Genomic DNA, 230,974 nt, shown 5'->3' on the forward strand with positions numbered 1-230,974 from the left:
ATAGCCAGAGCACAGAACCTGTGCTCACTTTCAACTGGAAACCAGGTCTGCCCCTGGACACGCCCCCTGTAGCTGGGGTCAGCCTGTTTGGGGCTAAAGCTGTAAACTCAATTTTTTGTTTTGTTTTGTTCCAAGGTAGGGTCTTGCTCTACCCCGTGCTGATCTGTAATTCCCTATGTAGTCTCAGGTTGGCCTTGAACTCACTGCAATCCTAAATCTTCTGAGTGCTGGGATTAAAGGCACATGGTACCATACCAGGCTGCAAATTCAATTTTAATAAAACACCTGCATTTACAGGGGGCCATACATTCAAACTAGCACAACTGAGCTTATGTTCATAACTAGTAAGTGTGAGGACAAGTGGCATGGCCTCTTTCTACAAGCACAGGTGAGGTGGACTCTGATGATGACTTTTTCCGAATGAAGACGAATCAGCTGATTGGCAATTGCTCAGTGGGCACTAAGTAATAAATCTGGATGGTGGCTAGTCATAGCATTCGCCCTTCTCAGCCATGTCTGCATGCTTGCCTTATATCCTGGGATTCCCAAGGAAACTGGGCTCTGTGAGAGAGGAAGCTAGAGTAGGGCCCTGCAAGGAGAGTTATAAGTTATACACCAGGAAGCAAATTATAAAGACCTTGGAAGATTTCATAAACTTTGTGCCTTCTCCATTTTTACTGTTTTTGTTTTTTTTTTGTTTTTTTTTTTTTTTTTTTTTTTTGGTTTTTCGAGGTAGGGTCTCACTCTAGACCAGGCTGACCTGGAATTCTCTAAGTAGTCTCAGGGTGGCCTCAAACTCACGACAATCCTCCTACCTCTGCTCCCCAAGTGCTGGGATTAAAGGTGTGTGCCACAATGACCAGCTCTGTTTTTCTTTTTGTTGTTGTTGTTGTTTGAGGTAGGGTCTTGCTCTAGCCCTGGCTGACCTGGAATTCACTACGTAGTCTCAGGGTGGCCTCTAAAGTCATGGCAATCCTCCTACCTCTGCCTCCCAAGTACTGGGATTAAAGGTGTGTGCCACCATGCCCGGCTGTTTTTTTTTTTTTATTTTTAATTTTATTTATTTGTAAGCAGAGAGAGGAGAGAGAGACAGATAGAATGGATGTGTCAGGGCCTCCAGCCACTGTAAAAAATTCTTAAGCTGGTACTGAGCTCCTGCATTTGCTAGAGTAATGAGACACGTTTGATAATTTTCATAAATGTGCATAATCCCCTACCATTACCTTCTTTTGTCCCCCTTCCACTGAGCCCCTTCTTTCCATCTAACCCCTCTTCCATTTTAATGTTTTGTTTGTGTGTGTGTGTTGCCCTCCTCCACCATCCGTGATGAAATGCTGACGGGCCCAGGATTGTTCAGCTCATGGTAGTTGCTGTGAGGTCATGAATGCTATGGCCACTTCCTGTCCAGAATGCAGCGTTCCACAGCACACCTCCCCATCCCCTGGCTCTTACGTCCTTTCTGCTCGTTCTTGCAGTGTTCTCTGAGCTGTGAAGGGCATGATAGGGATGTGTCCTTTAGCACTGAATACTCAACAGTCTCTTATTCTCAGCACTATGAAAAATGTTGAGTCTCTCCAGTACTCACCACCATCCGCAAAGAGAAGCCTCTTGGGCTGGAGACATGGCTTAGCGGTTAAGACGCTTGCCTGCAAAGTCTAAGGACCCATGTTTGACTCTCCAGATCCCATGTTAGCCAGATACACAAAGGTGAAGAAAGCGCAAGGTTGCACATGCCCACTAGGTGGCAAAAGTGTCTGGATTTCAATGCAGTGGCTGAGGCCCTGGTGCACCCATTCTTTCCGTGTGTGTGTGTGTGTGTGTGTGTGTGTGTGTGTGTGTGTCTCAAAATAAAAATAAAAATAAAAAAGAAGCTGCTCGAACCAAAAGTGAGAATCTATAGCCATAAACAATTATTCTACTCTTTTAAAAAATATATTTTTTATTTACTTATTTATTTGAGAGAGAGAGAGAGGCAGATAGATATACGTACCAGGGCATCTAGCCACTGCAAACAAACTCCAGATGCAGGTGCCCCCTTGTGCATCTAGCTTACGTGGGTCCTGGGGAATCACAGGCAAGTGCCTTAACTGTTAAGCCGTCTTTCCAGCCCAAGAAGTATGAATAATTTAATTAAGAACAGAGTGCTGGGAAGATGGCTAACAATTAAAGGTGCTTGTTTGCCAGGCCTGACAACCCAAATTTGATCCTCCCAGGCACCCATGTAAAGTCAGACACAAAGTAACACTTGCGCCTTGAGTTCATTTGTAATGGCAAGAGGTCCTGAGAACAATTACTCTTGTTCTCACTCTCTCTACCTTTCTCAAATAAATAAAACTATTATGATATGACATTATGTGTCATAGGAAAAGATTGGTAATTAAGAATGGAATAGTTGCCAGGCATGGTGGCGCACACCTTTATTACCAGCACTTGGGAGGCAGAGGTAGGAGGATCACCATGAGTTTGAGGCCATCCTGAGACTACATAGTGAATTGCAGGTCAGCCTGGACTAGTGTGAGACCCTACCTCAAAAATAAAAAATAAATGGAATAGTGGGCTGTGGAGATGGCTTAGCAGTCAAGGCATTTGCTGGCATGCCCATTCTCTATCTGCCTCTCCGTCTCTCTCACTCTCTCTCTCTCTCTCTCTGTAATAAATAAATAAAAATCAATAAATTATTAACACTTCTTGTAAGAAATATGAGAGGGGGTGCTATGTTTTCTGTCAAGGGGTTAAAAAGATAGAGAAACTCTGTTCTGGAAGAGTGCCTTCTGTGGGAAACCCCTGCCTGAGTCAGCCATCCTTGAGACCGAGAGTCAACAGTCCTTGAGACCGAAGCATCTATTTCCGCTTTTGATAAAAGTCCCTAGCACTTCCATTCCTTTAGCGTTCTCCCAGAAACTGCCATTTTTATGTTTTAGCTTGTTGCATAAGAGTGTGAGGCAGAGCTCTGACTAGTTAGACAGAGACACAGGATCCTCCTGTTAGGAGAGAAAAACCCAGAAGAAGGGCTGGGGAGGTTGCCCAGTGGTTAAGATGCTTGTTTGCAAAGCCTGGCAACTCCGGGTCAATTCCCCAGTACCCACATAAAGCCAGATGTACAAAGTGGTGCACAAGTCTGGAGTTTGTTTGCAATGACCCTGGTGTTCCACCCTCTCTCTCCTTGCAAATAAACAATAAAAATAAAACTTTTTTTTTTTATTTTTTGGAGGTAAAGTTTTAGCTCTAGCCCAGGCTGCCCTGGAATTCACTACATAGTCTCAGGGTGGCTTTGAACTTACAGCAGTCCTCCTACCTCTGCCTCCTGAGTGCTGGGATTAAAGATGTGCACCACCATGCCTGGCCTAAAAAACATTTTCAAAACGAAAGGTAATGGGATGGTAAAGGCAGCAAGGTTAGTAAGAGCAGGCAGCTTTCAATCGTGCCTGTTTGGACACACCACCAAGGAGTTCAAGAACAGCATGACCACATTTCCTCTTGAGTCAGTTCTGTGAATGTGGATTGAATATTTCCACATCCCAGGCACTATGGTAGGATGCACTTGCTAAGAGCAGTGGGAGAGAGGGAAGACAACTGGGACTCTATCTACAGGTCTCAGGAGTAGCGTGGAGTCTCTAGGCAGGAGGCAGTGGATAGTTTCCAGGACACAGAAATGCCCAGGAGTCCCTGGGACGCCGGGTTTACTGCTTGGAGCCTCCACATAGAGTGAATTTGAACCACAAGATGGAGCCAAATCACAAGCCCTAGGTAGGTGAGATGGGCCAGACATGAGTCTGCGATGCATTTGGGCCACTTCCCTGGAAGGCTTGCGGTTTTGAGGCAAAGTTTTGTCGTGTATCCCAGGCCAGCCCCCAGTTTGTCATCCTCCTGCCTCCACATCCCGAGTGCTGGGATTACAAGTCGGTCACCAGCCTACTAGAATACTTGCATAAGCAGGCAGACCTAATAGCTAGAGTCACTTCGGCTGTTACCTGGAAGTCATGCAGGAGCCACATCTGGCACTTTAAGCTCCTACCCTGAAGATATAGAACATCAGATTTACATGTCTAAGAATACTGCAGATAATTAGAAAACTCAAGCATCCAATTAACCCAAAATGCAAAAATCTCTACATTAGAATACAAGAAACACAAAAAAAATCAGACAATATAATTCCACCAAAAATTATAAATCAATCAGAAATGACCTCCAGTGAGACTGATTTAGATGAAATGCCTGATGAAGATTTCAAAAGGAAGATTATAACTATGTTCAAGAAATCAAATGAATCAAAGAAGTTACACTCCTAAAGGAGAACACAGGAAACCGACTTAATAAAAAAAGGAGAACAATACATGAGTAAGGAAATAAAAATACTGAAGAAAAACCAATCAGAAATACTAGAAATGAAAGGGGTTGGAGAGATGGCGTAACAGTTAAGGTGCTTGCCTGCAAAGTCAAAGGACCCAGGTTCAATTCCTCAGTACCCACATAAACCAAATTCACAAAGTGGCGCATGTGTCTGGAGTCCATTTGCCATGGCTAGAGTCCTGGCACTTCCATTCTCTATCTGCCTCTTCCTCCCTTTCTCCTCCCTCCCTCTCTGTCTCTCTCTTTCTCTGTCAAATACATTAATTAATTTAATTACATAAAAGAAATACTAGAAATGAAAAACACAGTAAGTCAAGTAAAAAATTCTATAGAAAATCCTGCCAGTAGAATGGATAAAGGAGAGAACAGAAGATCTAAACTAGAAGACCAGGTGGCATATCTAATACAGTGCAACAAAGAGAAACACAAGCTAATAGGAAGGTATGAATGGGAACTTCAAGACATTGGGACACTAGGAAGAGAAAAGGCATAAGAATTCAGGGTATAGTAGAAGGAGAATTTTACTCCAAAGGCACAGTAGACATTTTCAACAAAATAATAGAAGAAAACTTCCCCCAAATTGGGAAAAAGGTGCCAATGCAGATACAGGAATCCTTTAGAACACCAACCAGAAAAACCAGGAAAGAACCTCTCCTTGCCATGTTATAATTAAACTACCAAACACACAAACTAAAGAAAAAATGTTGAAAGCAGTTAGAGAGAAAAATCAAGTTACATACAAAGGCAAGCCCATCAGGTTCACAGCAGATTACTCAACACAAACCTTAAAAGCCAGAAGGGGGCTGGAGAGATGACTTAGTGGTTAAGCGCTTGCCTGTGAAGCCTAAGGACCCCAGTTCGAGGCTCGGTTCCCCAGGTCCCACGTTAGCCAGATGCACAAGGGGGCGCACACGTCTGGAGTTCATTTGCAGTGGCTGGAAGCCCTGGCGCGCCCATTCTCTCTCTCTCTCCCTCTGTCTTTCTCTCTGTGTCTGTCACTCTCAAATAAATAAATAAAAATGAACAAAAAATATTAAAAAAAAAAAAAAGCCAGAAGGGCTTGGAGGATGTATTCCAAGTTCTGAAAGACAACAACTGTCAACCAAGATGACTTTATCCAGTGAAGCTATCCATTCAAATTGATGGAGAAATAAGGACATTCCACAACAAAAGCAGATTCAAGTAATATATGACCATTAAACCAGCTCTACAGAAAATACTTGAAAGGATCCTTCACACTGAAGAGAAAGAAAAGCACACACATGAGGAAACGGGGTGGGGGGACATACTCAAACAACAGTTAAAACAAGAGAGTAAAGGAAAAACAGGATGCACTACAAAACAAGAATGGTGAGAATAAATACGGACCTTTCAATAACTACTATTAATATCAGTGACTTCAATGTTCCAACCAAAAGACACAGGCTTGCAGACTGGATTAACAGGCAGGGTCCTGCTGTTTGTTGCCTCCAAGAAACCCACCTCTCCACAAAAGACAGACACCATCTTAGAGTGAAAGAATGCAATATTGCATCTCAAGCAAATGGGCCTAAGAAACAAGCAGGTGTTGCTGTCCTAATATCAGACAGGATAGACTTAATGAAAAAAGATGAAGGTCACTATATATTGATTAAAGAGAAAATTCCACAGGAAGACATTGGAATTCTAAACATATATGCACCTAACATGGGTGTTCACATTTCATCAAACAAGCACTGCTGGAATTAAGGGCACAGGTAACACCAAGCACAATTGTAGTTGGTGACTTCAGTATTCCACTCTCATCAATTGACAGGTCATCCCAGCAAAAAATAAACAGAGATGCAGCTGGAATAAATGATGTCATAGAACAAATAGACTTAACAGATTTCTATAGAACATTCCATCCAAATGTTGCAGAGTACATATTCTTCTCAGCAGCACATGGAACATTCTCTAAAATAGACTTTATTTATTAAGAGAGAAAATGGGCACACCAGGGCCTCCAGCCACTGCAAACAAACTCCAGATGCATGCACCACCTTGTACATCTGGCTTATGTGGGTCCTAAGGGATTGAACCATAGTCCTTTGGCTTTGCAGGCAAACGTCTTAACTACTAAACCATCTCTCAAGCCCACAGAGCAAATCTTAACAAATACAGCAAGACTGAAATAATTCCTTGTACTCTATCTGATCACAATGGTGTTAAACTACAAATCAGCAACAAGAAAAACTATAGAGCATGTACAAGATCATGGAGACTAAACAGCATTCTTTTAAATGATGAATGGGTCACTGAAGAAATCAAATTGAAATCAAAACCTTCACAGAGTGCTTGCTTCGGCAGCACATATACTAAAATTGGAACGATACAGAGAAGATTAGCATGGCCCCTGCGCAAGGATGACACGCAAATTCGTGAAGCGTTCCATATTGTTTTGTGGAAGAGGGGGCAGAAAGAATGTCAGAGTCACATGTTGGGTCATGATTTGCAGAGACATTTATCATACCAATAACTGGGGGCTAACTCCACAATGCACGACCCATTTTCATCAACAAAGAGGGTCCAATGGGAGGGGGTAGATCACAGATGAGCCTAAACAATGGTACCAAACTGCCTGTATTTACTGAAAAGAAAACTAATAAATTAAATTTAAAAAAAAAACCTTCACAGAATAAAATGAAGATGAGAACACAACATACCAAAACCTTTGGGGCACAAGGAAAGCAGTCCTGAGAGAAATCTATAGCTTTAAGTGTCTATATTAAGAAGTTAGAAAGGTTGCAAGTAAACAACTTAGTGCTTCATCTAAGGCCTTGGAAAAAGAAGAACAAGGCAAACCCAAAAATCAGTAGATAGGAAGAAATAATAAACAGAGCAGAAATTAATGAAATAGAAACAAAAATTACAAAGAATCAATACATCAAAGAGTTGGTTCTTTGAGAGGATAAACAAGATTGATAAAACCTTAGCAAATCTGACCAAAAGAAAGAGAGAAGAGACACAAATTAATAAGCTTAGAAATGAAAAAGGCACCATTACAACAGATCAACAGATACTAGAAAAATTCAGAAAATCATAGGGATATACTGTAAGAGCATATACTCCTCTAAATTTGAAAATCTGAAAGAAATGGATACTTTCCTAGATTTAATTCTACCAAACTCCTTCTATGAAGCCAGCATCACCCTGATACTCAAACAAAACAGGAAACAAAAAAGGAAAATTACAGCTAGGCGTGGTGGCACACACCTTTAATCCCAGCATTCAGGAGGCAGAGGTAGGAGGATCACCATGAGTTCGAGGCCACCCTGAGACTACATAGTGAATTCCAGATCAGCCTGAGCTAGAGTGAGACCCTTCCTCGAAAATAATCCCCCCACACACAAAAAAAGGAAAATTGCAGACCTATCTCCCTCACGGATATAGATGTGAAAATTCTAAATGAAATATCAAAAAGATCATTCACCCTGACCAACTAGGCTTTATCCCAGCAAATTGATAAATGTAGTATGCTATATAAATGGACTGAAGGACAAAATCACATGATCATCTCAATAGATACAGAAAAAGCACTTGACAAAATCCAACATCCCTTCATGATAAAAGTCCTAAAGAAACTAGGCTGGGCATGATGGCACATGTCTTTAATCCCAGCACTCAGGAGGCAGATGTAGGAGGGTCGCCATGAGTTTGAGGCCACCCTGAAACAACATAGTGAATTCCAGGTCAGTCTGGGCTAGAGTGAAACCCTACCTTGAAAAACCAAAATAAATAAATAAATAAATAAATATTTAGTCGGGCGTGGTGGTGCACGTCTTTAATCTTTGTGCTTCCAGATGAATTTTTGGGATTGTTTTTTCTATTTCCATGAAGGATTCCATTAGAATTTTGATAAGGCTTACATCAAATGTGTAGATTACTTTTGGTAAGATTGACATTTTCATAATATTGATTCTTCCAGTCCAAGAACATAGGATATCTTTCCATTTCCTAGTGTGTTCTGCAATTTATCTTGAGTGGTTTAAAGGTTTTTTTTTTTCCTTTTTGTTTTTGTTTTTTAAGGTAGGGCCTCACTCTAACCAAGGCTGACCTGGAACATGCCCACCTTGTTTTAAAGTTTTAATTGTAGAAATCCTTCACTTTCATGGTTAGATTTATTCCAAGGTACTTTATTTATTGATTTGTTGATTTATTGAGGCAATTGTGAATGGGAGTGATTCCCTGATTTCATCCTCAGCATGTTTGTTGTTAGTATATAGGAAAGCTACTTATTTCTGCATGTTTATTTCATTCTTTTTGGTTTTTTGAGGTAGGGTCTCACTATAGATCCGGCTGACCTGGAATTCACTGCGTTGTCTCAGGATGGCCTCAAACTCACAGTGATCCTCCTACCTCTGCCCCCCAAGTGTTGGGATTAAAGGTGTGCGCCACCATGTCCAACAAAAGATAGGCTCTTTAACAAATGGTGTTGGGAAAACTGGATATCTATATATAGAAGGATGAAAATAGATCCTTATCTCTCTCCATGGACAAGAATCAAGTCCAAATGAATAAAAGACCTTCATATCAGACCTGAGCTTTGAAATTACTAGAGGAAAAAGTAAGGGAAATTTTCAGCATACTGGCATAGGCAATGACTTTCTGAATATAACCCCAGTGGCTCAGGAAATAAAACCGCTAGTCAAGCACTGGGACCTATGAAGTTAAAAAGCTTTTGTATAACAAAGAACACTGTGAATAGAGCAAACAGGCAACCTACAGAATGGGAGAAGATCTTTGCCAGCTCTACATCTGACAGAGGATTAATATGCAGGATATACAAAGAATTCAAAAAATTAAATAATAGTGAATCAAACAACCAATTAAGAAGTGGGCTATGAATAGCACATCCAGAAGCCATAGATTGTTTCTAGAAAATGTTCAGTGCCATAGATGGGATACCTTCCAGTGAGTTGTTGGTCAGGGAGGTCCCTGTTGCCTCCAAAACATTACTGGGTATTGCCAAGGCCCTTGTTTTCCCTTGAAAAAGAGAAGGTAAGACCCTTTTGCTGAAGACTTCACATGCCTAAGTGGCAAAGTCACTGAGAAATCAAGCTGGTACTAAGCAGAAAACCTTCTCCCTGTAGCCTAGCCACCTAAATTCTGGAAAAAACTGCATTGTATGCAGCCCTATGGGGGACATGAAGTCATCAGCAGTGAAAACAGTGAATGAACCCTGGAAGCCTCAAGTTTGGCCAGACAGGGCAAATGACCAAACGAGTGCAATAGTGGCATGTCTGTTCTGGGGGAAACCAGCTGCTCTCTAATTGCACTGAAGGTTCGCTCTATGGGAGGGAATTCATGCCTGGTACTGACAACCTAATCAAAAGCCTATGGCAGGGGAGGTCATGAGCCTAAGGGGTATAAAGCCTGCTCTTGTCTGGATAAATGCATATATTACTCTCACCAAATTGCCCTGAAAGCACTACACTTAATGTTCTTGTTCATATATTAATGCTACTCTCACTTCTGGTTAGAGAAGCTTCTCTTTTAAGATGGCAGTGACCACTGGAATGACCCAAAAGGCAACAGTGCTGAAAAGAAGGGATGGAGGAGTGTCCAGCACTGAAACATCTCACACACCCCAAGGCTCAGGGTCCACTGCAGAAAGAATGTAAGAGCCAAAGGAAGGGTACCACTCCTTACATGCAGCTGTCTGGACAGAAATTAGCCTTGATATTCAAGACCTCACAGTGCCTAGCAATAGCTACACAAGACCCCCAGAAGAAAAAGATGATGACTTCAAATTAAAAGAGAGACTAATGGAGAGAGGGAGGGGATATAATGGAGAGCAGAGTTATGAAGGGGAAAGTGGGGGAGGAAGGGGAAGATCACGGTTTGTTGACTGTAAGTGTGGAAGTTGTCAATAAAATATATATATAATAAAAAGAAAAAATTTCAAAAATAAATAAAAAATCCTTCACTGGAAAAAAAAATTGGCTATGGTCAACCCACAGCCCCCATGGGGGGTGACCTGCATTCTTGATGAAGAGGGTCCCTTTGGAAAAGGGGCAGGGATGAGAGAAAGGATGGTGCCAACATATGCTGTTTACATACTCAGTATATCCATAACTAATAATAAATAAATAAAAACTACAAGATTACTCACAAAAAAATGGGCTATGGAATACAGAGAGAGTTCTCAAAAGAAATACAGATGGCATATAAACATCTTAAAAATGTTCTACATCCTTATCCATCAAGAAAATGCAATTTCCATCTTATTCTTGTCAGAATGGCTATCATCAAGAAAACAAATGATGGGCTTAGTGATTAAGGTGTTTGCCAGCCAAGCCAAAGGAGCCGGGTTTGATTCCCCAGGACCCACATAAGCCAGATGCACAAGGTGGCACACGTGTCTGGAGTTTGTTTACAGTGGCTGAAGGCCCTGAAATGCTTGCTCCCACTCTCTCACTCTCTCTCAAATAAAATAAGTAAATAACTAAAAATTTTTTAAAAGGCCAGGCATGGTGGCACACGCCTTTAGTCCCAGCACTCAGGAGGCAGAGGTAGGAGGATCGCAACTTCTAGAATTACGCTGAGTTTGAGGTAAATAAAATTGAATTAATTAGACCACATCAAGTATTGGAGACATTAGACACACACCTTCTTTGTTTAGAGGAGCAATTGATGTTGATGGCAGATGCACATGACAGAATGTGTTTTGTTCTACAACAAGAGAATGAGTAAAAATCTAGACATGGGGAAGGACAGGTTAAATCTTGATTTGTTGGCAGCAGGAGACAGACCTGGCATAGACAATTTATGCAAAGGCAGAGATCCACATACATGGAAGGGGCTGGAGAGATGGCTTAGCAGTTAAAGCACTTGCCTGCAAAGCCTAAGGACCAGGGCTCAATTCCCGAATACCCACATAAAGACAAATGCACAAGGTGGCTCATGGTCTGGAGTTCATTTGCAGTGGCTGGAGGCCCTGACACACCCATTCTCTATCTGCCCTTCTCTCTCTCAAATAAACTAAAAGATAAACATGAGAATGTTTTGTATGGCTTAAGCAGTGACTCTTTCAGGGAACATATTAGTAACAATGCCAAGGTGATACACTGGGGAACAGTTTAAGAAAGATCTTGGGGCTGGAGAGATGGTTCCATCTGGCTTTACATGGTATGGTGGTTTGATTCAGGTGTCCCCTGAATGGCAATTGGAAATTAAAGCCTCCTGGAGGTGGTGTATTGTTAAAATATTTTATTTGTTTATTTGAGAGAGAGAGAGAGAGAGAGAGAGAATGGGTGTGCCAGGGCCTCCAGCTGCTGCAAACGACTTCCACCACCTTGTGCATCTTGGGTCCTGGGGAGTCAAGCCTGGGACCTTTGGCTTTGTAGGCAAGCACCTTAATTGTGAAGCCATCTCTTCAGCCCAAATACATTAAAAAAATAAGAAGAAGAAGAAGAAGAGAGCTTTATTTAGTTCATACTTCAAGGACATGATGCCAGCAGTAAGTGGGCTCTGGCCAGAAGCTCCAGAAGGGTGCCATCCCCATGGGGAGGGTGCTGGGTAGGAGAGAGCATGCTGCCAGGCAGGAACTCAGATGGCAACTAAGGACCCCAGCTGGCTCGCAAGACAGCTCTAAGTCAGGGTTCCACAAGAAAACCTTAATCTCTTCTGAGGACAGTGACCTTCCACTGGGCTCCACCTCTTAAAGCCCCCATTACATCAACATCACCAGTGCTAGGGGCTGGGGGCCAGGCTTCCAACAACCTGAACCACGCTGGAACAACCGAATCTGTTAATACAGTTGAAAGTTATTGTCTCTGTGGATGAGGGCGTGGTAAGAGAGGAGCCTGGGCTTTTTCAATTTTGTAACCAATCTTGTAGAACTATATGACTCAGCCTATGCAATAACGAAATCTGTTTAACATCTATGTTGAAAGAGAAGTGTCTCAGATGAGGGGTATGGGGCAGAACACTCAAAGTGGACCTGGCAGGAACTTGGGAGGGCTGGGAAAGAGGACAGAAAGGGGAGATGGACATTCTCATCATATGGCATAGATGACATGTTTGTTATCTGTAAGAGAGAACCATGTGATGAGAGGAGAGTTTTGACCATATGAAGAGGAAGTAGTTAGCGACTGTCTATTGTTTGTTAAAAATTTTTTGTTTATTTTTGTCTATTTGAAAGTGACAGAGAGAGAAAGAGGCAGAGAGAGAGAGAGAGAGAGAGAATTATGAATGGGCGCTCCAGGGCCTCTGCAAACGAACTCCAGACGCATGCACCCCCTTGTGCATCTGGCTAACGTGGGTCCTGGGGAATCAAGCCTCGAACCGGGGTCCTTAGACTTCACAGGCAAGCGCTTAACCACTAAGCCATCTCTCCAGTCCACGTGTGTGTATTCTAAGAGACCAATGGGAGTGAGGTCATTAATGAAAGAGGACTTGAAAAAAGAACTAAAAACTTCCAGTTAAGATGGCGGTGTGTAGGAACCACACCAAAGCAGCCTAGGGGAAAAAAGCCCCTCCCTCGCCAAAAAAAGACAGCAAAATACACTCTTCTATTAAAAAGTGAGGTGTATAAGAAATTGCCAACTTCCACCGCCTTGTGCATCCTGGGTCCGGGGGAAATCTCAGCCTCCTAGTTGTCAGGATGAAGGGAGTGGACAACACACATCCTAAGGGACTGTGACTTTGTTTGAGGATCTGGTAGTCATAATACCTCCTTTTGCATAAATCTTCTGTGCTGTTTTCATTGAACGTGTACATTGTGTAGTTAAATTTTAGAATCTGCCTGTATTTTGTTCCTCTTAGCCTTCTTGAATACTCTCATAGCAGACAAACCCAACACCTAGGGTCACGTTTGTAGTTAGACACTCTGAGAGTCTTGAGAGCCACACCGAGCACCTTAAGCTCCTCCCCTGAAGATGTATAACATCAGGTTTATCGATACATCTAATAATACTGCAACTAACTAGAAAATCCAAGCATTAAATTAATCCAAGATGCAAAAATGTGTATATTATAACACAAGAAACACAAAAAAATCAAGACTATAAATCCACCAAAAAAGTATTAATGCATCAGAAATGACCTCCAGTGAGACTGATTTAGGGGAAATGCCTGAGAAAGATTTCAAAAGAATGATTATAAATATGTTCAAAGAAATAAGGGAGGAAATCAAAGGAATGAAAGAGGAAATCAAAGGAATCAAAGAAGACACAGAAAACCAATTTAATGAAATGAGATCGATAAAACACATAAATAAGGAAATGGAAATAATAAAGAAAAGCCAGTCAGAATTACTAGTAATGAAGAACATAGTCAATGAAATAAAGAACTCTGTAGAAAATCTCACCAGTAGAATGGATGAAGGAGAGGACAGAATATCTAAACTAGAAGACCAGATGGCAGATCTAATATAGTCTAACAAAGAGAAAGACAAACTAATAGGAAAGTATGAATGGGAATTTCAAAGATATTCGGAACACTATGAAAAGATCAAACATAAGAATTCAGGGTATAGTAGAAGGAGAAGAATTTCACTCCAAAGGCATAGAAGGCGTTTTCAACAAAATAGAAGAAAACTCCCAAATTGGAAAAGAGATGCCAATGTAGATACAGGAAATCTTTAGCACACCAAACATGAAACCAGGAAAGAACCTCTCCTCACCATATTATAACTAAAGTACCAAACATACAAACCAAAGAAAATATATTGAAAGCAGTTAGAGAGAAAAATCAAGTTACATACAAAGGGAAGCCCATCAGGATCACAGCAGATTACTCAACACAAACTTGAAAAGCCAGAAGGGCTGGGAGTGATGTATTCTAAGCTCTGAGAGATAACAACTGTCAACCAAGGTTACTTTATCCTGCAAAACTATCCATTCAAATAGACAGAGAAATAAGGACATTCCATAACAAAAGCAGGCTAAAGGAATATTTGAAGACAAAACCAGCTCTACGGAAAATACTTGAAAGAATCCTCCGTGCTGAAGAGAAAGAAAAGCACACATATAAGGAACCTGGATAAAACAAACCATACGCAAATACTAGTTAACACAAGAGAACAAAGGTAAAACTGGAAGAGCTACAAAACAAGAAAAATGGCAAAAGTGAATACACACCTTTCAATAATACCTCTTAATATCAATGGCCTCAATACCTTAACCAAAAGATATAGGATTGCAGACTGGGTAAAACAGCAGGATCCTTCAACTTGTTGCCTCTGAGAAACTTACATTTCTACAAAGGATGGACACTATCTTAGGGTAAAAGGTTGAAAAATGGTGTTTCAAGCAAATGGGCCTAGATGGATTCACTACTGAATTTTACCAGAACTTCATGAAAGAACTAATACCAGTGCTTCTTAAAATTTTCCATAAAATGGGGCTGGAGAGATGGCTTAGTGGTTAAGCACTTGCCTGAAAAGCCTAAGGACCCCGGTTCGAGGCTCAATTCCCCAGGACCCACATTAGCCAGATGCACAAGGGGGCACATGCATCTGGAGTTCGTTTGCAGTGGCTGGAGGCCCTGGCGCGCCCATTCTCTCTCTCTCTCTCTCTCTCTCTCTCTCTCTCTCTCTCTCTCTCTCTCTTTCTCTCTGCCTCTTTCTCTCTCTGTCTGTCACTCTCAAATAAATAAATAAAAATATATTTTAAAAAATTTTTCCATAAAATGGAAAAAGAAGGAATCCTACCAAACTCCTTCTATGAAGCCACCATCACCCTGATACTAAAACCAAGAAAAGATAGAACAAAAAAGAAAGAAAGAAAGAAAGAAAGAAAGAAAGAAAGAAAGAAAGGAAGGAAGGAAGGAAGGAAGGAAGGAAGGAAGGAAGGAAGGAAGAAATTTACAGACCAATCTCCCTCATGAATATAGATGCAAAAATTCTCAACAAAATATTGGCAAACAGAATACAAGAATATATCAGAAAGATCATTCATCCCAACCAAGAAGCTTTATCCCAGAGATGCAGGGATGGTCCAATATATGCAAATCAATAAATGTAATACATTACACAAATGGTCTGAAGGACAAAAATCACATGATCATGTCATTAGATGCAGAGAAAGCATTTGACAAAATCCAACATCCCTTCATGATAAAAGTCCTACAGAGACTGAGACTAAAAGGATCATATCTCAACATAATAAAGGCTATTTGTGACAAGCCTACAGCCAACATAATACTAAATGGAGAAAAACTTGAAGCTTTTCCACTAAAATCAGGAACAATTCAAGGGTGTCCACTGTCCTCATTTTTAGTTAATACAGTACTAGAAGTCTTAACTATAGCAATAAGGCAAGAGACACACATAAAAGGGATACAAATTGGAAAGGAAGAGATCAAGTTATCACCATTATTTGCAGATGACATGGTTCTATACATAAAGGACCCTAAAGACTCTTCCAGCAAACTGTTAGAGGTGATAAACATTTATAGCCATGTAGCAGGATACAAAATAAACACATAGAAACCAGTAGCCTTCCTATATGCTAACAACAAACACACAGAGAATGAAATCAGAGAATCACTCCCATTCACAATTGCATCAAAAAAATAAATAAATAAAGTACCTTGGAAGCAACCTAACCAAGGAAGTGAAGGATCTCTACAATGAAAACTTTAAAATATTCAAGTGAGAAATTGCAGAAGAAACTAGGAAATGGAAAGACATCCTTGTTCTTGGATCAGAAGAATCAATATTGTGAAAATGGCAATCTTACCAAAAGCAACCCACAAATTTAATGCAATTCCCATCAAAATTCCAATGGCATTCTTCATGCAATAGAAAAAAAATCCAAAAATTGGCTTGGAAGCATAAAAATCCTCAAATATCTAAAACAATTTTGAGCAACAAAAATAAGGCTGGTGGTATCACTATACCTGATTTTAACCTATACTACAGATCCATAGTAACAAAAACAGCATGGTACTGGCCCAAAAACAGACATGTAGATCAATGGAACAGAATAGAGGACCCAGATGTAAGTCTGGGTAGCTATAGCCACCTGATCTTCGACAAAAATGCCAAAAATATTCATTGGAGAAATGACAGCCTCTTCTGGATATGTATCTATAGAAGGATGAAAATAGAACCTTATCTCTCTCCATGCACAAGAATCAAGTCCAAATAGATCAAAGACCTTAATATCAGATCTGAAACTCTGAAACTGCTAGAGGAAAAAGTAGGGGAAACCCTTTAACATGATGGTCTTGGCAAAGGCTTTCTGAAAATAACCCCAATAGCCCAGGCAATAAAACCACAGATTAACCTCTGGGACCTCATGTAATTACAAAGATTTTGTACAGCAAAAGACACTGTGAATAAAGCAAAGAGGCAACCTACAGAATGGGAAAAAATCTTTGCCAGCTATACATCTGATAGAGGATTAATATCTAGGATATACAAAGAACTAAAAAATTTAAATAATAAGAAATCAAACAACACAATTTAAAAATGGGCTATGGAACTAAATAGAGAGTTCTCAAAAGAAGAAATACGGATGGTATATAAGCATCTAAAAAAAGTTCTACATCCCTACTCATCAGGGAAATGCAGATTAAAACTACGTTGAAATTCCATCTCACTCCTATCAGATTGGCTAGCATCATGAAAACAAATGATCATAAATGCTGGTGAGGATGTGGAAAAGGAGGAACCCTTCTACACTGTTGATGGGAATGCAATCTGGTCCAGCCATTGTGGAAATCAGTGTGGAGGTTCCTAAGACAGCTAAAAATACATCTACCATATGACCCAGCTATAGCACTCCTAGGCATATATCCTAAGGACTCATCTCATTTCCTTAGAGATACTTGCTTAACCATGTTTATTGCTGCTCAATTCACAATAACTGGGAAATGGAATCAGCCTAGATGTCCCTCAACTGATGAGTGGATAATGAAGACATGGCACATTTATACAATGGAGTTCTACTCAGCAGTAAATGAAAATGAAGTTGTGAAGTTTGCAGGAAAATGGATGGACCTAGAAAATATACTAAGTGAGGTAACCCAGGCCCAGAAAGCCAAGCGCCACATGTTCTCATATGTGGATCCTAGCTACAAATAACTGGACTTCTGTGTAAATAGGAAGAAAACTCAGTAGCAGAGGCCATTAAGCAAGAAAGGAGATATAAAGGGAATAGAAAGGGAGGGATGGGGGACCTAATAGGATTGTATACCTGTTAGTAGAAGAACAGATTAAAGGGGGTGAAAAAGTCTAAGTGAGGTCAGGAGAAGAGATTGAGTAAAGGAAAGGTAGAAGGAGGGCTAATCAAAATCTAAGAGGATATAAATAAGTCATATGGAAATCTACTTTTTTGGACAGTGGAACACACAAGAGCCATAGATTTTTACTAGAAAATTTTCAGTGCCAGGGATCAGATACCTTCCAGTGAGTTGGTGGCCAGGGAGCTCACTGATGCTCCCCAAACATCAGGCCATCGTCGAGGCCCTTGGTTTCCCACCAGGAATAGATGGTAAGACCCTATTGCTGAAGACTCCACATACTTGGACTCCAAGGTCACTGAGAAACCCTGCTGGAACTGAGCTGAAAACCTCCTCCAGAAAGCTGGAAAAAAGCCATGCTGCATGCAATTCAATGGGTTAGAGAGAAATCATCAGTGAAGATACTCAACAGTGGATAGTGCAAGTCTTATATTTGGCCAGCCAGGCCAAATGAGCCAACAGGTGTAATAGTGGCATGTCTGTTATGGGGGAAACCGACAGCTCTCTAACATGACTGTAGGCCTGCTGCATGGGAGGGAATATATCCTTGATACTAAAAATCTACAACAGGGGTAGTCATGAGCCCTAGGAATGTAACGTCTGCTGCTGTCTGGCTAAAAGTATACACTATGCTCACCAAACTGCCCAATAAGCACTTCTCTTAAAGTTCATACCCATATATTAATGTTACTCTCACTTTTGGCTAGAGAATCTTCTCTTTTCAGATGGCAGTGACCTTGGGATGACTCAGAAGGCACCATGGTGCTGACAAGAAGTGACAGAGGAGTATTCAGCACTGAAATATCTCCATCACACCTTCCAAGGCTCAGAGTCCACTGCAGAAGAGGTGACGGAAAGAATGTAAGAGTTAAAGGAAGGGTAGGACTCCTTACAACGTGCTCCTCCAGACACAAAGTGGCCTGGATATCCATGTCCTCACAGTGCCTGACACTACCTACACAAGGCCATCATAATATGAAGAAAAGAGAGACTGATTGAGAGGGAAAGGGGATATGATGGGGAGTGGAATTTTAAAGGGGCAAGTTGGGGGAGGGAGGGAATTACAATGGGATATTGTTTATAAGTATGGAAGTTGTCAATAAAAAAAAGAAATAAAAGACTACTTGCCTTGAGCCTGGGAGTAAAAAAAAAAAAAAAAAAAAGTGAGTTGAGGGCAGATGTGTATATAAAACATTCATAAAATGTAATGACTGCATAGTGAGAAAAGTACGGTTCTCTTGACTAAAAGAAGACACTTTTAGCCAGGCATGGTGGCACACGCCTTTAATCCCAGAAGAGAAGGAGGATGGCCATGAGTTCGAGGCCACTCTGAGACTACATAGTGAGTTCCAGGTCAGCCTGGATTACAGTGAAATCCTAGCTCAAAAAAAAACAAACAAAGAAACAAAGAAAAAGAGGATGCTTTTAATGGCTCTATGAAGCCTTAGGGCACAGATGAGAGACACCTTTCAGCATTTGATGTTAACTTTCGAGCAAAGACCAGCAGGGCTGCGGGCGCAGACATACCGTAGCATCTTCGGAGAAACAGCCTACACTCTGCATAACCCGAGCCCCGTGTCACGGCGGGGGCTCAATGGCCACGGGTGGGCTATGCAGTCTTGTCCTCTACTTTGTATATTATGGTATATTTAGTAGTTTGGTATGTTGGAATGGAATGAACACCCATGCCAGGTTGTCCAGTCATTTATTTTTCCAAGGATTTGAAATTGTGACAGGGAGACGATCTCAGTGGGTGGCAAAAGCAAGGGTGGCAGAAGCTCAAGAGCCGTGCTCACTGGGGACGGAGGGTCCAGAGAGCAAGGATGGAGGGGCCTACAGCCTGTGGCCCAGCGAGAAGGCAGGTGGTTTCTGCTGGCTTTGCAGCTCCCTGTTCTGTTCCTATGGGGTCCGGTTCCACCACACCTGGGTTCTGTGTACCTCCTCTGTCTCTATAGTAAGTCTCTTCCACTTTGCATGGGGTTGTTTTAACCATATTCACAATGCAAACCACAATCGTGCCTCTGCTTACGTCGAGATCACCTTCAATGCCCTAAGCAACCCAGGTTATGCGGGAAGCCTCGGCATTCCTCTGCCAATGCTTCCCACCAGCACCAGCACATGTCAGGAGTCCCACCCGGGGTCTGGCCACATCTGGACTGTGGGGAAAAGCAGATTCCCCGTCACTCCTCACTCTCCCCTTGAGATCCTAATTCTGAATGTCTGAGTGAAGCCTGTACCTTTAAAGGATTTTTAATAGGTTTTTTTTATTTGTTTTATTTAGTTGAGAGAGGGGGAGAAGGAGAGAGAGAGAGAGAGAATGGGCGTGTCAGGGCTTTCAGCTGCTACAGATGAGCTTCAGACACGTGCTAACTTGTGTATCTGGCCTACGTGGGTCCTGGGGAATGGAACCTGGGTCCTTTAGCTTTGTAGGCAAGTGCCTTAACCGCTAAGCCATCCCTGCAGCCCCCTTTAAGGGATCTCTAAGTGGTCCGGGCCCTACTTTTCATGCATATGTAAGTTTGGTATGTGTGCGTGGGGCGTGTAAGTGTGCGCAGGTGCACATGTGTGCACGGGGCTGCTCAGGCCAGAGGGTCTCCATGGGATGTCCTCCTCAATCACTTTCCACCTCCCTTGTTGAGACAGGCTCTCTTGTTGGACCTGGAGCTCACCAAGTTGACGAGCTCACCAAGCCAGCCGCCCAGGAGCGGGGCTTGCAAGAGCTGGGGTCCCGCGCGCCCGCTCCTGCTTGTGCGGCCAGTCAGCTCCCCAGCCCAGCCCACCCACCCCCGCCAAGAGATTCCTAAGTGCAGCCCGGCGTGAAAACCGCTAACCTGCATCATTCATCCAGGAACTCTCATGAACTACCTTGTATGAACATATATATATATATATACACACACGTTTTTACTTTTGTTCACAGACTAAAATCTTCTGGATCACATCATAGCTAGAGAGAGAGCTACTCCCTCCTGCCCATAGGGAAGGAGCTATGCTCTCAGGCTTGGGCTCCTCTGTCCTGCTCGGGATGCTGGGAAATGTAAGCAGGAGATGACGTTTATACAGAGCACACCAAGACGGGAGTGGAATTCCCACGAGCCTCTCCTCTCCCCTCAGAACTAGCTGACTGAGAGGGTTGTAGCAACTAGGATACCCTGCATGCCTTTCCTGAAAAGTCTGCATTCAGGGGGAAAAAATGTTAAATCCTGTGGGGCTGCAGAGATGGCTTAAGAGTTAAGGCATTTGCTTGTGAAGCCTGAGGACCCAGGTTTGATTCCCCAGGACCCACATAAGCCAGATGCACAAGGTGGCACATGTGTCTGGAGTTCATTTGCAGTGGCTGGAGGCCCTGGAGCACCCACTCTCTATCCGCCTCTCTCTCTCCTCTCTCGCTGTCTCAAAAATAAAATAGGGTTAGGATTAGGGTTCGACAGAGAAAGAGGCAGAGAGAAAGAAAGAGAATGGGTGCTCCAAGGCTTTTCAGCTGCTGTGAATGAACTCCAGATGTGTGTGCCCCTTGTGGGCATGTGTGGCATTGTGCACTTGCGTCACTGTGTCTGGCTATGTGAGACCTGGAGATCTGAACATGAGTTCTTAGGCTTCCCAGGCCTTAACCACTAAGCCATTTCTATAGCCCAATGAAATATTTTTTTAACAAGAAAACCAAATTTTAAAAGATCTATGTGAAATGGGTCATTGACAAATATTACACAATGGGCCGAATAAGACACAGCTGGACCAGCCCAAGAAAGATGGTCAATGTGGTCACTCTTGATGGTCACTGTCCAGAGCTCCTCTTCAGGTTCCAGCATCCCTCACACCTGTAAGCAGTCTCGACCAAGGGCCAGTAAAAAGGATTCAGTACACACACCATGGAAGGAGTCAGTGCTCCTAGCTCAAGCTTTGGATAGAGCACGAGTGTGAGTGAATTAGCACGGGGGGGGGGGGAGCTGGCTGTGCCCAAGTTCTACCAGGACTGCTGGGGCCAGAAGGGAGGGGACCTGCAGAACAGAGGCCGACGTTCGTCAGCATCAACACGGTGGATGTACCGAGCGGACCGCTGGGCGTGCGAAGGCTGCAGTAAACCTGCAAGGGATCCAGAGAGCATCTCCCGCAGTCTGGTTCTCTCAGAATAGTGGTTACCTAAAATAGCAAAGACCAGATCACCAAGAGTGTTCAAACTCATTAGCCCTCCTTTCCCAGCCTCACTCCCTCACCCTCCTGCTTTTTTTGGGGGGGTGGGGGGGTTCTTTTGTTGTTGCTGTTTTGCTGTTTTTTTTTAAAGAAACAGTTTTTGAGAGTTTTTTAAAATTTTTTGTTTATTTTTATTTATTTATTTGAAAGTGATAGAGAGAGAAAGAGGCAGATACAGAGAGAGAGAGAGAGAAATATGAATGGGCGCACCAGGGCCTCCAGCCACTGCAAACGAACTCCAGACGCGTGCGCCCCCTTGTGCATCTGGCTAACGTGGGTCCTGGGGAATCAAGCATCCAACCAGGGTCCTTAAGCTTCACAGGCAAGCGCTTAACCGCTAAGCCATCTCTCCAGCCCTGTTTTTTGAGATAAGGTCTCATTTGCTGGCCTCGAACTCACACTGATCCTCCTACCTCTGCCTCCCAAGTGCTGAGATTAAAGTCCCGAGGCACCACACCTGGCTTACCTCTGCTTTTCTTTTCTTTCTTTCTTTCTTTTTTTTTTTTTGTTTATTTTTTTATTTATTTATTTGAGATCGACAGACAGACAGAGAGAAAGAGGCAGATATAGAGAGAGAATGGGCACACCAGGCCCTGCCCTCCAGCCACTGCTAACAAACTCCAGATGCATGTGCCACCTTATGCATCTGGCTTACGTGGGTCTGGGGAATCGAGCCTCAAACCAGAGTCCTTAGGCTTCACAGGCAAGTGCTTAACTGCTAAGCCATCTCTCCAGCCCACCTCTGCTTTTTTTCTTTTCCTTCCTTCCTTGTTTTTTCTTTTTTTTTTTTTTTTTTGAGGTAGGGTCTCTCTCTAGCCCAGACTGACATGGAATTCACTAGGTAGTCTTAGGGTGGCCTCAAACTTACAGCAATCCTCCCACCTCTGCCTCCCGAGTGCTGGGATTAAAGGTGTGTGCCACCACTCCTGGCCTCACCTCTGCTTTCCTAAACCACCCTCCCTCACGCTCCCTGCTCCGCAGCATGTGACCCTCTCCCCACCATGCTGCTCCGAGTCGCCTCCTCCCACCTCCACCCCCAGACCCCCGGGTTTCTGCACCTGGGAACACTGGGCCGGCATGTGCCTGTGATGATGAGGAGGGTGCCAAGGAGGAAGCTCACCAGGCCGATGGCCAGTCCCAGAGCCCAGACCAGGGTCTCTGTGGTGTCTGGTGGGGCAGGCACCTGGGGCTCTGGGAGAGAAAGCTGGGATCAGGGGACACAGACAGGGCTTCTGGAGCAGAGGAGACATGACGAGTGACGGGGCGGGGTTCGTACCCCAGTGCCGGAGGAGAGGCCCGTCCAGGCCCCAGTGCTCCACCTGGCAGTCATAGACATCCTCAGCCGAGGGCACAAAGGTCAGGTAGTGGAACTTGCGGAACAAGTGGTCAGGCTGGGAATAGAAGCTGGTCTGGGCCACTCCCTCGCTGACAGTTTGACCATTGCGCAGCCAGGTGATAGTGATCACGGGGGGAAAGATGTTTTCCACGATGCAGATGAGGGTGTTGGGCTTACCCAGCTCCACGTGAGACTTGGGGAGAACAGTCACTCTCGGAGGCACTAGGAGGAACCAGGTCTGAATCCCAAAGGCTCATTCCTTCCATCTGGCCTTATGAGGACCAGGACTAAAGGACACTTCCTCTCCTATAGTCATCTGCAGAGGTGCCCTGTGATGGCAATTGCTGGGACAGGAGGGCAGGGAAACGGGGAGTGGGAAGGAAGGAGACTGGAAGGGCATCGGGCTACCGAGCAGTCGGGAGTTTAAATCCAGCCTCAGCTACAAGGCATGTTCAAGGCCATGAGACCCTGTTTCCAAAAAAATAAAATAAAATAAGAGCCAGGAGTGGTGACACACTCCTTTAATCCCAGCGCTGAGGGAGGGGGAGAAGAAAAGGAAGAAGTTACTGAGGGCCAGGGAAGGGCTAAGAGAGCTTGTGCCGAGTGAGGGAAGCCAGGCGGGGCAGAGGGAGGGACGGTTACCGCTGGTGGCTCTGGTCCGGTTGGAACGTTCCACCAAGACCTCCAGATGGGCTCTGATGCTGGCGATGCTGGCCAGTCCACCCTGAAGGTCAAAGTGGGTGAGGTCACCAAACTCAGGCAGCCGCCACACAACCTCCCTGGTCTTCAGCTCCACTGAGAACATTTGTTCCCCATCAAATTCGTGGGTGAACTGGCCCGAGGCATCGTAAGACTGGTAGAAGGCTGGTCCATAGGAGCCCATGTGGTCGGCTGCATTGGGTGAGGCAGGACAGGGAGGGAGGAGACAAAGCCATCAGTCACATGCAGGATATACAATATATTGAGTCTCAGCCTGGAGACACATTCAGAGCTGTGTGGGGACAGAGTCCTATTTTTAAAAATATTTTTTCTATTTTTATAATAATTATCATTTTCCTTATTTTTTATTTACTTGAGAGAGATTGGAAGTGGCAGAGAGAAAGAGAGAGCTGGCGCACCAGAGCCTCTAGCCACTGCAAACGAACTCCAGACACATTGTGCCCCCTTGTGCATCTGGCTCATATATGGAATCAAACCAGGGTCCTTAGACTTTGGAGGCAAACGCCTTAAGGATGCTAAGTCATTCCCCAGCCTAGTTTCTATTTTTATTTGAGAGTGAGAACAAGGCAGAGAGGAAAAGAGAGAATGGGCACACCAGGGCTTCCAGCCTCTGCAAACGAACTCCAGATGCGTGCACCTGAAAGACCCCCAGAGGGAGACCTTCACTCAAGTCTCGAGATAGCACGCACCCAAAGACACACGGGAGACCCAACTTGCTGCAAAAGCATGAGGCTTTATTCGGGAAACCAGAGCTCTGGGGTCAACTCGTATCTCATGCAGGAGACAGAGGAGTCGACCCTGAGCCCTATTGGGTGTTTCTTTTTATAGGGTTTTTAGCAAGGAAGGGAAAGGGGAGGGGGTTTCACAAGGGTATTTGCCAAGCTTGTACAGTTGTGTCTACATATCTTATTTGTGCATAACCAGAGTTTAAGTCCTTGGTCAGGCTGTCTTGGGAAACTATTTTATTATTTTGGTTTTTCTCAAAACTGTATTTTTGTTTATCCTCTTCCCGGGACACAAAGTTTAGGTTGACCTGACCAACCCATATCTTGGGCCATCCGCAGCCCATCTTTTAGCCTATTTTTGATTTACTCCTTTCTGAATATACAGTTCAGGCTGTCCCCTACCTGTAGCAACCAGCTATTTCTTTACCAAGTTTACTTTAAAATTTTCCATCCTGCCTTTCACACCATCTTGTGCATCTGGCTTACGTGGGTCCTGGGGAATTGAACCTAGGTCCTTAACCGCTAAGCCGTCTCTCCAGCCCCAGAGTCCTATTTTGACACAGCTGGCCCTCGGAGAGCAGAAGGGTTATAGACAATGGAAAGAAGAAGAAACAGGCTTGTGCCCACGGCAACCAGCACACACACATGGATGGAGTGTGGCAGAGCAGGCTGGGAGAAGAGGAGACTGCCCAAGATGGTGCTGGGGCTCTCAAATTTAGATGGTACGTCTGGGAGGGAAGGTGGGGAGGAAATGGTCAAGGGGAGGCTCAGAAGTGAAGCTTCTGACAGGAAGGAGCAGCAATTGAGATCTGTAACCTAGACCAGAGAGAGGAAAGGACAGGTCAAAGCTGGGCATGGTGGCACACTCCTATAACTCATCCCCACCCTTGGAAGGTAGAGGCAGGAGGATCGGGAGTTTAAATCCAGCCTCAGCTACAAGGCATGTTCAAGGCCATGAGACCCTATGAGCCGGGCGTGGTGACGCACTCCTTTAATCCCAGCGCTCGGGAGGTGGAGGTAGGAGGATCACAGTGCCAAGGACTGCTGTTGCCCAGCCTGAGGTCTGACCAAGAGAATCCATGCGTGTCTGGCCACACACCAGGAGCTCGTGTCTAGATGGTGGCTGGACACGGGCCAAGCCAGGAAGTGGTATCAAGTCAGGGTGCTGTGCAGTGTGAGGTGAGGTGTGGGTCCCAGAAATGAGGAAAGATTGAGAAGGAATCTATCTATGAAAAGAGTCAGGGCGGGGCTGGAAAGGTTGCTCAGTGGCTAAGGTGCTTGTCTGCCAAGCCCAACAACCAGAGTTTGATTCCCTAGCACCCATGTAAAGCCAGATGCACAAGTGGTGCATATATCTGGAGTTCATTTGCAGCAGCTAGAGGCCCTAGTGTGTCCCTTCTCTCTATCTGTCTCTTCTCTTCTCTCTCTCTCTCTCTCTCCTTGATAATAAATAAATATAAAAGAAAAAAAAAAGCCAGGGCAAGCCAGGTGTGGTGGTACACTCCTTTTTTTTTTTTTTAAAGTTAATTAGTTTATTTATTAGAAAGAGAGACTGGGCACACCAGGGCCTCCAGTCACAGCAGATGAATTCTAGATGCTTGCTGCACCTTGTACATCTGGATTACATGGGTCCTGGGGAATTGAACCTGGGTCCCTTGGCTTTGCAGGCAAACATCTTAATTGCTAAGCCATCTGTCCAGTCCTTTTTTTTTTTTTTAATTTACTTGAAACAGAGAGACAGAAATAGAGACAGAGAGAGACAGAGAGAATGGACGCACCAGGGCCTCCAGCCTCTGCAAACGAACTCCAGATGCATGTGCCACCTGTGCATCTGGCTTACATGGGTCCTGGGGTATCAAACCGGGGTCCTTTGGCTTTGCAGGCAAGCACCTTAATGGTTAAGCCATCTCTACAGCCTGGTGGTGTACTCCTTTAATCCCAGCGCTTAGGAAACTAAGGTAGGAGGATCACTGTGAGTTCGAGGCCACCCCAAGACTACATAGTGAATTCCAGGTTGTTCTAGTCTAGAGCAAAACCCTGCCTCAAAAAGGGGGTGCTGGAGAGATGGTTTACAGGTTAAGTGCTTGCCTGTGAAGCCTAAGGACCCCAGTTTGAGGCTTGATTCCCCAGGACCTACGTTAGCCAGATGCACAAGGGGGCGCACGCGTCTGGAGTTCGTTTGCAGCGGCTGGAGGCCCTGGCGCACCCATTCTTCCTCTCTCTCTCCCTCTCTCTCTCTCTCTCTTTCTCTCTCCCCATATATGTATGTATATATGTATATACACATACACATATCTGCCTCTTTCTCTCTCTTGTCTGTCGCTTTCAAATAAATAAATAAACGGAGACCCTGGCTCAGTTAGTGTAAACAGGTCCAGAATAAATGTGGCCAAGGTGAGAGGATTTGTCTGTAGGAGGAGGAAGGTCCCATAAACCAGAAAGAGAGAAACACTCACCCTGTGCTGTCTGCCCGAGTCCTCTCTCCACCCCAGAAGCCCCTAACCCTCACCTTCAGTGGCCCCTGACTCCTGGGGGCTCAGGAGGGTCGTCACGTGGAGGCCCAGGAGCAGCCGCACACAGACCGCCATGGCTCTCCAGGGCTTGCGCTGTGTGTGAGGCATAAGGAAGCAAGATGGAGGTTTAAGCACACGCACAGATTGAGACCCTTGTTGCCACCCACCAATCAGAGCCTTTCTCTGAGTAAGCGACCTGTTGCTGGGTGAAGAAGTAACCGCCGAGGGTGAGAAGGTGGGGGAGCTCCCTGGGCCTCAGGAAGGAAGCTGGTCCCCGGGGGAGTCCAGGAGGGCTGTGCTTTGCAGGACGGGAGGCCGGTCACTTGTCACTTCTCCTTCAAGGAGGGGCGAGCTCAGGGGAGAGGGAAGGCCTCAGAGCACCCAATGGCTGGGCTTGGACAAAGCCTTTATCTGCTCTGTGATGGAGGGAATTCTATTTTCTCTGTAAGGTTCTCTGAGCAAATTTGAGACCAAAAGTGAAATAAGGTCTGCCTAATGGCGCAGCACTTCCCGGGGAAGGAAAAATGGACACAGGTCCTGAGGAGAGAACCAGCCCATCGCACCCCACTGGGGCCCCAGCTGACACCAAGAGTCACAGGGGAAATGAGCGAGAGCGCAGCTTTCTTGGTGAACCTGGGACCAGCACCAGGGTGAAGGAGACAGACACAGAGGACACTCAACTCCTACCAAACCAGACATCCAGAGACACAGGCTCCCAAGACCTCATCACTGAAGCAGACCTAAAATGAACCCAACATGGCTCAGGGAAATTCACAGAAGAGGAGATGGAAAGATTGTGAGAGCCACATGTTGGGTCATTATGCACAGAGACATTGCCTCTTACCCATAACTGATGGCCACCCCCACAATGCAGGACCCACTTTCCCCAATGAGGAGGGGGAACGACAGGGAGGATGCTAATGATGGTACACACTGTGTACATAACTAATTTTAAAAAAAGTCAAATTCTGGGCTGGAGAGATGGCTCAGTGATTAAGGCACTTGCCTGCCAAGCCTAACAACCCATGTTTGATTCCTCAGGACCCACGTAAGCCAGATGCACAAGGTAGCCCATGTGTCTAGACTTCGTTTGCAGTGGCTAGAGGCCCCCGTGCACCCATTTTTCTCCTTTAGGCTCTTTCTCTCTCTTTTTCTCTCTCCCTCTTTCTCAAAATAAATAGATAAAATAAAATTAAAAATAAATAAATTTTACTAAGAAACTTTAAAAACACTGGATACACAAAGTAAAATTTCCTTAAGTCTAAAAATCCTTTGGGGGTGGAGAGATGGGTTGGCAATTAAAGCATTTGCCTGCAAAGCCAAAAGACCAACATAAGCAAGATGCACAAGGGGGTGCATGCATCTGGAGTTCGTTTGCAGTGGCTAGAGGCCCTGAAGTTCCCATTCTCTATCTGCCTCTCTCTTTCTTTCTCTCTCAAATAAATAAACAAAAAAATGAAATATATTTTAAAAAATCTTTTGTTGCTTTTGTTTTTCAAGGTAGGGTCTTTCTCTAGTCCAGGCTGACCTGGAATTCATTATGTAGTCTCAGAGTGGCCTCGAACTCACAGTGATCCTCCTGCCTCTGCCTCTCTAGTGCTGGGATTAAAAGCGTGAGCAAGGGCTAGAGAGATGGCTTAACAGTTAAGGCGCTTGCCTACAAAGCCAAAGGACCCAGGTTTGACTCCTCAAGACTCACGTAAGCCAGATGCACAAAGGGGCACACATTCATCTGCAGTGGCTGGAGGCCCTGGCATGCCCATTCTCTCTTTCTCTCCATATGCATATTTCTGTATCTCTGTCTCTGAAACAAATAAACAAAAATTTTTTTAAAAAAAGCACGAACCACTATGCCCAGCTTAAAAATCATGTTTTCAAATGCTATTTTAGGGCTGGTGAGATGGCTTAGTGGTTAAGGCACTTGCCTGCAAAGCTGAAGGACCCACGTTCAACCCCCTAGGACCCAAGTAAGCCAGATGCACAAGGTGATGCATACGTCTGGAGTTCATTTGCAGTGGCTGGAGACCCTGCTGTACCCATTCTCTCTCTCTAAAAAATAACTTTAAAAGTATTAAAATACTATTTTATGACTTGTGTAAGAATGAATGTGTAACTGTGGGATCTGCTTCCTTTAAAGAGCTGCAAGGAGCCTCCATGGGCTGAAGTGAGGCAAGCAGAGGGCGCTGGCGATCACCGTTTGTTCCTCCTGGTCAAGGCACCCTTCATTCCTGGACTGTCCCTCCTGATGGGCTCTGTCAGTGGGTGACACTGGAAGGACTTGATGTGATATAAAAATATAGAGAGTTTAAAAAAATATATATAGAGAGTTCACTGTTCATGTAGATAAAGAGAACTCTACCCACATCTCTGGAGGCCACTTGCCAAAGACCCTGAGAGAAGTGATTTTTAACCTGGGTAGGATCTGGTCTCTAACCTGCCTGTGTACACACAAGAACCACCCAGGAAGTTTGTTAAAAATACAACTTTCTAGCCAGGTGTATTGGTGCATGCCTTTAATCTCAGCACTTGGGAAGCAGACGTAGGAGCCTCACCATGAGTTTGAGGCCACCCTGAGACTACATAGTGAATCCATGTCAGCCTGGGCTAGAGTGAGATTCTACCGTGAAAAAAAAAAAAAATACAACTTTCTGGACCTAGTGGCACATGCCTTTAATCCTAGCACTCAGGAGGTTGAGGTAAGATGATTGCCATGAGTTCAAAGCCAGTCTGGAGCTACAGAGTGAGTTCCAGGTCACCTTGGGCTAGAGAGAGACCCTACCCTCAAAAAAATAAAAAATAAAAATAAGAAATAAGAATTTTTAAGGGCTGGGGAAATGGTTCGGTGGCTGAAGGTGCTTACTTGCAATGCCTGCCAGCCTGGGTTAGATTCTCCAGAGAGAGTCCCGCAAGGTGGTACCAGCTCTACCTGCTGTGTGCTCTTTCCTAGAGAGAAACCGGGGAGGAGAGGCCGCCATGCATGCCGCCTACATCCGCTCCTAGATGGAGAAGTCTGTGGGGTCCAATGCTTTATGTGACCTACGGTCTTCCCTAGACACAAAAGCCCGTGAAGAGGGGCCGTGATGTATGTGACCTATGTTTCCCCCAGTAAGAGGGGCCTGTGAGGAATATCATGCTACATGTGACCTATGTTCTCTCCTAAAGAGAAGTCTGTGTTGAGCGTGTGTGGCAGTTTGAATGTGTGTGCCCCATAGACTCGGTGTCTTATTAGAATTGACTTTGCAGCTTCAGCCCCTAGCAGGCAGGCTAGGAGGAGGTCACACTGGATGTGACCTCTGTTGTCCTTGAGAGACGTCTATGAGGACGTCACACTGGATGTGACCTCTGTTGTCCTTGAGAGACGTCTGTAAGGACGTCACACTGGATGTGACCTCTGTTGCCCTTGAGAGACATCTGTGAGGACGTCACACTGGATGTGACCTCTGTTGTCCTTGAGAGACGTCTCTGAGGACGTCATACCTTTCTCTATATATGTAATAAATAAATAAAATATTTTAAAAAACAAAAATAATTGTATGCCAGTAATTGACAATATTTTGAATATACTGAGTTTAAATGATATATTATTAAATTATTTTCATCTTTTTGTGGGTTTTTTTGTTTGTTTGTTTGTTTTTCAAGGTAGGGTCTTGCTCTAGGCCAGGCTGACCTAGAATTCACTATGCAGTCTCAGGGTGGCCATGAACTCATGGCAAGTCTCCTATCTCTGCCTCCCGAGTGAGTGAGTGAGTGCTGGGATTAAAGGTGTGCGCCACCAAGGCTGGTTCTTAATCCTGTTTTCATGTGGCTACTAGAATTTTCAAAATGGCAACTGTGGCTTCCATAAACATCCCTACTGGCCAGGATGCCTATGTGGCTCTCGGTTTGCCACCAGTTTCCTACTCTGTTTTGAGATTCTTCTACTTATTTTATTGTTATTATCATTGTCTTATTATGATTATGACTATTTCATTCTTGCTTGTCAGTGTCTGGGGTTCTTTCCTGTTACTACCTAGAGATTCCTGTAGAGGGCGATCTTACCTTGGCAGTGTTGGAGTTACCGCCCTTACAGCTGTTTCTCACAAATAAATAAATAATTTTTTTTTAAAGAAAATCTGTAGATATTCCCGGCTGTGCATTTTCACTAGGGATTTACACAAGTCTTCCATGATTGACATCTCTTAAAACCAAAACTGTCCATTTAAAATGCTTGGTACTGGTGGGGTGTGGGGGCGCACACCTCTAATCCCAGCACTCCAGAGGCAGAGGTAGGAGGATGGCTGTGAGTTAGAGCCCACCCTGAGAGGACACAGTGAATTCCAGGTCAGCCTAGGCTAGAGTGAGACCCTACCTCAAAAAAAACAAAACAAAAAAAAATACAGTGCTCCATACTGGGCTGCAGAAATGGCTGAACAGTTAAAGGCACTTGCTTATAAAGCCTGACGGCCCTGGCTCCATTCCCCAGTACCCATGTAAAACCGGATGCACAAACTGATGTACGTGTCTGGAGTTTGTTTGCAGTGGCAGGAGGCCCTGTCTCACCCATACTCACTCTCTGTATTTCTGCCTCTTTCTTTATCTCAAATAACGAATGAAGGAATATGTAAAAGTTTTGAAAATATTTTATTTATTTATTTATTTAAGAGTGAGAGAGAAAGAGGCAGAGAGAGAGAAAGAGACAGAATGGGTGTGCCATGTGCATCTGGCTTACAAGGGTCCTGGAGAATTGAATCTGGGTCCTCAGGCTTTTCAGGCAAGTGCCTTAACTGCTAAGCATTCTCTCCAGCGAGTAAAATATTTTAAAAGGCTTAGTAGCTGTGTGTGGAGCTTCATGAAAGCAGGCAACCTGAGGAAAAAGCTCTTCCACCCACGCAGTTTCCCAGCCCCACGGTGGGCCTGCCACCAGACCCTTCCTGGAGCCCAGTCTACCAGACACAAGTGACGCTGCCCATCGCCCACTGCCCATTGGCCAACCATGAGACAGAGAAAGTTCGTCGTGGAGAAACGGGGGGTTACCTCAAAAAATCTTCCGCAAAGTTGCCTCGGTTCCTCTTCCATTTCCTGTCACAAGCGACTTAGCTCATAAACAGCAGCCCCTCCCAGAACCTCCTTCCTCGCTTCCCAGCAGCCAGACCTGATCCTGGGGAAATCTGCAAGGAGAATGTTCTCCTCCTTGCCGGGTGGAAATGATCTCAGCTTTGTTTCTAAGTTTTTAGACATTTTTGTTTATACCCCTTCCATTCTAAAAGGCAAGCTCTCTGAGGGGGCTACAAAGTCATGTGTTTGGAAATCATCAACGAAAGAGCTTCTCAGCAGGGCATGGTGATGTTCCACTGTAAGCCTAGCCTTGGGAAGCAGAGGCAGAAGAATTACCACCAATTCTAGGCCAGTCTGGTCTACGTGGGGAGTTCCAGGCATGTCAGGGCTACGCAGCAAGATCCTGTACAGAAAAGGAAAGAAAGGGAAGGGGAGGGGAGGGGAGGGAAGGAGAAAGAAAAGAGGGAACGAGAGAGAATCTTCCACCTGTCACTAGGGAAAGGGGAGAGGCATCTAAAAGGAGCTCCATGCTGATTAAACTGTGGAAGTCCATTGCAACTGCCCTTACAGGTAGTGTGACCCAGGAGTGGTGCTCAAATCCAGGAAGGAGGCCTTTTTTGTTCTTCAAGGTAGAGTCTTGCTCTAGCCCAGGCTGACCTGGAATTGACTATGTAGTCTCAGGGTGGCCTCGAACTCACGGCGATCCTCCTACCTCTGCCTCCCGAGTGCAGGGATTCAAGGCGAGCGCCACCACGCCCAGCTCCCTTTTATTTTGATGATATCATCTTTTCCTCCTATTATGAGGGTCTTGTGTAGGCAGTACTGGGCACTATGAGGTCACGGATAGCAACGCCAATTTGTGTTTGGAAGATTGCACTGTAAGGAGTCCTACCCTTCCTTTGGCTCTTACATTCTCTCCACCACTCCTACAATGGACCCTGAGCCTTGGAGGGTGTGGCAGAGTGTAAAATGAGCTAGCGCTCTCTGGGATAAACAAGTCCTTATTTGGCTGAGGCTGCTTAACTAATTCTGCTTCCTTAATCGTGGACCTATCTGCATGGGCCACGTGGCTCACTAGGGTTGGCTAGCGCAGGACTACTTAGCTTGTGGGTCGGCTCTCCCCGGGGTCAGAAGATTGTTCAAGGTTCCTGAATAAACTGCTTAAAGAAGAGCTCTGGGGTCGCGTCATTCTTGCTGGTCGAGGTGGTCGCACCAGCAGAGCTGTTTCAGTGCTGAGCACTCCTGTCCCTTCTCAGCACTAAGGTGCCTTTTGAGTCATCCCAGAGGGCCACAACCGTCGGAAAAGAGGAGCTTCTCTAACCAAAAGTGAGGGTAGCATTAATGTATGAGTATGAACGTTAAGAGAAGTGCTTACGGAGCAGTTTGGTGAGGATTACATATGCATTTATCCAGACAGCAGCAGGCGTTACTTCCCGAGAGCTCATGACCTCCCCCGCCATAAACAGCTTTTGATTAGGTTTTCAGTATCAGGCATGTATTTCCTCCTGTGGAGTGGGCCTCCAGTCCAATTAGAGTGGTTGCTTTTCCCAGTAACAGACATGTCACTGTTGCACCCATTTGGTTCTCCAGTCCAAGAACAAGGGACGTCTTTCCATTTCCTAGTGTCTTCTACAATTTCTCACTTGGGTGTTTTATTCATTTTTTATTTATTTATTTGAGAGCGACAGACATAGAGAGAAAGACAGATGGAGGGAAAGAGAGAGAATGGGCCCAGGGCTTCCAGCCTCTGCAAACTGTCCCGAGCACTCTCAAAGATGATTGGTTGAGAGGATTCCGCCCACGAAGGTCAATGATACTCAGACACTGGTGTACTCGCAAAGGAGTTTACTGGGATGAAAGTCACACACAAGCAAGTCCAAACTATCACAACTAATATTATACCTAATATAATATATAACCAAACTATATTCATCACTACTAACACAAGAATATTTCTAACGAGTCTAACATGTATACAACCTGATAACGCGAGACTTGGGCTGCGACGTCTCGGACGCTTTACGACCTGGTAACGCGGGGTCTGTGCTGCGACTTTTTCTCTCGGTTCGCGGTGTTTCAAGCCGAGTCTTGATCGTTCAGACAGCGTGTCGGGCAGATGAATTCGGATCGGTGATGCGTCTCGCGGAGGTCTCGGTCCGGACTGCTGAGTAACCTTTCAGTCAGTCATAGTGTCGGGAAGACTGAGACAATGGTTGCTGAGCAGCTGGGGTTTTTATAGCTTCCACTACTTATCTAGAGTTCCACACACACACCTGCTAATCTCCACTATGTCACCACACACAGCTTAGTCTTAGTTTTGTTTACAAGGTTTGACTGCATTTTTACTCTCACAACAAACTTGTTTATCCTAAACTGGCCCTGGACCATATGCTGGTCCTTACATGCTCATAACACAAACGAACTAACGTGGGACCTGGGGAACCGAGCATCGAACCGGGGTCCTTAGGCTTCACAGGCAAGCGCTTAAACGCTAAGCCATCTCTCCAGCCCTCACTTGAGTGTTTTAAAGTTTTCATTGCAGAGATCCTTCACTTCCTTGGTTAGGTTTATTCCAAGGTACTTTTTTATAAATTTTTTTTTTTATTATTTGAGAGCGACAGACACAGAGAGAAAGACAGATAGAGGGAGAGAGAGAATGGGCGCGCCAGGGCTTCCAGCCTCTGCAAACGAACTCCAGATGTATGCACCCCCTTGTGCATCTGGCTAACGTGGGACCTGGGGAACCGAGCCTCGAACTGGGGTCCTTAGGCTTCACAGGCAAGTGCTTAACCGCTAAGCCATCTCTCCAGCCCATATTCCAAGGTACTTTATTTATTTATTTTTGAGGCAATTGTGAATGGGAGTGATTCCCTGATTTCATCCTCAGCATGTTTGTTGTTAGTATATAGGAAAGCTATTGATTTATGTGTGTTTATTTTGTATCCTGCTACATTGCTAAAAGTGTCGATCAGCTCTAATAGTCTGCTGGTAGAGTCTTTTGGGTCCTTTATGTATAGAATCATATTATCTGCAAAAATGATAATTTGATCTCTTCCTTTCCAATGTTCATCTCTTTATATGTGTCTCTTGCCTTAATGCTTATAGATAAGACTTCAAGTACTATATTAAATAAAAGTGGGGCAGTGGACACCCTTGTCTTATTCCTGATTTTAGTGGAAAAGTTTCAAGTTTTCCCCATTTAGTATTATGTCGGCTGTAAGTTTGTCATAAATAGCCTTTTTATATTGAGCTATGTCCCTTCTATTCCCAGTCTCTGTAGAACTTTTACCATGAAGGGATATTGGATTTTGTCAAGTGTCTTTTCTGCATCAATTGAGATGATCGTGTGATTTTTGTCCTTCAGTCCACTTATATAGTGTATTACATTTATCAGTTTGCATATGTTGAACTATCCTTGCATCTCTGGAATAAAGCCTACTTGGTCAGGATAAATGATCTTTCTTATTTATTTTTTTCATTTTTTTAATGTAGGGTTTTGCTGTAGCCCTTGCGGACCTGGAATTCAATATATAGTCTCAGGGTTGCCTTGAACTCATGACCTCCTACCTCTGCCACCTGAGTGCTGAGATTAAAGGCATGTGCCACCACACCAGCCTGATATGTTCTTATATTCTATTTGCTAGCATTTTGTTGTTGTTGTTGTTTTGTTTTCCGAGGTAGGGTCTCACTCTAGCCAATATACTCTCTTTGGTTTGTGTGTTTAATTATAATACTGTTATAATTAATATAATTATAATTAGTATAATTGTAATATGGAGAGGAGAGGTTCTTTCTTGGTTTTGCTTGTTTGGTGTTCTAAAGTCTTCCTGTATCTGCATTGGCACCTATTTCCCTATTTGTTTTCTTGTATGGTTTTGTTGAAAATACCTACTATGCCTTTGGATTGAAATTCTTCTCTTTCCACTGTACTCTGAATTCTTATATTTGTTCTCCTCATAGTGTCCTGAATGTCTTGAAGTTCCTATTTATATCTTCCTACTAGCTTGTCTTTCTCTATGATGGACTGTATTAGATCTGCCACCTGGTCTTCCAGGTTAGATAGTCTGACCTCTTTTTGATCCATTCTACTGGTGAGACTTTTTTACAGAGTTTTCTATTTCACTCACTCTGCTTATTTCTAGTATTTATGATTATTTCTTCATTATTTTTATTTTCTTACTCACGTCTTATATTGACCTCCTCGTTTCATTAAGTTTGTTTCCTGCACTCTCATGGGATTCCTTTAGGTGCTTGTTTTCTTCTTTGATTCCTTTGATTTCTTCTTTGATTTTTTTTAACATAATTATTCTTTTGAAATTTTTGTCAGGCATTTCATCTAAATCAGTCTCACTGGAGGTCATTTCCAATGGATTTATAATTTTTGGTAGAATTATATTATCTTGATTTTTTTGTTTCTTGTATTATAATGTAGAGACTTTTGCATCTTGGGCTATTTTGTTGCTTGGGTTTTCTAATTATCTGCAGTGTTCTTAGATGTATAAATCCAATGTTGTGGATCTTCATGGTTGGAGCTTAAGGCGCCAAATGTGGCTCTTATATTATTCCCAGGTAATAGTAGAAGTGACCCTAGGTGCTGAGTTTGCCTGCTATTTAAGTATTGTAACAGATGGGTGGAGCAATATTTCTACAATTCAACTGAGCAATATAGATATTCAATCAAAACCAGCACAGAGTATTTATGCAAGAGTGGGGATTAAAGCAAACAGATCATCTAATGAAGCCACAGACCCTAAGAGTGTGAGTTGACCCACGTCCTCAATCTTGTCAGCTGGGAAGCTGAGATTCCTGGTCTGTAATGGGTTCCAGGTCAGCCTGGGGCCAAATGAGACCCTACCCCCAAGAAAGACAGAAGAAGAAAGCCCTGTAAACCATGGGATAGCCAAAGCAACACAAGTCAACCCCAAGACACAGCTTATTCAAGAATGGCAAGGTTTACCAGGTGTGGTAGCACATGTCTTTAATCCCAGCACTCGGGAGTCAGAGGTAGGAAGATTGTCATGAGTTCGAGGACACTCTGAGACTACATAATGAATTCCAGGTCAGCCTAAGCTACAGCGAGACCCTACCTCAAAAAAAAATAAAAATAAAAAATAAAATAAAAGCGGGGGGACTGGAGAGATGGCTTAGCAATTAAGTGCTTGCCTGTGAAGCCTAAGGACCCCAGTTCGAGGCTCGATTCCCCAGGACCCACGTTAGCCAGATGCACAAGGGGGCTCACGCATCTGGAGTTCATTTGCAGTGGCTGGAGGCCCTGGTGCACCCATTCTCTCTCTCTCTCTCGCTCGCTCTCTCTCTCTCCCTCTCTGCCTCTTTCTCTCTCTGTCTGTCGCTCTCAAATAAATAAATAAAAATAAACAAAAAAACTAATAAAAAAAAAAAGAGTGGCAAGAACATCAATCAAATCTAACACATAACCTGCCCTGACATGGAAGGTGTGATTAGCACTGCAGAGCAGGCCTATATACCTGGCTTTGGGGCAGGTACTGACCCAGAGTTAAGTAGGTCCTGTTACCTTTGGGGATGGCTGTGGTCTCACCTATGCTGAGTGCCCTTGGGTCCCTCTTTACTGCACTGTGGACTCGGCAAGGCTGTTTGTGTCCGTGGATCAGCTGCTTCTATCATGCCTTGTGGCCACGACCCCTTGGAGTCATCTAGTGGTTGTTGGCACTGGCAGTGGGGGAGGGGAGGCTGTGAAGTGTGCCTGCAGTTCCTGGGCTGCCCAGCTGGTCCCTATAGTTTCTTTTTATTATTTGTTTGTTTGTTACAAGAAAGAGGGAGTATGGATGCAACAGAACAAAGTGCAGACACATGAGCTACCTTGTGCATCTGGCTTTACATGGGCACTAGGGAATCAAACCCAGGGCCATCAGGCTTTGCAAGCAAGCGTCTTTGACCATTAAGACATCTCTCCAGCCCCCGCCCTACTGGTATTTTTTCTCGGTGTCCAGGGTGTCCTGTATGCGCATACAGCTCAAATACGGATGCTTTTGTTTTCTTTTTTTGGTGTTTTTGGGCAGGTTCTTGCTGTGTAGTCCAGGATAGCCTCAAAATCAGGATTCTCTGGTCTCTCTCCAAGTGCTGCCATTATAAGTGTGCTCCTCAAAATCTGGGCATGGTGGCGCATGCCTTTAATTCCAGCAGTAGGGAGGCAAAAGCAGAAGGATCACTGTGAGTTCAAGGCCACACTGAGGCAGTGAATTCAAGGTCAACCTGGGCTACAGTGAGACTCTACCTCGAGAAAATAAAATAAGCAAGTGTGCACCCCACACATGACAAGAAATGCCTAACTAAGAGATATTGCACTTAAAAAAAATGACTTATTGGGCTGGAGAGACGGCTTAGTGGTTAAGGCACTTACCTGCAAAGCCAAAGGACCCAGGTTCGATTCCCCAGGACCCACGTAAGCCAGATGCACAAGGTGGCACATGCACCTGGAGTTCGTTTGCAGTGGTTGGAGACTCTGGTACACCCATTCTCAATCTTTCTCACTATCTGCCTCCCTCTCTGTGCCTCTCTTCCTCAAATAAATAAATAAAATAATGAAATGTTATTACTTATTTGCATATGTGTGTGAGCAGCAGGGGTCGGGGTGGGGTGGGAGGAAGATCACTCTGGGGCCTCCAGCTGCTGCAAACGAACCCCAGATGTTTGTGTCATTTTTTGCATCCTGCTTATGTGAACTGAACCCAGGCCAGCAGGCTTTGCAAGCACCTTTAGCTGCTGAGCCTTCTTCCCAGCCCTGGCATGCTGCACTTTGTACTTAAGGACACAATTAGAGGATGAGCGTGGCTGGAAAAGCAGGGGCTTCCCAGCGTCCTCAGACCACGTCATAACTTCTTCTCTGAGAAGCCTGCAACGTGAGCCCTCTGAGTATGGGATTTCCTTTCACTTCTTGTCTCCTCAACCACAAACACTGTCACTGGGCCACAGGGAGATGCCAGCAGCCTGTCACGCACTCACCTCCGAGCTCTGCTCCTGATGTCCCACACCTGCCAGCAGTCACAGCTCCATGTTGCCTTGTCTCTCTTCTTTCCTGACAGCAAGCATGGACTCCTCGAAGATTCTGTATCCTTCCCTACATTTCTGTTACAATTCGCATGCGCACAATCTCCATGGACGACGTCTCTATATAGAGCCCAGACCCTTCCTTCAAAGCAGCCAGCTCTCCCCAGATCATGCCCCTGAGCCACAGCGGTCAGGAGAGTAAGCTCGGCCACTTTGTCGCCAAGTTCCGACAGAAAGGGTGACCTTTCACCTAACAGAACAGGCATGGGAGGAGGGCCTTTCCAAGAGGCGCCTGTGGGGACCCAGCTGCTCAGTTGCTGGGGTCAGAGGCCGGGCCAGGACAAATGGCTCAGCAGGTATTGGACACACACACACTTAATCAAGGTCTGGGGACATATGTCAGTGGGACAGTGTATGCTTAGCATACACAGGGGTCTTGAGTTGCATTCTCAGCACCAATAAATAAATAAAATACATATGAATACACTGTTCTTCCTTCACCTGGAAATGTACAGGGCAGTAGAAAAGGCCAGGCTTGGGCTGGAGAGATGGCTTAGTAGTTTAGGCGCTTGCCTGTGAAGCCTAAGGACCCAGGTTCAGTTCCCCAGTACCCATGTAGAGCCAGATGTACATGGTGACACATGCATCTGGAGTTCCTTTGCAGTGGCTAGAGGCCCTGGTATGCCTGTTCATATTCTCTATCTATCTATCTGCCTCTTAAATAAATAAATAAGAAAATGCCAGGCTTTCAATCTCATCCTCTCATGGAGATCCCTCTAACCCTCCATGCTCTCACAGTCGAGGAAAAGCCCGGGTCTGAGCTTCCTTCTCGGTTTTTGTTATTCTAATCCTGGAGTCCAGCCATATTCCATCCTCTGGAACCAGCCAGGGACTTCCCAGGTACGCTGGTGAAATGCAGCTTCCCGTGCCTGGGTTTCCCCACCTTCCACCTCTGCCTTTGATGCCATCGAACTGCTCCGTCCCTTGTGTGCTCACCGCTCCTCCCGGACCCCTGCACACACTACCTCTGCACACACTACCCCTGCACACACTACCCCTGCACACACTACCCCTGCACACACTACCTCTGCACACACTACCCCTGCACACACTACCTCTGCACACACTACCCCTGCACACACTACCCCTGCACACACTACCCCTGCACACACTACCTCTGCACACACTACCCCTGCACACACTACCTCTGCACACACTACCCCTGCACACACTACCCCTGCACACACTACCCCTGCACACACTACCCCTGCACACACTACCCCTGCATATACTACCCCTGCACACACTACCTCTGCACACACTACCCCTGCATACACTACCCCTGCATATACTTCCCCTGCACACACTACCTCTGCACACACTACCCCCTGCATACACTACCCCTGCATATACTACCCCTGCACACACTACCTCTGCACACACTACCCCTGCACACACTACCCCTGCATATACTACCCCTGCACACACTACCTCTGCACACACTACCTCTGCACACACTACCCCTGCACACACTACCTCTGCACACACTACCTCTGCACACACTACCCCTGCACACACTACCTCTGCACACACTACCCCTGCATACACTACCTCTGCACACACTACCCCTGCACACACTACCCCTGCACACACTACCCCTGCACACACTACCCCTGCACACACTACCCCTGCACACACTACCTCTGCACACACTACCCCTGCATACACTACCTCTGCACACACTACCTCTGCACACACTACCCCTGCATACACTACCTCTGCACACACTACCTCTGCACACACTACCCCTGCACACACTACCTCTGCACACACTACCCCTGCATACACTACCTCTGCACACACTACCCCTGCACACACTACCTCTGCACAGCCTTGTGGCAGGACCCAGCCAGGGCGCTTAGTCAGCCAGAAGCCAGTGATGCCACCTTGTACCCACCTGTTATTGGACAAAGAACTGTCTGCCAGGAACAGAGCCTCTCCAATGCCTCTGCAAGAATGAGCCCCATCCTGCCCTGGAGGACCGCCCACCTCTGCGCCCAGCCCTGCGCAGCAGCCCGAAGTCCCCCATCAGCTTCAGCTCACTCACAGGGCTGGTTCCAACCCTAAGCGCCTCCAGCAGCTGAAAACAAACTCCAGACACATGCGCCACTTTGTACATCTGGCTTTATGTGGGTGCTGGGGAATCAAACCCAGACAACTAGGCTTCCAAGGCAAGTGTCTTAGCCACTGAGGAATCTCTTCTTTCCCCCCTGTCTTTATTATTATTATTAACTTGAAACTGTATGGCTGCATCATGTGTCGTTGGTCCCATCACTTCCCTCCTCCCTGTCCCCACTCCACTGGGCCCTCCTTAGTGGGAGGGCTGCTGCTCACCGTGGAGGTGTGGGTTAGGAGCTGTGAGCGCAGCGGTCAGTCATTGTGGGGAGGGAACACCTGCCTTTTTAAAAGAAACATAACGCACTCTTTATTTATTTGAGAAAGAGAGAGAGGAAGAATGGGTGTTTCAGGGCCTCCTGCCACTGCAAATGAACTCCAGACGCATGTGCCACTTAGCGCATCTGGCTTTACTTGGGTACGGGGAAACTGAACCTGGGTTGTCGGGTTTTGAAGGTAAGCACCTTCACCGCTGAGCCGTCTCTCCATCCCTGGCATCCTGTACACGACACGGATTTGGCTTTTGCCTGCGTGTGTGTCCTAGCGCTCCTTACTGCTAATTAGAGTGCACAGATTGTGCACTGCTGGGGGGCTGAGTTTCGAGGTAGGTTAGATTCCCCATGCTTCCTAATTATCACATTTTATCTTCTCCGCTGGCTTATTAGCAATGCCTTTTTTAGTAGCTGGTATGGTTTTTAAAATATTCATCTCTAACTTAAGATATCACACCTTCAAATAATAATTCTCTCTTCATATATGCAAGAACCTTACAAAGTTATTCCTCTACATCCCCTTCTGATTCTTACAGTGTGTGGTGTGCGCGTGTGCCTGGGGAGTGTGTGTGAGTGTGTGCATGTGGCTGGGGAGTGTGTGTGGGTGTGCGTGTGTGGCTGGGGAGTGTGTGTGTGTGTGTGTGTGTGTGCGTGTTGCTGAGGAGCATGTGTGAGTGTGCGCCTGTTGCTAGGGAGTGTGTGTGTGTGCACGTGTTGCTGGGGAGTATGTGTGTATGCACATGTTGCTGGTGAGTGTGTGTGAGTGTGAACGCGTTGCTAGAGAGTATGAGTGTGAGCACGTTGCTGGGGAGCGTGTGTGAGTGTGAGCGCGTTGCTAGGGAGTGTGTGAGCAGCTGGCACAGTGTATGAAGATCTGAGGTGTAAACTCTCCCTTGAGTTCCCCAGTGGTCACCCTTACAACGCACCCACAGTGAAGTTCCTCACACCCTGCTACCACCCAACATGGACACCCAGGGTAACATCTGCCTGGACATCCTCAAGGGTAAGTGGTCAGCCCTGTATGACGTCAGGACCATCTTGCTGTCCATCCAGAGCCTGCTAGGAGAACCCAACACCGATAGCCCTTTGAACACACATGCTGCCGAGCTCTGGAAAACCCCCACAGCTTTTAAGAAGTGCCTGCAAGAAACCTACTCAGAGCAGGTCTCCAGCCAAGAGCCCTGACCCCAGCTGTCCAGCCTCTCTTTGTGTTGTCTTTGTATTTTTAGGTGGTCTGTCCTTTTCCTTGATTTCTGTATGGACTCTGTATCTTCATCTGTGGTGGTATTTTTGTTGTGTTTTTTTAACTTAAGTCTACTTGAGCCCTTGCAATGTATATTAAATAAATGTTTTGGGCTGGAGAGATGACTTAGCGGTTAAGCGCTTGCCTGTGAAGCCTAAGGACCCCGGTTCGAGGCTCGGTTCCCCAGGTCCCACGTTAGCCAGATGCACAAGGGGGCGCACGCGTCTGGAGTTCGTTTGCAGAGGCCGGAAGCCCTGGCGCGCCCATTCTCTCTCTCTCCCTCTATCTGTCTTTCTCTTTGTGTCTGTCGCTCTCAAATAAATTAAAAAAAAAAAACCATTTAAAAAAATAAAATAAAATAAATGTTTTGTTTTGTAAAAAAAAAAAAAACCTCTAGTTTTGTTACTTAATAGGCCATTCATATAATATTTTTTATTTATTTACTTATTTGAAAGAAAGAAAAAGGGAGAGAGAAAGAGAAAAAATGGGCATGCCAGGGTATCCAGCCACTGCCAATGAATTCCAGACACATGCATCACCTTGTGCATCTGGCTTATGTAGGTCCTGAGGAATTGAACCTGGGTCCTTCGGCCTTGCAGGCAAGTGCCTTAAACACTAAACAATTTCTCCAGCCCCCATTCATGTACCATTTGAGGTATCCCTTTATCTTTGGTTATACATTTCTCTCAGAGGGTTTAAGATCAAGAAGGTAGCCAAAATTTAATCAAGGATTAATTGTGGAGGTCACTAATGGCTCTTCAAAGGAGACTGTAGGGAGCCAGGAGTAGCCCTATAGCTTCTCCAATACTGGTGCTGTCTGCCAGGGTGAGTCAGGGCCGTGCTGGCCAAGTAGTTTTCCCTTCTTTGGGAAGCCAGGAGGACTGATTTTTCCTCAATTCTGACTCTCCTGTTTTTAGACTGTACACTAATTTTGTTTGGGTCTCCATATCCTCCCTGCTCAAGAAGACAGGTGACTTCCCAGGGGGCCAGTGTAGAAATGTCCCATCATCTCCAGTGGCCTCATGACCTCAGAGCAGGGCCAAAATATTGGCCTTTTTGCTCCAGTGATTCCACCTGGCTTTGGTGTCTACGTGGGGATGAGAACACTTAGACAGGCGTACCACCTGGAAGGGTGTGCGTACGCAGCACATTTGAGTAGTGAGCCATATCCAATTAAAGAATGACACAAACGTCTTAAGTTACGTTGTCTAACCTCTAAGTGGAGTGATCCTGTGGTGGCACAGACCATATCTGAAACATAGAAAACAGGCAGATCTTATCCTTTAAAAATCTAGTAAGTATAGAGTGCTCAGTACTGAAATATTTCCAGCACACCTTCCAAGGCTCAGGGTCCATTGCGGAAGAGGTGGCAGGAAAAATGTAAGAGCCAAAGGAAGGGTAGGACTCCTTACAACGTGCTCCCTCCAGACACAAAATGGCCTGGATATCCATGACCTCACAGTGCCTGACACTACCTACACAAGACCATCATAATAGGAGGAAAACATGATGACATCAAAATAAAAGAGAAACTGGTTGAGAGGGGGAGGGGATATGATGGAAAATGTGAGTTTCAAAGGGGAAGTAGAGGGAGGGAAGGAATTACCATAGGATATTGTTTATAATTATGGAAGTTGTCAATTTAAAAAATGAATTAAAAAGTTAAAAATAAAAAAAAAATCTAGTAAGTATAAGCACAGGCAGAACCTGTTACCAGTCCTGAAAACAATATACATCTAAAACTATTAATTTAACATAAAAATTGTCAGAAAAAGACAAGTAAGACAGTATAAACTCTTGGCACCTGTGTTTGAAACATCTTTATTTGTTGTTGGTTTTTCAAGGTTTTCTCACTCTGGCCCAGGCTGACCTGGAATTCACTATGTAGTCTCAGGCTGGCCTTGAACTCACAGCGATCCTCCTGCCTCTGCCTCCCAAGTGCTGGGATTAAAGGCGTGCACCACCACACCCGGCTTGAAAACAACTTTGATTAGTTTAGACACTTGTGTGGAGACCAATTACCCAGGGAATGTTGGAAATAGAACCACAGAGCTTGACATTATTTCTCTTAGATGAAGACCATTGTTTGACTATGACTGCCTGAAATTTTGATCTCGGTCGGCCAAATGTCACCCCTTAGAGACTCCAATCACAGCAGCTTTTTTTTTGTTTTTCAAGGTAGGGTCTCACTCTAGCCCAAACTGCCCTGGAATTCACTATGTAGTCTCAGGCTGGCCTTCAACTCATGGCAATCCTGCTACCTCTGCCTCCCAAGTACTGGGATTAAAGGTGTGCACCACCACACCTGGTTTCATGGCAGTTTGTGAACTATGTTACCCAGATTTGCTTCCAAGTAGTATCTTCTCTCTACCCCCCTCTCCTATGCTTAGGGAATAACTGGGAGTCAAGATTCTCAGATCCCTGCCCAGGTGAGATTGAAACCACACACATGCCTCATAAAACATCAGCACATGTAACTAGTCCCAGGCTGCCAGCAAGAAGCACCACAGTCTCCCAGCTCCACAACAGAATTTATTGGAGGATTCTTGGGCGGGAAAGTAGTCCAAGAAAATCAGAGATGTGAAGCCCAGGAAAGGGGGAGCTCCTCGCTGGTGCTACAACAATACCCGTATGGCCTTCTATTCACTGGGAACTTTACTAAGGACTGAATGCTTTAAGGCCATGAATAAGGATCTGGAGGGTTCCACAAGCCAGAAGGACAGAGCACAGCACTTGAGAAGGGAAGCTGAGACAGAGCTCACGGCGTCTGCATCCTCTACCGGGTCATCTTCTTTTCAGCAATACGATCACCTGCAGCAAGACACAGTCACTGTCAACCTTGGTTTGGGATGGTGAGCTCGGGCCATCGCCCCGTGCACTTCACATACAATTCCCCTTAATCTTTTTGCCCTGCTCCAGTCCCAGGGAGAGGCAGCTCTGCACACACCCTGGTCCTCCAGGTCAGCAGCAGCCAGGGAGCACAGAGTGCCCTGAGGTGATCAAATTCCACCCCAAGCTGCAGCTGCACTGGCAGCATCCCACATGCTCTGGTCTCCACATGACTGAGGCCAGGGACGCTGCTTCCCAGACTTGACAGAAAAGCCCTGAGCTGCTCGGCTCTGTGAAGCCACGCAGGGATCTGCTTACTCTTTTTGCACCCATTGCCCTGACCAGCTGCCTACAAGATGGGGTACCATACTCCAAATGCCTATCATACTATCATCAGTAGAGACTGCAGACAGTTTGGTAGGCACCTGTCACATCATTTTGCAATTATGCATGGAACTCTAGCCTGGATCCACAACAACACATTCAAACTTGGTGTTTTTCTTCTTAACGCAGGGAGTGGAGGACAGCGACAAAGCAGTTTGGGATCTGGACTTACAATGCTGCCTCCCCTCCTTCCCAGCTGTGTGCCCTGGGCTGAGTGGCTCAGTGATTCTCTATATATCAAAAGATGTCAGTATCTGCTCTGTGCAAAACCACAGAGACATTACTGATGTGTGGACTGCTGCTGAGGACAGAGGAGAAGAAGGGCCAACACTCAGAGTAGCATCCTAGCATGAATTATTTTTGTTATTTCTTATTTTGATTTATTTATTTGAGAGAAGAAATGGCTAAGAAAGGGAGATACGAGAGAAAAATGGGTGTGCCGGGATATCCAGCTGCAAACAAACTCCATTCAAAGGTGCCACTTTATTCATCGGGCTTACATAGGTCCTGGGGAATGAAACCTGGGTCCTTTCGCTTTTCAGGCAAATGCCTTAACCGCTTTAAGCCATGTCTCCAGCCCGGAGCATGAGTTCTTGATAATCATGCGCATGGTTAGTTACACAGCTCTATGCTTTTACCACTGACAGGTCGCATACACTTAAATTGAATTTTCTTCCCTTTCTGTACAGCACATGCGAGACTCTTTCCTCCCACTATATCCCCAAATCCTCACCTCTCCCCTATGACTATATCCCCCAATTCTCACCTCCCTCCTCTGATTGTATCCCCAAATCCTCACCTCTACCCTATGACTATATCCCCCAATCCTCACCTCTCTCCTCTGATTGTATTCCCAAATCCTCACCTCTACCCTATGACTATATCCCCCAATCCTCACCTCTCCTCTGATGTAATCCCCAAATCCTCACCTCTACCCTATGACTATATCCCCCAATCCTCACCTCTCTCCTCTGATTGTATCCCCAAATCCTCACCTCTACCCTATGACTATATCCCCCAATCCTCACCTCCCTCCTCTGATTGTATCCCCAAATCCTCACCTCTACCCTATGACTATATCCCCCAATCCTCACCTCTCTCCTCTGATTGTATCCCCAAATCCTCACCTCTACCCTATGACTATATCCCCCAATCCTCACCTCTCTCCTCTGATTGTATCCCCGAATCCTCACCTCCTCAGTGACTCACAGGCGTCCCTGGGCCCAGGGGTCACGGGGGTCACGACTGGAACGTAGAGACTTTATTATAAGTGCTGTGCCAGCGATGATGCCCACCAGGCCCACCACCAGGCCCAGGGCACAGATCACTGTCTGTGTCGTTTCGGTCACCTGGACTGGCTCCTGCGGCTCTGGGGAACAGGAAGAGATGGAGTGAGGAGAAGCGAGAGTGAGGGCAGCCTGGCATGGGTGGAGGTTGAAGGTCACAGACCATCTGACCGAACGTTAGGGACACTGGTGCACTAGGTCTCAGGGTCAGAGGGCGCGTGGAGGTCGTGGAGAGAAGAGGTTCGTACCCCAGTGAGTGAGTTTCGGCCCGTCCAGGCCCCAGTGCTCCACCTGGCAGTCGTAGACATCCTCGGCCTTGGGAAGGAAGGTCAGGTAGTGGAACTTGTGGAACCTGTAGTCTGTTCTGGGCAGAAAGATGGTCTCTGAGGCTCCTTCAGTGACTGGCTGCCTGTTTCGCAGCCACGTGACATTGAGCACTGGTGGGAAGAACTTGTCGATGTGGCAGATGAGAATGTTGGGCTGGCCCAGCTCCACGGGGTTCTTGGGAAACACGATCACTTCCGGGGGCTCTGGGAGGAAGACAGAACCTGGTGAAGCCCTTGCTCTGGCTGAATCAGAGAGGGCCACCCTGGGGTGTCCTCTCTCTCAGGCTCAGACCTTCAGGTCCATCTGTGGTCTGAATGAGAGTCAGAAGTCAAATTCCATTGACCACGCTCCCTTGGGTCAACCTCTCATGAGCAGAGGAGCAAGGGGGGACAGTGAGACCAGGAGCCCACGTCCACTCAGGGACAGCCACTCAGCACAGGGCCTGGATCTCCCATTCTGAGTGTGGAGGGGACCCTCCTGTCCCTTTCCCATGGGCTGGCGGGGAAGAAACAAGACAGTTACCACTCGGGGCCTGGGTGTGGTTGGAGCGCTTGATCATGATGTCCAGGTTTGTCTCCATGATGGCGATGTTCGTCAGGCCGCCCTGAGCGTCGAAGGAAAAGGCTGAGCCAAACTCCTCCAGGCGCCAGATGGTCTCCTCCTTGTCCCGGTCCACGTAAAATATCTCGTCATCATCAAACTCATACATGTACTCCCCGGTTGGTTTCTGCGTCTGTACAAATATGCCGAAGTTTGACACGTGTTCCTCTGTGGAGAGAAAAGAGGAAAACGAGGCCAGTGTGAGGATGGGTTGGTGGTGGCGTGAGAGTGACATCGGGAGAGGGGACAGGAAGAGAAGTGACGCCAAACAGGAGAGAAAAAGACGGAGTAAGGCGGGAGGGAGGGCTGAGCGGTTAAGGCGTTTGCCTGTAAAGCCAAAGGTCCCTGGTTCAATTCCCCAGGACCCACATAAGCCAGATGCACATGGTGGCGCATGCATCTGGAGTTCATTTGCAAGTGGCTAGAGGCCCTGGAACACCCATTCTCTCTGTTTATCTGCCTCTCACTTTCTTTCTCAAAATGGATAAATAAATTTTTTCGATTTTAAAAAGAAAGAAATAATAATAAGGAAAAAGAGGAAGGAAGAAAGTGAAAGGAGCTCATGGGAAAAGTCCAGCTGCCTCCTGACCCACAGGAGGGTGAGGGGCAGTGACAGGAAGCATGTGGTGAGCACTTAGACAGGGCCAGGCACTGTTCTCATAGTGACCCTGCAAAGCAAAGAAATGCAGTCAGTAACAGGCAGTAGTGGGGTTTGAGAGACGGCTCAGCAGTTAGGGTGCTTGCTTGCAAAGCCTAAAGGCCCCAGTTCAATTCCTCAGGACCCACGTGAATACAGAAGCACAAAGTGGTGCATGCATCTTATTTGGAGTGATAGGAGGCCCTGTTATGCCATGCTTTCTCCCTCCCTCCTTCCTTCCCTCTCTCTCTCTCTCTTTCTTTCCTCTTTCTTCCATCCCTTCTTCCCTCTCTCCCTCTTTTTCCTTGCAAATAAATAAATATTTTACAAAATAATGCATGTAAAGTCACACAAACAATGTGAAACTAGTAAAGAGATTTTCCTCTCCCCATAAGCAATCAGACGTGAAATTGTTTTTAGACTCAAGGGGGTAGGGGAACATTATTTTTCTTATTACAAAAAGGCAGAAGCCAGGTATGGTGGCACATGCCTTTAATCCCAGCCCTGGGGAGGCAGAGGTAGGAGGATCACTGTGAGTTTGAGGGCAGCCTAGGACTCCAGAGTGAGTTCCAAGTCAGCCTGGGCTAGAGTGAGACCTTACCTCAGCGGGGCAGAAAAGTAGAAAACTGGAGGGAGAAGAAAATGTTCTTCAGTTGTAGTTAGTTTCTCGTTGCTGGGACAAAACACACCTGACCAGAAGCTGCTTATGGGAGGAAAGGGTTTAATTCAGGGTGACAGTTTCAAGGGGAGAGCAGAGGCTGGGCCTCATACCTGACCACAGTACCTGGCAGGAAGCAGCATTAGAGGGAGCTGATCCGGCAAGGGAGGCCTGGGCTGTGCTGTTATTTCCCTCTTGTTGCTGGGATAAAGCCCCCAACAAAAAGCAGCAGACACAAAGATAGTTTTGTTATTTTGCCTTAAGGTCTCCAGGGGAGCCTTCATAACGGCAGGGGAAAGCACGGCACAAGCAGAGGCTGGACGTCACCTCTGCCACAGCGAGTGGAAACCCAGCTCACTCTCCTAAGCAGGAGAGTGAGCTGGGCTCTGACGATGCGGAGCTGGTTATAACTCCACTAAGCCTTCCGCCAGCAACACACCTCCTCCAGCAAGGCTCCGCCTCCCCAGTTGCCATTAGCTGAGGACCTAGCATTAGAATGCCTGCCCCAGTGACCCGCCTCCTCCAGCAAGGCCCGCCTCCCCAACTGTCACCAGCTGGGGCCTGAGTGTGCAGTTTACTCTCAAGCACATGAGGCAGTGGGGACATTTCAACCGCCATACGCTTTGAGGTCGGTTTTGCTTAACAAACACCGACGGCAGGGCACAGGGCTTTCCTCACATCTCCATCTTAGGCAGTGGCTTCAAACCTTTCATTTTGTTTGTTTGTTTGTTTTGCTTCCCTGGTGTTGGGATTAAAGGAGTGTGGCATCATGCCTGGCTCATTTTTGTTTTAAATGGAAGTATACATGTTGCTAAGTTTGAAACATCTGTAGGATTTGATTTTTTTTTTTTATTTCTTAGTCTATTAGTTTGTAAGAAATAGCAAAGGTAAAGTATGCTATCATTATTAGTGAATAGTGGTTATTTTCACAAATTCTGAAGTTCAAAGATCAATCCTATACAAGACAAATCATTTTCTGTCAAAAATCATATTTAGGATGGGAGATGGCTCAGTGGTTAAAAATGTTTGCTTTCAAAGCCTGCTGGCCAAGGTTTGATTCTCTAACACCCTTGTAAAGACAGATGCCAAATGTGGCACATGTGTCTGTAGTTCATTTGCAGTGACAGGAGGCCTTGGCACACACACACGCATGCATATACATACACGTATATAAAAAAGTATTTTTAAGGAGGTTAAACCCTCCTATGACATAAGCACAAATGAAAATAAGACATGAGGAGGCTGGTGCATAAACTACTTGCTACCCAATTCTGAGTCCCTGCGTTCAGACCCTCAGAGACCCCCACCTTCAAAAAGGCCAGAAATTGTGATGATATCTGCAATCCCAGTGTGTCTACAACAAGAAGGGTTAGGCAGGGATGGGAGAATTTTCCAGAAGTTTGCAGAACAGCTAGCCTGGCAAACAGCAGTGAACAAAAATGAGAGTCTGCCTCAAACAAGGGAGGAGGAGGCTGACTCCAAAGTTGCCCTCCGACCTGCACACATGGGCCACGACACACGCACGCCTGCACACAGACACACGTGCGCACACACCAAATAAATGAATAAAAAAGTTTAAAAATGATGGGCTGGAGAGACGGCTTAGTGGCCAAAGCATTTGCTGGCAAAGCCAAAGGTCCTAGGTTCAATTCCCCAGGACCTAAATAAGCCAGATGCACAAGGTGGCACATGCATCTGGAGTTTGTGCTCATTTTTCTTTTCTCTCTCTTTCCCAAATAATATTTTTTGTTTTGGAGGGTTTTGTTTTGTTTTGTTTTGTTTTGTTTTGTTTTTTTGAGGTAGGATCTCACTCTAGCCCAGGCTGACCTGGAACCCACTATGTAGTCTTAGGGTGGCCTCACACTCACGGCGATCCTCCTACCTCTGCCTCCCAAATACTGGGATTAAAGACGTGCGCCACCAGGCCCAGCCCAAATAATGTTTTAAATAATAAAAAGTCTTCACATGAACACGAGCAAGTTGTGTTCACTGTGGTATTCATCACAACACAGCACTTACAATGACCCAGATGGCACAAGGCACGTCCACTTTCCCACAGTTACCTCGCTTCACCCCTATACACCCTGAGACTCATTCAGTTTTAATTAAACTGCTGGAGAACAGGGGGACATCTATCATGCTATAAAAATCTTTTTTTGTTTGTTTTTAGGGTTTTTGTTTGTTTTGACACAAGGTCTTGCAATGTAGCTCAGGCTGGTGTTGAACTCCCAAACCTCTGGTGCCACCATTACAGCTGTGTGCCATCACACCTGGCCTGTGTCATGAATTCCAATCCTTACATCTTTGGATGACAGACCTGTTGGTCACTGGAGTCAGCAGTGAGGACACAGGGTGGTCATTATAATTTACTATCCCTGGCCCAGGCATCCTGATTACCCAAAGACTAAGCCTGTCAGTGAAGCTAAAGGCCCCCTGGGGCATTCAGGATCCCAGTCATAAGAGGAACAAAAACATGAAAAACTACTGTCTTGAGATAAGGTGTGGGCTACCCAACATAATGTTTGACCACTCACAATGATGCTGGACCACCCACCATTAGGCTGGACTGCCCATCATGATGCTGGACCACCCATCATGATGCTGGACCACCCACCATGATGCTGGACCACTCACCATGATGCTGACCCACCCACCATGATGCTGGCCCACTCACCATGATGTTTGAAAGGTCTTAGGATCCTAGGAGGCAGAGGACCACCCTCCTAGATCCCAACAGTTCTGAATCCCTTAAAAGCAGCACACAGAGCATATAGTGGCGCACGCCTTTAATCCCAACACTTGGGAGGCAGAGGTAGGAGGATCACTGTGAGTCGGAGGCCAGCAGGGAGCTACACAGTAAGTTCCAGGTCAATGTGAGTTAGAGTGAGACCTTACCTCGAAAAGCCTGAATAAATAAATAATAAACATTAACTTAAAAACAGCACACAAAGCACAGGCTGGGGATCCCAGAGAAATAAGGGCTGTGGGACCCCAGCAGGGTTATACTGTGAAAAGCTCTTGTGTTCAGAAGTCTGGGGAACGTCAGATCATCAGAATTGGCTCTGGATTTGAACCTTGGCTCTTTGACTTTGAAAACTATACTCATCTTTCTGAGCATCACTGTTTTCACCTCTAAGACGGAGGAAAAAATATCTCCACGGAAGGTTCCTGTGAGGGATAAAGACGGCCAAAGAAACTGGGCATGAAGTAAACGGTGGCTACTGCTGTGTTGCCGTCATTAGAACGAGATGGAACGAGGATGAGCTTCAATGAGCGAACAGAGGCCAGACAGAGGATCACGTCTAAACTCTCCAGTCCTACAGCAGCTGACTGGCTGTCCATCCCACCTCTCACCCCCACCGCTTGCCTCCCACCTGGGCACTCACCCTTGATGCCCCCAGCTCCTGGGAGACTCAGCAGGAAAGCCAGGGAAAGGGCTCCCTGGACCACAGCTGTGGTCTGGAACATTCTGGAACTGAAGGTCTACAGCTGACTAAAGCACAGAGCAGTGATGAAGTCCTGCAGCAGGATGAGCACAGACAGGGATCTGCCCGCGGGCTTCTGCAGCCTGAACATGGCCAAAAAGGGTGAAGAGGACCCGGTGTGGTCAGGCTGAACCAATCAGAGAAGGAATAGTGCTGACACCATCTGTTGCTGGGTGGAGTGAAGACTGGAAAGGGTTAGAGAGGAGATGGGAGAATTGGCCAGAGCCAGCATGGCCAAGGCAGCTAGTCAGAGTTCACGAGCACAGTGAGATGAAGAGATCTGGGACGGTAAGGCAGACATGATTTTTTTAGAAATCTGACACAAGGTGTAGTGTATGAACAGCTCACTGTGTAGTGAGAGGCTGGCCTTGAGCTTGTGATCCTCCTGCCTCCACCTCGGGAACGCTGGGATTACAGGTATTCACCACCATGCCCCGTGTTATTTAGAGCTAGGGATCAAAGGCAGGCCTTCTCCATGCTAGGCAAGAAGCCTGAGCTGAGTTCCACACAGCTCTTCTGACACTGCCTGTGTTCTGTCACATGATGGGGTGTGCTCCTTCCCGCATTCCCCCAGCTCCCCCACCCTGCACATCCAGATTATCTTGATCTTTTCCTCGCTTGATTTTTCCTAAAAAGGCTTTTTTTTTTTTTTTTTTTTCTTTTTCGAGGTAGGGTCTCACTCTAGCTCAGGCTGACCTGGAATTCACTATGGAGTCTCAGGGTGGCCTCGAACTCACGGCGATCCTTCTCCCTCTGCCTCCCGAGTGCTGGGATTAAAGGCGTGCGCCACCACGCCTGGCTCTTTTTACAAATATAAATTATATTTATTTATTTATTTGCAAGCAGAGGAGTGCAGGGAGAGGTGAATATAAGCAGATCTATGAATGAACTCCAGACACATGTGACACCTTGTGCATCTGGCTTTACTTTGGTACTGCAGAATCGAACCTGGGCCAAACCAGGCCACTAGGCTTTGCAAGCAAGTGCCTTTAACTGCTGATCAACCTCCCCAACACCTTCTAAAAGTTTTAAAAAAATATTTATTTAAAGCCGGGCGTGGTGGCGCACGCCTTTAATCCCAGCACTCGGGAGGCAGAGGTAGGAGGATGGCCGTGAGTTCGAGGCCACCCTGAGACTCCATAGTGAATTCCAGGTCAGCCTGGGCTAGAGTGAGACCCTACCTCGAAAAACCAAAAAAAAAAAAAAAAATTATTTATTATTTGAGAGAGAGAGAGAAAATGTGTGTGCCGAGGCCTCCAGCCACTGCAAATGAACTCCAGACACATGCACCACCTTGTGCATCTGGCTTACATGGGTCCTGGGGAATCGAACCTGAGTCCTTCAGCTTTACAGACAAGTACCTTAACCGCTAAACCATCTCTGCAGGCCTCTAAAAGAGTTTTAAAGTAATTTCTCCTGGTTTACAAAAGTATCTTGCTGTTATGGGTTAAATGCACTATCCAGTAATAATTAACAATCTTTTAAGCCCACCTGTCTGAGATATATTGCTTTTATATAGCTTTTATGTGCAAGTTTATATATTAAGAAATTTAAAGATGAATGAAATACATCTCTAAAGATTTTTCCTTTTCCTTTTTAAAATTTTTTTTATTTTTCCTTTATTTTAATTTTTGAGAGAGAAAGTTGGCACTCCAGGGCCTCAGCCACTTAAATCAAATTCCAGATGCTTGTGCCACCTAGTGGGCATGTGCGACCTTGCACTTGCCTCATTTTTGTGCGTCTGGCTTATGCTGAGCCATCTCTGCAGCCCTATTTTTCCTTTTACATGTAGGTATGTTTGTGTGTATGGGCACACTAGGCTCTCTTGCCTCTGCAGATGAGCTCCAGATGCACGTGTGACCTTTGTGTCTGGCTGTGGAGATCAGGCTAATTGACAAGTTAATCTTAGCACACGGTAAACCTAAGGACATGGAAAACTGACCTGAGCTGATGTGAACTCTCTATCTGTCTTATGCTCAGACTCCCCACAGTTTTGACTTCCTTGAAGAGAAGCTGTGAGGAGAGTCCGCTCAGGACCCCACTCCAGTAAATCCCCCTGGCCCTCCTTTAAATAATATTTTGTGTGTTGCATGTTCATTTTGGGCCCTCCCAGGCACTGCTGGAAGATGCCAACATATGGCTTTTGAACCTGGGCCAGGAGGCTTTCCAAGCAAGTGTCTTTAACTACTGATCCACCTCCTGGGCACCCGCTTTGCCTTTCCAACAAGCTCCCTGGTGGCGGCGACCCTGCGCCTGAGGCGTCCTCTAGTAGCTTGTGCTGCCGTGCAGAGCAGCTCAGGGGCAGCTCTTATCTCAAAAAGAGGACCTCGGCAACAGGCTGAGGCAGAGCACGTGTCAAAGGACAGCATGCTATTTTCGCATAGACCAGCCTGGCAGAGGGCTGACAATGGTGGATAAAGAAAAATGAAGCCAAGTGTGGTGGCGCACACTTTTCATCCCAGCACTCAGGAGGTAGAGGTAGGAGGATAGCTGTGTGTGAGTTTGGGGCCAGCCTGGAGCTACAGAGTGAGTTCTGGAATGAGAACCTACCTGGAGAAAAAGAAATAAATTAATTAATTAAAAACTATAAGGAAAATATCATACAAGCATATGGAGCTATTAAAATGCAAAGCCGGGCGTGGTGGCGCACGCCTTTAATCCCAGCACTTGGGAGGCAGAGGTAGGAGGAGCGCCGTGAGATCAAGGCCACCCTGAGAGTACAGTTAATTCCAGGTCAGCCTGGACCAGAGTGAGACCCTACCTCGGAGAAAAAAAAAAAAAAAAAAAAGATACAAAATGTAAGGCCAGCCTGGGACTATGCAGTGAATTCCAGCCTGGGCTAGAGTAAGTCCCTACCTCGGGGAAAAAAAAAAAAAAACCGCATACAGAATGTTTGAAACCACCTCAGAACAAAGAAAATGCATGCTCGCCCAAGCCCTCCTGACTTATCCAGCTTGCTAAAGTACTGGGTCCTCTCACAGGCATCATCCATAAAGGACTCGACCTTTTTCACGATCTGCCCAGTAACTGATGACTCATAGAAAGCTCGTTAGCCATTGGTTCTTTCCTCAGTGAGGGGCCAACCTGGCGTCATAGGAGACTTCTTTGGTTCTGGTCTCTGAACCAAAGCAAGAGCTGCACTTAAGTGAGCCCTTCTTTCCCTGTCACTTCCTTCGGTTCACCAGCCTCTTCCAGCTCCATCATGGTCCTCCACATCCCCGTGGCCTCCTGCGCAGCGGCTCTGATTGTGCTGCTGATAGTGATGGACAGCTCTGTGGTCCAGGGCAGGGCCACGCCAGGTAAGAGCAGAGCACAGTGACTATTTCTTTCTTTATTTATCTTATTTATTTATTTACTTGAAAACAGAGAGAGAGAGAGAAGAGAGACAGAGAGAGAATGGCCAGGCCAGGGCCTCCAGCCCCTGCAAATGAACTCAAGACGCATGCACCCCCTTATGCATCTGGCTTACGTAGGTCCTAAGGAATCAAACCTGAGTCCTTTGGCTTCACAGGCAAACACCTTAACCGCTGAGCCATCCCTCCAGCCCCACAGTGGCCATTTCTGAAGGACCACATACTTGTAAAGGGAAGCCCTCCTGCAGGCCTTTCTCTTCTGGGACCAGGTTCTGGGAACGGCAGTGATGGCTCTTGGCACAGCCCATGTCCTTCCACCCCAGGGAGAGATTCAGGCTCACCTCCTCACTTAGTTGGCTATTCCCTCTCCCAGGAGCGTAGACACAATGAACATGGCAGAGGTGTCCAGGGGTTGTCATGCTCTTGTCCTACAGGCAGTGGACAATCACTTTACAGGACAGCATTTCCACACAGGGCAGCAGGGTCAGCCTCCTGAGTAGCCCCGACCTGCATCACAGTCGTTAGGAGTCTTGGATCTCGGGGTTGGCATAGTGTTCAGAGAGAGAGCCTTCTGCTCCAGCGGGGCTCTGGTGGAAGGTGATTCCTCTCACTTTCCCAGAACCTCACCTGCACTTCAGGATCACTGAAGATGTGTGAGAGCAACAAGATGAGGGTGTGGGGCGGGCGTGGTGGTGCACACCTATAACCCCAGCACTTGGGAGGTAGAGGTAGGAGGATCACTGTGAGTTTGAGACCACCCTAAGACTACATAGTGAATTCTAGGTAACCTTGGGTTAGAGTAAGACCCTACTTAAAAAAAAAAAAAAAAAGAAAAGAAAAGAAAAAAAAAGATTGGTGTGTGTAATACATGGAATCAACTAAGATCAGAGAACCCAGAAGAGAGGCTAAGGAAAGGACCCTGGCCTCATGCTGCCTCCTTGTGGCCTTTGTAGTTACTCAACACTAAAAAGGAAGACCTGTATAGCCATCTTGATGTACTCCTGACTTCCCTGTCCTTCAGAGTTCAGAGATTCTTCTCCTTAAACCTCTGCATGCTCCTCTGAGGATGTATGTGGAATATAGTGCTCTTGTCTGAATTCCTTCTTTTTCTGGAATAAGCGTATTTGAGTATCCTGAGATCTGCCTCTCAGGGGTATTCTCCTATGACATTAGTAGTGCTTCCTGAGAGGGGAGGAGGCACTTGTCCTTCTTAGTCCCAGAGGGTGTGAGAGATAACTACTAACTGTGGGAATGCTGCCTGAGAATCAGAGAAGGATGGGACTGGGAAGGAAGAGCTTGGAAATGTGACATGGGACTGTGAAGGAGGAGCTTGGAGGTGTGACATGGGACTGTGAAAGGATGACCTTGGAAGTGAGACAGGGGACTGGGAAGGAGAACTTTGGAGGTGTGAGATGGGACTGGGAAGGAGGACTTTGGAGGTGTGAGATGGGTCTGTGGAAGGAGAAACTTGGAGGTGTGAGACGGGACTGGGAAGGAGGACTTTGGAGGTGCGAGACGGGACTGGGAAGGAGGACCTTGGAGGTGCGAGACGGGACTGGGAAGGAGGAACTTGGAGGTGCGAGACGGGACTGGGAAGGAGGACTTTGGAGGTGTGAGATGGGACTGGGAAGGAGGACCTTGGAGGTGCGAGATGGGACTGGGAAGGAGGACCTTGGAGGTGCGAGACGGGACTGGGAAGGAGGACCTTGGAGGTGTGAGACGGGACTGGGAAGGAGGACCTTGGAGGTGTGAGACGGGACTGGGAAGGAGGACCTTGGAGGTGTGAGATGGGACTGGGAAGGAGGACCTTGGAGGTGCGAGATGGGACTGGGAAGGAGGACCTTGGAGGTGCGAGACGGGACTGGGAAGGAGGACCTTGGAGGTGTGAGACGGGACTGGGAAGGAGGACCTTGGAGGTGTGAGACGGGACTGGGAAGGAGGACCTTGGAGGTGTGAGACGGGACTGGGAAGGAGGACCTTGGAGGTGCGAGATGGGACTGGGAAGGAGGACCTTGGAGGTGCGAGATGGGACTGGGAAGGAGGACCTGGAAGTGCGAGACGGGACTGGGAAGGAGGACTTTGGAGGCGCGAGCGGGACTGGGAAGGAGGACTTTGGAGGCGTGAGACGGGACTGGGAAGGAGGAACTTGGAGGTGTGAGATGGACTGGGAAGGAGGAACTTGGAGGTGTGAGATGGACTGGGAAGGAGGACTTTGGAGGTGTGAGATGGGACTGTGGAAGGAGGACCTTGGAGGTGCGAGACGGGACTGGGAAGGAGGACTTTGGAGGTGTGAGATGGGACTGTGGAAGGAGGAACTTGGAGGTGTGAGATGGGACTGGGAAGGAGGAACTTGGAGGTGTGAGATGGGACTGGGAAGGAGGACTTTGGAGGTGTGAGATGGGACTGTGGAAGGAGGAACTTGGAGGTGTGAGATGGGACTGGGAAGGAGGATCTTGGAGGTGTGAGACGGGACTGGGAAGGAGGACCTTGGAGGTGTGAAATGGACTGGGAAGGAGGACTTTGGAGGTGTGAGATGGGACTGGGAAGGAGGACCTTGGAGGTGTGAGACGGGACTGAGAAGGAGGACTTTGGAGGTGTGAGATGGGACTGTGGAAGGAGGAACTTGGAGGTGCGAGATGGGACTGGGAAGGAGGACCTTGGAGGTGTGAGATGGACTGAGAAGGAGGACTTTGGAGGTGTGAGATGGGACTGTGGAAGGAGGAGCTTGGGGTGTGAGATGGGACTGTGGAAGGACAGTGCATGTGTGAGCACATACAGCTTTTCCTAACAACTTTACTTGGAATATTAAAAAACAACACCAAGCATAGTGGTGCACTCTTTAAAACTCAGCAGGAGGATTGCTCTGAGTTCAAGGCCAGCCTGGTACTACATAGTGATTCTTGGTCAGCCAGGACTAAAGCAATACCATATCTCAAAAAAAAAAAAAAAAAAAAAGATGCTAGAGAAATACCTTACATTTAAAGAGCCTGCCTGGAAACCCTAAGAATCCAAAATCCACGTAAGTCCGATGCATAAGGTGGTACAAGCATCTAGAGTTTGTTTGCAGTGGCTAGAGGCCCTGGTCCATCCATTCTCCATTCTCTCTCTATCTGCCTCCTTCTCTCTGTCTCTCTCAAATATATTACATATATACATACACACACACACACACACACACACACACACATACACACACATATACATATATGTTTTTTGAGGTAGGATCTCACTCTAGAGTCCAGGCTGACTTGGAGAAGGACCCATATTCTACTCCCCAGATCCTACGTAGCCAGATACACAAGGTGACACAAACGTGCAAGGTCATACATGCGCACAAGGTGGCACACACATCTGGAGCTCATTGCAGTGGCTAGAGGCCCTGGTGTGCCAGTTCTCCCTCCTTCTGGGCTAAAATGAGACCTTGTCTTATGTTGCCAAACAAAAGTTTCAAAATTATTTTTCTAGGGCTGGAGAGATGGCTTAGCGGTTAAGCGCTTGCCTGTGAAGCCTAAGGACCCTGGTTCGAGGCTCAATTCTCCAGGACCCACGTTAGCCAGATGCACAAGGGGGTGCACGCGTCTGGAGTTCGGTTTGCAGTGGCTGGAGGCCCTGGCGCGCCCGTTCTCTCCCTCTCTCTCTCTCTCTCTCTCTCTATCTGCCTCTTTCTCTCTCTCACTCTCCAATAAATAAATAAAAATGAACAAAAAAAAATTTTTTTTTAATTATTTTTCTAGACTAAAAACACCCCTGAAGGCTAAGGAGATGGCTCAGTTGTTAAAGGCACTTACTTACGAGGCCTACCAGCCCAAATTCAATTCCCCAAAACCCATTTAAAGCCTGACACAGAATGGTACATGCGGCTGGAGTTCCTCTGCACAGGCTAGAGGCCCTACCAACACTCACACACACACACACACACATACACACAAGTGCAAATAATTACAATTGTGAGAACACCCCTGGTTGACAAAGGGGAGAAAGCCGGGCTGACTGGTCAGGCTCACTCAGCACACACCCCGGCGCAGGTGAATAAGGAGAGGCAGGAGGCTAAAGACAAGCATCAGTGCGCTAAGGGCTTTGCGAAAGATGTCCAGGGAGCGGGCAGGGGAGGTCGTCTGAGCTGAGGTTGCCTGAGGCTGACCCTGTGAACTGGAGGCTTTCATGGTGCTCCTAAGGCCAGCCCCTCCCAGCTCCTCCTGAGCCTCAGGTAGGACAGAGACGAGCAGAAGAGCCACGATGAGTTCTGCTGCTGTCGCTATACTGACTTCTTGATCCTGTAAACAAACATCCAGACTCAGGGCCAGAGCAACCACCGCAGCTTTATCCAGCGCTCCAGGCTCCAGCCTTTGGTTTTTTATCTTCCTCGGTTCTTCACCATCTCCCTCTGACATGGTTTTAAAAAACAGGTGAGGTCTGGAGAGATGGCTTAGCGGTTAAGGCACTTGCCTACAAAGCCAAAGGACCCTGGTTCAATTCCTCAGGACCCGCATAAGCCAGATGCACAAGGAGATGCATGCATCTGGAGTTCATTTGCAGTGGCTAGAGGCCCTGCTGCACCCATTCTCTCTCTATCTGCCTCTATCTGCCTTTCTCACTCTCTCTCAAATAAATAAAAATAAAAATAAATTTAGGGCTGGAGAGATGGCTTAGCAGTTAAGGCATTTGCTTGCAAAGCCAAAGGACCCTGGTTCAATTCCCCAGGACCCACATAAGGCAGATGCACAAAGGGGCGCAAATGTCTGGTGTTCATTTGCAGTGGCTGGAGGCCCTGGCGTGCCTCTTTCTCTCTCTCTCTCTCTCCCTCTCTCTCTCTGTCTCTGTCTCTCTCTCTCTCTCTCTCTTTGCCTTTCTCTCTCTCTCAAATAAATAAATACATAAATTTTTTTTTTAAAAAATTAAGTAGGTGAGGGGGCTGGAGAGATGGCTGAGTGGTTGAGGTGCTTGCTTGCAAGCCTGACAGACCAGGTTTGTTTCCCCAGGACCCCCATAAAACCAGATGCACAGAGCAGCACATGAATCTGGAATTCATTTGCAGTGGCAAGGAGGCCCTGGTGCATCCTTTCTCTCTCTCTCTCTCTCTCCCTGCTTGGAAATAATAGTAAATATTTTTAAAATATTTTATTTATTTATGTATTTGAGAGAGAAAGAGGCAGATATAGATAGAGAGAATGGGTGTCCACAGCCTCTGGCCACTGTAAATGAATCCAGATGCATTGTCACCTTGTGCATCTGGCTTAAGTGGTTATTGGGGAATTGAACCTGGGTCCTCTGGCTTTTCAGGCAAGAACCTTAACCATGAAGCCATCTTTCCAGCCCCATAAATAAATTTTTTTAAAACATTTTTAACAAATAATAGCTGGGCATGGTGGTGCACGCCTTTAATCCCAGCACACGGGAGGCAGAGGTAGGAGGATCACCATGAGTTCAAGGCCACCTTGAGACTACATAGTCAATTCCAGGTCAGCCTGGGCTAGAGTGAGACCCTACCTCAAATAAACAGGTGAGAATCCTATTAATATTAAACAGTCTCAGAAGCAGTGAGATAGATTAGATCTGATATTTAAATTTATGATATTTATCTTTTTATTTTTTGGGGGGGAGGATATTTTAATTACTTTTCTCATGGCTGTGACAAAATACCTGACAAAGCAATTTAGGACGGATGGATGGAAGGAAGGAAGGAAGGAAGGGAGGGAGGGAGGGAGGGAGGGAGGGAGGGAAGGAGGAGGGAAGGGAGGGAGGGAGAGTTTATTTTGACTCACAAAAGGAACAGTGTCTTGTGGAGGAAGGCATGGCAGCAGGAGCTTGAGGCCAGTCGCACTGCATGCACAGGGAGGGAGCAGAGAGCCCAGTGCAGGTGCTCAGCTCCTTCTCCTTTCTATTCAGTCTGGGGCCCTCACACAGAGACTCTCTCTGTAGCCCAGGCTGGCCTCAAACTCAAGACAACCCTCCTGCCTCAACCTCCCCAGCGCTGGGATTACAGTTATGAGCCACCAAACACATGAAAGTCTATTTTTGTTTTTTTGAGGTAGAGTCTCGCTCTAGCCCAGGTGGACCTGGAATTTACTCTGTAGTCTCGGGGTGGCCTCGAGCTCATGCGATCCTCCTTCCTCTGCCTCCCAAGTGCTGGGACCAAAGGTGTGCGCCACTATGCCTGGCCTCTGCAAGTCTTTTCAATGAAATAATAGATTATCTTATTCTACTTTATTTTATTTCTTTGAGGCAGGGTCTCACTCTCTATAGCCTAAGCCGACTTGGAACTCACCCTGTAGCTCCAGACAGGCCTTGACCTCCGATGATCCTCCTACCTCAGCCCCCTCCCCACCCCCAGTGCTGGGATTGAAGGGGAGGGCCACCACAGGGTTTTACTTTATTTTGCCTTATTATTGTGAAGCCTCGCAAGTCTGTGTCACCGAGCTTCATCCCCAGCCCCGCTTGCCTAGTATAACGCACTGGACACGGTTGTTTGGGGCGCCCTCTTGTGGTCCAGGTGCATTATTCGTTTTCTCTGTTGGTTCCTGGGAGGAGTGTGATGAAAATTTTACAAAGAACTATGCTAGAAGCTGGATGGACGAAGAAACACTCGGCATTTGATTTGAGATGTTGACTTGTAGGGGATGCAACATGAAAAACACCCCCACGGTCTTACTCTCCGTGGTCTGGGTACAGAGCAGATCTAAGGAGACCAAAGCAACGGAGCCACCCAGACCGGTGTTACTCCTGTGCCCACGTGACCTGCAGACTCCGCTGGGGCGCCCCAGGAAAGGGAAACCGCGCCACCTCACTTTTTTTTATTTGTTCGTTTTTGGAGGTAAGGTTTCAATCTAGCCCAGGCTCACCACCTCATTTCTTTTACACAAATGGCATGAATGCCTCTGGGAACAAGAGCGTCACCCCGCGGACTGCTTGTGGTGATGACACCACTGACCAGTGCCTCTGGACAGGGGCAATCCACACCTCTCCTTGTGGAGCCCAGGCTGGCCCCCAACTCGCCACAGTCCAGGGGCTACCATACTGCTCTTCTGTACCCCTTTTAAAAATTACTCTTTTGGGGGGGGTTAGAGGTAGGGTCTCACTCTAACCCAGGCTGACCTAGAATTCACTATGTGTCTCAAGGTGGCCTCGAACTCATGGTGATCCTCCTGCCTCTGCCTCCCGAGTGCTGGGATTAAAGGCATGCGCCACCACGCCAGGATAAAATTACTCTTGTAAAAAATATTTTATTTGGGCTGGAGAGATGGCTTAGCGGTTGAGCGCTTGCCTGTGAAGCCTAAGGACCCCGGTTCGAGGCTCGGTTCCCCAGGTCCCATGTTAGCCAGATGCACAAGGGGGCGCACATGCGTCTGGAGTTCGTTTGCAGAGGCTGGAAGCCCTGGCGCGCCCATTCTCTCTCTCTCCCTCCCTCTATCTGTCCTTCTCTCTGTGTCTGTCAAAATTTAAAAAAAAATTTAAAAAAAATATTTTATTTATTTGAAAAAATAGAGAGATAGAGGGAAAGAAGGAGGGAGGGAGGGAGGAAGAGAATGGGTACGCTGTAGCCGCTAGCTACTGCAAACAAACTCCAGACACATGTGAGACTTTGTGCATCTGGCTTATGTGGGTTCTGGGGAATCAAGCGTGGGTCTTTTGACTTTGCAGGCAAGAGCCTTAACCACTAAGACATCTCTCCGGTCCCTAAAATTATTCTTTTTTTTCCAAAACTTATTTATTCGTGTGTGTGTGTGTGTGTGTGTGTGTGTGTGTGTGTGTGAGGTATGGAGTCTCAGGGTGGCTCAGACTCATGGCGACCCTCCCACCTCTGCCTCCTGAGTGCTGGGATTAAAGGTGTGCGCCACTACACCCAGATAAAACTTATTTATATATTGGACAGAGAGAGAGAATGGGTGCACCAGGGCCTCTAGCCACTGCAAATGAACTCCAGAGGCATGTGCCACTTTGTGCATTTGGTTTTACGTGGGTACTGAGGAATCGAACTCAGACCTTACCAGCCCTCCATAGCTTCTTGGCCTTTTGTTTTTGTTTTGTTTTTGCCGAGGTAGGGTTTCACTCTAGCCCATACTGACCTGGAATTCACCGTATAGTCTCAGGGTGGCCTGGAACTCATGGTGATCCTCTTACCTCAGCCTCCCGAGTGCTGGGATTAAAGGTGTGTTCCACTATGCCTGGCATCCATCGCCATTTTTGAAAAGTGAAAAAATGCCTTAATTTTCAGACTGCCAGGCTTTTCCTATATCGAGCTGTCAATTGTTTTAGAGAGCTTAGGAAATTGTTTATGTTTAAGGCACTTGCCTGCAAGGCCTAAGGACCTAGGTTTGATTCCCCAGTACCCATGTAAACCAGATGCATAAAGTGGCGCATGAGTCTGGAGTTTGTTTGCAGTGGCTGGAGGCCCTGGTGCACCCATTCTCTCTTTCTCTTTCAAACAAATAAATGAAATATTTTTTTAAAATAATGTTTTAGGCCGGGCATGGTGTCACACGCTTTCAATCCCAGCACTGGGGAGGCAGAGGTAGGAGGATCGCCGTGGGTTCAAAGCCAGCCCCATCCCACAAAGACCGTCTTAGGAAATTGTTCGGGTGCGCAAAGCCCTAGCTCGGACTCAGTGAGGGCCTGGAGCTGAGAGCCGCCCGGGCAGTGAGGAGACGGGGCCTGGAGCCTGGGCTGCGGGCGGGCAGGGGCGGGCAGGGGTCCCAGGCCGCGGTCCCCGCTCTCCGCAGAGAACTACGTGCTCCAGGGACGGCAGGACTGCCACGTCGTCAACGGGACGTTCCGCTTCCTGGAGAGATACATCTACAACCGGGAGGAGTACGCGCGCTTCGACAGCGACGTGGGCGAGTTCCGCGCGGTGACCGAGCTGGGCCGGCCCGACGCCCTCTACTGGAACGGCCGGAAGGAGCTCCTGGAGGAGAAGCGGGCCATGGTGGACACGGTGTGCAGACACAACTACGAGGGCACGGAGAGCCGCACCGCGCTGCGCAGAGGTGAGGCGGGGCGCGCGGCGAGGGGCGGAGGCACGGGCTGCGGCCGCCCCGCCCGAAATGACGGCTCAGACATCCGTGTGGAAGGAGGAGGAGGCTCTCCATCCATCCATCCTTCCATCCATCCTTCCTTACTCCTTCCTTCCTTACCACCATCCATCCATCGATCCATTCGTCCTTCCTTCCTTCCATCCACAGAGCCAGCCAGCCAACCAGCCTTCCAGCCACACATCCATCCTTCCTTCCATCTATACATTCATTCATCCATCCATCCACCTACACATCCATCTATCCTTCCTTCCACCTACACATCCATCCATTCTTCCATCTATCCATCCTTCCCTCCTTCCTTCCAACCATCCATCTATCCTTTCCTCCTTCCTTCCACCCCTCCATCCATCCGCCATCCATCCAGAGGAGGGCAAGGCACTGGCCTCTGGGGACAGCGGGATGGGAGGGGCAGCCTGTGAGGACACCTCAAAGAGCAGGTGTTCCAGGGATAGAGTGACGGACAGAACAGCAGACAGTGGTGCCAGTGACTTCAGAAAGCAAGGGCGACTCAAGTAGGGGGCAGTGGTGGACCAGGTGGGCAGAGAAGCAAGGGCAGGAGACAGGCCGAGGTGGAGCTTGAGCCCTTTGAAGGAGGAAGGTCTTCATCCATCCATCCATCCACCCAACAAATTGTCTCACACTCTGCACGGCTGCCACAGTGTTGGAGCTGAATTGTCACTGAATTGTCACCAGTCCTCCAGGAGGCTGGGTACAAAGGAACAGAGAGGTGCAGACTGTGCAGGGATGGGACAGGAGAGCCCTGGCTTCTTCCCCTCAGCCTGTGGGGTGGGGGAGACCTGAGGGGCCACACCTGGGTGGAGCGTGAGCCTTCCACAAGCCCAGGGAAGAGTATGGTGAGAGACTACCGTCTTTTGATATGCTGTTAACAAAGGGGGCGGGGGGCTGGAAAGATGTCTTAGCGGCTAAGGTGCTTGTCTGCAAAGCCAAAGGACTCAGTGTCAATTCCCCAGGACCCACATAAGCCAGATGCACAAGGGGGCTCACATGTCTAGAGTTTGTTTGCAGGGGCTTGGAGGCCCTGACATACTCTCTCGTTCTCTCTCTCCCCCTCTCAAATAAATAAAAATAAACCATTGTAAAGAAAAAGAAAGCCAGGCATGGTGGCTCAAGCCTTTAATCCCAGCACTCGGGAGGCAGAGGTAGAAGGATCATGGTGAGTTCAAGGCCAGCCTGAGACTACATAGTGAATTCCAGGACAGCCTGGACTAGAGTGAGACCCTACATCAGGAAAAAAAAAAAAAAATCTGGGGCTGAAGAGATGCCTTAGTAGTTAAGGCATTTGCCTGCGAAGCCTAAAGACCCCAGTTCAATTCCCCAGGACCCAGGTAAACCAGATGCACAAGGGGCGTGTACGGCTGGAGCTCATTTGCAGTGGCTGGAGGTCCTGGCATGTCCGTTCTGTCTGCTTTTCTCTCTCTCTCTCTCTTTCTCTGTCTCTCAAATAAATAAATAAAATTTTAAATTATATAAAAAAGAACAAAAGAAAATCTTTTTTAAATACATAAATTAAAAAAAAAAAAGATCCTAGCTTGGTGGCATACACCTTTAGTCCTAGCTCTTGGGAGGAGGAGATAGGAGGATCGCTGTACATTCCAGGTCAGGCTGGGCTAGAGTGAGACCCTACCTCGGGAAAAAAGGAAGTAAGTAAAGAAGGAGAGACCAGGCAATCTGCCAAGAGTGGAAATGGGGACAACTCGGGAAGGAATCAGCCTAGTGGCTGGGTTTGGGGAAGCTGCCAAAGTAGTGAGGCGCCCACCCAGAGCCCTGGCGGGTAATCCCTCCGCCGGACTCTGCGCTCAGCTGGCGGCTCTTCCCGGCCTCCGGAGGGGGCACTGAAGGCCAGCGACCACAAGAAGAAGCTATCAGGAGCGTTGGGAAGTGACCAGAGGTGGGCAGCAGTGTGGCGCTGAGCACCAGGGGAGATGGGTAAGGACAGAGTAGGGACAGCAAGGAGCTGAGAGGTGTGGACCTCCGAGGAGCCCCTCAGGCGCCCAGAAAAGATGCCCTGTGGCCTCTATGCATCAAGCCCACAGGACATCAGCAGTATTGGGGCCTGAGGGTGTTACCGTAAATATGGAGATACTGGGTTTTTATTTATTAGTTTATTTCTTTTTAATTTATTTTATTTGACAGAAAGAAAGAGGCAGATAGAGACTGGGTGCGTCAGGGCCTCAGCCACTGCAAACAAACTCCAAACGCATGACCCACCTTATGCATTAGGCTTATGTGGATCCTGGGGAATCAAACCTGGGTCCTTTGGCTTCACAGGCAAATGCCTTAACCATAAGCCATCTCTCCAGCCCAAAATACTGGGGTTTTTACTTAGGAGAGACTATAAGATACATGAGCTGCTGTAAGCCACTGCCAAAGTTGCTTCATGTCCTTTTTGTTTCATTTTGTTTTTGTTTTTTTGGGGGTGTTGTTGTTTGTTCGAGGTAGGGTCTCACTGTAGCCCAGGCTGACCTGGAATTCACTATGTAGTCTCAGGGTGGCCTCGAACTCATGGTGATCCTCCTACCTCTGCCTCCCAAGTGCTGGGATTAAAGGCGTGCACCACCACACCCAGTTTCATGTACTCTTAATGTTTATGTTATGAAATTGTTAGGCTGATAGACCAAGAAATGCCTTGTCTGTATTAATTTTAGAAATTATTTGAGCAAATCCTACTTTCTTCTCATCAGTACACAGCATTTCACGGCCAAGGAAACAGTTTGGCCAAAAAAAAACCCTATTTATTGATACTTTTATTTGTGGTTTAAAATATTTTATCGACATAAAATTTGCATGCAAAATTTACTAATTTTGATTCATTATTATTATTTTCAAGGTAGAGTCTCGCTCTAGCCCAGACTGACCTGGAACTCTCAATGATCCTCATACCTCTGCCTCCAGAGTGCTGGGATTAAAGGTGTGAGCCACCACGCCCAGCTAAAATTAGACTCTCGGATGTCACAGTTAAGCATTCAGAAACATCCAGAAAAACACTGTTATGAAGGAATCTAAGAAACCAGACTCAATGTCACTTCTTTTTCCCGCACTGCTAGTCCAGCCTAAGGTACACGTGTCACCCGCCAAGAAAGTGACCCTGCAGCACCACGACCTTCTCGTGTGCCACGTGACAGATTTCTACCCCGGCGCCATTGAAGTCCGCTGGTTCCTGAACGGCCAGGAAGAGACATCCGGAGTCGTGTCCACGGGCCTGATCCAGAACGGGGACTGGACCTTCCAGACGCTGGTGATGCTGGAGATGATACCCCAGAGTGGGGATGTCTACTCGTGCCACGTGGAGCACCCCAGCTTAGACAGCCCAGTCACTGTGGAGTGGAGTGAGTCACCCCCACGACGCTGCTGGACCCACACTCTGACTCCGGCAGCGTTCTGGCTGTGAGAGCCCCTCGCCTGCCATAGGGGTCTCCGACACTGGGGCCAGACGTTTGTTTCCCAGTGCGTCCTACAGGCCTCCGAGAAGAGTTCTGAGCTGGAGGCAGCTGCGGCGGGCCTGTGCCTCTTGTAGAGGTCCTGAGGGTCCAGGATGTGCCCCTTGTTAGGGAATCTCAGGAAGCAGACATCTTCCTGAACCTCCCTCACACGGGGCAGCTGATCTCTTCCTTAAGCTGTCTTTCAGAGGCAGTTGGCCCCATTTGAACCTTTGATGTCACCAGTCCAAGTGCAAAACTTGGGGCCCTTGTGACCCTACTCCATCATGACCCCTGTCATTGTCCCCCTTGCCAGGGCTCCCCATGTGCCTCACACAGGCCCCAGTGAACAGGGAGCCTGCTGAGCCACCCTAACCCTGGCCTGTCTTCTCCGCAGAGGCACAGTCCGACTCTGCCCGGAACAAGACACTGACTGGCGTCGGGGGGCTCGTGCTGGGGCTGCTCTTCCTGGCAGCGGGCACCATCCTGCACGTGAGGAGCAAGAAAGGTGAGAACGCTGGGCTGCAAGTCCAGCACACTGGACACAGGGACAGGGTCACAATGTCAAAGGCTGCCTGGGCTACACAGTAAGACTTTGTATCAACCTCCACCCCAAAGAAGAGAAGCAAAGGTTAAAAAAAAAAAAAAAAAACCTGACAGGGGCTGGAGAGATTGCTCAGTGGTTAGGGCACTTACCTGCAAAGCCAAAGGACCCAGGTTTGATTGCCCAGAACCCATGTAAGCGAGATGCACAAGGGGAAGCATGCATCGGGAATTCGTTTGCAGTGGCTGGAGGCCCTTCTGCATGCACACTCACTCGCTCGCTCTGTCTCTCTCTCTCTCTTTCAGTCAAATAGTTTAGAAAACCTGACAGGTGGCTGAGGCTTGCTTTTGTCTGATAGACTCACCTGTCTCCACAAGGGACTGACTGAAATAAGGCTGCAGGGTTCTAGAAGCCACTAAAGCTAGTGTCAGAGCAAAACTGGCCTGCAAGGGGAGAGAGGTCCCAGGCTGTGTCCGGAACCACCAGGCATGAGGTCCTCAGGCTCTGGCAGGGTGCAGGGAGTGACGACATTGGAGGAGGGAAGTTGCTGGGTCTCTCACTGCCTAAAGTGGGATCAGTGGCTAAGTGGATTCCCTTTCTCCCTTGCATTCCAGCGCAACGGGGACCTCAGTGAGCAGGTAAGGATGTCTGCTGTTTTTCTTGGGGGGTGGGCTGTGGAAGGATGTAAGGGCTTCTTCCCCTTGTCCAAAAGGCGCAGGCTTGAACCTCCCTTTCAGCCTCAGACCAGGGGTGAGTGTGGGGAAAGAGCATTAGTTCCTACTCCACTGATGAAGGAGGCCGAAACAGGCGAACAGTCTTGTGAGACCGTAATGTTTCTGTGCTGGGACCAAAAAGAAGAGGGTCAGCGACCTGAGATGACTTCTTCTTCCCCAACACAGGGCTCGGAAAGACCGCATGCACCTGAGAACAAGGATTTCCTGTGTTTGACCCCAAAGGCTGGGGCTGGGGCAGACCCGCAGCTTCGCCAGCGGGAGCTCGATGCCAATGACCGCCCTGACGCTGGTGCCCGTGTTCCTCGCTTTGGTTCAGCGCAGCTTCTCTCCTGAGCCCCTCTCCTTAGCTCCATAAACAGTCCACAGCCAGGCCCACTGTCTGTTTTCCTAATGCCATGGCCTCTGCCGCTGCTCTTTTTGAATCACTCGCCTCTTTATTTGTATATTACAGTTAAAAATTTTAGCTGATGACTTATTAGCAAGGAAAATAAGCATAGTCCTTTCTACCCAGATGGTTTTCGATCGAGTATCTTCTTTATTTTTCCCCTTTGCCCCTCTTCCATCCTCCTTACACTGAACCCCATCAGTCCTCTACTCTATGTTGAGGGCTTCTCCCGCTTCCTCCAGCTTCCATGGGGCCATGCTGCTGGGCCCGGAGCTGCTGTGAGACCATGAGCACCGCAGCCGCCTCATGTCCGCAAGAAGGAGTTCCAGAGCCCCTTCTCCATGTGTGGGCTCTGGCGTTCTTTCCTCCTCCTCTTCCCCAGGGTCCCCTGAGCCTTGGAGGGTCGAGAGAGATGCCTCAGGGCTGCACACTCAACTGTCACCTTTCAGCACTTAGATGCGATTTGCCAGATTACTTTTATTCGTTACGACAAGGGTCTCACTCTAGCCCAGGCTGGCCTGGGACTCACCTTGCAGCTTCCTCATGCTGGAATTAAAGGCGTGAATCACTATCCCTGGCTTCCCAGGATGTTTCCTAAATGGTTGTTGTCATGAGAGACAAAGGGATATTCAGTCGGAAAGGAAAATACCACCAGTTAATAGCCATTTTAAAATTTTTATATTGTTTTATTTTTGAGAGACAAAGATGCAGACAGAGAGAAAGAGAATGAATGTGCCAGGAACTTTCAGCTGCTGTGGACAAACTCCAGACTTGTGCGCCCCTTGTGGCACATGTGTGGCATTGCACACTTGTGTCATTTTGCATCTGGCTTCCATGGGACCTGGACATTCGAACATGCATTCTTAGGCTTCACAGGCAAGCGCCTCAACCACTAAGCAATCTCTCCAGCCCAATAGTGATTTTTTTAAATTTTTTGTTTATTTTCATTTATTTATTTGAGAGCAACAGACAGAGAGAAAGAGGCACAGAGAGAGAAAGAATGGGTGCACCAGGGCTTCCAGCAAATGCAAATGAACTCCAGATGCATATGCCATCTTGTGCATCTGGCTTATGTGGGTACTGGGGAATCAAGCCTTGAAGCAGGGTCACAAGCAAGCGCTTAACCACTAAGCCATCTCTCCAGCCCCCAATAGTGATTTTTTTAATTGATCACAGAAAAACTACATAGAAATAAACCTATATGTAGAAGTACACAATGAAGCCGGGCATGGTGGTGCACGCCTTTAATCCCAACACTTGGGAGGCAGAAGTAGAAGGATCTCCATGAGTTCAAGGCCACCCTAAGATTACATTGTGAATTCCATGTCACCGTGGGCTAGAGTGAGACCCTACCTTGAAAAAAAAATACACACACACACACACACACACACACACACACACACACGCACAGAGTGAGGGGCCAGAGAGAGCTTAGCAGTTAAGGCACTTGCCAGCAAAGGCAAAGGACCCAGGTTCAATTCTCCAGTACCCACAAAAAGCAAAATATACAAGGTGGCACATGCGTATAGAGTTATTTGCAGAGTCTAGAGGCCATGACATTTCTATTCTCTCTCTTTCAAATAAATTTTAAAAAGAGGCAGAAGAAATAAAACCAAGTCAGGCATGGTGGCACATGCTTTTAATCCCAGCACTTGGGAGGCAGAGATAGGAGGATCACCATGAGTTTGAGGGCCCCCTGAGACTACATAGTGAATTCCTTATTAGCCTGGACTGGAGTGAGACCCTACCTCGAAAACCAAACAAACAAACAATAAAAAGGCTTTCTGAGTGGATTTTTTATCAGGCTGTCTGAAAGAGAGTGCTAGAGAATTAGGGGAAAGATGAAACCAGCTGAGAAGCCAGGCCAATGTGGATCAAGTGACTGGTCAGGCATCATTAGCTCTTGGGACAGAATCCCAAATGGCATAATAGACACATCAGCAAGTTCCAGCCTGAGATTATAGTGAATTCCAGGTAAGCCTGGGCCAAAGCAAGACCCTACCTTGAAAACCCAACACAAATAAGGGGCTGGAAAAGGAAAAATAGCTTAGCAGATAAGGCACTCACCTGCAAAGCCAAAGGACCAGGTTCAATTCCCCAGAACCCACATAAGCCAGATGCACAAGATGTCACATGCTTCTGGAGCTCGTTTGCAGTGGCTACATGATCTGTCTCTCTCTCTCGTATATAAATAAAATAAAAAAGTATTTTAAATAAACAACATGAATAAATAAAACATAAAATCTACACAAGCTGTGAGCACCAACAAGCCCTGCGATTCTGACAGCAAGGCCATGCCAGGCCCTCGGCTGCTGCATGAAGGCGCCCCACTGGCGCCGGGGGTGAACACTTGGTCCCCAGAGGACAGTGATTTGGGGGAAGGCTGTGGAACCTTCAGAAGACGGAGCTTTGCTCAACAAGTGGGCCACTGGGGTGAGCCTCTGAGTTTTACAGACCTGCCCCACTTCCTGTGCGCTGTTTCCTGAAGTAGAGGTGATGGGACACGTGACCTGCCACCTTCCCCCACCCCGTACTGAACCGTGCCCCCCGAGTTGTGAGCCAGAATGAACTCTTCCTCCTTAAGCTGCTTCTTCTCAAGTCTTTTGTCCCAGCAACAAGAAAAGAGACAAATGCCAGCATTCCAAGGGCTGGAGGGATGGCTGAGAGGTTAAGGCATTTGCCTGAGAAGCCAAAGGACCACAGTTTGATTCCCCAGGTCCCACTTAAGAAGATGCACAAGGGGGCGCATGCATCTAGAGCTCGTTTGCAGTGGCTGGAGGCCCTGGTGTGCCCATTCTCTCTCTCCCTGTTTCTCTCTCTTGCTCTCTCAAATAAATAAATTTTTTAAAAACAACCAGCTCAAAATGCCATGTTTGATTCATGCTCCAGATTCAAAGAGCCGGGCCCAAAAGCCAAAGCAAACAGCTCCACTTCCTCCCTTCTAGGTCTGTTGCAGTGGTCGTGTCTGGTGACACTTGACACTGTAGTTAGAACATCTTGTCGGGGGCTGGAGAGGCGGCGCAGTGGTGAAAGCAGCTTGCCTGCAGAGCTCACTGGACTGGGTTCAATGCCCCAGGACCCACATAAAGCCGGATGCACAAAGGGGCACAAGCATCTAGAAGTCCCGGTGTGCCCATTCTCTGGCCCGTCCCAATGCTCTCCCTCACTAAGACACGCTAGGAATTCCAAGCTAGGGCCAAGCGTGGTGGCGCACGCCTTTAATCCCAGCACTCAGGAGGCAGAGGTAGGAGAATCGCCAAGAGTTTGAGCCTACCCTGAGACTACATGGTGGATTCCAGGTCAGCCTGAGCTAGACAGAGACCCTATCTGGAAAAAAAAAAAAAAGCTAGGCAGGTGACTCACACCTGTAACCTCAACACTTCAGAAGCTGGGCCAAGAGGATCTTTTATTAAAACCAACCTGGGCTACAGAATAAGACCTTGGCCAAGAAATAAGAACTCGCACAGCCCCAGGGCAGGAAGTAAACCTCCTTCGTGAGAACTGCCCTCTGCTTGCTCTCCGGAGAGAAGTGAACGCGTCATGGGATGTCACCCTGGCCCACACTCTCCTGAGGCTCCGAGGCGTCTGAGCCCTTCACCCGTGAGGTGGTGAGGTCTGGGCCGTGACTTTGACAGAGCTTCCAGAATACCCAGGTGGACCCTCGTGTGCTGTTCCTGGGGAAGCCCTGTGTTTCTCAGGAAGTCAGATGTCACTAACGGAGGTGGAGCTGGCAAAGCGGAGGCTGCGAGTCACTTCATTCCCGCATCCAGGCAGCTCCGAGGTGTCCCTGGTCTTCATTCGAAGACCAGGGCAACGGGCAGTCAGCTGCCACCATTGCTGTCCAGGAGACTGCCCTGGAGAAAGAGAAAGAGAGAAAAGATAGCAGAAGGCCCCTCGCTAGCACCCAGGACTGACATCTGCTCCCTCCTAATGACAGGGCTCCCAGAAGTCTGTGCCACTGGCCGGGAGTTGGTGTGTGTGTCCCCAAAGATTCAGCTCCACCAAGCTCCTGGGTCCACCCGGCTGCAAAGAACTTCCTTCTGAGGCTGTCTGAGCCTTGTTCCCACCACCCTTCCCTCTCCTCTCCGCCACCCAACCTGGCTCATTCAAGACGACTAGTCCAGCATGCAGCAGGGCCAAGGGGAGCCCCCGGCCTTTGAGATGTGCAGTGTTTCCAGGACACTGACCATGTGCACACTTTACAAATTGATGCTTATTTTCCACTTTTACTATTTGTGTGAGACAGGATCTCACACTGAAGCCCAGGCTTCACAGATATCCTCCTGCCTCAGCCTCAATCAAGTCCTGAAAGTACAGACATGCACCAACACACCTGCTTTACAAGATTTATCTACTCTATTTTTGGGTGGGGGACAGCATTGAGGTAGGGTCTTGCTCTAGCCCAGGCAGACCTGGAATTCACTACGTAGTCTCAAACTGGCCTCAAACTCACAGCAATCTTCCTACCTCTGCCTCCCAAGTGCTGGGATTAAAGGTATGCACCACCACACCTGGCAAGATTTATTTTTATGTATTTATTTATTTAAGAGAAACAGTCAGAGAGAGAAAGAGATAGATTGGGAGAAATGGGCATGCCAGGGCCTCTAGCCACGGAAAATGAGTTCCAGATGCATGTGCCACCTTGTGCATCCGGCTTTAGGTGGGTACTGGGGAATTCAACCTGGGTCCTTTGGCTTTGCAGGAAAACACCCTAACTGCTAAGCCATCTCTCCAATCCAATATTTTTGTTTTGTTTTGCTTTGTTTTCAAGATAGGGTCTCACTCTAGCTCAGGCTGACCTAAAATTCACTCTATAATCTCAGAGTGGCCTCAAACTCATGGTGATCCTCCTACCTCTGCCTACCAAGTGCTAGGATTAGAGGCATACACCACCACGCCCAGTTTTTGGGGGCGGTTTTCTGAAGAGGGTTTCACTCTGGCCCAAGCTGACCTGGAAATTCACTATGTAGTCTCGGGGTGGCCTCGAACATGATCATTGTGGTCTTCCTACCTCTGCCTCCTCAGTACTGGGATTAAAGGCATAGACCACCACACCTGACCCAAGATTTATTTTTTCTTGATTTTTTTTTTTTTTTTTTTTTTTTTTTTGAGGTAGGGTCTCACTCTGGCCCAGGCTGACCTGGAATTCACTATGTAGTCTCAGGGTGGCCGCGAACTCACGGTGATTCTCCTACCTCTGCCTCCCAAGTAAGATTTATTTTTTAATTAGAAATCAGTTAATGCTAAGGGCGGTGGTGTACACCTTTAGTCTCAGCACTGAGGAGGCTGAGATAAAAGGCCAGCCTGGGGCTACTGAATGAGTTCCAGGTCAGCCTGAGCTGGAGTGAGACCCTACCTTGGAGAAGGATTAAAAAAAAAAAAAAATACAAAACATAAATCAGTAATGCTAAAAATAGAAACCCGAAGCTGAGAGGCAGCTGCAGGCGTGTGGTGGCTCAGAGGTCTTCCCTCTGCAATCTCCCTCCCCTCTTCGCTGCCAGCCCTCTCCTGACCACCACAGGGCCGTGGCTACGGGACTGTGTCCCTGACCCCGACAGACCCTGCACCAATTGAGGCCCACAGTTCCATCCTGCCACTTGTTCCGGTGCCATCAATGGATAACTCTTATTTGGGTATCCATGATAAACTCAGAGAGGCAGTGAAAACTTTTCAACCTTGGGCCTCCAGCAGAAGTTTGTATATTTTCTGTCCCCAGTCAAGCCCAAAGTAGGTCCCCAAAGCCTTTGCCTCTCAGACTCCTTTCTTGTCCTGTATCTCCTTCATCTCCTCCCACCCCGCCTAGAAGTCTTGTGTTTTCCTCAAGCCATCAGAGCCACTGCCAGCGCCTCATGCCAAACTTCCAAGAGGCCGCATATGAGCCTCAGGACCTCTCTGCCTTTCTGTGTCTGACAGCCAGTCCCTCGCTGTCTGGATGGGAAGGAGAAGCCAGCTGCAAAAAGAGGCTATGATCCTGCCGTCCGCCTGCCACTTGGCACAGAGCTGCTCATGAACTGTCATAAGGGGTTGGTTGGCAGTGATTAAATAGGCTGTTGTGGGTTGGCCTGAGGACCTCACAGCCACATGTAAATGTTATTTGAGTGACTGTGCAGCTTTGTTTCCATGGAGAAAAGCACTCTGAGTCCAAAGAATCTGACCAAAAGTGACCTTGGTGGCACATGGCCCTTTGTGCTCTGGGGGTGACCTTTGTGGTTTGGCACCAGAGAAACCACAGCTGTGGGCCAGCTTGGCAGAGAGTGGGTGTGGCAGGAAGGGTAAGAGTGTCCCTCTAAGTCTGTGTTGTCTTGATCTGATGCCTGCGCAGGAGGAAGGAGGGAGTGAGCCTTCAGGACAAGATAATCTATGTACAAAGATGTGGGGGATCCCAGAACTCCGTCCACTCATCCACGACTCAGTAGATGTGGGGCCGGACATGGTGGCGCACACCTTTAATCCCAGCACTAGGGAGGCAGAGGTAGGAGGATTGCCATGAGTTCGAGGCCACCCTTAGACTACATAGTGAATGCCAGGTCAGCCTGAGCTAGAGTGAAACCCTACCTCAAAAAAAAAAAAAAAAAAAAAAAGTAGATGAGGTGAGTGTGCCTCCACTCAGCCTCCTTATGGTTTGGAGGACAGAAAATGCAGGCTCAGTGGATGAAGATGGAGAAGCAATGGCATGGTGGTTAATATTGTCAACTTGACAGGATCTAGAAGTCACCTAGGAGACAAATCTCTGGGTATGTTTGTGAGGGAGTTTCCAGACAAGGTTAATTAGGGGGAAAGCCCCACTTTCAATGTGGACAGTTCATTCCATGGGCTGAGCAGCAGCACTCATCACTCTGCCTCCTCACAGTGGACTGAATGTGAACAGCTGCCTCCAGCTCCTGCACCCATGCCTCCCCTGGCGTGATGCACTGTCTCCTCTAACTGTGAGCTGAAATAAGCCGTCCTCCTTAAGTTGCTTCTTTTAAAAATATATATTATTTATTTATTTATTTGAGAGAGCACAAGAGAGAAAGAAGCAGACACAGAGTGAGAGAGAGAATGGGTGTGCCAGGGCCTCCAGCCACTGCAAATGAACTCCAGACACATGCGCCACCTTGTCCATCTGCCCTACCTGGGTCCTGGGGAATTGAACCATGGCCCTTCAGCTTTGCAGACAAATGCCTTAACTGCAAAGCCATATCTCCAGACCCTTAAGTTGCTTCTTGTCAGGTGTTTTACCACAACAACAGAAAAAGTCACTAATACAGGAAATTGGTACCAGAAGTGGGGTTGCTATTATGGCAAAACTATGTGGTTCTTGGACCTTTGTAAATGGTTTATGAAAGGAATATGGAACAGTTTGAACCTTTGGGTTAGAAAAGTCTCCACGTGGTGCAAGTAGAGAGAATGGTCCATTCTGGCAGGAGTTTGAAAGACAAGACTGCTGAAAGAAATGTGGATAGTAGAGATCTGGTTAATAAGAGTTCAGAAGAGAGTAAGAGATCTATCAGGAACTAGCCTAAAGCCCATTCCATGGTGTGGTGGTTTGATTCAGGTGACCCCCATAAACTCAGGTGTTCTGAATGCTGGGTTCCCAGCAGATGGAGATTTGGGGATTAAGGCCTCCTGGTGGCTGTGTATTGTTGGGGGAGGGCTTATGTGTGTTATTGCCAGTGCTCCTCCCTTGCCAGTGGTTGGCACACTCTCCTGTTCCTGTAGTCCACCTGATGTTGCCCAGAGGATGATGTCCACCCTCTACTCATGCCATCAATTTCCCTGCCATCGTAGAGCTTCCCTTTTGAGCCTGTAAGCCAAAATAAACCCTTTTTCCCAAAAGCTGTTCTTGGTTGGGTGCTTTCTAATACATGGTTTGTCCTTTTTTGTGTTGGGTTACAGGTAGGGTCTCACTCTATCCCAGGCTGATCTAGAACACTCTGTAGTCCCAGGTTGGCCTGAACTCACAGCAATCCTCCTACCTCTGCCTCCCAAGTGCTCGGATTAAAGGGATGCACCACCATGCTCAGCCTATTCATGTGTTTTTTAAATATTTTATTTATTTATTAGATAGACAGAATGGGCTAGCATGGCCTGTAGCCACTGCAAACAAACTCTAGATGCATGCATCACTTTGTGCAGCTGGCTTATGTGGGTACTGGGCAATTGAACCTGGGGCCTTTGGCTTTGCAGGCAAGAGCCTTAACTGCTAAGTTATCTCTCCAGCCCATGTTGTTGTTGTTTAGGGTCTCTCTTTAGCCCAAGCTAACCTGGAACTTACTCTATAGCTCCAAGCTTGCCTTGAATTCATAAGCAATTCTCCTACCTCTGCCCCCCCCACACACAAATGCTAGGACTAAAAATATGCACCATCACATCCAGACCCATTCATGTTTTATTCTAGCAATGAATCTGACTGTATTCTGCCTGTGTCCTGAGAACTTGAGTGAGGTTAAATTAAAAAGAAATGGACTTATTTTTTTTTTAGTAGAGGAAATACAAAACAGGGTAGCATTCAGGCTGTATCATAATTACTGCCCCCTCAGTAAGAGAGAGCAACATGTGGAGCAGAAAGATATGAAACGTGCAGTTGGGTGAGAAACAAAATGCATTTGAAATTACAGACAAGCTGGGCGTGGTGGTGCATGCCTTTAATCCCAGCACTCAGGAGGCAGAGGTAGGAGGATTGCTGTGAGTTCGAGGCCACCCTGAGACTACATGGTGAATTCCAGGTCAGCCTAGGCCAGAATGAGACCCTACCTCAAAAAAAAAAAAAAATACAGACAAACCCGGCATGGTGGCACACACCTTTAATCCCAGCACTGCAGAGATAGAGGTAGTAGGATTGTTGTGAGTTCAAGGCCAGCCTGAAACTACATAGTGAATTCCAGGTCCGCCTGGGCTAGAACCAGACCCTACCTTGGAAAAAAACAAATTACAGACAAAATAGATTTGAAATAAGCTATGATTGTTGTTGTTTTTTTAAATTAGCATTAAAGAGACCCCTAGCTCCCTACCTACACTGGGACAACAGGAAACGTGTCCTGAGGATAATGACCCACTCATTGAAGGTTCCATCTGTGTAAATTTATTTTAAAGAAGAGAGCCTAATGGAAAATGCTACTGAAGAGGTTCCCTGCTCAACACAACCTAGGAAAGTGTTACCCCACGGCCATCCACAAAGGCCAAGCAAACTGTGGTCCAAGGAGGGCAGGGACCATCCTGAAGTGACAGCAGAACTTGGCAGCATTGTCACTACGGTTCTGGTTTTGTAGGTATGAGAGACGCAACACTGAGGGTGCCATGGAGTCTTGCACCAAGGGTCCACAGAGCTCTTGAAGCTGGGCAATGTGTGGCAGGGGTGGGGTCCCTTCAAGGAGTCCCTGAGAGGTCACTGTCTGCAGCAGTGAAGGAGTAACCTAAGTTGCAGTGGAACCCCAGAACACCGGAGACGCTAGCACCATGGGATGCCCGTCCACCAAGAACAGAGCGGGCACAAAGCGGAGCCGGCCCAAGAGCGGCAGGGAGCCGCAGGCTTTGGTGTTTTCCCTCCGGGCTTCAGTCTCGCTTTGATTTAATCTTCTCTCACTATGCCCCTACTTTGTGTTTGGAATTTTTGAGGTAGGATCTCTCATCTAGATAGATCTAGAACTCACTCTGTAGCCCAGGCTGGCCATGAAACTCATGGCAATCCTGCTACATCACACTATGTACTACTGGGATTAAAGGTGTGCACTATAACACGTGACCCATTCCTCTGTGTGTGTTTTTGTTTTTCAAGGTAGGGTCTCACTGTAGCCCAAGCTGACATGGAATTCACTATGTAGTGTCAGAGTGGCCTCGAACTCACAGTGATCCTCCTACCTCTGCCTCCCGAGTGCTGGGATTAAAGGTGTGTGCCACCAAGCCCATCTCACTGATCTCTTTCTGAATGTGTTTACTCTCTACCAGTGTGTGTTGCAAGCCTGTAACCATTTTGTTTTTCATGTCACAGAGACTCACACAAGTGCCTGGATCTCTGAAGAGGCTTGGTACTTGGACTTTTGAACAGTGCTGGGACTGTGAAAAGACTATGGAGACTTCTGAAGTTAGATTGACTGCATGCATCATGAGATGGCCATGAGTCTATTGGGACAAGTGGTGGAAGATGAAGCTTGAAAGTTAAGTATCCAGGCATGGTGGTGCATGCCTTTAATCCCAGAACCTGGGAAGCACATGTAGGAGGATTGCTCTGAATGTGAGGCCAGCCTGAGAGGACACAATGAATTCCAGATTCGCCTGCGCTACAGCAAGACCCTACCTTGAAAAAAAAAAAAAAATAGTAAGTTCGAGGGCTACAGAGATGGCTCAGTAGTTAAGGGCTTTCCTACAAAGCCTAAGGGCCCAGGTTTGGTTCCCCAGTACCACATAGAAGCCGGATGCACAGTGGCACATGCACATGGAGCCCATTTGCAGCAGCTGGAGGCCCTGGCCTGCCCAGGTTCATTCATTCTCTCATCTCTTTTGCTTGAAAATAAAAATATTGTAAAATTAATAAGTTTGGGTGACAATTTAACAAGGGGTAGACTTTCAATGGCAAATACTGCCAATTTTGCAAGATCTAGAATAACCTAGGAGGGCTGGAGAGACGGCCCAGCGGTCAAGCTGCTTGCCTAGAATCGCCTAGGAGGCAAATCTCTGTGCAGGTCTATAAGTCAGCTTCTAGATTAGGTTGAGAAGACCCACCCTAACTGTTGAATGCACCATTCCATGGGCCGGGGTCCTGGATCGAAGACAATGCGAGGTCCGCCTGAGGACCAGCATTCTTTTCTCTGCTTCCTGACAGGGGACACATGACCAGCTGCCTCACTCCTGCTGCCATGGTGGTCTGTAGCCCCTTGAACTGTAAACTGATTTTATTTATTTATTTATTTGAGAGAGAGAAAGAAGCAGACAGAGAGAGGGGCAGATAGAGAATGGGTGCACCAGGGCCACCAGCCACTACAAACGAACTCCAGACACATGTGTCATCTTGTGCATCTGGCTTACGTGGGTCCTGGGGAATCGAACCTGGGTCCTTTGAACTGTAAACTGAAACAAGCCCTTCCTCCTTTACATCTCTTCCTGTCAGGTAATTGCGTCACCACCACAAGGTAAGTAACTAAAGGTTTAGTAAACTGAGGGGCCGGACTGCAGGTGCAGCAGAGGCAGGGAGGAGTAATGAACTGTGGAGCCCAGGGGCTGGGGTGGGGCTGCGCCCACCTGCCCTGGTTTCCAGCGACACTGGAGTCTTCATATTGCTAGGGCTCCTGCCCACTCACCCAGGTAAGGCTGGGCCTCTTGATGTCCGCAGATTAGCTTCCTGGAATCAAGAATGGCCCAAGTTTGGGATACAATGTCCCAGGTTTTCTCTTTCACAACACGGGCATCTAAGTGGTACCAGGGTGGGACTTGGGGTGCACACCAGCTGCATCTACCCCACCCTCTCTGAAGCGAGCAGATGTGGAGCCAGACTGGGACGCGCACGCCGTCACGGGTGGCCGCGCCACCTCCATTCCTCCTTGTTGGGACGAGGCCCTGGAGTGAGTGTCAGCTGCTGCCAGGCCCGGTGCCGTGAGCAAGCGGTGGTGCATGAGGATGAGACGCCCCAGAAGGGGAGGGAGGCCCACTGGGAATGCCCGGCCGAGCAGGGACACCTGAGCAGAGACCTGGGCTGCTAGACGAGCTTGGAGAGGGGCGGCTTGGGAAGGGAAGAGATGGTGCAGTGCTCGACGGGAGGGCCTGGGGTCCACACGCACAAGCCCTCAGGAGACGCAGTTACATGTGGCCTGGCCCCAAGCCCAGGGGTGGAGGACGCAGTGAACAGAGGAGCAGGTCTGTAAGTAACTTGGAAGTGGACTCAGTCTCCCCGTTTGCAGGGAGTTTAGACTGAGCCATTGAAGGCTGGAGTCTCCGGCTAGCCCTAGGGAACTTGGAGCAGGTGTATTTTGGGGGAAAGCAAGGGCAGGCTCACATCCACAACAGCCCTGGACTAGGTCAGAACCTGGGGCCGGAGGATACTCGGGAGCCTCTCTATGTCGCTGGGGCATCCGTGTCCTTGCCACCCAGCTGGCCGACCCTCAGGGGAGAAGGGTTAAGCTGGCTCTCGCTGGGGACAGGAGCGCTGGCTGGAGCTTGGACATTGAAATAAGCACACTGGTACCACCATCGCCCACGAGGAGATCACATTGTTTAACCGTCAGTCAGAATGAACTCTGGCAACTCCTAGGAGGCCATAGGCTAGACATTAACCCTTTCATTGCAGAATCTGGACTAATGTGTCCAGGAAGGCAACGAGATGCCCAGGGGCGCTCAGAGTCACAATGATTTTCCAGTCACGTGGAAGAACTTCAGTTATTTCAACATCTGCTCAATGCAGGCCCTGCACAGCCCCTCTGGTCCACTTCCCCCGGGGGGGCGGAGCCTGATCCCCAAGTGGCAGGTAGTCCCGCCCACCCCAGGCCCGGACCAGGGTTAGAACCGCAGGCAGGGGGTGAGAAAGCCCAGCTGGGGAGACAGCTGGAGCCCTGAGGAAAGGAGACTGTGTATCCCGCAGGCTCAGTGAGCGCTCCAGGAGGGGGCCCAGAAGTGGGGTTGAGCGCAGAAATCACACCCACGGGCACTGAGGAAAACCCTGAGGTGAGGATGGGTGCCCGAGCCCACCCTTGCAGCACCAGTCCCCAACACCTGCTGGGCTGTTATTTTCTTCGTTTTGTTCTCCGCTCTTTAAATAATTAATATAATTCCTTTTTTAAATACAAAATACACAGTGTCCTTTGTCTTCCTCTTGTTTGGGGTGATTGGGAAGTGTTTTTAAATAAGGGTCTCCGCTCTCTAATAGGTCACGGGCTCCAGGTGGGAGGGCTGGAGTCCAGATGATACCCCTCCCCTGGACTGTCCCAGTGGCACCCCGACTCACCCTCCCCACTGCCCCTGACTTGGGGCTCACGGTGCCCTGGCCCAAGGCCCCCGGATGGTGGCAGGCCCTTGTGGGAGGTGGTGTGGAGCCAAGGCTGTGTGACTCCCGATGGGGCTGGATCTGACAGACAGCGTCAGAGAAAGTCCTAGCCCATGAAGCAGACAGGTCCCAGCAGCACCCCTCCCCTCCTCGGAGGGGCCCCCAGGTCTGAGAAGGAGGCATCCAGCACCGGCAGCTGCTCCAGGACAGGAGTGCGCACCTCCAGCACCGTCCGGCCTTGCTGGGTCTTGAAGGACAAACGGGCGAGGTGAGCACAGTGAGAACTGCCTGTGGGTCCCACAGCTCAGCCCAAGCCTGCCCCTCCCTGAGCATCTTGACTCAGACGCCGATGTATGCACTGGGGGGGTCAGTGTGCCCATGAGCGCGTCTGCACCCGTGTGGCCTGCTGGGCATCCGAGCACCGTGTGCCCACTCATGTGAACCCACCTGGATGGCTCACTTAAATCTTCTCCCACCTTTGTGAGCACGTCTGACCACGAAGCAGGACGCCTCCCTGTTGACTTCAGTGACCCTGCCCACGGGTTCCTCTGCCTGCTCCCGGTCTGAGGCTGGGACCTGCCACCCACCAGCTTTCTGGGTCCGCACCTGACAGCCACTTTTGAATTCCTTGACATAGGGGCTGGTCTCTGGGCTCAGCTCATCTTCGTTGGCCCCCCGGAGTCTCAGGGGCCCATCCCGAGCCACTCCGGAGCATGGATAGGAGACGTCTTGGTGGGCAGAGACGCTGAGCAGCCGCAGGAAGGTGAGCTGGACCACGCCCACCGGAGAGCCCCCGGAGTCCACGTAGGAGAACTGGAAGGACAGGAGTTGGGGGGACACAGATGGGTCTGGGACGCATGCCGGAGCCGGGGTCAACAGTGGGGCGCAGGGGAGAAGGCAGGGCCTGGGAGGGAAGGGGGTACCTGGGGTAATGAACTTGGGTTTCAAGGCAAGGAAACAAAGAGCATGGGGGGAGCAGAGAAGGGGCAGCAGACAGACTGTGGACGGCAGGCAGGCCATCGGCACATAAATCCAGGCACCACCAGTCCCTGAGCAGGTCATGACAAAGCCAAGGGAAGGGCAATCAGGAGGCAGCTCGCACCTGTGTGACGTCATCCCTGGGTGTCACACACGTCTCCCCTCCTGCTGTAAAGTTGCAGAACACCCGGAAGGCATCTCGCGCGCAGCCCTGGTTGGGGTCCACCCAGTACTCTCCTGTCGAATGAGGGGCAGGGAGGTCAGAGCCACCTTCCCTCGCCCCGCCCTCTGCCTCAAGGCCATAGCCTGCCCTGGGGCAGGCTTCCAGGCCTTTGTCACCCGCTGCCTGCCATACCTCCATCCCGGCCTCAGTTCCCCTCACCACCTGCCAGCCCACTCTGACACCGGCAACCATATCCCCAGTGGCAGCCCCAGGCTGCTCTGAGGGGAAGAGGTGACCGCCCTGCCATCTGTGCACGCCTATCTACTCTCGCGGACGCTGGTGTCATGAGCGGTACTCAAGGGTGGGGCCGTATCAACTGCCTACAATACGGAAGGTCAGGTGACTACGAGCCCCCAGTACAAGCCCCTCGACCCTCACCCCACCCCAGCAGCTCCCCTAAGACCCCCCTCTCTCCAGCAGCCTCACTCTTGCTCAGTCCCCTGCCCTGAGGCTGGCACTGACCATCAGGCAGCTCAGGGTGGCACAGCTTCAGGTCCTGGCAGGTGCGGGCGGGGCTGTCCTGGGTCCCTGTCGGCCTCCTCATCTGCTCAATCTCCTCCCGCAGCGAATCCAGTGAGCCAAAGATCTCCTCCAGCCCCCCGGGACTGCCCGGGGCACCTCCTGTGGGCATGGCCTCATCGTCCTGCACCAGGAGACTTCCGTCCACGGAGCGGCGGGTCTTCTTGGGCATCTGGATGGGCAGTGGCTGGATCACCTCTCCCGGAGGGCCCTGGGTGGGGGGAGAGGGAGCGGGCGTGAGAACAGCCCGAAGACAACACAGAGACCGCGACAGGACACAGAGGGACGGAGGGAGGCAGGGAGGGCCACAGCCAGCAGGAACCGCTGCCCCCAACTCACCGGGTGTCCTGGAGGGCCCTGGATGCCCTTCGCTCCCTTGGGTCCGGCTGGGCCCTATCAAATAAGATCGAGAGGGGGCTGGTGTGGGATCTGTATACAGAAGGGTTAAACTGCTCTCCTGGTAAGAACGAAGGGCTCGCAGGGGAGGGGAGGTGGGTGTGTGTTCACCCTGGAGCGGCAGGGTCAAGGCCAGCTGGGGCAAAGGTCAGGGCTGATGGGGTCACTCACAGTGGCTCCTTTGGCTCCTTTGGGGCCAGCAGGTCCCTGTGAAGCGAATGGACAGAGAGGCTTACCACAGGGCAAGGGAGGGATGCAGAGGAATTGGGGCGGGGGCAAGGTCAGTCGTCTCAACACCCTGGGTTTCCACAGAAGGGAAGTTGAGGCCGCACAGAAATGGGGGACTGTTACTAGAAGTCAGGGGTGGGGTTTGGGGACTTAGCAGAGCAGATGGTTACTCACAGGGAGGCCAGGGGGCCCTCCAGGACCGATGGGGCCAGAGGCTCCGGGGATACCCTAGGGTGGGGAAAGGCTGATTCAGGTTCACCACCCCACCACCCCCAGCACGAACCCCGCCTGCCCTTAGCCCCAGACCAGTGCAGAGCACATCCACACACACCGTCTCTCCCTTCTGTCCCGGGGAGCCCTGCGGGCCAGGAAGACCCCGGTCCCCCTTCTCTCCTTGCTCTCCCGTGGGCCCGATCAGTCCAATGAGACCTGGGTGACCCTAGAGGAGGAACAGGAAGTCACAGGGAGTCAGAGAGGACGGGGCTCGGGGTCTGGAGAAAGAGCCACCGCTGGGAAAGGCCCCACTGAGTAAGGGCCCCTGGGCCGCGCTAGCAGAACAGAGGCCCTGGGCACCCGCTGGGTTGCGAGGGAGAGCCGATGACAGAGCTGCCTGGCCACTTGCCCCCGTCACTCACCTTCTCTCCTTTGGCTCCAGCATCGCCCCGGAGGCCTGGAAGCCCTGGGGGTCCCTGTGGGAAGACAAGAAGTCATTCTCAGGAAAAGGTGGGACCAACACCCCACGTTTCTCCAGTGTCAGCTGCCCCCATCCCGTGCCCACTTACTCACCACAGGACCCGGGGGGCCAGCCAGGCCCGTGGCTCCAGGACGGCCTTGCTGACCCTACAGGTTGGAAAGAGCCCGAGGGTCAGGAGTGTCCCCCACAGCGCCTCCCATGGCTGTTGCCCCCTCCCCGCCCCTCCACGTCAAGACTTACCACTGAGCCTGGGAGGCCCCGTAGACCATCAGGGCCAGGCTTGCCTGCTGGGCCTGCAGGACCCACAGGGCCTGTCTTCCCAGGGGCACCCACAGAACCAGGATCCCCCTGAAACACACAGAGAGACTTTCTTCTAGAGGGCAGAGGCGGGGGGGGGGGGGGCAAGGGGTCCAAGGTGGGAAGGGTGGAGGCGGGAAGAAGGTGCCGGACCTCAGGGACCCCAAGGGCGGGAGCAAGTACAGAACCCTTGTCCCGGGAGGAGACTCAACACGGGCGACATCTGGAGACAGGACAGGGACAGAGGGGACGCTCTAGCACGCAGGACGGCCTCCCTCTCACCTTGGCTCCCTTCTCCCCTTGCCGCCCCTCTGGACCAGTCGTGCCGGCAGGTCCCTGCGGAAGGGGGCAGGAAGGAGGTACACGATGAGGCAGGGGGGCACCAGGCTCAACTCGGCCCCTTCCTGCCCCCTTGTACACACATGTGTGCACACTCACGCACACAGAGAGGACCTCTCACAGATGGTGGGGACAGGTATAGCTGCACTATTGTTAAAATGTCAAGCCAGGTGTGCGACGCGTGCCTTTAATCCCAGCACTTAGGAGGCAGGAGGAGGAGGATCTCTGAGTTCTGGGGCTATAGAGAGAGTTCCAGGACAGCCTAGGCTAGAGCGAGACCCCGCCTCAAAAACAAAAAAGAAAAAATATCTATATGGAGAAAAGTATCTATATGGAGAGGACCCCACCGTGTGTGTGTGTGTGTGTGTGTGTGTGTGTGTGTGTAATAGCTGCTGAGCCACTTCTCCTGGCCCCACCTCCCACCCCAGCAACTGAGCAGCTGGGGCCCCAAGGGCTCTTGGAAAGGCCTCTCCCATGCTCGTTCTGATAGTCTGTAATTACCACCGCCCCTGGCAAAGTCACACCAACCAACCAGGGACAGAGACCCAAGGTACCCAGCACACTGGGGCCGCTGTGCTCACCGAGGACCAGCCAGACAGCAGCACCTCGCTGCCTGCTCCTGCCACCGCCCCCCCACCCGCCCTGCCCTCCTGAGCCCACCCTGTCATGCTGCTTACCCGCTTGCCAAGGGGTCCAGGGGGTCCATTCTCCCCAGTGGGACCAGGGGATCCCTAGAAGAGAGGGATTGGACAGGGTGAGTAGGCTCCAGTCAAGAGACCCTTGGGGCTGGAGGACAGCCTGCGGGCTTGGGCTCAGGGGTGGGGGCTCCTGGTTGCTCACAGGCTGTCCTGGCTCGCCGTCCTCTCCACGGTCACCCTTCGCACCATCCTGGCCCTGCAGGGGTGAAGCAAGGTCAGAGGAAGGCCCCCAATCCCCACCCCTCCCACCCCTCCACCCACCCCAATGAGCCCCTGCTTCCCAACACCAAGGCGCCTCCCTTCGCTGAGCCACTCACCCGAGGGCCGCCTTCTCCAGGGGGGCCGGGGTCGCCAGGGAAGCCGACGGGACCCTGACCAGAGGAAGGAGTCAGAGTCATGCTCCCTGAACAGCCTACCCAGAGCCAACGGGGAGAAGGTCTCCAGTGACCCCCCACCCGTGCAGCCCGCTAACGCTCCCAGAGAACTGACCACTGGGCCTCGCTCGCTTTCCTCCACACCCTTCTCAGGAGATCCCATTCCCACTGCCTCCCTCTCAGGCACCTCCCACCCCCACGGCCCAAGACACATGCGCGCCCACGCGCACACGCACGCACACGCACACGCACACGCACACAGTGTTCCCAGGCCTCCCACTCCCAGCGCCGCTCCTCTCCTGCCATCCCCCAGACTCACAGGATTCCCTTTGGGGCCATCATCGCCTGTGGGGCCTTTAGGCCCCGGTGGTCCAGCCTCTCCCGGCTGCCCTGACTCTCCTTTCTCGCCGCGCTCCCCACGTGGGCCCTAGAGGACAAGAGGAGGCACGGTGGTCTCAGAGCCTCTTTTCAAAAACTGTTCCTTTTGCCAGGCGTGGTGGCGCATGCCTTTAATCCAGCACTCGGGAGGCAGAGGTAGGAGGATTGCCGTGAGTTCAAGGCCACCCTGAGACTACATAGCGAATTCCAGGTCAGCCTGGGCTACAGTGAGACCCTACCTTGGAAAACCAAAAAAGAAAAAAGAAAACTTTCTTCATTTGCACATGTGTGCACACCGTGCGTGCGTGCATGTGTGCGTGTGTGCGTGCGTGTGTGTGTGTGTGTGTATGCATACAGAGCCTCTTGCCACTGCAAACACCAGACATTCCCACCACTTTTTGCTTCAGGCTTTACATGGCTGACTTGGGAATCAAACCAGGCAACCTTGCAAACAAGTGTCTGTAACCACTGAACCATCTTCCCAGCCCCTCAAAGAAGTCTTGAAGATCCCGGATATGGCCCCACCTTCAGCCTCCAGGTCCTCAGTGATAATGAAGCAGAGAGCCAGGCCCTAGGGGAGCCCCTGGCCCCTCTTCCCTCCAAGGAAATAGTGGCAAGGCTCACCCAGGCCCCGGGACTGGGCAGCAGCAGACTCCTGGGCACTCATGGTCCCAGCTAAGTGGTCACAGAAGTGGGGGCTGAGGTGAGGGGAAAGGGGGACGGAAGAGCAGAGCCTCAGAGCTGTTACCCACCTTGACACCTGGCTCACCCTGGACCCCAGGAGATCCTGACTCTCCAGGCTCCCCCTGTGAAGAGGTGAGATCAAAATCCTTCCTTTCCCAAATTCTCATATGCCCCACATCTCAATCTGGTCTGGATCACCAACAAAAACAGACAATATCTGGGCTGGAGAGATGGCTTAGCGGTTAAGACGCTTGCCTGCAAAGCCAAAGGACCTCAGTTCGATTCCCCAGGACCCACGTAAGCCAGATGCACAAGGGGGCACATGCATCTGGAGTCCCTTAACAGGGTTAAGGCCCTGGCGCACCCATTCTCTCTCCCTCCCTCCCTCTCTCTCTGTCTCTCTCTCTCTCTGTCTCTCTCTCTCTCTACCTGCCTATTTCTGTATCTCTCTCAAATAAATAAAAATAAATAAAATATTTTTAAAAATAGACAACATCCAACCCCCACCTCCCCCGAGATTGGTCCATTCACACATTTCCCAGTTACCTTCTCTCCAGGGGGACCCAGGTTTCCAACACCTCCAGGGGGACCCTGTGGGCCCTGGAAGAGGAACAGAAAGAGAAGCTATTGCCTAGGAGAGACAGAGGCCTGGCTGAGGGCCCGGCCACAGCTGTGACGCAGTGGCAGCCTCCCCAGGGCCCGGCCACAGCTGTGACGCAGCGGCAGCCTCCCCAGGGCCCGGCCACAGCGGTGACGCAGCGGCAGCCTCCCCAGGGCCCGGCCACAGCTGTGACGCAGTGGCAGCCTCCCCAGGGCCCGGCCACAGCGGTGACGCAGTGGCAGCCTCCCCAGGGCCCGGCCACAGCTGTGACGCAGCGGCAGCCTCCCCAGGGCCCGGCCACAGCTGTGACGCAGCGGCAGCCTCCCCAGGGCCCGGCCACAGCGGTGACGCAGCGGCAGCCTCCCCAGGGCCCGGCCACAGCTGTGACGCAGCGGCAGCCTCCCCAGGGCCCGGCCACAGCTGTGACGCAGCGGCAGCCTCCCCAGGGCCCGGCCACAGCGGTGACGCAGCGGCAGCCTCCCCAGGGCCCGGCCACAGCGGTGACGCAGCGGCAGCCTCCCCAGGGCCCGGCCACAGCTGTGACGCAGCGGCAGCCTCCCCAGGGCCCGGCCACAGCGGTGACGCAGCGGCAGCCTCCCCAGGGCCCGGCCACAGCGGTGACGCAGCGGCAGCCTCCCCAGGGCCCGGCCACAGCGGTGACGCAGCGGCAGCCTCCCCAGGGCCCGGCCACAGCTGTGACGCAGCGGCAGCCTCCCCAGGGCCCGGCCACAGCTGTGACGCAGTGGCAGCCTCCCCAGGGCCCGGCCACAGCTGTGACGCAGTGGCAGCCTCCCCAGGGCCCGGCCACAGCGGTGACGCAGCAGCAGCCTCCCCAGGACCCGGCCACAGCTGTGACGCAGCGGCAGCCTCCCCAGGGCCCGGCCACAGCGGTGACGCAGCGGCAGCCTCCCCAGGGCCCGGCCACAGCTGTGACGCAGTGGCAGCCTCCCCAGGGCCCGGCCACAGCGGTGACGCAGTGGCAGCCTCCCCAGGGCCCGGCCACAGCTGTGACGCAGCGGCAGCCTCCCCAGGGCCCGGCCACAGCGGTGACGCAGCGGCAGCCTCCCCAGGACTGGGGGAGCTTCTCTTGACACCTGGGGTGGGACTGAGGGTCATGGTGTGAAGAAAGGGAGGCGGGACAGGCCACATTGCTCCAAAGGGACAAGAGCACTCACGTCAGCACCATTGGGTCCAGCTGGGCCGCGAGGTCCCGGGGGGCCTGGTGGTCCCTAGGGGGAAACAGATACATGAGGATGGGAAAGGGAAGTGTGCTCCAAGGATGAGCACTGACAGGAGGGGCTGCACTGGTGGAGGGCAGAAAGTGGGCATCGTGCCAGCATAGAGTGGCTGGGGTTGGCTGGATGAGGTTAGTAGGGGTCATACTCACCATAGGACCCACGTCTCCCGTTTCTCCCTTTTCCCCAGAGGGTCCAGGTAAGCCCTGTGTGGGTTACACATGGCGCAGACTCCGGTGACCTCCTGCACCCCACAGCAGAACAGCCAGTCCTCTGTCCCTCCCCTCCTCCTCCTCAGGCCCATCCTGACCCCACCCCAGTTCACCTGTAGGCCAATGGGTCCCGGGGGCCCATTGAATCCTCTTGTTCCTTCATCACCTTTGGCTCCAAAGTGTCCCTGGGGCCCTCGAGCTCCAGGCTCCCCATCCGCTCCCTGACGAGGACAAACACACACACACACATACACACACACACACACAAACACACGAGAAGGTCATGGGTCAGGCGTAAGCCCCACAAAGAGCTGAGCTCCAAGCTCAACACCCCCCACGTTCCCCACCCCCAAGGGCACGGGGGAACTGGGACACACTGAGGTCTGCCTGAACCTCCCTGGAGACCGAAGGCCACTCACCGCAGCTCCAGGCTGCCCCACGGGACCGATGGGGCCAGGAGGTCCAGGGGGCCCCTGGAGAGGAGAGGAAAGTCAGAGACGCCAGGATGGGGGAGAAACCAGGAGGTCGGAGGTCAAGGTGCTGTACTTACATGTTCGCCCTTGTTCCCTTTGGTGCCCTTCTGTCCGGGATCTCCCACTTCACCCTGGAGAAGACAGGAAGGAATTTGGGGGGGGGGGAATAAGAGACCTGACCATCTCGGCCAGCCAGGCAGCTGTTGAGTAGACACAGGAAGCACCTGTCAGTTCCCTCACCTTGTCTCCATCCTCTCCAGCCACACCTGGGGGGCCAGCAGGACCAGGAAGCCCCACAGGACCCTGCACCCCATCGCGGCCAGTGGGACCCATAGGTCCCTTCTCACCCTGTGGGAAACAAGGCAAAGAGTCATGGGCTCAAACACAGTCGCCTCTCAGCTCACAGCTCCCCAACCCCGCAGTTCCCCGGGCCCTACACTTACAGGGACGCCTTTCTCTCCTGCTGCTCCAGGGGGACCCTGAGGGCCTGGGCGTCCTGGGGGGCCAATGGGACCCCCTGATCCTGCTGCACCTCGCTCCCCAGGGGAGCCCTGGGAGAGAGAGATGGAGTCAGACCCCTCTCAGGAAGGAAACACCAGGACCCCTGACCTTGGACCCCAGAACTGAAAGTGGGATGCACCCTGGCCAATCCCCATGGCCTGAGCCCACGGCCTGTCAGATGCCGCCCCTAATCCTTCCCCCCCCATGCTTTTCCTTATTCCTTCCCACTGCCCCCCAGGGGACCCAGACTCACTGCAGGGCCAGGGGGGCCAGCCGGACCTTCGTTCCCCTTCAAGCCAGGTCCACCCTATGAAGCACAGATTTGGGGCAACACGTGAGATGAGAAGGGAGAATTCACAGGCGTTGGACCCCAGGAGACACACTGGGAAAGAGGAGGGTTGGGGGAAGAAGTGGGCTTGGGGAGATGGGGAGTGACACCCAGGATGTGTCAGGAATGTGGGGTGACGTGTTACAGGCTGTTAACTTTGGGGTTACACTCACAGCAGTGCCTGGGAGGCCTCTCTCTCCTGGGAAGCCCCGCAGGCCAGCAGGACCATCCTTGCCTGGGGCTCCAGGGGGGCCGGGGTCACCCTAAAAGGAAAGGGGAGGCGGTGAGCCACAACCATGTCCCTTCAATGAGATTTGCAGAAAGATCGCTGGTCCCTCAGATCCACAGAGGCCCATGCAGTGCAGTGACCCAGCCCCAGCCCCAGCCCCCTCCGACGACCCCCTGACCTTTGTCCCTTCCTTTCCAGCTGTGCCAGGCAGTCCTTGCTCTCCAGGAGGTCCTGGGGGGCCGGGGTGACCTCTCTCCCCCATGGGACCACTTTCTCCTGCTGTTCCCTGGGAAAAGGCAGAGTCCCAGGCTCACACCCTTTGTCCCTCTGTCTGTCCACAGAGCCCACCTCGGCTATCCCAAAATATCCCTCTAGAGCGGCCGCCCACACCTTCCCAAAGCTGCTGGCCCTCTTGGGGTATGGGGAGAGGAAGATGCGGGGTTCGCCTCCCGGGGCCCCCTCCGTGTGGGGTGACTGCGCCCCCTTGCGTCGCTGTTGGAGAACTGCCCCAGAACAGGTCTGAGGTCAGGGATGGCAGCTCCAAATCCCCGCCCCAGGACAGAGGCCGAGGCAGGGCTGTGTGACTGGGGAAAGCCCCTAACTCCACACCGCAGGCGCGCTCTCAACTGAGGATAGACCTACCTGAGGTCCCACCACTCCAGGGGGGCCCGGGGGGCCAGTCTTCCCTTGGAATCCCTGAGAGAGGAAGGCAGCAGTGAGGTCAGAGCAAGGTGTGGACCATGGGGTGGCCCCAGGCTCCCAGAGCACGCGCAGGACAGCTGGCCCAGCAGGAGAACCCCTGTGAGGCTGAAGTTTGAGGATCTGAGGGGCCCCAGCCCACCCACACACCCGCGAATCACTTACCACTTCTCCTCTCTGGCCCGGGTGTCCTGGCAACCCATCCTTTCCCGGGGGTCCCTGGAAGAGGTTCAAGCGTCGGGTGAGCTCTAGGCTGGAAAGAGGGATGGGAGGAGGAGCTCTGGGAAACGAGGCGGGTCAGAGGTCAATGGCCCACTTACCGGAGGCCCTTTGGGGCCAGGAAATCCGTTGGGGCCCTGAGGCCCAGGGAGGCCCTGGGGAGGAGAAGGGCAGAGTGAAGAGGAGGCGAGTGGAGGACGGGGCCAGCTCAAGAAGGGCACTCAGGTCACACTCACCCTCTCTCCAGGGGGCCCATGGGAGCCATCGCCACCTGAGGTTCCCTGTAGGGGAAACAGAGTCAGGGAGTGGGAGACTGCCGCTCAGCCGACTCTGGGGGAGGAGGGTGAAGGCCGTGGGAGGCTCAGTGGCTGGGGATAGATGGAGCCTTGAAGAGCACGCTCACCTTGGCTCCAGACTTCCCAGTGGCACCTCGCGGCCCCCGCTGACCCCTTGGACCCTAAGGAGACAAGAAGAGAGGGTCGGAAACATGCAGGCGGGCCGGGGAGGGGGCCCAGTGCTCGCCGCACAAGAATGAGGAAACCTGAGTTGGGATCCCCAGTATCCACATAAAACACAAGCCTGTGATCCCAGAATTGGGGAGGCAGAGATGGGAGGGTCCCAAGGGCTTGCTGGCTAGTCTAGCCTAGTCACCCTCTCAAACCAAAGGGCTCTAGGTTCAGTGAGAGACCGGATCTCAAAAGACAAGTGACTGAAGATGTCTGATGTCAACCTCTCACCTCTACACACACGTGTGCATACATGCATGCACACGCATGTGTATGCACAAGCATGCATATGCTCACACACCACACACAAGCAAAACATAATTTAACAATTAATCATCCAAATGCAGTCTCTTGAGGTCCACGTGTCTCCCCGCTGCACTCACCGTGGGGCCTCGTTCTCCTCGGGGTCCTGACTTCCCAGACAAGCCCTGGTGGGAGTGAAGTAGAGAGACCATCACGACAGGATGCTCCCCAGGAGCCCCTCCTTCCCCCACACGCTCTCCCCTCCCCCAGCTTACCCGGGCTCCCTTCTCTCCACTGGCCCCAGGAAAACCAGGAAATCCTAGGGACCCCTGGTGAGGATGAAGAATGAAGAAAAGTGAGGCGTCCTGAGAGGGGAGGGGACTCAGGATGGGTCAAGGGAGGTCAGGAGAGACTGTGCAGACAGCAGTGGAGGACATCTGACCTCGCCGATGACCAGGTGTCCTCAGACAGACCCCTGCTGCTCCCTAGGCCTCACTTTCTCCTCTACATAAGTTGGGGTCAGCTAAATTCTCTCTCGGGCACCCCTACTCCGCTAGTGCTTCCTGGGCCGAAGGATGAGGGAGAAAACAAAGAGGAGGTGGGGAATCGTGTCACCTTGGGGCCCTGGCGTCCGGGGTAGCCAGGCAGACCAGGAACACCGAGCTTGCCCTGTTGAGGGACAGAGAACAGTTAGGAATGACAGAAGCCATAAACACCCCTCCATCCCAGAGACACCCCCCCCATAACAGCCAGCTCCCAGCAGCCACGCCACGCCCCTGCCTGGCTTCTGCAGTCTCTTGGTCATGGCAACATTCCCAACCCTGTCGCTGGGATCTCACCTCTACCTTGTCCTCAGGTTAAAACCTACAGCACCATCAAGTCCTGCCGTCACCGTGACCCAATCACTGCCCACTTGACAGCCTCGGCTGCATCTCCCCCAGCACCCACTGCTGATCCAAGCTGGGCCCCTCAGGGACCTCACCCTGTCCTGAGGCAGAGGCAGAGCCCCACCCCAGCTCCTCCCGGAGAATCCCTTCCTTGTGGTGCTCCAGGGCTCATCCTGCCCGGAAGGCAGCAGAGAAAAGGTCCTGCATTCTAACGTCCCCGGACCAGGGCAAAGCTTCACCTGCAAAGCTGCCACAGGCCTACTACAGGCCTGACACAACACGACAAGGCCACACGCAACACCTGGCCCCAAGACTAGACCTCGGTCCTCCTCTCCCTCCCACCTTGCCTCAGGCCCACAGCTCCCCTCTGTCGTCCTCACCAGACTCAGCAGAGCAGAGGCTCTCCCCTGACTTCTTATACACCCCACCAGTGCCCGGGCAGAGAGGCACACAGAGGGGTGTAATGAGTGCACACTCTAGCCGACATCCTGGACCTGCCTTGAGTTCCCAGGCCACTACTGTCCAAGTCCCTCATCCCCATCACCTTCTCTCCCATGAGCCCAGGGGGCCCAGGGTCTCCGTTGGGTCCAGTGCGTCCCTTCGGCCCCTCAGGGCCATCTTCTCCCCTGGAACCAGGAACCCCAACTTCGCCCTGAGGGGAGGATGGAGAGATGAGTGTCAGAGACTGGAGAGGAGGGTCTGCGCCCCAGAGGAGAGGCAGGCACCAGCGAGGAGGCTCGGTGGGGTTGGCAGGAGTCCCAGAAGCTTCCGCAGGGCAGAGGTGCCCACAGGCAGGGGACTGAAGCTGTGTGGTGTGGCAGTCTGTGGGGTCGTCATCCACTGGGACTGGGCACTAGACAGTGCCCAGCAATGGAGCGGAGAAGTCTGGGGTCTCAGGAGAAATGGAGGCTCAGCGTGGAGGAGAGCTAAGACGCAGCAGTGGGGAGCCGCTGGGGTTTCCACTCACCCGGTCGCCTTTCACGCCGGTGTCACCTTTGAACCCAGGAAAGCCGTCCTCGCCCTGAAAAGAGACGACGGTGAAAGGACACCACAGAGGGTGGTGGCAGTGTTAGGGCAGCGCCTCAGAGACATGGCGCAGGGCGGGGCTCAGGAGCTGGGGGGCAGCGGGGGCCAGCTGAGGGAGGAAGGAGGGCAGCATGGAGGCGCGGGTCGCTGGAAAGCCAGGGGCACGGGACTCACTTTTTCACCCTTGTGACCCTTCAGGCCCCGAATTCCATCCACACCCTAGAAGCAAGGAGAGGGCACAGACGGAACCATGAGCCGAGTCAGAAGAAGGAGCGTCGGGATCCTAAGACTGCAGCCTCGCTCCCCTGCGGCCCTTACCTTGGCACCTCGAGGGCCTGGGTATCCTAGAGGACCCTGAGGTCCAGAGGGACCCTAGAAAAGAAGAAAGAGGAGCCGGGCGGGGTGGCGCACGCCTTTAACCCCAGCACTCGGAGGCCGAGGTAGGAGGATCGCCATGAGTCTGAGGCCACCCTGAGACCCCATAGTGAATACCAGGTCAGCCTGGGCTCGAGTGAGACCCTACCTCGGAAAAGAAGAAGAAGAGGAGGAGGAGGAGGAAAGAGAGACTGTAGGGGTGTCAGCATGTCACCATGAGGGTCTGGGGGTTAGACAGGATAGGGATAGGGTCCCAGGACATGAAAAGACAATTGCCAGAACGGTGCTAGTGAGGAGACAAGGAGATCTCAAGGACTTCAGGCCGCGGAGACCCAGTGGAGGCTCCCCCAGGGCTGGGAGGAGGTGGGGAAGGTCTCACCTGGTTTCCTTTGGTTCCAGGTGGGCCTTCCTTCCCTGGGTGGCCCTGTCAGCAGGAGATGGAAAATGTGACTGCTGGGCCCTGTCACCTTCCCTACACCGCTTCCAACTAAAATTCTCCTGTGACCTAACAAAGCCAGCTAGCCATGGACAGGTACCACAGGTGACCTTCCAGTGCAAGGGACACATTGTGTGGATGTTCACTAAGGGAACTTTCAGGTCACACAGTGAAGAAGAGAGCTGGGGTGAAAATTGGGTTAAGAGATGGAGGCCACTGAGGCTGGAGAGATGGATGGGTGGTTAAGGCGCTTGCCTATGAAGTCTATAGACCCAGGTTGGATTCCCCAGTACACACATAAGCCAGATGCACAAGGTGGTGCATGTGTCTGGAGTTTGTTTGCAAGTGGCTAGAGGCCCTGGTGCACCCATGTTCATCATTCTCTCTCTCTCCCTCTTTCTCTCTCTCTCTCTCTCTCTCTCTCTCTCTCTCACTCGCTCGCTCCTCTCTCTCTACCTGCCTCTTTCTCTCTCCAAAAAAGAATAACTAATTTAAAGAAGAGATGGGTCACTCACCGGGGGTCCATCTGAGCCAGGCATGCCAGGGAGCCCTGGTTTCCCTCGAGGACCCTTTGGGAAGAGGATCAAGGTGATGAGAGGGGTCACAGATCAAGTGCCAGGAGAGAGCTCAAACCCTCCTTGCTCATGCCCTGGTCTCTCATGTCCCACTTACCTTCTCTCCATGAGGACCAATGGCACCCTGAGGTCCAGGAAGACCCTACACACAGGAAAAGAGAAGTCACAGAGACCTCCTAAGGCAGGGCCGTTCTCTCTGTATTCCCATTCAGAGCCAGGACTTGAGACCCTAACTTCCCATCCCGATCCAGAGGGTGACCCAATGCAAAGCCCAGGCAAGTCACTCTAGTTGAGGAGTGGGTGGACAGGACCACTCACCTGGGTCCCAGGAGTGCCTTGTTGTCCAGGAGGTCCTGGCTCTCCTTGAGGCCCCTAGAAACAGGTGACCAAGCAGGGATCAGTGGAGATAGGTGAGGAGCAAGCAGGGCAGGGGGCTTTAGGGGCAGCAGAAAGGTGAAGGGCAGGAAGGGGTCAAAGTGGCAGCCAACTGGACTGTGGTGGAGGCCTTGCGGGGTAAGGGGTGGGGTCCCCACGCTCTTCACTCACCAGGCTCCCTTTGGGGCCGTGAGGACCATCCATGCCTCGGATGCCCTGAAACAGGAGAGGCTGTGAGCAGGCTGAGGGCTAGGCTGGGGCAGGGCTTGGTGGAAGCTGTGGTTTCGGAGAGGCCTTGGCCATTCCAGAAGGTGGACAGCAGCCGCTGGGTCTGACTGCCCATTCATCCCAAGCCTAGACCAGCAGAACCAGCCCAGGCCTGCGGGGTCTGTGGGCTTGAGGGGCAAACCCACCGCTTTGCTTTGGGTACACTGGGAGCCCCTGGTGCTCTGCAGCTTCTGGGGTAAAGGCTCCAGCAGGGATAGGTGGAGGCAAGGCAGGGGGGACACATCAGAAGGAAGGAAGGAGAAAGGACTCAGTGAGAGGGTGGAGAGAACTTGAGAGGTCAAAAGGTAAGGTCAGTCAGGGAGGCACTTACCGGGGGCCCAGGAATACCGGGGGGACCTTTGGGGCCAAGGAGTCCTCGAGGTCCCTGCATTCAGAGTGGAGGAGGAGAGCACAGATGGGAGAGAGGAAATGTGTCCATTTTGTGTCCCCATCCTCACCCTGGCTTCCCCCCAGCGTGCCCAGGACACTCACCGACTCTCCAGGCAGCCCTCGGGGCCCGATCTCCCCATCATCTCCCTGGAGAAGGGGGACAGTGAAGCATCCTTGCCTTTTAGACCTCGCCCGGGGCCAGCCCCTGCCCTGGTCACAACTCTTACCCGCTCTCCATCTTCACCAGGGGGCCCAGGAAGGCCTTGGGCACCAGTATCACCCTAGAAAATGGAGGAACAGCTAAGAGGGGGCCTCAGAGCCCCCAACATGAGCAGACACTGACCCATTCATGAGCTGTGGCGCTCCCAGGCTCCTGCCTTTGTGATTCTTAACATCCCCCTGGGAGCTGTGCCCCCATCCCCAGAGCCAGTCCCCACCACACTCACCCTATGTCCTTTCTCCCCAGGTAGTCCTGGGAGTCCATCAAAACCTCGGTCACCCTGGGAGGAGGAGGGACAGCTAGAGTGAAAACCTCGCCTTTCCCCAGCCCGCCCTCCAGCCCTCCATACCGTGTCCTGAGCGGAAAGGGGCTGAGGGGGCTGCTGAGCCCTGGCGGGGCTGACAGCTGCAGGTGTCAGAGGGGACAAGCCTGTTACCTTCACTCCAGGTTCTCCAGGCATCCCTCGGGCTCCATCAGCACCCGCTCGACCCTGGAGGTGCAAGGGAAGTGTGGGAGCAAGGAGGGCCCACAGTCCTTGATCTCCCCAGCCCCATCTTCCACAAATACCCATGCCAGCCCTGGAATACTTACTCTTCGCCCAGCCTTGCCTGGAGGGCCTGTGAGGCCCTGAGGTCCTCTGGGACCCTAGTGAGGGAAGAGACAGTGAGGGTTGATGGGCACACAGCTGAGGAGGAAGAGGGCTGAGACCAGCGAGGGAGCTTCACCTGAGGTCCCAGCTCTCCAGCTTCCCCCTTCAGGCCAGGGCTCCCGGGCTGTCCCTGTGGGAGAGGAGACAGGAGGACATCCATGTTGAAGGGTATATCCAACAGTACCTCAAAGCCCCCACCACAAAATCAAAACAACTTTCATCCTGGTAGTTTTCCAGAACTATCCATATCCCACACACAAATAAAAAAAACCCTACCTCAATACCCCACTCACTCACCAAGGGTCCAGGGCGGCCCGTGTATCCCATGGGGCCAGGAGGTCCACGGAGCGCCAGCTAGGAGATCGTGAAGGGACAGCAGAGCTGAGAAGGAGGCATGGGGACAGCCCCAGCACATCCCCCGCCCCTTTCACCTTTCCTTTCCTTTCCTTCTCCTCAACTTCCCCTAAGCCCAGCCCAGCCCCTGCCTGCCCTCCTTTCAGCCCAGCCTTCTCCTCCAGCAGCCTCCCTTCCCACCACACCCCACCTCCACCAGGCTCCCTCCTCACCCGCGCCTGCTGCAGAATCGCCTGGGCCTGGGCCTCCTGAGCTGCCACCACAGGGCCCTTGTCGCCCCCACTGCTGCCAAACCGGAACTGAGGGGCAAGAGATCAATTCTCCTCCAGGAAGTTCATGTGGCCCTCCCGGGGACAGTCTTCATCCAACACCCCTGTCCCACCCCTAAGCTTGAGACACCCCTCATGCCCTCCTCCAGCATCTCCCATGGGTTCTGGGTAGCCTCTAAGGGGTTTCCAGAGTCACTTCCCACCCTCCTTCTCATCCTAGGCTCTTCCCCATACACTAGAATCCTCTTTGGATCCTAGACTCCCTGAAATGCAGGATTTTCTGTCTGTCTTTGGTCAATCCAAGTTTGGTTCTAGATGACTCATATTTGGTTCCAGGTCTAATGAGGTCCCAAACCCCTACCCCAAAGATCAACTGATTTGGTTCATGTCTGTACAGACTTTTCCCATTCCTTCTTTGTTTTCACTGTTTGTTTTGTTTTTTGTTTGTTCGTTTTTTGGGGGCAGGGTCTCATGTAACCTAGGCTGGCCTCAAACTCACTATATAACCATGGATGGCCTTGAATTCCTAATCCTCCTGCCTCTACCTCCCATATTTTGGGATTACAGGCCTGTGCCACCATGCTCAGGTTTCCCTCCATAGTTTTCTTGGTGACCCCCCAGGACCCTATCAGCCTGTTCCAAGGTCCAGAACACAACTCACTGGGAGCATGAGGGATGTGCCAGGAGGGCCTGGGGCTCCATCTGATCCAGGGAGCCCTGCACGGCCAGGGGGCCCCTGAGTGGGAGAGAACGAGAAAGATAGGGAGCACGAACATGTTAGGGACTGGACATGATTTTGAAATCTTTCTCTACAGAATGGATGTGGACATCTCTAGATCTTTCCTGAACCCCCCACTCCTGTAGAGACACCAGGCTACTCTCCTCCCCAACCAGAGTGTGCCACCCATCTGGGTGCTGGGAAGCATCGCCAGGCCTTCAATCAGCCAGCTGATGAGAGATAATTGAGAGTGATGCCCCACTGGGTCCCAGTGGCTCCCCACAAAGCACTCTCTTACCCGCTCTCCAGGATCTCCAACTGGGCCTGGATTCCCCTGGATGCCAGGGGGTCCAGCCAGTCCCTGGGAAACGAAACAAGAAAGATCAGATGTGGCCATCATCGAACAGAAGAGAGGGATCTGGGAACTTGGACCGGAAGAGCCCTCCCTGGTTCTTGGGAGGAAGTCTGGACATATACACACATGGCACAGATGTGCCTACTGGAAGTCTCCAAGGATGGGGGCTAATGCTACCACTTCACTCACCGCAGGACCTTCCGGGCCAGGAGGCCCCTCGACGAACATGCCCTGTGGAGACAGATGACCAAAGTCAGAAGCTGAAAGGCTAGCACCCCACTGCTCCCCCTCCTCCTCCCTCAGCTGTGACCAGCACGACTTACAGGTTCCAGCACCGCAGGCTCGCCCTTCTCTCCCTTCAGCCCCCGGGGCCCATGGGCAGCCTGAGGGAGACACACATGTAACCCCCAGCGGGGCCCATGAGCAGCCAGGACACCAGGGCTACCCAATGCCTGCCCCACCCTTCACCCTAAGGTCCTTCAGAGGCCCCCTTAACACTTCCTCCAAATTTCCCAGCTCTCCCCCAAAACTCCCAGCCCCATCTCAGCAAATGTAAATTCTGTCTCCGGAAGAACCTCTTTCCCTTTTCTGGAATCTCAACCCCCCAGCCTTCCACTTCTGGAGAGTGTCACCTCATATCCCCAAACTCCCTCTTACCCCCGGGGGTCCTTAGAGCCTTTACCCCAAACCATCAAAGCAGAACCCAAGGTTATAGCTTGTGATTTAGGGGTGAAATTAAAGCATAGAACCAAATGAGAATCTGATAAATGCTGCAAGTCTTTCTCTAGAAGCAAAACCTATATGCCCTTATGCCAAATGTGGTGGCATGTGCTTGTAATCTCAGCGCTGGGAGGTGGAGACAGGCAGAGCCTGCAGCTCATGCCAACCAGCCTAGCTCAATTGGTGAGTTTAAGGCCAGTGAGAAATCTTGTCTTAAAAAGGTGGACAGCGCCAGGCGTGGTGGCGCACGTCTTTAATCCCAGCACTCGGGAAGCAGAGGTAGGAAGATCGCCTTGAATTCAAGGCTTCCCTGAGACTACATAGTGAATTCCAGGTCAGCCTGGGCTAGAGTGAAATACTACCTCAAAAACCCAAAAAATTTAAAAAAGGGTGGATATAGCTGGGCATGGTGGTGCACTTGGGAGGCAGAGGTAGGAGGATTACTATGCGTTTGAGGCCAGCCTGGGACTACAGAGTGAATTCCAGGTCAGCCTGGACTAGATAGAGTGAGACCCTACCTCAAAAAAAAAAAAAAAAAAAAAAAAAAAAACAGGGCTGGAAGGATGGCTTAGCTGTTAAGGCATTTGCCTGCAAAGCCAAAAGACCCAGGTTCAATTCCCCAGGACCCATGTTAGTCAGATGCAGTAGGGGGTGCACGTGTCTGGAGTTCATTTGCAGTGGCTGGAGGCCCTGGCGTGCACATTCTCACTCTCTCTGTCTCTTTCTCTGTCATGTTAGCACATGGGGCAGGGGAGATGGCTCAGGAGGTAAAGGCACTCTCCACCACACTTAGCTTTCTTTTTAATATATTTTAATTTTTTAATGTTTTTATTTTATTTGCAAGCAGATAGAGAGAATGAGAGTGGGGCACACCAGGACCTAGTGCTGCGGCTAACAAACTGTAGACACATGGACCACACTGTGCGTCTGGATTTACATGGGCACTGGGGAATTAAACCCAGGTTGTCAGGCTTTGCAGGCAAGTGTCCTTAACCGCCAAACAATCTCCCCAGCACCCCCTCCCTTTTTTTGGTGTTTAAAAAGAAATTGTTGGGCTGGAGAGATGGTTTAGTGGTTAAGGCACTTGCCTGAGAAGCCAAAGGACCCAAGTTCAATTCCCCAGGACCCACATAAGCCAGATGCACAAGGTGACCCATTCCTCTGGAGTTCATTTCCAGTGGCTAGAGGTCCTGGCTCACCCATTCTCATTGTCACCCCCTCACCCCACTGCCTCTTTCAAATAAATAAATAAATAATAAAATATTTTTTTAAAATTGTTGTTTTCAAGGTATAGTCTCATTCTAGCCCAGGCAGACTGACCTGGAACTCACTCTGTAGCCCCAGGATGTTCAAGGCACCTTTCTTTCTTTCTTTTTTAAGTGTTTTGAGACAGACAGTCTTGCTATGTAGCCCAGGCTGACCCCAGACCAATGGTGGTCCTCCTGGATCTACCTCCCAAGTGGTAGAATTACAGTTCTGTGCCACCATGTCCAGCTTGACTTATATTTTTAAGAGGTTCACAAGTTTAAAAACTCCCAAGGTTAAACGTCCAACCTTTAAGAGAATTTGAAGATCTCTCTACATTGATATTCCAAACTCAGGCCCTATAACTGGCTTTTGGTAAACTACAGCTCTTGGGCTCAGAGCGAACCCCAGAAAGTCCCAAGGTCCCCTCCCAGCAAAGATGCTGTGCCCTCCCTCGGCTCTCATTCGTATCCAAGCCCCCCAGCTCCCTCCCTTCCCCACTTCCACTGGGATGCCTACTCCAAGACCCAACGTGGAGGGCATGCAGGGCACTTACCATCCCCACCCCAATTCCCCAACGAAGCCCTTCACCTCCATCCAAATCCCAGCTCAACCCCCAACTCCCAGAAGGAACTCCATGGTGCGGGAAGGGAGGGTCCAGGGTGGCAGGTGAGAGGGGGAAGGTGTGGGAAGGGCGGCCAGGGCCCAGGGTGGCAGGCGAGAGGGGGAAGATGCGGGATCAGGCAGCGGGGAGCCGAGGCAGCCATGACTCCAGAGCAGCCAGAGAGGCGAAGGGGAGCAGGCAGGAAACAGTGCCACAGACAGGGGTGTTTGAAGTCGTGGGACGTAAAACAAAGGGACACACATTTGGAAGCGAGAATGATGCCAGGGCCAAGAAAAATTAACCACGGCCAAGAAGGCTAGAAAACAAACTAGACAAACAGGAAGTGGTGAGAGAGGCAGGAAGCAGGCAGGAAGAAAAGATCCAGGAAGTGGACCTTCAACAATAACATGGCTTCCCCAGAGGAGAACGGGAGGCAGGAGCAAGTAGGAGTGACTCCCGCAGGGACTGGACAGAGGAGGCCTGCAGAAAGACAGCACCAGGGTGGACACACATGGCCTGGGAGACTGCCACAAGACAGCGCGGAAAACTAGAATCCGAACACAGATCATAGCACCTTTGGGTCCACCTTGACCCGGTCACCAGGGTGGACACCCCAGGTCAAGAAGGACAGGAAGGGACAGGTAAGAAGTGCCCTGTGGGGCAGAAAGGGCCAGCATTGGACCCTTCAGCACCCAGATGGACAAGAAAATGTTCTGACAAATAAACGAAATGACCAAGACACTGAAACTGGACACCAGTTGCTTTACTGGCGAAAAGCTTTATGGAATCCATCTTGACTTAGACAGGAAGAGGCAGAGAAAGGAAGTAACCACACAACCAAAAGGAAATCCAAGTGCCACGGGCAGAAGAAGCCACAAGGAGGCACAGCGTCAGACACTTGGCACGACGGGACGTCTTACAGAAACAAAAAGTGGAAGCCAGCGGGGAGTAGCTCCCAGCCCACCAAGACAAAGCGACTCAGGCGCCCCTCACTTACGGCTCCCAGGTGGGCTGTCTCTGCAGAGAGGGCTGGGCCAAGCTCGGTCTCCTCGCCATAGGCCTCCCCATAGTCAGGGGTGTAAGCGTAGAACCCTGCCGGGGGGTCCGCGCCACCCTCCCCATACTCCGCTGCCCGGAACCTGTCGGCTGTGGGGGCGACCTGGAGGCCTGTCTGCTCCTTCCCGACGACAGGGAGGAAGGGGGCGTAGAAGGGGTCATTAGGGCTGAGCAGAGAATTCCCCTGGGCCCCAGGGTTTGACATTTTCTAGCCCAAAGGATCCCAAGGGTCACTGGGACAAGACTTTTTCTCCTCCAAAAGAAATGACCATCAACCATCCAGAAAATGGACCTGGGGGATAACAAGAAGGGTGGCCGGAGGGCTGGACACAGAGTGCACAATGCATGGACATAATGATAGATAAGGAGTCCAGGGAATGACCAAAGGAAGCTGTGATGGTGTCGGACAGAAAATGGGTCCTGGAAGCAGAGCTGACACAGAAAGCCCGCCCACTTGACCCAACACGGGGACAAGGCTCTGTAACTGAAATAATGAAGGAGACATGGATGCCAAAAGAAACAGCAACAGCTACACGTAGACGTAGACGAGAGACCAAAGATACAAGCGACCGGAGGCAGAAGGAAGACCGTCAGTAGACGTGACAAAGAGCCCTCCGGCCAGGGAGGGGCCAGTTCCAGACCGAGGGAGCCTGCAACTGGGATGAGGCTGGGCAGAGTTACCTCCTCAGGGAGTGGCCAGGGGCTTGGCTCCAGGACTCCTTCTTCTTCGCCTGGGGTGGGGTCCTAACCCCAGCGGGAAAGGGAGAGGAGTGGGAAGATGAGAGTTAGCGGGAGGAAGAGCGAAGCAGCGGGGTGGCTGGGCCCACGGAGTCTGGACTGGGTGGGGAGGAGATCTCAGATCTTGCAGCCCCAGTGGGGGGACAGTGTGAGGAGAGTCGATCTCCAAGTCTAGAGGTTGGGGGCAGAGATCTGGATGCCCCGCTCTACCTGCCGGTAACCGCTGCCTCTGGTCCTGGGGGGGGCCCGGGCAGTGGGGGGAGCTGCCCTCCGAGCTGGGCTTCGGGAGGGGGGAGACTGGCCGCGGGCTGGACCAGAGCCCCCCGTTGGAGAGGGCCTTCGGGCTGCCGAGGGGGGTGCCTGCCTGCCTGCTGACCTCTTGGCAGGTGGGTTAGACTTTCGGGGAGGGGTCCGACGCCCCCTAGGGGAAGGGGGAGCCCTGTGGTTGGGGCTCTGAGGACGCTGCAGGGAGAGACACAGAGGAGGGGAGGTAAGTAAGTAACCTCCGTCCATCATCTAAGTCTGTGATGTCTGTCCCAGAACTGGGGGTGGGGGGTCAGCACGGGAGATGTGGGTAAGGGGTGCTGGCAGGAAGGGTTCCCTCAAGTTTACCTGATAGTCAGGGGTCGTCCCTGGAGTCATCACGTCATAATAGGGGGGCTCGTAGTCATAGTAGAGCGCCTCAGTGGGCTGGGATTGGGGGGCGGGGCGGGGATAAGAAGGGACAGGACGTTGGAGGAGGGCGGGGCGGAGAGAGGGTGAGGGAGTCGGGATACCGGGAGTGTGGAGTTGGGGAATGAGAGGTGAGGACAAGGAGAGGTTAGGAGGGAGCGAGGAAGGAAAGGGAGAGAGATAGGAAAAGGGAGTGGGTTCCCCATGGGGACAGAAGCAAACATGATTAAGAGATTGGCCCTCCAGTCTTTGTACCACTGACCCCAGACCATATCTATCATGCAACCACACAGCCCCTCCCACATCACCCCCCACACACAACTACATCCCCAGTACACATGGATGGCCAAACACCACCCACCTCTGCTCCCTCTGCCTCTCTCCTTCTTGGTCTGACCCTTTCAGCTTCTTCCTCTGGATCCTGTCTCCCTGACTGTGCTCCCTACCTCTCTCCCCAGAGCCCCCCCCTCACCAGCCCTCTCCCAATCTCTTAATTCCAGAAAGGGATGGGAAACCCAAGGACATAGGAAGACTGGCTGAGGAGGAGACACAAGCAGGCTCGCAGCTCCCAGCCAGGGAGCATCATGAGGATTCTTTTTTTTTTCCTTTTTATTTTAAATTAAAATAAAAAGGTTGATGACTGAAGACTGGGAGAAGGGCATGACGGAGACTGAGGGGTATGGCTGGGGAGGAGAATTAAGAAAAGGATGATTGGAACCCAGACTGGGGTGGAAGGCTCTGGAACTCTGGGAAAATAGCCAGGGAGAAGCCTAGGTGCCTGCCCCAGTGGAGTGGGCTGCAGGGTCGCTTTCCATTTCCTCACCTGTTGCTGGGGCTCCTGGCTCTGCGGCTTGTGGAGTCTTGACGGCTGCTGCCTGGGAGACCTCTGGGCTCGGTGAGGCTGATGGTTCTGAGGTCTGTCCTTTTGAGCCCCCTCACATTCCAGATCTTTCTGTTCACAAGATTCATAAGCAGCTTGGACGCCTGGGACAATGAGAAGCTCCTGAACATCGCCCTGCACAGATATGAGGAAGGACAGTCATGGAGAGAAGTGCACAGCCACTGGCGGGGGTGGGGTCCCCGTTGCAGGGGAAGGGAAGGGGCCGGTCCCGAGGAAAAGCCGTGCCATGGGAGAAGGTCCTGTCAGCCTTCCACAGCACAGCTCTTCAGTCCTCAAACGATCTCTTCAACCGGGCGTGGTGGCACATGCTTTTAATCCCACACTTGGGAGGCAGTGATAGGAGGATCACCATGAGTTCAAGGCCACTACATAGTGAATTTCAGGTCAGCCTGGGCTAGAGAGATGGCTTAGTAGTTAAGGACCCAGGTTCGATTACCTAGGACCCATGTAAGCCAGATGCACTAGATGGCACATGCGTCTGGAGTTCTTTGCAACCGCTGGAGGTTCTGGTACGCCCGTTCTCGCTCCCTCCTTCCCTCTTCCTCTCTCTACCTTTCTCTCAAATAAATAAAAACAAATTATATATAAGTATTTTTTAAAAGGATCTTGAGGCTAGGGAGATGGTTCAGCAGTTAAAGGTGCTTGCTTGCAAAGTACTGATGGCCCAGGTTCAACTCCCCAGATGCACAAAGTGGTGCATGTGTCTGGAGTTGGTTTACAGTGACAAGAAATTCTGGTGTGCCCATACTCACTCACTCTATCTCAAATAAATAAATATATATTTTTAAAAAAGAAAAATAAAGAGCTGGAGAGATGACTTAGCAGTTAAGCCCTTGCCTGTGAAGCCTAAGGACCCCAGTTGGAGGCTCGATTCCCCAGGACCCACGTTAGCCAGATGCACAAGGGGGCACACCTGGCTGGAGTTCCTTTGCAGTGGCTGAAGGCCCTGGGGTACCCATTCTCTCCCTCCCTCCCTCCCTTTCTCTCTCTCTCTCTCTCTCTCTCTCTCTCTCTGTCACTCTCAAATAAATAAATAAAAATGAACAAGTAAAAAGGAAAAGAGGGCTGGAGAAAGCTTAGCAGTTAATGCACTTGCCTGCAAAGCCAAAGGACTCAGGTTCAATTCCCTAAGACCTACATAAATCAGATAGATACACGAGTTCATCTGCAGTGGCTGGAAGCCTTGGCACATCTATTCTATCTACCTCTTTCTCTCTCTCTCTCTCTCTCATAAATAAATAAAAATATATTTCTATTTTTTTCTATTTTATTTTTATTTATTATGTGAGGGGGAGAGAGGGTGCACCAAGGCCTCCAGCTGCGGCAAATGAACTCCAGACGCATGTGCCACCTTGCGCATCTGGCTTACATGGGTCCTGGGAGTTGAACCTGGGTCGTTTGGCTTTACAGGCAAATGCCTTAACCACTAAGCCATCTCTCCAGCCCCGCAATAAAAATATTTTAAAAAGAAAAAGAATAAGGTTTCAAAGAGGAACTTGGGGAGAGGGAGAGCATTACCATGGGATATTGTTTACAATCATGGAAGTTGTTAATAAAAAATAAATAAATTTAAAAAAAAAGAAAAAGAAAGAGCCAGGCATGATTGTACATGCCTTTAAGGCCAGCACTGGGGAGTGGGGGCTGAGGTAGAAAGATTGCCGCAAGTTCAAGGCCAGCCTGAGACTACAAGTTCCAGGTCCTGGGTTACAGTGAGACCCTGCCCTGAAAAACCAAAAAGAAGAAGGAAGTAAGGGAGGTTGGAAGGGAGGGAAGAAAGAAGGAAGGAAGGATCTTAGATTTTGTTTTAGTTATTTATTTATTGAGGCAGGATCTGATTCTAGCCCAGGCTGGCCTCAAACTCACAGTGATCCTATCTCAGCCTTGCAAATCGCCATGCCCAGCTTGGGACAAGGATCTTTATGCCCATATTTCAGACACATTCTGAATATTTCAAAAGGATGGTGACCAGCCCAAAGCCATTCAGAGTGGAAGAACCAGGCCTTCCCACTTTAACCTCAGCACGTGTTGCCTCTTCCCTGTCCCTTGTGGTCATGTATGAGCCTTGCCCCAAAGGCTTCTGGACCCAGAGACCCAGCCTCAGCGACCTCAGCTTACAAGGGCACTGAGGGACTGGAGACTTCACTCAGAGGTTAAGGCACCTGCCTCCAGGCCTCTAGGAATGAGGGGGGAAGCCTTCTGAATTCCAGGGGTGGTTACTGGAGCCCACACATGGCCCTACATGTATTTGGGGGATACTATTTCTTCTCCAGGGCCAAACTGACAGCCACTTGGGGTGAAGAAGACCTTACATTATTCTGCTGTGCTTCTCTTTATCACCAGGTAGTCAGAAAATGTCAACTGAGCAGGCATGGGAGTACACGCCTTTAATCCCAGCACCCGGGAGGCAGAGGTAGGAGGATCATGTGAGTTCGAGGCCACCCTGAGACTACATAGGGAATTCCAGGTCAGCCTTTTTTTTTTTTTGGTTTTTCGAGGTAGGGTCTCACTCTAGCTCAGGCTGACCAGGAATTCCCTATGTAGTCTCAAGGTGACTCAAACTCATGCAATCCTCCTACCTCTGCCTCCCGGATGCTGGGATTAAAGGCGTGAGCCAACACACCCAGCTTCTTCCTCCCCCACTCTTTTTCTCTTTTTTTTGTTTTTTTTCTTTTTCTTTTCTTTGTTTTTTTGTTTTTTATTTATTTTTTTTTTCCCCACTCTTTTTTCTGAGGAAGGGTCTCACTCTGGTCCAGGCTGACTTGGAATTCACTATGTATTGTCAGGCTGGCCTCAAACTCACAGCGATCCTCCTACTTCTGCCTTCCAAATGCTGAGATTAAAGGCGTGCACCACTGTGCCCATCTCCAGGGCCAGTTTTCTTTGTGGAGCACTAGAGGCCCACTGATTTGCATAACTGATTTGCATAGACCTTCTGTAATGACATATCCGCCATTCAGTCTTTACCTGCCCACCTATCAATTTTCCCATGCCAACCTGCTCACTGACTCCGTCACTCACTTTCTCAAGCACTCACCCTTCTTCTCCCTGCTTAACTGCCCCTCCTTCGAACTGTCCTCCACGCTCAGACTCTTCAACGTTCAATCCATCTGTGCACTCATTCCCTCACCCACCCACCCCATGACCCCTGCCTACAAGGTTGCAAAAGCTTCAGGTCGCTCTTGTGCTTCTCTACCCGCCGCCTACCCCTCCCCGTCCAGCTACTCCTCGACCCACGTGCTGACTCCCCTCCTGGCTGTGCACCAGTGTGCCCCTCTACTGTGCTGCTCACTCAACTATCTGCCAGTCCACTGACTCATTCATTCATTCACCATCCACAGCCATTCTCACTGTCATGCATTTGAGCCCCTATTTATCCACCTCTCCACCTTCTGTATTCATCCATTTACCCAGGCATGTGCCACCACACCTTTAGTCCCAGAAAGTTTAAGAAATAAAAATTGGGGGGCTGGAGGGATGGCTGAGCAGTTAAGGTGTTTGCCTGCAAAGCCAAAGGACAAAGGTTCGATTCCCCAGGACCCACGTTAGCCAGATGCACAAGGTGGCACATGCATATGGAATTTTTTTGCAGTGGCCAGAAGCCCTGGCACGCCCATTCTCTCTCTCTATCCCTCTTTCTCTCTGTCAAATAAATAAATATTTAAAAAAAAAATAAAGGCCAGGCATGTTGGCACACACTTTTTTTTAAAATATTTTTTGCTCATTTTTATTTATTTATTTGAGAGTGACAGAGAGGGAGGGACAGAGACAGATAGAGAGAGAATGGGCACGCCAGAGCTTCCAGCCACTGCAAATGAACTCCAGACACATACGCCCCCTTGTGCATCTGGCTAACGTAGGTCTTGAGGAATCAAGCCTCGAACCGGGGTCCTTAAGCTTCACAGGCAAGCACTTAACTGCTAAGCCATCTCTCCAGCCCTGGCACACGCTTTTAATCACAGCACTCGGGAGGCAGAGGTAGGAGGATCGCTGTGAGTTTGAGGCCACCCTGAGACTAACTACATAGTGAATTCCAGGTCAGCCTGAGCTAGAGTGAAACCTCGAAAAACAAACAAACAAAAATTGAAAAAGGAAATTAGCCCTGGAAATAGAGAATGGAAATAAAAGTTCATGAGAGCAAAAATGAAGGCCTACAAAACAGGAAGGTGGCATTCTGGAGCAGGAACCAGAACCACTGCCTTCCCAGGTCACTGTATTTACCTCGAAGACTTCTTCATCCAGGACACGGGCTCCAAAGGTCACCACCCCACGGGTGTCCAACACTGGACGAGCACTTCGGGGAAGGGGCCGGGTCACTCGCTTCTTGCAGTCCACAATTAGGGTGACAGATTGGCCCTTCACAGCCACAGCCACACGATGCCACCTGGTCATGGGAGGGAGTCACGTGACTACTGAAAAGGGGAAGTCAGCAGGAACAGGAAGCAGCTGATGGCAGCACTGATGCTAATGATGATATTAAGAGTCACAAGAGGGCTGGAGGGATGGCTTAGTGATTAAAGCATTTGTCTAAGGACCCAGGGTCGATTCCCCAGGACCCACATAAGCCAGATGCACAAGTGGGCACATGCGAATGGAGTTCCTTTTGCAGTGGCTGGAGGCCCTGGCATGCCCATTCTCGCCCTCTCTCTCTCTCTGCTTCTTCTTTTTTTTTTTTTTTTTTTTGTTTGGTTTTTCGAGGTAGGGTCTCACACTAGTCCAGGCTGACCTGGAATTCACTCTGTCATCTCAGGGTAGCCTTGAACCCACAGTGATCCTCCTACCTCTGCCTCCCTGGCTATAAATAAATAAATAAAATATTTTTTAAAAGAACAGTCATAAGAGCTACTACTCCTTGAGGGTTTACCTCACGCAGGGACCATCTTCCCACTGAGGTGTCATGATTCTGCTATCTCTGTCTTACAGATAGAGAAACTGAGGCTCAAAAAAAATTATGTGGGGAGCCAGGCATGGTGACCCACGCCTTTAATCCCGGCACTTAGGAGGCAGAGGAAGGATTGCTGAGTTTGAGGCCAGCTTGAGACTACATAGTGTATTCCAGGTCAGCTTGGACTAAAGTGAGACTCTAACTCAAAAAAAAATTATGGGGGTGAGGGGCTGGGCATGGTGGTACATGCTTCTAATCCCATCACTTGGGAGTCAGAGGTAGGAGGTCACTGTGGGTTTGAGGCCAGGCTTGGACTACAGAGTGAATTCCAGGTCAGCTTGGGCTACAAGTGAGACCCTACCTTGAAAAATAAAACAAAATTATGTGGAGCTGGGGAGACGGCTCAGTAGTTAAAGACCCTTGCTTGCAAAGCCTGCTGGCCAGGTTCTATTCCCTATTATCCATGTAAAACCAGAGCACAAAGCGCTACATGCACGTGGAGCTCATTTGTGATGGCAAGAGACCCTGGCGTTCCCATTACCACTCAATTCTCTCTCTCCATGCTTGCAAAACAATGAATAAAAAGTCAAGTAACCTGCCAAGGTACCCCGAGTACCACAGACAGCAAGGACCCAGAGTTTAAAGCCCAAACTAGAACTGACTGAAGTCTAGGCAGAGGGCAGGTGTTGTGCAGACAAAAGGGCCAACGGGGCTCCGTGGTTTAGGGAATGAGGGCTCTGAGGTGCCTTCTCCTGACAGTGTGGGCCAGGCAGGCCAAAAGGACGAACTGACTTACTTGCCATCTGCTAGGCTGAGACCTCTGAAGACTGGCTGAGCCGGGGGTTGAGGCCGACCAGTCTGGTCCTCATACAGGAAGCGGACAGGTCGGCCAAGCTCCAGGCCCAGCTGTTGGACACCCTGGGCACTGTACAAAGTCAAGAGGGGAGCTTGGAGGCCTGGGCGCGTCCGGATAACAGTCAGCAGAGAGAAATCTTTGGGAAAACCTCCTGGTACAGAAGAGAGAGAGACAGAAGACGTGAGATCCCAAGCCCACCCCACCACTGCCCCCACCTTTCTATCTCATCACCTATACCTGGGAAGAGCTGGCGGGTGGGTGCACTGAGCTGGGCAGGTCTTGATACTCTATAGGCTGTATCTGCTGGACAGACACCTCGCGCCTTCCGGACGCCATCAGGGAGGCTGGGGAACCTCAGTGCCCTTAGCACATCCACAGAGGGTGCACCTGGGAGAGTCAGTGAGGGTCAGGGGACAGAACATGACCCCAGGAGCAAGATGATCTGCCCTGTGCATTCTCCTAAAAGGGTCTGTACGGATGGGAAGCACCAGAGCCTTGTCGGCGGGGCGGGGTGGGGGGAGCCTTGGCCTGACTTGCAACCCCATGCCCTGTCTCACCTGCCTCCCAGCACCTGTCGCTCCAGCTCACTCCATCATTCCGTCATTACAGCCAGGTGTTAAGGGCTCTCACTCCCACACATCTCTGCCCCTCTGTTCTCCTGTATGTACATGTCTGTCTTCCTCCATCTCCCTCCCACCCTGCCAGTCCTTTGCTTCCCCTGTCTGTCTCCCTCTACCCGCGCTCCCTTTCCACATCTCCCGGTCCCGGTTTTCTGGCATCTGTTCTGTCTCCAGCACAAACAACATCTGGGCAATAGATCACTGATCATCCTGGGCATGGGAGGGATGGGGCCACCGGGGAGAGCCGAGAGGCAGCTGCATGGAGGGGGCTTCAGCTCCTGCAGAGCCTGACTTGGGGAGGAGGGTGGGAACAAGTCTGTTTGAGCCGAGGAAGAAGATACAAGCACAAGCCAGCTAGGAGTGTTGTGTCCCCCAACCCTGGTTTGGAAAATGGGCTTGGGGATGGGGTGAGAGCTGAATCTGCCACGCAGAGCAGGAGCCGGCCCAGGGCCCAGAGCCACACATCTGTAGATCCCATCAGGGATCTTGCCCAAAATCTGGGCAAGCTCCCCACACCTGGGACTCCAGCCTTGCCTGCTTCCCCCACCACCTAGATCCAAGATTCAAGGCACAGGCCGGTAGGCAGGTCTCCCCAGACCTCAGCCTCTAGGGTACAAACTCCTGGAAAGCAAAGGTCTCCCTCCTCTCTTCTGGCTTGCTTCCCTGTGGACATGCTCCTCTCATCAGCTGCTCCACGCTGGGGAGCTCCCAAGGAGAGTTCCAGCAAACCACTTGTGGAAGTGTGGGGCAGGGCAGAGGCCAGGCCAGTGAGGAGAGCAGAGCTGGGTGGGGTGGGTGAGGTGGGGCGGGCAGGAGAGAAAAGGCCCTTTGAGTCCAGGAGCTGGGAAACCGCGGCCTTCCCCCGCCCCGGCCAAGCCTGGCCCCGAGTGTGACAGCTCCACAAACACTGACACACAAGGGCGGCTTTGAGAGCCCAAGGTGAGCAAAAGAGACACAGACACCCGGCCAAGGAGACCAAGCGGGCCCCCACCCTGACCCAAGCCCACGGAGGACAGTTCCATCCTGTACTCCACTGCCCACAGGCCCACCCACCTCCAGCCACATACTTGCCCCACTGTCTCAGGCCAATAGCACCCCATCACCCCTGCCCTCACCCTCAGGGCCCCCAAATGTCCCATCCTCCAATCTCCGGAATTCCACAGTAACCCATCTCCCTGGAGTCCCTCCTCCACTCAATCAGCACCCAAAATAATGGAGTCATTTTAGTCTCCCCTGCCGCCATGCAAGGGGTAGCTCTTCCCTAAGACTCCTAGACTCTGTACTGCCATCTTCTGCCAGTTTTCTGGTCTTTCTGTAATCTAATCTATACACTTTATGTTGCCACTCTGCCCATTTCTCTCCAGAGCAGAGAAATGAATAGCGATTGACCCTCTCTTCCCCTACACCATTTCCAGGAGTTAGGCTGGCTCCAGCCAGCAGAGGACCCAGTCTGCCCAAGATTCTGCTCCGACATCAGATTCCCTTTCCTAGGAACCTTTTCCTTCTGGGGTGGGGTGGGGGGCAAAAAGGGAAAGATCAGGGCTGTGGACACCGGGGTCCCAGGGGAGTTGGCTGGCCAGAGGGGGAGGAGGAGGGCAGGAATGCAAAGAGTTGGCTCTGGCCTCAGACACCTGATCCCGGCCTGTCCAGCAGCCGTCCTGTTGGCAGGCAGCCCCAATGCTCCCTAGAGCCAGCCGCGTGGCAGCATCCAGGGCACCGAGAGGGGGCGGGGGACCCAGACTGGACCCAGTGGACCAGATAGTGAGGCATCCCTTCTTCCCTGGCTTACTAGGCTCACCTCTGCCCCACGGATGTTCACCCCTCATCCATCACCCCTGGTACCTACTGCCCAGGTATTAGCAAAGCCTGGACCAGACTGACAGTGGTCACCCTCCCCTCGTTTCAAAGACCTAAACGAAGCATGCAGAGTACTCTGGGCTCTCTCTGGTGGTCTTCACCCTGTTGGCGTTGCCTGTGCTCTTCCAGTCATTGCAAAGAGGGAGAAAGCCCTCTAATGGCTCCAAGGAACCCAAATGTCTTGCCCTGCAACCTAAACCCAGGACGCTCCAAATCCCCTGCGGAGATTCAGCAGCTCCCGTCCCAGGCGGTCCCCTCCCCACGGATGCTTCCAGCTCCGCTGACTCCGACGCCCAGGCGGGACTCCTCTTACCTGCCCAGCCCGGGGCAGCGGTCAGCCCCAGCACCAGAGGTAGGAGCAGAAGGAGACGGTGGCAGCTGCTGCACCGCTCCATGGCTGGGCGATCAGAATGCCAGGTCCCGGGGACCCAGGCACGCCCTGGGGCTGCCAGGAGTCAACGGGCAGGCCGAGAGCCTCGGATCCAGGGATGCAGCAGAAGCTGTCCCGCGCCAGCGGCCTTCAGCAGCCCAGCTCCATGCAGCGAGGTGCCGTCGAGGCTCGGGCGCTGCTCCCTCCTCGGTGGCCGCCGCTCCTGTGTGTCCCCGGCCACCCCGGCAGCTCAGAGCCCCCACTTCGCCCCCGCCCCCTGGCCCGGCCCCCGCCTCCAGCCGCCCGCCCACCGCACCGAGGCGAAACCCCACCCCCTCCACCTGGGCAGGGGGGCATGGGGCGAGACCCCTCCCTCTCTCCTTCGCTGACCTCGACCAGCGCTCCTCAGCCCCGTCTGGGGCTGGGTGGCCAGTAGGCACCCTGAGTCTTTTTGGGGTACACGGGGCATCTTCTCTAGCCCTTTTCTAGGACTCATTGGCCCAATCCTGGGCACCCTGGTTCCCACCCCCTTCGGGGACCAGAGCCCCCCGGCAGACCTGGGAGGGAGTCCAGGCACCGAGGGACGAGAGAGGCGGGCCTCGGCTGCCGCCCCCACGCCCACCCGTAATCAGGTCTCCATAATTACCCCCGGCCCCGCCCCGTGTAATTACAGAGCGGCCCGGGGCGCGTATTTATAGACCGGCTATAGATAGTGACCGGCGGAGGGGGTGCGGGGGCGCCGTGCGGGGCGGAGGGAGGCCAGAGGCCGGGGCGCACCGGCCAATCGGGGCCGAGGAGTCAGAGATGGGGGGCTAGGGGAGAGCGCAGTGGAAAGGGACCCAGGGGGCGCGAGGAGGGGCGGTCGCGCCGCGGAAGGGGCTGGGAAGCCGGGTCACTCGGGGACGTGGCCGCGTCCAGGAGGGCAAGGCCGGGAGAGGCCGCAGCGTCCGCCGCCCGGCGAGCCCCATGGGCGGGCACGGCGCCGGGTCTGCTCGGAGCCCGGGGCGCGGCCGGGGACGAGGCCGGAGCATGCGAGGCGCCGCCGCCCGCTGGCGCTGCGAGCGCACCGGCGAACAAGGCGCCTTTGAGAAGCAGCCGCCCTCCCCTCCTCCTGGGGCGGCCCGGCCCAGCCTGGCACACCCGCTTCCCCCTCCCCGACAAAGCGAGCCTTGTGTCCCCCATCCTGCGCCGCCTCTGCAGCCCCAGGGAACCTCGGGTCCTGGCGACCCAGGGAACACGTCCGGGGCTCCCCAGCGGGTACCCCAATACCAGGAAGATGCCACAGTCCGCACGCGCCCATAGTCACCCCAGTCCAGAAAACAACTACTTTAACTGGAAAGCGATTTTATGTGCGAGTGAGAGGGGAAAGGCCCCAAGGAGATGCAGGGTAAAAACCATGCAGCCCGACACACCTCCAGTGAGCGGCCACCCCACCCACCAGTTCTCAGGCTCGGTCCCTGTCCCCAGCCTGTGTGTCCAGGGTTGGGGGAAAACTGTGGAAGGAAGAACCTGCATAAACTGTCATCACAGCCCAGGCCCCTTCCCCAAGTTAGACACGGGGTTAGGAAGGGCGGGAAGGCAGCAACTGGAGGAGCCCAGGGACAGGCCACCTGTGGTGCTCCATGCCCACATACCACCTCCACCACTGCATTTCTTAGTCAACCTGGGGACACACAGTACTTCTCTTGAGTCTGACTGCAATTCTCTGTCCTCACAGGAAATTAAAAATAGTAGACCCATTCCTCCATCTCCATCAGTCCCTTCACCACCAACCATCCCTTTTCTTTTTCAGTCTGACTGTGGGAGGTGATAGGTAAAAGGGGACTCTGAACAGGAGACTGTGATCGGTTCCCCTCTGCCAGATTTAGGAGGAAGGACTGTGAGAGCCCTACTTCCATGTCCCTCAGTTTGGGGGGCCTGCCCCCCGACACCCCTCTCTGGGGTGCTCAGTTCCCATTCTTCAGATGGGAGTGAAGCAAGACGAGGTGCAGCATCCTGGAGGCAGGGCCAGTGCTTTGTGCAGGGGAGGGCGAGGGGTAAGAAATCACCCCAATCAACAAGTTCTGAGACCCAAGGCCACTGGAGGTAGACATCTAATCCTCACAGGGATCTGGGGTCCTCTCTGACTTGGGAGATCAGAACCCTGCGCAGGTCTGGCAGATCCCCTTGGAGGCCATGGCTCTGCTCCACAGCTCTGGCTGGGCCCTCGGCCCCTCCACCGTGCCCCAGGTTCCAGGCACGCCTCAAGTGTGGGTGTGGGTTCAGGCCAGCTGGTGGGGAGCCTCAAGCATCTCCATGAGGAAGGTGTCGATGGGGGTGTCACCAATGAGCTTGAAGAAAAACAGGTGCTCCAGACACTTAAGGCCGATGGACCGGAGGGCAGGAAGCCGCAGCAGCAGCTTGGCAAACCTGAGGTGGGGGTAGGAGTGGGTGAGGGCCAGCAGCACCCAGGCCATGAACACTCCTCGGCCTCCCACCCCAGTCATGGGGGCCACAGCTCCGAAGCCCCTCTCACCGTCCTTGCTGCTCTGGGTACTTCTGCTTGCAGTAAGTCTCCAGTGATGCGTACACCTTCTCCCGTAAGACTTCCACCTCACCAGGATTGGACAGGCCCTTGGCATCTGGGACAAGGAAGAGGAAAGGGCAGGAAGGCACATCAAATCAGGTGAGTCCCTCAAGAGGCCCTGTAAGTCCACCCCAACCCGACTTGCCCTTCACCAGATGTCTGCCAAGGCAAGCAGAGGCCACTGGCGTTGTGCGACGAGGCCAGAAGGGAAACAGTCAGTGGGAAGGTTCTTAACAGGGAGATATCCAGGTAGAGGGTCTTATTGAGGGGACAGTTGGGTAAGGAGGAGTCTCCAGAGAAGTGGAGGGGTTGCCTTGATCATGCAGCTGGTAATCCTCTTACCTGGATTAAACAGAATGATTGCCCGCAGGCAGCCAAGCTCTGTCTTGTCCATCCTCATGTCTCGCATTTTGGACACTAGCTCTGTCAGCACCCTGGAGAGGGACCTGCAGGTCACTCAAAGGTCACAGCTCAGCCAGCCTTGGACACGGACCAGCCTATAGCCTCACCCCTTCTACCTACAGGCCAGCCCAGCCAAGGGCCACTGACCGATCAAAGATGGCTCCCACGCCTGCGGAATGGGCTGAGTTTCGATGCACATGAAGGCCTGTGGCTAAGAGGATGCCGTCTCGGACATCAATGGACCGGTGGGAGAAGGAGGCAATGAGCAGCTCATTCCAGCCTGGGGCGGATGGGGGGAGAGTCAGGGGCCAGAGACCCGGCCGAGGGGTCAGAGCACAAAGAGGAGGGGGTAAGGTCAGCAACCTTGGCTTCCTGAGCACATAGCAGAAAGCCACTGGGGTCACTGAAGGGCATCACATCACAAAGGGGTCAAAAGTTCAAAAGTCAAGAGGTCCAAGGGATTCAAGGTCACTGACCTGCCCGCAGCAATATGACCTGGTCATCCAGAGGTAAGGAGGAGAAGTGTGGGATCCGCTTTGCCCACTCAACAAGGGTAAACAGCTGCTTGTCAGCCGCCTGACAGATATTGGTCACGGGGTCATTTGGCTGCAGGGGACAGAGGACGGTATGGAGGTGTACTGTAAGAGGCATCCCACGCTCCCTCTTTATCCATAACCTGCCTCCAAGCCCCATCCAAAGGAACCCAGTGCTCAGCCTTCTTTCCCAGCATTCCAGCAACCAGCACTGATGTGGGACTCGCCAGTGGGGACGGTGGAGGAAGCTCACACACCCACCTCAGACCCTGAGGCTTTGTTTGGTGGTGCTTTCAGGGCAGGCAGTGTGAGGAGGGTTTTGGGGGGAAAGGTAGGAAGGAGACAGAGCAAACATGGACACCCCCACAGCCTCATTACAAGAGAAAGGGGTGACCCCATCACTCACACTGCTGCCGCTACCCCCGGTGCCCCCAGGACCGTCAACGCCCTGGTCACTCTTCTGCTCCACAGCAAGCTCCGCCTCCAGGATCCTGTCCACTGGCATCTCCTCGGGCGATCCCCCAGTCCCCTCCCCATCCCCATCCTTGTCCTTGCCCCGCTGCCGCTCTTCTTGCACCGCTGTGGAGAAAGAAAAAATGGAAAGTCAGCAAGCCAGTCATGAGGGGTTCTGAAGTATTCTGGTGCCTTCTCAGGTCTGTGTCTGTGAGATACAGCAACTGGGAAAATCACTAAAAACAGTAGACTGGGACAGTATGGAAGCAAGAGGTTCTAAAGGAGCAGGCGAGGGACAGCTCAGTGCAGAGCTCTTGCCTAGCATGCACAAGGCCCTAGGTTCTAACCCAGCACCACAAATAAACAAGTAAGTAAATGAACAGAAGCAGGTCAAGAAGGGAGTAAATAAGAGGAGAAAGGAATTAGGAAAGAAGTTAGATTTAAGGGAAGGGCCTATGTGCTAAGAAACATCCCAAACATGTTTTAACATGTACTCAACCCTGTAAGCTACTATTCATACATTTAAAGATGAGGAACTTGGAGCTAAGAGGTTAACTAGCAAAGCCAGGCATGATGGTACATGCCTTTAATCCCAGAACTCAGAAGGGTGAGGTATGAGGACTGCCATGAGTTTGAAGCCAGCCTAAGCTAGAGAGTGAGTTCTAAATCAGCCTGGGCTAGAGTGAGATACTGTCTCAAAAAAGAGGCTGGAGAGATGACTGAGCAATTAAGGCGCTTGCCCACAAAGCCTAATGACCCAGGTTCAATTCCCCAGTACCCACAGAAATCCAGATACACAAGGTGACACATGTGTCCAGAATTCATTTGCAATGGATGGAGGCCCTGGCATGCCCATTCCCTCTCTCTATCTGCCTCTTTCTCTGGAGAGATGGCTTAGGGGTTAAGACATTTGTCTGTAAAGCCAAAGAGACAGGTTTGATTACCCAGGACCCATGTAAGCCAGCTGCACAAGATTAAGTGTATGCATCTGGAGTTCCTCTGCTGGCTGGAGGCTCTAGCATACCCATTCTCCCTTCCTCCCTTCCTTCCTCTTTCTTTCTGTCAATCTGTCTGACTGACTGCCTGCCTGCTGGCCTCTTTCTCTCAATTAAATTCATAAAATTTAAAAATAAATAAATAAAACACAAGAGATTAACTAGCTTGCCTAGGTTCTCTGGGGACCAGAGAAGAAACATAGGGCCAGAGAAAAGAGGGCTGCCTGACTGGAAGAGAGGAGAGTGAGCCCATATGCACAAACCTACCCTGTCAGGACAGAAACTCAGGAGACCAGAGCAGGGTATGGGGAGGAAAGCGAAATCAAGCATTGCCCCCTGGAGGAGAAAGTCTGCATGGACATGGGCTGTGGGCTCCTAGAGTCCCCCCCCCCCCCCCCCCCCCCCCCCCCGACATACCTCCCCCCAGCTCTCCCAAGATGATAAAAAGGGTCTGTGGGCCTGACACGCCTTTAATCCCAGCACTCAGTCGGCAGAGGTAGGAGGATCGCGTGAGTTTGAGGCCACCCTGAGACTACATAGTGAATTCCAGGTCAGCCTGAGCTACAGTGAGACCCTACCTCGGGGGAAGAAGAAGAAGGGTCTGTGGACTGGCTGGGGCAGATCCTTACCCTCCCTCTTCATGCCAGTGGCCAGGCACTTCTGATAGCGACAGTACTGACAGCGGTTCCGTTGGCGCTTGTCCACTGTGCAGTCTTTGTTGTCCCGACATGAGTAGGTCAGGTCCTTCCTGATGGTGCGCTTGAAGAAGCCCTTGCAGCCCTCACAGCTGTACACCCCATAGTGTTTGCCTGCAAGGGGACGGAATGGCAGCAAGAAAGGTGCGTGGAGACCTCATCACCACTCAGTCTCTTGCCAACCTCATCCCATCATCAAATCAGTCAAAATCCTAGTGAGTCTCCTCACAGATCAGAAACTGAACTAGCCCCCTTCCTTCTCACCACCCCCACTGCACCTCGCAGAACCGCAGGCACCTAGGCTCCCACGGGCCTCCTGACCAACCCCAGGAGCCCATGGGAATCCCGCAGGTGTGGCACACAGCTCAAACTCTTCCTCCCCGCATGCCTGCACTGAGCCTCATACCTGAGCTTCGGTCCCCGCAGATGGCACAAAGCCGTTTGCCAGCCCCAGGGCCACCCGGAGGGGGTGGACAGTGCAGGCCCCGGACCCCTAAGACTGGTGGCTTCACATCTTCAGGGGGACCAGACCCACCTCCAGGGAGCGACACTGTTGAGTTAATCTGGGATGGGGGGGGAATGGAAGTCACAGGGAAAGTCACTGAGAAGTGAGAAGTCACAGCAGCCATTCCGACCACTAGGCAGGTCACCGCAATACCCATCCCAGGGGGCACTGGAGACACTACAGTCTGCATAAAGGCCTCTCTGGAGCACACGCCCAAACAGAACAGCTACCCACAGTTCTACAGTTGTGCAACACAGCAGCCTGAAGGGCATCTGTCTTCTCAAAGGACATATGGGACCAAAAGGGCAAAAAGTCACCAAGAGATGAAAAGAACATTGGGAATATTAGATTTTGGTGGTTTTTTTTTTTTAAATAGGATTAGGGAGGAAGCATGCACTAAAAGACCATTTGCCTCAGGAAGGACAAGGGGTCCTACAAGGACCAGGGAAGGACCCGAAGGTCAGTGGGCAGAGAAAGTTCACAAAAGGGTGGGGGATGCGGTGACAAGTAGAAAACAAGGAAATGGAAGCGCAGAGGTAACAAATAGGTCACAACCTCTCACCTGGGGGCTGCTGACAGGCCCGGAGAATCCTGGGGGAGCCGGAGGAGGCAGGCCAGGGGACCCCATGGAAGAACTGATGACTGGGAAGGGAGAGCCCAATGGAGGGGGTGGCATGGGGGGTGGAGGTGCTGAAGGAGGGAGAGGGGGACCAGGAGGAGATGGAGGAGGGACCCCCTGGGAAAGGGAACTTGGGGAAGAGCTGTCTGGGCTTCGGGAATCTTGAGGGAGAGGAACATACAGAGGCAGACAGACAGAGACAAAAAGAGAAGAAAATGAGCCTCTTGAGCTCCCTAATTTCCCCCCCACACACACTGTGCCTTGACCCACCACACCCTCGGCCAGCACCCCCAAGTTCAAAAATACAACTCCCGACAGCGGCGAGAGGAGGCAGTGGGAGAGAGGGGGAGAGGAGAATTCCCAAGCGAGGCGTGTGCATGAATACTAGGTCATCCCGAGCCGCCCGGCCTCGTGGGGTGGACCAGTCGGGTCAGTGCCCCCTGCACGGCCAGCGGAAACAGCCGGGCGGAAGGGACGCCCCCCCCACGAGCGCAAGCCCCGCAAAGACCCGCAGGGCGATCGTGTCCTTCCCACGCCCGAGACCTCGGCGGCGGGCGGCCCCCCGCGCCCCGGTCCGCCCCGCCCCGCCCCGGCCTGCCCGCCCGCCCGCCCCGGGGACGGCGCGTGTTTACAAACAAGGGGGCGGAGGCCGGGGCGGGGGTCCGGCACGCGGTCACTGGCTGCCCGGCGCTCCGCGGGGACACTCACCCCGCCCGCTGTCGCCCATCCCGTCCCGTCCAGCCTCCCCCGGCTCCGGCTCCGGGGTTTGATGCTCTCCGGCCGCCGCCGCCGCCGCCGCAGGGCCGAGCCAGGGCCGCCGCCGCCGCCACCGGGCCGCGAGCCCACAATGCATCTCTCCGCTCACCCCCACCGGCCCACACTGCCCCGCGGCGTGCGGCGGCGGGAGGAAGGGCGGGCGGGCGGCCCACGACATGACGCCGCGGCCCGGGCGTGCGGACGGCCACGGGCCGAGCGGGAGACGGCGTGAGCGCGAGGGCGCCCCCGAGGACCGGGGAGACGAGTGGAAAGCAATAAAAGCCGACAAGGCTCTGGCCCGGCTCGCGTCGCATTTAAGCGCTTCGGTCGGCTCCGTACCAGAATGACAGCGCCGCCGTGGCAGCCATGTTTGTACAGACGGGAAGTCTCGAAGCTCGTTCCCGCCCCCTCGCCCTCGCCCTCGCCCTCGCCCTCGCCCTCGCCGGGGTGCAAACGGAGGAGGCGGCGTCCCCGCGCCCGTCCGCCCGTCCGCCGGCGCGCCTCGCCCGCGCGCCCTCAGATGACCCCCGCGCCTGCGCCTGCGCGCCCGCGCCGGCCCCGGGGCGCCGCCATGTTGGTAAAGGGAGTGGAGGCGCAGGGCGACCGGAACTTCGTGATCTCGCGGGAACGAGAAGCGTGACTGCCACGTCCGAGCGCCCCGCGAGCGGAGAGGGTCCGGAGCCGGTGAGAATCTCCTGCTCTCCCTTTACTGTCTTTTCCAGGTGTTTCTTGTTTTTTCCCCCAGCTAATGGATCATAGAGACGAGGGCACCAGGGAGTCGGTAGAGTGACCGATCTAAGGCTAGAGCGGTGTCGGAGGGGGGGCAGCATCCGGGAAGGGGGTTCAAGACAAAGAGAACGAATCGGGGAACAACTTTGAGCGGTGCCAGACCGATGGTGGGGAGCAGCCCATAGAGGTGGACAAGGGGCACCAGTGAAGTACAGTGAACCCCTGTGGAGATAGAGCTAAGTGTCAAGTGGAGTCATTGTCTCTTTCCCTCTGGTCAGCGTGATGGCCAAGGGCCTGCGGGCCCCCCACTGGGTGGCTGTGGGGCTGCTGACCTGGGCGGCCTTGGGGCGACTGGTGGCCGGACACGAAAGTCATGGTGACCCGCACAAGGATGTGGAAGAGGACTTCCATGGCCACAGCCACAGGCACTCACACGAGGATTTCCACCATGGACACAGCCATGCCCATGGCCATGGGCACACTCACGAAAGCATCTGGCATGGGCACGGCCACGACCATGGCCATAGCCATGGCCACTCTCATGATAACCACCACAGAGGACACGGACATGACCGTGAACACAGCCACAAGGTCCCTAAGGAGATGGAGCCTCCAAGCATCAAGCATCACCTGGACACTGTCACCCTCTGGGCCTATGTGAGTCCCCAGGGGGTGGGGGAGAGAGGGACTGGTTGTAGAAAGACGCCTCACTTACTTCCCGCCTCTCCTTTACCAGGCATTGGGGGCCACAGTGCTGATTTCTGCAGCTCCATTCTTCGTTCTCTTCCTCATCCCAGTGGAGTCAAACTCCCCTAGACATCGCTCTCTGCTCCAGATTCTGCTCAGTTTTGCTTCTGGGGGTCTCCTGGGTGATGCCTTTCTGCACCTCATCCCCCATGCTCTGGGTAAAGAAGCTCTGAACGCTATTCTTGGCTTGGCCTGATTTATTATTTTTCAAAAAATATATATTTTTATTTAGTTGTTTATTTGAGAGACAGAGAGAGAAAGAGGCAGATATATAGAGTCTGGGTGCTCCCGAGCCTCTAGCCGCTGCAAACAAACTCCAGATGCATGAGCCTACCTTGTGCATCTGGCTTTGTGTGGGTCCTGGGGAATCAAACCTAGGTCCTTTTTGCTTTGCAGGCAAGCACCTTAACAGCTAAGCCATCTCCAGCCCCCTGTTTTATTCTTTAAGATACAAACGGGGATCATTCTTCTTTGTGATCTCTGACCTAACAGTGTTTCCCAAATATACATCCCTTGAGTCAGGCATTCCCTCACTTAACTTTCCCCTCCTTCCTGCAGAACCTCATTCTCATCACACAGTGGAGCAACCAGGACATGGACACTCCCACAGCGGTGAGGAAGAGGAGATGGGTTTAAAGGTTGGGATGTTGGGACACAGCTACCTCCTCCAGTTCACTTCCTCCACTTGAGGAGGAATCCGGGATCCGCATTTCCTCTAATGCCTCCATCCACAGGCCATGGCCCTATTCTGTCTGTGGGGCTGTGGGTTCTCAGTGGAATTGTCGCCTTCCTTGTGGTGGAGAAATTTGTGAGGCATGTGAAAGGAGGACATGGTCACAGTCACGGACCTGGAGATGGTCACGCACATGGACGACAAGGTGAGCCACATTGCTGGGGAAGCAGCCAACATTGCCTGCCTCAGACACGCTCCTGGCTTTCCAGTGGAGTAGGTTTTCCTTTGCGGATATGTCAGATCTCTGTTCTGCATGCTGACCAGCTCCTGTCATCTCTCAGAGCATCCTTCAAATGAGAAGCACAGCTCAGAAGAAGAAAAGGAAGCAGGAGGTTTGCGAAAGAGAAGAGGAGGGAGCACAGGGCCCAAGGATGGGCCAGTGAGACCTCAGAACACTGAAGAAGAAAAAACAGGTTCAGGTAAGGGACAAGTTTGGTGATAATTTGGGCAAGGGTTATCACGCAGACCGTGTGCAGTGAGTAATGCCAGAAATTGGGGAACCCTGGAGGGGACACGTGTAATGTGGTGCCTGCCAGTGGGGGCCAGGTGGGAGGTTAGCCAGGACCTGGGCTGGTAGTGATGGATGTCTCTGATCATCTTATCCTCCTGTCTGCCTAAGATCTGCGTGTGTCTGGGTACCTGAATCTGGCTGCTGACTTGGCACACAACTTCACAGATGGTCTAGCCATCGGTGCTTCCTTTCGAGGGGGCCGAGGGCTGGGGATCCTCACCACAATGACTGTCCTGCTGCATGAAGTGCCTCATGAGGTTGGGGACTTTGCCATCTTGGTCCAGTCTGGCTGCAGCAAAAAACAGGTTGGTGCTGGTGCTGACAACATGTCGCAGGTTCCAAACAAGGTGCGCAGCCATCCTTTAGATACGAGGGGAAGTGGGAGCTTCCTTTTTCCTGGAGCTCATGGTGTCTTGTACTGTGAAAGGATGGTGTAAGATTTTTCAAGAATTGTCTATTCGCTGGGCGTGGTGGTGCACGCCTTTAATCCCAGCACTCGGGAGACACTTAGGAGGATCATGGTGAGTTCAAGACCACCCTGAGACTCCCATAGTGAATTCCAGGTCAGCCTTAGCTAGAGTGAAACCCTACCTTGGAGAAAAAAAAAAAAAAGAATCATCTATTCTACAAATGCTACTGCCCCCCCTTTTTTCTGTTTGTTTGGTTTTGTTGTTGTTTGTTTGTTTGTTTTTTGTGGTTTTTTTTGTTGTTGTTGTTTTGTTTTTTTGAAGCAGGGTCTCACTCTAGCGTAGGCTCACCTGGAATTCACTGTGTAGTCTCAGGGTGGCCTCAAACTCACAGCCATCCTCCTACCTCTGCCTCCTGAGTGCTGGGATTAAAGGTGTGCACCACCATGCCTGGCTGCTCCCCGCCCCCCCTTTTTTTTTTTTTACCTGGCTTTTTAGTTTCCAAAAGACATGGACCTTAAGCTTGTACAGCTAAACCCCCAGCAGCAACATCCAAGCCACTGATTATCCTTATTTTCTTGGTTCGGTTTGGTTTTCTTTTTGTGTGTGTGTGTGGTTTTTCGAGGTAGGGTCTCACACTAGCCAAGGCTGACCTGTAATTCACTATGTATTCTCAGGGTGGCCTCAAACTCTCGACAATCCTCCTACCTCTGCCTCCTGAGAGCTGGGATTGAAGATGTGTGCCACCACCCCCAGCTTTGGTTTGGTTTTCTGAGGTTGGGTCTTGCTCTAGCTCAGGCTAACCTGGAATTCACTATATGGTCTCAGGCCGGCCTGGAACTCACAGCAATCCACCTGCCTTCACCTCCCAAGTGCTGAGATTAAAGGTGTGCGCCACCATGCCAGGCACCATCATCTTTAGCAGTTTGTCAGTGCCTCTCTCTTTTCTGCCCACCAGGCAATGCGTCTACAACTACTGACAGCAGTTGGAGCACTGGCAGGCACAGCCTGTGCCCTCCTCACTGAAGGCGGGGCAATGGGCAGTGAAGTTTCAGGCCCTGGCTGGGTTCTGCCCTTCACCGCAGGTGGTTTTATCTATGTAGCAACCGTGTCTGTGTTGCCAGAGCTGCTGAGGGAGGCGGCCCCGCTGCAGTCGCTCCTGGAGGTGCTGGGGCTGCTAGGGGGTGTCTTCATGATGGTGCTGATTGCCCACCTTGAGTGAGGGAGGGATAAGCTGCCCCAGAGCTCCACCCCTGACTCCAGGTAAGGAGTCTGTGGTGGTTGGGGACCTGGCCAGGGAAACCTGCCAGAGGCTGGAGTTTTAGCCTAGCACAATAATGACTTTGGCATTAGGGCCTTCAGGGTTTGGCAGTCATACAGAGAATGAGAGGCCAGAGGGACCAAAGTGTTGGACAGTGCCCAACCCTATTGTTGCTTTGGAGGGTTAAATGGGTCTATGAAGAAGGGCTGGGGTGACGCCTGGTGGCCCCTGCCCTACTTGTTCTTTGAGGACCAAGCTGCCATAAAAGGGTTCTCCAAGACCTATCACCCTCTCTCCTGGGAGAAGACCTGGACAGAGGGGGTGCCAGGAGGAGTTAGGGATCAACACCCATCAATCGTGTGTCCTGATTTGAGAATGGGGGTGGGAGAGGGTTAGTTGGTAAATCTCATGGCCTGATCTTGTACTCATTTTATATCACTGTTTGAATCGAGGAGGGAGCAATGACTGGGAATAAAGTCCTTAGATCTTCTGCCTCATACTCCGTCTTTGTCATTTTGGGGGGAATGGGGCCCCTTGCCTCCCCCAGACCCCAAGCAGTGGTGTGTGCGTGCCCCGCCCCCGTGGTGGGAGGTCGGCCCGCGCTGGTGGCCGCAGATGGCCTATGGCTGGTGGGGTCCATTGCCCGCGCCACGCCACGCCCCTTGGCGCGGATTGGCTCCGGGCTGCGCCCGCCTCTCCACCCGCCGCCATGGCGTCTCAGCTCCGGCTCCGCTCCGCGCTAGCCCTGGTCACAGGTTGGGGGTTCCTTTCCCAGGCGGGTTGGGACGCCGGGGCGATGTCAGCGGGGGCGCCCACGACCCGTGTGGTTTCTGGCCCTTTTGTCTGCGCTTGCCGGGACCTCTGACCCGCCCGCCCGTCCTCTCCCACCGCAGGTGCGGGCAGTGGCATCGGCCGCGCGGTCAGCGCGCGCCTGGCCAGAGAGGGCGCCGCCGTGGCCGCCTGCGACCTGGACGAGGCGGCGGCGCGGGACACGGTGCGGCTGCTGGGCGGGCCGGCGAGGGAGGAGGGGGCGCCCGGCGGGAAGCACGCGGCCTTCCAGGCGGACGTGTCGCAGGCCGCGGCGGCCCGGCGCCTGCTGGAGCAAGTGCAGGTGACCCGCAGGCGGCCGTGCCCACCGAAGCGCTAACATTGTCCCCACGACCCGGCCTTTTGTGGTGTCTGGTGTTAGCCTCCCCCTCCCTCCCATAGGCCTGCTTTTCTCGCCCGCCATCTGTCGTCGTGTCCTGTGCGGGCATCACGCGGGATGAGTTTCTACTTCAGATGTCTGAGAACGATTGGGACAAAGTCCTAGCTGTCAACCTCAAGGTGGTGACCTCTGACCTTGTGATTTCTGCCCTTCCCCCCTCAACTTGGGGAGACACTTGGAGGGGGGCTGCCACTCAGCTGATATTTCCGGCCTTGTTACCCACTCCCGCCAGGGCATCTTCCTAGTCACTCAGGCTGCAGCTCAGGCCTTGGTGTCCAGTGGCTGTCACGGCTCCATCATCAACATCAGTAGCATCGTTGGGAAGGTCAGGCCAGCCCAGCCCTCCACGTGGGTGTGGAGAAGAGGCCGTCTTTGACTCCTTACTCACCTTGGGTCTCTAACTCGCTGCAGGTGGGGAACATCGGGCAGACAAACTATGCGGCATCCAAGGCGGGAGTGATAGGCCTCACCCAAACTGCAGCTCGGGAGCTTGGCAGGTGCGTGCGAGCGACACCTGGGGATTCCGGGTGATCTCGCTGAAGCATGCTGCGTCCAAGGAAGAAGTCAGTGTCCTGTTCAGAAGCAGCAGCCACTCTCTTTTCCACAGACATGGGATCCGCTGTAACTCTGTTCTCCCAGGGTTCATTACAACACCCATGACCCAGAAAATGCCACAGAAAGTGCAGGACAAGGTAGGAGGCTGTGGGTGAAGGGCAGAATGGGTCGGAGACCCAGGCTGTAGCCTCAGAGATCGGTCACAGGGCAGCAGTGGCAAACAGTAAGTATTCCAGAAACTTGTGAAGGATGGAGACAAAGAATAAAGTCACGGGCTGCCTTCACAAGAGGTCCCCAAAGGAAACTTTCACCTACTTGAGTATTTCTTTTAGGTGACCGGAATTATTCCTATGGGACACATGGGGGACCCCGAGGGTGAGCGTGAGGGGGAGAAGGGTCTGAGGCAGGGGAATTTGAATGAAGCAATCCCATAATCTATGGCATTTTGAAAGGGTGTTGCCAGGATGGGGGGAATGTCATAGCCACTTTGGATCTGTGGAAGTCTCCCTACCACAGGATTGGGAGGGGGTGGCATAGCTGCTTTGGGTCTGTGAAAGTGAGTGGGGACTCTGCCCTCTCCCCACCGCTCCCATAGATGTAGCAGATGTAGTTGCATTCTTGGCATCTGGAGACAGTGGATACATTACCGGGACCTCAGTGGAAGTCACTGGTATGAGGCCTTCGCGGGAAGGAGGGGGAGCTACAGAAGTCTGTATGAGAAAGCTAGCGAGGGGAGCCTATCAGGGACACAAGTGGGAGTCTCTGCCGTCCACCTCGCCACCCATGCACCTGTCCAAATGTTTCTGCCCCTCCCAGGAGGTCTTTTCATGTAACTGCCTCAAGGACCCTGGACTCTGCTCACTCCCCCACCACTCTGCCTGGCCTCCTGCTGCCGCGGACTCTAAGTTCCCAGGCTACAAAAGGGGTGGCAGTGTGTGGGTCCGGAATGCTGAATATGGAAGGCAGGGGTGCTTGTGACCCTAATAAATTCCAAATCCTCTTCCCTGCCACCTCCGGTTCTTCTTGTGTCCAAGCCCTCAGACCCTTCCCCACCTCCCCCTCTCTCCCTTTCCCGAAGGATTCTTCCCTTTCACTGCCTGGTCTCCCAGGGCAACCCCCGCCGCCGGGTGTGAGAGGAAAGAGTGTATGTCACTGTGTATGCGTGACACTCTGGGTCTTTTCAGAGGGAGGGGGTTCTGCCCCACCCCCTTTCCCTGGTCCTGTAGCACCAGTTCCCTCCCCCCAACTCCCTGGATCCTTATTGCCCCCAAGGGTGATTTGTTCTTGGCCCCATCCTGGTGTCCAGTCTGGCCTTGGAAGGGGGTCTTGGAACAGGTGGCCCTCCCCCACCCCTCCTTTCTCTTGGTCCCCCCTCCCCTTTCTCTCCACCTTACAATAGCTGCAGCCGGCCTGGGGTCGGATGGGGGGGATTAGGGGAGGGGGCCAGGATTAGGGGAATGGACCAGCGGATGAAAGGGGCTGGAGAAGAGCAGAAGGGAGGGAGGGGGCTGGGAGAAGGAGGAGGAGGAAGGGGAGGGGGTCTGCGCTAATCGACTCTGGCGCCCACATAAGGACTGGCCGCGGACTGAAGAAGACAGGGAAGTAGGGGGCAACTGGGGTGGGGGTGAGGGGACCCACTGTGACTTGTCCCAGAGACAGGCCACCCCCTGGCAGCAGCAGCCCAAGTTCGGGAGCCCTCAGCTCAGGCTGGCGACGGGGGGGTGGGGGAAACAGAAGACTCATCAAGGCCTTTCCCGGCGCCCTTCTAACTCCTGGCCCTCGATGGGGATCGCTCGGCTCTGTCCTGCCCGTCTGCTTCCTTTACTCCAGAGTTTTCAGGAGACTCTGCCCTCTGGCCCGCTGCAGACACTGTGCTCGTGTGGCCCCCACTCACGCACACACCCACTCCGCGCTGGGGGCCCCCATCTCGCGTGCGCCCCAACTTCCTCGTGGCGTCTCCCGTCCGTCTCCCGTGCGCCTCCCTCCCTCCCTCCCTCCCTCCCCGGCCCGGGCCGCGGCTCCTGATTGTCCAAACGCAATTCTCGAGTCTCTGGCTCCGGCCGAGAGTTGAGTCTGGACGTCCCGAGCCGCCGCCCCCAAACCTCGAGGGGGAGACAAGGGGGTTCGGAGGGGTCTCGGGAGAGGCCGAGCCAGGGTGGGCCAGGTCCCCAGGGTGGCGAAGGGAGCCCCGGGCTCTCGGCCGTCCCGGGACCCGAGGGCGAAAAGCCAAGCACGGCAGGGACTCTGCATCGTGCTTTTCCCGGGGGTCCCGGGCCGGGGCTGACCGACAGGATGGGGTGCGATCCCCGGGCCCGCGGGGGCCGAGGCGTGGGAGCAGCTGCCCGGCCCGAGCGCACGCGGGCCGAGCCCGGAGCCGGCCGGTCACGGGAGCGCCGTCCCCACGTGGCGCGGGGCTCGGGGCACGCCGGCTCGCGCCGTGGGCGTGGGGAGCCCGGGCTCCCGCGTCGGGCGGGACCCACCCGCGCCGCGAGCCCAGTGACGTCTGCGCGCGGGGGAGGGGGCGCGGCGCGGCGGCCGGAAGTGACGTCGCCCGGCGCCCGGGCCATGGCGGCGTTGGCGGCGGCGGCCTCGGCGCGAGCGGCCGTGTGAAGCGAGCCGCGCGCGGAGCGAGCCGCGGAGCCCGGGCGCGGGGCCCGGCCGGCGGGGGAGCGCGGGCGGACGGCCGGAGCCGGTGAGGGGCGGCGGGAGGCGGGGCGGGCGGGCCGGCGGGGCGGGGTCTGCGGAGGGCGCCCGACACCGCCTCCCTTCCCCCTCGCAGACTCGGCGGCCGCCGGGCCCGGCCTGGTGGGGGGTCTGCGCCGGGTCACCATGACGACGCCGGCGAACGCCCAGAATGCCAGCAAAACGTGGGAACTGAGTCTGTACGAGCTGCACCGGACCCCGCAGGTGACAGGGATGCTCCGAGCCCGGCTGAGCCCCTCGGCCTCAGACCCCCGCCTCGCGTGCCCATTTCCAGCCGCCGTCGTCTGCTTAAAGCGCGTTTGCGTTTATTCCCATTTAACCTTCAAGACAGCCAGGCCAGAGAGGTGGAGCGAACAATGCCGTCCTTATTTGAAACATAGTAAACATACGCTGAAACTACCTTCCCCTTTTCTCAGTCCGGTGTCAGAGGTCTCATCTTGTCACCCCTTGCCGCCCCCCTCACGCCTATATTCTGAATCAGCAGTGGGACCTCAGGTTTGGCGGCGGGGGGTGCTGTTTGTTTATGGTTTGATTTTAGTTTTTTTCGAGATAGGGTCTCACTATAGCCCAGGCTCACGTCCTAATTCCCTGCCATCCTCCTGCCTCAGCCTTGTGAGTGCCCTGGGATTAAAGGTGTGGTACACTGTGCCCAACTTAGAAAGTGTTTAACAGGCATCCTGAAGTTCTGGTACCGAAACAGTTTTCAAAGTCTTAAAAAAAAAATAAATAAAAAGGCCGGGCGTGGTGGCGCACGCCTTTAATCCCAGCACCTGGGAAGCCGAGGTAGGAGGATCGCCCTGAGTTCGAGGCCACCCTGAGACAACATAGTGAATTCCAGGTCAGCCTGAACTAGAGTGAGACCCTACCTTGGAAAACCAAATTAAATAAATAAAAGTCTTCATGGAACCACAGATCTGTGCAGCCCCCACCTCTAGGCCTGTCGCCAAACCTCAGGTCGTCCTGTTCCCAAATGCTCTTCTGCTCTCCAGTCTCTCCAAGTTAGCGGCCCTCCCTGTCTCTGAAGTTCAACTTCCTCACTTGGTCCGCAGGGGTACCTGGGTTCTGCCATCTCAGTATTGTTTTCTCAAAACTTCTCGTGCCTTGCTGTATTCTAACACGACCTCCCTCCACCCCACCTCCACCTCGCGTTCACCGATGCTTCCAGGAAGCCATCATGGACGGCACCGAGATCGCGGTCTCCCCTCGGTCGCTGCATTCAGAGCTCATGTGCCCCATCTGCCTGGACATGCTGAAGAACACTATGACCACCAAGGAGTGCCTCCACCGCTTCTGCTCCGACTGCATTGTCACAGCCCTGCGGAGCGGGTAACCAGAGGGCGTTTGAGATGAAGGGGGTCTTCATGCAGTGGAGGGAGCTGACCTGTAGTGGCTTCCTTTCTCTCACCCCAGGAATAAGGAGTGTCCTACCTGCCGGAAAAAGCTGGTATCCAAACGGTCCTTACGGCCAGACCCCAACTTTGACGCCCTGATCTCTAAGATCTATCCCAGTCGGGAGGAATACGAGGCCCATCAAGACCGAGTGCTCATCCGCCTGAGCCGCCTCCACAATCAGCAGGCTCTGAGCTCCAGCATCGAGGAGGGGCTGCGCATGCAGGCCATGCACAGGTGTGAGGGTCCCGGGAGATGCCACACAGCAGAGCTGGGGGCTGGGTGCCTCTGTCACACTCGCTGGTACTGCCTTTGCTCCCTGCCAGCTTCCAAGCCTTGGCAGTCCAAGAGCTGACCACAGCTCAGATGGTTAGGTCTGGTATAAATGGACACAGGAATTAAGAAGGAAGAAAGTGCTGGGCGCAGTGGTGCACACCTTTAATCACAGCACCTGGGAGGGTCACTGTGAGTTCCAGGCCAGCCTGAGACCAAGTAGTGAATTCTAGATCAGCCTTGGCTAGAGTGAGATCCTACCTCGAAAACCCAACCCCTTCCCCCCCCCCAAAGAAGGGAGAAAGTTGTTTCCCTGTTGACTGTCTAGAACTTAGAACAGTAATTTGATTTGTGAGTTCTGGATTCACGCTGTTGAGGTTTATATCACCTCCCATAACACGCATCCACATTTCCTATGGTCCTGTTTCAAATGCAAACAAATGCATTCTGCAAGCTCTCTGAAGATGGGTGCCTGTGGTATCCAACTTTAACTTCTCTAAGCCCGTTTCTTTGGCCATAAAATAGAGACGGACCCTTGGGGCGCTTGACCCACCCTTGATGGTTAAGTGTTCAGCATTGTCCTTAGGGTTTCCCTGTCCTCCGAATTCTTGGGAGTATTTAGGTCAAAACCCCAATTCTTGACGCTTTGTAACCTGTGCCACTTGCTTCCCCAGGGCCCAGCGTGTGAGGCGGCCGATGCCAGGGTCGGATCAGACCACGACGATGAGTGGGGGGGAAGGAGAGCCGGGAGAGGGGGAGGGGGAGGGAGAGGATGTGAGCTCCGACTCGGCCCCGGACTCGGCCCCCGGTCCTGCTCCCAAACGACCCCGCGGAGGCGGCGCCGGCGGCAGTAGTGTAGGGACAGGGGGAGGAGGTGCTGGTGGCGTAGGTGGGGGTGCCGGATCTGAAGACTCTGGTGACCGGGGAGGCACCCTGGGAGGGGGCACCCTGGGCCCCCCAAGCCCTCCTGGGGCCCCTAGCCCTCCGGAGCCCGGTGGAGAGATCGAGCTGGTGTTCCGGCCCCATCCCCTGCTGGTGGAGAAGGGAGAATACTGCCAGACTAGGTGAGGAGCCCCGTCTTTACCTAGGAGACCCCCAAGGCACCAAAGGTCACAGAGGGGGTGGTCATCCAAACCTCAAAAGGACGCCATAACCTACCCGCCCTAGAAAGCCCCCTTCCTGAAGCCTCCCCTCTCCGGTCCTCCAGGTACGTAAAGACGACAGGGAATGCCACAGTGGACCACCTCTCCAAGTACCTGGCCCTGCGCATCGCCCTCGAGCGAAGGCAGCAGCAGGAGGCGGGCGAGCCCGGAGGCCCTGGCGGGGGTGCCTCTGACCCTGGAGGACCTGATGGGGGTGGCGGGGAGGGTGGGGGTTCCAGCGGAGGCGATGGTCCGGAGGAGCCCGCCCTGCCCAGCCTGGAGGGTGTCAGCGAAAAGCAGTACACCATCTACATCGCGCCTGGGGGTGGAGCGTTCACGGTGAGCCCAACCGGGGAACCCAAACTACCCTCTCCTCCCTGTTCCCATCCTCCTCCCTGGCCTGACTTTTACCTCTTGTTCATTTCCTTTTCTTCTCCCCTGCCTCTCCCTAGACGCTGAACGGCTCCCTGACCTTGGAGCTGGTGAATGAGAAGTTCTGGAAAGTGTCCCGGCCTCTAGAGCTCTGCTATGCCCCCACCAAGGATCCAAAGTGACCCCACCATGGGTCAGCCAGAGAGGGTGGGGACCTTGGTGTGCCCGCGTGGTGGCTTACTCTGCCAGCTTCATCTCCCAGTGCGCTCTTGCCCCCAGCTCAGCCAGCCAGCAAGGACACAGAGAAGGACACGTGGCTTTTATACAGAGTATCTAATCAGATTCTATATTGTACAGAACGGGGTGTGCGCCCGTCAACTGCCTTTTCTATCACCCTTTAACCGCCCATCTATTCCAGAGGATGGAGGCGAAAACTTGCCTTCGTGCCCTCCCACCAACAAATTTGCTTTTTTCGTCTTTGAAACGTGCCATTCTCTGTGTGTTTATCAGGGGTTATACAAGAAAAATGACTGGGGAGGGAGTCTTAGAAACTAATCCTTCTAAATGGGGTGGCAATATCAGAGGATAATTCCATGAACCCCACCAGCTTGGAAAATACGAATAAAACAAAATGAAAATAGGGAGGAGTCAGGTGTGGTGGGCCACACCTGTAACCCAGCGCTCACTGATAAAACCAACGGGGTTGCACGAGGCCAGCGCGCCCTAGAGTAGGAGCCTGCCTCTAATGAGACGAGAAAAGGTGGGGCTTGCTTTGGGAACCCCCAAACCACACAGACAATACCAGAGTAAAGCATGCTCGTAGATGCGCAAAGAACAGGGCTATGGTTTTTGTAGCTAAAAAGGAAGATGGGTGAGGGCTCTACTAGAGTCCCCGCCGGGCCACCTGTCCGCAGGGCTGCAGCCTACGGTTCCCGGGAGCGGGGAAAGCCTCTCTGCACCGGGGCTTGTCTTTCCCGGGTCTCGGCTGGGGGTTCAAGCTCCGGAGCTGCAGGGCTGCACACCCGCCAAGCCGCGGCCCTCGGCGGACCCAGCCCACTTTGGACAGGGCTGTCCGGGTGCGCGCTTGGCACGGGTGCTGCGGCCTGGGAGCTCTGGGGATCCCCGAGGTGCGCAGCCTGCATCCTCCCCCGCCCCGTGGCCCCGCAGACCGGCCCGAGTCTCCAGTGCAAGGGCTGTCGCGGTGTTCGGCGGCGGAGGCGGGCGGTCCTTGCTCCCCCAGCCGAGGTGCAGGAAAGCCCGAGCGCCGGGAATGAATCCAGTTCCCAAGCCGGTAGAGGCGTCCTCCCCTCCCGAGGGCTTCATCTTCCGCAGGCCGCCCCCTGTTCCACCCCCATACCACCCACGCCACTCTCCCCTCCCCCGCTCGGCCCTCACTCTCTGCCCCCGGGACTGTGAACTCTGTAGACACGGCTCATTATCAGGTGATTATGTGGGGTACGGGAGGCGACCCTGGGTCTTCCTACCTCTGCCCAACCAGGCACGCTTCCCTAGTGCTGGGAGGTGGAGACCTTTCAGTGGTGGTGGTGGGGGAACCTGATTCAGCTCCTCAAGTCCTTCAGCCCCTCCGTGAAGTTTGCAATACTGAGTTAAAGCACGATGAGACACGTGTACGTCAGGACAGGCTCCTGGAGAATGCTAACAGCCAAGGGATCCGGCATTGTGGTACGCGCCGTCCTCCCAGGAAAAAAAAAAATTGCCATCCTTATGAGAAGCCGCTGTGTCTGCTCACTACAGACTCCAGACTATTGACGTTCCCTCATAGGAGGGAGTCAGACCCCCTGAAAGATGTGCCAGCTGTATGCAAGGGTACACGAGGTGTCATGGCCTCTGGAGAAATAAAGGGTGGGAAGTCAAGGGACAGGGAGCTCCATATACTCACGGGGAGGCCTTTGTCATCCATGCTAGGATGAGACTTCCCCCCTCCCCCACAATATTGTATTTATCTGAGAGACAGGCAGAGAGAATGGGCGCGTCAAAACCTGCAGCCATTGCAAAGGAACTCCAGACGCTTGTGCCAGCTTCTGCATCTGGTTTACCTGGACACTGGGGAATCAAACCTGTGTCTTTGGGCTTCATAGGCAAGCGCCTTCACCACGCATCCATCTCCATCAGACTATGGCTGCTTTGAGGTTTCTATGCTTCTGTCAAGTAACTCTTCGCCCACACTCTGTAAGGAAGACCAATAAACTGGTGGGTTCACCAGGCAGAACGTCAGTGGAGTGGGACTTCAATCTGCCAGTGGCCCAAGTGGAGGGAGCAGGCACCCACTGGCATCTCCCCAGGAGAGTTCACTCAAAAGGACAGAGTGGGACAGCCTGGGCTGATTTCTCACTCCGCCTTGCACAAGCGCTGGATCCAGTGGTGATGCCCTGGCCTGCAAGATGGGGAAAATAGTCAGGGGAGGGGTGCACAGCTGTTAACCCAGCATTCCCTCCCTCCCGTGGTCTTGGGAAGTGTGCTTATATCAGAAGAGCTGTATGGGGGTTAAGTGCACTTCCTTTGAAAACTTGAGGGGGATCTAAGAGCTGGAAAGGTGGCTCAGCAGTTAAAGGTACTTGCTTGCAAAGCCTGACAACCCAGGTTAGATTCCCCATGTAAACGAGATGTACAAAGTGGGGCATGCATCCGGAGCTCATCTGCAAGTGGCGGAAGTCCCTGGCATGCCCCTACTCTCTCTCTCTGTCTGCCTCTTTGTTTCTCTCCCTAACAAAATATCTGGGGCTGGATAAATGGCTCAGCAGTTAAAGGTCATTTCTAGAAGGGGCCTAAGACCACCCAAGTTCAAGTTTTTAGAACTCACATAAGTAGCCGGGTGTGGACACATGTACGTGCCTGTACCTCCAGTCCTGTTGGGGCCAGTGGCCAGAGAATCACTGGAGCTACGGACAGCAAGCTCCGGCATTAGTAAGTGACTGTCCCAAGAAAAAAAGTGGGTGAGGACTGGAAAGACGGCGTAGCAGTTAAGGCACTTGCCTGCAAAGCTAAAAGACCCAAGTTCGCAGTGGCTTTGCAGCCCAAGTATGGGGAGTCTTCAGCAATAGGATCTTAGCATCTATTCCTGGTGGGAAACCAAAGGCCTCAGCAATGGCCTGTAATGTTTGGGGGGTATCAGGGACTTCCCTGACCAACAACTCACTGGAAGGTATCCCATCCCTGGAACTGAAAATTTTCTAGTAACATCTATGGCTCCTGAGTGTTCCATTGTCCAAAAAAGTAGGTTTCCATATGATTTATTTATATCCTCTTAGGTTCTGATTAGCCCTCCCTCCTCCTTTCCTTTACTCAATCTCTTCCCCTGACCTCACTTAGGTCTTTTCACCCCCATTAATCTATTCTATTCTTCTACTTACATGTATACAATACCATCCTATTAAGTCCCTCCCCCCTTCCTTTCTATTCCCTTTATATCTCCTTTCTAGCTTACTGGCCTCTGCTACTGAGATTTCTTCATACTAGGGCCTCCAGCAACTGCCAACGAACTACAGACTCATGCACCACCTTGTGTACCTGGCTTGCTTGGGACCTGGAGAATCAAGCCTGGGTCCTTAGGCTTTGCAGGCAAGCGCCTTAACCACTAAGCCATCTCTCCAGCCCACGTTTTTCTTCCTGATTATGGAAGTGTTTCATCTCTGGCTGTCAACTTGCCAGGATTTAGAATTACCACAGCACAAAAACACATATCTTGGCATGTCTTTTAGGGATTTTTGAGATTAGATTAAGGTGAAGCTGCTGGCGATGTTACTCCATGGGCTGGAGGTCCTGTACTATTAAAAAGTATTACAAAGAAAAACCCACCTCAACACCGCCATTCGTCCCAGTCTGCTATCCCTGCGGACTGACCATGAGCGGCTGCACCGGACTCCTGCAGCCGTGCCTGCCTTGCCTTGGACTGCAAACCCAAATATACCCTTCCTTCCTTAAGTTGTTTCCTGTCAGGGATTTGGTCACAGCAACAACAAACTAATATAAATGTGAAAAAAAAATAATATAAAAAAACTCAAAGCCGGGTATGGTGGCACACTCAGGAGGCAGAGTTGGAGGATTGTCGTAAATTCAAGGCCACCCTGAGACTCCAGAGTGAATTCTAGGTCAGCCTAGGCTAGAGTGAGACCCTACCTTCAAAAAAAAAAGCTAAAAAAAAACCTCAAAAGTGGACTGTTGTGGTGATGCATGCCTCCCACTTGGGGCTGAGGTAAGAGTATCACTTTGTGTTTGAGTCCAGCCTGGAACTACAGAGTAAGTTCCAGGTCTGCCTGGGTTAGAATGAGACCCTGCCTCAGGGAGAAAAAAAAATCGGTTTATTTTTACCCCCACTTCATAGAGAGAATGTATCATGAAAGACACTGGTATAGATTTTTAAGGATTTTATTTTCTGAATTATATAGTCAGATATTTGGTTTTTTTTCTTTTACTTAATAAATTTTTAAAATTTTATTTATTTGTAAGAGAGAGATAGAAAGAGGTAGATAGAATGGGCACACCAGCCTCTAGTCACTGCAAATGAAGTCCAAATGCATGTGCCACCTAGTGCATCTGACTTTACATGGGTACTGGGGATTTGAACCTGGGTCCTTAGACTTTGTAGGCAGTGCCTTAACTGTTAAGCCATCTCTCCAGCCCAGAATATTTGTATTTTTTTTAATATTTGTATTTATTTATTTGAGAGAGAAAGTAGGGTGCATCAGGGCCACTTTGTGTTGCAAATGAACTCCTGATACATGTGTCCATTGTGCATCTGGCTTTACATGGGTGCTGGGGAATCGAACCTGGGCTGACAGGTTTTGCAAGCAAGTGCCTTTAACTACTGAGCCATCTTCTCAGCCCCCAACAGTCAGATATTTGTATGTGAAGTAATTTTATATATTCTGTTCTATCACCTATGTGTATGTGTATCTGTCTGATTGTCACTTTAACTTGTCTCTTTGATGGCCAAGGTGTATTCTTTTTTTCTTTCTTTCTTTCTTTTTTTTTTTTTTTTCTGGTTTTTTGAGGTAGGGTCTTACTCCAGCCCAGGTTGACCTGGAATTCACTATGGAGTCTCAGGGTGGCCTCGAACTCTCAGCCATCCTCCTATCTCTGCCTCCGAGTGGGATTAACGGCGTGCGCCACCATGCCTGATAGAAGTGACAATTTTTAATTTGCACTTTTGTAAAATTCATTTATACCTGGTCAACCAGGAACCAAATGCAGAGAGGTTAGAGGACAGACCTGGCAGCTGACAGGAACCAGAAGCTTGTGACAGGTATGGTCCCCTGGAGGGAGCCCAGGGCTAAAGGGACTCCACTGGGGCAGACAGCAGAGGAGGGAAAGGGTAGCAAGAGGGCGAGGAGGCAACCCGGAGCAGTGCCGCCTCCTGCAGGCAAAGCAATAGTGCCCAAGCCAGAAACAGTACAAGAAAGAAACCAAAGTCTTTAATCCAGAGCAAGGGAGGCACAGGTAGGAGGATCGCTGTGAGTTCAAGGCCACCCTGAAACTACATAGTGAATGCAGGTCAGCCTGGCCACAGTGAGACCCTACCTCAGAAAGAGAGAGAGAGAAGGAAACTAAGGAGCTAGGCATGTCAGCACTCTCTTTGACCAACATCCATCTGGTAGTGCTTGGAAAAACGTGACATAAAACATGCAAAATATGACTTAAAGGAGGGTTGGGGGATGCCCTGGATTGCTCCTTGAACTGACTGCATTTGCAGGTTTTATTCAGTTTCAGACAGTCAAAGCTATGGGGAGTCTGAGCACAAGACAGGTCACAAGCTTGCATCAGAGGAGACGGCCAGTTCATGTTTCCGACATCAGCTGTGAGCTCCTGCCTTCAAGAAGCTACAGCCAGCGCACAGCATCCACGTCCTCAGGCGGAGCTTGAACAGAGACTGCCCGGCTGTGAATGAGCTTGATGTCCCCAGCCTGCCTTGAATCCCAGCACCTCACTGGGGAGGCTGAGGTAGGAGGAGTGCTGTGATTACATGTATGCCACCATTACCAGCTTGGCTCACTTTAATTTTTTTTTTTTTGATATTTCATTTATTTCCTTGGGAGAGAATAAGTGCATCAGGGCCTCCAGCCATTGCAAGGGAACTCCAGACGCATGCATCACCTTGTGCACCTGGTTTATATGGGTACTGGGGAATCAAACCAGGGTCCTTAGGCTTCTCAGGCAAATGCCTTAACTGCTGACCCATCTCTTCAGCCCTTGGCTCACTTTTTATATAAAAAATTGTAGTCAGGCATGGTAGTGCACGCCTTTAATCCCATCACTGGGGAAACAGAGGTAGGAGGATTGCCACGAGTTCAAGGCCAGCCTGAGACTATGTAGTGAATTCCAAGTCAGCCTGAGGTAGAGTGAGACCCTACCTCAAAAAAAAAAAAAAAAAAATGAAGGGAGCTGGGGATGCAGCTCAGTGCTCAGTGGGTAGAGTGCTTGCCTAGCTTGATTGGAACCCAGCACCTCATCCCTCGTTTCATATAAACCTTTAATCCTAGCATTTTGAGGCCAAGGCAAGAGGATTGCTATGAGTTCTGGGACAGCTTGGGCTACAGTGAGACCCTGACTCAAGAAGAAATAAATACAGAAACAATAAAAAATGATCATAGAGCCGGGTGTGGTGGCGCACGCCTTTAATTCCAGCATTTGGGAGGCAGAGGTAGGAGGATTGCCAAGAGTTCGAGGCCACCCTGAGACTACATAGTAAATTCCAGGTCAGCCTGAGCCAGAGTGAGACTCTACCTCGAAAAACCAAAAAATAAAAAATAAAAAAATAAAAAAAGATCATAGCTGGGCGAAGTGGCGCATGCCTTTAATCCCAGCACTAGGGAGGCAGAGGTAGGAGGGTCACCATGAGTTCCAGGCCACCCTAAGACTACATAGTGAATTCCAGGTCAGCCTGGGCCAGAGTGAAACCCTACCTCAAAAAAAAAAAAAAAATCATGGAAGCCTTTAATCCCAGCACTCAGGAGGCAGAGAGGTAGGAGGATCACCATGAATTTGAGGCCATCCTAAGACTACACACTGAATTCCAGGTCAGTCTGAGCTAGAGTGAGACCCTGTTGTGGGGTTTGAGAGATGTGGACCCAGCGTAAAGGCCTTTGCTCACAAAGCCTGATCGCTTGGGTTCGATTCCCCAGTGCCCATATAAAGCAGATGTACAAAGTGGACGATGCATCTGGAATTTGTTTGCAAAGGCAGGAGGGCCTGGTGCACCCAAGCATATTCATATTCGTTCTCTTTGTTAATAAATAAATACATTTTTTAAATGGTCGTAGAGCTGAGCATGGTGGCACACGCCTTTAATCCCACCACTCAGGAGGCAGAGGTCAGAGGATCGCTGCGAGCTTGTCAGCCTGGGCTAGAGGGAGACCATAAGGGGGGAGGGCGAAGGGACCGAAAACAAAAACAAAACTGGTGGGGGGAAGGTCAGGAGATTGGGGCTGAGGGCAAGCTGCTGGAATGGGTCTCAAGGCCCTTTCTGGTGACAAGGTCAGCAATGTGAACAGAGAATGGGCGGCTGCAAGTCCTCAGGGAGAAAGTTGTCAAGAGGTCGGGTGGGGCTGCATCCTCCATTCAGGTGCCCGGAGGGAGGACCCCATGGGAAGACACGCCAGCCAGCCCGGGGCCTGCGCAGCCCATCAAGGAGACCGCAGCTGGCAGGTGGAGGCGAGAAGGGAAGGTGCGGGGCTGGGGGGCGTGCTGCTATCCGTGCCCGGGAGAAGGCTGTGTAAAGATGGGATTTGGGATGTGGAGAGGAAAGGGCTGGAGGCAGCAAGGAAAGCGCTCCCCTCTCTTACGAAAACAAACAGCTCCGGTTTCAGAAGCTTGCGGGGGTGGGGGGAGGTACCCCCAGGGAGAATTCAATTTCAGTGGAAAGCAGGCGGTGGGGGTAGAAGGCTCCTGGAGTGTTCGGCTGAGAGAGGGCTGTAGCTCCTTGGAGGGTGGGAGGCAGGTTAGGGAGGGACAGGGCCAGGGCGGGGCTGGGGCCGAGAACAAGGGGTGCAGTGGGTCTGCAGGGTAGGAGGAGCGGGCGCACACCTTCCCCGTGCCTGATGAAGCCTGGGGTGAGGCTGTGACTCGCGATCAGCGCTCTGCCTCCGCCTCTCCGGAGGTGTGAGGAGTCCCGGCCAAAAAAAGGGTTCCGCTACCACCCCGTTCCTACCTGGAGCCAAAATAAACACTCCCTCCCTTTAAAAGAGGAGGCCGTAGCCGGTCAAGGTGGTGCACGCCTTTAATCCCAGCACTTGGGAGGCGGAGGTAGGAGGATCGCAATGAGTTCGAGGCCGGCCTGAGGCTACATAGTGAATTCCATGTCAGCCTGAGCTAGAGTGAGACCCTACCTCGAAAAACAAACAAACAAACAAAGAGAAGAGGCCGGCATGGTGCTGGCGCGTGCCTTTAATCCCCAGGACCCGCTTGAACCAGGCGTTACAAGGTGGCCCTTGCATCTAGTGTTCCTTTGCAGCGGCTGGAGACCCTGGCACATCCTTTCTCTTTCTCTCCCTGCCTCTTTCTCTCTCAAAGAAATAAATTAAAAATATTTGGCGAGGCGTGGTGGTACACGCCTTTAATCCCAGCACTCGGGAGGCAGAGGTAGGAGGATCACCATGACTTCGAGGCCACCCTGAGACTAAATAGTGAATTCCAGTTCAGCCTGGGCCAGAGTGAAATCCTGCCTTGAGAAACATCATCAACAACTATATGTATATAGCCAGGCTTGGAGGCGCGCGCCTTTAATCCCAGCGCTCAGGAGGCAGAGGTAAGAGGATCACCATGAGTTTGAGGCCAGCCTGGTGAGTGACCCCACCTTGAAAAAGAAAAAATACATACACTTATTTGAAATGGCATAAGAGTATAGGCATACCAGGGCCAGTTAACTCCAGACGTATGTGTATGTGCCGCTTTATGTATCTGGCATTGTGTGGGTGCTGGGGGCTTAAACTCAGGGGGCTCTGCTAATGAGTGCCTTCACCACTGAGCCATTTTCCCCAGCCTCTGATCTGCGTAAAACTTTTAGATGAAGATGAAATTAAAAGCTACAAGTTGTAAGTCAAGGTGGCAACCTTTTAGAAAATATTTTATTTATTTATTATTTGAGAGGAAGAGGCAGATAGAGAGAATGGGTACACCAGGGCCTCTATCCACTGCAAATGAACTGCAGATGCATGCGCCCCCTTCTGTGCATGTGCGACCTTGCTTGCTTGCATCACTTTGTCTGGCTTATGTAGGAGAGTTGAACATGAGTCCTTAGGCTTCACAAACAAGCGCCTTAACCCCCAAGCCATCTCTCCAGCCTTTCCTGAGGTACTGAGTGAGAGGACCCTGCCTCCCTCAGCGGTGAGGGTGCCAGCTGGCTAAACCAGTCATAGATCTCGCTTTGGAAGAAGCACTGACCCTTGCTACCTGGAGGCCACACTGTCAGGATGGCAGTCCTTCCCAAAGATCCCTGTTCATGCCAGGTGACCTGGCACATGCTTGTAAACCCAGGAGTTGAGAGGCTGAGACAGGGGCATTGCAGGATTGTAGTTTCAGGCCTGGCTTTTTTGTAGATTTAAAAAATATTTTTAGGGTTGGGTGTGGTGGCACACGCCTTTAATCCCAGCACTCAGGAGGCAGAGGTAGGAGGATTGCTGTGAGTTCGAGGCCACCTTGAGACTCCATAGTGAATTCCAGGTCAGCCTGGGCTAGAGTGAGACCCTACCTTGAAAAATTAAAATAAATAAACAAAGTATATAAACAAGGGTCTGGGGAAATGACTCAGTGGTTAAAGATGCAAAGCCTGCTGACCAAGGTTGGATTCCCCAATACACAGGTAAAATCAGATGCAAAAAGCGGTGCATACATCTACTGTGTGTTTGCAACAGCAAGAGACCCTGATATACCCATACACACACAAGCAAATAGATAAATATATTAAATATATTTCTAAATATTATAAATATTTTAAATATAAATAATGCAACAAAAGATGGTGCTGAAGAGATGGCTTAGTGGTTAAGGTGCCTGCCTCCAAAGCCCAAGGAACCATGTTCAACTCTCCAGATCCTACATGTAAGTGCAAGGTTGCACATGCCCACTAGGTGGCACAAGTGTCTGGAGTTTGAGTACAGTAGCTGAGGCCCTGAAGTGCCAATTCTCTCTCTCTCTAAAATAAATCAACAAACAAGCAGACAAAAGCTGGCCATCCAGCTTTCCCTTCATTCTGTAAGGTTCTTCTAGGAACTTGCTCTTTCATTAAGTCGTCCATTCTCTATAAGGAGCTGCCGCCACAGCTCCATGACTGCAGCCCTGCGAAAGGGAAGGCCCAAGTCACCAAGCAGCTGTATGGTCCTTATTCCCAATGTGATCTCTTCACTAGAAGCAAAATTCAGAGGACATCAGTAAACACATATTAGGGGGCTAGGGGTTAACAGTACTTGCTTGCAAAGCCTGCTGGCCCAGGTTCAATTCCCTAGTACCCATGCAGGATGCAAAATGGCAATGTGTCTGTGATCCCAGAGTACTTAGGACAAGGGGAGGCAAAGCCAGGAGAGCCTGAGGCTCCTGAGCTAGTCTGAAATTCTTCAGCAGCAGCAAAGAAGGTGGAACCCAGACACCTCAAAGTCGTCCTCTGACCTCCTCACACATGCTGTGGCACACACACTCATACAAACACACAAATAAGTAATAAATTAAAACATAAGTAAGGAGACTGGAGAGGTGGCTTAAAAGTTAAGGCGCTTGCCTGTGAAGCCAAAAGCCCCAGGTTTGATTTCTGAGGACCCACTTAAGCCAGATGCACAAGGTGGCATATGCCTCTGGAGTTCCTTTGCAGAGGCAAGAGTCCCTGGCACACCTATTCTATTCTTTCTGTCTGTCTCTTCCTCTCCAATAAATTAGTGAAATATTAAAGCCGGGTGTGGTGGCACATGCCTTTAATCCCAGCTCTCTGGAGGCAGAGGTAGGAGGATTGCCATGAGTTCGAGGCCATCCTGAGAATACAGAGTGAAGTCCAGGTGAGTTGGGCTAGAGTGAGACCCTACCTCGAAAAACCAAAAAAGTAAAATAAATAAGGAAGGTTCTGGAAAAATGGTTCAGTAATCAAATGTACTTTCTGTGCAAAGCATGCTGGTCTGAGACCACCCAGGTTCGAATCTTCAGACCCCGCACAAGCAGCTGGTCGTGGCCATGCACATCTGCAACCCTAGTCTGTGGGCAGGGTAGACCAGAAAATCAACCGCAGGGCTCTCAAAGCTCAGGTTGGATAAAATTGTGTTGAAAACAAAAGCTGGAGGGAGATTAAATGAAAGTAGCTTCAACCTCTGAGCCATGCTGTCCCCTGGCGGTGCTTATGGGCATCGCGGCTCTCTTTCGAGAAATGATCACTTGATCCAGTCAGGTGTGACACTTCGAATAGATGTCCCCCAACAGATCAATCGATTCAAGAGTTTCTTTCTTTCTTTTTAGGGTGTCGCTCTAGCCTAGGCTGACATGGAATTCACTAGGTAGTCTCAGGGTGGCCTTGAACTCACAGAAATCCCCCACTTCTGCCTCCTGAGTGCTGGGATTAAAGGAATACACCACCACACCCGGCTGATTCAGGAGTTTTACTCAAGCTTGTAACTTGGATTTCCAACCATCTCGTCTCGGTGTCTCGGTGGGCAGTACCTAGGGCTCAGCCCTAAGGTGTTACGGGGGGCGAATCTGAATTCCAGCCCAAGGCATGCCAGTTCCTGGAGTGGGCTTGCTTATGCTGCTGCTGGTCTGTCTGCGTGGATTTGGCCAAGCGGGGCACTTTCTTCAGCCATTGCGGAACCTCCCCTGGATCTGTAAGCTTCAAATAAATCCCGTTCCTCCCATAAACTGCGTCTGGTTTGTAGGTTCATCCCAGCGGACAACGACAGCCGCATGGATGAGTGGGTAGGTGGATGGATGGATGAACGGGTACATGGTGTGTGTCTCATACTCCAGCGCTGCCCTTCTTAGGTGCGCAAAACCCTTTGCTTCTGGGGAAAGTCTGAATACTTGGAGTTGAGGATGTAGAGGGAAAGATGAAAATCTGTAAAGATTTACAGCGACGTGCCGAATCTCTTGTGACCCCAGGCTTTTTGCATGCTGCGCATGCGCTCCACCAGCTGCATCCCTAATCCCCCTCGTTGAGCTTGATTTGCTTTTGGTCTTTGTTTCATTTTTACTTATTCAAGGGAGAGATAAACAGACTATGGACATGGACGGACCTCCTGCCGCTGCAAACGAACTCCACGCACAAGCCCCACTCTATGCATCTGGCTTTACGTGGGAACCAGAGAATTGAACCCTGGCCAGCAGGCTTTGCAAGCAAGTCTTTAACCACTCAGTCCTGAGTCTCCCTAGACCCTCGATTTTAGTTTTTTTTTTTTTTTTTCTTTCCTTCGAGGTAGGGTCTGACTTTAGCTCAGGTTGACCTGGAATTCACCAGTCTCAGGATGGCCTCGAACTCACGGCGATCCTTCTACCCCTGCCTCCCGAGTGCCTGGATTATAGGCGTGCGTACCACGCCCGGCTTTCCACCAGATGAGTTTGAGGTCACAGTCTTCAATGGGCCGTGGGGTCACAAGACCCCAGGCTGGAGTCTGTGTTGCCCTAGCGGCCGCCCAGCACCCGGGAAAGCGCAGTGGGCGGTGCCCGCATCCACATAAGCCAATCAAAAGTCGCAGTCAAGCCCGCGCGGTGGGGCACGCCTTGAATCCCGGAACGCGGGAGGCAGAGGTAGAAGGATCGACGTGAGTTCAAGGCCACCAAGAGACTACATAGTGACTTCCAGGTCAGGCTGGACCAGAGTGAGACCCTTCCTCGAAAAAAACAACAAACGTCGCCGTCAGATCCCTCTCCCCGTCCCGCCCTCCTCGGTTCAGGGAGCTGAGAGGCGGGTTTCAGAGCCAATCAGAGCGCGACTCCCGGAGGCGGGCGGAGCCCCAGAAGGTGAGCGGAGCTGGCCTGGACGTGGGAAGGGAATGGTCAGCTTTGAGGCTTGAGGATGTGGTGACGTCCTTACAGCTGACCAACCCTTTTTTTTTTTTTCGAGGTAGGGTCTCACTCTGGCTCAGGCTGACCCGGAATTAACTATGTAATCTCAGGGTGGCCGCGAACTCACGGCGATCCTCCTGCCTCTGCCTCCCGAGCGCTGGGATATTAAAGGCGTGTGCCACCACGCCCGACTGTTCTACAACAGGAGGATCGAGAAGAACCGAAGCAAGGATGTGGGTCGGGGAAAACAGGATAGGGGCAAGGCCGTTTCCCTTGTGGACGAGACAGTTACAATTTTGAAGATTAAAGCGCTCTGTCCTCAGGACATGAGTATCGCGTTGTGTAGAACAGTGACTTTGCACTGAACAGGCGTTTCTTTCTTTTTCAGGTCCAAGCTCGGGGAAGCGTTATCACCAAGGAATTTGGCCTTCATTCCCAGGCCTCTGTTTTAGGGCCAGCTTCTCTAAGCAACTTTACAGCTTCATTAGCCCTTCGTTCTGACAGTGTCTCCCCCAACCCCCGATTTTCCTTTTTTTTTTTTTTTTTTTGGTGGGGAGCAGGGGATTGAACCCAAGGCCTTGATCGTGCTAGCCAAGCACTGTCTCTGAGCTGTAGTCCCAGCATCTTAAAAAATCGCCCAGGGTGGCTCTGAACTCGCTCTATTTAGCTCAAGCTTCGGCTGGATTGACTACAGGTGGGCAAGAGTTAGATGTGCGATTACAGATTTAAACTGCAGGGGCTGGGTCTCCTGACGAGCGACCCTTTATGGCTAAACATCCATAAAGCCCCAGTTATGTTGTCCCTAGGATATGAGAAACTAAGGCGGCAGGGCATTTTCCTCCCACAAGCACTACCGATGGGTCTGCAGCCTTGAGACTGAATGTCACTTTAATATCACTTGTATTGTGGTTTTAATCCCTCCCCCGTTTGTGGGTTTCGCTAGTGGATCACAGGAATAGCTTAAAGGGAGATCCCTTCCACCATGACTTAAGAACAGATTACCTTACTCCATTGCATATACCACTTCATGAATATTTATGAAACATTTTTTGAATCCACAATGGAAAACCCACTGGGCTTCTCCCTACCTTGGAGAAGCCCAATCCACTGGTTCTTTGGAGTGCTTGTTTTGGTTAGTTGTGCTAAATAAACTGCTTTAACAGTCCACAACTCTTGACCAAACTCTTTCCTCCAAGAAAACAAGATTAGAGAACAGTGTAGGCCCAGCTTTCCCTGAAGACTCAGTCGCCTGCTTCTGCAGTCTTGTCTCAGTTCGAATGCAGTGTCCAGCGGGCGGGTGGACTTGAAGTCAAACAGATGTGGATGAGACACATGTCTGGAGGAACCAGGTCTACCCCTGCCCCAAGCGTTCATGCAGGGATTTGAACTAAGGAGCTGTGACAGCTGCAAGTACGGGCTGAGGGACAGGAGACGGTTCAACTTAGGCTTTTCCCAAGGCAGCCTTTGGGACAGTGCCTGAAGCAGCCCTACCATACTCCCAGGCCTGTGAGTGGCCTTTCCTCTCCCCACCCAGGTAGGGTCTCCCTCTGTCCTAGGCCAACCTGGAACTAGTTCTATTGTCCTGGGCTTGCCTGAAACACGCAGCAGTCATTGGCCTTTTTAACCAGAGGCCAACCTCCTTCCCCTCCCTAAGCAACTTGTCCACTGCTTGGGTCTGAAGCAATTACAGGATATCTCTATCACTATTCCTGCCCCTTCCAGATGCCCACTAGGATGTGAGCCCAAGTAGTGTGAGGGAATGAGAGCCTGGAGAAAGGAGAGAGGAAAGGAGGGAAGATTGTTACATCATATCAAATATGGATCATTTCCTACAGACTGACTTTGGAGTAATTCTCAAGCTGGGAGGTGACAGGTTAGTGTTCAAGTTGTTGAGATCATAGGTCAAAAAAGTACAGAAAAAGAATCACAATGGTGGCCTCTTCTGCCACCAAACCTAAGGGTTGAGGCTTCCTGCTTCAGGATATGGTAACAAAAGCTGAATGAGTCAGAGACTGGGGAGGGGGAGATCCTTGGGGGCAGAGGAACAGAGGAGGGGGCCAAAGAAATTGGGACAGTGACAAAGGTCACTTTGAAAGTTCACTCTGGCTGGCTGGAGAGTCAGGAGGCTTGTATCGTTGAGGCAGGGTCCTGCCCACGTGGGGAGGCTAGGTGAGGCATGCTAAGGGCCTGAGAGGCAAGAGGAGCCAGGGTGGGCCCTCGGCTGCAGGTCAGAGGGCGTGGGTGGCGCAGTGTCCTCAGGAGGCGGCTGTGGGGCCGTCAGAAGTTGGGCTTGTGCTTCTTGAGCTCCACCATGAGGTGGTGAATGTTGATGAGCTCGGCGCGGGCCGGCAGGGCCCGCAGCTGCGGCTGCGCCAGCACGCGGTGGAAGCGGTGGTAGATCTGGATGAGCTGTGTCAGTGCTCCCTGGGGGAAGTCAGGGCTCACACTGAGTGACGGGGACTCCCGGGGAGCCAGGGATGCCAGGGCCAAGAGCAGGGAGGTGGATGGGCGCAGGGCTGGGAGCGGCAGGTCACCTGGATGATGCTGGTTCCATTCCTGAAGTTGGTGAAACTCCGCATTACATCCTGACTCAGAGACTCCACGGAAGATTTCCAGGAACTGCCGAAGCCACGGATCAGCTGTGTAACCCGCGCTGACAGCAGGAGGAAAGAGGGGTCAGAGAGAAACCAGGCTGGGCAAACTCCCACCCTTCCAGCACCTCCAGATCTCCCCCGCACAGCCGTCCTCAAGCCCTTCGTTCCTGGTGTTCGCCCACCAAGTTTTCCCTGCTGCCGCCTCCCCAGTCGCCTGCGTTCTATCGTCGCTCTTTCACCACCATGACCGCACTCATACCTTCTTCCCCTCGAAGTTGCTCGGCCTGTCCACGCTCAATCGAAGCCTCAGCCTCCTTCACAAATGCCACCAGACCCCCAAAGGGGGGCGAGAGCAACTCTTCAATAAATTCCTAGAGACTCACAAACACACACAGGGTCAGTGCCCTTAAGGACGGGACACTAAACCCTCTAAACACCATATATTTTTAGATGTTCATAGCCTCAAAAGGTAGAGAAACTCTAAGGATTTCCTCTTCAAAACAACCAAACCAAATACAAAATAAAAACAAACAGGCTAGATAGATGGCTCAGAGGTTAAGGCATTTGCCAGCAAAGCCCAAGGACCCAGGTTCAACTCCCCAGTACCCACAAAAAGTAGGATGCAGAAAGTGGCACAATTGTCTGGATTTAAAAAAAAAACAAACATTCTCCCTGTCTATTTCTGTATCTCTCTTTCAAATAAATAAATAAAAATAAAATATTGGTTTTTTTTTAATAACAGGCTGGAGAGATGGTTTAGCACTTAAGGCGCTTGCCTGCAAAGCCAAAGGACCCAGGTTCGATTCCCCAGGACCCTCGTTAGCCAGATGCACAAGGAGGTACATGCATCTGGAATTCGTCTGCAGTGGCTGGAGGCTCTGGTGTGCCCATTCTTTCTCTCTCTTTCCCTGCCTATTTCTGTATCTCTCTTTCAAATAAATAAAAATATTAAACACACACACACACAAAACAGCCTAGCTGGGCATGGTGGCACATACCTATATCCCAGCACCCAGAAGGCAGAAGTAGGAAGATCAGTGTGAATTAAAGGCCACCCTGAGACTACAGAGTGAAGTTCAGGTAAGCCTGGACAAGAGTGAAACCCTAGCTCGAAAAACCAAAACCAAAACTAAACAAAGAAAAAAAAAAAAAAAACAAACAGCCTAGACTTGAGCTGGGAGCTTCCAGGAAATAACCATATACAGGAATACTTTATTTTTATTTATGTACTGTTTTATTTATTTTTAATTATTTTTATTTTTATTTACTTATTTGAGAGCAACAGACAGAGAAAGAGGCAGAGAGAAAGAGAATGGGCACACCAGGGCCTCCAGCCACTGCAAAGGAACTCCAGATGTGTGCGTCCCCTTGTGCATCTGGCTAATGTGGGTCCTGGGGAATTGAGCCTCAAACCGAGGTCCTTAGGTTTCACAGGCAAGCACTTAACTGCTAAGCCATCTCTCCAGCCCTATTTATTTATTTTTTGTTTGTGTTTTTTTAAGGTAGGGTCTTGCTCTAGCCTAAGTTGGCCTGGAATTCACTATGTAGTCTGAGGGTGGCCTCGAACTCACAGTGATCCTCCTACCTCTCCCTCTGAGTGCTGGGATTAAAAGCATGAGCTATCATGGCCAGCTAACCACCTGGCTGTTTTTTTGTTTATTTTTATTATTATTTGAGAGTAACAGAGAGAGAAAGAGGCAGAGAGAGAGAGAGAGAGAGAGAGAATGGGCATGCCAGGGCCTCCAGCCACTGCAAACGAATTCCAGATGCTTGCGTGCCCTTGTGTAGCTGGCTAACGTGGGTCCTGGGAAATCGAGCCTTGAACTGGGGTCATTAGGCTGCACAGGCAAGCGCTTAACCGCTAAGCCATCTCTCCATTCCCGGATGGTTTTTTTTGTGGTCCTGGAGAATCAAACCAGGATCCTTTGGCTTTGCAGGCAAACATCTTAACCGCTAAACTATCTCTCCAGCCCCTTAAAAAATATTTTTATTGCCAGGTGTGGTGGCACACGCCTTTAATCCCAGCACTCGGGAGGCAGAAGCAGGAGGACTGCTGTGAGTTCAAGGCCAGCCTGAGACTACATAGTGAATTCCTGGTCAGCCTGAACCAGAGTGAGACCCTCCCTCAAAAAACCAAAAAAAAAAAAAAAAAAAAAGACAAAAAACAACGACGCAAGACGACAGCCACAAAGCAACGTGCTGTGAACCAGAGCTATGGTGGTTGTGCACAGCGGAGGTCCATCGTGTCCCCCAGCTGACCGCACACAGAGCACGTGGCTCTGCCCCTTCCCAGCCTCTACCTGTGTCCTGGCGTTGAGCAGCTGCTGGAAACCCTCCACCTCTTTGCTGTCATCTGCAGCCCGCTCCTAAGAGAAGACAAGGTAAGTTCTGAGTCTGGGGACATCGCCCCTCATGCCAGAATGTCCCTTCCACCCCACGTAGCACACAAAGCCAGATTCCAAAGGTAAAACACAGAAGACATGCACCATCTCTGCCCTCGCAGGGCTAAGGAGCCACGGGGATGCCACCCCGGGCAGGGGACAAAATGTTACCATGAGCACCCCCAGCATCATGTCATAGTTGTTGATCAGAAACACAAGCTGCTCCTTCCTGGAGGAGAACTCAGCAGCCACTCGGAGGACGAAGTTCTCCACCTCCACCTGGAAGTGCCAAGAGGTGGAGTCAGTCGTGAGGAAGCCGGGTGCGCAGGGCTGGGCGCCCTGCTGCTGGGCAGTGGGTCTGCCGCCCTCACCTGGAGCTGCCCCAGCAGCTGCATGGTGCGCTCGTTGGGAATGGTCTGGTTGATGCTGACAAGCGCAGAGGAGAACTCAGCATATCTGCGTGTGATCTAGGAGCAAGGCCAGAAGAAGAATCACACACCCCCGGGCCTAAGTGACACCTCCTGGCTCCCCCCTACCTACTGGAGGCACCCAGCCCTCCACAAGTGTAGCCTCACTGCCACTCTGCCCACAGTAAAGCCTGGAGCCCAGACCTTCAAGACCCCCGCGTTGCCCTCTCACTGACTTACGTAGTGGGGCCGAGTATCCAGGCCCCCAAGGCGCTGGGGGTCAGTGCTGCGGACACTTTGGACATTCATCTCCAGGATCAGCTCAAACCGTGGCCACAGCAAGGCCAGCACCTGCTCCCAGTACCTGTGGGCTCGAGCAGAGTCAGAGGTCAGCTGGCAAGCAATACTCCCACTGGTGAATGGGCAGCTGGAGGGGGGCGGGGTCAAGGACCAGAGCTCAGTGACCTGTCCAGGGCAGGAACATCCCTCTTGGCTGCAATGCTGCGGAATCGGAGAACGATGTGGATGCAGAGAAAGACAGCGATGGCATCGTAGCAGTCAGCCAGATAGGACTCCAGGTGCTTCTGTGGTTGAGGAAAAGGCAGAGGACTGGAAAAGAATGTTTGTCAGTTTGCTGTCCCAGTGGCACTGGGCAGGGAAGTGCCCACTCCTTCCCTGTGCACCTTCCTATCAGGTGGCTCACTACACTCTGCAATCACAGGCCCAACACAGCAGAACCCAGAGCTGATTTTGAGACAGGGGTTAGAGCGGCAATGTTTAGAGCCCCTCTCTGTCCTCTCTGTGCCCCATGTTCAGACGCTATTGCCAGGTTGTGGATCAACAGCAGGACAGTCCCAGGAACCCCAAGTTCTGAGGTTTTTGTGGGGAGTGAAGTAACAGGTTCATTACAGAATGAAGAACATCTAGCTTTCAGCTGCACCAGTCATGACTGGTAGGCCCACCGAGCACAGATGAGCCCAGAGGGTTAAGGACACAGGAATGGGGGACTTACCAGTGTCATGGCAAGTGTACGGCCCATGACAGCATGGAACAGGTCATGTGCAGCTGGGCCAGACACAACAAAAAATTCACAGATGAAAAGATACTCGCGGCAGGAATTGTCTAGGAGGGCGTAGTGCTGGCTGCGGAAGAGAGCTTCAAATGGATACTGGAGGAGGCAGAGAGACAGAAGATGTGAAATCCAGCACAGGGGCCCATGGCCAAGGCCGCAAGCTCAGGGACCTGAGTAATGGGAGCTCAGCAGACCCTCCCCACGCACGCTCCAGATGGGAAAGAGGTGGGGTCACAGGACACAAGAAGAGCCCACCCACCAGCAGCTGCTACTCCTGCACCCACCTCTACAGCTGCCTCAGTCTCCCCTCAGCCAGCTGCTTGCTGGGCACACCCTTGCGTCCACAGTTCCTGCCCATCTTGCCACCGCAACAGGCCAGAGGCCTGGAGGAGGCTGCTGCCCTACCTAAGAGGGCTGATCCAGGCCGCAGGGGGAGCCTTGCTGAGCTCTGGCCTCCCTCATCCCCTCCCCACACTCAGAGTCCTCTTCAGCACCAAACTTTGTGTCTGTCATACCCTCTGCTCTCCCCGCTGGGCAGTGTGGGGCACTAGGATGGGGGCTTCCAGTTCAGCAGGGGAAATGACAGCCCCCCGGGTGCCCAGAGTGAAGACGGTGTTCCTGCTGCGGAGGGAAGGCTTCGAGAAGAATCGTGACTGTCAGAGTCAAGGAGAACAATGGAACCACACTGAGCGCACGGACCCAAGACCTCTGGGAACCCCAGATAGCTGGGAATGGCCTAGACATCCCTCTTCTCAAAAAACCAGGGCCTTCCCTCAGCTGACATCTGACATCATGTGCAAAGCTGCTAAAATGATGCATGGGGCCAGGTGTGGTGGTGCACACCTTTTAATTACAGCGCTTGGGAGGCTGAGGCAGGATGATTGCTGAGTTCGAGGCCAGCCTGGGACTATATAGTGAATTCCAGGTCAGCCTGGGCTAGAGTGAGACCCCACCTCAAAAAAAACAAAACAAAAAATTAGATGTGTAGGGCTGGGAAGATGGTCAGTGGGAAGAGCACCTGCCATGCAGTCAGGTCAAGTCCCAGCACTCGCGGGACAGCTGGGCATGGCTGCGCATGCTCCTGACCCCAGTGCTGAGGAAGGCGGGGACAGGAGGCTGGCGGGGCTCCCTGGTCAACCAGCCTAACTCAAAGGCATGCCAGCTACATGCTTGGTGAGCAATTTTGTCTTAGGGAGACAAGGCAGAAGAGTGACAGGGGAAAGACACCCAACACCCTGCCCTTCCCTGTGCACACACCATGCATTACATGAGGGGACACATATCTGCACACACACTACACACATGTGCGCACACACGTGTACACCATGTGTTACACATGCTCTTTTTCTGGAGGGGAGGCAGCAGCTGTCACCACATCCTCCAGGGTTTCGTCCTATAGAAAAGGTACGAAGGGCCTTGGTGGTGAGCCACCCGTTTCCCGCTCCCAAAGCCTGGCTGGCATGCAGGCCCCCAGCTCCAGGATATCTTTCTTGGCTGTGTCTTCCACACCCATCAGATCATCTTTCTCTGCAACTTCCTCGTACTGAAGAAAATAACAAAGAGAGCTGAGTGGCATCCTCTCACAGTGTGTGTTGGGGGGCGGGGGGGTCTCCTTGCCCAGGAAGGCCACTCCCTCCTGGCCTCACCTGCACTTTCATGAGCCGCCCCAGGTAGGAGCGGTAGTAGGACAGGTAGATCTTGCTCAGCGTCTCCACGTACTCGTCCCGGATCTCCTTCGCTGTGGCCCGCTCATTGCCCAGCAGAAATTGATAGAAGAACCTGGATGGGCCGGGGCAGGTCAGTCTGTGTCTTCCCCACCCTGGGCCACTCTGAGTTCAGAGGCCGCCCTGCACCCATGGGCAGTGACCTGTACTTCAGCAGGGCCGTCTGGGGGATCTGGTAGTTGGTCATGGGCTTTCTGAATGAGTAGATCTTCTGGAGGATGAACTCCCGGATCTTCGTGACCGCCTAGACAGGAGGACCAGACAGGGCGTGAGGCTGAGGCTGGCACCAGAGGAAGCGACAACTGCTAAGCAGGGAAGGAAGGGAGAGAACACTTCTTTGGTGTGTCTTGAGATTTTTAGGAAAACTCACAAGGACAAGGATAGGCTGTGATGGGATGAAGTCCTTGAGCAGTGTCTTTATTTTATTTATTTTACAAATGAATGCCAGAGACTTGTGCCATGTTTTTTGTCTGGCTCACCTGGGTGGCTTGGGAAATAAATGCTGGACAACAGGTCTTGAAGAGCCTTTTCCTCTGAGCCATCTCCCCAACTCATCTTGAGGAGTTCTAGTAGCTTCCTATCTCATACCTTAACCCTGAGCCGGTCAAGCACGCCTCGGACATCCGCACAGGCAGCCGTGCCTCTCGTCTCCTGCTCTCTAACTGCGGCTGCCTTGGCATCCAGCTCTTGCAGCTGCTCCAGGAACCTGGGATCTGTCACTGGAGCTTCTAGAATTGCCCTGAGGAGCAGGGAGGGGTGACAGGTTAGAATGGAGACCCAGACTCAGACTACATACTTTACATCAAGCCTATCACTTCTACATTCTTTTTTTATTTTAAAGTCTCCTCAGATTAAGTTGCTTTCTTTTTTTTTTCACTTGTTTTATTTATTTATTTATTTATTTTTAATTTTTAAATTTTTATTAACATTTTCCATGATTATAAAAAAATATCCCATGGTAATTCCCTCCCTCCCCACCCTACACTTTCCCCTTTGAAATTCCACTCTCCATCATATTACCTTCCCATACTTCTACATTCTTACATGGTCTCATGCAAGAGGACATATACATTCATTTCAATTTTTTTTTTTTATGCTAGAGAGCAAGAGGAAGACAGAGAGAGAGAATTGGTGCACCAGGGCTTCCAGCCACTTCAATTGACTCCAGACACATGTAACCCCTTGTGAACATGTGTAAATTTTCACGCTTGTGTCACTTTGTTCATCTGGTTTACACGGGACCTGGAGAGTTGAATGCAAGTCCTTAGGCTTTGCATGAAAGTGCCTTAACCGCTAAGCCATCTCCCCAGCTCTCTTTTGTTTTAATAGAAAATTAGAATTTCTTATTCTATGTGATATAAAAGAATATCCGTAGATTTGGTACATAATTACTTAAATTTACTTCAGGAAAAAAAAATAATGAAAACAGGGTTATGAATCTCAGTTCTTTGTATGAAACACACTGAACCAGTCATCACCTGCATGAACAATTACCACCTCTAAGCGTGTATTTCATACCTAGGAATCAGACCAGCTAGACTAACTCTGGTTGCTTCCTTAAAACTGCACCCTGAGATCACAAGACACTAAGAGACAACTCTGAAAAGAAACCATGGCCTCCACAATGCAAGGAAAACAAGAAGACTCTGTCCATAATCGTCACACAATAAAAAACCTTCATTCTGACTGGACATGGTGGTGCATGCCTTTAATTCCAACACTTGGGAGGCAGAGGTAAGAGGATTGCTGTGAGTTCAAAGCCACCCTGAAACTTCATAGTGAATTCCGGGTCAGCCTGGGCTAGAGTGAGACCCTACCTCAACAACAACAACAAAAAAACCCCTTCATTTTGAGGCAACCTTTATCAAAGGTAACATGATGCTCAGCTACCTCCACAAAGATCTTCATCTCCAGTGGTTCTTTTCTTTAAAATTTTTAGTTATTTACTTTATTTATTTTGAGAGGGAGAGAAGGAGACAGAAGGAGGAGGGGGGAGAGAGAATGGATGTGCCAAGACCTTCAGCCACTACAAATGAACTCCAGACACATGCGCCATCTTATGCATCTGGCTTAGGTGGGTACTGGGGAATCGAACCTGGGTACTTTGGCTTTGCAGGCAAACATCTTAACCGCTAAGCCATCTCTCCAGCCCTCCAGCAGTTCTTAAACACAGATACAATTTTTTTCTTTTGAGGCAAGCCCAACAGGCTGGCCCCTCCCCCACCCTTAAAAAAAATTTTTTTTTAAAGATTTTCGAGGTAGGGTCTCTCTCTGGTCCAGGCTGACCTGGAATTCACTATGGAGTCTCAGGGTGGCCTTGAACTCTCTCTCCCAAGTGCTGGGATTAAAGGCATGCGCCACCATACCCAGCTCCCCTCCCTTTTTTAAAATGAGACAGAGACACAGAGAGAGAGCAGACAGATCTGACACATCAGGGCCTCTAGCCACAGAAACAGAACTCCAGACGCATGCACCACCTTGTGTGCATGTGCAACCTTGAACATGGGTCACCTTGTGCATCTGGCTTATGTGGGATCTGGGGAGTTAAGCATGGGTCCTTAGGCTTTGTAGATAAGCACCTTAACCACTCCAGCCCATTGTTTTATTTTTTAAAATATTATATTAGGGGGTAGTGAGATGGCTTAGTGGTTTAGGTGCTTGCCTGCGAGGCCTACGGACCCAGGTTCAATTCTTCAGGTCCCACGTAAGCCAGATGCACATGGTGGTGCGTGCATCTGGAGTTCATTTGCAGTGGCTAGAGGCCCTGGTATGTCCATATACTTTCTCTCTCTCTTTCTCTAATAAATGAAGCAAAATAAAAAAAATAAATTAAGAAAATATTATAACGTTAAGCCAGGCATGGTGGTGCACACCTTTAATCCCAGCACTCAGGAGGTAGGAGGATCGCCATGAGTTTGAGGCCACCCTGAGACTACATAGCAAATTCCAGGTCAGGCTGGGCTAGAGCGAGACCCTACCTCAAACAAACAAACAAAAAAAACCCCAAAAAACAAAAAATAATTGATCTGTAAGAGAGAGACAAAGAGAAAAAGTGTGCATGGGTACACCAGGTCCTCTAGCCACTGCAAATGAATCCTAGGTACATGCACTACTTTGTGTATCTGGCTTTACATGAGTACTGGAGAATCAAACCCAAGCCAGCAGGCTGTGCAGGCGAGTGCCTTTAACTACTAAGTCATCTCCCTGCCCTTTTAAAAACATATATATTTATTTATTAGAGACAGAGGGAGGGAGGGAGGGAGAGATAGGGAGTGAGAATGGGTGCACCAAGGTTCCCAGCTACTGCAAACGAACTCCAGATGCAGGTGCCACCATGTGCATCTGGCTTACGTGGGACCTGAACCTGGATCCTTAGGCTTCGTAGGCATGCACCTTAACTGCTAAGCCATCTCTCCAGCCCTTTTTTTTTTTTTGAGGTAGAGTCTCACTCTGGTCCAGGGTAACCTGGATTCACAATGTAGTCTCATGGTGGCCTCGAACTCAATGACCTTCCTATCTCTTCCTTCCAAGTACTGGGATTAAAGGCACACATCACCATACCTGGCATTTTTATTTATTTATTTTTTAGACAAGGTCTTACTTTGTAGCCCAGGCTGGCCTCAAACTTGCAGCAGCCCTCCTACCTCAGTTTCCTAAGTGATAGAATTACAGGCATGAGTCACCATGCCCAGCTTCTAGAAGGAAGGCACTTGATGACTTGTGCCAGGAGACCCACAGTAGAAACAGGGAGGATCACTTCAGCCTGTCCACCTGCTACAGGCACTACAAACCTCAAACCAATGACTCACGTGACCAGAGCAGAAGGTACAACCAGACCATCCACAAGCTCTCCGAGTTTGCCCCGAACTGCTTGGCGGTTGCGAAGTCGGATATTCATGGCTCCTGACTGCTCCTGCAGGGTCCGGATCTCGGAACTGATGGAGCTGAGGTCACTCTGAAAAGCTCCCAGCATCTGTTCCATGCGCTGGGGGGAGGGAAGAAGGCACTGCTAGCATGTCAAATAGTTAACAGTGGACAAGTGGACCACTTATCCGCTGAGTGAGTACCCAAGTATCCATTGGCCTATGAGGTGGCAAATGATGGGTCTGCACAAAGCTTACAGGGAATAGCAGTAATTACAGCCATTGAACAAAAAAATGGGCTGGGTGTGACAATGCACACCTTTCATCGAGGCAGAAGTAGAAGGGTTGCTGTGAGTTCAAGGCCACCTTGAGAATATGTAGTGAATTCCAGGTCAGTCTGGGCTAGAGCAGACCCTACTTTAGAAAAAACAAAATAAAGGATGGAGAGATGCCTTGGCAGTTAAAGTGCTTGCCTGCAGAGCCTAATGACCTGAGTTCAATTCCCCAGGACCCACATAAAATCAGATGCACAATGTGGCACATGCATCTGGAGCAGGCTTGCAGTGGCTGGAGGCTCTGGCATGCTCATATTCTTTGTAAGTCTCTCTTCTATTTCTCTCTGCTTGCAAATAAATAAGACAAAAACTGCTGCTTGATGCCATTTTAAAAGTGATCCTTAACAGCTGGGCATGGTGGCACACGCCTTTAATCCCAGCACTGGGGGGCAGAGATAGGAGGATTGCCATGTCAAGGCCACCCTGAGATGACAGAGTTAATTCCAGGTCAGCCTGGACCAGAGTGAGACCCTCGGGGGGAAAAAAATAAAAAAAAAGTGATCCTTAGCCAGGTGTGGTGGTGCACGCCTTTAATCCTAGCACTTGGGAGGCAGAGGTAGGAGGGATCACCATGAGTTTGAGGCCATCCTGAAATTACATAGTGAATTTCATCCTGGGCTAGAATGAGACCCTACCTCAAAAAACAAACAAACAAAAATAATACAATGTGATCATTGCTGGGCCATGGTGGCACACACCTTTAATCCCAGAATTCAAGAGGTAGGAGGATTGCCCAGAGTTTGAGGCTAGCCTGAGAATTCATAGTGAATTCCAGGTTAGCCTGGGCTAGAGTGAGACCCTATCTTCAAAATCAAAAAAAAAAAAAAAAAAAAAAAAAAGCCGGGTATGGTGGTTCATGCATTTAATTCCAGCACTCTGGAGGCAGAGGTGGGAGGATCTCTGTGAATTCAAGGCCACCCTAAGACTATCACTTGTTCCCACCTAAAGCTCAGTTAATCAAGGCTTTAGGTGACGGTTACTCACCTCCAGGACAGCATCACAGGCTGTGATCTGGTTGTGCAGAGATGCTATGTTTTCACTCTCTTGGATATCTGACCCACAAGAGTCAAGGGCTTCATTCTCACATATTCTCAGACCTAAGGTACCTGTCCAATCCCTCCCTGAGAGAAAAATGTCAGCCCCAGCTGAGCTGTCTGCACCATTCCACAAAGTCCCTGTGTCAGGGACACCCTCTTTCCCTGTCACAGGATACAATCCCGGATGGATTTCTGCTCGATCTGCTGTAGCTCCAGCTCCACCTGCTTTGAATAGTGCCGCAGGTCCACACCCTGGGAGACAGACACAGAGGTCAGAGGTCAGAAGTCACAGTGAAGGGCCGCGAAGACAGACTTTGTAAAGGGATAAAAGGTATGATGCCAGAGTGACACTGCAGGACTAGCTGACGGGCGAGGGTGGGGATTCATAGTGAAGGGCCTCACCGTTTTGAGAGCTTCCTTTACTAACTCGTCCTCCAGGTTGGCCTGGATGTGAACTGGAAACAGAAGTGTGTCATAAAGGCTCCGTTCTGCCCTCTGCCCAGTGAGCAGCTGCACTCATGCCGTCTCTCTCCTGACCCCAGACTACAGGTACGCTCTCCATAGACATAGATTCTCTTCCTGCCATTTCTTTTCTTTTCTTTCAAGGTAGGGTCTTACACTAGCCTAGGCTGACCTAGAATTCACTATGTAGTCTCAAGGTGGTCTCGAACTCACAACGATCCTCTTACCACTGCCTCCTGAGTGCTGGGATTAAAGGCATGTGCCACCACACCATGGCTTGTTTTGTTTTTTGAGGTAGCTTCTTGATCTAGATCAAGCTGACCTGGAATTCACGATGTAGTCTCAGGGAGGCCTTGAACTCACAGCAATCCCCCTGCCTCTGCCTCTGAGTGCTGGGATTAAAGGCGTGCGCCACCACACCTGGGTTTTTTACTCATCTTTTACTGTGCTTAATTTGTAAATTAAACCCTATCAATTCGTAAATTAAACTTTAAATACATGTAGATATAAGAAAAAAAATGCATATGCAGGGCTTGGTACTGTGGATCATCTACTAGAGTTTTTGTAACATATTCCTCAAGAATAGAGGGGGCTCTTGTGACCCCACCCCATGCCTTTACTTACCATCTACTTCATCCAGGATGAATTCATCAGAGGTGATATCCAACTCTCCAAGTGGCAGGGGCTCTTGGAGCCCAGGACCGCCCCCCTAAGAGGGATAAGTTAATGGAAGTGGGATACAGGAATCGAGGGAGAAAACAAATATAATTGGATATCCCGTCTCCTTCAGGTGACAGGAGTGCCAATTTTATTGGGAAGCCATAGGTAGTGATAAAAAAAAAAAATCAAATTCTCAGGCTGGAGGGATGGCTTAGCAGTTAAGGCACTTGTCTGCAAAGCCAAAAGTCCTGGGTTCAATTCCCCAGAACCCATGTAAGCCAAATGCACAAGGGGGCACATGCATCTGGAGTTCGTATGCAGAGGCTGGAGGCTCTGGCGCGCCTATTCCCTCTCTCTTTTCTCTCAAGTAAGTAAATAAAATTTTTTTAAAAACCCTAATCCTCACAATGTACTCAATCTACTACTTTGGGCTAACAGGTAGGGCTGTCTCAAGTCAGGCAGTTTGTGAAGATACGGGAGGTGTCCAAACGAGAACTGGAATTAGCAGGAGACCCCGCAGCACTCGCCTTTTCACTTCGTGCCCCCGACCCCACTCTCTCAGGGGTGCTCTCACCCCACTCTTGCAAACCCCAGACTTTTTAGAATTGCCAGCCAACACGGTGTTGAACGTGTGCCACCTTACACGTGCTCGTTGAATATTAATGACGATCTGTATGGCAGGTCCTAATGTCACCTCCACTTTACGTGTGGGCGGTGGTGGCACGGGACACACAGCTTGCAAGGGGCAGAGCTGGATTTTAGAACCCAGGCAATCTCACTATAGACACCATGTTCTTAACAATCACGCTATATTCTCCATTTTACAAAAAAAAGAAAAGAAAAACTGGGAATAGCAAATAGAAACTGCGCCCCCGGAACCTGCGTTTCAGTGACTCCGGGCCCCGCTGAGGCTCGGGTCCTACCCCATGGCAAGTCGCATCGCCGGTAGCAGACAGGCTCCGACTCTTGTGCCTCACCCCAGCCTAAACCTTTCTGAGGCGAGGACCACGGGACGACACTATGGAGGACAAGCAGCGCCACGCTCTCACCAGCACACCCTCCTCTTCCTCCATATCTGAGGCCCCAGCCCGTAACACCAGCTCGCGGGCGGCGGCCGCCATGGTAGCCGCGGCGGCCATTCCCCGCAGCCTCGCTTCCGTCAGCTGTCAAGTCTCCGCTTCCCAAGGAGAACTGCAAGTCCCAGAGAGCCTTGCACAGAGCAGAGTTCTAGCAGCCTTGAGCTAAGCCGCTTGGCGCCAGCCTTCCACCTCTGACCGCTTCACCCCAGCGCAAATGGGAAGGTGGACGCCTCGAGCACGCCCTCGCACCGGAACCATCGATGCCCATCCGCACGACAAGCGTACGACTCCAAAATGAACGGACCGGAAGTCGCACCGTCCAATCCAGACTCTCGAAAGTCAGCTCTCAGGGGAACGGTATCCGGAAGTGCATTTCCTAGATAACTCCGCCTCTTCCTCACGGAAGCTATATAAGAGCTGTACGTCACTTCCGCTCTCTCTTCCACTGGAGGCCTACACGCCGCCGCTGGTGCCGCCGCCATGGTAAGAGCGGGATCGGTGCCGGGATCCGGCGACATCGGAGCCCGAGCAGGGGAGGTTTGCTGTCGGGACATCAAGGATGGCCTGCTTTGGGGACCTGGGTCTTTCTGCGGAACCCTGGAGCGCTCCTGGGGGAGAGGACGACCAAAAACTTGGGGTTCTGGGGAGCGGGGCCCGAGGAAGGGTCACCGCTTGGACACACGGAAGTCGCCCGAGGCTTGGCTGCGTGCGCGGACCTCGGCTGTCTGCCGCTTGCGCTGCTCTGGGCCCCGGGCAGCGCGCGCCCTCTGGCCGGGGCTTGCGTTTTCCCGCGCTGAGGCGTTCTGGGTATTTCTGCTGAGGACCGAGCAACTGTAAGGACTCCAAGGAGGGCCCTTGCTCTCCGTGCGTCGTGCTCGGCGGTTCTGGTGGAGGTGCATGCTGTGCTGAGCCGCCCTGTGTTTTGAAGGTAGGGAGTGGTGTGTGATTTTCTTCCCTGTAACTCTGTTTCAGTCTCTAGTGATCCCTGAGAAGTTCCAGCACATTCTGCGAGTACTCAACACGAACATCGATGGGCGGCGGAAAATAGCCTTTGCCATCACTGCCATTAAGGTAAAAGCAGAATGAGGGGCAGAGAATAGAAAGCTTATGTTAAACCTTGAGTCAAGGCTGAGTACTCAGTCCCATCCAGGTCACCTCTGGTGCTGGGTTAAGAAAAGATGGACGAAGGAGGGGGCTGATTCCCCTAGCCCATTTGCCATCAAAAGTAGTAGAAGCCACAAAGTACTGGGCACAGTGATACACGCCTTTAATCCCTGCACTCGGGAGGCAGAGGTAGGAGGATCGCTGTGAGTTCGAGGCCACCTTGAGACTATAGAGTGAATTCCAGGTCAGCTTGGGCTAGAGAGCAGGACCCTACTTTAACACCCCATACCCATGAGTTCGAAAGTGGCCTAAGGTCACGTCAAGCCGACTGCTGGTACGGTGGAAAGTATATGTATGCCTGCCTACCCGACATTGCTAAGTTGGTTCTGGAATATCTAGGAGCTTTTCTAGATTGTTTTTTTTCCTTCCTCCCTCAGCAGCAGCCCTTCTGTGAAATCTGTATGTCCTGAAAGTGGGGGCATTTCTGAACCTCTTGAAAGGCCAGTTAGAAGTTTCCCCGGGTGTTAGGTGAGGTGGGACTGAACACAGCACGTGCTCAGGCGCCACGGGTGAAAGGCAGTGCCAATACAAACTAATCAAAGTATGATGTGGCTTTGGAAATAGCCGAGTGTCTTTCTTGCCAGAGAGTACAGGTGTGCTCCATTTCTGCAGGATTGGACTTGTCGGTTATAATTCCAGCTCCTACTGTATGACAGATTTGATATTACGGGTGTTCTTTGGCCGGATTTTTTGTATTGTTTTGTGGTAGGGTCTCACTCAAGCCCAGGCTGACCCAGAATTCACTCTATACTCCCAGCTCAGCCTGGATCTCCTACCTCTGCCTCCCGAGTGCTGGGATTAAAGACGTCTGCCACCACACCCGGCTTCTTGGGGGCAGTCCTAAAGAATTTAAAGGATCTGGAGGATTTTATAAAGGGGATAAAATTAAGGGATCAAGGACAGTTTGTGGAGGAAGTTGTCTTCACTTTGGTTTGTAAGGGTAGTGAGATAATCTTGATTGTGGGTTCTGTCCCGCTGGACACTGTATTGGGAAGATTGCTTCCTTCTGCTAGACATGTGAAACTGCTGGGCAGTGTAAAAACGGTACGAGTTTGGGAGATTGTGGGCCTGAGAATGATGGTGAAGAAAAGGACTGGTTAAGGGGTGCTTGTGCTGCTCTTGGGGCCATGTTTACAGTCAGCTTAGAGCTCATTGAGAATCCTCTAACGGGGTGGATCCTGATGCCTTGCATGCCGAGAGAGGACTATATATAGTTTACTTGTAAAGGATGGGAGACTGATCATTGGAAGGAGATTAAACAAGAAAGATGAAGTTTCCTCCAAAGGTATGATTTAAATGTGCCAAACGAAGAAGCTAGGAAAGAGTGAAGAACAGAATGGAAGTCTGCACCAGGGGAGATAATGGACTCGGAAAATCTTTGTTTTGTTTTCTGCCCTCAAAATTTGGGTAATTGAGATTGGTTATGCCTGAGAAAATGCCCCTTGTCCTGCCAAAATCCTAGTGCCCCTCAAACTGCTCTAAATACTGAGTTAAATACTAAGTTGGTGTCAGTGCTATAAGGTAGCTAGGCTCTTGGAGTGCAAAAATCAGAAAGTTGGGCTCACAAGGCAGCAGGTAGCCAGGTGAGACCCTGTCTCAGAAAAAAGGAGGGGGACTCTGTAAAGCAGGGCTGGAGAGATGGCTTAGCAATTAAGGCCTTTGCCTGCAAAGCCAAAGGATCCCAGTTTGACTCTCCAGGACCCACGTAAGCCAGATGCACAAGGTGGCACACACCTCTGGAGTTTGTTGGCAGTGGCTGGAGGCCCTGGTCTGCCCATTCTTCTCTTTCTGTCTCGTTCTCTAATAAAAGTAAAAATATGTATATTATTTATAAACATTGTGAAACCTTATGTGTGCCTTAGATAAAAATTGAACCAGGCATGGTAGCATGTGCCTGCTGCCAATCTCACCTACTCTAAAAGTTTAGACAGGATCGTAACATTTGCAAGCTGAGATAGAGACAGAATGGGTGTGCCAGGGATTCCATCCACTGCAAACCAATTCCAGACACTTGCGACTTGTACATCTAGATGTTTGGGTACTGGGGGATCGAACCTGGGTCCTTGGGCTAAGCCACCTCTCCAGCGCCTATAACTTTGTGTTTTGAGGTAGCTTTGCTGTAGCCTAGGGTGGCCTTGAACTCACAGCAATCCTACCTCTGCCTTCCAAGAGCTAGGATTAAAGCTGTACGCCACCACGCCCAGATTCTTTGTCAATTTTATCCATACAAATAACATGTTGATCATGTTCACACCATTACCAGTCTGGGTTACCTCTTTTTAATATTTGACATAAAGAGGGAGAGAGAGAATGGGTACACCAGGGCTTCCAGCCACTACAATGAATTCCAGACCCTTGCATCCTCTTGTGCATCTGCCTAACATGGGTCCTGGGGAATTGAACTGGGTCTTTTGGCTTTGAGACAAAGGCCTTAACCGCTAAGACATCCATCCAGCCCTGTTTTTGGTTTTTCAAGGTAGGGTTTCACTCTGGTTCAGGCTGACCTGGAATCCACCATGTAGTCTCAGGGTGGCCTCAATCATGGTGATCCTCCTGCCTCTGCCTCCCAAGTGCTAGGATTAAAGGTGTGTGTGACCACACCTGGCTCTGAATTTAAATTCAGTTAAATTTAAACAAAATTAAGTGTTGCTTGCATGAGCATAGGTGTGTGGGGGGGGTTGAAGGGCATGATACAGATATCCAATTTAGGACTCAGCAGCATTTGGGCCAGGTCTGAGTCTGCAGTAACCCCCACCCACTACAACAAGAAGCTTCTCTGACCAAAGCCGCTCTTCTGGGGTTTTAACACCTGCCTTTCCTTGTATGTAGCTGCATGTGGGCTGTCATGTAAGTTCACCAGTCACTGTAGGGCCTTCCTTGGTCCAGTGCAACCTCGATTTTGAAACATTTTATTTGAGAGAGAATGGTTGTGCTGGGGCCTCCAGCCAGCCACTGCAGACGAATTCCATACGTATGTGCCCCCCTCCCCCCCATACACATGGTGTATGTGGGTCCTCCTGGGAAATCAAACCTGAGTCCTTCACTTTGCAGACATGCTACTTAACTGCTATGCCCTCTCCAGTCTGCAACCTCATTTTATCTAATCACGTGAACAGACATGTGCGAGCTCATATTCTGAGGGGCTTGGGGCATGTGGATGGAGTGGCGGGCACACCAAATCACTATAGTTTGTGAAGTCTGGGTGAGAGTTGCTGGTGTCCACATTGGTCTCTAAGTCTGATTTGCAGTGGGGTCAGCTCCCCAGGAACTGGGCCCTGGTAAATCCCTGTATGTGCTCAAAGAACTGGATCTTAGAGGACCTGAGGTTTTGCCCCACTGCAGCCCAGGACCTCCTATATGATTGATCAACTGGTGTATCCTGAGCTATATCCCTTGTCTACAGTCATTGTCAGCCCAGAAAAGCAATTTTGATGAATCAGCTTGAAGAAATGGGCCCTTCATTTTTCCCAGTGAAGAAACTTGAGTGCACATAGGACTATGTATGTTGGGCAGTGAAGGAATGCTCCTTTCCAGGGTGGTTGTTGATAATGGTTCAGCTGTTAACTCTGAACAAACTTTCCACAGCCAGGTTCTGTCTTAAGTGTAGAGGAAAGGAGAGCTGGAAAAGAAGGCATTAGGCGATTGCACGGTCTGTGTGCCGAGGGTTGAGAAAGGGACTCAGCTATGCAGCTCAAGCTCGTCTCCAGCCAACAATCCTGTCCCGTCCTTCTGGCTAGTAGCATAAACAGGCATGGGGTCACCACAGCTAGTGCACATGAACTTTTGAATAATGGAGCTTTCAAGGGATTCAGATTCAGGTCTGGAGAGGCATCTTAGTGGTTAAGGTACTTGCCTGTGAAGCCTAAGGACCTGGGTTTGATTCCCCAGTACCCACATAAGCCAGAGGCATAAGGTGGTGCATGCTTCTGGAGTTTGTTTGCAGTGGCTGGAGGCCCCGGTGTGCCCACTCCCATAAATAAAATAACAGACTCAAGCCGGGCATGGTGGCACATGCCTGGAATCCCAGCAGAGGTAGGATCACTGAGTTTGAGGCCACAATGAGACTGCATGCATAGTGAATTCCAGGTCAACCTGGGCAAGACTGAGACCCACCCTACCTTGGGAAAAAAAATAATCAGGCTCAAACCTAATTCCAAAACCTTTCATCTTAGGGCGTGGGACGAAGGTATGCTCATGTGGTGTTGAGGAAAGCAGACATTGACCTCACCAAGAGGGCTGGAGAACTCACTGAAGATGAGGTGAGGATGAGAATGAGGGGCTGCTTGGGCCTGTCTCAGAAAAGACCATGTGGACCTGACCTTGTCTTGCCTGCCAGGTGGAACGTGTGATCACCATTATGCAGAATCCACGCCAATACAAGATCCCAGACTGGTTCTTGAATAGACAGAAGGATGTGAAGGATGGGAAGTACAGCCAGGTGTGTTCATGAGGTGGGCTGGTTCTGAGGGTCCTGTGGGAATAGGGAGTAGGATGTCAGGGTGTAAACAAACCTTCCACCCGCTGCCTGCAACCAGGTTCTGGCCAATGGTCTGGACAACAAGCTCCGGGAAGATCTGGAGCGGCTGAAGAAGATTCGGGCCCACCGAGGGCTGCGCCACTTCTGGGGGTGAGCGGAGGGTGCTCCTCTACGGTTCCTAAGCTGTCCTGGGATGACTGGTGGTGCATTACTTTCCTTTGCTGTTGTATGACCTGTGACTTTTTCCACCCGCAGCCTTCGTGTCCGAGGCCAGCACACCAAGACCACTGGCCGCCGGGGCCGCACTGTGGGTGTGTCCAAGAAGAAATGAGTCTGTAGGCCTTTTCTGTTAATAAATATTTCTATACCATGACTTCCTTTGTGCTTCTTTCTGGTGACAGTCACAGACGGGAGGGTGTGCTGTGAATTGGCTGGAGGGGCCCCATTCCCACACGTGTCAGTTGGTCCTGTGGTTTGCATGTAAAACATGTCAGCACCCCTCCCGTGTTTAATAAGAACTTGGTTCTCCACTGGTGGCCCTGTTGGAAGGGTGGGTGGAGTGCCGGAGACGCTCACCGTGAAACGGAAGTTGGAGGTGAAACAACCTGCTTCCTGACGACCTGGGCGCCGCCATATGCCATGTCCTGCCCGCTCACAGGGTTTGTCCCCTGGAGCTCTGGGTCACCACTGCAAGGAGAGTGATAGTTGGTCCCGGTGCCACTATCTGGCGCTCCCCGGAGCAGCGAGCCACAGCTGGCTGCGATAAGCGGGTGCAGGTGTGAGCGGAGGGGCGGGGCTGGGCACGGTCTCCCGGGGCGGCGGGGCAGAGCGGCTGCGCACCGGGCGAGAGCGGTGGTGAGCGGTGGGTGGGCTGGGGGCGCCCGGGCGGGGCCGGCGGCTGCGCGCAGCTTCCTGCCGGAGGGGACGATGGGAGCCCGCCGCGGAAGAAGGCGGGCGGCGCGGCCATGGAGCCCGGCGCGGCGGGCAGGCCGCGGTGCCGGCGCCGTCCGCCCTCGCCGGGCGGTGCGCAGGGGCCCCGCCGCCGCCGCGGCCGGTTAGGGCCGGCCTCCCGCCCTCCAACCGCCCTCCTTCCCCGCCAGGCTGGTGCCCGCGCCTCGCCATGAGCCTCAGCCTCTTCCGGCGCCTGCTGCTGGCCGCCCTGCTGCTGGTCGTCCTCTGGACGCTCTTCGGGCCCTCGGGGCTGGGGGAGGAGCTCCTGAGCACCTCGCTGGCCAGCCTGCTGCCCGCGCCCGCCTCGCCGGGGCCGCCCCTGGCCCTGCCCCGCCTCCTCATCCCCAACCCGGCGGCCTGCGGGGCTCGCGACGCCCCGTTCCTGCTCATCCTGGTGTGCTCGGCCCCGGAGCACCTGCACCAGAGGGACGCGATCCGGGCCTCGTGGGGCGGCCTCCGCGAGGTCCACGGGCTCCGGGTGCGGACGCTCTTCCTGCTGGGAGAGGCGGGCGGGCCGCACGCTGCCCACCTGGCCGCTGAGTCCGCGGCGCAGGGGGACATCGTCCAGGCTGCCTTCCAGGACACCTACCGCAACCTCACCCTCAAGACCCTCAGCGGGCTGAACTGGGCCCACAGGCACTGCCCCGGGGCGCGCTACGTCCTCAAGACTGACGACGACGTGTTCGTCAACGTGCTGGAGCTGGTGCCGGAGCTGATGCGGCGAGGGGGCCCGAGGGCGCGCTGGCCGAGGGACAACCAGCTCCACAGAGGGGCCACCACTGTAAGTGGACTTCAGGCTTCGGGACACGAGGACGTGCCACTTCTGTACTTAGGCCGAGTGCACTGGAGGGTGAGCCCATCTCGGATACCGGGCAAGCACCACATACCCGAAGAACTGTGGCCTGATGCCTGGGGCCCCTTTCCCCCCTATGCCTCGGGCACGGGGTACGTGCTCTCCGCGTCTGCCGTGCGGCTCATTCTGAAGGTGGCTAGCCGGTCACCCCCTCTGCCAATAGAGGATGTCTTTGTGGGGGTAAGTGCTCGGAGAGGCGGCCTTGCCCCCACCCACTGTGTCAAACTGGCTGGCGCCACCCACTACCCTCTGGACCGATGCTGCTATGGGAAATTCCTGCTGACATCTCACAAAGTGGATCCCTGGAAAATGCAGGAAGCCTGGAAGCTGGTGGGCAGACTGGATGGGGAAAAGACTGCACCCTTTTGCTCCTGGCTCCAGGGGGTGCTGGGTATCCTGCGGTGCCGAATTTTAGCCTGGCTGCACAGCTGAGACCTCAGCAGCCAGGAGCAGTAGGCCCAGGCAGCACAGAAACCTCACTCCCAGGCCCAGCGTCTGTCGCCAGACAACGGTATAGGAAACCCTGGAGCCCCGGCTTCCAGCACCAAAGATGGTCACCAGGAAAGGAGGGAAAAAAATTTAAAAACAGGCTTATACTATTTTCACAAACCAGGACAATACAGTGGCATGAACCCTTCAATAAACTTGTCTCCCCTTTGTCAAATACAGTGTCTTAGAAGCCCCCAGAATACACCTGCCCAGTGGTTTCCTCACTGCTGATGGAAGGACGTCTTAGGGCCATGGCAGAGAGGACCACCTCTTTAGTTGGGGAGGAAGGCCCCCACAGGCAAGGGAAGCCACAGCAAGCATGGGTAAGGGGTGGAGGCGGTGGCTGCAGTTCCCCCGCGCTGTGCTAGGGGTCCGGGAACAGGCCACAGGCTAGTCCGGACACTTCTCTAAAAAGCTCACTTTCTTTAATAGCAATCCATTCAAGGACCCAGCAGTGGGGCCCCAGTTAGGAAAGCAAGCAGAGGCACCAATTAATTCCCCATGGGTCTCCCTGGGGACTGTTGTCTTGGCCTCAGTGCACAAATCTGTCCAGCGCAGATGGCCGGGTCCCTGGGGGCTTGGTCTTCTCTTGCTGCTGCTGCTGCTGCTCCTGCTCCTCGAGGCTCTGGCGGACTTTGTCCTAGGCACAGGAAGAGACACTCAGACAAGGTGAGCTGGTGCAGGTGGGGACTGCACCTATGGGAGGCCTGCCCTCCCTGGTGCCCACATACCCTGTGCTCCTTGTCCAGGACCTTCCTCCTCCTCTTCACCAGGCTGGCTGTAGAGCTTCGGCCCTTCTGCTTCAGCTTTGGCTGGAAAGTAGCCTTGGCGTCGGGGTCGTAGCCCTGAAGGAGGGACGGGAGTGAGGCGACAGCGCAGCTGCCAGCGCCCACCCACTGAGCTGCACTGGGAATGACAAGCCTGGAGTGTGGGGGGCAGTAGGGAAGAGAGGGCGAGGCACTCAGCCGCTGCGACATACCAGCCTCTCTATCCGCTCCTTCTTTCGCTGCTCCAAAGAGATGACGTCTACCTCCGCCAGGGCTCTGGGGTCCAGACAGATGAGTTCTGCGGGTATCTGGGGTGTCACAGGGCAGGGTGAGGAGACCCAGAAGGGTGACACCAAGAACAAACAGCCAGGAAGACTGCTGAACCCCACCGTGACCAAGGGTTCTGGGGAGCACTTCCTGCCTGAGGCTCAGGCCCACAGGGCCTAATGCTACACAGGGCGCTCACCTTCTCCAGCAGGGCCTTCACCTCCCACTCCTGGCGCTGCTTCCGGCTCCTGTAAGGGTTATTCTCCAGGCCATCAAAGTTGGGTTCAGCAGCCCCTGGAGGGAGGGACATGGAGGCGTGGTCCAGCAGCTCCCCTCCAGCCCAACCAGGCTCACTGCTCCTCCCCGCCTCTCACAGGTCCACTCAAACTTCCACTCACCAGGGACCAACATGCTGGTGATGCCCCCACTGTGCCCAACTCCCAACACATCTTCAAAGGGGCAGAACTGGAGTCCGTGTACATGACCCGAGAGCCGGTGAGTGAGGTAGGGCTGCTCCAGGGAAGGTGGGCTGGCTTTGCCAGGCCCTTTCCAAATACTGACAACATCACCCATTCCTGCAACCAACAGTCCTCGCTGGGAAAAGGCGAGGTGTCCTGCTCCCTGGGGCAGAGTCCGAGCACTCAGAGGCTGGTAAGTCCCCCGCAAGTCAAAGATCTTCAGCTGGTGGTCCAGGCCAGAGGTGGCCATGTACCTGAGGGACAGTCAGTGGCCAATCAGTCTTCAGTTGGTATTCACTACAGCCTGTGGCCAAGTGCAAGGGTCAACTCTGTACATGGAGGAGGACAGTAAGAACCTTACAGCTCCACTCACTTTCCCTTCTGTAGTGAAGAGATGCAGGCTAGAGGGGAGAAAGTCTGGCCTAACGATTGGTCAAGATAAGTCAGGGCAGGCTTGTTGCTTCTGGGGTTGGCTTGTGCTGGAGGTGGAAGCCAGGGCCTCAGCCCTAGCTGGGCATCCAGTCACACCCCAGGCCTGATGTTCAGTGTCTCCTTGTCACCTCCAAACACTATACGGCCCTCCCAAGACATGTGAGCTAAGGAGAAACAAGTGCCGGTCTGCGCCTAAGTGGAGGAATGAGTGTCCTGCCGCGGATGGGCAGCAGGGTGGCTGGGCAAAGGGAACAGACTACAGCCGTCAGGGAGACTTCCTTGGTCAGCAGGTCTTGGGCTGTGACAGAGGGCCCACTGTACCACCACCACACACAGACGCCGACAGCTGAAAAGCAGCAGCGTGTCTTCGGGGCTGGCAAACATGGTTACGAGTGGTAATAGGGAAGAGATACCTAGGGCTCCTTCAAGTCACACAGCACCCTAACTCATCTGACTATCACTGCTCTCTGGCGGTGACAAGGTGAGGACCATATGGATGGAGAAAAACCACACAGGAAGTAGTAATGTGCTGGACATCCTGTCTTTTCCCTGCAAGGCTGGTGGCCTCTTCCTCCAGGGCTCACATACAGTGCAAACTGTTTACTCTCAGAAGGTAAGAGTCCCTGTTTGTATGCAAGTTGTTCCTCAGAGAGGGAAGCTAAGGGGGACCAGCCAGACTAGGGACATGTGTTTGCCAAGGGGACAAAGATTCTTAGCTGTAAATCCAGGACAGGACTGGAAAGTTCTGTGAATGGAGATTCACCCTGTGATGGAACCATGGAGGCTCAGCTGTGTGCTCCAAGGAGATCACTGTAATGCCAACCAGGCATGACTGAGGGTTTCCAGGACACAGCCTCACATCCTTGTGAGAACCACATGCAGACTTCACACACACAGCTCTGGGACTCCGCAGGTAAATAACAGCCCAGTGGCCAGACAGGAGTCCAGGCCACGCTGCTGTACCGTTAACTCAGTGCAAGAAGCAGTTCAGTTACTGCTCAAGCATGAGGACCTGAGTTCGGATCTCTAGTACCCATGTAAAACACTGGGTGATGTGGTGTGTCCCTGTAATCTCTGCTGGGAGATAGACACACAGCCCCTTGGCTCACAGGCTAGCTAGTTTGGCCAAATTGGTAATCTCTAGGTTCAGGAAGAGAGACAGTCTCAAAGAGCAAGGGGGCAAAGGACTGAGGATGACACCCAAAAGCCTCCACACGTACACACAAACACACTGTTATCACACATACACACACAGCACAGCATCAACAAGTGGTGGCACACACCTTTAATCCCAGCACTCAGGAGGCAGAGGCAAGAGGATCTCTGTGCGTTCAAGGCCAGCCTGGGACTAAAGTAAGGTCCAGGTCAGCCTGGGCTTGAGTGAGTCCCTGCCTTGAGAAAGTAACAAAAGAGCAGCCAAGCCAACCCAACAAAAGCCTCCTGAGGAAGAGGCCAGCTTCACCTGAAGCCTGTGACCTGAGGGGACCAAAGGGAAGGGCGGAGACCAAGGGTCAGAGCACTCCACACTAAAGGGCTGAACCAAAGGCCTCAAGGAACCAAGTGACCAAGTCCTGGCACAGGAGCAGCTGGCTCAGCACAAAAACTACAGCTTAGGCACAAAGCTTCACACAGCCTGCAGCCTCCAGAGTGAAGCCTACATAGGCAGGGACTAGGAAGGGTAGAACACATCCCTGTCCACAACATAAATATGCAGGCCAAAGGTCTGAGCATCTGGAAAGCTTTTGTAAGTTGGTGGCTGCTGGACTTTTCCTTGCCTATTATACGCATGTGCCTCCTTGTGCATCTAGCTTATGTGGGTTCTGGGAAGTCGAACCTGGGTCCTTATGGTTCACAGGCAAGTGCCATGACTGCTAAGCCCTGTCTTCTGCCATTATTTCTTAAAATATTTATTTGCAAATAGAAAGAGGAAATGGAATGGATGTGCCAGGGCCTCTAGCCACTGCAAACAAACTCCAGATGCAAGAATCACTGTGCAACTGACTTTATGTGGGTACTTGGGAATTGAACCCTGGCAGTCAGGCCTTCCAAGCAAGCAGCCTTAGTCACTGAGCCATCTCTCCAGCCCTGTTCTATTTCTTTGAGGTATGGTCTCATTCTAGCCCAGGCTGATTCGAAACTCACTGTTGCCTCAGGCTGGCATCAAACTCCCAGTGGTCTTCCTACTATGGCCCTGCCCCCACCTCCTGAGTGCTAGGGTGTGAGACGTGCAACACCAGGCACTGCTCCAGAGGTGCTACGGGTTCTGGCTGTTACAGAAGGCTGAGGAACTTGGGAGCTGTGGGGCTTAAAAAATATAAAAAGAAAGCCAAGCATGGTGGCGCACGCCTTTAATTCCAACACTCAGGAGGCAGAGGTAGGAGGATCACTGAGTTTGAAGCCACCCTGAGATTACATAGTGAATTCCAGATCAGCCTGAGCAAGAGTGAGATTCTAATATCGAAAAACCAAACAAAAAATAAAAATAAAGGCAGGAGAGATGGCTAAGCAATTAAGATGCTTGCCTATAAAGCCTAAGGATCAGAGGTCCTTTTCTTTTCTTTTTTTCTGAGGTAAGGTCTCACTCTGAGACCAAGCTGACCTGGAATTCACTCTGTAGTCTCGGTCTCAGGGTGGCCTCAAATTCATAGTGATCCTCCTACCTCTGCTTCCCAAGTGCTGGGATTAAAGGCATGTACCACCACACCCAGCTTAGGATCAAGTTCAATTCCCCAGCACCCACATAATGCCACATATATAAGATGCCACATGTGTCTGGAGTTCCTTTGCAGTGGCTGGAGGCACTAGTGTGCCCATTTTCTATCTCTTTCTTTCTCTTTCTCAAATAATATTTTTTTAATTAAAAATAAGCTGGGTATGGTAACGCATGCTTTTAATCCCAGCACTCAGAAAGCCAAGGAAGGATGATTGCTGTGAGTTTGAAGCCAGCCTGAGACTACATAGTGAATCCCAGGTTAGCCTGGGTTAAAGGGAGAGTACCTCCAAAAAACAAACAACAAGAAAAGCAAGCAGGGTGTGGGGGCATACACCTTTAATCCCAGCATGCGAGATGCAGAGGCAGGAGGACCAATGTGATGTACTTTCCAGCCCAGTGGGACCAACACCTCACCTCATCCCAAACAGGTGACTTACGTGCCTGTAGAATCCACTGCCACAGCACGGATCCCACCTCGGTGACAAAGAATCTTTGCCAGTGGCTCCTTCACTGCTGGGCTCCATAAAGACACTGTGCCTAGAAGAGCAGAAGTGGTCACAAATACACAGGGAAGCCCGAGCTTCTTAACTGGGAAAAGATGGACCTCAAGATCAAAAAGTAACGAGGGAAGGAAAAGGATGACTTTGTTATTCTTTGTTTGTGGAGGAGCACAACAGGGTCTCTTGCCACTGCACACATATAAATGTCCATCTGGTTTTATGTGGGTGGCTGGGGAATTGAACCCTGGCCAGTAAGCTTTGCAAGCAATTGCCTTTAGCCACTGAGCCATCTACGTAGTTCTGAAAAGGGCTCTTCAGGCTGGGGATGAATCAATGGAAGAGCACTTGTCTAGCATGCCCAAGGCCCTGGATTCAATCCCCAGCACCACATAAAGTAAAATTCAAATAAAATGAAGTAAGTAAAATACATAAAGCAGGCTGGGCATGGTGGTGCACGTCTTTAATCCCAGCACTTGTAAGGCAGAGGGAGCAGGATCACCATGAGTTCCAGACCACCTAAGACTAAATAATGAATTCCAGGTCAGCCTGAGCTACAGTATGACCCATCTTGGAAACACACACACACACACACACACACACACACACACACACACACACACATATATATATCTATATCTATATATATATAGATATAGATATAGATATATATATATATATAAAATAAAAGGAGCCAGTCTTTAATCCTAGCACTTGGGAAGCAGAGGTAGGAGGATCCCTGTAAGTTCAGGAATAGCCTGAAACTGCACAGTGAGATCCAGAGATCCAGGTCAGCGTGGACTACAGTGAGGGCTACATAGAAAAAAACAAAAAAAGGGACAAGAATGAAGTCAGGACTGACCATTGCTGTGTCCAAGATGGATGACTGCGTTGTAAGGGTTCTGAGCCATGACACTGAGCCGTCCAGCCCGAGCATTCAGAGCGGCCACAATCTTCCCCACTGACACGTCCAGGTAGGTCAGAAACCCCGTCTCTGACTGAGAGAGAACATCAAGTTCAGTTACTCGGTCTTCCCTCTACTGGGGCCCAGAGGAAAAAGCTCCTCCCGATGGCTGCCACTACGCCCTGTGCACTGCAGCCACTCACAGCCGTAGCCAGGAGGAAATGGAAGGGGAGGAACTCAAGCCGAGTTACTCGGTCACACCGGCGAACGCAATGGAGTTCAATGCCCTGGTTGTCATAGATGTAAAGCCAGCGGTTTTGAGCGACAGCAAGTAGCGCCTCGGAATGGAGAAACCTAGACAGAAAGAGTGGTTCGGTGGAAAATGCAGAGGTTGTCATCCAATTAGGAACGGACTTTCTTACTCCCACCGACTGTCACCAGAGAAAACACTGACTGGATGTCTCGCACTGCTTCCATGACATTGATCTCACACATGAGCTGCTTCGTCACCCAATCAAGGGCAGCCACGTGACCCCGACGACCTCCTAAAGCCAGGTGTCTGTTGGACATGAAGGAAAGGCAGGTGTTAACTCAGGGGAACACTCAGACTGAAATAAGTCAAAATCTTCCTGATCTCCAGATGCGAACATGCTGCAATAGACGTCAGTGACACAGACACCAGCATGGCAGGGCTGAGGAACACCCCACATCGTGGCTTAGGCACTGCTCACTAGGTTGGGGGCTGTGGTGCAATGGTGCAGTGTATGCTTGTCATGCATGCACAAGGGCATGGGTTCCATACCCAGAACCACCCACGCAGGAATTTCACCTTACCTTCCGGTTCGAGAGTAGTTCAGCCTGTAGGGTCCAAACTGCCTCAGATTCAAGTCAAAGTGCTGGGAAAAGGAAGAGTGGAAAAACAAGAGAGATGGGTTTCCAGGAATGGTGGCAAATGCCTTTAATCCCAGCACTCACTCGGGAGGCAGAGGTAGAAGGATCGCCATGAGTTCGAGGCTACCCTGAGCTAGAGCAAAACCTTACCAGAAAACACACACACAAAGAGACGGTCTCTGGCAAGTAACCCCCTCTGGTAGTCTCTGTTACTCTTGCCCTGCCGCCTATCAACACTCAAGATCCCTCTCCCTCCTCAAGCTCACCTTGGCAGCGCTTGCGATGTCCACTGCCTCCACGATGTCAGCCTGGAGGATCTTTGCTGTGTCTTCCCCATCTTCCCCTTCCAGAAACCTGAAAGCCAGTCAGAACTGCAGTAAAGCTTCCCAGTTATGATGGGGGCATGCACACCAACATCAAATGAGAAATGAAGCCGGAGGCGGCAGCGCACACCTTTAATCCAAGCTCGGCAGCATGGAGTAGAAGGATGGCTGTGAGTTTGAGGTCAGCCTGAGACCCTGACCCGAAAGGAAAAAACAAGAAGGGAGGGGCAAGCTGAGATTAGTGTCCACTCACCCGGGTTGTTCGGCGAGCAGCAGCTCAGAGCGAGCAGCCCTGACACTTGCCTCCTCTTCCTCAGCTTCTGCCGCCTCCAGTCGGCTTCGGGTTTTCGACTTAGGAGACGGGAGCTATGACATCGTGAGTGAGGGAAAGGGCCGGAGGCTTGGTAAAATCACGGGAAAGCTACTGGGACCAGGCTCCCAGCAGCACCTCTCCCGAACACCCCCTACCTCGGAAGCCCTTCCCCACGGTCAGCTGACGACTCACCGGTTTGGATTTGTCAATCCGACGGAACTTCCGAGACACCTCCAGGGGGGCGGGGGCGGGTCCTGGGAACGGGTCCTGGGCCTGGCAAGGGGCGGGGAGGCTAGAGGAGGCCTCGGCTTGAGCCCACCCATCCCGTCCTCCCGGCCGTCCTGCGAGGTCCCAGGCTCACCCCGGACAAGGTCTGCTCGGGCTTCCTCCGCTCGGGCTTCGGGACCTGGGCCTTTCTGGAGATGCGGGACCTCCTCAAGACCTGCGAGCTCCTGGGGCGCGCCGGGCGAGAGCTCCTCTTCTTAGGCGGAGGCCCCGGAGAAGCGCCGCTCTCCTGCTCCCAGTACCGCCGCGGCTTCTGCGGGCACATCAGAAGCCCTCGCACCCCGTCGCCCGAGCCCCGACCCCGCAGCCGACATCTTCCCAGGAGGCGCCTCTAACCTTCCTCTTGGCCCGAAGCCTGTCTTTCTTAGCGGGGGCATGGCTGCGAGGCTTGGGGACCATCTCCATCTCGCCCACCAGAACCACCATCCACGTGTGAAAACTCCTTCCAGCTGCGGCCCCAGGGCCCTTTTGGGAGCTCCCGGAAGTGCCCTGGCCTTCATCCAATCAGCGCCGTGCCAGGACTGAAGCTGCGGCGCCATCTTGCGTGCGGGCACGCCGGCCGTGTGGAGCGGGGGTAGGTGCTCCCGAGCTGCGGCTGGCGGCTTACGTCAAGAACAGAGGGCAAGTCGGAGCCCGGGACCCAAGAAAAAACGCATCTAGCGTTTCCAGATTACCTTCCTTCTCTTGCTCAGAAACTCTGGAGGATTTTTAGTGTCAGAACTGCACTTCCCGGCAGGCGTCCGAAGGCAGCTTCCGGCGCCGTCTTCTCCCAGCACCCCTTCTTTCCTTCCGGGTTCGTCCCTACGGACGGGGACGCGTGAGCCGGGTAGGGCTCGGGGTCCGCTTTGGCTCTCGTCCTCCCAGGGTCCGGAGGAGCGCAGGCTGCGGGTCCCCGGGGCGGCAGGGCTGTCATCTCTAAAGAGCGGTCGCCCCCGCAGGCCGGGCCAGCAAGGGAGACCCAGCGCCCTCGGCTCCCCGCGGGCGCTCGCCCTCACCATGGCTGAGCTGATCCAGAAGAAGCTGCAGGGAGAAGTGGAGAAGTATCAGCAGCTGCAGAAGGGTAAGGGGCTGGGTCGGCGTGGCTCCGCGCCGGCTGCGCCCCAGCCCGGTGTGCTTCCCTCGACCGCCGGCCTGACTGGGAAGAGGGTTGATGGAGTTGTGGCACACTTGACGTTTCTAGTCACCTCCTTCTTCCCACCTCCAGATCTGAGTAAATCCATGTCGGGGAGGCAGAAGCTCGAGGCTCAACTAACAGAAAACAATATCGTCAAGGAGGTGAGGAACCGGGGCTTTGGGGGAGAGAAGGGACTTTATGCTGCGTGCACTTCTGTCATCTAAGTCCCATCCACTCATCAGGAACTGGCGTTGCTAGATGGATCCAACGTAGTCTTTAAACTTCTGGGCCCCGTGCTCGTCAGACAGGAGCTGGGGGAAGCTCGGGCCACAGTGGGGAAGAGGCTGGACTATATCACGGCTGAAATGTAAGTCTGTCCCACCACCCTGGGCTCTGTCTGTGATGAGGCCTTCCCTGGCAGGCCTGGGAACCTGTATAGTGTAGGCCCAAGTTGTCTACTTCCCAACCTTCTCCTTTCCTTTAAACCCCCTCTTCTCCTCTGTCCCTTAGATTCCAAGGTTTTTGTTTATGGTTTTTCGAGGTAGGGTCTTGCTCTATCTCAGGCTGACCTGGAATTCAATATGTAGTCTCAGGGTGCCCTTAAACTCATGGTGATACTCCTACCTCTGCCTTCCAAGTGCTGAAATTAAAAGCGTGCACAACCACACCGGCCCAAGTTTTTGTTTTTATTTGAGAGAGAGAATGGGTGCATCAAGGCCTTCAACCACTGCAAACAAATTCCAGACGCATGTGCCAACCTGCGCATCTGGCTTACGTGGGTCCTTTGGCTTTGCAGGCAAGCACTAAACCATCTCTCCAGCCCTCAAGTGTTTTTTTTTTTTTTTTTTTTTGGTAGGGTCTCACTCTAGCCCAGGCTGTCCTGGAATTCACTGTGTAGTCTCAGAGTGGCCTTGAACTCAGTGATCATCCTACCTCTGCCTCCCAAGTGCTGGGATTAAAGGCGTGCCCCACCACACCCTGCCCTTAAAAAAAGTATGTGTGTGTATATATATATATATATATATATTATTTGAGAGGTAGAGAAAGGAGGAGATAGAAGGAGATAATGGGTTTACCAGCGCCTTTAGCCACTGCAGAGGAACTCCAGACGCATGCACCACTTAGTGCATCTAGCATTACATGGGTCCTGGGGAATAGAACCCCAGGCTTTGCAGGCAAGTGCCTTAACCACTGTGCCAGCTCTCCAACCCAAATCTCAAGTTTTCCATCAAGCTCTTCTCTTTCCCTCACTAATTTCTTGTGTGTTTGTCTTCCTCTTCTCTCAGTAAACGATATGAATCCCAGCTTCGGGACCTTGAACAGCAGTCAGAGCAACAGAGAGAGACCCTTGCTCAGCTGCAGCAGGAGTTCCAGCGGGCCCAGGCGGCAAAGACAGGGGCTCCTGGAAAAGCCTGACCCCATGGTAGGAGGAGGAAAGACAAGGCAAGGCATGAGCTCTAGGGTCTATGTTATAGCAGTTAATAAAATGCAAAAGAACCTGGCTGCTTTCTGCTCTGCCCTGCCCTGCCGTCCTAACTCTCCATCGGCCCTCCTTTGCTGTCCTCATAGACAGGCTGCCCACATGCCTTGCAAGTTCACAGTCTTGCAGTGCTGAGGAGTCAGCCCAGGGTCTTCCCAGTGCTTTTTAGAAGAATAGATTCATTTGCAAGCAGGGGCGTGGAGAGAGAGAATGGGCACGCCAGGGCATCTTGCCACTGCTAACAAACTCCAGATGCATGCATGATGCACCACTTTGTGCATCTTGCTTTATGTGGGTTCTGGGGGTTTGACTGGCCTCCCAGGCTTTGTAAGCAAGCACCTTCAATTGATGGGCCTTCTCTCCACCCCTCCATACTTTTTTTTTCTAAGATTAAAAAAAAAAAAATTTACTTATTTGAAAGGGGGGGTATGGGTGCACCAGGGCCTCCAGTTGCTGTCAGCAAACTCCAGATTACATGTACTACCTTGTGCATCTGGCTTTATGTGGGTCCTGGGAAATTGAACCTGAGTCCTTTGGCTTTACAGGCAAGTCCCTTAACTGCTAAAGCCATTTCTCCGGCCCTTTTAAACATATTTGAGAGAGAGAAAGGGCATGCCAGGGCCTCCTGCCACTACAAATCAACTTCAGACACATGCACCACCTTGTGCATCTGGCTTTACATGGATACTGGGGAATTGAACTGAGGTCCTCACGCTTTGTGGGCAAATGTCTTGAGTGCTGAACCCAAATGCCTTTCTTGAAACTACAGCTGGAAACATATCGAATGTGCTGCTTCTGTGTGTGCAACGCTTCAGCTCCCCTTGTCTTGGTTATGTGGCCCTCTGAGAAGTGAGAGAAGGGCACCTGCAATAGTTTACATTCTGTGAGAGTCCAGATCTCTAAGTGGCCCTAGAATGTTAGGTCTTTTTCTTTAAAAAATTTTTTTTACTTGTTTTTAAGATAGAGTTTTACCTTAGCTCAGGCTGACCTGGAATTCTCTATGTAGTCTCAGGGTGACCTTGAACTCAGTGATCTTCCTGCCTCTGCCTCCTGAATGCTGGGATTAAAAGAGTGCATGGCCATGCCTGCCTGGAATCTTAGTTCTTTTTAGCTTGTCTTGGATTTGTTTGAAAGTAGTTTAAACTGACCTGGCTTACTCTCCAAAATAAGGTGTTATCCATAAAGTTTTTATTTCATTGGCCTAAAATTCTTTCTTAAAAATTTGCCCCAGGAGAGGCCTTGATAGTGACCACCATACGTGGTGGCTGGCCATAGTTCATGAGGGCCTGAGACAAGCTAGTGAAGAGGCCACTGGAGGGGATTAACTGTTCTAGATAACTTTGCACCAGCGCCTGCTCTCGGCTCTGGGGACTGATCCCAAGGTCTTGCGCATGCTGGGTGAGGTCTCCACCACTGAGTGCCCCCAGCCCAGCGCTTCCTCTTAGCAGACACTGCTGTTGCTGTAGGGCTTCTGCTTTCAGCCAGCTCCCCACCTCCACTCCCAGCAGCCAGTTCCAGTGCACCGCAAAGATGGGAGCACAGTCCAGGTAGTGTTTTGGTTTATTGTCTTAGTGTTGTCACAGTGACAGGCACTCCCACAGCGAGGAAAGAAACCCCCAGCAGGACCTACTTCTCAGTCCCCTCTGCCCGGGGCTCGGAGCCTCTAGGCCTTTCCTTCCCTGACACCTACTCTAGGCCTTTCCTTGGCCCTTCACATGCTAGGATGTGGCAGGAACCAGAAACTGGTACGTTTTTCTGGCACTTGCTGTGTGCCATGTTCACCAGAGGTGAGATGCAATACACGGGCAGCCAGGTGGGATAACCTGCTGATCTGATTGTCGGCTCCCACACAGCTGGATTCCTCAGTGCTCTGGTAAACAAGTGGCAAGTCACTGCCGCAGGGTAGCTGGCCGTGTTGCAGTGAAATGTAATGGCCACCATTGACGGCCAGCCACGTTCAGAATGTGAACAACACAACTTCATTTCTGCAAGCCAACATGCTTCCTCCTCAGAACAATGCCCGTGCAATCTTTCTCCCGGTGGCCTTGATTCTGGGAAAGGAGCCCCCTCCTCCCTCACTAGGGGGAGTTCCTGAGGCAGAGGGGCCGCTGGCGGCAGCTGGTGTGGCAGCAGAGGACCTCCTCCGCTGTCGCAGGAGGAAATCGTGGGATGCACCATCCATGGCGTAGAAAACATTAGCAGAGGGAGGGATGGTCAACTCTAAGGGTTCAGAGGCAAGTGTCAAGCAGTTGTTCCCCTCAAAAGTGCCCAGCTATGGGAGCATGCTGATGGGCCCTCTCCCAGGTTGACCTTCCCTAACAGGTCCTCCCTCCCTCACAGCCCACCTCCCTCACAGCCTCACCTCGCTCTCCTGGTAGCAGCTGCACCAGCTCAAACTCAGAAGCCACTGCAGAATCACGATTGTTTTTCTTAAGGACACGACTGATAACACTTGGAGCCTTGTCCTGGCTTGTCACCTGGCAGGACAAGAGACCAGACGCGCAATAAATCCACTATGATGACCACTGCTTCCCGTCCTTCCGACCTCAGCCACCTGCCCGACCAAAAGAGGTTACCTGTGTCCAACACTAAAATGTACAGGAAACCCAATCTGGTGGCTCCCTGTACCCCATAAGCCAGCCCATATGGTGCCCAGTGCAGGGCTGGTTCCCTGTGGGAAAATTACTGTTGGTTCTTAAAGTCTAATCAGTCCCCAAAAGAAGGGGTTGCTTGCTAATGCAAAGTAGCCATCAGAAACACTCGTTCCAAGTCAGGACCAGGCCTCCTTACCAAGATGCTCTTGTAGACACTGCCATCTTCCCCCAGTTCCATCTGGACTCGGATGATTCGGCAGTCTGAGGCCCCTGGCCCAGGACCTCCGCTCCCAGTCCCCCTGGAGGTCCCATCTGTGGCCCCACTCAGTGGGGAGCCACAGGAGGCTGAGCGGCGGTGACCTCGAGAAAACCGAGGAGAGGAGGCTGGGGGAGACAGATGGCTGGAGTCAACAGGACTGTGCAGAGAGGGGCTGCCTTCCAGGGCGGAGTCCAGAGATGAGACGGATGGCCACTTCATGTGCTAGGAAAACGACAGGGTCATGAAGTAGACCAAAGGAGACAGGGCCGGGGCAGTGTGAAGGACAGCTCACCTGGGCCAGCTGGGTCAGCAGAGGAGCAGGGCTTCCAGATGCCTCGTCCCCCCCACTGGGCCTGTCCCAGGACACAAGGGGGGTGGGGCCCCCAACAGAGCCCAAAACCCTGGAGGTAGGAAATGAGAGAATCAGGGAAAGGCACATCTTCCATGAAACCAGCCCCCAGCTGTTCACTTCCTCACTCTGTCCACTGCGAGATGACCAGTGTTGGCCGAAGCATCCTTGGGGCAGGAGAGTCACTTGAACCAGGTGGCTCCACCTCACAGGACACACGATGACTGGGCAAAGAGGGAAGGGCAAAGATCAGAATATGCCTCCAGCCCCCGACACAAGGCCAGCCCAATGACACCCAGCCAGTCACCTCTGAGCCTCAGTCAGCGGCCGGAGCCCCTGAAGCCATTGCTGGATATCGGGGTCTGGTCGGAGGTCATAGCCACGACATTCACTCTGGAGCCGCAGCAACTCAGAAAGGACAGCAAATTCCTGGGAAGGAGACAAAACTCAGAGACGCCCAACACTGCCCCCTTCTCCCCTTCCCGGGACATGGGCAGGGAGGCCAGGCGACCAGCCCATTAAGCTTACCTTCCTCCGCTTATCAAAGTTGATGTAGCCATTCTGCAAGGTAGAGGAGCGAAGTCTCAGGCACACAGCCATGCCCCGCTCAATGGGCAGACCTCTGGGACTCCAGCCCTCCCTTCCACACATGGTTCAGACCTAAGCTCCCCACTTGGCCCTTTAAAGAAGTACTCAGAGAAAGTATCCCATTCATGTTCAGGTCTTCTGCTGTGCTGTCTGGTGGCAATGCCAAGATGGAACCCAGGACCTTCTGTACTCGTCAGGCACTCACCACTGAACTACATACCCAGCACTTCAGCTTTTCTAACTTTTTTGTTTGATTGTGTTTTTTTCGAGGTAGGGTCTTGATCTAGCCCAGGCTGACCTGGAATTCACTATGTAACATCAGATTGGCGTCGAACTCACAGCAATCCAACCTCTGCCGCCTGAGTGCTGGGATTAAAGGTGTGTGCCGCCACGCCCAGCTTGCTATAGTTTCCTATTTACTTATGTGCATGTATGTACACGGTGCTCTTGCTGCAGCAATGGAATGCCTGTTCAGCTTTATGCACATACTGGCCAGCAGACTTTGCGAGCAAGCTGCCTTTCACCATGCAGCCATGTCCACAAACAAACTACACAAGAACAGTTCCTCAGGTCTCCCTCAGTAGGTGTGTTCTCAGCGAACTACACAAGAACAGTTCCTCAGGTCTCCCTCAGTAGGTGTGTGCTCAACGAACTATACAAGAACATTTCACATTTCAGCCTTTTGTTTGTTTTTTGTTTTGTTTTGTTTTGCTGAGGCAGGGTTTCATTTTAGCCCAGGTTGAACTGGAACCACTGTAGTTTCAGGCTGGCATTAAACTCTCACTGATCCTCCTACCTCTGCCTCCTGTGTGCTGGGATTAAAGGTATGTGCCACCTCCCTAAGCCCTTTCTTTTTCTTTTTCTCTTTTTCTTTCTTTTTTTGTGGAGAGGGGGCCCACCAGGGTCTCAATCACTGCAATCGCATGGCAGATGCTTTCACCACCTAGTGGGCATGTGTGACTTTGTGCTTGCCTCACCTTTGCATCTGGCTTATGTGGAATCTGGAGAGTCAAACATATGCCCTTAGGTTTCTCAGGCAAGCACCTCAACCATTAAGTCATCTCTCCAGCCCTCCCCTTTTTAAAATATTTTTTTATTCTTTATATTTATTTATTTATTTATTTGAGAGAGAAAAAGGCAGAGAGAGGAACAGAGAGAATGGGCACACAAGGGCCTCCAGCCAAATGTGCCCCCTTGTGCATCTGGCTTACGTGGTTCCTTGGAAAATTGAACTGAGGTCCTTTGGCTTTGCATGCAAACGCCTTAACCACTAAGCCATCTCTCCAGCCCTAAAATTTTATTTTTTTTTTAATGAGAGAAGAGAATTGGTGCACCAGGGGCCTCAGCCACTATAATTGCACTCCAGGCCTTTGCAACACCTAGTGGGCATGTATGACCTTGCACTTGCCTCACCTTTGTGCATCTGGCTTATGTGGGATCTGGAGAATCAAACATGGGTCCTTAGGATTCGCAGGCAAGCGTCTTAATGGCTAAGCCATCTCTCCAGCCCTTTTTTTTCCCACCATGTTCTGATCATTAGATAACTATGAATTAATTGACCCTTCCTAACACTGATGTGGTCATCATCACCTGTGCTGACAGTACAGGTGAAACTATAGATCACCTGTGGCAAAATTCTTTTTTCACTGACCACTGAGACATGAAGAGGTTAAGCAACTTGCCACAGTGAGAACATGGCCTGACCCTGAGGTGCACTTCTCATGCCATCACATTCCCACACATCTCTGACCTCCAGCTCGTCTTTGGAAGCTGCATCCAGCATCACCAGGTCCTTCAGGAAGGTTCCGAGGTACGGAACCACACCCTGCAAGCAGAGGTTAGTGTTAGACCCCTTGAGCCCACCAACCCTCCACACTTCTCCTTAGGGTGGTCCCTGAGAACAGATTTCATGCCTCAACCACTTCCATGCCCAGCCCAAGTCACTCACCCCACCCCGAAAGCCAGATCTTGGGGCCTTTTTGGAGTGCAGATCCACAGGGGGCTGCACCTTCACTTCCTGTGGGTTACAGAACCAGTCAATGGAGGAGCAGCTAAGGGGAGGGTTGGGAGAGCAGAGACTGAACTCACCTGCATGAGAAGCTCTCGGCTCTGGGAATAGTTATCCTCCTCTGAGAAAATCTGGCATAGGCTGGCAAAGACTCTAAGGCTATCCCTGGGAGAGAGAGAGAACAGTGGCCCTGAGGACAGGCCTGGCTCAACTGCTCCCAGAACTTCAGTCAGTGCACGGTCCTACCTGGCTGCTTCTGCCCAGGCGGCCCGGAGCCTGTGGATGGGGCTGGACTGCAGGGCTGACACCACAGCATAGACGGAAGAAAAGTTCCGCAGCAGGCGACACTCCTGTGCGGCCCCAAGAATAAAGTCAAGGCTGTGAGCAGGGAGATGGCTCAGCAATTAAAGGTACCTGCTTGCAAAGGCTGCCAACCTGGGTTTGATTCCCCAGATCCCACATAAAGCTGGGTGAACAAAATGGCATCTGCATCTACAGTTCATCTGCAGTGGCAAGAACTCTGGCGTACCCATACTCACTCTCTTACTAAGTAAAAATGAGAGCCAAGGGAGCCCTCTCCACATTATGGTCCCAACAGGGCAATTCTTGCTTACCTCTGCCACACGTATCCATTTCTCCAGGAGCCGGGCCCTCTGTGGGGGTCGGAGTGGCCGGATAGTTACTTCCCCAGGCCCTTCTCCAGTTGGGATGGCCCCCAAGACAGAGCTGACCACTGCCCCGGCCACCTTGTTGAACTGTGTGACAGTAGCTCGGACAGATGGGCAGAGGTGGGAATGTCCTGGCCGGTCTCTGTGACCCCACAGGCCTCCCAAGCACTGGGAGGGGACCAGATTGAGAAACAGCTCCTGCAGGGCAGAGGTCACAGATTAAAGTTCAGAGTCAAGTTAGGTGAGCCTTCCACTATCAGGAATCTGAGACTCAGGTGGCCAGGGAACCAGAGGGACACAGGGACTAAAGGGGAGCAGGGGAGGGCCAAAACATAGGCACAGTATGGACAGAGGTGAGGAACTGGACCAGGAAGGGCTGGAAGCAAGGAAAGGATGTAAAGTCAAGAGGCTAGTAAGGGGTCAGAGGGCACAGGGTCAAAGGTCAGGGTCTCACCGCATCTAGCAGGGTCAGCTGTTCGGCCAAGTGGTCAGCGAGGAACACCAGGACATCCGTGGGGTCAGCAGGGGGGTCGCCGGGGAGGGCCAGGGGCTTAGGAAGGTCGGGGGCCTGGGGGTCTAGGCGGGCCCGGAGGTTGCGGATGAGGTCAGCGCTGCCCTCCCCAACACCCACCCTTGCTGCATACCCTGTCCGAAGAAAGAAGCTCTCAAGCCGGTCAAGCTGACCCTTGACCTCAGAGCCAAAATCCTCAGGGTGAGAGGTCAGCCAGGTTGACAGCACAGAGATGGCTACCCTGGGAGAAGGGGACCTGTTAAGGGACAGAGGTCCAGCTGACACCTTGGGCACGGAGGACTGAAGTTGAGTCAGGTCACTCACCCTGTTGTCCTCTCTAGCTCGGCAGGAGGTTGACGTTCCAGAGCTTCCAGCCTAGGGAGGGAAAAGATTTGCCTCCAAGCCTTTCACAAACCCCAGTCGCTCTCGCTGCTGCCCAACAGTCCCCTTTTGACCCTGACCTGTCAGTCACAAGCCCAAGCAGGGCAGGTGTGGAGGTGAAGGCCCGGTGGGTGGCCAGGAACGCTGAAGTGAAGGTCAGGTCAGCCCCTGATGTCCGGGCATCCAGCAGGTATCTGACCAGGGCCTCCAGCGTGCCAGCGCGGAGCCGTCGGGAGGACCGTGGGGGAGGTGTGGGAGCCTGGAGGACATGGAAAGGAGGGCGCTGACCTCCTGAGCCCTGTTGCTAGATATCTGGGGTAACCCTCGACCTAGGCGCTGGTGCAGCTCGTTCTGCCACGGTTCAGAGCGGGAAGGGCACTTGGCCTAAGTCGCATGCGTCCTGGACTCCAACGCAGCACTCTGACCAAAACAACCAGCCAGAGGAAGAGCTGGGAGGCAAGGGGTCGGAGGGAGGAGGGAGAAGCCCAGCCTCACCAAGGGATCGAGAGGCCGGTACTGGCGGCTTGTGACAGTAAAGGTGGCGCCATCCTCCTCCTCATCCCAGACAGACACGGGTGCCTGGAGAAGCAAGGAAGGGGAAGTGAGAGGTCCATACCACCCCGTGTCCCCAGCCTTCTCATCCCAGGCCCCACTTCTTGCTCTGTACCCCTCACCTGTGATGGCGGGGGACAGTACCAGCGAGTGCGAGGGGCCAGGGGTGCTGGTGACCCCAGCTCTCCCCCACTGGGGCCCAGGCAGCCCCCCCCTAGCCGCCTCAGAGCCCGGTGGAGCCGCCGGGGTTGAAGCGGGGGCTTCGATTGAATGCAAGAACCCTTCTCCTGGAGACCCCCAAATCCCTTTCCGCCCAGAGCTGAACCCCAACACCGCCGAGAAGCGGAATGCAAAGGGCAGAAGCGCGAGGCCAAAAAAGCGGAGAGCCCAAGGGAGAGAGCTTGAGACGCAGAAGCCCTGGGCGGTCACGCGGCCCGCCCTCCCCGCCAGAACCTGGACCGGCCCAAGGTGGTTCCCTCCCCTCGGCCCCCTTTCCACGGCTCTCCAGGGTGGGGCTTCCACTTTCTCAGCCCCGGGGACCCCCCTGAAGAGGTAGCGGCTCCAATCCCACCCAGTACAGGAAAGAAAAGGGGAAGTGGGGACGATGGGGCGTGTGGGGGGGAATAGACTCAGAGTCACGTGGCCCTTGCCCCTCCCTCCGACCGATCCCGAAAAACCAGCCCTGCTAGTCACCCTAACTTCACCCAATGTCTGGACTCAGGAGTCCAGGACCTCTGCGCTCCGAATCTAATTTCTGGCCCTTTTAGAATCAGCCCCACATCTTGCCCGTGGCCACCACCATTGATTGGTCCCTAAGGAAGATGATCACTCCCTAGCAAGACTGGGATTCAGTTTCTACAGGTGCGCCAGTCTCCGCCGCTGGGGCACTGCCCAGCCCCAGGGGAGGAGGGAGGGGCCACAAAACTGAGGGTTCCCTCCCCAATCCCAGAGTCATGACTAGGTGGTTACTGTGGAAACAAACCCCTCCCTGCCAAACAAAAACGAGGAGGGAGACCGCGACCCAGAAACCACGGCTCCTGGGCAGGCACTGGAGGCGGGCGCGGGCGGAGAGGACCAGAGCCCCCTGCAGGCCAGCCGGGAGTCCCGGGCAGGAGCTGGACTGGCTCCTGCGGGCAGCTCCGGAGTCACCCACAACTGCGGAGACGCCAGGACCCCGCGGCAGGGAGTCGGGCAGACAGATAGCCAGTGACAGACGCGGATGTGAGCGAGGCGGGCAGAAAGACATCCCGAGAAAAGGAGGGGGAGTCTCCGAAGTGTTGATGCACCCCTCCCCCGGCCGCACACCACCCGCGTCTCACCTCTTCTTCTTCTTCCTCCTCCTCTTCCTCCTGCCCCCCGCCCACGGCCCGGCCACCGGGATCCCCACCCTCTTCGGGGTCTCGGCTCCGGAAGCTGCTCAGCACTACTCCCCCGGGGGGGCTCGTGTCCAGAAGCAGCCGCAGGGGCCTCGGGAGCATGGCCGAGGGCAAGTCAGTGGGGTCGGGCCATGGGGGCGCCTGGGAAGAGACGGGGTGGGTGGGGAGTCAGGCGGGCGCGGGGGAGCCGGGGGCGTGGGGCAGGGGAGGGACTCGGGCGGGCGAGCGGGTGTCCAGCGGGGAGGCGACGCCGGAATGGGAAACCGAGGCCCCTGGTACGTGTGAGGGGCGAGGGGGGGGGTCACGAGTCGAGGACGGGCAGGGGACACCCAGTGTTGTGGCTCTGACCTGCTCGGGCGGGGCGGGGGTCGCGCGCACGGGTCCCGGGCCTCCGATCCCGTCGGTCTCCGGCCCCCAACCGAGTCCCCTCCCCGGCTTTTCCGCACCCCTGCACCCCCCGCCGGGCTCCCGGGCCCTCCCGCCCTTTCCGCTCCCCCCCGCGTCCGCCCGCTCCGACGGCAGGAGCCAAAAAGGGAAGGAAGTGAGGACAGGAGCCAGGGCCGCGGACTAGGGGAGCGCCGGACACTCGGGGCCCGGGCACCGGCCGCCCGCCTTCCCGCCGGCCCCGGCCCCGCGCGGGGAAGCGGAGGCCCACGTCATCCAGCACCGGCTGGGCACAGTCCCGCGCCCGGCTTCGGAGCAGGGGCCGCGGGCCCTTCCCCAGCGAGGACGGGGGACAGGGCGACAGCTCGCGCGGGGAGCGGGCGACCAGGGACCCGCCACTGCACGCCGCGAGGGGACACTGCCCACGCCAGCCCGCGAGCGCGTCCACGCCGGGTTTTCCGAGGAGCCCTGGCCCCGCCCGCGGGCTGGGGCGGAACCGGAAGCCTCCGCGTCCCGACGCCCGGGCGTTTCCGGCGCTCGGGCTGGGGAATCCCGCTGCGCCCCGTTCCCACGGGGGTCGTGGGGATGTCTCCGTAGCCCAGGGAATCGCAGAGGCCCCCTCGGGGCTGGGAGGCTCGTCGTGCGTGGACAGGAGGGACAGAGCCGCTGGAAGCGCTGGAACTCAGCTTTATTCCCGCCCGGACCCGCAGCCCAGCGTCCTGCGGAGCCGCGCGGCCCTGGGCGGGAGACCGACGTGCCCCCCGGACGCGCAGTCACTCGAACACGAGGGTGGAACCTCACGATAGGGACACGGGGGAGAGGCCCAGGGAAGGACGAGGCTGAGCTGGTCTAGGCCCCAGGGAAGGCGGGCCTGGCAGAGGGCACAGGGCCTCGGGATCCGAGAGGCGTTTGGCTCGCCGGAGGACAGGAGTAGCTGTCCTTGAGAGGACGGCCACGAGAACAGCGGGGCTCGCCCTAGACCACTGGTTGTCCAGGTGAGGGCTGTCCCAGAGGTCCCGGGACATGGATGTTACTTATATCGTTTTCCTTTCAGTTCTCTAAGAATTTGCAGTGGGGTTTCCAGGGCTACTTAGTGTGTAGCGACCAGCAGCAGCTATAACCTACAGCGCACTGGAGTTTTGAAATAATCTTAAGAGCTCCTGAAATAGAACGTTTTGGGAACTACTGCTCTAGGCCTTTTAAGAACGCCGTAAGGGTTGTCTTTGAGAGAGAGAACGTCCCATCCACTCAGTGGACATAGAAGATGGGGTACTGTTTCGGGGAGCTACTATAGTAGTTTGGGCCAGAGAAGATGGTGGCTTCCACAGGATAGCGAGTGCCTTCATTGCGTTTTCTGGAAAAGAAGCGAGGAATTGGAAGTTTTAGGAGCGAAATGAATTGATCATGTTCCATCTAGAAACACGATCATAGTTGCAGAGGGTGAGAGGTTGGGGCACACATTTTCCCCCTGCCGGATACTGTGCTGTGTGCTGTACCTCGAGCACTTGCTAGAAAATATGTGGTCTCTTTTAAGCCTCCAGTCACCCAAGGTTCCACTAATGTGATAACCACCATACTGGCAGCCAATGTTACCACTAATGTAGGAGCTGCATGTGGCTCCTAAGCTCCTCAAATATGGCTAGTCCAATTGAGATGTGCTGGGGTCTCCAAAGAAAGACCTGCTTGTAAATTCAAAAGACATTTTAGGGGAGATGCTGGGGATCTAACCAAGGGCCTTATGCATGCTAGGAAAGCACTCTAAACTGAGCCATACCTCTTTTTTGTGTGTTCATCTGAGGTAGGGTCTCACTCTAGCCCAAACTGACCTGCAACTCACTGTAGGCCAGGCTGGCCTCAAACTCCCAGATCTTCCTGTCTCAGCCTCCCAAGCGCTGGGGTTATAGATGTGAGACACCATGCAAGACTACCTTCCCCCCCATACACTAGTTTTTCTAGGCAGGGTCTTGCTCTAGCCCAGGCTGAGGTGGAATTCACTGTGTATTCCCAGGCTGGCTCTGAACTCACAGCAATCCTCCTACCTCTGCCTCCCAAGTGCTGGGATTAAAGCTGAGTGCCACACACCTAGCTAGGTTTAAAATCATTTTTTGTTGTTGTTTTGTTTTTTTGAGGTAGGGTCTCCTAGCCCAGGTTGATCTGGAATTCACTATGTAGTCTCAGGGTGGTCTCAAACTCATGGCGATCCTCCTACCTCTGCCTCCTGAGTGCTGGAATTAAAGGTGTGTGCCACCACGCCTGACCTTGAATATTATATATCCAAAAACATTCCAGAATGTAAATAATGTAAGAAATTAGAAAGGTAAGCCGCTTGTGACTAAAAGCATGCGCCACGACGCCCAGCTGTCTAAGTACTAAAATGCCCACACCTACAGCCAGGGTGACACATGCCTTTAATCCCAGCACCCGGGTGGCAAAGGTAGGAGGATTGCTGTGAGTTTGAGGCCAGCCTGAGACTACATGTTGAATTCCAGGTCTCCCTGGGCTACAGCGAGACCTTACCTGGGGGTGGGGGGAATCCCACACCTATGGAAACTAAAGCCCAGATTCACTGTTTGAGGTCTGCTAGTTTGAGTAATGACAGGATTTAACCCAGATCTCTCTGAAGCATGAGTCTGGGACTGGCCACCACACCAGCTGCCACTGCCCTTCATGAATGATGAGTTGAGGTGGGGATAATATGGGAAAGGCAGAATAAGGGGTTGGAGTACTGTTACCTTCTCCTTGGAGTCCTTGCCGGTGGTCAGGTAGGCAACTGTGGGAAAAGATGGAGAAGGGATGGGATGTAGGAGTGCATGAGAAGGAGCCAGGTGTCAGCTTTTCAGAGACGGGGAATGTCCACATGGTTCCTGGCCTAAGTTCAAGGTGGGACTCACACGAACCTACACAGCCTGTGGCCTTGATGAGCCCCATGAGAAGAAAAGCAGAAAGGAACAGGCCTGCGCCGTCCTCCACAGAAGGGCCGGAAAGACCTAGTGGGTGGAAAGGGGGCAAGTGAGTTTGGTGTCTCCCTGAGGAGACTCTGCACTGGCTCCACAGGTCTCCCTGCAGTTACCTGCTACCTCCAGAGAGACTTCCGCACTGCGCCTAGGGCCCGGCAGGCTGGGGTGGCGGACACGACAGGCATAGCGGGTCCTGTGCTGCTTGCTGGTGACTGGGGGTAGCCGCAGGTGCGCAGAGATGCTGACGGAGCCATCCGAATGGTGGCGGAAGGCAGAGAGCCACCTCCGTCCCCCAGCCTTCCGAGAGCCACCTTCCGGGCCTCCCAGGGCCTCCCACTCCACCTCCAGACCCGCCGAAGGGTAGAAGTGGGACACGAGACAGACCAGCTCTGGGGGTGTCTCCCCTGGGGTGGCCCATACAAGGGGTGCTGGTGTTAGTGACACTTTAGGGGGCTCTAGGGAAAGAATAGGAAAAGAGCATTGGGGAATAGGTTCCTACCACACTCTCAGTTTCTTCTCTGGCTTTGCTAGTGCTGGAGGTGGATGGGGGCCTACTCTCCCCAGTGGAAGCTAGTCACAGGAATCCCCCTGCCACAGCTGCTAGGTTTCTCAGGAACCCTCCCCCACCCATTGCCCCTGGTTGCCAGGCAACCCCACGTGTTCATTCACCCCCACACACACGTTTTCTCCATCATTCCTCCCTTCTATGTCCCCCACTCACTGTGCATGGTGAGGTCCAGGACAACCTGTCCTTGCAGGTAGGGCAGATGTATGGTGGCCAGGTATGCACCCTCTTGAAAGGGCTGAACTGCAGGCAGCCAAAGGGTCCCATTCCCGGTCCATGGGCCCCAGGGATCATCATCATCCCAAGCAGCAAATGCCACGGCCCCCTCTTGAGCTGGTGGCACCAGTCCATCCAGCCCAGGAGTTGCAGCCAAGAGCAGGTGCCCCTCACCCATGTGCTGGCGCCGCCATTCCAGCCCAAAAGGCGGAGGCCCTGGAGCTAGAGGAGCAGCAGCTTCCGGGGTGGGGGGCATGTAGGCGAAGCTCAAGTCCAGCACAGCATCCTTCCCTAGTCGGATCCGAGGGGCCGGGTTGTGGGTAACGACCGTCAGCACCACTGGGGAGACAGTAGGTCAGGAGAGACTTGAGGGAAGGAAAAACACGTGCCTGTAACTCAGCTCCTCTAGAGAGGCCGCAGGAGGATTGAAAATTTAAAACGTGCCTGGGCTACACAGTTTAAGCAACTAATTATGAAAAATAAAAGAGGTTCCACGGAAGCAGCTCAGTAGTAGAGTGGTTGTCCAGCACACATAATGGCCTGCTATCATCTCCAGTAAGGGTTGGGGGCAGACCAAACAAAACCAGTAGACAGAGAGTGAGTGTGTGTGTGGTTTTCAAGGTAGGGTCTCATTCTGGCCCAGGCTGGCCTTGAACTGACTGTGCTCCTCCTACCTCCCCCTTGAGGTGGGAACTAAGGGTGTGCGCCACCACTCCTGGCTCAGCGTTTAAGCTCCTGATCACACAGAAACATTTAGAGGAAGAAGACAAAACAACTGGCTTCGCCTGATTTGCCCAACTCCAGTGGCCTTGGAGATGCAGTGTTCCCAACTGGACAGCCCGCCAGCTCCCTTTCGGCACTGTCCAGACGCTCCACCATAGACACCGCTCATCAGCTGCTTTCTCCACAGTGCGCTCCTCCAGACACTGTTTCATTCATTCATTCTGAGAGTCAGCCCAGGACCCAGAGCACATGCTAAGAACTCATACTACCATTGAGCTATCCCCACTCCCAGCTCTGAACAGGGGTTATTTTCTATGACAAACCTGAGGACAAAATCTATATCTGAGTCAGGCGTGGTGGTGCACGCCTTTAATCCCACCACTTGGGAGGCAGAGATAGAGGAATCACTGTGAGTACAAGGCCAGTCTGGGACCACAGAGAGAGTTCCAGGTCAGCCCAGGCTACAGTGAGACCCTATCTCGAATTTAAAAAATTTAGCCGGGCGCCTTTAACCCCAGCACTCAGGAGGTAGGAGGATCACAGTGAGTTTCAGGCCACTCTGAGACTACATGTTTATCATTTTTATTTATTTATTTGAGAGCGACAGAGAGAGAGAGAATGGGCTTGCCAGGGCCTCCAGCCACTGCAAACGAACTCGACGCGTGCGCCCCCTTGTGCATCTGGCTAACACGGGTCCTGGAGAATCAAACCTTGAACCGGGGTCCTTAGGCTTCACAGGCAAGCATTTAACAGCTAAAGCATATCTCCAGCCTTGAGACTAGATAATGAATTCCAGGTCGGCCTGAGCTAGAGAGGGAGAAACCCCCTTGCCTTGGGGGGGGGGGGTTACATTTGATCACCTATGTAACTGTTAAAATTGCGAATAGTTACCCCCCTGCCCTCCATATTCTGATTCCAGTGTTGTAGAGGGGCACCTAATCTTTGGTATATATTATATATTTATTTGCTTTGAGATACGGTCTTGCTTTATAAAAGCACAAGCTGGTCCTGGAACACTCTGTGGCCCTGGAAGGCGTCTAACTCCAGATCCTTTTGTCTCAGCTTCCTGGTGCTGAGATTACAGGTATGCACCCCCATGCTTGGCCAAGGCCAACAAGACTTACAGAGTCTGGTCTGGGAACTACAGTATGTATGGGTCCTTAACGTTTTTGGTGCTAATAAATATTTATTGGGTAGTGGATAAAGTAGCACAGTGCCTCCTCTGACACCAGTAAGGAACAGCAGCTGGGAGGACAGCATCCGCTTCTCACAGTTGTGAAAAACGGGCTCAGAGAGGAAAGGACATTGTCACCCCACCTCACAGGGAAGACCGGCAGCCCCACCGAGGACACGTTCCTCTGGAGACAGCGTCTGTACCTGCAGTGAACCGGGTTGGGGCTGGGAAGTGACAGTGGAAGTGCCAGACAGCACTGTTCCTGCGGGTGGGTCTGCGGGCGGGTGAGGGGGCAGGGCTCATGGTTTACACAAAAGCCACCTACAGGGCTGGAGAGATGTCTTAGCGGCTGAGGCGTTTGTCTGCAAAGCCAAAGGACCCGGGTTCAACTCCCCAGGACCCACGTAAGCCAGATGCACTGGGGGCACATGCGTCTGGAGTTGGTTTGCAGTGGCTGGAGGCCCTGGTGTGCCCATTCTCTATCTGACTCTTTCTCTCAAGTAAATAAGCGAGAAAATAAAAGCTAGCCACAGAACTAGGGGTAAAGTGAAGAAAACAACCCCTGCTTCAGAACTACCTACCGGTCACTTAGCACATCTCTCAAGGCCTGGTATCGGGAAACCTGCCAAGCCCCGCCCCCAGACAGCTCTCGGTTTCAGTGTTACTGCCGACTGCTTGAAGGGAAGGTGGAGATAAATTCTAGCCGAAACGACTCGTTAAACGAAAAGGAAACTGAACCCCAATTGCAGAAATGACTCAAGTCTATACATAGTGGGGCCGCTGGCCTACCGAGACGCTTAAAATCTACCCGCGCATCCCTCCATCACTGCCCCGCCTCCACTACCTGTTGCCATGGTGACGGGCACGGGCTCCCTTCTAGGCTCTGGCTGCCGGATCAGGAGGCTGGAGAGGCTGAGGACCGAGCTGGACATGCTGACCACCAGCCAGGCCCCGTCAAGGGCCCTCGGGCAGTTGCGCTCAGGGACCAGCCCCTGGGCCCACCTGGCGGCGGCGGGCTGCGGGACGAAGTGGCTCAACTCGCAGCGCGGCGCGGGCGCGCCCCGGGGGGACCTCCTGAAGGCGGCCTGCAGCGCGCCCGCGGGGTCTGCGGAGAGAAGGGGCGCGGGCTAGAGTCAGATGCACTGACGGGGAAAACTAAGGCCGGCTTTCCGTGGAGGCGAAGGAAGACTCACCGTCCACCTTGAGGTAGAGCTCGGGGTCGAGGTCTGGCCGGGGCGGCGGCCCCCGGGGGCCGTGGCGCAGCAGGAGCGCGGCGGACCTCTGGGCCAGGCCGCCCCTACCGGCATCTTCCACGAACCAGCACTCGATCGCCGCGGGTCCTCCCGAGACGGCGGTCGCCAGGCCTGGGTGAGGGGCGCCAGAGACCCCAGTGGGACCGCGTCCCCTCCCTCCACCCGCCCCCAGGAAAAGCTGCGGGGCTCGCTCACCCAAAGCCACGGCGATGAGCAGGGACGAGGACATGGCGCTGCGATCTCCTCCACCGCCTTTCACTTTCATTTCCCTCCAACAACCCGCAGCAGGGTGGGAAATCCCCGCTCCGGGTACGTGCGACCGGGACGCTGGGGCTGTGGACACCTCGGCCCCGCCCCACCCTCCCGGGTCACCCTGCAGCCACAACCCAAGCCCGTCGTCCTCGCGGCAGCAGCCCCCAACTGTGCCAGGTCCCAGCGAAACAGAGGGGCTGTCCGGGAGCCAAGTCAAGTGACCAATAAATATTTTAATTGTTAAAAAGAAATTAAAACCTATGCTAGGCGACTTCTCGTCTCCACCCGCTCTCTCCTGAGGACCGACTAGGGATCCCCGCGGGCGGTGTGGGAGACAGTATGGAAATCAGGTGAGCATCCAGCGGGAGGGGACGGGACCACAGCGGGACTCAAAGGCCTAGTCCCCACAACACGAACACAGACTTCAGGCACAGACCACCACAACCTGCCCCTTGACCCTGTGATTCCAGATGCTTACAACGCCCCCCCCTTTCGCCCCATAACCATGCTCTACGGAGCTGGAGCTTTGGTGTACCCACCAGACGGCTTAGTTCCGGGGACAGTGAGGAAGGAAAGGGATGAGGGGGGAACCGGCTGGCGATGGTGCCCTCGCCATTATATATACAAGTCCATAGAGACAGAGGACGACAGAAAGCAGCCTGGGGAACCCCACAGGCCGCAGCGCCCTGCTGCGTGCTCCCACTGCCCTCCTCCACAAAAGCTACCCCAATCATCTGCCCCTCAGTTTGCTCCTCCGCCCCCACTGAAATCCATCTCCACCTTGTGCACACTGGGTGGGGACCAGACCCTCGGGTTGGACGGAGGTGTGGTCTCATTGGTCTCGTCGCCACTGCCCCCGCCCACTCCAGAGGACTCTCTCTTGGGTTGCAGGGCTGGCCCGGTAGATGCTCCGGGTCCGGGTCCGGGTCCGGGTCCTGCTCCCGGCCCCGCCCCGCCCCCGCCCATTCGGTGGCGGCGCTCACAGTGTCCCCGATGGCGCATGAAGCTGTCCCTCCACATGAACTTCTTGGCGCAGACGCCGCACTCGTAGGGCTTGAGGCCCGTGTGCGTCTTCATGTGCTCCGTTAGGTGGTGCTTCATCTTGAATTTTTTGTTGCACACCGGGCAGTCGAAGGGCCGCAGGTTGAGGTGCATGTTCACGTGCCGATCCCGCATACTCTTATGGGAGAAAGCCTTCCCACAGTGGCACAGAAAGATCTTATTCCCGTCTCCGCTCCCTGACCCTGCGGGGGTCCCAGCAGCACCACCTGTCACTGTCAGGTTCCCTGCCGAGGTGCCTCCCAGGGCCACTGCCCCGTGTTCTGCTGGGTTCCCTGGTGGCTGGCCTGGAGCCTGTGAGGAGGAGGAAGAGGACGGGAAAACCAGGGTCTGGCTGCCCTGCATGTCCAGGGGAAGGAGAGGTCGGGGAGGGTGGCTGGGAACATAGGAGGAAGGGGTGGGGCCCCCTGCCTCATCAAGCCCTGCTCCGGGGCCGCCACCCTCATAGGGGCCGAAGTCATTGGAGGACTCACAGAAGTTGACCTGCTCCTCCCCCTTGTCGGGGGGTTCAGTCAGGGTCCGAACATCGCTGATACTGAGTGTAGTTTCAGGCCCGCCCCCTGCTCGAACCCCAGAGCCTCCCCCCAGCTCTTCGTCCTCATCATCCTCACAGGTCAGCACCAGGTCTTCCTCCTCTTCCTCATCCTCCAGATCTGGGTCTTGGGGAGCCAGAGGTGCTGGTGCAGGACAATTCCTACCCCGCTTCACATACACCCAGTGTTTCTGGGGCACGACAGTGGCAGGCATGCAGGCAGGCCTCCGGAGCCCAGCGCCTGGGACCACAGCTCCTCTCCCATCCCCACCATCATCACACAACTCATCGGCCTCCAGCAGCAACTTCCCAGAGGTGGCACCACCACTGCCAACCACAGGGACCGGAAATACAGGGCCACCTCCTCGGCGTTCCCCACTACCCACGGCAGAAGCTGCAAATGCCTCTTGGGAGGAAGAGAAATCAGCAGACTCGCGGGGACTGAAGTAGTTGCTGCTGCTGGGTGACTGATTCTCACTGGCCCGGCTTGAGGCATGGGCACGCACGGAGCCCACGGCAGGGGCTACAGTGCCCCCACTCCCTGATGGTACCGCAGCCCCGGGGAGAGTGACAGAAGTAGCTGCAGCAGTAGCGATGGTGGTGGCAGCTGCGGTCCGGCCCTCACGCAGGAGTTCAGTACATTTGTCCACAATGTGCCACATTTGGAGCACAGAGCCCACTGTGAGGAAGTTGACGATGTCAGCAGCAGCCATGCTGAGACGGCCTGTGTAAGCAGAGGCCAGAACAGTCTCAAAAGCACCTGGGTCCATGACGCTGGGCAGCGAGATGGAGGTCATGCCCTTGAGGAGGACCTGGTCGTGAAAGTAGGGAGAGGAGGCCGCCAGGACAGCCCGATGAGCCCTGAACTCCCGGCCCTGCACGCGGATAGACACATCGCACAGCTGACCTTGCAGCCGCTGCTGATTAAGGGACTCCAGGAGAGCACTGGTCACCTCAGGGAAGGACACGTGGACCACAGCGGCTGCTGGCAGGGGCAGTGGGGGTGGAGCCAGCGACAGAGGCAGTGGGAGTGCCGCCCCACTGGGTGACATGGGAGATGGATCCATGTTATGGAAGGAGGGGATACCCCCCCAGCCACAAGAACACAGGAAGAAAGGCGGCCGGGGGGGTCTCTGGGGAGAAAAAAAAGAGAGAAAATGAAAAAAAATATATATATATATATATTTTTTTTTGGTTTCTGAGATAGGGTCTTGCTCTAGCACAGGCTGACCTGGAATTCACTATGTAGTCTCAGAGTGGCCTTCAACTCACAGAGATCCTCCTACCTCTGCCTCACGGTGCTGGGATTAAAGGCATGCACCACCACGCCGGGCTGAAAAAAAACATTTTTTAAAACACAAAGCCCATTACAGTAAAAACATTCCTACTCATCTTCCACGTAACTTCCTATAACACGGGGACAGGCATACCTCTCAACACCACTAGGCAGACAGAAAAGTGAAACTCCCTTTAAAGAGTGGGGTGACATCCCTTAAATTATGGCCTATTTCCCAGATGCCTGAGCCTTAAAAAAATATCCCTTCTAGCCGCGCATAGTGGCCTTTAATCCCAACACTTGGGAGGCAGAGGTAAGAGAGTCACCATGAGTTCGAGGCCACCCTGAGACAACATAGAGAATTCCAAGTCAGCCTGGGCAAGAGTGAGACTCTACCTAAAAAAGAAAGAAAGTTCCCTCCTGCTGGGTACAGTAGTGCATATCTTTAATCCCAGCATGAAGGAGGCAGGGTTAGAAGGATCGCTGTGAGCGGGACTACAGAAGTTCCAGGTAAACCTGGGCTAGAACGAGACCCTACCTCGAAAACACCAAAAAAAAAAAAAAAAAAAAAAAAAAATCCAGGGTAAGAGGCAGAAGTAGGTGGATTGCCGTGAGTTCGTGGCCACCCTGAGTACATAGCGAATTCCACGTCAGCCTGGGCTACAGAGAGACCCTATCTCAAAAAAAAAAAAAAAAAAACGCCTTCCTTGAGGGTTTTGCCCTTTCCGGGGAGGGATGGGGGTAGACCTGCTCTACGGACGCCCCCAACCCCGCACAGACCACAGCCCCCTTCCTCCAGGCTCCTCCCTGGCACCGCCCCTGTCAAGACCCTCCCCAGCTCCGCCCCTCAGTCGTTCAGACCCCGCCCCACACCTACCCCCGCCCCCGCAGGACCCCGCCCCCCCGCTCCGCCCAAAACACTCCTTCTGCCTCTTCTCCCACCCGGAGAACGCCCCGAAAACCCACGCGTCCCCGCTTACCGGGCCGCGCACCCCCGGACCCCCCGCCCCTCACTCGGCGACCAGCGCTGCAGCCTGGGCCCCTCCCGCCGCCATCTTGCGCCGACTCCCTCCACCCTCCGCCTCCGCTCCGCCTCCCGGCCCTCCGACTTTAAAGGTACAGGCAGGCACCCCGCCCATGTGGCTAGGCAGGACTCGGCCGACATCGCCATTTTTCCTTTAAAGAACCATAGCCTCATACTGCCTTAAAGGTACCAGGTCCCCTCCTCCACTGAGGATCTAGGACCTGGTTTAGCCGAAGCTTTCATTCCCTTTAATTCTACCAAACCTGCCTTTTCCCACTGGCGATGGGTCCTCGCCTTCACTCCTCTGGCTCCACCCCTAAGCTGTGGCCATTAGCTGGTTTGCAGGATCTAATTGCCCTCTTCCAAGCATCTGACAGTCCCTGAAGCCCCGCCCCCTTCCTCCGGCCGTGGATTGGCCAACTAACCTTGAGTCAGCCCCTGATTGGCCTTTTCACTCCTACCGCTCAAAGTGAGAAAGTAGAGATTTAAGAGAGCACTTAAAAAAAAAAAAATTTAAAGTGCCTGGCGCAGGGTTCTAGGACAACTCGAGGGTAAAAAAAAAAAACCACAAAGTGAGGTATGCAGGGCTAAGCCAGAAAGGGCAAGTCCTGGGCTACCTCAGGATGGGGACTGACTGAACCTGAGAGAGCGGGTACCAGCTCTTACAGCAGGACAAAGACAAGATTACAATAAGAAAAGATTTTATTGTTTTTTAATGTGTCTGTGTAAAACTTAAAATTTTTTTTCAAAGAAACACCACCAAAAAGAAATTAGCTCAGTTCATCCCTTCCTCAGGCATTTGAGTCCCACAGTTCCACAATCTTCCAAATGCGATCAAAGCATCACAGAGGCAGGGACAGCAGGAGGCAGCTAGTCAGAGTCTGAGAGCACGATGATCTCCTCTGGATCGCACTGCGTGGCCACGCTCATCTGCAACAAAGTGTGATACAAAGTCTAGAGTGAGCTACAAGGAATTACGGTTTAAAAACGAGGGTGGGACACTTTTAAATCCTAGACTAGACACAGATTCCACCCTGGGGTAGAGTGAGGCACTGCGTGGAGGGGAAGGGATGGCAGATATAATATTCAGACAGAGGTTAGGTTCGACAAGGAGTGAAAAAGAGCCTCTAGTCTTACCTTGTAAGTACCAGGCTGGGGAGGGTGTAGGTGGGAGATGTGGGGTAACAGGGCTGAAGAAGGGCTGCAGAGGGAGCTGGTCACCAGGCCATGGCTTGGAGAGTCTACTCTCGTGGAAGAATCAGCAACAGGAGCCGTGGAAGCCAAGGGAGAAAGTGGACTAGGCAGGGTTCGTATCTCCCCAGTCTGCTCCTGCTCTGCCCTTTGCCTTTCCACACAGCTAAGGACAGAAGGTACGTGTGTGTAGTGCGGGAGGAGCAGGTATGTGGCCTCCCCCAGCAGGCCCTCCTTGGCTTCCCTGTTCCTCACCTGTTGAACTGTCCTGATTCTGCCTGCTTCCTTTCCTTCCGCGGTTTCTTGCATGGGGGACTGGACTCTCCCCAGGTGTGAGGAGAGACACCCCCATTGACGGAAGTGGATGTGACCACAGCTGCCCCGTTCTCCGCGACACTGGAAAGGGGACCCTCTGACTGCCTATTAGAAGAGGAAATGTCCTCCTCAGGGGAAGGGGTAGTGTCCACGGGCAAGGCTTCAATCTCCAGCTCAAAGAGCTGAGACGCAGGACTCTCTTCCTTCAGGGGCGACTCTTGTAGCTGTTCTCCACTGCTTTCAGCATCCACGCAGGAGGGGCTCAGGGCTTCTTCCAGTGGTGAAGCTGGGGCCACTGTGAGTCCTTTCTGTTGAGGCTCCCCGGAAGACCCACTGAGACCTTTGTTAGGTTCCAAGTTCTTTTCAGTGGAGATCTGTGACGGGGATGTGGGGCTTCTGGCTCCTTCATTATCTGGGAAAGAGCAGAGGGAGGAGGGCATGAGGACTGGGGAGGGGAGGGCCTGCTACAAAGAAACAAGGAATGAGAGGAGGAAAAGGAGTCGCAACAAGTGTAGAATGATGTATGGGAACAATGCTCTCACATACCTCCTCTTTCTTCCTCCTCCTCTTCCCCCTGACCCTCCTGCAACTGTTCTAGATCCTCCTCCTCAGATTCTGTGGCCTCATCCTCATCATCATCATCTTCATCGTCATCTTCTTCCTCCTCCTCCTCATCATCACTTTCCTCATCTTCATCAGTTTCAGCCTTGGAGGTAGAAGGGCACTCATGGGATGTCATTCCACTAGGACCCTGGGAGATAAAGGAGACTAAGGGATTCCTTGCTTCAGAGGCTTTTTTGTGGCAGTACTGGGGTCTGAACTTAGGGCCTCACAGATGTTAGGCAAGTGCTCTACCATGGAGCTATAACCTCAAGACTGAGGGTTCAGTTACTGTACTCCATCTGTACACTGCCCCATCAGTAACCCTGGAACCCCAATGGCTAGTATACAGGGAGGAAAGGTCTGTCTGACAGGTATGTCCCTTCCACACCTCACCACAATCCAAGGAGGCTTTGGGGGAGCCTGCAGAGTGGGGAGAGCTGCCTTGGGGAAGCCGGGCTCTCCGCTTCTGTCTCTCGTCCTCCTCACTTTTCTCTTGCATCAGTGCATATTTGGAGATGACCTCATCCAGTCGGTTCATGGCCAAACTACGGTTTTCCCGAAGGCGGCGGGCCAACATGGGATCTGAGAGTGCAGGGTCAATGCCTGTGTGGGAAGATATGAACCAGATCCTGCAGCTCGTCAAGTCCTAGAAGGAGTGGGAGAGATGGCCCCTCCACCACATATTCAACAGTCTGTGAAGGCCACCCCACTAACCTACCTGGCCTATAGTCATCCGTGAGATGGCAACCAAAGTTGTAGATGAGGTCAAGGTGGCGGCGCTCCTGTAACCTAACACCCACATCCCGGAAGGCATCCTGAGCTATGAGCTGGAGCTGCTGCCGGGGGAGACCCAGACTGTGCCGAGTGGCTGCCTTCTCCACAGCTCGCAACACGTCTCCATAGTCAGGAAAGGCATCAAGCCCTGGCCTGTTGATGAGCCTCTCGATGCGCCTATTTACCTCTGGATACCGGGTGCCCCGGTAGGGGATGCGCTGCTCTATGACCCGGCCAGTCAGAGAAGAGCAGTCCTTCAGCTCACACAGCCTCCCAAAGAGGCGGATCAGCTTCCGCTTCAACCGGGCCTCCTGCAAATATGTGGAGTCTGGATCGTCCAACTCTGACAGATCCAACTCCCTCTCCTGTAGCCGCCGGATCTCTGCCACGTAGAGAGCCAGCAGCTGCTCCAAGCGCTGGATCTGCCTCCGGGAACCACGGTGGGTCCTTGGGGCCTCAGAGGCAGTGGTTTCAGCATTTGTGGGGTCCGAGGGAGGATTGTTCTCAGAGGGTTCACCGGAAGTGGAGCCTGCTGGAGCCAGGTTCAGTTTCTTCTTAGTCGAGTGGGCTTTAAGCACAGTGCAGAGCTCATTGATGTAGACATAGAGCTTGGCTGGCTGGCTCTGGGCCCGAGAGAGGACCCGAGACAGGATGTTGCAGAACTCTGCTGAGGCCAGAAACAGAGGCTGGGCACGCTGCTGCAGTTTATGGAGGAACGGGACCACCTCAGGGTGATCTGATGTATGTGTCTTACACAGTTCAAGGAACTAGAAGATTCAGAGAGAGGGAAGGGGAAAGAAACAAGGAAGGAGTTGACGAAGATGAGCTTAGTAGGGAAGCCAGGGTCAGGAGAGCCAATCATCTGTCTCCCTCCCCCTAAAGCTCACCTCTTCAAACAGCTTCTCATTTTCCAACTTGTAGGATTTCTTGCCACCCAAGTCACTGCTTCCTCTGGCTGCTTCCGGTTCGGAGGGGCTAGGGTCTTCTGCTCCTGGGGAGGATGGGTTGGGGGATGGGTGGGAAGGCTCTGGTTGAATAGCTGCTACATCTTCATCATCATCATCATCCAGCACAATGATACTGTCAGCGGCGGCCATGAGGGATCAAATCCCCCTGAGGTAGGAAGTACTGGAGGCTTCAGAATTCCTGCTGGAAGGGAATGGGGTCTCAGGAAGAGCCCCCCCTCCCAGCACAGCCCCCTTCTTTCGGCAGACATGTTTTCCAGGCACCTACGGTTTTGGTAAAGCAGCGAGGGCCCAACAGTGTTCTCACTGCCTAGATTCAACAACTTCTGGTTGTATGTGGTTTGGGGGGACAAAGCTCCCGCCAAGTATTAGGTCCCCACTTGAACTTCACCCTTCAAGTCGACTTCCTGGATTTAGGTTGCGTTTCTCCACCATCCATCACACTTGACAAGCTGCTTCTCACCACTCATCCCAGTCACACATACCCCACACGCAAACTCCAAGTTTCCCTTACAACCCCTGGTACACAGTGGGTGCCATTTCATAGCTTGCCCCCTACCGCCTACCCAACACGGTGGGCCCCACCCCTACCCCTCCCAATCACCGCCCCTCCAACTCCTAGGTCCATGTGAACGGATTTCCCTCTCCACCATCTGGTCAGTTTCAGTTTGCTTTCCTCTCTTGGAATTATCTCCATAATTGACCTCCGCACGGGTTTCCTCGAACCCGGGCTTCACGATGGATAAATATATATATTTTTTCCACAAGTCCCCTCCCTCTCACCCCACCCTAACACTCCCCACCCCATTTTCTCAGTGACTTGTAACCGATTGTGTGAGCCCCGCACTGGACTCTGGCTCCGCTCGGATCTCAACCCCCAGCCCGGGACTCTACGACGTAGATAAGCTTCCCGCCAAGTCCCCTCCCCCAGTTCGGTCCCCCCCACCCCCGGGGGCGGCCCCACTCCCCTTCAGGCACAGCGAGGTACCAAGAGCCCGAGCCTCAGCACCGGCATACACACACGTTACGCCGGCATGCCTGCCTCGACGTCCCCCGCCCCGGCCTGCGCACCTCGCACGGTCCGGCCCCCACCTCAGAAACGGTCTCTCGAGGCGACCCTCGCCGCTGATCACAGAACCTCGCATGGTTCCCTCCTCCTTCCCTCCCCCTCCCGCCGCAGACCCCCACTACGGACCGGAAGCCGCAGAGTTTCCGCCTCCCAGCACCAGAGAGCCACCATACTGCCGTACGGATCACAGCCCGGCCGTCACCGGAAGTCGCGGCGGCCCCGCCCACCTCGCGCGCGCAGCGCCGCGGCCCCGGCTCGGGGCGGGGCGGGGCGGGGCGGGGCGGCGCGGCGGTGCGGGCCGCCATCTTGCCGTACGGCAGCGCCGGAGCGCGGGCGGCTCGCGACCGCTCGGCCCACAGAAACGTCCTGCCTCGCTCGGGCCCGGCGTGGCGGGGGAGTGTGTGCCCGAGACGCCGAGCCGCCTTTCCCGGGAGGGGAGCCCGAGAGATGGGGAGGAGGTCTTCTGGGCCTCCCCGGGCGCGGCGCTGCGCCCTCCCCGCCTGCCCGTCTCGCTCGCTCGCCCCCGGACGCGGTCCAGCCCGCTGCCCGCCGTCGACCCCCGTCGGAAGCAAACACACAGGCAGACACGCGGGCCCGGGGCCGGTGCGGTGGTTATTATTGTGCCGGAGGCCGTGCTCTCTGCGGACGGGTGGAAGGATTCGGGGCGTGTGGGGAAGGGGGCCCGCTCGGTCGCCGCCGGGACACCGAGTGAGGCCGCTGAAGTCCCGCGGGGCGTCTCCTCTTCTAAGCCGAGAGCTGCTGGGGGCCACCGGCTGTCGCAGCCGCCGCCCGCTTAGGGTGGTTGGAGGGGCTGCCGGAGGCCAGGCTGGTCCTTGGCCGAGCTGATGGGGAAGCCAAATAAAGGTTAACTGTAAAGTTAAAAATGCTAACCTGCCTTCTTAGCTTTTGTAACGTTGCTTGCTTGCCTCAAATTGACTAAAGAACAACCATTTTGAGATGATAATCTCTGGTTAGCCCCTGCCCTGAGAATCTAACCGACTTGTTGTTGCTCTTGAACCTTGCTCCATTGCCTAGTTCCCGAACCCTGTCTCTGTTTCCTGGAACCCAGGAAGCCACCACCCTGCCTGCAGTCACTTTTGGCCTAGCCAAGCAACGCCAGGTGGACTCCACCAATCAATCCCCTCTATATGGAAAGTCCCCTGAGCAAGACCCCCTCCCTAGCTCTGTGGTTTTTCCCTATGTAAACCCTGTGAAGTTGCTATTCGGGGCTCTTCACCCCTCCTGCGTGAGGACTCTGTGTTGAGCCCCGGTGCACCGGTACTTCAATAAACACCTCTTGCTGCATTGCATCGAGAAGCGTCAGTGTCAGTCTTTGGGGTTTCGCTCGATTCCTGAGATTTGGAGTCCCTCGGTGAGGAGGGGGTCCCAACATTTGGGGGCTCATCCGGGATCTGAGCAGACCCCAGACTCACATTCACAGTCTCGGAGGTAAGAAGGCGCCCTTGTCCATTAGTCTGTGTTTTTGGCTGTTTTTCTGTTTGTCTGTTCTTCCCTGAATTCTGGAAAGACACTTTCGCTTCGCAGGTGTGTCATTACCGTGAGGGCCATACACAGTGGACAGCAGACATGCATTTATATGCCACAACCTGCAGCCCTGGGGGACGCTTGGTGGCTTCCTATCTGGTGGACTCTGACCGGGTCCACATCTGTGCGAAAGTGTTGTCTGGCTCCAGACCTGGGCCATCAGAATCATTTCGTTTTTGTGGCAAACAAAATTTGGTCGCTTCTTCCTGACCCTGGTCTGTTTATTGTTCATTGTTTCCTTACTCTTCTATCATTTTTCTACACATAACACAATGGGACAAACTGTTTCCAGTCCCTTAGACCTGACTTTGACTCACTGGACTGACGTTAAGGAGAGGGCACATAGTTGAGGTGAAAAAAAGGAAATAGCCTACATTTAAGGAAGGATGGCCACTGGAGGGCACTTTTGACTTGACAGTTATTCAGGCAGTCAGACATCTTGTTTTGCAGGAACGTGGAGGACACCCGGACCAGATTCCCTACATTTTCACCTGGCAGGACTTGATCCAAGACCCCCCCGGCCTGGATCAAGCCCTGGATTCCCCCACAACCCCCTAACAAGGGCCCCCATGGGCCCTCCAAGGTTCTTTTTGCAGAATCGGAGAAAAAGATGATATCACGGATCTACCCGGAGACCCAGCCCGATCTCCTCCTCCTGGACCCACCTCCACCCTATCCACCTGTCCAGCCACCTACTGCGCCGCCAGCCCTCCCTGAGTTGGGCCATCAAGGGGGCCCCGCTGCGGGAACCAGAAGTAGGAGGGCTCTTTCCCCAGACACTGCCACTGCCCTCCCACTCAGAGCTCTGGGACCCCCTCCCCCCCGTTCCAGGGCCAGGAGAAGACCCTACGCATGTACCCCTACAGCCCCTCCAGTACTGGCCTTTCTCCTCGGCAGACTTATATAACTGGAAGGCCAATCACCCCCCTTTCTCTGAGGATCCCTCCAAATTAACTGCTCTGATGGAATCCCTAGTTTTCTCTCACCAGCCGACTTGGGATGACTGCCAACAGTTGCTGCAGGCTCTTTCACAACTGAGGAAAGGGAACGCATTCTCCTCGAGGCTAGGAAAAATGTCCCTGGAGACGATGGATGTCCTACACAACTCCAGAATGTTATAGATGATGGGTTCCCCTTGACCAGACCTGGATGGGACTTCAATACCCCTGACGGTAGGGAGCATCTCGTGTCTATCGCCAGGCTCTGGTGGCTGGTCTCTGAGGGGCTGCAAGACGCCCCACCAATTTGGCCAAGGTAAGAGAGGTTCTACAGGGACCCAATGAGCTCCCCTCGATGTTCCTCAAACGCCTCATGGAGGCATATCGTAGATATACACCGTTCAACCCAATGGCAGAGGAACAGAGGGCATCAGTATTAATGAGTTTTGTGGATCAGTCTGTATCAGACATCAGGAGAAAGTTACAAAGGTTAGATGGCCTAGGGAGGTATACTCTGTCAGACATAGTAAAAGAGGCAGAAAAAATATACAATAAAAGAGAAACTGAGGAAGAGAAAGAGCAGAGAAAAGCAAAAGAGCAAGAGGAAAGAGAAACTAGAAGGGATAAGAGACATGAAAAAAATATGACTAAGATTCTGGCCGCCCTAGTTAAAAATTATAAGGAAGCCATTAGAAGACAACTAGACAAGGACCATTCCCGGGCAACAAGGCACCTCTAGAAAAGGACCAATGTGCCTATTATAAGGAAAAAGGGCATTGGGCCAAAGATTGCCTCAAACAAAAGCCCAAAAGAATACTCAGTTTGGAGGATGATGACTAGGGGAGACAGGGCTTGGACCCCCTCCCCGAGCCTAGGGTAACTCTCAAGGTGGAGGGGAAACCTATTACCTTTTTAGGCAACACGGGCGCCCAACATTCAGTACTCCTGAAACCAGAAGGACCCATTTCTGACAAAAAGTCCTGGGTCCTTGGGGCCATTGGGGGCCAACAATTTTCATGGACTACCCGAAGAATGGTGGATTTGGGCGTGGGCCGGGTATCCCAGTCGTTCCTCGTAATACCAGGTTGCCCAGCCCCTTTATTAGGATGGGACTTATTGACCAAAATGGGAGCCCAAATTACCTTTACTGATAAAGGCCCACTGACGACCCACCGACATGGAGGCTTCACCCAAATATTAACCCTGAAATTAGAAGATGAACATAGACTATTTGAAAGCCCCCAGATTAACCCAGAACTTGACGTATGGCTAACTAAAATCCCCGGAGCTTGGGTTGAAACTGCTGGGATGGGGCTGGCCTCCCACCAACCCCCAATAATGATCAACTTAAAAGCTTCTGCCACGCCCGTTTCAATACGCCAGTACCCAATGAGTTCTGAAGCCAGGGAAGGAATTAAACCCCACATAAAGAGACTCTTAAAATTGGGGGTTCGAAAACAGTGCCACTCTCCTTGGAACACCCCATTGTTGCCAGTACGGAAGCCAAATACTAATGATTACCGCCCTGTCCAGGACTTAAGGGAAATTAACAGGAGAGTTGAAGACCTCCATCCCACTGTGCCCAACCTCTACAACCTCTTGAGCTCCCTTCCCCCGGATAGAGACTGGTATACTGTTATTGACTTAAAAGATGCTTTTTTCTGCTTGCCACTACATGAAAAAAGTCAGCCTATCTTTGCCTTTGAATGGAAAGATCCAGACTCTGGGATCTCTGGACAACTAACTTGGACTAGACTGCCACAAGGCTTCAAAAATTCACCTACTCCCTTTGATGAAGCCCTCCACCGGGACTTGGCCCCCTTCCGGGCCTCCAACCCCCAGGTTACTCTTCTCCAATGCGTGGATGATCTCCTTCTGGCTGCTAATGCCCAAGCAGACTGCGAGAAAGGTACAATTGCCCTGCTGGAGGAACTGGCCCGCTTGGGATACGGAGCCTCCGCCAAGAAAGCCCAGATCTGCAAAAGGCAAGTGACTTATTTGGGGTACTCATTAAGAGAGGGATGGAGGTGGCTGACAGAGGCCCGCAAACAGGCTGTAGAGCAGATCCTGACACCTAAGTCAGCCAAACAGGTGAGGGAATTCCTGGGCTCTGCTGGTTTCTGCCGACTATGGATACCTGGATTTGCAACTCTCGCTGCCCCCCTCTACCCCTTGACCAAAGCCAATGCCCCTTTTCAATGGGGGGGGAAAGCAACAACAGGCTTTTGATAATATTAAGCATGCCCTTCTCAAGGCGCCTGCTCTCTCCCTTCCTGACACCACCAAGCCATTCTACTTGTTTGTGCATGAGCAGAAGGGAATAGCTAAAGGAGTCCTCACTCAGAGACTTGGACCCTGGAGAAGGCCAATTGCATATTTGTCCAAGAAGTTGGACCCAGTAGCGGCCAGTTGGCCTCCCTGTCCTAAAATCATTGCTGCAGTGGCATTGCTCTTAAAGGATGCTGACAAATTAACCTTGGGACAGACTGTCACCATAATTGCCTCACACGCTCTGGAAAGCATCGTTCGCCAACCGCCCGACAGATGGCTCTCCAATGCCAGGATCACCCACTATCAGAGTCTCCTCCTCAACTCTGACAGAGTCAGATTTGCAGCCCCCACTCAGCTAAATCCCACCACCCTCTGGCCAGACCCAGACCCCACGGTGATCCACAGTTGCGGGGATATTCTGGCCGAAGCCACAGGGGTGTGATCTGACTTGACGGACCAGCCACTACCGGACGCGAAGGTAACCTGGTTCACGGATGGCAGCAGCTACCTCCTTGAAGGTAAGCGGATGGCTGGGGCTGCCGTAGTGGATGGAGACAGGGTGATATGGGCCAATAAATTACCAGAGGGAACATCAGCTCAAAAAGCAGAACTAATAGCTCTGACTCAAGCTCTAAACATGGCGGAAGGGAAAAGAGCCAAAATTTACACCGATAGTCGGTACGTTTTTGCTACAGCTCATGTCCATGGGGCCATTTACCAGCAGAGGGGACTATTAACCTCCGCAGGAAAGGAAATTAAAAATAAACAAGAAATCCTAGAATTGCTGGATGCCTTACACCAGCCTGCCAAACTAGCCATAGTTCACTGTCCGGGACATCAGAAAGGAAATTCCCCCGTAGCGCAGGGAAACAGAATGGCAGATAAGGAAGCTAAAAAGGCAGCCCAGGGAACTTACTTATTTCCTTTGATTGAAAAAGAAATTAACTCTTCAGATTCTCAGCCTTCAGATTATACGGAACAGGACTTTAAGGCCATGGCTAAAATCCAAAAACGCTTTAATCCAGACTCCCAAAGATGGGAAACCGAAGAAGGAAAACAGATTCTGTCCAGGGAACAGGCGGAACAAATCCTCCAACAGATACATCGGTTAACTCATTTTGGGACAAAAAAATTAATAACCACTCTTGCTAAAACCAATTATCATATTATTGGACTGACAGAAATGGCAGAAAATCTTACTAAACAATGTGTTCCCTGTCAAACAGTAAATGCACAGACTGCCCAAATGGGTTCAGGGCAATGGCTCCATGGGGACTGCCCAGGCCTATTTTGGGAAACTGATTTCACTGAGATGAAGCCTGCCCACTATGGAAATAAATATCTTTTAGTTTTCATAGATACCTTTTCAGGTTGGGTGGAGGCCTACCCTACCAAGAAAGAAACTGCTACACTGGTAACCAAGAAACTTTTAGAAGAAATCATCCCCAGGTATGGGATACCACAGGTGATAGGGTCAGATAACGGCCCTGCCTTTGTTGCCCAGGTAAGTCAGGAGGTGGCCAGAATATTGGGGATTAATTGGAAATTACATTGTGCATATAGACCCCAAAGTTCAGGACAAGTAGAAAGAATGAATAGAACCTTAAAAGAGACCATAACTAAATTGTCCTTGGAGACTGGTCATACTAACTGGACGATGCTCCTACCTTGGGCTCTCTTTACAGTCCGGAACACCCCCTACAAGTTTGACCTTACCCCTTTTGAGATTTTATTTGGGGTCCCTACCCCCTTAAGTCAATTGCTGACACCCAAACATCCAGACACCATTCCTAACTCTGATCTTAATGCCAGGTTGCAGGCCTTACACCTCCTTCAATCTGAATTGTGGCCACAGATAAAGGAGGCCTGTTCTCCAGCCAAGGAACCAACACCTCACCGGTACCAGGTGGGGGACTCTGTTTACGTGAGACGCCACCATTCTACCAGTTTGGAACCACGGTGGAAGGGACCATTCATCATGTTGCTAACAACACCCACAGCCATAAAGGTTGATGGAATTGCAGCCTGGATTCATGCGTCGCACGTCAAGCCAGCTCCACCAGAGACCACAACATGGAGACTGGAAAAGACTGGTGACCCCCTTAAGCTGCGCTTATGCCACCTGCCTGATAATGATGGGACTATTATCCCCAATTAAAGCTAGCCCCCATAACCCTCAGAAGTTAACCTGGCAAGTTATCTCCCAAACAGGGGATATAATTTGGAGTACTACCAAAAACGCCCCTCCTTGGACCTGGTGGCCACCCCTCCACCCGGACCTTTGCGGATTAGCGGCTGGCCTAGAAGATTGGGATATCCCGGGGGTAGACCCCCAAGATAAAAACCCCACATGCCGGTCGGGAGACTGTCATTGTTTAACGCCTGTTGATGGGATAGGAGGGGGAATAGGCTGTAGCCATCCACAATTGAGGGCTGAACTCCGTAAACAGGAGATCTATGTCTGCCCTAGAAATGGGAGAGATCACAAAACAGTTGCTGAATGTGGGGGGCAGGAGTTTACTACTGCAAAAGCTGGGGATGTGAAACAACTGGAACGGCCTATTGGAAACCACAATCCAATTGGGACGCAATTGCCCTCACCCGAGCTTCCCCCTTAGACAAGGAAACCCCAGGCCTTACCAGCCACCGCTGTTCTGGGTCTACCACCTCAAGCCAGATGGGACTCTGCTCGCGACCCATCAGTCCTGGCGGCCACCACTGTCAAATTGGCAGATGGTACGGGGAAGGGCTCTGTCAAAATTTTGCATGTAACCCCCTTAACATAACTTTCACAGAAAAAGGAAAACAAGCTCGAGATTGGCATAAGGACAGACAATGGGGAATAAGGTTTTATGTCAGTGGTACCAATCCTGGCCTCCTCATGACCATTAGACTAAGGATTGAGAGCCCAGATCCTATCCAGGTGGGACCCAACTCCCTATTACAGAAACCCCCTGTCGCAGCTCCCAGACCTCCACCCCAGCTCCACCCCACTACCTTCCCCACGAACCCTAGACCTACCAACCCCCAGACCGGACTGAAACCCCTAGGCCTCAACCGGTGCCCCTACTCGCCATGATTCAGAAGGCGTTTGCTCTCTTAAACGCTACTCGGCCGGAGATGACCACCCACCGTTGGCTTTGCTATGACGTGGCTCTCCCTTACTATGAAGCCATTGCCTGGGCCCTTCCTTATGCGAACTTCACTGTAACCACTATGATAGGTCCATATCGACTCCCCCCTAGACTAACACTAGCTGCAGTATCAGGAAAGGGACTCTGCATAGGCCCAGTGCCACCTTCTCAGGCTCATCTCTGTAATTCTACTCATGTTCCTGATTCTTACATAGGGTACCTAGAACCCCCTCAGGGAGCATGGTGGGCCTGCGGTACCGGCTTGACCTCTATATTATCCCTCTCTGTCCTGAACCAGAACCAGGACTATTGTATCCTAGTGCGGCTCCTCCCTAGATAAATTTATCATCCAGACTCCGACTTCCTAGATGCCATACAGGGGCAGACTAGGTTTCGGAGAGAACCAGTTTCCCTCACCCTAGCAGTCTTACTGGGCCTCGGGACCACCATCAGAATTGGAACAGGTATTACTGCCCTAGCTACCCAAGATTCAAAACTGGCAGACTTACAAGGTATTATAGCTCAGGATATACGGGTCCTACAAGATTCTATCTCCAAATTAGAAGAGTCACTAACCTCCTTATCCAAGGTCGTCTTACAGAATAGAAGAGGTTTAGATTTACTGTTCCTTAAGGAAGATGGACTCTGTGCAGCCTTAAAGGAAGAATGTTGTTCCTATGTAGACCACTCGGGTGTTATCAAAGACTCAATGAGAAAACTCAGAGAGAGACTAGATGCCAGAAATTGGGAAAGAAAACAAAGCCAGGGATGGTTTGAATCATGGTTTAATAGGTCCCCCTGGTTGACTACTCTGATATCCACCCTGTTAGGACCACTCCTCCTCCTCCTCCTCCTCCTTCTAACATGTGGGCCCTGCATTTTAAACCGTCTGGTAACATTCATCAGGGAGAGAATTAACACAGTCCAACTACTGGTTCTCCGTCAGCGATATCAGCTAATAGGGGAATCAGAAACCTAAAATTCCATGATTGGAATTATGCCCAAGAAAAAGGGGGGAATGTAAAGTTAAAAATGCTAACCTGCCTTCTTAGCTTTTGTAACGTTGCTTGCTTGCCTCAAATTGACTAAAGAACAACCATTTTGAGATGATAATCTCTGGTTAGCCCCTGCCCTGAGAATCTAACCGACTTGTTGTTGCTCTTGAACCTTGCTCCATTGCCTAGCTCCCGAACCCTGTCTCTGTTTCCTGGAACCCAGGAAACCACCACCCTGCCTGCAGTCACTTTTGGCCTAGCCAAGCAACGCCAGGTGGACTCCACCAATCAATCCCCTCTATATGGAAAGTCCCCTGAGCAAGACCCCCTCCCTAGCTCTGTGGTTTTTCCCTATGTAAACGCTGTGAAGTTGCTATTCGGGGCTCTTCACCCCTCCTGCGTGAGGACTCTGTGTTGAGCCCCGGTGCACCGGTACTTCAATAAACACCTCTTGCTGCATTGCATCGAGAAGCGTCAGTGTCAGTCTTTGGGGTTTCACTCGACTCCCGAGATTTGGAGTCCCTCCATGAGGAGGGATCCCAACAAACAACCCCTGCCGTTGACATGCCGTCTTTCCACAGGTGGTGGGCATCGTGCCAACCAGCAGGACCACCGCAGCCGGGCTGCTCCCGTTGTTCTCGGATGCCGGGAGCCTCAGACGCCCACGTGGGGAACCCCGCAGCACCCCTCTCGAGTAGGACAAGCCTGCAGCCTTCCAACTGGGGACAGAAAAACTTTCCCGAAGGGTTTTGTTGATGGAACTTGAAGAAGTGGTTTAATTTCCAGATCCTGTTTTTCTAAAATGGGTCTCAGTAAATGTCTGGAATAAAGGTTCCCCACATTCACTCCTTACAATAGACTCCTAAAGAAGAAAGAACAAAAAGATTTCAAGAAATCCCACAGCCGGCAATGGAGACACTCTGGAGGGTTGAGAAAGAAGGATCACCGTGAGTTCGAGGCCAGCCTGGGGCTACAGAGTGAATGTCAGGTCACCCTGGGCTACACTGAAACCCTACCTTAAAAAAAAAAAAAAAAAAAAGCCGGTCGTGGTGGCGCACACCTTTAATCCCAGCACTAGGGAGGTAGAGGTAGGAGGATCATCATGAGTTCCAGGCCACCCTGACACTACATGGTGAGTTCCAGGTCAGCCTGAGCTAGAGTGAGACCCTACCTAGGAAAACCAAAATAATAACAAAAGAAAGCTCCTAGAACCCGGCATGGTGATGACGCCTTTAATACCAATAGGTCATTTTGGAGAACCTTCAAATCAGGGAGGGAGGGGCCCTAGGAGATGACTTAGTGGTTCAGGCATTTGCCAGCGAAGCCTTTAGACCCAGGTTCGATTCCCCAGGACCCATATTAGCCAGATGCACAAGGTGGCACATGTTTCTGGAATTCCTTTGCACTGGTTAGAGGCCCTGATGAGGCCTTTCTCGCTCTGTCTGCCTCTACTTGTGTCTTTCTCTCAAATATATATATATGTATATATATTATATATATGAAATCCCCTGAGACAATTTACTTGCCCCTTTTTGTTTTTCTAGATAGGGTTTCTCACTGGCTCAAGCTGACCTGGAATTCACTATGTAGTCCCAGGGCGACCTTGAACTCATGAGGATCCTACCTCTGCCATGCAAGTGCAAGTACCACCACCCTGGCACTGTTTGTTTATTTTTTTGTTTATGAGGTAGGGTTTTGCTGTAGCCCTGACTAGCTTGGAATTCGCTACATAGTCTCAGGGTGGCCCTGAACTTAAGGTGATCCTCCCACCTCTGGGATTAAAGATATTGCAACACCATGCCCAGCTCCTTTTGAAGAGATACATAGCCAAGCTGGGTAGAAAATGTAGCCCAGTTGTTAATGTACTCGCCTAGCACACACACAGCTCTGAATTTGATCCCTATGTAAACTAGTTGTATGGAGTCAGGAGGGTTAGGAATCCAAGGTCATCCTTTGCTACATAGCAAATTTCAGGCCAGCCTGGGCTACCTGACACCTTGACTCATTGAAAAAAAATAATATGGAAACACAAAAGACCCCGCCCCCAAATAGAGCTGGAGAGATGTCTTAGTGATTAAGGTGCTTGCCTGCAAAACCAAAGGACCTCGGTTCGATTCCCCAGGACCCACGTAAGCCAGATGCTCAAGGTGGTGCATGTGTCTGGAGTTCATTTGCAGTGGCTGGAAGCCCTGGCATGCCCTTCTCTCTCTCTTTCTGCCTCTTTCTCTCTCAAATAATTTTTTTTTTTTTGGTTTTTCGAGGTAGGGTCTCACTCTGGTCCAGGCTGACCTGGAATTAACTCTGTCGTCTCAGGGTGGCCTTGAACTCATGGCAATCCTCCTACCTCTGCCTCTGGAGTGCTGGGATTAAAGGCGTGCGCATCCACGCCCGGCTATAATTTTTTTTTTTAAAGACCCCTAAATAGCTAGAACAGCTGTAGGCAGAGAGAGCAGTTCTGGAGACACCCAGTACCTGATCAGAAAGTCCACCACAGGGAGGTGGTCACAGTTCCAGTGCCTCTTCCTTCTGCGGCGTCCCCAGGAGCCAGTTCCCGAACTGAGCCCATGGCAGTGGCCACAGCAGTTTATAAGCAGCCTCCAGCAGTAATAGGGTCACAAAGAGGACAAGGAAGGTTAGGAAGATCTTGTCCAAGGCGCAGCGCAGGGGACCCCTCGGAGGAGTGGGACCCTGGGCAAATGCCAGGAACACATCCCCTTCGTCCATACTGCCTTCCTCCTCCGCCATCCTCCTCCGCCTGACAGCTGGCTGGATCAGCGTGGTGCAGGGATAGAAGGCCTGACTCGGCATGTTCAGGATTAAGGGGCAGGGTGTGGCTGTGCCATGCTGCATCTACTAGGACTGACCCTAATTCCAGCACCAGGGAAGGAAGGCTTTTGAATCTCCAGAACAATTATTTACTCATCTACTGTGTCATGAAAGTCATGCTAATAATACCTAAACTCTACTCAGCTTCACCATAATATAATTCTGCTATTTGAAAATGCAAGGCCCATCATGTGCACGGAATATGTAACTTCCAGTCATTAAGGGTCCACCTTGAACCCCTCCAGATAGAGGAGGAAACAGTAAACCTGCTGTGAGCAGCGGTCACCAAGGGTCTTTTACAGCAGGTGGTCTCGGGTGGGCACAGGGGGCTTCTACTGCACACAAGCTGGTCCTCCTACATCCCCACCCTATGGATGACAAACTAAAACTTAGCCCATCATGGTGGTACGTGCCTGAAATTCCAGCAGTAGGGAGGCTGATTTAGGAGCATCATTGAGAGTTCTAGGTCAGTCTGGACTAACATAGACTTGTCTCCTAGTAAACTAACAACCTACCTACCTACCTACTGTTGTTTGGCATTGTAACACTTTGTAGCCCTAGTTGGCCTCAAATTTATGATGGCCCTTTAGCCTCTGTTTCCTACATGCTGGAATTTTACAGACACGATCCACCACATCTGGTTCAAACATTAAAAAAATAAGTATTTTTAAGCTGGCGCACACCTTTAATCCCAGCACTCGGGAGGCAGAGGTAGCAGGATTGCCATGAGTTCAAGGCCACCCTGAGAGACTCCATAGTGAATTCCCAGTCAGCCTGGGCTAGAGAAAAAAGTTTTTTTTTGGTTGGGCATGGAGGCGCACACCTTTAATGCCAGCACTGGGGAGTCAAGAGGAAAGCCAAAAAAAAAAAAATTAGGGCTGGAGAGATGGCTAAGGTGCTTGCCTGTAAAACCAAAGGACCCAGGTTCAATTCTCCAGGTTCCACATTAGCCAGATGTACATCTTGACACATGCATTTGGAATTTGTTTTCAGTGGCTAGAGGCCCTAGCACACCCATTCTCTCTGTCCCTTTCTCTTCCTCTGTCCCCCTGTATCAAATAAGTAACAATTAAAAATTTTTTAAATTAGGGCTGGAGAGATGGCTTAGCGGTTAAGCGCTTGCCTGTGAAGCCTAAGGACCCCGGTTCGAGGCTCGGTTCCCCAGGTCCCACATTAGCCAGATGCACAAGGGGGCGCACGCATCTGGAGTTCGTTTGCAGAGGCTGGAAGCCCTGGTGCGCCCATTCTCTCTCTCTCCATCTGTCTTTCTCTCTGTGTCTGTCGCTCTCAAATAAATAAATAAAAAAAAAATTTAAAAAAAAAAAAAAAATTTTAAATTATATATATATTTGGACAGGTGTGGTGGCACATGCCTTTGATCCCAGCATTTAGGAGGCAGAAGTAGGAGGATCACTGTGAATTTAAGAACAGCCTGGGACTACAGAGTTCCAGTCAGCCTGGGCTAGAGCGAGACCTTGCTTAGGAAAAAAAAAGTAATAAATAACAAAAAGAAAAAAAAAAAAAGAAAGGAACCAGGCATGATGGTGCATGCCTTTAATCCCAGCACCCAGGAAGCAGAGGTAAGAGGATCACCCAAAGTTCAGAGCCACCCTGAGACTACATAGTGAATTCAGGTCAGCCTATGCTAGAGCAAGAACCCACCTTGAAAAACAAAAAGGAAAAAAACAAACAAACAAACAAAAAAAAAAAAAAAAACGGAAGAAAGGAAGGTGGTAGGGAGGGAGAGAAAGAAGGGAAACAGAAGAGGAGTCATGTTCTTCAGTGTTATAGCTCATTGGTAAGTTTTTCATACTCCATTAAGCAACCCCTGACTTAATTTAAAAAAATTGTATTGAGGGCTGGGGGTGGTGGCACACGCCTTTAATCCCAGCACTCAGGAGGCAGAGGTAGGAGGATCGCCGTGAGTTCAAGGCCACCCTGAGACTCCATAGTGAATTCCAGGTCAGCCTGGGCTAGAGTGAGACCCTACCTCAAAAAACAAACAAACAGGGCTGGAGAGATGGCTTAGCGGTTAAGCACTTGCCTGTGAAGCCTAAGGACCCCGGTTGGAGGCTCAGTTCCCCAGGTCCCACGTTAGCCAGATGCACAAGGGGGCGCACGCGTCTGGAGTTCGTTTGCAGAGGCTGGAAGCCCTGGCGCGCCCATTCTCTCTCTCTCCCTCTATCTGTCTTTCTCTCTGTCTCTCACTCTCAAATAAATAAATAAAAAATTTAAAAAAATTTGTATCGATTGCGGAGAGAATGAATGTGGGAATCCTAGAGCCTCTTGCTGCTACAAAGGAACTCCAGACGCATGTATCACTGTGGGTACTGGGGAATTAAATCCAGGCCAGCAGATTTTGCAAGCAAGTATCTTTAACTGCTGAGCCATCTCCTCAGCCTCTCATTTTTAAATTTTTTGTGGGGGGAGGGTGGACTCCAGGTAGGGGTAGGTAACCCAGGCTGACCTGGAACTCACTCTGTTGTCCCAGGCTGGCCTCAAACTCACAGTGATCATTCTACTTGTTCCTCCCCAGTGCTGGGATTAAAAGCATGCACCATGGCTAAAATATGGAAAAACCAGATCCCCTCCCTCCCCCTTGCAGGCTTAAGTTTTATTTGTTTGTTTGCTTTGTTTTGTTTTTTTCCAGGTAGGGTAACACTCTAGCTCAGGCTAACCTGGAATTCACAATGTAGTCTCAGGGTGGCCTCAAATTTATGGTGATCCTCTTACCTCTATCACCTGAGTACTGAGATTAAAGGTGTGAGCCACCACACCTGGCTCTTTTCTTTTATTAATTTATTTATTTATTTTGGTTTTTCTAGGTAAGGTCTCAATCTAGCCCAGGCTGATCTGAACTCACTATGTAGTCTCAGGCTGGCCTAGAACTCACAGCAATCCTCCCACCTCAGATTCCAGAGTACTGGGATTAAAGACATGTGACACCACACCTGTGTTTTTTTAAATTCTTTCCTTTTGTTTTGCACTCATTGGCTTCATCCTTCTAGCAGAAGATAGGAAGTCAGATGCTTGGTAAAACAATCCAGTAAGAAAATTCCAATTTGTGGGCTGGAGAAATGGCTCAGTGGTTAAAGGTGTTTGTTTACAAAGTCTGCTGGCCCCTGCTTACTTCCCAAGTGCCCATGTAAAACCAGATGCACATAGTGGTACATGCAGCTGGAGTTTGTAGCCCTGATGCACCCATATTCACATATTCTCTCTTTCCTTCCCAATCTTTTTGTTTGTTTTGTTTTTTGAAGTAGGATCTCCCTGTAGCCCAGGTTGTCCTAGAATTCACTATGTAGTCTCAGGGTGGTTTTGAATTCACAGGGATCCCCTACCTCTGACTCCCGAGTGCTGGGATTAAAGGTGTGTGCCACCACGCTCAGCCTGACTCATAAATACAAATAAAAAATATATATATATTTGCTTATTTGCAAACAGAGAGAGAGAAGGGAGGCAGAAAGAATGGGTGCACCAGGACCTCCAGTCACTACAAATGAACTCCTAATGCATGTGCCACTTTGAGCATCTGTCTTTATGTTGGTACTAGGGAATTCAACTCAGGTTATACAGCTTTGCAGGCAAGCACTTAGTCACTCAGCCATGTCTCCACTCAATGTCTATTTTATTTTTTGGAGTTTTAAATTTTTTTATTGACAACTTCCATAATTGTAAACAATATCCTTGGTAATTCCCTCCCTCCCCCCACTTTCCCCTTTGAAACTCCACTCTCCATCATATCCCCTCCCCCACTCAATCAGTCTCTTTTATTTTGATGTCATGATCTTTTCCTCCTATTATGATGGTCTTATGTAGGTAGTGTCAGGAACTGTGAGGCCATGGATATTCAGACCATTTTGTGTCTGGAGGAGCACATTGTAAGGAGTCCTACCCTTCCTTTGGCTCTTATATTCTTTCTGCCACCTCTTCCACAATGGACCCTGAGCCTTGGAAGGTGTGATAGAGATATTTCAGTGCTGAACACTCCTCTGTCACTTCTCAGCACCATGGTGCCTTCTGAGTCATCCCAAGGTCACTGCCATCTGAAAAGAGAAGGTTCTCTAACCAAAAGTGGGAGTAGCATTAATATAAGGGTATGAACAGTAAGAGAAGTGCTTACTGGGCAGTTTGGTAAGCATAGTATATACATTTAGCCAGACAGCAGCAAATGTTACACCCCTAGGGCTCATGACTACCCCTGTTGTAGGTTTTCAGTATCAGGAATATATTCCCTCTCATGGAGCGGGCCTCCAGCCAAGTTAGAGGGTGGTTGGTTTCCCCCAAACAAATGTGCCACTATTGCACCCTTTGGCTCATTTGGCCTGTTGGCCAAATATAAGGCTTGCAGTGTCCACTGTTGGGTATCTCCACTGGTGATTTCTCTCTCTCCCATTGAACTGCATGCAGCATGGCTTTTTCCAGCTGTCAGCTGGTCTTCATGGAGGAGGTTTTCAGCTCCAGCAGGGTTTATCAGTGGCCTTGCAGCCCAAGTATGTGGAATCTTCAGCAATATGGTCTTACCATCCATTCCTGGTGGGAAACCAAGGGCCTCAGTAATGGCCTGTAATGTTTTGGGGGCATCAGGGACCTCCTTGACTTGCAACTCACTGGAAGGTATCCCATCCCTGGCACTGAAAATTTTCTAGTAACAATCTATGGCTCCTGTATGTTCCATTGTCAAAAAAAAGTAGGTTTCCATATGACTTATTTATATCCTCTTAGATTTTGATTAGCCCTCCCTCCACCTTTCCTTTACTCAGTCTCTTCCCCTGACCTCACTTAGGTTTTTTCACCCCCATTAATCCATTCTTCTACTTACAAATATACAATACCATCCTGTTAATACCCCACTCCCTCCCTGTCTATTCCCTTTTTTATCTCCTTTGTAGCTTACTGGCCTACACTACTGAGTTTTTTTATTTTTTGAGGCAGGGTCTCACTCTAGCCCAGGATGATCTGGAATCACTGTGTATTCTCAGGATGGCCTTGAACTCATGGTGATTCTCCTACCTCTGCCTTCTGAGTGCTGGGACTAAAGGCATGCGCCACCCCACCATGCCTGGCCCAGCCCAAATTTCTCAGGTGACATGATTTGGGGGCACAAACAGAAAATTCCTTAGCAATAAATCAGTGATAAGAACAGCCAGCCGTAGTGATGCTCACCTTTATTCCCAGCACTCAGGAGGCAGAGGTAGGAGGATCACCTGAATTCCAGGTCAGCCTGGGCTAGAGCGAGACCCTACTCCTTCCCCTCCAAAAAAATGTCCAGTGTAGACAGAATATCAGCAAACAGCTATAACCTCAGTACTCCAGAGACGGAGGCAGAACTGTCTTGGGGTTCAGGTGATCCAGGGCAACATAGTGTACAACAGCCAGGGCTACAGAATGAGACCCTGTCTGAAACAAAACAAACTGAAAGCCAGGCGTGGCGGCAGACACTTTTAATCCCAGGGCTAGGCTAGGAGGTTCACTTGAGTTCCGGGCAAGCCTAATTACAGAGTGAGTCCCAGGTCAGCCTGCCAAAAAAAAAAAAAAAAAACCACACAGAGCACTTTCCCCAAAGAATAGTTTCCAAAAGGCCCTCTTGTCTTCTGTGTCTTCTGAAGTGGCCGCTAAGTGGCCGTTCCTGTAGTCTGAAAGAGGAGCCTATGCTTCTGGTCTGAGGATTATTTTATTCTTGACACAGGAGCTCATGTATCTCAGGCTTGCCTCATTATGTAGCCAAAGATGACTGTGAACTTGTGATCCTCCTACTACCACCTCCCCAGTGCTAGGATTACAGAACTGGGCCACCATGCAAGTCTACAAATACTCCCTTATTTTTTATTTTATTTTATTTTATTTTATTTTATTTTATTTTATTTTATTTTATTTTATTTTATTTTATTTTATTTTATTTTATTTTATTTTATTTTATTTTATTTTATTTTTTGAGATAGGGTCTTGGTCTAGTCTGGGCTGACCTGGAATTCATGTAGTTTCAGGCTGGCCTCAAATTTACATTGATTCTCCTACCTCAACCTGAGCTAGGGTGAGACCCTACCTTGTAAAACCATCTATAGGTGATAGAGAGATGATAGACAGATGTGGAAGTCCACCTTGGAAGTAAACAGTAGCAATCATGTCAGTGTATGGGGGTGGGACCCAGGAGCTTGCTGATTGACTTATACAATTATTTCCAAAAGTACAAAAATTTTTCATAAGGCCAGGCATAGTGGCGCATACCTTTAACCACAGCACTTAGGAGGCAGAGGTAGGATTGCTGTGAGTTCAAGGTCACCCTGAGACTGCATAGTGAATTTCAGGTCAGCCTGGGCTAGAGTGAGACCCTACCTCAAAAAACAAAAAATAAAAATAATAATAAACAAATAAAAAATAAGCAAGAAAGGGCTGGAGAGATGGCTTAGTGGTTAAGCGCTTGCCTGTGAAGCCAAAGGACCCCAGTTTGAGGCTCAATTCCTCAGGACCCACATTAGCCAGATGCACAAGGGGGCGCATGCGTCTGGAGTTTGTTTGCAGTGGCTGGAGGCCCTGGCGTGCCCATTCTATCTCTCTCTCTGCCTCTTTCTCTCTCTGTCACTCTCAAATAAATAATAAAAATAAACAACAGGGCTGGAGAGATGGCTTAGCGGTTAAGCGCTCACCTATGAAGCCTATGGACCCCGGTTCGAGGCCCGGTTCCCCAGGTCCCACGTTAGCCAGATGCACAAGGGGGCGCACGCGTCTGGAGTTCGTTTGCAGAGGCTGGAAGCCCTGGTGCGCCCATTCTCTCACTCTCCCTCTATCTGTCTTTCTCTCTGTGTCTGTTGCTCTCAAATAAATAAATAAAAAATGAACAAAAATAAAAAATAAAAAAAAAATAAACAACAAAAAAATTTTAAAAAATAAGCAAGAAAGCAGGGTGTGGTTGTGCACACCTTTAATCCCAGCACTCAGGAGACAGATGTAGGAGGATCACCTTGAGTTCTAGGCCACCCTGAGACTGCATAGCGAATTCTCACACAGCCTGAGCTAGAGCAAGACCCTACCTCAAAAAAAAAAAAAAACAAAAAAACAAGTAAACTGGGTGTGTTGGCTCATGCCTTTAATGCTTTTAATCCCAGCACTTGGGAGGCAGAGGTAGGAGATTTCTGTGAGTTCGAGGCCACCCTGAGACACAATAGTGAATTCTAGGTCAGCCTGGGCTACTTTGGGGGGGAGGCGACAGAAAAATATAAAAGATACATTGTTCATGAGAAGAAAGAAGAGACACTTCCTAAATGGTTTATCCAAGCCAAGCCCAGCTGGAGAAGCCTAGGGGCTGCGGTTCTCCAGGCGGCCCTGTCTGGTGCTGGCTGAAGTCAAGTGTTTTCTAGCTGTGAGTGCAGCTCGGAGGCTGGGGTTCCTTGCTGGAACGTGGCCTTGAGCTGTGAGAGGTTCAGGGTGGCCTCAAACACACAGAAATCCTCCTCCCTCTGGGGTTAAGGGCAGGCATCACCACGCCTGGCTAAATCAGAAATTTTAAGATGAGTTGCTCAGTCCCATGAGCCCTAGTTCCCACACCCCCTGGGCATGCGCACGGGATCACAATGTGGACAGACCATTTCTGTCTCTGCTGTGAGCTCTGTCGGTACACACGGGCCATCTGGACCTATACATTTCAAAGATCCGTCTCAGAGGTATGAAGTGGATTGGAAGAGCAAGCAAGCTGCAGGAGGACACCGGAAAAAAACGCACTTCACCTAACGTTTGGGAGGGTGGGAAATGGCAGTCTCCTGCAGGGAAGGGAAGTATGTGGAGGAAGAGGCAGGCAGACTTGCGATCAAGACAAGCGATCAAGACCACGGAGAACACTCTGAGGCAGAGATGGAAGTTTTATTTGGGAAAAACAAGAGCTGCCAGGACTGGCTCTCAGGAATGGGAGCAGTCATCTGGGGGTCACAGAGCGTGGTGGGCTTTATAGGTTCTTCAGCTGGGGGAAGCTGAGGAAGGGAAGGAATTTTTCTTGTTGGGGCAGTAACTCTCTGTTCTTTACATTATCCATAGGGTGAGACCAGAAGTGACCCGGTGAGAGATGGGGGGAGGGCACTAAATCCGGATTTGAGGCATCCTTAATGGCTGGGCAATTTCCTGAAGAATGGAGATGACCTACTCCCTTATATCCCTCTGTTGCCATCCTGTTTTCTTTGGTGACTCCCTTTTTGGAAAGCCCATCTCGAACTAACACACATATGCCCTTAGGTTTTTTTTTTTTTGGTTATTCGAGGCAGGGTTTCACTCAAGCCCAGGCTGACCTGGAATTCACTATAGAGTCTCAGGGTGGCCTTGAACTAACAGCGATCCTCCTACCTCTGCCTCCCAGGTGCTGGACTTAAAGGCCTGTGCCACCATGCCCAGCTATCTTTTTATTTGAATTCTATATTTTCCTTTGTGGTGCTAGGAGTAAATCCGGGGCTTGTGCTTGCTAGGCAAACATTCTCTCACTGAATTGTGTCCATAGCTCTCCTTTACTTTTTTCTCTTCCCTTCTTTCCTTCCTTCCTTTTTTCCCTCCCTATCCTCCTCTATTTATTTATTATTTAAGAGCAAGGGAGAGAACTCCAGACGCACACACCACCCTGTGCATCTGGCTTATGTGGATACTAGGGAGTCAAACCTGGGTCCTTAGGCCTTGCAGGCAAGCGCCTTAACCACCAAGCCATCTCTCCAGTCCTCCTTCTTTCTCTCTCTCTTTCTTTCTTTTTTCCTTCCTGTTTTTGTTTTGTGTTTTCAGGTAGGGTCTCACTATAGTCCAAGTTGACAGGGAATTCTCAGGGTGGCCTTGAACTCATGGCGATCCTCCTACCTCTGGCTCCTGAGAGCTGAGATTAAAGGCATGCCCCACAATGCCTGGCTTTCTTTTCAAAATTTTTATTTTTATTTATTATTATTATTCTATTCTACTATTATTATTATTTCGAGGTAGGGTTTCACTCTAGCTCAGGGTAACCTGTAATTTACTATACAGTCTCAAGGTGGTCTCAAACACATGGTGATCCTCTTCCCTCTGCCTCCCAAAAGCTAGGATTAAAAGCGTGTACCACCACGCCTGCCTCTCTTTTCAATTTTTTTTCCTTTGGTTTTTTGAGGTGGGGTCTCACATTAGCCCAGGCTGACCTGGAATTCACTATGGGGTGTCAGGGTGGCCTCAAACTCACAGCGATCCTCCTACCTCTGCCTCCCAGTGCTGGGATTAAAGGCATGCACCACCACTCTCAGCTCTTTTCAAGTTTTTATTATTTATTATTTATTAGAGAGAGTAAGAAAAAGAGAGAGAGATAATGGGTACGCCTGGGCCTCTATCCACCGCAAAGGAACTCTAGATATATGTGTTACCATGTGCATCTGGCTTATGTGGGTTCTGGGTCCTCAGGCTTTGCAGGCAAGAGCCTTAACTACTAAGGCATCTCTCCAGCCCCCCCCCCCCGCCCCAGTTTTATGAGATGTTGGGAATCAAACCCAGGGTGTCATTCATGCTGGACAAGCACTCCACCAACTGAATCACATCTCTAGATACAAGATCTTTAATCCCAGTACTCAGGAGGCAGATGCAGTAGGATTGCTGCAATCCTAGGACTACATAGTGAGTTCCAGGTCAGCCTGGGATATAGTGAGAGCCTACCTGAAAAAACAAAATAAACAAACAAAACACATACACACAAAAAGCCGGGCGTGGTAGCGCACGCCTTTAATCCCAGCACTCGGGAGGCAGAGGTAGGAGGATCGCCATGAGTTCGAGGCCACCCTGAGACTCCATAGTGAATTCCAGGTCAGCCTGAGCTAAGTGGTACATGTGTCTGGAGTTTTGTTTGCAGTGACTAGAGGCCTTGGTGTGGCCATTCTCTCTCTCTCAAATAAGTAAGTAAATAAATATATTAAAAAACAAAACAAAGCTGGGTATGGTGGCTCATGCCTTTAATCCCAGCTCTCAGGAGGCAGAGGTAGGAGGATCGCCATGAGTTCGAGGCCACCCTGAGACTCCATAGTGAATTCCAGGTCAGCCTGGGCTAGAGTGAGACCCTACCTCGAAAAACCAAAAACCAAAAAACAAAACCAAAAACAAAACAAAACATGAGGAGACCTTGGATGGACATTTGTCCTATCGATTGGTTAAAGGTGTTTGTTTGCAAAGTCTGCTGGCTCCTGTTCACGTCCCTAGTGCCCAAGGAAAACCCAGATGCATATAGTGGTTCATGCATCTGGAGTTTGTTTGTAGCCCTGATGCACTCATATTCACAAATTCTCTCTTTCCTTCCCAATCTTTTATTTTTTTGTTTTGTTTTTCGAGGTAGGATCTCACTGTAGCCCACGCTGCCTCGAATTCACTATGTAGTTTCAGGGTGGCATGGAACTCATGGTGATCCTCCTACCTCTGCTACCTGAGTGCTGGGATTAAAGGCGTGTGTAACCACACCCAGCTGTATCAAGTTTTTTTTAATCTCTTCCCACCTTCTGCTTTTATTTTTATTTTTTTCGAGGTAGGGTCTTGCTCTAGCTCAGGCTGACCTGGAATTCACTCTGTATTCTCAGGGTGGCTTCGAACTCTCGTCAATACTCTTGCCTCTGCCTCCTGAGTGCAGGGATTAAAGGCGTGTGCCACCACGGTTACTTTTTGCTTTTAATAAATCCAACTTTGCTTTACATTTGTCTTATTCTAAAATTCTTTTCTTTTTAAATTTTTTTGTTAATTTTTATTTATTTATTTGTGAACTATAGACAGAAAGAGGCAGAGAGAGACAGAGAGAATGGGCCACTCCAGCCACTGCAAAGGAACTCCAGACGCATGCGCCCCCTTTTGCATCTGGCTAACGTGGGTCCTAGGGAATCGAGCCTCGAACCGGGGTCCTTAGGCTTCACAGGCAAGCGCTTAACCAATAAGCCATCTCTCCAGCCCTTATTCTGAAATTCTTTTCTTTGCTCTCTGTAAAGCTCTCCTGGGCAGCTACCTATGTGGAATGGAGCTGTGTCAGTGTCATTGCCCACCCTTAGGACTGGACGCAGCTCACATGAACAGATCTGAAGGGGTCTTTGGCCCCGAGCACTTGTAAGGGGATGACTTTTGTTGTTGTTAATATTGATTGAAGCACTGTGGTATAAAAGAAATAGCGTGGTATTTTTATATTTTTCTTTTCTTTCTTTCTTTTGTTTTTCGAGGTAGGGTCTCACTTTAGCCCAGGGTGACCTGGA

The 230,974-nt window shown here is 51.8% G+C and overlaps 18 protein-coding genes, 1 long non-coding RNA gene and 1 other non-coding gene across 40 annotated transcripts; 8 read left to right on the forward strand and 12 right to left on the reverse strand.

The window, feature by feature from the left end:
• Positions 1–6,662: 6,662 nt before the first annotated feature.
• Positions 6,663–6,769, forward strand: LOC123463038. Its single transcript, XR_006638650.1, has one exon. It is a non-coding gene; the product is annotated as a U6 spliceosomal RNA (small nuclear RNA).
• Positions 6,770–21,263: 14,494 nt separating this feature from the next.
• LOC101601664 (HLA class II histocompatibility antigen, DO alpha chain) lies at positions 21,264–27,158 on the reverse strand. Of its 2 annotated transcripts, none has more exons than XM_045157575.1 (5): positions 27,044–27,158; positions 23,732–23,980; positions 23,030–23,311; positions 22,812–22,944; positions 21,264–21,702 (listed from the first exon to the last, which is right to left on the reverse strand). In XM_045157575.1, the coding sequence occupies exons 1-5, from the start codon at positions 27,153–27,155 to the stop codon at positions 21,699–21,701; spliced, it is 780 nt and encodes a 259-aa protein (XP_045013510.1). In that variant the 5' UTR covers positions 27,156–27,158; the 3' UTR covers positions 21,264–21,698. The 2 variants fall into 2 exon arrangements, 1 of the variants encoding a protein (XP_045013510.1); XR_006638592.1 differs by having other exon boundaries at positions 23,073–23,311.
• Positions 27,159–45,149: 17,991 nt separating this feature from the next.
• Positions 45,150–53,063, reverse strand: LOC101601367 (HLA class II histocompatibility antigen, DP alpha 1 chain). Its single transcript, XM_004649795.2, has 5 exons — positions 52,905–53,063; positions 48,146–48,391; positions 47,545–47,826; positions 47,204–47,379; positions 45,150–45,608 (listed from the first exon to the last, which is right to left on the reverse strand). The coding sequence occupies exons 1-4, from the start codon at positions 52,984–52,986 to the stop codon at positions 47,216–47,218; spliced, it is 774 nt and encodes a 257-aa protein (XP_004649852.1). The 5' UTR covers positions 52,987–53,063; the 3' UTR covers positions 45,150–45,608; positions 47,204–47,215.
• On the forward strand, positions 53,048–71,143 carry LOC101601067 (HLA class II histocompatibility antigen, DP beta 1 chain). The gene is made up of 7 exons (XM_045156071.1): positions 53,048–53,105; positions 56,150–56,302; positions 65,074–65,337; positions 68,451–68,732; positions 69,220–69,330; positions 69,981–70,004; positions 70,266–71,143. Exons 1-6 carry the CDS (start codon positions 53,048–53,050, stop codon positions 69,998–70,000), a joined length of 888 nt encoding a protein of 295 aa, XP_045012006.1. The 3' UTR covers positions 70,001–70,004; positions 70,266–71,143.
• An 11,506-nt stretch (positions 71,144–82,649) lies between these two features.
• Positions 82,650–116,098, reverse strand: Col11a2 (collagen type XI alpha 2 chain). Of its 10 annotated transcripts, XM_045157774.1 has the most exons (67): positions 115,852–116,098; positions 113,299–113,448; positions 113,002–113,212; positions 111,542–111,704; positions 107,246–107,437; positions 106,363–106,440; positions 105,961–106,212; positions 105,694–105,756; positions 104,954–105,133; positions 101,711–101,770; positions 101,577–101,618; positions 101,331–101,393; positions 100,976–101,050; positions 100,258–100,344; positions 99,989–100,045; positions 99,768–99,821; positions 99,634–99,687; positions 99,479–99,532; positions 99,269–99,322; positions 99,050–99,103; positions 98,925–98,969; positions 98,764–98,817; positions 98,337–98,381; positions 98,109–98,162; positions 97,888–97,932; positions 97,731–97,784; positions 97,159–97,203; positions 96,723–96,776; positions 96,579–96,623; positions 96,346–96,399; positions 95,923–96,030; positions 95,107–95,160; positions 94,767–94,820; positions 94,632–94,676; positions 94,146–94,199; positions 93,979–94,023; positions 93,844–93,897; positions 93,689–93,742; positions 93,467–93,520; positions 93,003–93,110; positions 92,769–92,858; positions 92,521–92,574; positions 92,210–92,317; positions 92,007–92,114; positions 91,844–91,897; positions 91,713–91,766; positions 91,407–91,514; positions 91,234–91,287; positions 91,022–91,075; positions 89,792–89,845; positions 89,314–89,367; positions 88,503–88,610; positions 88,127–88,180; positions 87,952–88,005; positions 87,789–87,842; positions 87,055–87,108; positions 86,716–86,823; positions 86,568–86,621; positions 86,417–86,470; positions 86,113–86,220; positions 85,956–86,009; positions 85,725–85,760; positions 85,497–85,550; positions 85,101–85,368; positions 84,540–84,652; positions 84,044–84,250; positions 82,650–83,684 (listed from the first exon to the last, which is right to left on the reverse strand). In XM_045157774.1, the coding sequence occupies exons 1-67, from the start codon at positions 115,931–115,933 to the stop codon at positions 83,544–83,546; spliced, it is 5,463 nt and encodes a 1,820-aa protein (XP_045013709.1). In that variant the 5' UTR covers positions 115,934–116,098; the 3' UTR covers positions 82,650–83,543. The 10 variants fall into 10 exon arrangements, with proteins under 10 accessions (XP_045013709.1, XP_045013710.1, XP_045013713.1 ...); XM_045157775.1 differs by lacking the exon at positions 106,363–106,440; XM_045157778.1 differs by lacking the exon at positions 105,961–106,212.
• A 1,137-nt stretch (positions 116,099–117,235) lies between these two features.
• Positions 117,236–123,610, reverse strand: Rxrb (retinoid X receptor beta). 2 transcript variants are annotated; one of them, XM_045157305.1, is made up of 10 exons: positions 123,385–123,610; positions 122,620–122,837; positions 121,959–122,115; positions 121,487–121,666; positions 119,816–119,988; positions 119,353–119,482; positions 119,024–119,156; positions 118,817–118,908; positions 118,424–118,529; positions 117,236–118,317 (listed from the first exon to the last, which is right to left on the reverse strand). In XM_045157305.1, the coding sequence occupies exons 1-10, from the start codon at positions 123,608–123,610 to the stop codon at positions 118,170–118,172; spliced, it is 1,563 nt and encodes a 520-aa protein (XP_045013240.1). In that variant the 3' UTR covers positions 117,236–118,169. The 2 variants fall into 2 exon arrangements, with proteins under 2 accessions (XP_045013240.1, XP_045013239.1); XM_045157304.1 differs by having other exon boundaries at positions 118,817–118,920.
• A 378-nt stretch (positions 123,611–123,988) lies between these two features.
• Slc39a7 (solute carrier family 39 member 7) lies at positions 123,989–128,317 on the forward strand. 2 transcript variants are annotated; one of them, XM_004649587.2, is made up of 8 exons: positions 123,989–124,116; positions 124,440–124,818; positions 124,898–125,066; positions 125,467–125,520; positions 125,643–125,786; positions 125,923–126,060; positions 126,261–126,457; positions 127,518–128,317. In XM_004649587.2, the coding sequence occupies exons 2-8, from the start codon at positions 124,444–124,446 to the stop codon at positions 127,779–127,781; spliced, it is 1,341 nt and encodes a 446-aa protein (XP_004649644.2). In that variant the 5' UTR covers positions 123,989–124,116; positions 124,440–124,443; the 3' UTR covers positions 127,782–128,317. The 2 variants fall into 2 exon arrangements, with proteins under 2 accessions (XP_004649644.2, XP_012803327.2); XM_012947873.2 differs by lacking the exon at positions 123,989–124,116 and having other exon boundaries at positions 124,535–124,586; positions 124,914–125,066.
• A 212-nt stretch (positions 128,318–128,529) lies between these two features.
• Positions 128,530–130,592, forward strand: Hsd17b8 (hydroxysteroid 17-beta dehydrogenase 8). The gene is made up of 9 exons (XM_004649585.2): positions 128,530–128,575; positions 128,714–128,931; positions 129,030–129,146; positions 129,260–129,352; positions 129,439–129,524; positions 129,635–129,719; positions 129,915–129,957; positions 130,178–130,252; positions 130,399–130,592. Exons 1-9 carry the CDS (start codon positions 128,530–128,532, stop codon positions 130,413–130,415), a joined length of 780 nt encoding a protein of 259 aa, XP_004649642.2. The 3' UTR covers positions 130,416–130,592.
• A 1,769-nt stretch (positions 130,593–132,361) lies between these two features.
• Positions 132,362–135,945, forward strand: Ring1 (ring finger protein 1). Its single transcript, XM_004649584.2, has 6 exons — positions 132,362–132,489; positions 133,451–133,611; positions 133,696–133,911; positions 134,622–135,011; positions 135,155–135,428; positions 135,542–135,945. The coding sequence occupies exons 1-6, from the start codon at positions 132,412–132,414 to the stop codon at positions 135,641–135,643; spliced, it is 1,221 nt and encodes a 406-aa protein (XP_004649641.1). The 5' UTR covers positions 132,362–132,411; the 3' UTR covers positions 135,644–135,945.
• A 13,373-nt stretch (positions 135,946–149,318) lies between these two features.
• Positions 149,319–164,336, reverse strand: Vps52 (VPS52 subunit of GARP complex). The gene is made up of 20 exons (XM_004649583.2): positions 164,033–164,336; positions 162,948–163,032; positions 162,264–162,316; positions 162,038–162,113; positions 161,809–161,876; positions 160,436–160,611; positions 157,215–157,365; positions 156,770–156,870; positions 156,549–156,681; positions 156,388–156,445; positions 155,418–155,551; positions 154,843–154,998; positions 154,296–154,414; positions 154,071–154,194; positions 153,795–153,890; positions 153,595–153,702; positions 153,343–153,408; positions 151,302–151,413; positions 150,983–151,101; positions 149,319–150,872 (listed from the first exon to the last, which is right to left on the reverse strand). Exons 1-20 carry the CDS (start codon positions 164,120–164,122, stop codon positions 150,726–150,728), a joined length of 2,172 nt encoding a protein of 723 aa, XP_004649640.1. The 5' UTR covers positions 164,123–164,336; the 3' UTR covers positions 149,319–150,725.
• Positions 164,337–164,489: 153 nt separating this feature from the next.
• On the forward strand, positions 164,490–170,076 carry Rps18 (ribosomal protein S18). Its single transcript, XM_045155979.1, has 6 exons — positions 164,490–164,545; positions 165,035–165,133; positions 169,399–169,485; positions 169,563–169,664; positions 169,762–169,853; positions 169,959–170,076. The coding sequence occupies exons 1-6, from the start codon at positions 164,543–164,545 to the stop codon at positions 170,032–170,034; spliced, it is 459 nt and encodes a 152-aa protein (XP_045011914.1). The 5' UTR covers positions 164,490–164,542; the 3' UTR covers positions 170,035–170,076.
• Positions 169,375–170,391, reverse strand: LOC123462742. Its single transcript, XR_006638499.1, has 2 exons — positions 170,280–170,391; positions 169,375–169,697 (listed from the first exon to the last, which is right to left on the reverse strand). It is a non-coding gene; the product is annotated as an uncharacterized LOC123462742 (long non-coding RNA).
• Positions 170,392–170,791: 400 nt separating this feature from the next.
• Positions 170,792–172,171, forward strand: B3galt4 (beta-1,3-galactosyltransferase 4). Its single transcript, XM_004649582.2, has one exon. The coding sequence runs from the start codon at positions 170,824–170,826 to the stop codon at positions 171,937–171,939; it is 1,116 nt and encodes a 371-aa protein (XP_004649639.1). The 5' UTR covers positions 170,792–170,823; the 3' UTR covers positions 171,940–172,171.
• A 233-nt stretch (positions 172,172–172,404) lies between these two features.
• Wdr46 (WD repeat domain 46) lies at positions 172,405–180,341 on the reverse strand. Its single transcript, XM_004649791.2, has 15 exons — positions 180,183–180,341; positions 179,923–180,099; positions 179,754–179,834; positions 179,502–179,614; positions 179,192–179,279; positions 178,869–178,930; positions 178,489–178,593; positions 178,238–178,388; positions 177,993–178,128; positions 177,071–177,170; positions 173,429–173,742; positions 173,230–173,324; positions 172,976–173,071; positions 172,728–172,841; positions 172,405–172,636 (listed from the first exon to the last, which is right to left on the reverse strand). The coding sequence occupies exons 1-15, from the start codon at positions 180,270–180,272 to the stop codon at positions 172,529–172,531; spliced, it is 1,830 nt and encodes a 609-aa protein (XP_004649848.2). The 5' UTR covers positions 180,273–180,341; the 3' UTR covers positions 172,405–172,528.
• A 95-nt stretch (positions 180,342–180,436) lies between these two features.
• Pfdn6 (prefoldin subunit 6) lies at positions 180,437–182,461 on the forward strand. Of its 2 annotated transcripts, XM_045155980.1 has the most exons (5): positions 180,437–180,672; positions 180,785–180,906; positions 181,051–181,121; positions 181,203–181,327; positions 182,247–182,461. In XM_045155980.1, exons 2-5 carry the CDS (start codon positions 180,843–180,845, stop codon positions 182,374–182,376), a joined length of 390 nt encoding a protein of 129 aa, XP_045011915.1. In that variant the 5' UTR covers positions 180,437–180,672; positions 180,785–180,842; the 3' UTR covers positions 182,377–182,461. The 2 variants fall into 2 exon arrangements, with proteins under 2 accessions (XP_045011915.1, XP_004649638.1); XM_004649581.3 differs by having other exon boundaries at positions 180,646–180,906.
• A 1,521-nt stretch (positions 182,462–183,982) lies between these two features.
• Rgl2 (ral guanine nucleotide dissociation stimulator like 2) lies at positions 183,983–192,116 on the reverse strand. Its single transcript, XM_004649580.2, has 18 exons — positions 192,075–192,116; positions 191,670–191,867; positions 190,294–190,377; positions 189,879–190,057; positions 189,742–189,792; positions 189,361–189,658; positions 188,853–189,104; positions 188,485–188,588; positions 188,319–188,403; positions 188,179–188,247; positions 187,981–188,055; positions 186,171–186,203; positions 185,950–186,071; positions 185,771–185,866; positions 185,586–185,694; positions 185,231–185,515; positions 184,803–184,917; positions 183,983–184,660 (listed from the first exon to the last, which is right to left on the reverse strand). Exons 2-18 carry the CDS (start codon positions 191,826–191,828, stop codon positions 184,449–184,451), a joined length of 2,328 nt encoding a protein of 775 aa, XP_004649637.2. The 5' UTR covers positions 191,829–191,867; positions 192,075–192,116; the 3' UTR covers positions 183,983–184,448.
• Positions 192,117–192,781: 665 nt separating this feature from the next.
• On the reverse strand, positions 192,782–199,394 carry LOC101599895 (TAP binding protein). Its single transcript, XM_045156231.1, has 8 exons — positions 199,194–199,394; positions 198,939–199,109; positions 198,590–198,850; positions 195,789–196,187; positions 195,181–195,522; positions 195,002–195,097; positions 194,843–194,880; positions 192,782–193,464 (listed from the first exon to the last, which is right to left on the reverse strand). Exons 1-8 carry the CDS (start codon positions 199,261–199,263, stop codon positions 193,453–193,455), a joined length of 1,389 nt encoding a protein of 462 aa, XP_045012166.1. The 5' UTR covers positions 199,264–199,394; the 3' UTR covers positions 192,782–193,452.
• Positions 199,395–199,463: 69 nt separating this feature from the next.
• Zbtb22 (zinc finger and BTB domain containing 22) lies at positions 199,464–203,166 on the reverse strand. Of its 2 annotated transcripts, none has more exons than XM_045156230.1 (2): positions 203,098–203,166; positions 199,464–201,974 (listed from the first exon to the last, which is right to left on the reverse strand). In XM_045156230.1, the coding sequence occupies exon 2, from the start codon at positions 201,906–201,908 to the stop codon at positions 199,992–199,994; it is 1,917 nt and encodes a 638-aa protein (XP_045012165.1). In that variant the 5' UTR covers positions 201,909–201,974; positions 203,098–203,166; the 3' UTR covers positions 199,464–199,991. The 2 variants fall into 2 exon arrangements, with proteins under 2 accessions (XP_045012165.1, XP_004649636.2); XM_004649579.2 differs by lacking the exon at positions 203,098–203,166 and adding an exon at positions 202,073–202,151.
• Positions 203,167–203,825: 659 nt separating this feature from the next.
• Positions 203,826–208,266, reverse strand: Daxx (death domain associated protein). 7 transcript variants are annotated; one of them, XM_045157608.1, is made up of 8 exons: positions 208,185–208,266; positions 206,912–207,170; positions 205,969–206,791; positions 205,639–205,853; positions 205,194–205,398; positions 204,588–205,059; positions 204,279–204,498; positions 203,826–204,071 (listed from the first exon to the last, which is right to left on the reverse strand). In XM_045157608.1, the coding sequence occupies exons 2-8, from the start codon at positions 207,119–207,121 to the stop codon at positions 204,012–204,014; spliced, it is 2,205 nt and encodes a 734-aa protein (XP_045013543.1). In that variant the 5' UTR covers positions 207,122–207,170; positions 208,185–208,266; the 3' UTR covers positions 203,826–204,011. The 7 variants fall into 7 exon arrangements, with proteins under 7 accessions (XP_045013543.1, XP_045013539.1, XP_045013541.1 ...); XM_045157604.1 differs by having other exon boundaries at positions 206,912–207,173; positions 208,185–208,260; XM_045157606.1 differs by lacking the exon at positions 208,185–208,266 and adding an exon at positions 208,082–208,175.
• An 11,177-nt stretch (positions 208,267–219,443) lies between these two features.
• Positions 219,444–219,686, reverse strand: Smim40 (small integral membrane protein 40). The gene has a single exon (XM_045155978.1). It carries the CDS (start codon positions 219,684–219,686, stop codon positions 219,444–219,446), a length of 243 nt encoding a protein of 80 aa, XP_045011913.1.
• Positions 219,687–230,974: the final 11,288 nt, after the last annotated feature.

Source organism: Jaculus jaculus, chromosome 8 (assembly GCF_020740685.1).
Source record: "Jaculus jaculus isolate mJacJac1 chromosome 8, mJacJac1.mat.Y.cur, whole genome shotgun sequence".
In the NCBI taxonomy this organism is placed as follows: Eukaryota; Metazoa; Chordata; class Mammalia; order Rodentia; family Dipodidae; genus Jaculus; species Jaculus jaculus.

Coding starts and splice junctions, on each gene's coding strand:
- LOC101601664 (XM_045157575.1), bottom strand. CDS start 27,155: ATGCCTCACACACAGCGCAAGCCCTGGAGAGCCATGGCGGTCTGTGTG. Junction 23,981..27,043: donor GGAGTCAGGGGCCACTGAAG/GTGAGGGTTAGG, acceptor CACCCAATGCAG/CCGACCACATGGGCTCCTAT. Junction 23,312..23,731: donor CCGGACCAGAGCCACCAGCG/GTAACCGTCCCT, acceptor GGTTCCTCCTAG/TGCCTCCGAGAGTGACTGTT.
- LOC101601367 (XM_004649795.2), bottom strand. CDS start 52,986: ATGTTCCAGACCACAGCTGTGGTCCAGGGAGCCCTTTCCCTGGCTTTC. Junction 47,827..48,145: donor CCACACCCAGGCCCCGAGTG/GTAACTGTCTTG, acceptor TCTTCCTCCCAG/AGCCCCCGGAAGTGATCGTG. Junction 47,380..47,544: donor GCCGAAACTCACTCACTGGG/GTACGAACCTCT, acceptor CCTGTTCCCCAG/AGCCGCAGGAGCCAGTCCAG.
- LOC101601067 (XM_045156071.1), top strand. CDS start 53,048: ATGAGCACAGACAGGGATCTGCCCGCGGGCTTCTGCAGCCTGAACATG. Junction 56,303..65,073: donor CCAGGGCAGGGCCACGCCAG/GTAAGAGCAGAG, acceptor CGCTCTCCGCAG/AGAACTACGTGCTCCAGGGA. Junction 68,733..69,219: donor CCCAGTCACTGTGGAGTGGA/GTGAGTCACCCC, acceptor TCTTCTCCGCAG/AGGCACAGTCCGACTCTGCC.
- Col11a2 (XM_045157774.1), bottom strand. CDS start 115,933: ATGGAGCGGTGCAGCAGCTGCCACCGTCTCCTTCTGCTCCTACCTCTG. Junction 98,818..98,924: donor GAGGGCTGCCTGGAGAGTCG/GTGAGTGTCCTG, acceptor CTCTGAATGCAG/GGACCTCGAGGACTCCTTGG. Junction 93,743..93,843: donor CTGGCCCCAAAGGGCCTCCG/GTAAGTGGGCCA, acceptor AACCTCTTCCAG/GGACCCCCGGGAAAGGATGG.
- Rxrb (XM_045157304.1), bottom strand. CDS start 123,610: ATGTCGTGGGCCGCCCGCCCGCCCTTCCTCCCGCCGCCGCACGCCGCG. Junction 122,838..123,384: donor GATGGGCGACAGCGGGCGGG/GTGAGTGTCCCC, acceptor CTCTCCCTCAAG/ATTCCCGAAGCCCAGACAGC. Junction 118,530..118,816: donor AATCATTCTGTTTAATCCAG/GTAAGAGGATTA, acceptor TCCTTGTCCCAG/ATGCCAAGGGCCTGTCCAAT.
- Slc39a7 (XM_004649587.2), top strand. CDS start 124,444: ATGGCCAAGGGCCTGCGGGCCCCCCACTGGGTGGCTGTGGGGCTGCTG. Junction 125,521..125,642: donor ACATGGACACTCCCACAGCG/GTGAGGAAGAGG, acceptor CTCCATCCACAG/GCCATGGCCCTATTCTGTCT. Junction 126,061..126,260: donor AGAAGAAAAAACAGGTTCAG/GTAAGGGACAAG, acceptor TGTCTGCCTAAG/ATCTGCGTGTGTCTGGGTAC.
- Hsd17b8 (XM_004649585.2), top strand. CDS start 128,530: ATGGCGTCTCAGCTCCGGCTCCGCTCCGCGCTAGCCCTGGTCACAG. Junction 128,576..128,713: donor CGCGCTAGCCCTGGTCACAG/GTTGGGGGTTCC, acceptor CTCCCACCGCAG/GTGCGGGCAGTGGCATCGGC. Junction 128,932..129,029: donor GCCTGCTGGAGCAAGTGCAG/GTGACCCGCAGG, acceptor TCCCTCCCATAG/GCCTGCTTTTCTCGCCCGCC.
- Ring1 (XM_004649584.2), top strand. CDS start 132,412: ATGACGACGCCGGCGAACGCCCAGAATGCCAGCAAAACGTGGGAACTG. Junction 133,612..133,695: donor GTCACAGCCCTGCGGAGCGG/GTAACCAGAGGG, acceptor CTCTCACCCCAG/GAATAAGGAGTGTCCTACCT. Junction 135,012..135,154: donor GGAGAATACTGCCAGACTAG/GTGAGGAGCCCC, acceptor CCGGTCCTCCAG/GTACGTAAAGACGACAGGGA.
- Vps52 (XM_004649583.2), bottom strand. CDS start 164,122: ATGGCCGCCGCGGCTACCATGGCGGCCGCCGCCCGCGAGCTGGTGTTA. Junction 162,114..162,263: donor TAAAGGAAGCTCTCAAAACG/GTGAGGCCCTTC, acceptor TCTGTCTCCCAG/GGTGTGGACCTGCGGCACTA. Junction 156,682..156,769: donor ACGGCCCTGCTGAAGTACAG/GTCACTGCCCAT, acceptor CGGCCCATCCAG/GTTCTTCTATCAATTTCTGC.
- Rps18 (XM_045155979.1), top strand. Junction 165,134..169,398: donor TTGCCATCACTGCCATTAAG/GTAAAAGCAGAA, acceptor CTTTCATCTTAG/GGCGTGGGACGAAGGTATGC. Junction 169,854..169,958: donor GGGCTGCGCCACTTCTGGGG/GTGAGCGGAGGG, acceptor TTCCACCCGCAG/CCTTCGTGTCCGAGGCCAGC.
- B3galt4 (XM_004649582.2), top strand. CDS start 170,824: ATGAGCCTCAGCCTCTTCCGGCGCCTGCTGCTGGCCGCCCTGCTGCTG.
- Wdr46 (XM_004649791.2), bottom strand. CDS start 180,272: ATGGTGGTTCTGGTGGGCGAGATGGAGATGGTCCCCAAGCCTCGCAGC. Junction 178,931..179,191: donor ACATCGCAAGCGCTGCCAAG/GTGAGCTTGAGG, acceptor TCCTTTTCCCAG/CACTTTGACTTGAATCTGAG. Junction 173,072..173,229: donor TGAAGGCCCTGCTGGAGAAG/GTGAGCGCCCTG, acceptor GTGACACCCCAG/ATACCCGCAGAACTCATCTG.
- Pfdn6 (XM_045155980.1), top strand. CDS start 180,843: ATGGCTGAGCTGATCCAGAAGAAGCTGCAGGGAGAAGTGGAGAAGTAT. Junction 180,907..181,050: donor GTATCAGCAGCTGCAGAAGG/GTAAGGGGCTGG, acceptor TCCCACCTCCAG/ATCTGAGTAAATCCATGTCG. Junction 181,328..182,246: donor GACTATATCACGGCTGAAAT/GTAAGTCTGTCC, acceptor CTCTTCTCTCAG/TAAACGATATGAATCCCAGC.
- Rgl2 (XM_004649580.2), bottom strand. CDS start 191,828: ATGCTCCCGAGGCCCCTGCGGCTGCTTCTGGACACGAGCCCCCCCGGG. Junction 185,695..185,770: donor GTCATCTCGCAGTGGACAGA/GTGAGGAAGTGA, acceptor TCCTACCTCCAG/GGTTTTGGGCTCTGTTGGGG. Junction 184,918..185,230: donor GTGTCTACAAGAGCATCTTG/GTAAGGAGGCCT, acceptor TTGTCCTGCCAG/GTGACAAGCCAGGACAAGGC.
- LOC101599895 (XM_045156231.1), bottom strand. CDS start 199,263: ATGAAAGTGAAAGGCGGTGGAGGAGATCGCAGCGCCATGTCCTCGTCC. Junction 196,188..198,589: donor GCCCGTCACCATGGCAACAG/GTAGTGGAGGCG, acceptor CTGTCTCCCCAG/TGGTGCTGACGGTCGTTACC. Junction 194,881..195,001: donor CACAGGCTGTGTAGGTTCGT/GTGAGTCCCACC, acceptor CTTTTCCCACAG/TTGCCTACCTGACCACCGGC.
- Zbtb22 (XM_045156230.1), bottom strand. CDS start 201,908: ATGGATCCATCTCCCATGTCACCCAGTGGGGCGGCACTCCCACTGCCT.
- Daxx (XM_045157608.1), bottom strand. CDS start 207,121: ATGGCCGCCGCTGACAGTATCATTGTGCTGGATGATGATGATGATGAA. Junction 205,854..205,968: donor CACGGATGACTATAGGCCAG/GTAGGTTAGTGG, acceptor CTTCCCACACAG/GCATTGACCCTGCACTCTCA. Junction 205,060..205,193: donor GGAGGAGGAAGAAAGAGGAG/GTATGTGAGAGC, acceptor GCTCTTTCCCAG/ATAATGAAGGAGCCAGAAGC.
- Smim40 (XM_045155978.1), bottom strand. CDS start 219,686: ATGGCGGAGGAGGAAGGCAGTATGGACGAAGGGGATGTGTTCCTGGCA.